Source organism: Octopus sinensis, linkage group LG2 (assembly GCF_006345805.1).
Source record: "Octopus sinensis linkage group LG2, ASM634580v1, whole genome shotgun sequence".
Classification (NCBI taxonomy): domain Eukaryota; kingdom Metazoa; phylum Mollusca; class Cephalopoda; order Octopoda; family Octopodidae; genus Octopus; species Octopus sinensis.
Genome location: NC_042998.1, coordinates 194203937 through 194473809, shown reverse-complemented (window position 1 = coordinate 194473809; position 269873 = coordinate 194203937). Strand labels below are relative to the sequence as shown.

At 39.5% G+C, this 269873-nt stretch overlaps 6 protein-coding genes across 17 annotated transcripts in view; 3 read left to right on the top strand and 3 right to left on the bottom strand.

Moving 5' to 3' along the window:
- The window catches only part of LOC115230986 (sentrin-specific protease 6), a 78934-nt gene extending 10670 nt beyond the window's left edge, over positions 1-68264 (top strand). For 2 of the 9 annotated variants that reach the window (XM_036500615.1, XM_029801086.2), the window contains exons 2-20: positions 19463-19628; positions 32694-33145; positions 34822-35020; positions 38682-38768; positions 39324-39439; positions 39744-39829; positions 43039-43426; positions 47260-47492; positions 48615-48822; positions 52487-52663; positions 54762-55089; positions 57341-57457; positions 57755-57886; positions 58196-58288; positions 59281-59425; positions 61247-61308; positions 61912-61980; positions 63934-64087; positions 66744-68264. In XM_036500615.1, coding sequence (XP_036356508.1) covers positions 19463-19628; positions 32694-33145; positions 34822-35020; positions 38682-38768; positions 39324-39439; positions 39744-39829; positions 43039-43426; positions 47260-47492; positions 48615-48822; positions 52487-52663; positions 54762-55089; positions 57341-57457; positions 57755-57886; positions 58196-58288; positions 59281-59425; positions 61247-61308; positions 61912-61980; positions 63934-64087; positions 66744-66893 — 3362 coding nt within the window. In that variant the 3' untranslated portion in view covers positions 66894-68264. Of the gene's footprint in view, positions 1-5867; positions 6160-8316; positions 8574-11214; positions 11318-19462; positions 19629-32693; positions 33146-34821; positions 35021-38681; positions 38769-39323; positions 39440-39743; positions 39830-43038; positions 43427-47259; positions 47493-48614; positions 48823-52486; positions 52664-54761; positions 55090-57340; positions 57458-57754; positions 57887-58195; positions 58289-59280; positions 59426-61246; positions 61309-61911; positions 61981-63933; positions 64088-66743 lie in introns of those variants that run through there. The other 7 variants (XM_029801096.2, XM_036500616.1, XM_036500612.1 and 4 more) reach the window with 7 other exon arrangements.
- Positions 68265-70157: 1893 nt separating this feature from the next.
- On the bottom strand, positions 70158-192128 carry LOC115232583 (serine-protein kinase ATM). Of its 4 annotated transcripts, none has more exons than XM_036500607.1 (60): positions 191881-192122; positions 186315-186407; positions 183401-183493; positions 180985-181120; positions 177561-177734; positions 175694-175859; positions 174359-174518; positions 172634-172738; positions 170926-171002; positions 169864-169930; positions 169111-169253; positions 165524-165631; positions 163270-163374; positions 162321-162978; positions 160772-161104; positions 159619-159769; positions 158122-158300; positions 157806-157888; positions 156472-156630; positions 155233-155308; positions 154238-154368; positions 152369-152480; positions 150292-150441; positions 146754-146914; positions 144642-144897; positions 142767-142846; positions 140417-140558; positions 139420-139637; positions 135244-135346; positions 135006-135080; positions 132055-132207; positions 130697-130829; positions 127475-127745; positions 123255-123384; positions 122772-122954; positions 118065-118227; positions 117504-117618; positions 115269-115409; positions 112721-112912; positions 110654-110756; positions 108802-108941; positions 108397-108498; positions 106127-106261; positions 104987-105188; positions 100375-100542; positions 97108-97236; positions 95152-95354; positions 91540-91753; positions 88813-88920; positions 87296-87442; positions 85259-85400; positions 84103-84185; positions 83283-83423; positions 81904-82020; positions 80235-80384; positions 79682-79841; positions 77207-77293; positions 73813-73927; positions 71672-71871; positions 70158-70356 (listed from the first exon to the last, which is right to left on the bottom strand). In XM_036500607.1, the coding sequence occupies exons 2-60, from the start codon at positions 186378-186380 to the stop codon at positions 70178-70180; spliced, it is 8973 nt and encodes a 2990-aa protein (XP_036356500.1). In that variant the 5' UTR covers positions 186381-186407; positions 191881-192122; the 3' UTR covers positions 70158-70177. The 4 variants fall into 4 exon arrangements, with proteins under 4 accessions (XP_036356500.1, XP_029658408.2, XP_036356501.1 ...); XM_029802548.2 differs by having other exon boundaries at positions 186315-186410; positions 191886-192122; XM_036500608.1 differs by lacking the exon at positions 191881-192122 and adding an exon at positions 191700-191824.
- LOC115227157 lies at positions 187886-188206 on the bottom strand. The gene has a single exon (XM_029798073.1). It carries the CDS (start codon positions 188204-188206, stop codon positions 187886-187888), a length of 321 nt encoding a protein of 106 aa, XP_029653933.1.
- A 5802-nt stretch (positions 192129-197930) lies between the features above and the next one.
- On the bottom strand, positions 197931-220017 carry LOC115232573 (mitochondrial-processing peptidase subunit alpha). The gene is made up of 12 exons (XM_029802537.2): positions 219861-220017; positions 217148-217338; positions 216615-216694; positions 214801-214883; positions 212037-212139; positions 210707-210799; positions 208391-208669; positions 206236-206447; positions 203981-204071; positions 202051-202113; positions 201169-201313; positions 197931-198220 (listed from the first exon to the last, which is right to left on the bottom strand). Exons 1-12 carry the CDS (start codon positions 219920-219922, stop codon positions 198051-198053), a joined length of 1572 nt encoding a protein of 523 aa, XP_029658397.1. The 5' UTR covers positions 219923-220017; the 3' UTR covers positions 197931-198050.
- An 8303-nt stretch (positions 220018-228320) lies between these two features.
- On the top strand, positions 228321-240956 carry LOC115232658 (radial spoke head protein 9 homolog). The gene is made up of 5 exons (XM_029802674.2): positions 228321-228658; positions 233641-233791; positions 237809-237938; positions 239711-239857; positions 240515-240956. Exons 1-5 carry the CDS (start codon positions 228426-228428, stop codon positions 240673-240675), a joined length of 822 nt encoding a protein of 273 aa, XP_029658534.1. The 5' UTR covers positions 228321-228425; the 3' UTR covers positions 240676-240956.
- Positions 240957-261041: 20085 nt separating this feature from the next.
- LOC115232400 (beta-1,3-galactosyltransferase 1) lies at positions 261042-262737 on the top strand. The gene has a single exon (XM_029802257.2). It carries the CDS (start codon positions 261203-261205, stop codon positions 262640-262642), a length of 1440 nt encoding a protein of 479 aa, XP_029658117.1. The 5' UTR covers positions 261042-261202; the 3' UTR covers positions 262643-262737.
- The last annotated feature ends 7136 nt before the right edge of the window (positions 262738-269873 follow it).

The window sequence follows — 269873 nt, the reverse complement described above, 5'->3', positions numbered from 1 at the left end:
GCTGGCATTGGCGACGTTTGGATGGTGCTTTTTATGTGCCACCGGCACAGAAGTCAGTCGAGGCGGCGCTGGCATTGGCCACGTTCGGATAGTGCTTTTTATGTGCCACCGGCACAGAAGCTAGTCGGGGCAGCGCTGGCATTGGCCACGTTCGGATGGTGCTTTTTATGTGCCACCAGCATAGAAGCCAGTCGAGGCAGCGCTGGCATCGGCCACGTTCGGATGGTGCTTTTTATGTGCCACCGGCACAGAAGCCAGTTGAGGCAGCGCTGGCATTGGCCACGTTCGGATGGTGCTTTTTATGTGCCACCAGCATAGAAGCCAGTCGAGGCAGCGCTGGCATTGGCCACGTTCGGATGGTGCTTTTTATGTGCCACCGGCACAGAAGCCAGTTGAGGCAGCGCTGGCATTGGCCACGTTCGGATGGTGCTTTTTATGTGCCACCGGCACAGAAGCCAGTTGAGGCAGCGCTGGTATCGGCCACGTTCGGATGGTGCTTTTTATGTGCCACCGGCACAGAAGCCAGTCGAGGCAGCGCTGGCATTGGCCACGTTCGGATGGCGCTTTTTATGTGCCACCGGCACAGAAGCCAGTCGAGGCAGCGCTGGCATCGGCCACGTTCGGATGGTGCTTTTTATGTGCCACCAGCATAGAAGCCAGTCGAGGCAGCACTGGCATCGGCCACGTTCGGATGGTGCTTTTTATGTGCCACCGGCACAGAAGCCAGTCGAGGCAGCACTGGCATTGGCCACGTTCGGATGGTGCTTTTTATGTGCCACCGGCACAGAAGCCAGTTGAGGCAGCGCTGGCATCGGCCACGTTCGGATGGTGCTTTTTATGTGCCACCGGCACGGATATATATATAATACAAATAAGAAAATGAATGAACAAATTCATTTCGATCATCAACTTACGGATATTCCAATTTCATATTATTTATTAATTTTACAATTAGGAACATGAAAATCGAACAAAACAATATACATCAATATGCAAATTAATAATACAATAAAAATAATACAAATAAACTGCTCCTTACAGCTGTTTCAGCCTATGGTCAAGAGGCAATCCACCTTAAATTGCTCATATATGCCATTATAGTATAGTCTTAGGCATTAAAGATTATATTTGTCTATTTAAATAAACAAAGGCCTCGTCAGAGGATATACATAACTACAAAGTTATAATACTAAAAATAATAATATTGATATATAAAAATCGTGTAAGCATGCCCTGGCAAAACCCCTGAAGATTCTCTTCCAGAACTTTCTTACAAATGGCAAACTGCCAAGTAAGCTGAAGGAGGGAATAATATGCCCAATACATAAAGGGGGAAGTAGACAGATGCCAAAAACTATAGGCCTATCTCTCTATAAGGACACAGGAAATGTGTCAAAGCCAACAGGAAGCGTTGATGCTTCCTAGGCCTAAATAGCGGTGGTGTGATTCCCTTTACGGGACTGTCACGTTAAGTTTACAGTATACAACCACTCTCTCTCTCTCTCTCTATGTGTGTGTGTGTGCAGGTGGCACGTAAAAAGCACCCACTACATTCACTGAGTGGTTGGCGTTAGGAAGGGCATCCAGCTGTAGAAACATTGCCAGATAAGACTGGAGCCTGGTGCAGCTGGCTTCCCAGATCCCCGGTCGAACCGTCCAACCCATGCTAGCATGGAGAACGGACGTTAAACGATGATGATGATGATATATTGGAAGGTTTGGAGATGATGTACAGGTATTATATATTAGAAGAAATGAGGTAATCAGAAGATCGGATGGTTCATATTTATAGATATTTATTTATATATTACATTTTTTACATATATATATCATATCATTCAAAAGTTGCGTAATGGTTGGAGACACGCAAAGACAATCTTGAGGATGATGCCCCTACATAAGTGAAGACATCTGAGTCCGTGTAAACCTTGCATTGGTAGACAGCGTTTTTGATCTTGGAGTTCACATAAATATATATTATGTTTTATGTGTGTGTGTGTTCATCTAAGCCTGCCTTGTCAAGGAAACCCCCCGCTGTGAAAAAACCAAGCCCCGTTTGTCTTACAGGAGTAAGACAAACTCTATTTTCCACTACGTCACTATTAACTATAGGAATAACCCCTGATTCTCCACTATCTATCAGAGTGCTGTCATTGCTACTGCCCGTGGTGCTGCTATTGCGGGAAATGATGCTGGGGATGCTATTGGGGCTCTCTACCCTACTCCCATTATAGAGAGATAGGCCTATAGTTTTTGGCATCTGCTCTACTTCCCCCTTTATGTATTGGGCATATTATTCCCTCCTTCAGCTTACATAAATGACGTGAATCTTAATCTGCTAGGATTGGTTTCTGAAATTAGAACTGCGTTCCTGTCACTATATTCGTTCCGAGACCTGCAGCCGCCGCTTACTACTCTTTTTCCACTACGTCACTATTAACTATAGGAATAACCCCTGATTCTCCACTATCTATCAGAGTGCTGTCATTGCTACTGCCCGTGGTGCTGCTATTGCGGGAAATGATGCTGGGGATGCCTATTGGGGCTCTCTACCCTACTCCCATTGTAACCGTCAACCACAACACCCCTATTTATAACTATAACCCCTAGTGGGTACTCCCTGGCTGGAGCTGAGATTATGTGTCACTGTACTGGCTCTCATATCATTATTACTACTATAATTATTCCTACTGAGCATTAACCGGGAGCGGAAGAGGCTGTGCCTCCGGAAAAAGGTGATAGGGTCTTAGTAAGTAGCCTATTATTATGGGAGGCGATTATCTGGGCGAGGTTTTTAGTGTTGGAGAAAGCTATCCTAACTTTATGTGAACTCCAAGATCAAAAATGCCGTCTACCAATGCAAGGTTTACACGGACTCAGATGTCTTCACTTATGTAGGGGCATCATCCTCAAGATTGTCTTGCGTGTCTCCAACCATTACGCCACTTTTCGGGACGTGAACAAGCGCCAGACCACGGGACTCAGTAAGCTAATATGGCGACTGAAGGATACGAACTTAAGCTATAGGCTGGAATGGTCAATTTTTTCGGTGGCCCTCCCATTTGATAGGGGCAGAAGACATGCAACCTTTGTGTCTCCGAACTCTTCCATATTTTGTTTGCCAGAGGCCGATGGTAAACGGGCTCTTACAGTCGCTTTTCGATGCCCCCATTGGCGGTGTTACCTTATCTGGCTTTTAAATAGCGTTTATAATAATACCGGCACCCATAGCCCTTGGTAACAAATTCTGAAATAGCCTTTAAGATATCTACGATTAACCACTGCAAGGGAATTACTCCTGTAAGACAAACGGGCTTGGTTTTTTCACAGCGGGGGTTTCCTTGACAAGGCAGGCTTAGATGAACACACACACATAAAACAATATATATATATTATTTTTTTTCTTTCTGCCACCACGATTATCACGGCAGTAGCCACTGACAGCCGAACGATCAAACGCACCAACGTACACAACACAAAAAATGTTTTCTACCCCTACGCCAACACACACATATATAGAACAGTATACACACACACACGTCTCTAAGTAGATTTTTTCTCGCCCCTTATAAAACATCCAATATTCCTTAAATAGTCAGAACTTATTCTCGGTCACAAAGAACATCTATACACCTCACCCACATGATTGACCGATGCCTGATCCGTTGAATTCTTCAGCCACCGTTCTCAACATACACTGATAAACAGTTTCGCCATGGGCTCTTAGGAGCATAGTTCGATTTGTTTTTGTTTTTGCTCCGCCTCTGTTCTTTTTTGTTTTCCAACGGATTCCTTTTTCTTCCTGAAGAGAAAGACACAATATGGTCCCATTATTCTCGGATTTTGGTAATTTTGTGCCTTTCGAAACACGTGTAGAATGAAATAAAACGATTTCTGTTCAATCTGCGTTCAGCTCCATTTCTTCAATTCACCAATAATGTTTATATATATAATATTATATATATATATGTGTATATATATATATATATATATATATATAATATATATATATATTATATATATATATATATATCCATCCATCCACACACACACACATAACAGGCTTATTGCAGTTTCTCTCTCAAATCCACTCACAAGGCTTCAGTCAGCCTTAGACTACAATGAAAGATTTTTGCCCAAGGTATCATTAAGTAAGAGTGAACTGAAAGCCGTATAGTTGGGAAGGAAACTTCTTAACTATACACCCATGTTTCACCTACCCTTGGCTGCAGCTGTATATGTAATTGACTGTGTATTTATCTTTGTATGTATTTGTGTATACCTGTATGCATGATCATGATCATGATCGTTTAACGTCCGTTCTCCATGCTAGCATGGGTTGGACGGTTCGACCGGGGATCTGGGAAGCCAGACTGGCTGCACCAGGCCCAGTCTTATCTGGCAATGTTTCTACAGCTGGATGCCCTTCCTAATGCCAACCACTCCGTGAGTGCTTTTTACGTGCCACCTGCACAGGTGCCAGGTGAGGCTGGCAACGGCCACGGTCGGATTGGTGTATTTTATGTGCCACCGGCACGGAAGCCAGTCGAGGCGGTGCTGGCATCGGCCACGAGTCGGATAGTGCTTTTTACGTACCACCAGACCAGGGATCCTGGCTGGTTCAATTCGATTTCGATTTCACTTTCCCCAACATATCTTCACAAGCAAAGGGGGTTGGCATGGGTGCCTGTCATACGGTCGGATTGGTGTATTTTACGTGCCACCGGCACGGAAGCCAGTGGAGGCGGCGCTGGCATCGGCCACGAGTCGGATCTTTGTCATTATTGTCCGTTCACTTTCTATAATGATGTGAGTTGAACAATTTGACAAAATTGGATGGGTTGGAGGACCGTGTTCTGCTCAAGTGTCATAGTTATTATGGTCTGATTTCTATAGCTGGATGCCCCTTCTAAAATCAGTCTCTTTGCAGTGTAACTTTGTCATCTTTACATGGCACCAGCTGTATAGTAGTTGCCTCCTTCACTTAAGACTGAAGTGTTCTCTGACCCCCTCCCCCCATAGTTTCTGCTCCATAAACCAACCACTTTACAGAGTGCACTGGATGCTTTTTATGTGCCACCAGCACTAATGAAATTGGCTTGTAAGCCACTGGGCGAAACAGTCTCTTTGATATAATGGGAGAATAGGAAAGAAAGTGCAGGCTTCAGGTGAAATGTTGGGAAAAGTTATAGCTTGCTAGAAAGTGATGGCTTTAAGGCGAGGTGAGAACATTTATTTAGAATGAGGCAGTTATAGAGGAGGAAGTATGAGTGTGTACACATATAGATATGTAATGTTTGCATACGTATATGTATGCAGTGTGTGTATGTATGTAATGAGGGCATTGAATCTCACCATTTTCCAACTTGTGATGTATGTTTATAATAGTAATCCTTTCTACTAAAGGCACAAGGCCTGAAATTTTGGGGGAGGGGAATAGTCGGTTACAGCAACTCTCACTGTTTCACTAGTATTTAATTTATCGACCCCTAAAGGATGAAAGTCTCTCTACCGATTGAACTAAGGAACCTGCTTTCAGTGGTGTTTCAAATTGCTGATATTTATTTGTCGGTTACAACTCCAGACAACAGTTGAGCTAAAATAGATATGATTGATTGATTGATTCTAGTTTCAGCTCATGAGCTGTGGCCATGCTGGGGCACCGCCAGATATCGTGAAGTATTTTGTCCGATACTCTAACAATTCCGCCAATTCACTTGCCCTGCGCTGGTACCTTTCTAGCGATTATCACCGAGTGAAAGTCAAAATTGACCTTGGCGGCTTTTGAACTTTGAGCACAGAGAATGGACACTAATACTGCGAGGCATTCTGTCCAACACTCAAACGATTCTACCAATGCGCGCGCACACACACACACAGTTTTTATTCAGCTCCTTTCGCTGAACTGTTTCATTAAACGCACACACATGCTCTGAAAGGTGTGTTTTTGTGTGATTTTTCTTTGCTATTATGGTGGGTAAATGATTAAATATTTAAGAAGAAGCCAAGTAGGCGTGGGTAGAAGACGAATTAAGTATGCTGGGTTGCTAAACATGCTTCTCTTTCTGTTTGTGTGGATTGTGGTTGCTTTAGTGGTGTGGATGTACAGCAGACTAGACGACATGTCAACATCATCAACCCACCTCTCCACTGGCTCAGGTGAGATTCACTACACAAAAGGATTTCTCTCTCCTTTTACCATAAAACATCTATATTTTATTATTCATTTTTAATGTTTATCCACATCTTCATATTCCACCTTCCAGGATTGTCTTTACGTCTCCTTTCCGAAACACGAAATACAAACTCTGTCTTTGTACCTCGTGGCCCCTTATTTTATGTCATTACCCCTCTGCAGCTGGCTTAACCGCCGTATCCCTTGCATTTCCATATAATGCAATATATTTAGCCAGTGCTCCGATTATTTCCGCCTTTACACCTTATTGCCATCTCCCACCTCACATCTCCTTCTCCCTCACATTTTTACACTATTTGTATATACGCACGTCAATCATGTCGAAAATAAGATATCAAGATATCATCACATCATATTAACATAACGTTTAACAAAAACACACACACACATATACATATATAACACTGTGTGCGACTAGATATCTACATGTGTGTTGTTATCAAGTGACCCAGGTTTCGTGTAATAAATATAAATTTTCTCGTTCCCTTGTGATGTGATTGTATGAATGTTTTTTTTTTTTCACCTCACAACCCTACAGAATATTCTTTTCCTTTATATTACTAGTTCAGATCCTTTTTGTGCCCTCCATTGTCGCTCATTACTGCCCTAGAAGCAGTGATAAAGCTGCCTGTCTTTTATTTTCAAGAGACACCTGTCTCTAGTCATGACGTCAGCTTCGAAGGATTTTTTTTTTCCTCAGCGAGTCGTCTTTATCTTGCCTTTCTTTCATTCAGTGTTTCTCTGAATATTTCCTCTACCCTTATCTTCCGTCTTTGCCCCATATCTCCCTATTTATCGTCTGTATCCCTCTTTTCTTCTCTCTCTCTCTCGCTTCTGTTCCTTTGTTATCCTTCTCCTTTTCTCTTTATTTCCTTCGACTTGTTTCCTTGTTGTTTTCTCCCCTCTTCATCCTTGGTTCCCTTCCCCTTGTTTCTCCTCTCCCCCTTCCCTAACCGACTGTTCCATTCATTAAATACAAAGCGATCCAAGGCCTTGCTTTTTTTTATTGAGCAAGTGCCGTTTTTTAAAAATAGCTGCTTGCATCACACCCCGGTAACAAGATTTATTCCCCTGGTCGAGATAAACCGATTGTAATCTATCAAAACTATGTGTGTATATATATATATATAATTCGACTAAACCCTTCAAGGCGGTGCCCTAGCGTGACCGCAGTCCAATGACTGAAACAAGTAAAAGATAAGAACAAGCATATGCGCTCGCACACACACACACATACCCTCCTATCAATCACTGTTGGAAACCGCGGCTGAGCTGAAAAGAGACAGTGAATATTTTACTGCAATGACTTCTATATTAGGTTTTATTGTGCGATCAGGTCAAACTGAACACTGCGTCGTTGCTTACTTGTGCTTGCTTCAGACACACACACACTAGCACAACTATCTCGTGTACTGGCTTTGTAGTGGGATGGTGGTGGTGGTGGTGGTAGTGGTGCTGCTGGAAGGCTGCGTGGTGGTTGGTGAGTTAACATAGATGCCTCGAACGTCACTTGCTGACTTGATGAAAACGGGAATAGGAAAAAAAGTGAGATACGTGGTGGAGTGTGGGTAAACAAACATGGATAAATAATTAAATAAAGCAAGCTGACAGACAATTTCATGCACTTTTCATTTTCTCCTTCTTAACCCATGCCCGTCGTCCATTTACTATCATCATCACTCCTGTAGATTAGATTGATTATGCTTATTGCTTATATGTGTGTGTGTGTGGGTTCCTGTCGACGACTGATGGTCGTTGCTATTTCCAGTTACTGCTGATGTGTTGCCGGAAACCTCGTGTCACCAATCACTACTGCGTTCTATAATTGATCCTTCCGAAGAAGAAAAAAAAAAAAAAGATGCACCATTCAAACAAACCAACACAAATTCAAATATTTCAAGAAAAATATCCCTGCGATTGTCGGCAGCCGTCGCCACTTCGACCTTCTTTCAACGCATTTTTCTTTCTACTCGTGCTTTTCATTCGCTACGAGTTATTTTTAGTCTCTCCTTCCCCCCATCTCTCCTTCTCACCTCTTCACCATTTTTTTACACTCTCTTTCTCTCAGCATTTCATCAGTAGTCCATCATAGCAGGCTTGAGATGAAAGTGTACAGAGGTGTGGCACGAGGTTGCTTTCTTTGATGCTGTCCTCCTCTCATAGTATCATGTATTTATCATCGTAAAACAATGTTATCACACTCTTCTATATTATCTGCTTTTTGTCAAGATACATAAAATATGGCTGTGCTTAAAAATATTAATATTCATGCGGTACTTCACTTGACAGTACTTGGTATTTCCCTATTTAATTATGGAAGCTTCTTAATTATCTCCGAATCTAACGGGAATGTAACTCCATAATAAATAACTTCCGAGTAAGTATTGCCGAATGCTTTGCCATAAGAACAGAGACGAACCCATAGCCATTGTACATTGAGTATGAAAAGCTTGAACAGCTATAAGAAAATAAGATTTACAATTTTGATTTTTTTTTTTTCCAGTTAAAATCTGCCTAGAATTTCGGAAGTTTTTTTTTTAATAGCACGTCTTGTTTAGATATTATTACTTTGCTTTCGCTTTTTCGTTTTCCTTCTAGTGTGTTACAGTGTCTCACAGTGTCTCAAAGCACACGTTAGTATATAGAATTGTGATTCAGTGATTTCTTCTTACTGATCTGCGATGCTGCAAACTTTTGGATCTCTGCTGTCGAGGGTTGTATGTTTCCTTAACATATTCACGTTATTTCCCCCGAATCAGGACGTTTCCGTTATTATTATATTAGCTTCACAACAACCTATATGCTACCAGCGTATGATGATGAGGTGGTTGTTAATCTTCTCTTACAACACATGGAATCCCTGTTTTCGCCAGTGATAAGTTATGGCTTTCACAAAACTAGACGCTCCAAGTAACTATTTCTCATCCTTAAACTTCGTCAAAGTTGCTGGATTTCTTATTGATATTGACAATGTTTGATATGAGAATAAAAGGAAGACCTGTCTACAAACATAGGTATCTGGAGAGCTTACTTACACACAGATCACTTGATAAACTATCTCTTGGTGTTTAGATATTTCTCCAATCCTCCTCTGTCAATAAACTTCACTGGCACTTTCAGCTATAGGTAACACACTCTTGCTTTCTCTGCTCACCCTCAGCACCCAACTCCAAATCCTTCTGAAACAATTTAATCAACACCAGAACAGACATTATCTGAAGTAAACAAACTCATGCTATTCCTCCTACACATGGATAATACATAAGGCAGTCCATACAATAAATCGTTATTAACTTCTGATCATGGCACATCATTGTTCACATTTCTGACATTTAGGTTTACTTTTCAAGGCCAGGAAATGCATCTTTACGAAATATATTCTAGACTAGAGCACTGGTTATGAATCTGACTTGAAGTGTTTCCCTCTCATACATTCCTCATTCTTATACAACCACTTGTGTACCATTTAGTTGCAACTTTCATTATTATCACGATCTAGTTTAAGCTGAGCATTTTATAAGCCTCAACACTTGATGCAGAGTAATGTTGTATGTTAGAATAGATTATCACCATGCTAGTTCCTCATATCTACTATAAACTTTATTTTCTCAAAGCCACAACACACTTTCGTTTATCTTTCATAAAACATTTCTTAACCTCCTCTTCTTTATTAGTATAGCATTTTCTCAATGATTTCTCAATTCAGTCTCTCTTCATTGAGATAATTCCATGGGTACCAGTAAATTTACTGGCTTAATAACTACTATATTTATGTATAAAGCTGAGTCCTTCATTTGTTGGGGGATCTAAAGTTAATTTTGTATTGTATGTTGATACATTTTTGAAAATTTTGAAGTGAGTTTGTTCACTCGTGAATTTCTAGATATAAGGATTTTCCAAATAGTTTCAACTTTCATATTTTCCTGTTTTATTTTTTCCATCTTTTTAATACAATTCACTCGACAATTGTTTCTAAAATCATAGTGAATGTGATGTTTGGTTCATAGCTTTAGATTATTGTTGGGTAAGTCCAGCTATGTCTTGCAACCTAGGTATGTATTTTTTTTTACTTGGTTTCATCCCTACTTCCTCACTCTTCCATACATATGTGACATACAAAAGTTCCAATGAATCTTAGTTTACTTGACTCTTCCATATTGAGCAAAAGATCAGTGTTTCATTTTTGTCTTAGTACACCAAATTAGTGTATTCGTCCTTATTATCTGACTACTTAACCTGTGAAATATGTCTTTTATATTTAAGGTGGCTGGTGTGTATTGGCTTCTATTGAAAACAGGTTGAGTGACTTTAGAATCATTGATTTGTTTCATTTGAGGATTAAATTAGTTGAAGTTCTTTCAGTCATTTTTACTGGTGAAAACTGCAGAGATTCAAGAAGTGATCAAATTTTATAAACAATGAAATTTAGCACAATCTAATGTAGAATTATTGCTTGCTCTATGTGGATAAATCTAGAAACATTGATCAAGTGATTAAGGTGACTTAGATTGTAGGCAAGACGTATTGTTTCTACATTTTGTTCAAATCCAAGGCTTTGTAATCTAACCTATACTAGCATGAATGGTTAATATCTAAATTAAAATGTTGACTGTTCTTCTAGTTGTTAAAATTACTATTTCAGAAATTTTGAATATTCTGTGTAATTAGTGATGTGAAGACCTGATTACCGTCTCTTCTACTTTTGTAGTTACTGTTGACCAGCCTGTCATTTTCTTATAAGTATCTGCGTCCAATTATTTTAGATGTCTTTCGGTGTTCTGTTGTTACCTCTTGTTTAATTGACTTCTCATGACTGCTTCATTCTTTATCTTTTGTTTACTTATTAACACTAAACCACTAATCTTCAGCATTTAGTAATATATTATGTCTACATTAATTACTAAATATTTTATACCATTCATTTTCAGCTACAGACTCCTCCTTGACTCAGCGTATTCCTTAAATTTCTTTTACTTTCACCAAACTGTATTTATTGCATTCCTCTTTCTTCATTGCAGGTTGTCCACCTTCACTACCCATGTTTCACTACCATGCTGCTCTATACTTTTAACATTTGCCTCATTCAACCTGCCTTAAATGAAGATAGAATCTCTTAGCCAGGTATTTCTCTTGAAGCTGTCTTACTGGGAAGCTGGTACCTTGGTCTAATTCCAAACTGCATGTCGCCGATAATACCAAAACAGTTCCGATTCTTTCAAATTTAACACTTTATGCTATTTCCTCACCTCACCATTCAGAATTGATCCTTTTGTAGCAGAGTGATTTGTAGGATTTGCGACTAACCTTAACCAGCTTGAAGCTTAGCACCCGTTCAAGGCGATCCAGAGGATCTACAGCTTCTCTAATTTTAATGAATATCATTTTTGTTACTTGTGTAGAAGTTTTGTCAATTGTATCTGGCCTTTGTGTATTTACCTGCTCATATCATTGCTAATAGTTTTGCCCCAGTGACCTGTTCATTCATCTCATCGATTCTTCAAGGCATTTAAAATTTTACTTCATGGTATACTCACCTATTATTTCTTTTCTTTGAAATTCACGATTTCTTAACCCAAGTAGGAACTTTGCTTCATCTAAGCTCTCTTAGAATTTTCATTTTAAATTTCATCAACTCTCTCTCGACTTCAATCTCTTTATTAGTCTTCTTTCCTATCAGTTTTGGTTGGATTGCTTTACAAAAGCATTTTTGTTTGACTGTATCTAACCTTATTTTGGTCAGTTCAAAATTTCCTTATTCTGTGTTTTTCTCTGGCTCATGTTCAACTACCCTCCCCACCTTTTCTTTTGTGGTTTATTTTGTGTGTTGAAAAAGTTTACAAATTTTAATGTTACCGATCTTCTTGGACTCAGTGCTTTATTTATTGCTAGTTCTTTTCCATATCAACTGATCCAACAGCAAATGTTACCTTTTTTGTAACAGTAATTTAACTAATGAATCCCTGCATCTCTGTATTCTCAATTTTATCAAAACTACATGAAGGAAACTTGGCCTTTTTTTTTAACCTAAGAATGTTTTAGGCCTCCACTCATACTCTAGACCAGTGGTTTTCAACCCAGGGTTCCACGGAACCTTAGGGTTCCGCCAGTACAGTCCAGGGGTTCCGCAAGAAGTTACAAAACTGTTAAAATCGGCAGTAATTTTTAATTCTCCTGTGCAGATATGTGTGCATAAGACTATTAAATTATTGCACAGGGGTTCCTCGAGCCAGTGGAATGTTTCCTTGGGGTTCCGCTCCAGCAAAAAGTTTGAAAAGCACTGCTCTAGACCATATTCAGAAGAAAATTTGGCTGGTTGTTATGCTTTATCCCCCCCCTCTCTCTATACACACACACAATTTACCGACTATATTCCATTAGCACTTGAATTTATACATATTTCTCCTGTTCACTAATATTCTCCACTCCATCTATCATAACTTATCAAACATCATTTGCAGTCTTACATTTGTTCCATAGAGCTTGAACATCCAATGTGTTCCTGAAATTCACTCATTTCTGAGTTTTGAAGATCTGCTATAATTGTACTTTTTCCACCCAGTTTCCTCTACTCTTATGGCTTTAACTGGAAAAAAAAAAGGCTTTAAACAATTGCTTATACTTCCAAATTTCCATACTCTACTGCTTACTTATTGTAAACTACTGGCTTTTTACAAAAGACTGTTATTCATTTTGAATGGCAATCTTTTGGCTCTTATAAAATTTTTTCCTTTCCTCTGATTTTCATTGTTATCCCTGCTTGCTTTTTCTCATTATTTTGCTGCTTTTGAAATTGTATTATTACAGGAGTCATATTCTGTTTGTAGTTGTTATTTTCCTAGATTCAACTCTGATAATATTTGTATTCTCCTTCAAAAGTTTCTTAATTGATTAACATATTGTTCTTACTCTATTTTAAATAATTTTGTTCCTAAGAAGGACAAATTTTAATTACGAGCTGTTTTTATTACATATATCAATCAACGACTACTGCCCTTACTGGCCAAAACTTTTATATGATGATTTAAACAAATCCATGTTCCTATAACTGGCCAATTTAATTCTAAATAGAAATTTTTATAAAATCATCAATATCACAATTGTGATGTACCATGTATGACTGTTTATTTTACACTGGCAATTTCTCATTTAATCTGAGAAAAAATGACATCTGACAAGCTAGTAGCAATTATAAAGTCAAGATGTCATATTTACCACAAACTCAAAGGAATGAACAAAGACAAGATACAGTAGTGGATTACATTAGTCTTGAAGGGACAACTTCTCTTGTGCCAGTCAGTATGGTAAAGAGGATCTACTTGTATAAAAAATATGTAAGAAAGGAACAAATGGAGACAATATAAAAAGGACACTTTTGCTGTAGAAATCATGCCAAAACTGACATACAAAACAACAGAGCCACTATTTTCTCTGTTGTGTCTATCAGATGAAGAAGGGTCATGGTGTATGGCAAGGCAAAGGACCACTGTGAGTGGCAAGATGTGAGATCTGTTGAACCCATTCCAATTTTTTAAAAATGGACCAAGTTCTGGATGACCTGTAATAAAATATATCCTTACAGAAAAGATGGTCAGTAATGAAAAAGGAATATAATACCTGCATTTATAATCAGTTGTTGCTTAGCTTGTATTTATTTATGATCAAAGGCTTAGGAAATTACACCATTATAAATACATGTTTATACCACGAAATATCATATTCTTTGCAGGTAGCAGCAAGTGAAGAAATCATAACTTCCTAATGACAAAATTTGATCATCATCATCATCGTTTAATGTCCATTTTCTATGCTGGCATGGGTTGGACGGTCAGATAAGGAGCCACTAGTACACACAGACACTTATTTTCCTCCCATCAACATTCCCTCCTCTTCTGTTTTTTGCTTCTCTTTTTCTCTTTATCGCATTCTCCTTCCACCATCATATCCTATGACTGGAATCCTGTATATGTACAAATTCCACCATTTCTTCAGTTGTAACCTTCTTGTGCACCCACAGGCCAAACTCAGAGTAGTTAGAGACTGATTCAACCAAAAACATCATCATGTAATGTCCATTGTCCATGCTGGCATGGGCTGGCAAGCTGAGGGGCTGCACCAGACTCCTGTCTAATTTGGCATCGTTTCTATGGCTGGATACCCTTTCTAATGCCAACCACTCTGATAGTGTAGTGGGTGCTTTTACATGCCACTGGCATAAGTGCCAGTTGTGATACCAGTATCCGCCACAACTACTATTCAACTTGGCTTGATAGGTCTTCTATTTAAACAGCTTATTGCCAAAGGTTTCAGACATTTGTCATTGCCTATTATTAATCTCTACTATGATATGAAGTACTTTTTTCTAACAGTCAACTCTAAACAGGTGTGTGTGTGTATATATATACACACACACACACACACACGCACGCAAGGCTTTGGTTGGTCCAGAGGTATAGTATAGTAGGAGGCACTTGCCTAAGGTCCACACAATGTGACTGAACCCAAAGCAAACTTGTTAAGTACACAACCATGCCTACACCTGTCTCAGTATTATTTATTATAGTCTGGAATTTTATCAGACGATCCTGTCTCTAGCTGTTGACGGTTGTCATTATTTTGATGACTAATATGATATTGTTCACAATTTGTGCTGCTAATTTTTTTTTATTCAGTTGTTTTGAGGAGGAATGGCAATGCAAATAAAATGTTGGTGGTAGAAATAACACTGAAGTTATTGTTTTGATACAGATTAATGTTTGAGAGAAAATCTTCTATTGGTCTAGTTTTGCTTTGTGAGACCTACAGAACTGTATAGATATTATATGTAAGAGTAACTAATTGTTGACAGGATTAGAAATAGGACATAGTTTGAGGATTGTTGACATACCTGCTTGTTTCCATATCACAGTATTTATTGAGAAAAGAAAGAGGTTGAAGAATTAATTGCTATTTGTGGTCTTATATTGTGGTCAAATTTTAGTATTATGATAGAAATGCCTCTATAACTGACTCCTTTATTGAATGAACCAATGAAGGAGACTCTACATGATCATTTGACCTGCTAAAAACATCAGCCAAATTCTCAAATTTGTCTCTTAATGAGGTCCTAGATTCCTTGTACACAGGAAACGACAAAGGTTACAGTTGAAATTTGTTTGATCTGAACTTATTTAAGGCTGAACAAGAACAACCACTTTATTGAAATTTAAGTGATTGAAGTTCTTACATCTAGTGGCATTGGATTGTTAAAGTCAGAAAATACTTAATGCTGAACCTGACCTTATCCCTTTCACTGTAAAGCAGGGTAGTTGCTATGTACACAAACATATCAGACCATTTTTATGGTCTCATACTCACACAAGGTCTATAACAAACATTTCACTCAATCTTTTTTCAATTTGCTCACTTTTGGAACTCACTCTAAAAACCTCAATTTACAAAAGTTTAAGTTAAACACCAACCTCTGAGCTTGAAAGGCCTCCAAACGCTGTGTACTGCTCTTCATCTTTGCATTACATAATTAAAGAGAAAGGTTCTGAGTTCAAAATCCACTTCAGATATTTTTCTTTTCTGGGCTGAACAGTTTATTCTAGATTGTTCCAGTTCATGTAAATGTCAGTAACAGGTACTAGATAATCTGTTGGATATTACCTAAGCCTGTTAATGTATCCAAGGAAGAATATTTTCTCTCATCTACCTTACATAACAACATTCAGAATAAGTCCTAACTCATAGTAAGCCCTTAGAGTTTAGATTTAGGTGATTTTATGTAGTGGGTTTGAAACCATATGGAGAATGGGCTAGAGGGAAGGAACTTAACAAAGTGTTATATGTATGTGAAGTTCCAATTTGAGAATTTATCAGCTTCTGTCTGTAGGTGTACTGTTTACAGAGCTACTTAGGGTTACATTAGTGATTGTGAGTAACTTTAAAGCTGGAATATGTTTTTGGCAAGATCATCATTATTATATGCCTGGTTTCCTCTCTGGCATGGGTTGGACAGGTTGCTGATTATATAGACTGGTGCTCATATGTGTCGTTTGATCCAGTTTCTACAGCTGTTTTACAGAACGTATTGGATGCATTTCATTTTTTGCGAGGCCAACACGAGAGAGATTGAGTATTCTTTGACAAGGGAAAACTGCACAACCTTATACTTTCTCTGCTCATTTACCAGCCACTTAACAGTGTGTACTGGGTGCGTTTTTCATAGTTCAGACACTAATGTGTTTGCCTTGCTCATTAAACAGTATAGAGAGTGCACAGCAGGTGGGGGGATCCACTGTAGCACTAGAACAGGAGTGGGTTGTTGAAAGTACTCTATATCTTAGGGTGTGTACTGTTGCTCTGGTAACTAAGAAAGAGAAAGCAGTGGCATCAAAAAATATAATGAGAAAAAGGTAGGATTATTTGGGGTTAATAAGTGATAGGCAATAGCAGAGGTTGACAAAAGAAGATGAGGGGAAAAGGCAGCATTAGCAGATGGACAAAGGTATGAATGGGTGATGAGATAAAGGCAAGAATAGGTGATGAGTGACCATAGAAGTGGCTCGGTAGAGAGCAAGTTATAGCTGGCAGTACAACAGGGGGAAATTATTGCGTGTTAAGACAAGGGGATTAATTTGAGATAGGGAAGGTTTGAAACCACGCAGACCAATCAGTGCACAAAAGTGTTTTTTTTTTAATGAGTTGCTTTTGCAAAACCAGTTTCTTTCACTTGAAGGGGGCTAACTTCACAAATGTTGTAGGTTGTCTATACCTTTCGTCTTTCCACTGGCAGAACAAACTGTAAATAATTTGGGAGTTACTGGATTACAGAATTTCGTATTATCTCAATCCTTTGTTTTACTGTCTTGTATGGATCAAGAGCTGAACATGTACACACACATATATTGTAGTTGTGTGGTTACAAAGTTCGCTTTGTAACCATGTGGTTTCCAGTTTGGTCTCACTGAAATCACACCTTGAACAATTGTCAACTGTGTCTTTGGACTGACCAATGCCTTGCAAGTACAATTTAGTGGGAACTGAGAAACCTGTGTCATGTGTGATTAATTATTTTACGTCTTCATTAACACCATCACTGTAAAGAAATGGCATTTTGGTTTACATAACTTCTGGTAAGCCGCATGGCTAAGTGGTAAGGTTGTTGAACTCATGATCGTAAGGTTGTGGTTTCGATTCCTGGATCGGGCGATACGTTGTGTTCTTGAGCAAAACACTTCATTTTCACGTTGCTCCAGTCTACTCAGCTGGCAAAAGTGAGTAATCCTGCGACGGACCGGCGTCCCGTCCAGGTAGGGAATTTCTACGCCACTGAAACCGGAAACCGGCCCTTATGAGTCTGGCATGGCTCGAGAAGGAGCAGTCCAGCAATTTCAACAGATGAAGTGTAGTAGAATGGGGAAAAATATAACAGAAGTATACTCTATTTAGAAAATAACCGAGGGCTTTGTCTTATGCCAATTGGAGAAACAGAGTCAAAACTGAACAGAGAGAGGGAGAGATGGGTAGTTGGTATTGAATTGATTGAGGTCCAACTAGTGGTTTCAATGATAAAATGATAATTTCATTTATTTTTGTTTTAGTATGCCTCTGTATCCTTCTTAGTTTAGTTTCACTTCCTAATCAAGAAATAGGCAACCAAAAGGAGCACAGTTTGCCTTCTCCAATACCTTACTGTAAGTTGTTCCCTGTGACCTTTTGTCTTCTCTAAGTACCATCAGCCAATAGCACTCATTTTAATTTTTATTTACCCCTTTGTTGTATCTAGCAAATAATAGGGTCGTGATGTTTTGAACCAAACTTCATCTCTTCTTCATGCACCATACTTATCTCTCCTTCCCTGCTTCTGCAGTCCAACACTCCTCTGTTGTCTCTACCTTTCCTCCTCCTGCCAACTATATCTTCCCTATATACCCATGTTTTGCCACTCACTGCATTCTCCCCTTTCCCTTTACCCCCTTTTGCACTTTCATGAACTCCCTATTCAAGTACACCGAGCAATCCTTTACCATTTCATTTATTATCATTTCCTTGTACCTTGAGAGTGAGTATGTCCTAGCACGACACCACCCTCTCTCTTGCTCTCTCTTACTTTCATTCTTGCTTTCCCCCAACTAGACTCACCTTGTATCTCTACAGTATGACACCTGTTTCTCTCTTTTGTCATACTTTTATCTCTCATTACCTGGATCAAAGCCACTTCCATCAATACCTCTGCCCCTCTCAGTTGAAGGATTTTTGTCTTGCACGTTGGTTTCGCAGGTGTTGGTGCCACACAAAAAGCACCCTGTTCACTTTGTAAAGGGGTTGGCACTAGGAAGGGCATCCAGCATCTTTTGAACCATGACCAAGCAGACAGTGGAGCTTGATGCATTTCTCTGGCGTACCAGCTCCTGTCAAACTGTCTCAACACATGCCAACATGGAAGACAGACATTAAAGGATGATAATGATACTTTTATGGTGGACAATTTAATTCTTTTCGTCAAGATTTTATTGTATACAAACATGCATAAGTGTGTGTATATCATATATGTGTGTGTGTGTGTGTGTGTGTGTGTACATGTATACTCTTTTACTCTTTTAATTGTTTCAGTCATTTGACTGCGGCCATGCTGGAGCACCGCCTTTAGTTGAGCAAATCGACCCCGGGACTTATTCTTTGTAAGCCCAGTACTTATTCTATCGGTCTGTTTTGCCGAACCGCTAAGTGACGGGGACGTAAACACACCAGCATCGGGGGGACAAACACAGACACGCAAACACACACGCACATACATACATATATATATATATACATATATACGACAGGCTTCTTTCAGTTTCCGTCTACCAAATCCACTCACAAGGCATTGGTCGGCCCGGGGCTATAGCAGAAGACACTTGCCCAAGATGCCACGCAGTGGGACTGAACCCGGAACCATGTGGCTGGTTAGCAAGCTACTTACCACACAGCCTCTCCTGCGCCTATATGTATGTGCATTTTTTTTTATTAATTGCAGAAGTTATGAGTAAGCCAAGAGTCATGTATTGGCATTGATCAGCCTTCTGCCAATTGGAAAAACTGGCTTAAAAACTGAACATGCATATACAGATATAGATATTCTGGTAATTGATAATAAAAATTACTCACACACACACACATACAGGTTTTTAAGTTCTATTTTCCTGTTTGTATCGACAAACCTATGTTATGTATGTATGGACATATGTTATAATTATTTTGTTTTAAATGTTAACCATTTGATTTTTCTTTATTGTGTAGACACTCGACCAAAAGGCTGGTTCAAACCAATGTTCAACCAATCTGGGAATATTATGCAAAATGCAATGAACACACGACAGACTTCTGGTTGCAAGCAAGTGTCCCCTATTACTGCAAGTCTTGGTACACCTATACCTCAGGCCAATATAAGTGGAATGGATACTGGGTAAGCTGTGGTGCAGTTTATATATATACACACACACACACATAATTATTCATTTCTCTGTAAATCTGTAGTTGGTTATTTAAAGTCTCTGACAATATCAAGAGTTGAAAATTGTGCTGCAAAAACTATTCTCTTGTAAGCAAAGCAATTTTACTTTGTTTTTGATTAACAAAGCTAAATCAAAGTATCACTTCCACTCTGTAACAAATGCATGTATGAAAATGTTCTAATATCTTTAAACTTCCAACTTTTGCTAGTTTAGAAATAAATAAAGTGTATGGTTCTTCCTCCTGTTAGCCTGTCCCAGGTTCATAGGTAGTGTTCTTAGAAATATTGTATAAGCAAAACAAATTATTTAGCCCTTTCATTACTAACCCAGCTGAAACCGGCTTTGGCTCTGAGTACAAATGTCTTGTTTTCATAAGTTTTGAATTGAAATCTTCCACCAAACCTTAGTCACAATTTATGTTCCTAACACTAGCTGAATGATAACTAAGTTATTTTACTAAACTCTTTGTTATATTTAAAGTAATTGAAAGGAACACAGAACATCTCTAAATACAGTAAAGAAAGGGTTAAGGAATATGTCTTTGTGTTAGTAACAATGTATTACCATCTCATTAGTAGTTTTAAAACAAATTTCAATAATTATGTATTTAACATCTAATTCTTTGTGTTATTTATGTGTAATGGAAACTTTCAATTCGGACTAACTCCTTCATTCCACTTTCTTCATCATCCAAATATTCATACTATTATCAATTCATAGCACCTTTTTAATCTATTATATATTATCCATTTGTATTAATATCTAAGTTGTGGTACTTCTTGACCAATGTTATCTTTTAAATTTTAGACTGTTTCTTGCTTCAGCTTTTCTTTAGTATACAGTACTTAATGCCTAATTGCTGTTTATCCCCTATTTTCATTGCCATGGATCATCTAGAGAGGTATCCATGTTGTAATCTTGCATTCATATGTTCAAATTCATTAGACCTTTCCACACTATGCCAATGTAAATAATCATCATCATCATCATCATTTAACATCCGTTCTCCATGCTATCATGGGTCGGACGGTTCGACCAGGGATCTGGGAAGCCAGAAGGCTGCACCAGGCTCCAGTCTGATCTGGCAGTGTTTCTACAGCTGGATGCCCTTCCTAAAGCCAACCACTCCGTGAGTGTAGTGGGTGCTTTTTACGTACCAGGCGAGGCTGGCAACGGCCACGATCGGATTGGTGCTTTTTACATGCCACCGGCACAGAAGCCAGTCTAGGCGGCGCTGGCATCGGCCACGGTCGGATGGTGCTTTTTATGTGCCACCGGCACAGGGATCACAACTGCAGTTTCCATTGATTTTTGATGTTGGTGTACTTGACTCAATGGATCTCCTCAAGCACAGGGTCGAAATGGTGTTTCTTTACTTGCCATGATGGCAAGTAATGATGGCATATATTGCAACAACTAGAAAAAAATGTTGAGATAGCAAGCTGTATGATATTTCTATCAAGTTGAAATAGTATTTCTTAGAAATGTAATAATATATACAAGCTGAAATACTGATTATGTAGTTAAAAGTTAAAATTTAAATATTGTATATCATTTAGGATACACACATTATTATTTCAGTATTATGCTGTTTCAAGTGAGCTGGTTAATTGTTAATATGCTGATCAAAATGCTTAACTGCATTTTGTCTGTCTTTACGTTCTGAGTTCAAATTCCGCTGAGGTTGACTTTGCATTTCATCTTTTTGGGGTTGATTAAATTAAGTGAAACACTGAGGGTGATGTAACTGATCACTTTCCCTAAAATTTCAGGCATTATACCTATAGTAAAATGGATTAATAATAAACATTGTGTTGTCTCTGATAGCAAATATCTCTTCTTATTCCTACTGTGGAAAGTCTTACTCCAACAATAGGCAAATGTCCAAAGTTTATAAAATCCATGCAGGTATTAAAAAATGCATCAGTAAAATCATCATCGTTTAACGTCCGTTCTCCATGCTAGCATGGGTTGGACGGTTCGACCGGGGATCTGGGAAGCCAGAAGGCTGCACCAGGTTCCAGTCTGATCTGGCAATGTTTCTACAGCTGGATGCCCTTCCTAATGCCAACCACTCCGTGAGTGTAGTGGGTGCTTTTTATGTGCCACCCGCACAGGTGCCAGGCGAGGCTGGCAGCGGCCACGTTCGGATTGGTGCATTTTACGTGCCACCGGCATGGAAGCCAGTCGAGGCGGCACTGGCTTCGGCCAGATGGGAATGTGGTTATATATATGTATCACTGGTCTACCTGAAAAAAAAAATCCTTAAAACTTAAATTATTTTTTTTTATTGAAACTTTACAATAATTTTCTGAAGTAAAATATTTCCTTGACATCAGTTGCGTGTATTTGAAATATTCATGTAGTTTCTGATTACCTTATTAGTCTCAACCATGCAAAATTTTAACATTGAACAAACAAAGTCACTTGCTCTCTTGGCCTCAGTGAAAATCCTAATCGATCACTATAAATAATCCTGTGCCATTCATAAAAATGCAGAAGACACTACAGCAGTGGTCCCCCCCCCCGGTCACATTCCTAGCACCCCCACTCCAACTAACCATCACAAACACAGACCTCTTTCTGAAGCAAACTCAAAGCATCTGCATTTTTCACAAATAAAACTTAACCTAATGAACCCATTATTTTGTTGTTTTTACATGAATCCCTACCCCATTATCTCCCCACTTTTTACATGAATCGTTACCCCATTATCTCCCCACTTTTCTTCAACACCCCCTTGGAACTTTCCACTGCCCCCAAGAGTGCAATACCACCCACTTTGGGAACCACTGCACTACAGTAATACAAATTTCACTAGTCAACTAGTCTGTTATTTTTGTGCACTCCAATCACATCTAACTCATAACTATTACTATTTGCACATGTATCTGTGTTTGTTCTCTTCAACAGTAAATAATCTAGCTGCTTTGACAGTTTTTATCCCCCATCTTTTCCCTGTGTCATCTGCTTTTCCCATCCTTCTCGCACATACTTTAAGGCTTTTGATTATTTCATTTCTTTGGTTTAAAAATATGTAATCTTACTCAGAGACTTCTTGAAATCTTCAATATTCAGTTCTTTCTGGTTTTCTTACTCAGATAAGTCCAGTTGATACAATGACCAAATTCCTGTCATAAAAAATGAGTTGTGCCAGCTAATCCCTTCTTATATTTATGTCCTCAGTTGCCTATCACACTTAACTTTTTCCTTCTATTTTAGGCCCAGAGAGAAAAGGATAATTGGCAGAAATAAGACCCTAACTTGCTATCCTTACATTTCTTGCTCTATATATTTTACATTAATCGTTGATGCACTCTTTCATGGACCTTGTGGATCATCTTTCTTCCTAAATTTCTCTCTCCCTTTCCATACACTAATTTCCATTTCTTATATCTCCACATTAGGTGTACCTCTCAATTCTGTATTTATTTGCTTTCTGGTTTATATATTCAGTACATTCTCTGATGGAGACTGTCAGAAATATTAGGCTTTTCCCCTTTCTCATGCAAATTGTTTCATCATCATCGTTTAACGTCCGTTTTCCGCGCTAGCATGGGTTGGCCGGTTCGACTGGGGTCTGGGAAGCCAGGGGCTGCACCAGGCTCCAGTCTGATCTGGCAGAGTTTCTACAGCTGGATGCCCTTCCTAACGCCAACCACTCCGCGAGTGTAGTGGGTGCTTTTTACGTGCCACCTGCACAGGTGCCAGGGAGGTCCGGCATCATTTTTTTTTTTATATATAATAGCTAACACAGACTTCACAAGTTTACTGAGATTCTTTTGTTTGCTTTAATGCTACAATGATCTGGCTCATTGAAATAAACTGACAAATTTGTCTATCTAAAGCTTTGTTTTAAATTCTCCTTCAATGTTGGACAAGAACCATTTGCTTCTGTTGGAGATGCTGGATTATTAAACTAAAGCTAATGAGCTCAAGATCTTGTCATAGATACTACGGTACTTCCACAATAAGTACATTATTATTCTGTTTACTTAAATTTGCTGACAATTCATGCAAATACCAAAATTTGCAGATCCATCAAATCGAAATTTTCATGTTAACAGTTGACTTATTTCATCTCAATAACCAGTTTTGTTTTTTCCACTTACTGCTACCATTGTAACCCTATCCCTTGATGTAATGCATGGTTTATATTGATATAGTTTCAGACCAGTGTCATAGTATGAATTATGTTGCTCTTTTCCTTATTTCTATAGTTTTTTATATGTACATGTCCTCTCCATGTAATCAATGCACCTCACATCTGTGAATGAAAAGTAGGAACATAATATCACAAATACAATACACTTCCACCTTACTCTAACTAAACTTGACAAAGCCCTTCAAACCTGTTATGAATGCTATGTATCACATCCTCATCTATAATAGCTCCAACTGCTCTCTAAACACTAGGCTTCCTTGTTATTATTGATCCTAATCAAAGCACAAGTGTATTATAGTACACGCAATGGCCCAGTGGTTAGGGCAGCAGACTCGCGGTCATAGGATCGCAGTTTCGATTCCCAGACCGAGCATTGTGAATGTTTATTGAGCGAAAACACCTAAAGCTCCACAAGGCTCCGGCAGGGGGTGGTGGTGAACCCTGCTGTACTCTTTCACCACAACTTTCTCTCACTCTTTCTTCCTGTTTCTGTTGTACCTGTATTTCAAAGGGCCAGCCTTGTCAAACTTTGTGTCACGCTGAATCTCCCTGAGAACTACGTTAAGGGTACACGTGTCTGTGGAGTGCTCAGCCACTTGCACTTTAATAAATGAGCTGCAACGTCACTGGTGCCAAGTTGTATCGGTCTTTGCCTTTCCCTTTGATAACATCAGTGGTGTGGAGAGGGGAGGCTGGTATGCGTGGACGACTGCTGGTCTTCCATAAACAACCTTGCCCAGACTTGTACCTCGGAGAGTAACTTTCTAGGTGCAATTCCATGGTCATTCGTGACCGAAGGAGGTCACATCACATTATAGTACAGCTCATATCTTGGATAGTACTGCCTCAGACAAGCATTCTAGACCTTATAAAAAATAAGATATCTTACTTATTGGCAAACCTTCACTTACCACATGCTATAACCATTAACCTGTTGATGCAATATTAGAATAGTTCCTACTCCTTTGAATTAGCAAACTAAAATACACATCACTTCTCTCACCTTTTCCCTTGTCATCTTCCCCTTTCTCTCACCTTTTCCCTTGTCATCTTCCCCTTTCTCCCCATCTATTTTCTAAGAGGTGTTCAAACTGCACATCATCTACACTAGTCTGGGAGAGCTTCGAAAGACGATGGGCACTCTCCTCTTCTTCCACACACTGAATAATAAAGAAACTGTGTTCTTTTTTGTAACATCAACTTTTGTCTAACTCATAAGGTGTATATTGCAGAAACTTCCTCTGTCTTCTTTCAAATTTTCTCAGTAACTCTCTTTTACCTTCTTTCAGCTGATTTCTCACCTATATCAATAACATACCTACTAGTGTACATAACATTTAATATCTAAAAAAGGGTTTTCCTTGGCCTGATAGTTTTATATTATACATTGCATAAATCAATATTTGATACACTTCTTTCTAGCACTGGCTAAATTTCACTAATTACTAATCTACTCTGCATCATCTACATTTTATACAAAGAACACATTTTCATTGTTACTTTCAAAGAAAGATCTTTTCTATTACTGTTTAAAAGAAAAGTAATATACTTCTAAACTGTCTTTACTTATGTCATATACTATATTATTGGCTCCAAAACTAGTTGGCTCTATTACTTTTGACGCTGTCTAGTCTTCCTAAAATCTACATGAAATTTATCGTTGATAAATTAAGTTAAATTTTATATATATATAATGTGTGTGTGTGTGTGATGTGAGAGAGAGAGATAGTCATTATTAACATCCGCTTTCGATGCTGGCATGGGTTGGACAGTTTGACATGGAGTTGGCTGGCAGAAAGCTGTCCAGACTATAATTGTCTGTTGTGGCATGGTTTCTACAGCTGGATGCCCTTCCTAACACCAACTGCTTAACAGAGTGTGCTGGGTGATTTTTATGTGTCACCGGCATGGGTGCTTTTTAAGTGGTGCTAGCACCTAAAGGACAAGCCTGTACGTGTGGAAGACAGCGATTTTACTTAGCTTGATGTATCTTATCCTGTGCAGCAAATTGCCACATCTGGTCCTTTGTCATTTCCTTGGTGGGGCCCAGCATCCAAAGATCCTTTCTCACCACTTCGTCCCATGTCTTCCTGGGTCTACCCCTTCCACAGGTACCCTCCACAATTAGAGCTCAGCACTTCTTTATGCATCTGTCCTCATCCATATAAATCACATGACCAAACCAGTGCAGTCTTCTTTCTTGCACACAACATCTGATGTCTCTTACACCCCGTTTTCCTCTTAAATCATTTACACTCTGTCGTGCAGGCACACCGACATTACCCATCCAGCAGAGCATGCTAGTTTCATTTCTTTCAAGCCTTCGCAAGTTCTCTGTAGTCAAAGCCCATGTTTCTTGGCCATATAACATAGCTGTAAGTAGACAAACATCATACAATCTGCCTTTCACTCTGTGGGAGAGGCCCTTAGTTAACAACAAAGGTAGAAGCCCATTCTTATCCTTGCAACTACACTTTCAGAATTTCCTCCTGCTAATGTGGTTTCCTAGGTAACAGAAGCTATCTACTACTTCTGAGCCTCCTCTCCCCCCAGCATTTGAGGGAGCCCATTGTCTGTGCATTTTTACTGCTTATTGTGCATGCACATTTGCTACACATGAAGAACCAATATATATCTCCATTAACTTTTTTGTGATACCGCTACACCTCATGTGTCCAAAGCTTGCACTAGGTACAACTTGTGATTTGTCTATTTTTCTACTTACTAGGACTTTGGTTTTTGCTAAATTAATTAGATTCCAGTCCTTGTTTCCATACCTGAAATTTCTTCTCTAGGTTAGGTAGTGATTCAGCTATAAGAACAAGCTCATCAGCATAGAGGAGCTTCCAGGGAGAGCCAGTTTTGAATTCTTCTGTTAAGGTCTGGAGGACTAAGGTAAACAGGAAGGAGATGAGAACTGAGCTTGGTGGACTCCTACCTGTACACTCAATTCATTGCTATACTCATTACCAACCATCATCTTACTGGCAGCATCCCTGTATATGGCTTGTACTGCTCTCACTAACCACTCATCTATCCTGAGCTCCTGCATTGACCACCAGATAAGGGAGCTGGGGATCCAGTCTAAGGCTTTCTCCATGTTGACAAGAGTCAGGTACAGAGGTTTATTTTTGGCTAAATACTTTTCCTGCAGTTGCCTAACCAGGATAGTGTTGATGGATAAACATAAAATATATCCACAGTAATTAATTAAGCGCTCAATTAACAATACATTATTAAACTCCAATGTCCTATTACAGTGCAGTGAATCCAGGGTGGAACAAATTGCATATACATACAGAATCACCTAAAACGATCTTTTATAGAGACATGTTTAGAATAAATAGAAAAGCATAAACTTGACAAATTGTGTCATAATTTGTGCTCAACACTTGTTTCATTAGTTAAGAACATTTATATAATTGAATTGCATGATTAAAATCATTCAGATTAAGGTTAATTCAAATTAATTATGTATTTTAATTACCTGGTTATAAATAATGATGTTTATTGCTAATGAAATAGCTGTTGGGCACTAATAACTTATGAACTGAATTAGAGAGAAATTAATACATTTTTTTGCTTTTTATTATATATATATATATAATATATCATCATCATTTAGCATCCGCTTTCCATGCTAGCATGGGTTGGATGGTTCAACTGGGGTCTGGGAAGCCAGGAGGCTGCACCAGGCCCAGTCTGATCTGGCGATGTTTCTACAGCTGGATGCCCTTCCTAATGCCAACCACTCCATGAGTGTAGTGGGTGCATTTTATGTGCCACCGGCACAGCTGCCAGACGGGGCTGGCAAACGGCCACGGTCGGATGGTGCTTTTTACGTGCCACCGGCATGGGGGCCAGGCGAGGCTGGCAACGGCCACGATCGGATGGTGCTTTTTACGTGCCACCGGCACGGGGGCCAGGCGAGGCTGGAAACCATTATTTCATTCTTCATTTGGTTTCAATTTTCATTTATATTTGATTATTATCCTTATTTGTAATTGTAGTAGGTATAGTGTAATTAGCACACCAGGCAAAATGCTTAGCTGCATTTCATTCATCTTTACGTTCCAAGTTCAAATTCCACCAGGGTCCACTTTGTCTTTCATCCTCTTGGGGTTGATAAGTAACATTTGAATGCTGGGGTCAATGTAATTGACTTATCTCCACTCCCTGAAATTCATGGCATAATGCCAATATCAACAGTATATCATGCTGATATATAATTGTAATGTCACTGTAATGCATGATGTCTAGAGGTGGACCTTATTATGATGTGGAATCTCATAGTTATTTTAATATCCATCCCCCTCCATTCCACTCCCCCAGTCAGGAATTATAACAACACAAGTTTATATCATTTGTTCTCTATGCACATTTCACTGTTGTGGTTGCTTGGAGACTCTGCATTGGCTTTTTGAAGTGAATTAGATGCTCAGCCTCATCAGACATTTGATCTTCGTAATATAATACAATAAAATGTTTCCCTTGTGATTTGTTATAAAGGATCCAGTTGCATGTAGAACATCCAGTGCAGAGGTTCCAAACAGTCACAATGGTAAAATGTATGTAAGGAAGAAACGATAACTCCAGTTTATCATAGTTTCTCTTAAATTCGCTCCGTATATCATAACCAGTAATACTACTATGTATAGTAGTCACCAAACCACTAAACTGGAAGCAGACTGGATGACGATAATCTACATTAAGCTCTTAACCCAGCAGTAGTAGTCTAACTGTACATACTGTATATATATATGAAGCACCACCCGACTGTGGCTGTTGCCAGCCTTGTCTGGCCCCTGTGCCGTTTCACGTAAAAAGCACCATCTGATCGTGGCCGTTTGCCAGCCTCGTCTGGCACGTAAAAAGCACCCACTACACTCACAGAGTGTTTGGCGTTAGGAAGGGCATCCAGCTGTAGAAAAACTGCCAGATCAGACTGGGCCGGTTGAACTGTCCAACCCATGCTAGCATGGAAAACGGACGTTAAACGATGATGATGATGATGACGTGTGTAGTTCTTTGCTGGCAACAAAGAATCCCTTCTCAGTTGAAAGCAGATTGTGTATTTGTGTACTAGCAAAATAAGGGCATTAAATGCAGAGGATGTGCAATGACTGAGAAAAATGAAGCTGATTTGAACTGAAAGAAAAACTGAGGATAAGAGGAATTACTGTTGTATGCAAGAGAAGAGATTGCACTGGTGACGGTATATATGAAGATAATAGTTGGATAAATAAGTGCCAAACTGAGGAGAATTAGCCTGCAAAAGATGACCAAGGAAGACATAAATTGTGAATGCTGGCCTCAGGATAGCAATGACAAAGGACTTTTATGTGGCATGACTCTGCTGAAGCAGACCCATCCAATGTATACCAGTATGGGAAAAGAAATGCAAAGTGTTGATGTCCATGAGTGACTTACTACCTAATCGGTTCGTTTTGAACAAATATTTAACATAATTTTAAAATCCTCATGTATGGATCAAATGGAAATTGTAGTTGTGGTACCTGTGGTGGTGGCATGTAAAAAACACCATCTGAACGTGGTCGATGCCAGCGCCACCTTGACTGGCTTCTGTGCTGGTCGCACGTAAAAAGCACCAACCGATCATGGCCGCTGCCAGCCTCCCCTGGCACCTGTGCCAGTGGCACGTAAAAAGCACCCACTACACTCACAGAGTGGTTGGTGTTAGGAAGGGCATCCAGCTGTAGAAACACTGCCAGATCAGACTGGAGCCTGGTGCAGCCTCCTGGCTTCCCAGACCCCCGGTCGAACCATCCAACCCATGCTAGCACGGAAAACGGACGTTAAACGCTGATGATGTGATGATGGTTGAACAAATCTCACCAACCTTTCAGCTTTGCCTTAGGTTGGAGAACACTGAATGAGTATAGTACTGGTAGTCTCCAGTTCTATATTCTTGAAATCTCTTGTAGGTATTTTTATGAAATTCTGGGCTGTGCAATGTGCATATAAGACAAAGTGCAAATATGTTTCAGAGAGAAATTGGGCATAAGAGGCATCAGATGTGTGCAAAAGAAAAGACTGCACTGGTGTGGTCATGAGATGCATATGGATGAAGAGAGTTGCATGAAGAAGTGCTGATTGTTTAATGTAGAAGGAACCTGTGGAAGAGTGAGACCCAGGAAGACATAAGATGAAGTAATGAACACTGACTTGAGAATATTAAGTCTCATGAAGGAGATGACAAAGGACTGAGATGATTGGGTATTTGCTGTGCTTAAGAAGACCCATCCATCTCATCAAGAAATTAACTAAAAGCATATCATTTATATCTATGTCTCTGCACCTAATCAGTCCCTGTCAAACCTTCTTCACAACTCATTTTCCTAACACCTATACCCCACCCCCCACTGTCACTCTTTTAACTATTGGCACGTAAAAGCACCATCTGCTCGCGTCCGTTGCCAGCCTCGCCTGGCCCCCGTGCCGGTAGCACGTAAAAACACCATCCGCTCGTGTCCGTTGCCAGCCTCGCCTGGCCCCCGTGCCGGTAGCACGTAAAAACACCATCCGCTCGTGTCCGTTGCCAGCCTCGCCTGGCCCCCGTGCCGGTAGCACGTAAAAGCACCATCCGCTCGTGTCCGTTGCCAGCCTCGCCTGGCCCCCGTGCCGGTAGCACGTAAAAACACCATCCGTTCGTGGCCGTTTGCCAGCTCTGTCTGGCACCTGTGCAGGTGGCACGTAAAAAGCACCCACTACACTCAGGGAGTGGTTGGCGTTAGGAAGGGCATCCAGCCGTAGAAACACTGCCAAATCTGACTGGGCCTGATGAAGCCTTCCGGCTTCACAGACCCCAGTTAAACCGTCCAACCCATGCTAGCATGGAAAACGGACGCTAAATGATGATGATGATTACTCACTCGCTGAAATTATATGAAATCAGAACTACATATATTTCATTTCCCTTCGGCGCTACCAGTTATCCCTCTCCTTGGAATCACTTCCTTTGTCACCCATCCCATGTTTTCAATATTTCTTACCACTTTATTTTCCACTGAATACCCCTTTCCCCTGAACATATCTTATTTCTTTACTGCCCACAAGGGGCTACACACAGAAGGGACAAACGGATTAAGTCGATTATATCGACCCCAGTGCGTAACTGGTACTTATTTAATTGACCCCGAAAGGATCAAAGGCAAAGTCGACCGCAGTGGAATTTGAACTAAGAACATAGTGACAGACAAAATACCGCTAAGCATTTCGCCCGGCGAGCTAACGTTTCTGCCAGCTCGCTGCCGTAAACATATCTACCATCATTGTCCTTTTGATTGTGACTATATCCATCATCTCCCTACACTAAACTTCCCCCCCCCCACCATTATGTACTGCTACTTATCTGCCTGATGCACTCCTGTTTTCTTTATTCTTCCTCTCAAACAGATTTAGTATTGACTGCATCACCTGTGTCCACAATTTATGGCCTTTTGAACCCACAAATTTAATTTGCAGTTTATTCATTTGAGAACCATTGGCTTTAGAATCACCTGTATTCCTTTTGAAAACATTTACTGTTATACTGTTGCATTCTTTTTGATGAAGCAGTGTCATTAAAACTAGCTTTCTATTGAATGAAAATTGTTTACTGATAGCGGTCTCATGACAGATTTAAACCATTCATATTCTGGACTGAATATTCTTTATTAATACTATTGGCAGAAGTCAAAGTTATATAAAAAATGATCTAATCAAAATGATGGACTGTTTCAAGCATAAGCTTTTAGAAAAGAAAGAGTACAATCTTGTTATTTTTAGAGCCCCTCACTTCAGCATAACCCCTCTTTAGCAGCACATCTCAGTGGCTTTTACCTATGATCCTTATCTTAACAATGTGCTCTTGCTTTGGCCTCATTCATGACTCACACTTTTCATTTGTTTTGCAGAACTGCTTGTTTTGAGTTACACATCTCACATTTTTCATTTCTCTACTTAGACTAGGCTGTATGTCAAATCTTTGGGTGCAGTTCATATTATTGATACTAGTAACAAATACAAGTTGTTTTTTTTTTATAACTGACTTGCTACATGTGCAAAAAAAACAGAAAAAGAAAGAGCAACCAAATATAAATAGCTTTTCATGCTGTAGTGTGCATTCGGTTGATGTGGTACTGCAGCAGCATACTTTGAACTGTGATACACCATTTTACTATCAGTTTGTTGTAAGCATTAATATGTGTCATCATCATCATCATTGTTCGACTGTGGTCGAGACAATGGAATTTACCATGCTATGCCAGACTTCACGGTCCATCATGGCATTACGGACGTTCTGTTGCTGGATGCCTGTATCCCTGGAGATTACATCAGGGTAGGAGAGTGTGCGCCCTCTGGCATTGCGAGTAGATGGCTTCCAGAGGAGGAGAGTAGAAATTACCTCTTTTACAGCTCTACAACAATGTCCAGCAAACTGGACTCTCCTACCTTTCACAAGAGATGACACAGGTGGTAGTTTCCCATATATTTGCATTTTGGTTGGATGGCGCTTCCACGAGAGATTTTGAGCTCTCATAAGGAGGCGAGTGTAGGTTCCATCCAATAATATGTGTAGTTGTGGAGTTACATCTTTATAATTTTCTTATCTAGTTTATATAATTTTTGATTAGAGTTTTATGTGAAAGTAATCAAATAAGCTTTTTTGTGAAATTTATTTCAGAAAGGAAATGCAGTTATGTTTATATATGTGGTAATATGTCAAAATGAACTGAAATTATGACATCTCCATTTATTGTATCTGTTAAACAGAATTTAATCATGGAAGCAAAATATATTATATGCTGATTTTGAATTAACATTTTAAAAATTGTTCTTCCAAATTCAGGGAAATTGTTGTTCTGGATGCACTAGAGACCAACAGCCTTCAGCATCAACAGCAGCAACAGCAGCAAGTTGAAATAGTGAAAAATGTGGCATACTGTGAAGATGTTGAAACAGCATCATCTAATTGTCCTGCAGTGAAAGTGACGGATTTATGTCCTGCTCCATCTCCTGCTAAGAGCCCTCGATTAAATAGTCCTTTCCATTCAATTCATTCGCAAGTAGGCTTCTCAGCAAATTCACCTAGCAACAGACAGCCTCTATTCAAGAACAAATGTGTGTCTTTATGGCAAGCAAATAATATGTCAAAGGCATTTGGGAGTTTAGCAAGTGATTTAGCTACTACCACTTGTCGAGTTGATGGTGGTGGGCCTTTGAATCAGGATACTTATTTCTTGAAGCACGAGGACATGAAGTTTCCACCATATGTGAAAGGCAATCAGATAAAGGATCCAGGTAGGTTAATTTCTGCAGTTGCGTAAATGAGTATATGCTTTAGGTATCATGGTCATTGAAATTCTAAATTTAACTTTTTTGAACCCTGATGATTGGTATGATAGTACCTTTTTGAAAATACATAAACATGAGCAGATGTCTACTACATTTTGCTTCTAAGCAATAATATGTTTCTATATTATATGAATTAATTGCTGTTGTTAGAGTGTTGTGAGTGTTTGGCAGATGAATTTTCTCTGGTATTTTATACCATTTATAACTTTGTAAATGATACTTGCCTGCAAATGCAGCTGTTGTTCAATTTGCTAAAAGGAACATAGCCCTCATCATCATCATCATCGTTTAACGTCCGTTTTCCATGGTAGCATGGGTTGGATGTTTCAACTGGGGTCTGTGAAGCCGGAAGGCTTCATCAGGCCTAGTCAGATCTGGCAGTGTTTCTACGGCTGGATGCCCTTCTTAACGCCAACCACTCCGTGAGTGTAGTGGGTGCTTTTTACGTGCCACCCGCACAGGTGCCAGACAGAGCTGGCAAACGGCCACGAACGGATGGTGCTTTTTATGTGCCACCGGCACGGGGGCCAGGCGAGGCTGGCAACGGACACGAACGGATGGTGCTTTTTACGTGCCAGCACCACCCTCTGTGTAGAATTCTCAATTGAGTTTCAAGATATTTTCTTGTTACTGTTGTGCTGATTTGGAAACAATAGTTGCTAGTTGAATAAATGTGGATTGCGGTGATGGATAGTTGTGATGTGAATGTTTCTAATTATTAAAATATTGGAGATTTTCAGTTAGAAAAATATGACAAAATGAGCTTACAAGGTGAAAATGATACTCGTTCAAATGTTAGTTATGATATTATACCAGGATTTGAGTAGCAATTCAGCTGTACACATGATGTGAGGGTTTAAACAGTTAAGGTTAACAACAAATCTAACAAACTGATATAATTTATATAATGATTTAGAATGAAAATATTTCAATATATTAGTGTATGTTGACAGCATTCTTCCATCTTACATTTAAAGGGAAGCTTTTAGTTTTTTAGAAATATAGAAGAAAAAAACCTATCCTTAGTTCACTTTTGTGTTTTGTAATGACAAAGCAGAACTTCTGATTCAGTTATTTTGCTCACCCCTTTTTTTTGTGTTTTTTGATCTACCTCACTGATAATTTATAAAAAAATTCCAGCCACAATCTAGAATGTATTCACATATCTGAAGTTTAACCCTTTCATTACCAAACCGGCTCTGGCTCTGAGTATAAATGTCTTGTTTTCATAAGTTTTAAATTAAAATCTTCCACCAAACCTAAGTTACAATTTATGTTCCTAAAACTAGCTGAATGATAACTAAGTTATTTTACTAAATTCTTTGTTGTATTTAAAATTAATTGAAAGAAACACAGAGCATCTCAAAATAAATACAGTAACGAAAGGGTTAAATTGTTGGCCATAGGTCATTGCTGTCAGCTTGATTGTTGAATAAATTGTTCTGAGTTCTTATTATCTTGTTAGACTTCATAAGTTTATTGAAAACCATGTGTCATCTGATTATATTGTTTGTCTAGACCTGATTAGGTTTCCTTAATTAAAATATGTTTTTTTCTTTTGTTTCTGTTATAATCAACCATTTTTCAATAAGGCTTGAAAACTTTTTCATTGTCTTATACAGACTCTGTTGGCCAAGCAGAGAACTTGATGGCTTTAACAAACATTGGAGTTGGTGAAGTTCAGCACATGACTGGTGGTGGAGGTGGCAGCACCCAAACATCTCGTAGTAGTGTATTAAGAAATAATTCTGTTGAACAGTTTAGTACCACTCCAAAATCTTTACAACCAGAGAAATCTCCTCAGTGTAAGACACCAACAAGGTAAGCAACATTCTTCTCCAAGTTTATGATGTAATGATATTTCATAGTATTAGGAGTTCATATCCTCCCCTCTTCAGCTGTTTTTTAGGATCTTTTGCACTCAAAAAAAATTTTTTAAGGAAGTCAAAAGTATAAAAATAGTATTTTTAAATGTTAAAGCCATTTAGACAAATGTAACATACACTTTGGTGTTATTGGTTACTATGTGCTAAGTTATAAAAATTTAGTTTCATAATGTATTACCTCCTCATTGTAGTGCAGCCATTGAAAAGTTCTTTGTTACTGTAAAGCATTAGTTTCCATGGATTAACTGCTTGTTGCTGTATCATAAAAAAACTGCAAATTACCATCACTTTTACAGTTTCTTTCTTCATTTGTCTTTCTATACCAATAGGAGAATGTAGGAAACATTTGATTTCTAGGTAGTGTCTTCAGTGTTTCCTACCTGATACATACTTCAAAAATGAAAGCGTATAATATTGGTGGTATGAATGTTGTTATATAGAGTATATAATGATTGTATATCTCAAATATTACAATATTCTTAGTATGAGTGTTGTTTATATAAAATATATTATGGATGTATATATAAAATATATTATAGGTGCAGGAGTGGCTGTGTGGTAAGTAGCTTGTTTACCAACCACATGGTACCGGGTTCAGTCCCACTGCGTGGCACCTTGGGCAAGTGTCTTCTACTATAGCCTCGGGCCGACCAAAGCCTTGTGAGTGGATTTGGTAGATGGAAACTGAAAGAAGCCCGTCGTATATATGTATATATATATATGTGTGTGTGTGTGTATGTTTGTGTTTGTCCCCCTAGCATTGCTTGACAACCGATGCTGGCGTGTTTATGTTCCCGTCACTTAGCGGTTCGGCAAAAGAGACCGATAGAATAAGTACTGGGCTTACAAAGAATAAGTCCCGGGGTCGAGTTGCTCGATTAAAGGCGGTGCTCCAGCATGGCCGCAGTCAAATGACTGAAACAAGTAAAAGAGAGAGAGAAAGAGAGATGTATATGTTAATTGTCTTGTGACATTTCTAAAAGATGCATTCTATTTAAAAACATTGGCTTGCTGTTGATAGCCACATCTTGCCACATTCTACTTAGTTCATAAACAATACATAGGCATCCAGTTTATGAAAACCACCCAGTTTTTGTTAACGTTGAACAGTGGATTTCAAATTGGGAAAATAAACATTTTAATTAACTGATAGATGCATGGTTGTGGTCCTAAATGTCATTGGGAGCCATAGGAAGAACTATTCCTGGAAAACTAGTTCTGCTGCTAATCTCTGAATATATTAATCCTGCTATAAGTTTTTATTAATAGACTGTTTAGCATAGTTGATTGGCAGAATTGTTAGTGTTGGGTAAAATATCTTAAAGTATTTTTTTCCAACTCTTTACATTCTGGGTTCAAATCCCAGTAAGGTCAACTTTACCTTTCATCTTTTGAGGTTAAAATAAAGTACCAGTCAAGTACTAAGTTTAATGGCATTGACTAATTGCCACCTCAAAAATGACAGGCCTTGTGTCAAAATTAGAAATAGTTATTATCAGACTGTTGATTTGTTTGATTTACAGCTAAAGCCATTTTCCTTTATCTGTGTTATTTATTTGGAAGGACATAACTGTAATAACTTTGTTTCCTCTCATAAAATTCCAAAATGTTCTAGTTGTTTCCTATGAAGAAACTTTAATAGTATTGTTAAGCCTCGTATAGCTCTCCTAACAGTTAATCCACTCAACAGATTATCTTATAAATGTTGTTGAGGAAGCAAAATACACCCAACTTTCTCATATTCCACCTCAAGAATATTTTTATGTTTGCTCTTGAATAGCCAATAAGAAATATATCCAGAGTGTCTGCTTTTTTTTACCTGCTTTTTTCATTACACAAGGAGCATGATATCTATGATTTTACTACACTCTACCAGATTGATGATATTGATGTGAACTTTTGTTGGTTTATAAGCAAAATGTGAACTGGGAGGAATTCCAGAAGCTGCATTTTTTTCAGTGTGGCTTACTACAAGAGTACCATACAAATAAGTTACAAGTAGAAACCAATGTGTTTCCTTTTATATTGTTTATTGAAAGTAGTCAAAATAACTGTTTTGCACTTAAATTACAATGTTACTGAGCACTAACTTTGAAATAGATATAACACTATTCTAGTTAAGCAATGCAGCTATCATTGAACTAAAATGATGAAACTAAATTTGTTTGATTTATGTATCTTAAATTTCTTAATCTGCATATATATCATAATTTGTGAATCAATATAAAAAGAGTTTGCTCCAAAAATATGTCAGCATATTTGCTGGTTTTGTAGTGTTTGCTTCAATTCTGAATCTTTTTGGATGAAACTAAATTTGTTTGATTTATGTGTCTTAAATTTCTTAATCCACATATGTATCATAATTTGTGAATCAATATAAAAAGAGTTTGCTCCAAAAATATGTCAGCATATTTGCTGGTTTTGTAGTGTTTGCTTCAATTCTGAATCTTTTTGGATGAAACTAAATTTGTTTGATTTATGTATCTTAAATTTCTTAATCTGCATATGTATCATAATTTGTGAATCAATATAAAAAGAGTTTGCTCCAAAAATATGTCAGCATATTTGCTGGTTTTGTAGTGTTTGCTTCAATTCTGAATCTTTTTGAGAAAGCTAGCTGCTTGTTTAAATTTTTTTCTGCCAACATGATATCTCTTTGAACTACTGGTAGAAGCCATTGGTTGTCATATTTTCATTTTCATTCAGGTTTCTGCATTTCTTTCTCCTCTAGCAAGCCTGCATTGAAAGGTTCTGCTGATTTAAATAGGTTGCATGAATTATTGAACCTGATGATATTTTACCACAGAATGAGCTTCCTGAAACAACCACTGTTGTTGATTTCAATTTTATTGAGGAACTGTTGCAATCCTATGGCAGAGGTTGAACTATCGTCCCACCCCACCTTACCATAACACCATAGGCAACTGATGATATTTTGATATTTAATCACACACAGTACTAAACAGTGTGTCAAATTGGTGTTGTACAATGGTTACACATACTGTTGGTTTGACTATAGCAAAGAATGATGAATATTCATTTGTTTTATGTCCATGTTTGCAAGGGTTAGATGAATATATTATTGAGATATTGTTTTACTGCTGGATGTCTTTCCTGTTGCTAACCCTTGCCTGTTAGTCTCTTGCACTGCATGGTATTGAAAGTGTGAAGTTAGTGGATAATTTGACAGAATTGACAACACTGCTTGTATGTCGCAACTTTTGTAGAAGTGAGCACAAATGTAAAATGCATACACACGACAATCTCCTTTCAGTTTCCATCTTCCAAATCCCATCACAAGGCTTTGGTCAGCCTGGAGCTCTAGTAGAAGACTCTCAAATTGCTGTATAGTTGGGAAGCAAATATTTCCACCACACAGCCATGCATACATCTATTCTGATATCAAAATGCTTCTTAGAACATGAACCTGAGAAATAGGATGTTTTCTTTTTTATTTGTTTGGATTTCCTTGTTTTTATGAAAATTTCTGATTTTATAGAACATTTTCTTGAGTTGGATTTTCCAGGTGTTTCAGATTTTGGATTGTTTTATGTAGAGAATATTTTCATTTTTGAAAATTATTCAATTTCTTGCAGAGAGCAAACATGTGAAGCCAATTTGCAGCAAACCACATTCTCTTTCAATAGGAAATGGCCTCAGTCTCATATTAATGTTACAAGAAGGTGAGAATGTCGTCTCTCACATCTTTTAGAGTTGATTTTCAGTTGGATTTCCATGTGTTAGTGTATTGTATATAAGATATTCTCATAATATCATAGATTGCAGAGCTGAGTTTTCTGGTATTTCTTTATTCCCTTATTTAAATATTAAATTTAAAATTTATTTGAGGTGATAAATTTATGAATTTCAGGTTCCTAAAGAGAAGTGTAGTTTTTGGTACCTAATTAGTTTGGTTGTTTCAGTAACATGTTCTAATATTGCAAACACAGAATCCATGATTTATTTTTAAAGATTGGTCAGTGTCCTCCCCAACAGTCCTAAAAAGATTATTAAATTAAAGGACAGTTATATAATAAGGTTGTTTAGTCCCTGAAAGGCAGATAATTATAAAAGTTTACTCTAAAAATTTATATAAGAGACATGGCAATGTGTAACCATAACAATTTAGTCTTAATCCTTCATTAGCATTAACATAAATGTTCCAGACACTCTTTTCTAATGTACATTGAGCTATTTCTTCTCTACAAAGCTACTAGTTTATTTTTGTATCTTTTTAGCAGGAAAGCATTGAACAATAAGCTGGTTACAGACAACCCTAAACCTGAAACTCCAAATTCCATATCTCAAATTTCACAGGTGGAAGAAAAATCAACTGTGCAAAATTGTTCTAATGGTAAATTTTCTAAGCTTTTCTAATTATTCTGATCATCAGTCTTAAGCTTCTGGTAATAAATATTAATAGTTTTTCCTTTGGAAAGATGCATTTGTTTACTTAGCAGCTGAATCTGATGTTACTCAAAATTTTCAATTCACAGTAGTTATTGTGCATATTATATATGAAAATTCTTTTGGTTTATTCTAGTTTTTAAAAGATATCTTTAAAATTATCCTTAAAAATTACTGCAATTATGTTTTTAATATATAGTTTCCATTTTGTTCCAAATATTTTAACTTGAAAATAAATATGTATTTTTCAGTAAAAACAGTCAACTGCATTTTGCCAAATCAGGTAGAAGAAGTGTTTACATCTAAAATTGTTGCAATGGATGGAAGTCTAACGACTGTGAGTATATCTGTTGTCAACTTTATATTCTCCAGTTTTCCTCTTTGTGTTTCACCTCAGGTGTGTTAGTAAGTAACGGGATTAAAACCGTTGAAGTGTCAGGTCATTTGGGAATATAGCTATATATTAATAGTATCAGAACAGATAGGAATTAGAAATTCTTTTACTATTCAGTTTTTAGTTTTCCTGACTAAGCTTATCAGCTACAATGATAATATCGAGCAGAATCAAGAAACTATTAGATCTTATCATCATCATCGTTTAACGTCCGCTTTCCATGCTAGCATGGGTTGGACGGTTCAACTGGGGTCTGGGAAGCCCGAAGGCTGCACCAGGCCAGTCAGATCTGGCAGTGTTTCTACAGCTGGATGCCGTTCCTAACGCCAACCACTCCATGAGTGTAGTGGGTGCTTTTTATGTACCACCGACACAGGTGCCAGACGAGGCTGGCGAACGGCCACGCTCGGATGGTGTTTTTTTTTTTGTGCCAGATGAGGCTGGCGAATGGCCACGCTCGGATGGTGACTTTTACGTGCCACCAGCACGGAGGCCAGGCAAGGCTGGCACGACCACAATCTTAGTAAAGTTAAAATGAAATTTTGCTTGTTTGTTTTCTTGTGCAGTTATTTTGTTACCAGAAAATATACTAACTGGGCACTTGTTCAAAAATATATATTGTTAGTTAACTTCACTGGTAATGACATTTTATTTTTTTTTTAGGAAACCTACATTTGTAGTTTCGTTGCAATTGTGTATCGTTGCCATATTTGAACTGAAGTAGCTACTAGAAATGTGCTTGAAGAACAAGCCACTCATGCATTTATTGAATTGAAAAAGTTTTGGTATTATTTAGTCTTCAGACCAATCTGATTGAACTAACTTATGATCTGAGGCAATCCAACTAGAACCATCTCATTTTGTATACTCAAGACTATATTATCTAGTGTGCTCTTACTTTTTTAAGGTCGCACTGTGTGCTTCGAAGGAGTTTTGTCTATTTTTAACAGGTTTAGCAGCCACAAAGAGGTTTCCTCATTGGCTCATAAGATTTGTTGTTGTTTAGCCTCAGGTCAACTCCGATTCAGGAGACATTTGATTGATGGTGTTCTAGTTGTACCCATTTTCTTTCTTGCTTTTTTTTTTCAAGCAGTGGGCTCCATTGTTCAATATGTCCTTCCTTCTCTATGGTAGCAAGATGTGATATTTTTAACAGATAGTGTACTAGCATAAAAGCTTCACCTTTGGTTCATTTATTTGTACTGGCACACTGTAAATGTAGATGGACAGAAGTTGGCATGCTTCATTGACTGCATAACTTTTATTAAAAGTTATGATCTTTCATGTTGGCAGCATTGAAAAGAAAGAAATGCCACTTCTGTTACATTATAGCCTTACATGTTAGTTATTTGTGCATTGCTGTTGTAGCAAACTTCATTTTGTTGAATGAAACCTGTTGTAATTCATTTGCATTGTCATTTGTTTCAGTGTTGGTTTTTGTGTGCCTTATCTTTTTTTAAATTAGCAATTCATACTTTGTGTCTTTTGTCACCAGTCATTGTATATCCTCTTTATTTATTTACTAGCAGTATCACCCGGTGTTGCTCGGGTTTGTTTTGACCTTTTAGAATTTGAATTTTTGAAAAGTGAAAATTTTGCATTATGTAGCTTGTTATTCTCTTTAAGTGAACATTTTTCTGGTTGAAATACACTGTAAAATGGTGACACAGCAGTAAAAAAAATCATAAGAAATAGGGATTTTCATAGAAAAAAAAGCACGTTTTTGATGTAAATAATTTTTGGTATTAACATGGTCCGATTTGAATTTTTTTCTTCTACGGAATGAAGAGCAAGCCTTCTATCATACTCTAAATTTTGGTCAGCTTGCGCCGCAGGGTCTTGGAGGAGATAGTTTTAGTTGAAGGCTACCAAACCTGCCATACACAGACAACTTCAGCTTTATATATATATAGAGATTACCTATATTTCACAATCATACAGCACCACTCATTTCTTTTACAGACAACCTTTCCTAGAAAGAGAGAGAGAGATTTTGTTGCTAACTTTTATTATGTTCACATACTAAACTCTGTTTTCACTAGATCCATCTCCAGCATTATGTACCAAGATAACAAAATTTACTATGAGCTAATGACTAGTCATTTCTTAGCTCATGGATTGATAGCCATACCTACCATATATATATATATATATATATATATATATATATATATATATATATATATATATATATATATATATATACTCTTTTTTACTTGTTTCAGCCATTTGACTGCGGCCATGCTGGAGCACCGCCTTTAGTCGAGCAAAGCGACCCCGGGACTTATTCTTTGTAATCCCAGTACTTATTCTATCGGTCTCTTTTGCCGAACCGCTAAGTGATGGGGACGTAAACACACCAGCATCAGTTGTCAAGCAATGCTAGGGGGACAAACACAGACACACAAACACGCACACACATACATATATATATATATACTCATATATACGACAGGCTTCTTTCAGTTTCCGTCTACCAAATCCACTCACAAGGCATTGGTCGGCCCGGGGCTATAGCAGAAGACACTTGCCCAAGATGCCACGCAGTGGGACTGAACCCTGAACCATGTTGCTGGTTAGCAAGCTACTTACCACACAGCCACTCCTGCGCCTATATATATATATAATCTAGTTGCCAGGGTTTTAATCATGATGTATTCATGATTTTTATTGATGGTTGTGTGGCTGAGAAGTTCATTTCCCAGTTATGTGGTTTTCGGTTTAGTCTCACTGCTCTTTGTGAGTGGATTTGGTAAATAGAAATGAATTCATGCGCGTGCATCTGCATTTCCTTGTCTTGATATCACATGATAGTTGTAAATTAGTGTCACCATCACCCAAGCAGTCTCCTTCATTTTCAGTCTTTTTAAAAACATCTCTGGCCAGAGGAAAATATTATTTTACTTAGAAAATGTGAGGTTTGGCAGCAGGAAGGGTATCCAGCTATAGAAAATTTGCCTCCATGGATTCTTTTCAACCCTAGCGAGCATGGGGAAGTGAACATTAGAACAATGATGATGATGATGATGAATGTCAAGAATATTTTGAGAAATATTTTACAATATGTGGTTCAAGTTAAACTTGAAACTTCTACTTGATTATCTGTTTAAATATAGCTTGTTATTAAAAAAAAATTTTTTATCTTGTTTCAGGCCAAGGAGATGGCAATGGTAGTTTGCAAGAGTTGTGGCAATCGTGGTAGATTACATGAAAAATGTGATCGGTGTAAAAAACGAATAACTGACACTCCTAAAGCTATCAGTTTTTTACAGTCAAAAAAGAAATTAATTACATGTTCTGTGAAGAAATCTGATCCCCCTTCAGCTATAGAAAAAAATGTATTTTACCCTAAGAAGCTCACGGAACGTGTATCTAGTTTCAATGCTACTACTGAACCTCTAAAGACTACACTAGCATCATTGTCAAGTAATATAAATTGCTCTCCCACAACTGTAAAACCAATACAGTATCCAAGGTCTCGACAGGCTGTGCGTGGACGGAAATCTATTACTATTCACAATATGAAGCCACCAGTTCCAGGTAGATTTTTCTCTTTTACTTTTCTTTACCTTGTAATGTTTTGTCTGCCCCTTAACCCTTTTGTTACTATGTTTCTGAGAGAGACCCCACCCCTTATGTGTTTCAATTAAATTCTAAAATAATCTTGAATTTAGACAGCTTTTTTTATTATTAATCAACATAATGTGATTTTTGGAACGCAATTAAACAAAAGGTTCTTAACCAAATTTATCTAATTTATTTTCATCTCAAAGTGAATCTAATTACATGTAAATCCAGGCAAATTCAACAAAATACATTATTTAAATTTTGTTTACACATCAGCATAGAAAATGTGTTATTTAATATACAACAAAATTTTAATAGATAAGAACTGTGCAAATTACTGGATTATCTGTCAGTCGAACTAGATACACATAAGACAGGTATACCATACAGGTAAAACAATGAAAGAGGTGTACTGTAAAGGTAAAACAGAATGAAATACTGGAATTTGTCTTTGATACTCAAAAACACATAATAATGATTCACAATGCAAATTACAAAATTTGTCACAAATCTTATAGGTAAATAAAAAATGAATTGAGTGAAATTTGCAAAAAAATATCTACACATACACACACACACACACACACAATATTTCTCAAAAATGCTTGGATTTCTTCACTATTTGTTTCTGCAGTAATTACTCCAAAGGAAAAACTAAAGAATTAATCTAATGGTTTTATTTCCTTGGGAAGACTCTTCCTTAAAATGACCAAGAAAAATGGTGCAAAATTAAAAAAAAAGAAGATTTAAAAAAATCTTTTTTATCACTACTGGAACTGTTGTCAGAATTATTTCACTTTTGGAAATAGAAATATTCAGTTCATATAAATTTACATATGCACGTGCACACACACACACACACAGTCACTCGCATGTATGAAACCTCTTATTATCTCTTTTTCCTCTGTATATTCTGTGTAATGATTCATTTCTGCAGTAATTGCTTGAAAGGAAAAATTTAGAAAATAAACTGTTTCATTTCCCTGAGAAGACTGTGGCTGTGAATAATATCTTTCTAAAAATAAATAAGAAAAAGCAGTTTTTGAATTCTTACTCTATTCAGCTGCAAATTTATTGCTTTTGGAACTGTTGTTAGAATTGTTTCACTTTCAGAAGTAGAAATATTCGATTCATAATCACACACGTGGTTTTCATGTTTGCCATATATTTTCTTAGATGTTTCTGTCTTCTTTCAAAAATACTTCAAATTCAAACTTACTGCATTAAACTAGTTTCCAATTTTTGTCCAGAGTGAAACATTTCAGAAAATTAAAATGGGGAAAAATAGGAGGAAAAATCTCCCAAAATTTGAGAAAATTCTCGGATATCTTGTAAAATAATATAACCGCAATTGCATGGCTGAAACGAGTAAAAGAGTAATGCAACCCAATTATTCACATTGTGAAATCATGTTTTTTCACAAGTGTAATAATGAGATTTGCACTGAAATTCTCATTTAAATATGATTAGGTTATTTTGGCCATTTTCAGTTGGGGTGGTAACATTCGTCAACAGAATTCTTGGCCAGCTGTGCCCACCTTGGTATTGAAATGGTTAAATACAGGGACATAGTATTTGAAGGTAAATGAGAAGTTAGAAATAATAAACTTATATAGGTGCAGGAGTGGCTGTGTGGTAAGTAGCTTGCTAACCAACCACATGGTTCCGGGTTCAGTCCCACTGCGTGGCACCTTGGGCAAGTGTCTTCTGCTATAGCCCCAGGCCGACCAATGCCTTGTGAGTGGATTTGGCAGACGGAAACTGAAAGAAGCCCGTCGTATATATGTATATGTCAATGGCGTGCGGTGACTTCCGGGGCTGGGCATGCAATGAATTTCTTTGTTTCCCCGGGGCAATTTTTCAGTAAAAAAATTTTCGAATTCCTACGGTTTACATATGGGAGATTCTGAATATGCACACCGGGACCACTCTTCTTAAATAGTACCCATGATTTTTAAATTGTTTGCAATACTCATCAAATTTGTTGAAATTCAAAAGTTCCATGAATTTAAACTCTTCTAAGGATGAATATCGTGCTTTTATTTGGTCAACTATTGTACTGATAATTTTGTTATAAAGCATTTTATAATGTCGTTGGGGCTCAATAGATATATTCTTGGATCTCTGAATTCCGATTCCTGCATCGACCCCATATTTTTCCCCCCTTGGGCAAGTGTCTTCTACTATAGTCTCGGGCCGACCAAAGCCTTGTGAGTGGATTTGGTAGACGGAAACTGAAAGAAGCCCGTCGTATATATGTATATATATGCGTGTGTGTGTTTGTGCATCTGTTTGTCCCCCTAGCATTGCTTGACAACCGATGCTGGTGTGTTTATGTCCCCGTTACTTAGCGGTTCGGCAAAACAGACCGATAGAATAAGTACTGGGCTTACAAAAGAATAAGTCCCGGGGTCGAGTTGCTCGATTAAAGGCGGTGCTCCAGCATGGCCGCAGTCAAATGATTGAAACAAGTAAAAAAGATTGAAAAATTATCAAGTCTGTTTTCGAGTACAGTTCTAGTTTTATCTATTTGATCTTTACAATACACTATGTCATGACTTTTACTCTGGAGGATGTTAAATAAGAAAAAAGAAAAAATCTCACTGAATACTTCTAACAAAAATAAGAAATCAGGAGCTTTTAAAGTGTGTAAGAATCCAATTGCTGAATTTATGGTGGTATCATCCCATGCTTCAGGATTTTCAATGATATGCTCAAAAAGGCTGATTATGAAATTATAATTTTCCTTTGTGGTAATAATGTGGTAATATTAAGCCGCGAGGAGTAATTCCTTTGCTGTTGCCTTCAGAAATCTTTTTTTTAACAATGTTATCTAATGCATTAGCCCTTTTCGGTGTTGGTCTCCCACCGTTATAATTAATTATTTTCCATCGAATTCTCCTTTCGAAAAACTATTTCTCAAAATATCGTTTATAACACACATTTCACTCATTTCGTAAAAGGCCGTTCTTATATACGAACACATGTGGAAGTGTAAATTGTAAGTCAATTTCAACAAAACAGAAAGATACAGAAAGTGGGTATCATGTGGTCAGCTCATAGCATGACATACGACTGAGAGAGAGAGAGGAAGGGGGTACAAAATATTATGAAAGACCTTTCCTCCTAGCATCTGTTTTATCAATTCACTAAGAGACAGAGAGGGAGGTCATGCGGGTCTTCCCACAGCATGTGGAGCCACTAAGAGAAAGAGGAAGGGAGTAAAAATATTTCAAATGCTCTATCCCCTTAGCATGTCTTTTAAACAAGTCACTAAGAGAGAGAGGAAGGAAGGACAAACTGAGACAGAGAGGGAGTGTCTGACATGCTGGTCTTGTCAATGCATGACTTCTAAAAGCAGAAGTAGTCACTGAGAGAGAAGGGAAGACAAAATACAACTGGACGGATTTTCTTTGAAACAAAGTAACTATTTTATCTAATTTTCTGATCATATGGATAAAAAAATCACAGGGCATGCAACGCATACCTTGCATACCTGAGAGTGCATGCCCCTGGTATATGTATGTGTGTGTGTGTTTGTGTGTCTGTGTTTGTCCCCCTAGCATTGCTTGACAACCGATGCTGGTATGTTTACGTCCCCGTCACTTAGCGGTTCAGTAAAAAAGACCGATAGAATAAGTACTGTGCTTACAAAGAATAAGTCCCGGGGTCGATTTGCTCGACTAAAGGCGGTGCTCCAGCATGGCCGCAGTCAAATGACTGAAACGAGTAAAAGAGTAAAGAGAGAGTATATTTCTGTGGTAAATGCTGTCTTCAAAATAGTTAAATGGTATTTTAATTTTCAGAAACAGTTACTATATCAGATGATGATGAACCAGCTGCTGCAGAATCGTCAGAGAATCAATCCAAAGTATTGGACCCTAATTCCCGGATCTCACTCAACAGTAATGCTACAAATTCTTCTTTGAAGTCTGATAGTCCTGAAGAGAATGATCGCCCTGACTCGCCCATTTTCCCTGCTATTTCTACCAACCTGTCTATGGTTAATCGGTCTCGGTGCAATAGGATGGAAGATGAGGTAAGTCTGCCACATATATTTATTTAATCCAACTATATTACCATAGGGTTGAGATTGCTGTTACAATTGACATTCCACTGCTAGGTTTTGGACAAATAGTCGAGTATTCAATATTGTACATTTCTGGGCATCATATGACCGAGTGTTATTCTCCTTACTGTAGTTTGACAAATTGTTTGTAGATTCCTCTTGGCATCTACTGGTTACAATAATGCTACTGTTGATCAGGCATTCAGTTTCTCGGATTAAAACTTGTTAAACAGTTGCAAATTAATCATCATCATCATCATCATCATCATCATTTAGCGTCCGCTTTCCATGCTAGCATGGGTTGGACGGTTCAACTGGGGTCTGTGAAGCCAGAAGGCTGCATCAGGCCCAGTCTGATCTGGCAGTGTTTCTACGGCTGGATGCCCTTCCTAACGCCAACCACTCCGTTTGTGTAGTGGGTGCTTTTTATGTGCCACCCGCACAGGTGCTAGACGGAGCTGGCAAACGGCCACGGACGGATGGTGCTTTTTACGTGCCACCGGCACGGGGACCAGGCGGGGCTGGCAACGGCCACGAACGGATGGTGCTTTTTACGTGCCACCGGCACGGAGGCCAGTCGGGGCGGCGCTGGCAATGGCCATGATCGGATGGTTCGCTTACTTGTCACCGGCACTGGTATCACAGCTGCAATTTCCATTGATGTTGATCGACTTCGATTTTGGTTCTGCTTTGATTTGGTTTGATTTTGGTTCTGATTTGATTTGGTTTGATTTTGATTTTCACTTGCCTCAAAATCAAACCAAATCAAATCGGATATCAGAAAGCAGAACCAAAATCGAAGTCGATCAACATCATTGATATTTATTGTAATTTGTAGAGGTGTTTATATTCCTGGATCTACTCTAAATATACAGTGCTAGAAGCTCACATGATAGTTTGGATTCTAACAAAAATCCTCAAGGTGATTTATCAATGATTTCTGTATCAGTGAATCTTGGGGTAAGATTAATTTTTACCAGCTGGCAAAAATTATTAACTCTTATAACATTGGATCTTATGTGAATTGGAATTAATTAATATAATAATTGTGTTTTTGCACTGCCTGAAATGTCCTTTGTTTCTTCATTTCAGCTTGGTAATGTGGTCAGTAGAGTAGGTGCACAGAATATGGAAGTGGATGAAGCTGATGAAAGCTCTCTTTATGGAGATCCCTTAGAGCCTGCCTTTAATCCTGATCAGCTGCACTTCCAGACACGTAATTTACGGATTGGGAATGTGGATATCAGCTCTCCACGAGAAGTGCTGCTAAATTCTGACTGCATGTTATTTAAATTTACTAGTAAGTCTATATTTTTAATTTTGTATATGAAATTTGAGATATATTCTTTTACTTGTTTCAATAATTTGTCTGTGGCCATGCTAGAGCACCACAATTAAAAAAAAAAATTTTTTTGTAATCTAAAGAATTTAAGTTGTAGCTTCAGAACTTCAATCTAGATGAAGTATAATTACACTGATTACGAATAATATTTTGACCAAAGGAAAATACTTTGGAAGTGTCCTGCATACTAAATACAAATATGATTATGCAAGCATTTAGCAAAATCTTTAGAAGTGTTCTGTTGTGTCTGGGGAGAGTCATTTTCTTTTTGTGCCTTATAATGTAACACACTCACCAGTAAAATTTCCCTTTATTTCTTATTTTTATTTTCCTAAAATGTTCGTTGGCGTCTTGCAACCTTTTCAATAGTCTTGACTCTGTCCGTTATTTACACTGGGTTCCTTTTTGTTTGTTTGTGCGCATATGTGTGGGTCAGTGTGTGTGTGCCTATGCATGCATGTACGTATGTATGTATGCATGTGTATGTGTGTATGCATATGTATATATGTATGTGTGCATCTGTATGTATGTATCCTGCATATTCATGTGCTTGCATGTCCGTGTTTGTGTGTTTTCTATGTATGTATGTGTGTGTGTGAGCGTGTGTTTGTATATGTATGCACCTCTGTCCCCTTGTCTGTGTGTGTGTGTGTATGTGTTATGCAACTGTGTACCATGTTTGTATGTATGGATATGCATCTCTATATGTGTGGACCCGTGTCTCCATATGTGTCCTTGTGTGGAGTAAAGTGTGTGTGTGTATATATGGTCATGTGTTTCAGTCTCCATTTGCATATGTGTGCTTGTCTGTTCTTATAACCTATCCGTCTGTATGTTGATCTGTTTATTTTCATATCCATATGCTTACATACAAAAAAGTGTTTAAAATCTAAAAACTGAGTAAGAGAGGTAACTCTAATCGGACCATGTGTTGGAGTATCTCGGGCAACATAGTTGTGGTCTAGTATAGAGAGACAACAGAGTAATGCCATTAGTAGGGGAGAGTGAAGTATAGTATCAGAATAAAACAGAGGACACTAAGCTAAGAGAATTTAATGTAAGTCAAAGCACTTATGAACACGAGAAAATGAATATACGAACACAGGCTCACACACACACACACATACATAGAAAATACATAAACATGGACATGCAAGCACATATGCAGGATACATACATACAGATGCACACATACATACATATATACATATGCATACAGGCGCAGGAGTGGCTGTGTGGTAAGTAGCTTGCTTACCAACCACATGGTTCCGGGTTCAGTCCCACTGCGTGGCACCTTGGGCAAGTGTCTTCTACTATAGCCTCGGGCCGACCAAAGCCTTGTGAGTGGATTTGGTAGACGGAAACTGAAAGAAGCCCGTCGTATATATGTATATATATATGTTTGCGTGTCTGTGTTTGTCCCCCTAGCATTGCTTGACAACTGATGCTGGTGTGTTTATGTCCCCGTCACTTAGCGGTTCGACAAAAGAGACCGATAGAATAAGTACTGGGCTTACAAAGAATTAGTCCCGGGGTCGAGTTGCTCGACTAAAGGTGGTGCTCCAGCATGGCCGCAGTCAAATGACTGAAACAAGTAAAAGAAAGTAACAATTGAGAAATGAAAAGCTGAGGTAGTGTGAAAGGGCTAAATTTTAATAGAAACCCTCTAAGAACTTTTGGGACACATGCAGAAATTACCACACTTTTTTTTTTAATCCAAAAATATGTCAAAAAATTCTCAGAATTCTCCATGAATCTTGGATTAAAAAAAAAAAATCTTAGTCATGAAGTTATAAAATTTCAAAGTTTCATGGTTCTAAAATTAATTTTTTTTTAACGTTTGACGGTTTTAAGAGAGATATAGGTGGATGGACGGATAGACAAACATTGATAGGACCTACTTGTGGTGTGTGGTCTATGTATAACCTTTTTGCTAGTTATTTGGTTAACTTCTCTTAGCTTAGTGTCTCCTATTTCATTCTGATACTATACTTCACTCTCCCTTTTCACCTTTCCAACCTCTCTTACTAATGGTGTTACCCTGTTGACTCTCAAAACTAAATTTAATTGGATCAGTGATTTTGTAATTTTTGGACAATACAGACAATGCACTTTGGAGTGGTCTGCAGTTTAAAGCAGTAGGTGAAAGGAAAAGGGAGATTTCATCGACTAATTGCTTAAATATTTGCAGTTGATTGAAGTTTTTCAACTTAGTGTATTATTGGGTTGTCCGGAAAATTCATGCCGATTTATAGTAGCTTACCTTTCGACTTATTTTAGAACTTGGTTGAGTCCATAAAATAGGATTTGACTACACCTCCATTTAGAGCACAGTTTAAGCTATCTTTTGATGGAAGAAGGTTTATGTTCCTATAACCTGTGTTAATTATGTAACCCTTTAAATTAGAAAATAAGAAAGTTCATTTTCGGCTCTTGATGCTTTTCTTTTTCCGTAAAGGCAGAAATGCCTCACAAGCAACCAAAGAAATATGTGCAGTTTACGGTGATGTTTTGTTATCTGAAAGAACTGTACGGAAGTGGTTCGCAAGGTTCCAAGCTGGAGATTGTAGCCTTATTGATAAAGAGCGATCAGGCAGACCATCCACTACAGATGATGACCAAATCAAGTCATTAATTGAGATTAACCCACATTGCACAACCTGAGAATTGGCAGAAAGCCTCAACCTATCAAAATCCATCGTTCATGAGCACCTGGTAAAGCTTGGGTACCCAAATTGCTACGATATTTGGGTACCACATGAGTTGAGTGAGAAGAACCTTTTGGATCACATTTCCATCTGTGATTCGCATTATAAACGGAATGAAAATGCACCTTTTTTAAAGCAAATTGTGACAGGTTATGAGAAATGGATTATCTACCGAAATGTTCAGAGAAAGCGATCCTGGAGTAAGCAACATGAGCCACCCTAAAAGCAGGTCTTCATCCTAAAAAAAAGTCTTGCTTTGTGTCTGGTGGGATTGGAAAGGAATTCTGTACTATGAGCTTCTCCCAAGTAACCAGACAATTAATTCTGAGAAATACTGTACACAACTGGGCGAGTTAAAAGCAGCAATTCAAGAGAAATGTCCAGAATTGGTCAACAGGAATGGTGTTGTTTTCCAACATGATAATGCAAGACCGCACGTTTCTTTGGGAACCAAACAAAAATTGCTGTAGCTCGGCTGGGATGTGTTACTCCACCCTCCATATTCACCAGATATTGCTCCTTCGGATTTCCACTTATTCAGGTCTCTATAGAATAGTCTTAATGGTAAAAATTTCAATTCCTTGGATGACGTAAAAGGATACCTTTTATGAATTCTTTGCCATGAAACCACCTCAATTCTGGGAAGAGGGTATTTTCAAGTTAAAGGAAAGATGGAGATGCATTGTGCAATAAAATGGTTCATATTTGGTTGATTAAAAATGTAATGGCAAGTATTTTTTGGCCTTTTTCTTTCCTTTAAAAATCGGCACGAACTTTCCGGACAACCCAACATTTATGTGAAACCTTGCCATATTGTATTTAGTGTGCAGATGACTCCCCTCATGTATATGACCTCAGCATTATTATTGTTAATTTCGATGGTGATATTTAACTGGTGTCATTTGCTTTTTTAGGAGAAGATAAACCTATTGAGTTTAAAGTTTTTCCTTTGGAATTCAAGTCCTGTGAATACAATTTTGTTTATCGGCGTCCTGTTGTTATTTTACACTTAACCCAGAGCTGTGCTGTTCGAATAGAAAGCGTACTTGGTTTAAAATTTACTAAGTTTTGTTACGATCCTAATAGTTCTGGTAAGTCTCTTTTAAGATTTCATTTATTTACTGCTGATATAAACATTTTTCCTCTCTTGCTTACTCATAAGTTTGACATTCTATTCCTGTTTTCTTCCCGCTGTCACTAGTGATAATAGCTGTTTACATAATAATTTAAATGCCACTTTCCTGACATCTTTTTGGTGAACTATAGGTGTCTACGATATGAAGTTCTGTGTGTTAACAGTGTTATCTTTATATATAAAAGTGAGGTTGTGTGTCTGTCTCCTACGATTTAGATTCCTAACTACTCCCACATTTTGCGGTGCAGTTCAACCAAAACCGGGTATCTTATAGTCGTGATTCATATTGAGCCCTTCTGGGTATTAGCGTGCGTCTATGATGAGTCTACGATTTAAAAGAATTTACCATCAATTTTTCCCATTTTTAATGCATTTTTGGCATATATAAGGGAAGTAACTCTCTAAAAATTTATTATTAAATCTCAGAACGTAAAAAGCTACAGTAACACCCCCCCCCCCCTTGTGGTTAGCCATATTGAGATGGCTATTATACTTTACATCTCTAAAAATGCTTATATAGTTATTTCCCTTACAAATCCGAGCAACGCCGGGCGATACTGCTAGTATAAAATATTAGTGGATAGAAATATAAGAAAATATAGACTTCCAAGAAAATGTTTTTCAACCTTCATATGAATAATGTAAACTCAGACAATTCAAGAAAATGGAGACTCTGTGGCTAAATGTTCTGATGTATTAGACATAGAGGAAAGAGAAACTCGATGACTAAATGTATTAATTTGTAAAATAGCACCTCCCCTATTTGACAATCTATTGTTAGTTTTCTGGATGGTTGAGCTGAACAGACAACAAATAAATGATCCAGTCTCATGTAATAGGTAATATGGCAGTAGTTACAAACCAAACCAATGGAGTAAGAGATGGTGTACTACTGAGCCTCACAATGTATATATTTTAAATTCTGATGATTTCTAGAAAAGGGAAAACAGAGTATAAATTTGGATACTATATAGAAATGGATATGATATACCCAGCTTAAAGCATTTTTACCATGTATATTTTGGCAAATCCTGTAGCTCTCCTAATTTACTTTGCAATCTTTTAAAAGCAGACACTAATGCATAAAGTAGAAGCAGCTATCTATCTAGGAAGGAAAGTCCTGTGAGATTCCTTAGGAGAGTCTCATTATACAAAATAGTGCTTTGCTTTAAAGTATGCAGCATGCTAAAACTGATGTAAAGTTTATCTACTAATTGTTCACCAGGCACTACAAATATTTCCAAGAAAAATAAAACATAATTCTTCAAGTGTGACTATTCTCTATTCTCTTGCTAGGCTTCATTCCTTTCAGTACCTAGGTTGTGATACAGGTAATAAAGCCCACCAAGAGAAGTTTATTAACATTCTGCAAAAATGCATTCAAAACTGACATATTCTATCCTTTCTCACTGATGTAGTATTTTTAATGTACAATGCCTAGCTACCCATCTGTATAAATGAGATCTGAACAGACGTTTTGTTTTTTTCTCTGATCATAACTAGTGAAGACAGTGAAAGAGTTGAAAAACTTATGATGATAAAAAGAGAAACTAATATGTAATAAAATGTAACAGACTGATATCTGGGTATAGTCAACCACCTCACCAATAACAACACTGAACACCTTTTTGATCTCCATGTGTCTAACACATGTGGACATGCCTACAAAGTCAGAAAACAACACAGCTCCCATGACTTTTGGAAACATTTCTTCACACTCAGAGTTGCTGAAGCATGGAATAAACTGCCTGCGTCAGTTGTTGACTGCTATGACACTGCATCCTTTAAGGCCCTCATGCTTTCCGAAATCCGTCGAAACTACACCTGATTATATATACACTTTCGATGAGTTGTAGTGCACCTGAGCACTGTACACAATGTTTATTATTATTATATTATTATTATTATTATAATACTATTGAAGCAATGTATAGTTGAATAACTGTTATATCAAAACTTGTAATAGGGACCACCCACTGAAATATCTGTAAGGTGTGTTCATGTTAATTTTGATAGTCAATACTCAGTTTTTGCACCTCTTTCTTATATTTCAGATGCTACTCATCGTTACATTGTCATGCTTCTACAACCCAGCAGTAAGCTTATGATGTTGAAGAAGCCTCTAATAGAGATCTTTCAAAAATTTCAAAAGATTCAGTCACAAAATAAAAATAGTCAAGAACCAGATATCTTTAGAGCAATAACAATTGGAGAAGCGAATCAGAAGTTGGTTGAGTGCTGTCCTGATCTATCTCAACTATTACCATTGTCTTCAGTAGAAACAGAGAATCCATACCCTCCTAGCTCATTTGAAGCTGCTTTATCATTATATCCAGATGCATCTCCTCCAATTAATATGGGTTTTTCAGGACCTGTAGAAAAGTATGTATATCCGGTGCAAGTTTTTTTATTCCTCCCACTTGTGCAATGCAATTGTAAATCCTTTGACGATGATAACATTTCTAATTTTTATATGATACACATTTTTGAGGGAGGTGTATAGTGAATTTAATCAATTTCAGTACTTGATCATTGTTGATTTATTGACTGCAGAGTGATAAAAAAAATAAAAAAAAATGTAAACTTCATCACAATTTAAACACCTTACAAATGATGTGGTTAAATACAATATGATATTTTGTTAGGAGTGTTACCAATTCTGTCATCATAATAATAATTATCATAGTTTCTAACATAGGCTTAAAGCTAATGATTTGGGAGGTCGGGACAGCCAATTACATGGTTTCATGTCAGATCACACCATTAAGGTGTATGCTAAAGGAGTTTTCAATGATCAACCCTCTAGCTACTTTTATGTGCTGCACAGTTCATTTTCATCCCTCACATTCTTCCTTTTATACATAATGTTACTTGTGGTCACCTCTAACAATGCCTGCTCCTACACAGATGTTACCACCCTTCATTCTCATTAAGCCATCTATAACCACACACCTGAAGTCAAACCTGTGTGGACTCCATGAACAAAGACTTTCTAAACATCTTCCTTTAAGGCCATGCTTATCACGTATCCTTCAACAGTGCAAAGACACCACTACTATACATATCAAGAAAACAATAGTGTATTGTTCTCTAAACATGAACACTATGCAACCAGAACCCTCAAAGCTACTAAAATTCTGAAAATCTCTCCTAGTCAACACACATCTTCAACATTGCAAAAACTGCATCACAAAGACTATCCTTTCTCCACTGTTCCCAATAATTATTAACCCACTTTGATGTTCAAATAAGACCTAATGTAGAACATTGCTCCCGCATCTGTGACACTGTTGCAAATTACGCATACAGGCACGCTATTCCACAAAAAAATAAAAAATAAAACAAGCCACCCAACTGATTATCAAGAAGTTGGTCATCAAGATGCTACCTTTCCCACTAATCGAACACGAGTAGAGTCTTGTTAATTTTCCAGCTTACTAGGACCTTCGTCCTTGCTAAATTAACCTTAAGGCCCTTAGATTCCAGGTTTTGCTTCCACACCTGGAATTTCTCTTCTAGCTCTGATATGGAATCTACAATGAGGACTAGATCATCAGTATATAGTAGTTCCCAGAGGCAGCTGGTCTTGAATTCCTCTATTATGGCCTGGAGGGAACTGAGGACTGAGCCTTGATGAATCCCTACCTGTATGCCAAATTCTTTTCTGTACTCAGAGTTAACTGTCACTTTACTGACAGTAAATTGATATTACAAGTAATTTAGAAAATTGTAAAACGAGTGAAGTATCTTAAAAAACTTAATTCTCTCCAGACATAGTCACATGGTTCCACTTTAAAAAGTATTTTCTCAAGTTGTTGCTTCTGAAAATGGAAGCATCTACTATTTCCAATAATGCTTACAGAACCTTATTTTTGAACACTTCATTTGAATGTGTTGTTTTCTCACTAAAACAGCTATTTAAAAAAAAGAAAATTTAAACAGCTGGTTGTTTGCCCTTTATCCATCATCATCATCATCATCATCATCATCGTTTAACGTCCGTTTTCCGCGCTAGCACGGGTTGGTTTATAATATAATCAGATATTGGAATTGATTTAATTGAATGTTTCTTTACACCAATGCAATCTTGTGCTTTTGTTGGATATCATTGTTAGACAAAATATTTAGTTTTGCACTTTCTTGTTGAAACTTAATCATGTTTCCTTTCAGCTTCTTAGATTATTAAAATAAGCACCAGTCCTCTAATAAAAGCCCCCCCCACTACCACCACACTAAAGAAACATTTTTGGCTTTGTAGCTGTGTTAGAAATTATCTTTTTAACAAAATGTTACTTTTTATAACACTATGTAATGGTTCAGAAAATTTACTGAAATAGCTTTATAATCAAATGATCTACCGATTGGTTTTGTTATTAAATTCCCTACATGAGGACAGTGACTAATCATTGATGTTTCTTGAATGTAATAATGTGAGGCATCATTAGCGAACATTTATTAAAGATGCTGTGAAGATGAGTCTGAACCACACTAGCATAGAAAAAAATGATGTACAATAAATTTTTTGATGATTGAAGATATGGTTAGAAACTTCTGAAGGAGATAAGTGGTGAATTAATTAAGAAAAACAACACAAATTCTGTTCCCTAATACTTTTTTTCATACTTTATTTCAGCTTGATCACTTACCCTCCACCACCTGCAAAGGGAGGAATCACCATTACCAATGAAGACTTCTTTTGTTTGAATGAAGGAGAGTTTCTAAATGATGTCATCATTGATTTCTTCCTCAAGTAAGATTTCCCTTTCACAAAATTGTTTATCTTGCAGAAAGCATTGAGATATTTCAACATTGATTGCATTGCTTATATAATACACTGATATTGATGCAACTATGCCAACATATGCCATGTTGTAAATTGTAGAGTAAAATTTGATACTTGTATAATTGAGGATCAGCATTTTTGCTACTTCTTTTATAATTGTGTTTGAAGAGATGTTCTGGGGCCAGAAAATGAATGCTCTTAGGATTACAGAACGCCAATTTTGAAGGAATGTACTAAACTGTTATTTTCATATTTTAATGTAAGGTATCTGGTATTGGAGAAATTATCAGAGACTGATCGAGAACGTACTCATGTGTTCAGTTCATTCTTTTACAAACGTCTCACACAACGATTGAACAGGCATTCCTACAGCTCTGATCAGGACCCTTATTGCTCGTAAGTTTATAAGGTTTTGCTTTTGGGTCTTGTAATAGTTTTGTCTATCTATTAATGAGAAATGTCATTTGTATTACGTATTGCTAGCTGTCTGTAATATAGATGTTACCATTTATTGTATAAGTATATCTTGTTACCTGTTTGCTCTAAGTTTACCTGGTAAACATCTTAGTTGAATGATTTTACTTTATTCTTTACTCTTATTAAAATGTTTTTATTCTGAAAGCAAGTTCACTTGCAGTATTTGTCATTTAATCAATTAATGATTTGATAGAGATTAATTTTTGCTTTAAATGTTTCATTGATTAGGCCAATGATTAAAAGGCATGCACAAGTAAAAACCTGGACACGACATGTTGATATCTTCCAGAAGGACTTTATTATTGTACCAATTAACGAGAAGTAAGTGCTTGTGTTTTATATCTTCACTTAAGTCTTATATTTTAAACAGATATAGTTTACACATTTCATGGAGTTATTTTGTTCTACTTGTCTTTGTTTCAAAAGAGATATCTATTCTGGTTTTAGTGATGTGAAGTGTATTGTCTGTAATGTTAAAGTGCTAGAGTGCTATCTTTATGATCAAAAAATACATTCCACTTTTAACATAACCAATCCTTCAAATAAAGTAGATAAAAATATATATGAAAACAATAAAACCCACTAAACCAATTGAAGGAATAATAAAATAAGACTTATTTTAAGAGTGTGGGAAATAAGTGAAGGAGTCAAGCATTGGATTTAAAAATGAAAGGAATAGTTTTCATTTTTAAATCCAAGGATTAAATTATATCTTTGTTGTCTTACTTGTGTGTGTCCATCTAATCTTTACTTAGCTAAATGGTTGTTAAACCAATCAAGTGTATCAGTTTGTCATCACTTTAGTAATAGTTGACAAATTATTCACAACCAAACTATCATTTATAAAAAAGTTGAAAAGAAAACAAATCCCTAGCTAAATAATTTTCTTTTGGACTCTTTTATAAAGTAAATCTAAAATTTCCTCTCATATCTTAACTACCTTATGTGTCAGTCACAACTGATTTTATTTTGTAATGGGCATGGCTGTGTGGTTAGGGAGCTTGCTTCCTAGCTACATGGTTTCGGGTTCAGTCCCACTGCGTGGCACTTTGGGTAGGTGTCTTTCACTATAGCCCCGAGCTGACCGGAGCTTTGTGATTGAATTCGGTAGGTGGAAGTTACTGCCGTGTGTGTATGTGGGCGTGTAGGTGCTTGTGCCTCTCCGAAAGAGAGAGAGGGGTCAAGTGACAAATTTGAAAGACGATACAAACCTTCCATTTAGCTTGAATTATAATTAAATTGAATTTAGTTTTTCTTTGTGTCGTTACTAATTGTTATTCCATCATGCTAATCTTAAATTTGCTTTTTATTAGCGCCCATTGGTTCTTGGCCATCATTTGTTTCCCTGGAATGGAGCATCCTCAAGCCGTCCGCTATTTATTCCTTACCAGCCAGGACAGCAGCACTTTACAGAAACTTAATGCTCATGCAGAAGGCACATCAGATGAAACTAATAAAGTAAGGATTTGAATTATAAGTTTTGAGAGGCAATTGAGGTAGATGACATCTGTGTTCAAAAATAAATACAAAACTGCTTTTTAGAGATTATTCTATCAAACATAATGCTTATTGATTCACATTATCTCATATCTTCAATAACATTGTAGGGTAGGAGTGAGGGCCTGGATCTGGTCAGTTTGAACATAAAACAGATTAAATATTTTCGCCGAGTATGGCCGGTTTAAATACTGCCCACAAAATGGATTTCTGCTACAAATGCCCAATGCTTCCTAATTTTAAAAAAGGAAATAATGAAATATGAAAGAGAAAAGGAAACATTAATGAAATTACTTTTACTAACTGCAAAAATTCAACATGTTCTCTTACAGATGTTTTGATTTTGCTCAAAAGAATTAAATTCCAGTAATTAAAACATTTTATTGGGCAAAATCTCATCAGTCTGTTGGGATGTTTTGGAAGACCAACATGTAATAATCTAACAATGTCTTTTTCACACCTCTAATGAGATTTTGCCCCCAAAAATGTTTTAATTACTGGAATTTAATTCTTTTGGGCAAAATCAAAACAATTGTAACAGGACATGTTGGATTTTTGCAGTTAATCAATTATATTAACGCTACTTTTTGAATATTTATAAACCAAGATTTATACTTAAACCTATTATTTTAGGAATATTGCTATTCACAACAAAATATTAGGTAACAAACCAGTAATTCATTGGATATTTTCTATCCCTCAAAGTGGTTATTTTAACCTCTATTTATATATATATATATCTTAGGAAAAAGGAGACAAACGCTCAAGATGTTATTAAATATCTTGAGCATTTATCTCCTTTTTCTATTTTTCTCCTAAATATTTCTTGCATGCATGCATGCATGCACGTGCGCGCACACACACACATACATAGTTTTTCTTCCCCAAAGTAGGAATGTAAAATTTTCTTTTCTAAGGCTGTGTAGAAAGGCCTGTAGTTTAAGTCGAACCTTACTGCCTCTTTGATTAACTTTAACCAACAGACTGATGAGATTTTGCCCAATAAAATATTTTAATTACTGGAATTTAATTCTTTTGAGCAAAATCAAAACATCTGTAAGAGAACATGTTGAATTTTTGCAGTTAGTAAAAGTAATTTCATTAATGTTTCCTTTTCTCTTTCATATTTCATTATTTCCTTTTTTAAAATTAGGAAGCATTGGGCATTTGTAGCAGAAATCCATCTTGTGGGCAGAATTTCTGCTAGTTTGTATTGGATTGTGTCAACCTTAAAACATTTGTTACTACAGCTAACTTAAAAAATTAATTTCATAGTGAAATGATTATTGTCTAAAAGGATATCCAGTTGTAAATGTAATTAGCTGCTAATCAGTTGTTCATAATTTCATGTTTTAAGCATACACCTTTGCTTACTTCAGTTTGCTTGGTGAGAAAAAGAAAAATCACATATACCCAGATAGTTTATTTGTTGGATAAATTAGTTTTAAGCTGAATATGGTTTAGGCTTCCCCAATGACTTCAAAACTACATTAAACACTTACTGGATGTGAGGTCCTTCAAAGTAAAAGGTCACACATTGGGCTCTGGAGTGGAGTGATGGTCCTTTCAGCTAATATATGCTTAATTACTGTGAAGTTCTTAATTGCTTAACCATTATGAGAATGACAAACTCTTTATAATACTGCTAAAGTGTATGTATTGTATTGGAATTAAGTAATCATTAGATCATTTGGTCTGTTGTGTTTATGGGTTACCATTATTGTGCATGCGTGTATCATAACTAGTCTTAAATCATAATTTCATTGTTTTTTTCTGTTGCAGCTACCAATTAAACTCTGTGATATACGCAAAGAGTCTTATACAGAGTTGTATGGATTTAAACAGTAAGTAATGTCATTTTTACTTGCATTGGAAACAATCTGCTTGTGTGTGAGCGAGAGAGAGAGAGGTAGTAGACACTAGTTTTATATACATGTTCTAGTTTTTACATGTTATGTCAAGCAATCGCTCCATCCTAATTACAAGTTCAATAGTTTCTTTTCTTGAGTTTTCTCTAACTCAGATCGTTAAACTAATTATCATAACCTTTCATATTAGTTCATTATCTTTACATTTTTACACTAATTTCATTTCTTCATTCATTTAGAATATGCTGGAGTTAAAGTTTTCTAAAGATAAACCATTGTATTTTAGACAAGGTTTATCACTTGAAGTTTCTTCAAGTCAGTTGGATATAGACAGTTCCTACTTGAATTTCTTTTCATAGATGTCTTTTCTAAAACTATCACAATCATTGTGTTGTGGCAGTATGCATTAACTCTATTTTCCTTATATTTTGTTACTGAAAATATTTCTATTTCATGGCAAATGAAAGGGTTAATTGAAGCAATATTTGATCTGCTGCTAGTATAGAAAAATTTGTACCACTCCAGAAAACTGTACAGTTAATCTTGTGTTACTAACATAAAACCAATTTTTCATTGTAGGCCATGTATTTTGATATTTGATTCTCTGGCTGGACCATCTCGAACAAATGTTGTCAAAACATTGCGAGAGTAAGTATGCCACTTATATTACATTGTTATATAATGTTGGAGTAGCTAAGAATTCATCATCATCATTTAACGTCTGCCTTCCATGCTAGCATGAATTTTTTTTTAATTGAGGTAGATAGTAAGTAAATTTAGAAATTTGAATATCTTAATGACTGCCTGGGAAATATAAACTGTTTTGTTACATGGGAGATGGGTAATGAGTTGCTGTTTTTCAGTCAGACCTGTGTTCATATACATACATATTTAGACCTAGTGGGCCCTCTAGACCAGTGGTTTTCAACCAGGGTTCCGCAAGAAGTTACAAAACTGCTAAAATCGGCAGTAATTTTTAAGATATGTGTGCATAAGACTATTAAATTATTGCACAGGGGTTCCTCAAGCCAGTGGAATGTTTCCTTGGGGTTCCGCTCCAGCAAAAAGTTTGAAAAGCACTGCTCTAGACCAATAGGTTTTGGGGGGCCCTAAGATTTTGTGTAATTTTCAATTGTTTAGATGTCTAAAGTCAGTCGGTCATTGTATATGTCAGAACTAATTAACAAATCTGGCTGTCACAGGCAAAATAACGAAGACTAAAAACAATAGGAATGTACATTGTAAAAACAAATATAATTTTGTAAATAATTTCATTTTCTTACAAATTTTTTTTTGCATACTTTCCTTCTTGGGACACAAAACTCTGCTTGCGAACCTGTTGAGGCAAGTGAAATCAAAATCAATAGAAAAATCAATGGAAATTGTAGTTGTGATACCAGTGCCGGTGGCACGTAAAAGAACCATCTGAACGTGGCCATTGCCAGCGCAGCCTCGACTGGCCTCCGTGCCAGTGGCACATAAAAAGCACCAGCCGATCATGGCCGTTGCCAGCCTCTCCTGGCACATAAAAAGCACCCACTACACTCATGGAGTGGTTGGCATTAGGAAGAGCATCCAGCTGTAGAAACACTGCCAGATCTGACTGGGCCGGATGCAGCCTCCTGGCTTCCCCGACCCCGGTCAAACCGTCCAACCCATGCTAGCATGGAAAGTGGACGTTAAACGATCATGATTACTCTATAACTGTAATAGTTGCTAGCACTTGGATTATTTCTGACATGTTGATGATGCCATATTCATTTCTTTGCATAATGCATTGCTGTTGGTTGCCGCCTTATATCTGGAGAAAACATATGTTCAAAGTATTTTTTAAAAGGCACTATTTAAAAAAAGAGCTAATTCAAATCAGAATAATAAAAAGGGCCATGGTTAAAATTAATGGCTTTTTAAATGTAAAAGGGCCCAATAAATCAAAAGAAGGCTAAATCATTGAAAAACAAATTAAACAAGTAAATTTAATTACAAATTATTTCATTGCTCTCAACTCCAGTCTTGGGTGGGGAGCATGGTCCATATTGGCTCATACATGAATCTGACCCTGCATACATTTATAGGTAGTTAGATGTCCCAGATATGCCAAACCTTAGCCTGTTCTCTGCTCATATGGCACAGGAGTTCATTGAATGGTATTCAATATATTAAGATAGCTGGCATGTAGTTTATTATTCAGTCTTTGTATAATTGAATGATGGTTATAGTTGCCATGTTTGAAAAGGTGGACTTTGTCGCCTTACTGGTACTTGTGCCCGTGCTAGTAGAGTGCCAAGAGCACCATCTGAGCGTGATCGTTGCCAGAGCGGCTAACTGGTTTCTGTGTAGGTGGCATGTAAAAGGCACCATTCAAGCGTGACCATTACCAACGACCATTCACAGTTGAGTGGCTAGCAAAAGGAAAGGTGAATGCTGTGAGGAAAACAATGTAAAATAACTGGAAAAAAAACCCATGCTGGTAGTTTGTTAGATTAGTTATTAAATGTATACATCCTTAATGAAGGACATTCTCTGTGATATTAAAGTAATTCTCAACTCATTTTACATTTTTGATGCAGTCATTGCTTTTTTTTTTTTTTTTTTAAACAGGTATTTGCAGGTTGAATGGGACACAAGAAAGAAGACCCCTAAACGAACGTTTGACAAAGATTTCATCAAAGGAGGTGTTCCAAAAGTACCTCAACAGAACAACTACAGTGATTGTGGGGTTTATGTGCTGCAATATGTAGAAAGTTTTTTTAAGGTGATTATTTTATTTGTTTTTTTTTTCACTCAGCAATGCTCACAAAAGTTAATAGATTGAACTACTTCAGACATCAGTGTAGATTATTGGTAGAACAGGCTTGTCTTCTAATCCATCTAGTTTCTCTGATAACTAGTGAAATTGTTGTTACAGTTTTAACTATATTTAAAATATAGACAGAGAACTAAATGCAGCATACCCTGATTGCCAATTTTTTCTTAACACTGTCTATTTGTGCTATTACAGTATACTTTATGTAACATTCCTGAACTTATACTGAATCTCCAGTTATCACATGACGTAACAGTAAAATTATAGTGGTAAAAATTTTATTCACAAGGCACTATAGTCTTGAGATTGTCAGTGCCTGATCCGTGAAATTTGGTAGATGGAAACTGTATGGAAACCTATTATGTGTGTGTACTGTTCACTGAATTATAAACAAAATCATTTTCTACGCAATGGTGTTTTTTTACAGCCTTCCACAAATATGTCCAACCATTGAGCTCTTCATTGCTTGAAAGACTAAGGGAAATAATACTCTACTTGGAAACAACAAGAAGAGCATCCAACTTCAGAAGATGTATTTCCATAAGTTTCATCTGGCCTCTACCAGCATGGAAAAGAGTATATTAAAATGATGATGATATACATGTGTGTTTATGCTTCTGTCTGTGTGTCTTCACATTGATGAAGTACAAGTAAAAACGTTGGTGTTTGCTTACATCTCCCATAAGTACTACATCCTTGTGGCTTGACAGCTTCGATGCATGAAGACTAGTGGAAAAATACCATTAAAAACAGAAAGGGCATCCAACTACAGAATACTGCCTCAGTAAGCCTTGTCTGCTTTTTAAGCTTTTTCCATCCCATCATGGAAAAATAGTCTTAAAAATAATCATCTTCATATCTGGAATGCTAGTTTTAGGCATCATACACAAATATTTTATTGGTTTTTTCTAAGCCAATTGATAGTCTTAGTTTGTTTTTAACCTATGTTTTCATACTTTCCAACCAGTGATAAAAAATATAGGCAGTGGTGCCTGTGTGTGTAACCAAGACTGGTTATGGATCCCTTCTTCATCATCATCATCATCATCATTGTTTAACGTCCGTTGGACGGTTTGACCGGGGTTTGGGAAACCAGGAGGCTGCATCAGGCTCCAGTCTGATCTGGCAGTGTTTCTACAGCTGGATGCCCTTCCTAACGCCAACCACTCTGTGAGTGTAGTGGGTGCTTTTTATGTGCCAGGGTAGGCTGGCAATGGCCACAATTGGTTGGTGCTTTTTATGTGCCACCGGCACGGAAGCCAGTCAAGGCGGTGCTGGCATCGGCCACATACGGATGGTGCATTTTACGTGCCACCAGCACGGGTATCACAACTACAATTTCCATTTGATGTTGATGTACTTGACTCAACAGGTCTCCTCAAGCACAGCAGGTCGCCCTACGATCCAAGGTACTTTGGAAGGACTGGGGCTTCTATGTAAAGCTGGTGCAGGAGACAGCCATGAACTCACATTATTTGTCGGGTCTTCGCAGTCACAGCATATCTCCAGAGATCTCGGTCACTATATCATATTGCCTGTATAAGGTTATTGGACTACCCCATATTCAATTTTCCTTTACCAGCATCCCCATCACTGCCTCTTTGGCTTACCATGTGGCTTGTGTATAAAGGATTGCATCAAACTTGTACCCAATACCCTCTGCCATCACTTTCCGTAACACCAGTCACCATTCTTTTTTGGGCCAGTCATTATTGATTGGCACCCATCATTCTGTATTTACAATTGTCCACCTCTATTACTATCTAAGATTCTCTCTCTCCCTCTCCACTGCCCCATCACCTCAGTCAATGTGTTTCTACCCCCATATTCTTGTTTCTTGACATCTCAAGTGCTGGTGTCAATAAAATGCACCCAGTGCATGATGATAGCACGATTGGTGTTATGACAAACATCTGTTTCTATGGTTAGAATCTATGCCTGAAAATAAAATAAGTATAATATACTGATCGTTGCCAGCTGGCCTCTGTGCCAGTGGCACGTAAAAGACACTATTTGAGTGTGATTGTTACCAGCATTGCCTTACTGGCATCTGTGCCGGTGGTATGTGTAAAAGATTCGAGTGAGGTCGTTGCCAGTACCGCCTGACTGGGCCCCGTGCCAGTGGCACGTAAAAGCACCCACTACACTCGCTGAGTGGTTGGTGTTAGGAAGGGCATCCAGCTGTAGAAACTCTGCCAGATCAAGATTGAAGCCTGGTGCAGCCATCTGGTTCGCCAGCCCTCAGTGAAAATTGTCCAACGCAGGCTAGCATGGAAAGCGGACGTTAAACGACGATGATGATGATGATACTTTACTTGAAAAATAAGGTTTAGTGACAGGATGAGCATCCAACTGTAAAATACTGCCTCAATGTCTTCTTTAACGGATATCAATGTGAAGAAAGTAGACGTAAAAACAAGACTATTTTTGTGTGTATACATGTCGCCATTTTGGCACCTACTTTTCAGTGCTTGTATAGGTGAGGCAACAGCATGTTAGGTCAGAGTTTTTTTTTTTACCTGGATGCCTTTCCTGCTGCCAACCTCCATTTGTGTGTACATATATTTGTAATTTTGTTTTAAATTTTAATTTGTCTGTTTTTCAGAATCCTATAAAAGACTTCACCATTCCTATTCGAATACATAACTGGTTCTCTGAAGAACAAGTTAATTCAAAGCGCCAAGAGATCCAAGAACTTATTTGGAACTTGAAGAAAGATGTGGATGAAAAAAGTTCTTCTACCAATAAAAGCTGACGCTGATTTCTGTTGGGTACTGATCCATCATAAACGAATCAACTTCCAGCAGGGTGACTTGTGTTCCCTGCTGCCCAATGGCTCTTGCTGGAGTTGGGATGGGGGGGAGAGAGAAAGAAAGAGAGAGCAGCACCGCTACGGCGGCCAATGGGTCAGAGCACTGATTTATGAAAATAAACCTGGTATCCAGGTCAATCCAACAAGACTGCTGAAAGGAAATGTCTTTTAAGAGATATTGAAAGATTATGCAGTTACTTTCTTGATTCACTGGAATTTCTCATCTCCACTACCAACTACTTCTCTTCCTCTTCACATAGCAACTTACTTGCTACTCTTTTTCTTTTCTTGTTTGCTTCTTACATTGATTTCTTTCTAACTAGTAATATATATATATATATATATATATATATATATATGTATGTATATATATATGTATATATACACATACACACACACACACACATATATACAGGTGTATATACACACACACATAGAGATCTATTATATACAAATACATACATATGTTTTTCCTCTCAATAGCTGCTGCTCTTCCAGCCACTAATGTTTTATCTCTGGTTGTGGAAACTATTATGATTATTTATTATTTTTGTAATAAAATACTCTCATTAGAAGTATGGAAGATACAATTGGCTCTGAGCTTCACATCTTGTTAGTGCCTTGTTGATCTCTTCATTGACAACTGACAAATGCTCAGAGACCACATTTTAAATCTATTTTTCTCCTAAAATTAGTGTGCTGGATATTTCCTGCTCTCTTTCTACCACGACCACCACTACTATTCCCCTGCCCATGTGATAAAATCCTGCGTAGATGGCAAGTGTCATACTCCTTCCTTTCATCTGAATATACTGTCATATCTACAAGGATACAATTGTTTAGTGAATGACTGGACAGAAGAAAACATTGCAATTTCCTGCTCATACAGGTGCAGTAGGTATTGCACATACAAAACTTATGGTGGGCAGCTTTACCAAAGAGCAAAACTACCAGAAAGTAAATTTTAATGGATTATATATAAATAAATAAATAATAAAAATTCTTCATTAAAGTTGCTCCTTGAATTTACTTTACCATGCTGCTTTTTATGTAATCATTTTGGTTAAAGCTTTGGCTTGGCTGGTTTTTCTAGCAGGAATAACCACCATAGACATGGGATACTATTTGGGTTATCACTTCTACCTCTACTATATCACACAATATGAATTTAAGATTTGCCTTGAATTCATGTTGGTTTCAGTTGGATTTATTTTGAAGAAAACAAATGACATTTCAGTTGAAAGACTAACAAGAAATCTATTTTCCTGTCTACTATATTTATTAATTTAATAAAATTTTGCAAATTTTCTGTTAGCAAGATAAAAATTTTACCAGAGACTGTTCTAATTTCCTTTGACATTATCACTATAGAAAATTGTTGGTAATATATTTAGTGTCAAACTGTAAACATATCTAAGGCAAATTGAAGAGATGCAAGTGGAAAATTTAGCTGCATTTAAGATAGAAATTGTTTGTATGGTGCCATTTATGGCAAGAACATTTAGATATATAGCCAAAAGAAACATTTTCTATCCTTCTAACTTAGAATTGTTAGCCTTTAATTTCTTTTTATAAAACCATCTGTTTTTATTACAAATTTCTGTTCCAAATATGTCAATTGTTTATAAAAAAAAAAAGCACAGCAAGTTGTGGGATTAAGTATATTTTTATAAGAAATTGTCATGTTAACTTTCATCTTGTAAATGATTTTCTGAAGTTAAATTGTATATGAAATGTATAAAATAAAATGTTTAAATAGGCATGAAAACTTTAAATGACTGCAGTTGTGTCCATGATTACCATGTAATAGTTTCATGGATATGAACTAGTGTTCTATAAGATTGCAATACTGTACCTCGATCATAATGATGTTACCCAGCTACAAGTGGGAACTGCAGAAATTGCCATAGTAGTACCAAGTACTGGATATCTCGATTCAGATATTTGTTGGTATCTGACTAAATTTAAGTGTTAGCTATAAATCTGTCTCATGCGTTCCAACTGCATTATTATTCCTTGTTTGCTACCTGGCCAAGCGCTTACTCCAATCACACACCTTTTTTTTTTCACTTTTTGTAACAGCTACAAAACAAGTCATACACTTTTATTGTGTCAACTAAACAACACCGTTTCTATTCTAACTTGAAACTAATGTCCTTGAGGAAAAGTATAAAAATTACAATTTTCCTCTTTCTCTAAATATACAGGATTTATATGTGAAAAAAAAATCCATTATTATATTAGCTGCCTGTTCAGTCCCAGGATAGCTAAGATTTAGTTTTCCAAATGTGACTGTTTCATCCTCTTTTCAGATACAATATATATATATATATATATATATGACTACATTTTCTAATGTGTCCTCTTTTAAATGAAATAGTCACGGCCAATGAGTCTACTGTGTGTTACCAACAATCCACTTGACTAAGCAGGTACAGCCAGGAAGTAAAATCTTTCTGACTGCAAAGTAACAGTATACTGTTAGACAAGAGATCCATTGGCTTCCAGTGGGGAAAGTTCCTTTTGATAGACTAGTGTTATATCCCAGAGGAAAACTTATCCCTCATCTGCTGAACCTACAAAAGGTTGCTACTTACAACTCAAGTGACCACGTTGAGGCTATCTTATATTAACGTCATCTTATGAGATAATCTTTTGAATAAATGTTGTATTGACTACATAACTGTGAACAGTATAGGCAGTATGTTTCTTAGTTTACTAAAACATCACTTGTCTGATCAATGTTGAAAAGTGTCAACCAGCATTCAAAAGTATCTGGTTGTTCTTTTTTTTTTAAAAAAAAAGAAAAACTAAACTTCCTAATACAGAAGTTTATATTTAAAATGCTAGTATTATAAGTGATATAATCTAGCCTCTCACACCTTCCCTACAATGTCATTCTAAAAATAATCATATCAATATCTCAAAGCCATGTGATAATGCATGGTTAATTAGAAACAGTGTTAATGAATTAGCATTACATTTGACAGTAATCTGAATGCTAAAGGATTAATTATATGTAGGATGTCCATTTCAAGCCGATTCTCTAAAAAGAAAAATTACTTGTGATGTTATAATTTCCTAACCAAGAGAGAAGTTTCTAATATTTAAATACTTCTGTGACTTCATGGAATGTTATGGTTGGTGCAGCGCAGCAGTTGACGTGTGAATAGTGATTTTCAGAATAAGAAATCAAAAACAGGAGACTTAAAAATAGAAAATATTTATCAAACATAAGGTTGCCAGCCAGGATAGAGCTTACACAAATTATCAGGGTTTTGAGCTTCTTGTATAAGATGGTTGACTTGGCCTCCTAACGACAACTGGATTCCATCTTCAATACCTTGCAGCTTTTGTTGTAGTCGCAGCAACACTCTTTCAGCCAAACGGTTCACATTGGGTTTGTCTATAAGAGAGAGAATCACAAACCAATTAGACTAGTAATTGAATTGAATTCTCAATCTGATATCAATGAGAGCAACAGCATGAAAATTCGTGTCTAAATTTACTAAAGTTGTAAACTTTAGTATTAGAGATAGGATGATAATAATGGACCGAGAGTGATTCAGCCCTTCCTTAAATTGGGTGTCTGCTACCTTGCCTAAAGTAACCAGTGTGCTGAATATAGCACTCATGTTGGTAGGGCTGCAATATTAGCTGTATCAGAATGTAGGTAACATATCTCTATCTCCCAGATAAGGTTTAAAGTTGAAGTAACGGCAGAGCTGGCAAGATGATATTTGAGAGGATAATGAACCATGAGAATTAAGAGTAATCAGAGAGAAGTGAGGTTTTAAAAAACCAGAATCTCCATGAAAGAAGTTGGTTACCTAAACTGCTTGATTCCATACAGCAGAACTACAGACAGGTGTTGAGGGTGGATGTCACCAAATCGGGGAACTAACAGAAAGGTTGCTGAAACAGGCTGTACTTGTACTTCTCCAAAGACCATAATTACAAATAAAATACACGTATGTAACCTTGTAATGTGGTAGCTACTAATTCTGGGTTTACCTCTACCACTTGCAATTACTACAGAAACCATGATGTTGGACCTCACTTTAATTTCTATCAAATATGGCTGATTGTCACTATGCCAAGTGGATTTACTAATATGGTAAACACCTGTGTATTGCTATCAGACCTACCGTGTAGTAACTGTCATCCCTGTCCACCTAGACCAACTACATTGTAACTACCATTCCTGTTCACTAAAACATCACCGTGTCATAACCGTTCCATCTTTGTTCACCAAGATCTCCCCAGAATTTTCCATCCTTGTTCACTGGGGCATTTTCATATATATTTCTTTACTACCCACAAGAGGCTAAACATAGAGGGGACAAACAAGGACAGACAAAGGGATTAAGTCGATTACATCGACCCAGTGCGAAACTGGTACTTTATTTATCGACCCCGAAAGGATGAAAGGCAAAGTCTACCTCGGCGGAATTTGAACTCAGAACGCAACGACAGACGAAATACTGCTAAGCATTTCGCCTGGCACGCTATCGTTTCTGCCAGCTCGCCACCTTATCACTGGGGCATTTTCATATAATAACTACCATTACTGTTCACCCAAGTCTTACCACATGATAGCTGTATGGACCATCCTTATTTACTCTCAAGCATTGCCATATGGCAAGTGTACCATCCCCAAGATGACAGATGATGCTTCATGAAGAACCATTTTCATGTGTACAGCTGAACATGCAACTTACCTGGTTCATCATCAGTTACTCCATCACAGTTGTCTTCATGTGCGACTGGATTGCTCTTCAATTCTTTCAACTGTTGCAGTTGGTTGGCTTTTGAAGGGGACAGTGTCCAGTTGTAAAGAGGGTCATAGAGAAGAACTTGCAGAATGGTTATCAGTGATTGTTGGTTTGTGTGCATAACTAGCATGGTTTTTTCACAGCACCTGCAAAATAGGTAAAAAATTGGTTGCACAATTTTAAAGACTCCGGGACATAGATGATCAAATATTGAAGACACGTTAAAAGAAAAGCACCGTCCGAACATGGCAGATGCCAGCGCCGCCTGACTGGCGTCCGTGTCGGTGACACGTAAAAGCACCAATCGATCGTGGCCGTTTGCCAGTCTCCTCTGGCCCCTGTGCTGGTGGCACGTAAAACGCACCCACTACACTCATGGAGTGGTTGGCGTTAGGAAGGGCATCCAGCTGTAGAAACACTGCCAGATCAGACTGGTGCCTGGTGCAGCCTCCTGGCTTCCCAGACCCCAGTCGAACCGTCCAACCCATGCTAGCATGGAAAACGGACATTAAACGATGAATATGAAGAAGAAGAAGAAGAACAGTTGAGTTACTACTTTTTATCTTATGATAAATGTTTTAGGTTCAGTTGCTGTTGTGATGAAAAGCTGTCCTATATATAAAGATGAAGCTTTCAGTGCTGGCCTCTTTACAGTCCCGTGGCTTATTGGAGCTCACCAGTGTTTAAAAAGTCTACAGATCATATTTTTGGAGTTCAAATGTAGACTAAGCAGATTACTCTGCTTGCCTCACTTTACGTGCATGACATCAGAGATTGTGAATTGATTGTATTCTATATTATCCCAGGTCACCATCAACAATCAGATTATCTGGGAAATGTTTTATTCTGGATGTCTCGATTTTAGTTTTGGTCTTTAGGAGGTATTACACAAGCCATGATTACTTCAACAGACCTATGACTAACAGTCCAGACACATGCATACAAAATATCTGTGCGGTCAAACTTCATTCAGTTAGTTGTAACCACGTTGTTTTGGAACATATTTTGGCTGCTAGTATTGGTGGTAAACTCTCGAATAGTTTGTCAACTTGCTTCAATGCCCACAGGTACCTATTTCGTTGACATAATTAGTTCTGCTATCCTGTGCTTTGTCTGTTCAAGTCAATAGCTAAAAGTAACTAACAGGTTAATGGGTCAGTCTACTGTGACTTGACTTGAGACAACATTCACCCGGGGTGGGTTGAGCTGGCTTCGTTCATCCTCAATGCTGCATCTCTCACAAACGCCAACCAGATTTGAGGCTAAGCACTTCTTATTCCAGCGGCAAATGCCGTAGATATGGGGGCCTAGGTTGGGTTCTAGATCAGCCTTGACTGTCATCAGCCAGGTTTTACGTTGTCCACCACATTGTTTTCGCCACCCCTGAAGGGGAGATGGGGCAATTGCTTCATAGATGAATTCTCCTGGTTGATGACGGAGGGCATGACCCAGCTAACGCAGACGTCTCGTTAGGATGACTTGTCGGAGGGAGGTGATTCTGCACTGGTGTCGCACCGAATTGTTGGAGACAAAGTGATGCCATCGGACACGAAGGATGCGGCGTAGACAGAGATGATCAAAGGATACTAGTCGCTTAATATCTTCCACCCTCATTGGCAGCGAGTCGTGGCCAATGAGTCTACTGTGTGTTACCAACAATCCACTTGACTAAGCAGGTACAACCAGGAAGTAAAATCTATCTGACTGCAAAGTAACAGCATACTGTTAGACAAGAGATTCATTGGCTTTGAGTGGGGAAAGTTCCTTTTGATAGACTAGCGTTATATCCCAGAGGAAAACTTATCTCTCATCTGCTGAACCTACAAAAGCCTGAGCTGAGCCCTGGTCTGGATGCTCCTTGTGATTCAGAATCATTCTAAAATTATTATTACAGTATATAAATTGTGAGGCCCCATTTTAAAGACTGTCATTGAAGGGAGATTTGACTGTTATTCTGATCAAATGAAATGAGATAGTGCCTGCCCTCCATCATTGAGCAACTTTGCAGTAAGGTCAACAGAAAGATAATAAATTCTGATCTTGTCTGCATCAAGCACTCCACTACCATACACTGAAATGCAACTCACCTTCTGAAGATACCCTCCACTCCACACACACCCATACCATCAACAATGTCCCTGGTCAAACGGAATGGTACAGTCTCTGGTGTTGGTAATATCTTCCCCTGTTCAAATGCAATTCCTGCAAAAAATTACAATGGTATTAGTGTTAGTAGTAACGATGATGATGATAGGATGCTGTTTGTAGTAGTGTCTCAAGGTGTTGTATATCTATCCGGGGTTTAAAGGTAACTCTATATCTAGTGACAGAGATTGTAAGAGTAGCAGCTTACTGTGAAAACAAACTGTCCCTTACATGTCCAAATGGTTCTTATTTTTAGCAACTATACAGGAATCAAGCTACTGGATTAGGTTATGAAGGTCACATAGAAGGTCTGGTCCCTAAAGAAACCAGGTGTAGACAAATAGCTTACAAACACAGTACAAGCTATGTACAAAGGATGCAGTAAGTAAAGTGTGAGTCAATGATTTCAGAGACAGTTTTAGTATGATGGTAAGAGTTCATCAAGGTTCAGTTTTCAGTCCTCTCCTATTCACCATAGTCTTGCAGACCATCACAGGAGTTTAAGACTGGCTGTCCATGGGAACTCCTACCCTTGCGTCAGAAATTAATTAGCACTTCTCAAATTTCTACATTAAATAGGTTAAATTAATTAACCTATGAGCTGTTCAAAACGTCTTATGCGATGAGAAAACTTAGTTTGGTGATTTTGGTCCTTGCGAGGCGCTACCTATATCTATTAAACAAAGGAAGATTTGTCTGCATCCGCACTCCAAGTTGTTGTTGCACTGCTATGTCAACATCATAAGGCTGTAGACTCTCAAACTGCTCTGCAAACAAAGTTACGTCATCGTTCTGCGCAACAGTGAACTCGCAACAAAGCAATAGTTCGAGATATGGCCACTAGGTGACAGCACATACCTTGAGTGAAGAGCAAATCAAGGGTGCTAATTAATTTCTGACGGTAGTGTATATGCTGAAGATCTTGTTCAAAGAGCTGAATCTATAGTAAAGGTAAAGAGAAAATTCCAGGCATGGAAGTTAAACTTATAATCAAGAGGCCTCTAAGTGAACTTAGCAAAGATTTAAGTTTTAGTAAGTAAGAAAGAAAACAGGATCTGGTATCTTTAGGGAAATGGCCTTGCTTGAAATACATAAAAGGGGTAGGTATAAACTCCATATGATGTACCTGATGTGAGCTGTTGACACACAAGTAGTGTGGAATTAGAGGGAGACTAATAGAAAGTAAGCTTAAATATGCCAAAGATGTACTGGAGCAGTACACATGAGCAAACAGGAACTAGAAGTAGTTGATAGCCTTTCTTAAATAAGAGATGCAATTAGCAACAAGGGTAGTTGGTTCTGAAAGTAGCCAGGGTAAGAACAGGTTGAAGAATGTCCAGAGAGCTTCAACCACCATTAGTAATAAAAGTCTTTTCCCTTAGAATGAATGGTAGAACTGCATAATTAATTGCATGGTAAGAAGACATAGGCATTGAATGTAGAGGATCTGAAAAAACTGGAAAGGAATCCAGCCAGCATGCTTGGCTGGATGTGCAGTGTAAGTGTGCATAAATGATAAAATACAAATGTATTTAAAAAAACTGAGCACAAGATGAATCAGTTTTAGCGAGCAAGAAAAAAGACTGCACTGGTATAGACATATGATGCAACTGAATAAAGGCAGCTGTCAAGATAAGTCCATGCAATGCAGATGGAGCTTGTGGAAGAGGGAGACTCAGAAAAACATGGGATGAAGTGGTGAAAGCTGACCTCAGGACCTTGAACTTGATGGAGGAGATGATGAAGGACTGGGACGAGTGGTGATATGTGGTTCTTGAGAAGAGTTGCCCACTTTTGTGAAAGCGAGATTCTGGAAGTACAATACATATATTGCAATGGCCCAGTGGTTAGGGCAGCGGACTCGCGGTCATAGGATCGCGGTTTCGATTCCCAGACCGGGCGTTGTGAGTGTTTATTGAGTGAAAACACCTAAAAGCTCCACGAGGCTCCGGCAGGGGATGGTGGTGATCCCTGCTGTACTCTTTCACCACAACTTTCTCTCTCACTCTTACTTCCTGTTTCTGTTGTACCTGTATTTCAAAGGGCCGGCCTTGTCACTCTCTGTGTCACGCTGAATATCCCCGAGAACTACGTTAAGGGTACACGTGTCTGTGGAGTGCTCAGCCACTTACACGTTAATTTCACGAGCAGGCTGTTCCGTTGATTCGGATCAACCGGAACCCTCGTCATCGTAACCGACGGAGTGCTTCCACATATATATGCCCAGCCACTCACCACCATCCCATCCAATTTTCTCTTCAAGACATTCCCACCAACTATCATCTCTCTAACTGCACTATCTTGCAGCTGTATTTCAATGTGTGCAGAACTACATATTTCACCAGATTTTCCCCGATACTACTTACTCCTGATACTACCCTGAACCATTTCACTTGTTATACAACTTTCATTGATCGCCCTCCTGGGCCACCAAATTCCCTCTTCCACCACCATACATCTCCCTCTTGCCCCATTCACTATATCAGCTCAACTCTCTTACAACTTACCCAACTCTCTCTTCTCTTACCCTCTCTCTACCATATCATTATCATTATTATTACTATTATTACTATTCAATCAACATTGTGATACCAGTGATACCAGTGCCGGTGGCACATAAGAGAACCATCCAAACGTGGCCATTGCCAGCGCCGCCCTGACTGGCCTCCATGCCGGCGGCATGTAAAAAGCACCATCCAATAGTGGCTGTTTGCCAGCCTCACCTGGACCTGTGCCGGTGGCACATAAAAAGCACCCACTACACTCTCAGAGTGGTTGCCGTTAGGAAGGGCATCCAGTTGTAGAAACACTGCCAAATCATACTAGAGCCTGGTGCAGCCTCCACGGCTTACCAGACCCCAGTTGAACCATCTCCAACCCATGCTAGCATGGAAAGCGGACGTTAAACGATGATGATGATGATTCTGCTGCTCTTCTCTACCCCTTTTTTTTGCAATGTCCAGTCATCTCCTCTCCCCTGCCTCCCCCCAACTCACTACTCATCCCTCACACCTACCCATTTTCTTCAGTTGTCATCTCTCATTCATTCTTCCCTACTTATCATCCCTTGACACTTGTTCTCATAATATTCAACTGTAACCAAAAAGACTTTTTCTTAGGCACAGGGAAACATGAACACACAGACCCCCTTATTGTTCTTTGCCTACATTGAAGATGATGAGGTTTTGGATTGCCCTAAAGTTTTTCTGGTGCCTGATGGATGGAAGAAACCATGTTGGGGTTTTAGGTAGAAGCAATGTATATATCTGGAGTTATTGGTATGATGGTGGTGTGATGGTATGTTAAGACAAGAGGGAGAAAGATAAGGATACTCACCAAGGTCAATGTGTACAAGTTCAGCCTTTGTACAGTCAATTAGAATATTCAAGACATGACGATCTCCTAATCCAAGGATGTAACCAACTGAAAAAGAGAGTTAACAGTACAACATCAGGAGTATCACACAGTACAACATCAGGAGTATCACATAGCACAACATCAAGAGTATCACACAGCACAACATCAGGAGTATCACACAGTAAATAAGGAGTATCACACAGCACAACATCAGGAGTATCACACAGTAAATAAGGAGTATCACACAGTAAATAAGGTGCTGAATTGTGTCCCTCTCAGCACTTGTAAGTTTATATCTTGATAGAGTTAAGATGACTCTGGAACCATGAAGCATATGAGCTAGTGGTAGTTGTGGTGGTGTGTTGGTGCTAGTTGTAGTGGTAATGGTTATGTGGTGGTCGTCATTGTCAGGTGGTGATTGTTTTATTCTATCATTTGGTCAAAGGAAGAGTTTTGTTGTATTCAGGAATTGGAAGTTATCATCATCATCAACACCATCGTTTAATGTCCGCTTTCCATGCTAGCATGGGTAGGACGATTTTGACTGAGGGCTGGTGAACCAGATGGCTGCAGCAGGCTCCAATCTGATCTGGCAGTTTCTACAGCTGGATGCCCTTCCTAACATCAACCACTCCGAGAGTGTAGTGGGTGCTTTTTACATGCCACCGGGACGGGGGCCAGTCAGGCAGTACTGGCAATGACCTCGCTCAAATCTTTTTACACATGCCACTGGCACGGGTGCCAGTAAGGCGACGTTGGTAATGATCATGTTCGAATGGTACCCTTTTACGTGCCACCAGCATGGAAGCCAGTTGGCTGCTCTGGCAACGATCATGCTCGGATGGTGCTCTTGGCACCCTACTAGCACGGGGCACAAGTACCAGTAAGGCGACGCTGGTAATGATCACACTCGAATGGTGCCTTTTATGTGCCACTGGCACGGAAGCCGGTTTGCCGCTCTGTCAACAATCCCACTCGTATGCTGCTCTTTGCACCCCACTAGCATGGATGCCAGTCATCGAATTTGATTTTGGAAGTCATAAACAACAAATAGTGGTTTTATCACCAGAAGCACAACTTATAAAGGAGTACTACTTATAAATATGGTGACCTTATTATCATAATTATTAACTACAGACCCGTCATACTTGAGGATGAAAAATAGTAGAAATGATCTTGAGGTTAAAAACTTAATTATTATTGCATGTTTCTCTTTGACTTTTAATCAATTATAGTACTCAATAAATAATTTTAGTTGTTTGTGTTTAACCCCAAGCCAGCCCATAATTTGTGCAGACATATGACCATAAACATTCTTGCCATGACCATCACATCTTGATTTTAAACAGTGTCTCTAGGATTACATTATCCAATGCAATTTCCTTTTTTAAAGTTGGCAAGGTGCAATTTGTAGGAGATGTGACACTGTTATTTTTAACAAGACAAGTTACTGCTTAGAGGCCTTCCCACCCTCATTAACTACACTGGTCAACAAGCATTTTTCATCAAGCATATGTCAAGGTGTACTTAGTGTGGTTTTTAATACTGACTTCAAATATACAATTAGTTTTTTGACATCACGTACAGTTTTCAAGATGAGAAAGTTTTTGGGTTTTAACTCAAGTATTATATAGAAATTCCATTTAATTTGTCTGAATTATTTGAACATGTATCCTGTCAACTTTCATATTCATCATCATCATTTAACATCTGCTATCTATGCTGTCATAGGTTGGATGGTTTGACCAGGGCTGGTAAGCTGGGAGGCTGCACCAGGCTTGTGTCTGATTTGGCATGGTGTTCTACAACTGGATGCCCTTCCTATTGCCAACCACTCTGAGTATGTAACAGGTGCTTTTACATGCCACCATCAGAGGTGCCAAAGGACTCGGTCATTGCCTCTCTGGGGCCCAACACTCAAAAGGAACTCAACCACTTTGCCTCTGCGAGGCCCAACACTTGAAAGGTGCTCTTTATGTGCCACCAGTATGGGCGCCAATTACGTGACACCTGCATCAAGCCGTGACTATGATTTCACTTGGCTTTATGGGTCTTATTCTCAAGCAGAGCATATTGCCAAAGACAAATTACAATGTGCTTAATGATAACTCTGTACCATGTCATATTGCTGACTCTCATATCTTTGCTAAATGAAACTCTTTTTTTCTTCAGTGACATTCTTCACTAAAAACTGGTGACTTAAATTACAGCACTTGGCTTTTGCTGAAAGTTCATTACACAGCCAGCTGCCCTTTCTAATGATAATCACTGGACTGTGAATTTAGTAGTGGACATGAGTTTTTGTCAGTCAGGTAGACTAGAACGACTAGAGATATGTTCCTTGCTCATAGATGGAATACAATAGCTGTAGTAATGTTTGAGCTGGAGACCTTGTGATCAGCTGTACCCCACAAAGAAAAATCAATAGGCACCAACATTCACATTAAAACTCACCAATAGAATTAGTGGCCACACTTTTGATATATGCCACATGACATTCATACCACTGGACTGGGTCAAGGAACTTTTCAAAGAAAAAGTGTCTCATCACAGGATGAAAATGTTGACAAATTTCTGTGTAGGTAGCCCTCTTTTGTGCTAATGATTTTGCTGACTGAAAGAGAATATACAAAAACGGTAAGAGCTCCAGGAAGTATCAAGGGTGTTATAAGAGTCAATGGGTGTTATAACAGCTTTGGTGTTGCAGTTTAATATGAAAGAGAGATAATTATAACTCTGGATTAAGTGCCAGTCTATCACAAGAAACTTCCATCAAAAAATCTGGAAACTATTCCATGTAGACATGTCAAGTTAAGTATCCTGTTCTGAGACATAAGATGCAATAAAATGTCTTTGGAAGGGAGAGTAAAATATTGTTGTTTTAATGATTATTCAAACCAATGTGTATGTTAGTCTCTCACAGCTTAATTTCCCAGATTATACAAGGAACTTGTAAAGTGAAAAGCTAAACTGGCTGAAAAGAGATTTGAACCACAGAACGACTCACAGTTAACTTCTGACGACATTCTCCAGCTGTCCAATCTTTAGGTCGATATTTTTGATGGGCTCCTTGATCTTTGGCAATAAGATATTCTCCCAGGGGCTGAGTTCCTTCACACCATTCCAGGAGGCCACTCCTTTGTGACAATGGAATCACCTAAAACAATAATTATTAAAGAAATGTCTTACCAGCAAGTGGTTCGAGATATTAAGAAGAAAGTTGAATTAAAGTTGATAAAAAACTATAAGTTGGAGGAAATGAGCTTGGGGCCATAACTCCCTTGCTATCATCATCATCATCATTATCGTTTAACGTCCGCTTTCCATGCTAGCATGGGTTGGACGGTTCGACTGGGGTCTGGGAAGCCAGGAGGCTGCACAAGGTCCAGTCTGTGACAGTATGTGATAAGTCAGTATCGCTATAGACCCAGTGGTTGTGTAAAGACAAATAAGAAGACAAAAGCTCAAGATATTTGAAGAGAAGTATTGTAGATTTGTGTGACGTATACTGACATGGAAACACTTATGATGATGTGATGACAATTATACTGCTACCATCACTTTAGTAAATGATGGCAGGTCTAAGCTGATCTTAATATAACCTATTAAGGCAATTGCTGCAAAATACTGGAACGACCCCACTTAATTTCATACACATTTATCATTTGATTAATATGCACATAACAGCATCGTCATTTTAGTGTCCACATTTTCATGGTTGCGTGGGTTGGACAGAGTTTATTGAGGCAGGGTTTTCTACCACTGGGTGTCCTTCCTTTCACCAATCCTCATGTGTTTCTAACAAGATAACATTTCTGAATATACTGAAATGTTCTCTTAAGGGTGCAGATCAGGTCAAGTCATTGTTTGTTCCTTCTCAAGCCATGCTTGGCTCATAAGGGCCGGTTTCCCGGTTTCCTTGGCATATAGGTTCCCTACCTGGACGGGACGCTGGTCCGTCGCAGGTGAACTGCAAGATGCAGGAGGAAAGAGTGAGAGAAAGTTGTGGCGAAAGAGTCAGCAGAAGTTCGCCATTACCTTCTGCCGGAGCCACGTGCAGCTTAGGTGTTTCACTCATATACACACACATTGCCCGGTCTGAGATTCGAACCCGCGATCCCTCGACTGCGAGTCCGTTGCTCTAACCACTACGCCATGTGCCTTCACAGGTCAAGTCATTACTCATATAGCAATCTAAGTGAAGGGAAAATACTAATACAAAGCTTGACCAATGTCATTGCAGAGATTGCAAGAATGATACGATAAACATAGTCTTTTACTCTTTTACTTGTTTCACTCATGTGACTGTGGCCATGCTGGAGCACCGCCTTTAGTCGAGCAAATCGACCAAGTACAAAATATTTTAGATAATTTCAAGTGAAATTCATACAGCAAACAAAAGTACCACACTGTTTTAGAGACACTAGATGTGGAATTGATAAAATATATGTACATTTCATTTCATTTGAGTTTGAGTCCATGCTCAGGCCAAGTCGAAGACTCCACTCTCAGAGTCTGGTGTGGTTGCCAGGTTGTATTCTCTGTTTAATTTTGACATGTGTAGGAGCGAGTTTGAGTCAGTTTGTGCTCGTTGTGTACGTTGTGTACAGTGAAGATATTACTATTGGGCAGTTAGAGTTCACTTCTTGACTGTGATCAAGCTGATAAAATCTTACCTTGTAAGTACGGATCTTTAACTGCCTTTTGCGAGCATCTGGGTCATCGTTAAGAAGTTCATTTACTAAACCAAACACTTGCTGCATCACAGCATCTTGTCTCAGGTCATCTCGTCCCTGTAATTAAAAGTTTATTAACAACTTAGCTCCAATCACACTTAGAACATATATTATTTTCTACTCTAGCCACAAGGCCCAAAATTTTCGGGGAGGGAGCCAGTCAATTTGATTGTCCCAGTATGCAAGTGGTACTTAATTTATTGACCCTGAAAGGATGAAAGGCAAAGTTGACCTCGGTGGAATTTGAACTCAGAACGTTAAGACAGACAAAATACCACAAAGCATTTTGCCCGGCATGCTAACGTTTCTGACAGCTCACCGCCTTACACATAGACTATATATTGTAATAGTATGTAAGAGACCGGTACCACCTCATTTATAACATATACTGTGACAGTATGTGATAAGTCAGTATCACTATCGACCCAGTGGTTGTGTAAAGACAAATAAGAAGACAAAAGCTCAAGATATTTGAAGAGAAGTATTGTAGATTTGTGTGACGTATACTGACATGGAAACACTTATGATGATGTGATCTGATGATGAGAATGATGACAACAGCAATTATACTGCTGCTGCTGGTAGTGATGATGATAATGATGATGATGAAGTTGATGTGGAATGAAAAACTAGGTTGATGTTTGTGAGATCTGAATGCCAAACCATACTTGTGGAGACTGAAGTGCCTACTTCAATTTCCTATATAGCTTTAATAAAGCACTGGAGTGGTATTGGAGTAGAGCATTGGATGAAATCAAGATATTTGGTTATGTCCCATTATACTCATCATCATCATCATCATCGTTTAACGTCCGCTTTCCATGCTAGCATGGGTTGGACGGTTCGACCGGGGTCTGGGAAGCCAGGAGGCTGCACCAGGCTCCAGTCTGATCTGGCAGTGTTTCTACAGCTGGATGCCCTTCCTAACGCCAAGTACTCTGAGAGTGTAGTGGGTGCTTTTTACATGCCACTGGCACAGGTGCCGGGGAGGCTGGCAACAGCCACGATTGGTTGGTGCTTTTTACGTGCCACCGGCACAGAAGCCAGTCAAGGTAGCGCTGGCATCTGCCACGTTCGGATGGTGCTTTTTACGTGCCAGGGGAGGCTGGCAATGGTCACGATTGGTTGGTGGTTTTTACGTGCCACCGACAAGGAAGGCAGTCAAGGTGGTGCTTTGAGAACTTCACATTTTATCTATCTAGGGTCAGTGAAATCAGTATGAATTTTGTAGGTGGTGCAGTTGATTTTAATCAACTGTAACTCTCCCTTATAAATTTGTGTCCTTGTGCTGATATAAGAATTCATTATTTTTTTTTTACCTTAACAAGCTGCTTGTATGACTTGCCATTGGATCCACGACACTGAATGATTTTTGGTAAATTGATGCCACCAGCTAACTTGAAAGTGTTGTCAAAGCCAATGATATAAGGAATGTCTGAATAGTTGCCATCCTGCTGCACCTAAATCACACATAAGGAATGGTAAAGTACGCATGAGGATTACAAGATTCATAACTCTTTGAAAATTTGCAATTAAATTTTTAAAGTTTCAATCAGCCGTTTATCTTATACAACCAAACTATCTTCACAAATCATCTAGAAGGATGGGGTCAAAATCAGTGTGGGGGCTTCCATTCTCTTTTTTGTACTATCTACCCTTTCTGCTATTTCACATTCATTCCCAAGCACCATTAACCCACTCCCATCATCATCCTACAGTAATCTCACTCTCACCATCCCCTATGGTAATCTCTCATTTCTACTATCACTCCTACATTTCTGCTACCATTCAACCCAACCGTAACCTCACACCCACCATCACTTCTACAGTAATCTTTTACTTTCACTATCACTTCTCACACTCTCACCAACACTCTTACAATGCGTCTTTTTTTCCACCAAATTTCTATAATTATCTTTCCTAAAACCACCACTACCTGCAATCACTATTCTGCAACACCTGTATGTCATAGATAAGTAATTGGAAATAGTCATCTGATGACTGATGGAAAATAAAAAATTATAGGACAAGGTGGAAAATGAACCAGCTTTCAAACAATGAAATCAGTGGGACCACAAAATATTACATACGGCAGTAAGTGATGTGAAGATTTGAAAGAATCTCTTAAAGAATACTCACTGGGATAAATGCAGTTGCCACAGCAACATGACAGAGATTTTTCTGTTTGTTAAGTTCTAAGGAGTCAGGTAAAGGTATAGCGCCTGGATGAAAGAAGAGAACCATTAGACAAGCAACTGAGAGAAATATAGAATATGTGGTGGGGAGAGGTCTATGGACAGAAAGAGATTTCTATAAAAGATAAGAGGCCTTAAAATTTTCTTTGATAATAAGTAATCATCATCATCATCATCATCGTTTAACGTCCACCTTCCATGCTAGCATGGGTTGGACGATTTTGACTGAGGACTGGTGAACCAGATGGCTGCACCAGGCTCCAATCTTGATCTGGCAGAGTTTCTACAGCTGGATGCCCTTCCTAACGACAACCACTCCGAGAGTGTAGTGGGTGCTTTTTATGTGCCACCAGCATGGGGCCAGTCAGGCGGTACTGGCAATGACCTCGCTCCTATCTTTTTACACATGCCACCAGCACAGTTGCCAGTAAGGCGACGCTGGTAATGATCACACTCGAATGGTGCCCTTTTACATGCCACCAGCACGGAAGCCAGTTGGCTGGTCTGGCAACGATCACGCTCAGATGGTGCTCTTGGCACCCTACTAGCACGGGCACAAGTGCCAGTAAGGCGACGCTGGTAATGATCACACTCGAATGGTGCCCTTTTAAGTGCCACTGGCATGGAAGCTGGTTAACTGCTCTGTCAAACGATCACACTCGTATGGTGCTCTTTGCACTCCGCTACCACGGATGCCAGTCATCAAATTTGATTTTGATTTTGATTTGGATTTCACTTGCCTCAACAGGTCTTTGATTTGGATTTGGATTTGCCTGTTGAGGCAAGTGAATTAGTGAAAGAAATGAACTTTAAAATTTTCTGCAAGTGGCAGTGAGGTCATGTTGTCTAGGCCACAGTCTGTTAATAAGGATATGTAGTGCGGTAGTAAAGACATTTCATTCAGTTGTATTTATTATATCACAGCCAGTTATAGGATCTAGTAATAGCATGCTATAGAATTTTGTCACAGCCAGTTATAGGATGGTTACCAGTTTAAGAGCTAATCACAGCTAGTCAGAGGATCTGGTTGGAATTTGTTATAGACCAGTAAATAAACACCAGGGAGGGATAAATCTGAAAATGGTTTTTAAAAGTCTTACCTGTTTTTATCTTGAATTTCTGAACTGAAAAGTAGGCCAGTTCGATATAGGCTTTACATAAATCCATCATCTCCCTTACACAATCTCCAATTTTAGATTTGGACAGTTTATTCAGCAACTGTTTAGCAGCATTTACTCGGTTCTGGGAAAACAGGAAAATAAATGAATAAATAAATAAATAAATTATTATTATTATTATTATTATTTAACATGCATTTTTCATGTTGGCATGGGTTAGATGGTTTGACAATGCGGCGAGCTGGCAGAAACGTTAAGCACACTGGGCGAAATGCTTAGCAGTATTTCGTCTGTCGTTACGTTCTGAGTTCAAATTCCACCGAGGTCGACTTTGCCTTTCATCCTTTCAGGGTCGATAAATTAAGTACCAGTTACGCACTGGGGTCGATATAATCGACTTAATCCGTTTGTCTGTCCTTGTTTGTCCTCTCTGTGTTTAGCCCCTTGTGGGTGGTAAAGAAATAGGTTTGACAAGATCTAGGCTTGCCAGAGAGCTGCATCAGGTTCCATTGTCTGTTTTGGCATGGTTTCTATGGCTGGATGCCATTTCTAACACCAATCACTTTACAGCGCATACTAGGTGTAGCATTAACACCAGCAGGGTCACTTGTAACTTACAAGACAAAGACCTCTTGGTTGGGAGAGGGAGTGGAGCCAGTTGAGGTGTTGAAGTGTAATAGAGAGAGAGAGATAAGTGTCTTGCTATAGAGGAGATACTTGGCTACACCAGTAGGAGAGTAAGGGGAGAGTGTTAGAGAGAAAGATAAAGCAAGAGAAATAGATGATGAAACAGTGGTGGGGGAGTATAAATGGTCGAGAGGTGATATAGAGGGATGTTGCATAAGAGTGTGAGCAGAGATGTTTAGAGATGAAGAAGAGTTGGCCGTAGAAAGTGGTGGTGATGGAAAGTGGAGTGGCTGGGAAGGGGTATGATAGATAAGTCAAAGCATGGAGAATGTGAGGGTAGGTACATGAGGGGTAGTGAAGGTGATTGCAGTGGGTGGTGGCCATGGATGGTGGGATGGAGGTGGGAGATAGATCATGGGGGCGGGGTTCTGACAGAGGACAGATTTTCAGTGTGTGTATGGGAGGGGAGCATGGGTGTAAAGGACAAGCCTGTATCTATGGATGGCCATGATTTTACTTAGCTTATGCACTATGATCTGCAGATTTATGTCACTTCCGTGTCAATGTCTTATTTTTTAGCAAACTAACTTCAAAATAACCATTAATAACTGTAGATAAAATCACACACACACACACACACATTGTAAATTCCTTGAATTGTGATTCCGCATCACATGATGACAGACAGACAAGAAATTTGTTAAGTCTGGTGAGACATAGAAAAGGGATACTGGCTGGTCTGAGGACAGTGTATCCACAATAGGCAGAATTGAAAATACTCCAGGAAATTAAATAAGAACAATCTACCATCATGATAGGCTTAACTCTAGATACAAATTACTAAATCAAATGGAAATTGTAGTTCAGATACCCAAGCCGGTGACGTCACTGACACGGACGCCAGTCAGGCCATGCTGGCATCTGCCACGTTCAGTCAGTGCTTTTAACGTGTCACTGGCACGGGTATCTTAACTACAATTTCCATCTGATTTTCATTTTGATGTTGGTGTTAACGTACTTGACTCAATAGGTCTCCTCAAGAACAGCGGGTCACTCTACGATCCAAGGTTAGCACAGCAGGCTGTCCTAAGGAATTGCAATCCTAGTCATTAAAGTACTCAGAAAATCAAGACTGTCTGTTGCACAATTGGACCCTGTGTGAAGAGTATCATCGTTTTTGTAACCTGGGATCATAGGATGCCATCAGTGCAGTATGTAAAGAGCCTCGCTTGTTTTACTTTCTATTAATGTTTACTTGGTAAGAAATGTTTTTACAGAGCAGAAGGATTAACCCCCAGATTTGAGGACTGGTCACAGAGCAACCTCAACACCTGTACAAGCTGATATAGTAATTCACTGAAGAGTTTACAGAACAAAAAAAGAAAATCTCACCTGATAACTGAGACCTTCCCCATCAGTATGAGTCTCAGTTTTTGTCTTAAATACTTGCAGATACTGGTTATCTTCATGACTGTTGGCTAATGCCATGATAATGGGGAGGACATGGTGAGGATGGTCTTGTGTCACTTTACTTAAGATCTGGATTAAAAAAAAAAAGATATGACATAAAGATAAAAACACAGTAAATACATCAATAAGAATAAAGTGTTGTATTATATGTACGGTACTTTATAATGTTAGGATGCAATGTGTAGCAGGTCATGTCTGACACAAGATCTAACATGGGCACTATATAATCACTCAACAGCTAGCTAAATTTCTCTCAAATCTCACCCTATATAATCTAGTCTTTGATACACGTTAAAAAGCACCATCCGTTCGTGGCCGTTTGCCAGACTCGTCTGGCACCACCATCCGTTCGTGGCCGTTGCCAGCCTCACCTGGCCCCCGTGCCGGTGGCACATAAAAAGCACCATCCGTTCGTGGCCGTTGCCAGCGCCACCCCGACTGGCCTCATGCCGGTGGCACGTAAAAAGCACCATCCGTTCGTGGCCGTTGCCAGCCTCACCTGGTCCCCGTGCCAGTGGCACATAAAAAGCACCATTCGATCGTGGCCATTTGCCAGACTCGTCTGGCACGTAAAAAGCACCCACTACACTCATGGTGTGGTTGGCGTTAGGAAGGGCATCCAGCCGTAGAAACATTGCCAGATCAAACTGGGCCTGGTGCAGCCTTCTGGCTTCCCAGACCCCAGTTGAACCATCCAACCCATGCTAGCATGGAAAGCGGGCGTTAAATGATGATGATGATGATGATACACCACTGATTGGGATCACAGTTTGGGGCTAAACAGCAACAGTATCAACCACATAGGCTAGGTAGGTCCACAAGGGAACCTTTGTAGAGTTTTTGACCTGGCCAGAATTAACAGCCAAATCTTACTCTACCATATTAAAATAGTAAAGTACAAAATGCAAACTAAGAATCACTGTGTCTGCACAAAAGATAGGATGATCATGGTTGGATCACTTTGAACTTAGGTCCGTTTGATAGGTTGACCTGGGGTTAAACAAAAACCACATCCCACATATATATATATAAGTGCACCATACGAGTGTGATCGTTGACAGAGCGGCTAACTGGCTTCCGTGCCGGTGGCACATAAAAGGGCACCATTCGAGCATGATCGTTACCAACGTCACCTTACTGGCACTTGTGCCAGTGGCATGTGCAAAAAGATTCAAGCGAGGTCATTGCCAGTACCGCCTGACTGGCACGTAAAAAGCACCCACTACACTCTCGGAGTGGTTGGCGTTAGGAAGGGCATCCAACTGTAGAAACTCTGCCAGATCAAGATTGGAGCCTGGTGCAGCCATCTGGTTCGCCAGCCCTCAGTCAAAATCGTCCAACCCATGCTAACATGGAAAGCAGACATTAAACGATGATGATGATGATGATGATATAACATAAAATGGATATAAAACTGTGAAAAAAAAAGACAGATGTACCTCATTCAGTAATATCTGAAATGGTGTTTCATGTGAGTCCATTCTAGCAGCAAGTTGGTACATCAAAGGAAGGAATTTACAAGTTTTCACATAAGTTATTTTATATTTCTGCAATAAATCAATCAGAACACAATGTTTGAAACATGAAAATGTTTGTGTAGTTAAATAGGAGTCACAGATACAGGATAGAATACAAAAGCAAAATCTTCAGGAATTATTAATTTCTGAAAGTAACCTCCACTTTTCAAGTGATGAATATGAACATTTACAAGTTGTTAAAGGCTTTTCAATGCTGTTTGAATGGTAGATAGGTCATTTCTGGTAGAGACATTAAATAGTGCGTATGTCCAATACTTGCAATGTCAATGGTACCAAGCTGTATTGGCCTTTGCCTTTCCCTTGGACAGCATCAGGGTCATGGAGAGGGAAAGCTGGTATGCATGGGCAACTGCTGGTTTTCCATAAACGACCTTGCCTGGAGTTATACCTTGGAGGGTAACTTTCTAGGGGCAATCTTATGGTCATTCATGACTGAAGGGGATCTTTTATCCTATATATCATATATCTGCTGGAACATATACAACACATCTATTAGTCTATCCCAAATGTCTGTTGATCTATATATCACACATCTGTTGGTCTATACATGAAATACCTCTTCTAGTCATCGACCAGTGGACAAATATTATATCCTTTGTTTCTCATCATCATCATCATCATCGTTTAACGTCCGTTTTCCATGCTAGCATGGGTTGGACGGTTCGACCAGGGTCTGGGAAGCCAGGAGGCTGCACCAGGCTCCAGTCTGATCTGGCAGTGTTTCTACAGCTGGATGCCCTTTCTAACGCCAACCACTCCATGAGTGTAGTGGGTGCTTTTTACGTGCCACCAGCACAGGTGCCAGGGGAGGCTGGCAAACGCCACGATCAGTTGGTGCTTTTTATGTGCCACCGGCATGGAAGCCAGTCAAGGCGGCGCTGGCATTGGCCATATACGGATGGTGCATTTCATGTGCCACCGGCACAGGTATTACAACTGCAATTTCCATTTGATTTTTGATGTTGATGGTGATGTACTTGACTCAATAAGTCTCCTCAAGCATAGCAGTGGTCATGAAATCATCTTCATAAAAAGTCATGGTATGAAAATATTTCAATAGATAAATGGCATGTAAAAAGCACCCACTACACTCTCGGAGTGGTTGGTGTTAGGAAGGGCATCCAGCTGTAGAAACACTGCCAGATCAGACTGGAGCCTGGTGCAGCCTTCTGGCTTCCCAGATCCCCGGTCAAACCATCCACCCCATGCTAGCATGGAGAACGAACGTTAAACGATGATGATGATGATGATGATGATGATGATGATGAACTCGTTAATCTTGTATTTACCTGAGAGAGGAATTCTGTAATACATTTTAGATAATTAAAACAACTTCAACAAATACAGCAAGGCATTTTGTCCAACATTTCAATGATTCTGTCTAACACAAGATGTGTTTGTAACACAGACACAAGCTCTGAAAGTTTGGAGGAGTGGGTAGGTGGTTAAATCAGACCCAGTACGTGTCTACTACTTACTTTATCAAAACCTAGAGGTATGAAAGACAAAGCTGACCTCAGTGAAATCTGAACCCAGAATGTAAAGAGATGTAGCTAAATATCACAAGGCATTTTGTCTGATGCTCTAACGATTCAACCAATTTGCTACTCTTGGCACAACTGCACAAATCTTAGTTGTGTACATGTATTGATGAAATGAGCTGAAGTTGATCTAAGTGAATTATTAATTCACTAGCACTATGACCTGGCAACGCCGGGTCATAGTGCTAGTGCATGTATATACAACTGCGTGCGTGCGCACATACACGCGAGTACTGTCCAAATCTCCGACCAATCACATACAGCTAGCTGGCATTCAATTGGCGTATCAAGTTTCGGGCATTTTGAGTGGATTTTGGATAGAAAATTCACAAAAAAGTCACTTTTATTGATTTTTTATGGCTTTGCAGGTGACTGGGGAAATGTAAAGATGTGCACCACCACCCTTGGACAGTTTTGAATGACCATAGAAAGTGCGAGCCCTCTAACTGAAAAATTGTGGATTTGTATAAAGGACACACACACAGACAGACATTTTGCCGTTTATATATATAGAGATAAATAATTCATCATTTTCTCTTATGTTCATTTTCCAAGTTGGTATGGGTTAGACAGTCCAACACAGCCCAAATTTGTTTTGGTTACCATTTTCCAAGAGAAAGCTATGAGACCTTGCCTCTTTCATTAAATTTCATTTGGCAAGGTTCCTATCACCAGATGCTTTCCTAACACCAACTTCTTTACAGAGTTTACTGGATGTGTTTTTTCATGGCATCAGCACTACAGAGGTCATCATATCCTTAACAAGACAAGACTAAAGGACCCTCTTGAACTCATCAAAGTCTCTGCTCATCAATCAACCACTTTAGAGTGTAACAAACACATTTTTCTAAAGCATCAGTACTAGAAAGGATGTGAAGTCCCTGCCAAGACAAGACTAGGTCTTCTCAAGCCTAAAATGACTTTGCTCATTCATCCACCACAACATGATTCTAAAAGAAAGCAGGCCTTGGGTTTAATCTCATAGGTTACATCTCTATACACCAAAAGACAGAAAAACAAAAAAAAAAATTTACATTTTTCTTTAGAATTCATTCAACAGAACAAAATGGAAATGTTTACTACTCACCCGTAGAAGTTTTGTGACATTTGGAGATCGAGCATTATCAAACCAGAGAGAAACAAATGTGAATATGTGAAGATTGTGATGGTCACCAAAGTGAAGACATTTGAGGAAGTTTACAATGGCTTGCTGGAGGAACTTGTCACAGTCTTCTGTTGCAGCTGACACTTCTGCTTCATCAATGTCTGACTGGCGTTGGAGCGTGGACACAAATCTTTTGCTGCAAATTACAAAGTAGACATATTTATGTAGCTATATTTTCTTACCAGGAAAGTCGCTATAGTGCCCTCTGACTGGCTCCCGTGCCAGTGGCATGTAAAGAGCACCGTCCAAACGAGGTCAATGCCAGTGCCATGAGTGGTTCCTGTGCTGGTGGCATGTAAAAAGCCCCATCCGAACATGGTCAATGTCAGTGCCCTCTGACTGGGTCCTGTGCCGGTGGCACATAAAGAGCACCCACTACACTCTCAGAGTTGTTGGCATCAAGAAGGGCATCTAACAGTAGAAACATTATCAGATCAGATTGGAGCCTGGTGCAGCCTATTGGCTTGCCAGGCCTCAGTCAAACTGTCCAACCCATGCCAGCATGGAAAACAGACGTTGAACAATGAAGATGATGATGATGATGATAGTGATAGCTGCAGGAGAAATTTCTAGACAAAGATAAACCTCTGTACTTGGCTTTCATTGACATGGAGAAAGACTTTAACAGAGTACACCGATCCCTTATCTGGTGGTCATTGTGGAAACTAGGGAGGTGAGAGCTGAACAAGCCATGTACAGGGATGCTGTCAGTAAGGTGAGGTTTGGCAACTAGTGAAGAATGCCAGGTAGAAGTAGGGGTTCACCAAGGATCAGTCCTCAGTCCGCTCTTATTCATCATAGTCCTCCAGGCAATAACAGGAATTCAAGACAAGCTGCCCTTGGGAGCACCTTTATGCTGATGACCTTGCTCTAATTGCTGAGTCACTACCAGAACAAGAGACAAAGTTTCAGGTGTGAAAGCAAGGTCTAGAATCGAAGGGCCTTAGGGTCAATCTAGCAAAAACCAAAGTCTTAGTAAGTAGAAAGGAAGACAAATTACAAATCCCTTCAGGTAGGTGGCGCTGCTTGATCTGTAGAAAAGGCAAAGGTAGAAACTCCAGAAGATGTAGCAGGTGTAAGCAATGGACACAAGAGGTGCAGCAATATCAAAAGAAGGTTAACCAAGAAGATAGTTTTTGTGTGTGATAGGCGTACAGGGGCAATAAATACTAAAGATGTACAGAAACCATCTCCATCACATGCCAGGGGAAAAAACTAGAAGTAGTTGATAGCTTCCGTTACCTAGGTGACCAACTCAGTAACAGGAGTGGATGCTCTGAGAGTGTATCTGCTACAATAAGAATAGCCTGGGCAAAGTTCAGAGAGCTCCTACTTCTAGTGGTAACAAAGGGCCTCTCACTCAGAGTGAAAGGTAAACTGTATGATGCCTGTGTGTGAACATATATGCTACACAACAGTGAAACATGGGATGTGACTGCTGAGGATATGTGTAGGCTCGAAAGAAATAAAGCTAGTGTGCTCCGCTGGATGTTTAATGTCAGTGTGTATACACGACAGAGTGTAAGTGCCCTGAGAGAAAACTTGGGCATAAGAAGCATCAGATGTGGTGTACATGAGAGACGACTGCACTTGTATGGTCATGTATTGTGTATGCATGAGGACATCTCTGTGAAGAAGTGTCACACCCTAACAATGGAGGGTACGTGTGGAAGTGGTAGACCCAGGAAGACATGAGATGAGGTGGTGAAACATGACTTGCGACTGTTGAGTCTCACAGAGACAATGACAAGCGACTGAGAACTTTGGAGATATGCTGTGCTTGAGAAGACCCGGCAAGCCAAGTGAGATCGTAGCCATGGCCAATGCCAGTGTCACATAACTATCCCATTTAAGAGTACCCTTCAATCATTGGGCAATATGCTGTGCTCGAGAAGACCTGTTGAGTCAAGTGAAATCATAGTCATGGCTGATGCCAGTGCTGCCTGACTGGCTCCCATGCCGGTGACATGTAAAAAGCACCATTTGAGCGTGGCCAATACCAGTGTCGCCTGACTGGCACCTTTGCTGGTGGCACATAAAATGCACCATTCAAGTATGACCGATGCCAGTGTCACCTGACTGGCACCTGTGCTGGTGGCACGTAAAAAGCACCATTTGAGCATGGTCAATGCCAGTGCCACCTGACTGGCTCCCATGCTGGTGGAACGTAAAAAAACACCCACTACACTCTCGGAGTGGTTGGTGTTAGGAAGGGCATCCAGCTGAAGAAAAATTTGCCAGATTAGATTGGATCCTAGTGCAGCCGCCTGGCTTGCCAGTCCTCAGTCAAACCACCCAACCTATGCCAGCATGGAGAGTGGATGTTAAATGACGCTGATGATGATGATGATGATGACATGTTAACAAAATAATGAAATAGAAATATAAATACTCCACATTAACCAGTAACTAAAGCAACATAAGAAAGATCACATAAAAACGTTTATTATTGCAATAAGATGCACCCTGCCTGCACACTCCTGCAGTTATATGCTAAACCACCTTCAAACATCTTTGCTAATGCTTATGACCTTATGCTTATGAATATGAATGGTCATTGTGGTCGTAGGGTGCAGCCTCAATCTGACATATTCTGTTTAGCTAAACGGCAGTTCCTTTGCCAGGACTATTGTAAATCTGGAATATTGTAAATGGTGATTGGAAAGGCAATTACATGCCTCTAGTGTGTATATATGTCTTATCATCCCAGTCTGCTGTTATGGGTCAATATTGTTTTACTTTTGAATTTAATGTTGCTTTTAGTTTTTTATTTCTTATATTATTTTTTACGACCAGGCTATCAGATGTTGCTACACATCACTGGTCATAATGCGCTTCGCATTGTTTTAGCCTTCAAATGATGCCACCCCGCTGGCTAAGCGAGCAGGCCTACAGAAGAAAGAATGAGAGAAAGTTGTGGCGAAAGAGTACAGCAGGGATCGCCACCACCCCATGCCAGAGCCTTGTGGAGCTTTTAGGTATTTTTGCTCAATGGCACGTAAAAAGCACCCACTACACTCGCGGAGTGGTTGGCGTTAGGAAGGGCATCCAGCTGTAGAAACACTGCCAGATAAGACTGGAGCCTGGTGCAGCCTTCTGGCTTCCCAGATCCCCGGTCGAACCGTCCAACCCATGCTAGCATGGAGTACGGACGTTAAACGATGATGATGATGATGATGAAACACTCACAACGCCCGGTCTGGGTATCAAAACCGTGATCTTACGACCGTGAGTCTGCTGCCCTAACCACTGTGCCATTGCACAAAATCATGTAGCAACACCGAATGGTGGTGCCCCAGCATGGCCACAGCTCGTGAGCTGAAACTAGATGAAATGAAATGAAAATATTATTTTTTTTTATATACACTACTTACCTTCCATTTTGTTCTTATGACTGTATCAATCATAATTGTAGTTCTCTATTTCTTTATTTCTATGATGATGATGATGATGATGATGATAAGATATGATAATGATAACAGTTTGATAACAATTATAATGACTATGACAGTAATGCTAGTATAGTCTACTTACTTCACATTACCTTCCAGGCTACACAGTTCCCGTACATCTCTCTGTGCATCCTTCATCAAGTCCTTCTTCACTCCAAAATCCCTGGAGTTCATGTAACTTCTAATATTGCGGTATTGTTGGTGTGCATAGTTTGCTAGAGAGGCATGTGCTTCTATAGCAACATTGCTTTTGTTAGGTTCTGTACCTTGCAGCTTTGAGACAGCCTACGAGTTGAACAATAAAGGACATACATTAGGAAAACCATAACAGCAACACAGACAGAAAACAAGAGGTAAAAAAAAACACGTTCTGATTAATGCAACATCTCTTTCAACGAAGAATCATCATCATCACCATCATCATCGTTTAATGTCCGCTTTCCATGCTAGCATGGGTTGAACGATTTGATTGAGGACTGGCAAACCAGATGGCTGCACCAGGCTCCAATCTGATCTGGCAGAGTTTCTACAGCTGGATGCCCTTCCTAACGCCAACCACTCCATGAGTGTAGTGGGTGCTTTTACGTGTCACCGGCACGAGGGCCAGTTTGGTGGTACTGGCAACGGCCACGCCCAAATGGTGCTTTTTACGTGCCACCTGCACAGGAGCCAGTCCAGTGGCACTGGTGACGTCCTCGCTCGAATGTTTCACATGCCACCAGCACAAGTGCTAGTAAGGCGATGCAGTAACAGTCACGCTCGAATGGTGTTCTTAATGTGCCATTGGCATGAAGGCCAGCTTGTTGCTCTGGCAACAATCTCACTCGTATGGTAATCTTAGCGCTCTACTAGCAACGGATGCCACAGAGTTTGATTTTGATTTCACTTGCCTCTGATTAATGCAACATCTCTTTCAATGAAGAATGAAGTGTGAATACTATTTGCAGCGTAGTCTCAAACTTAATTGTCCAATGCTTGAATTGTGCCACATACAGTTTTTTTTTTAAAAGGCTTGTCACATGAAGAAAAGCAGCACTCATTATGCTTTTCATCCGAACGTGGCCGATGGCAGCGCTGCCTCGACTGGCTTCCGTGCCGGTGGCACGTTAAAAGCACCAACCGATCATGGCCGCTGCCAGACTCACCTAGCACCTGTGCCGGTGACACGTAAAAAGCACCCACTACACTCACAGAGTGGTTGGCGTTAAGAAGGGCATCCAGCTGTAAAAAACATTGCCAGATAAGACTGGAGCCTGGTGCAGCCTCCTGGCTTCCCAGACCCCGGTCGAACCGTCCAACCCATGCTAGCACGGAAAACGGACGTTAAACGATGATGATGATGAAGGCTTTTGGAAAATATGAGGTAGTTATCCTCAGATTGGAGACAAATGCTTGCATCATCAGAGTGGACTCTACTGAAGGCACTCAGGGGTTAGGTCGGTGGTAACTTGACAGTGCTAATAGACAATTTAATGATGCAGGTTGATATTGTAAAGGAAACTTTAATAGTGCCAGTTGGCATTTTAATGGAGCGGAGAGGGCACAGGGTATGAGACACTGATGATACAAAGACAATTCATGGGAATTGATATACTCTTTTACTCTTTTACTTGTTTCAGTCATTTGACTGTGGCCATGCTGGAGCACCGCCTTTAGTCGAGCAAATCAACCCCGGGACTTATTCTTTGTAAGCCCAGTACTTATTCTATCGGTCTCTTTTACTGAGCCGTCTACACATCAGCGTCGGTTGTCAAGCAATGCTAGGGGGACAAACACAGACACACAAACACACACACACACATACATATATATATATATACACATATATACGACAGGCTTCTTTCAGTTTCCGTCTACCAAATCCACTCACAAGGCATTGGTCGGCCCGGGGCTATAGCAGAAGACACTTGCCCAAGATGCCACGCAGTGGGACTGAACCCGGAACCATGTAGTTCGTTAGCAAGCTACTTACCACACAGCCACTCCTGCGCCTGATATAATTGATATAAGTATAGGAAGTTAATTTTGATGTTCTTACCTTAGCAAGATAAAACTGCATAATATCTTTTGGATTCTCTGATCGTGTCTCAGCCAACCAATTGCCATAGGTATTCAGTGCTGATGGATAAAGTTGAGCAATTTCACTACATACCTCTCCAATGGCATCCTAATGGAAGAAAGAAACAAAAAAAAAAAAAAGTAATAAACTGTTCAAGTGGTCATAAAAACATACTACAGAGTAGAATGGCTTCATATTGGTGCATCAAACAAAATTACTGTACGGTACTGCCTCTTATTACATCCTTTTACATCAACTTTGACTTTCATTCTCCCACTGAAATCAATAACAAAAGAACCAAAGTTTTAGGACTGATATAATCAACTAAAGTCATTGAAGATAGTACCCCAAAATAGCAACAACCTAATAAATGAAACCAGCAAAATTTAAAAAAACAACATATTTTAACAAAAAAACTTACAGGCATTTTGAATCCTTGAGTTTTTTTCTCTAACTTTTGTAGGATATTGTTTGGGTTAAAAGCATGAAATCTCTTGTGGAATAAAGTCCTAAATTATATTTAGGGTTAACATGATAAAATCCCCAAAGAAGTTTTTTTTCCTCAGCACTAAATATATAATGTTATATATTTAAATATATATTCAGAACGCCTTACTTCCCTGAGCATGGATACATTGAAACTCCGACGTCTGGCAGCTGACTTGGCAGACACCCATAAAATTATAAACCATCTTACAAACAATAACTCTGAGCACCTTTTCAAACTCCACCTGTCTAACACCCGTGGACATGTTTACAAAGTCAGAAAACAGCACAGCTCCCATGACTTTCGGAAACATTTTTTCACACTAAGAGTTGCTGAAGCATGGAACAAACTGCTGGCATCAGTTGTTAGTTGTTGGAGCACTGCATCCTTCAAAACTTCCATGCTTCCTGAGATTCGCCAACACTACACCTGATTTTCTCCCCTCCATACACACGCAAGCATGTATCTGACTCATACACTGTTCACTTCCCAGACATTTGTACACTACTGCATTTGCTTTATACACACTTTTGACACACTGTATACAATAATTTCATTATTATTATTAATATTATTATTATTATTATATTATTATTATTATTATTTAGCTTAATTACTTATCTTTTCTGATACCCGATTTGAGACTTGTATCAGCCAACAGCATAGTTAAATAGGCATCTCTATTTCATTGTATTTCTTTTTCTAAATACATTGAACTGACAAACAGCTGAGAGACCAGTAGTTTGAATCTAGTAAGTAACTTTTCAGTGTATCAATGGCTAAGATACTCAATTCTCAATGGCCTGGTCTCGCTAGAAGGTGCCATAATTAGGCACCACACAATGGTCGAACCATAAAACTGAGAAAACCATTCATTCCAGTAAAACACCTAAGAGGTACAATGACAGTTGTTTATCACTGTAAGTGGTGGCAGCATAATAAAATTGGTGAGTGCTTCTTTAGTTTGCAGTATTGTGTTACAATTTCTTTGTGGACTTGGACCACTAACATTAGTCCTATGACCAGTTCCTAACTCCAATTCAGAATGGACTTGGAAAAAAATTACCAGTTTATTTAGTCCTAAGCTTTCTTAAAAAATACTCATTACCAATTTTTAATACAATCCACTACATTTACAAACTTCTGTATCCTTGATGGTACAAGTTTTTCATTTACAGTCGTGAAGACCTGTTGAGGCAAGTGAAAATCAAAATCGAAATCGATCCACATCAATGGAATTTGTAGTTTGTGGTACCAGTGCCGGTGGCACATAAGAGAACCATCCGAACGTGGCCGTAGCCAGCACTGCATCGACTGGCCTCCGTGCTGGTGGCACGTAACAAACACCATCCGATTGTGGCCGTGCCAGCCTCACCTGGCCTCCATGCCGGTGGCACGTAAAAAACACCATCCGAGCATGGCCGTTCGCCAGCTTCGTCTGGCACCTGTGTCGGTGGCACATAAAAAGCACCCACTACACTCACGGAGTGGTTGGCGTTAGGAAGGGCATCCAGCGGTAGAAACTCTGCCAGATCTGACTGGCCTGGTGCAACCTTTGGGCTTCCCAGACCCCAGTTGAATCGTCCAACCCATGCTAGCATGGAAAGCGGACGTTAAACGATGATGATGATGATGATGATGTATGTCTGGAGTAGATTTTATAAGTTTGGATATTTGCCAGTATGAACAGACAGAATAAATATTTTTATATCTAGGTACCTTACAGATCTCACTGGAATCCCTTACAGGTCTAATCAAAGTGTTTTATTAAACCCATTATTAATCCAATCAAATCCACTTAACGACCACTGATAATCTTTATGACCACATCGAGGCACCTCAATGGCTACACTGAAGTCCCTTACTTACCATCTTTAAACTAAAGAACACTTCAACTACCATTTCTTTGTTCATTACTGCTAGGCTTTAGAAATTTCTTTTATCATATGAGCTGCTAGAAAAACCCATTCCAACATGAAATGAGGTTAGGAGATTCTCAAAGGCAGTACAAAATAAGGAACGTAATGTTGTGATTAGTCTAAAGTTACAAAAAAAAAAAAGCTGTAGTAAGGTTTGAACACAAGTTTAGATATTTGTATCATCATCATCATCATCATCGTTTAACGTCCGTTCTCCATGCTAGCATGGGTTGGACAGTTTGACCGGGGATCTGGGAAACCAGGAGGCTGCATCAGGCTCCAGTCTGATCTGGCAGTGTTTCTACAGCTGGATGCCCTTCCTAACGCCAACCACTCTGTAAGTGTAGTGGGTGCTTTTTACGTGCCAGGCGAGGCTGGCAATGGCCACAATTGGATTGGTGCATTTTATGTGCCACTGGCACAGAAGCCAGTCAAGGCGGCGCTGGCATCGGCCACGATTCGGATGGTGCTTTTTATGTACCACTGGCATGGAAGCCAGTCTAGGCGGCGCTGGCATCGGCCACGTTCGGATGGTGCTTTTTACGTGCCACCGGGACAGGGATCACAACTGCAGTTTCCATTGATTTTGATGTTGGTGTACTTGACTCAATAGATCTCCTCAAGCACAGGGTCGAAATGGCGTTTCTTCACTTGCCACCTGCACAGGAGTCAGTCCAGCGGTCCTGGCAACTGCCGGGTGCCAGTCATAGGATTGGTTCAATTTCGATTCCGATTTCACTTGCCCCAACAGGTCTTCGCAAGCAAGTAATATGAAACCATAACTAAACAACCAGCATACAAATGACAGAAAGGGTGAAGAGAACAAAAAACTGGACATACTCCCTCTAACTGTATGATGATAGTCTTCATCAGATTCTTGGCTGTAGTTTGTTCACCTCGCTTCCATAGAAAATTAGCTCTCTCAAACTCAGTTTGTAAAATTACAGATTGTTCCAATGTGTGCTTCTTCTTTAACTCATCCAGAAGGTAGAGGCAACGTTCAGCAATCTAGAAAGATCCAATAAAAGTAATATCAATGAGTGTGTGTGTATGTGTGTGTCTAGTTCTGCTTACATAAGCATTTTTGGGAGTGTATTTGTAAATAAGAGTTCTTGTCCACAGCAGCTGAGGAGCATCTTGAAACAGGAAAGGAAAATATGATGAGAAGACAGACAACAAAACAGTCAACAGATTTAATTCCCTTTGGAATCCCCTCCTTCTATATGTCATTGATTTGCAACAGTTTAAGCGAAACATCAATCCTACTAATCTCAAAGGGCTTGCAAAAGCCATAGGCATCGCTCCTTCCAGAAAACTTACTGAATAAAATAAGAAAAATGTTATCATCATCATCATCATTTAACGTCTGCTTTCCATGCTGGCATGGGTTGGACGGTTCAACTGGGGTCTGGGAAGTCAGAAGGCTGCACCAGGCCCAGTCTGATCTGGCAGTGTTTCTACAGCTGGATGCCCTTCCTAACGCCAACCACTCCGTGAGTGTAGTGGGTGCTTTTTACGTGCCATCCGCACAGGTGCCAGACGAGGCTGGCAAACAGCCACAATCGGATGGTGCTTTTTATGTGCCACCGGCACGGGGACCAGACGAAGCTGGCAACGGCCACGGTCGGATGGGGCTTTTTACATACCACCGGCACGGAGGCCAGTTGGGCGGCGCTGGCTACGGCCACGTTCAGATGGTTCTCTTATATGCCACCAGCACTGGTATCACAGCTCACTGGTATCACCAGAGATACATTGTGTATACAACTTTAAATCATGTCACCCGTATAGTCAACCAGGTGATACATGAAGTCAACTGCTACAAAGGTAAAGGTGACACATTAAAGAGGAATAATTACAGAGGTATCAAATTGTTGGATCAGGTGATGGAAGTCACAGAGAGGGTCATAGCCCAACTAATTAGGGAGAGAGTTAGTTTACATTATTTACATTTGCCAGAGATTTGTCTTCATCTTGTTTGTTGTTAACACGTTTTGGCTGATATACCCTCCAGCCTTCATCAGGTGGGTGTCTTGGGGAAATTTTGAACCTAGGTTCTCATTCCTAAGGTATTTTTCAATATTATTAATATTATTGTTATTATTATTATTATTATTATTGCTTGGAATCGAACTCGGAATCTTGGGGTTAGTAGCCTTCGCTCCTTACCACTACGCCATATGCCCTTGGGCAATTATGGAGTGAATGTTAGGGCTTATAAATCTAATATTCTCCTATCCTTCCTTAATACCCATATGCTGTTCATGTCTGCACTCGGTCTGCTTAGGAGGTTGTTGTGTCCTAACATATGCGCTGCTTCTTTTAGTTTTCGTATTTTCCAGTGCTGTTCTCTGTCTATTATTTTAACTTCATCCCACAAGGGAAGGTGGTCTCCATTTTTCTTTACATGATCAGCTATAACCGATTTATCAATATCTCCTCATGCCACAGCTTTGCGATTTCCTCTATCCTTATTTTGAGGGGGCGGCATGTTTTGCCTTTGTAAAACCTACAACAGCTGCATGGGATGGAGTACATGAAGTCTTTGGTTATATTCTCTTCTGTTGGTGGTTTTATTCGAAGGAGATATTTACTTTTGAATACTGTCCTGATGTCATATGGGCCGCATATCTTTTGTATCTTTTTGGAGAGGCCTTCCACATAGGGTAGACAGACTGTGGACAGTTTATCGGTTTCATCCTCACTTTTCTTTATAATTGGAGTGGATAATATGTTTTTGGGGTAGTTGTTGCTTAACAGATCATTATTGAGCTTGATCATTTCTTTGTGGTGTGTATCACAATCGCTACTTATATTCTTTGCATGATGTTTTAGGCACTGAGCAATCCCTTTCTTTACACTGTATGGATGGTAGGAATTGAAGTTGAGGTATTGTCCAGTAAATAATATACATAATTCTTCATCTCTTAAATACATAACTATAGAGTTAATTTAGATGAGATGCAGTTTGGGTTTGTGCAAGGGAGAAGCACCACTGATGCTATGTTTCTGGTAAGACAGCTGCTGGAGAAATTCCTAACCAAAGATAATCTATACTTGGCTTTCGTTAACATGGAGAGAGCCTTTGACAGGGTCCCCTGATTCTTTATCTGGTGGTCAATATGGAAACTCGGAATAGATGAGTGGTTGGTGAGAGCTGTACAAGCCACGTACAGGGATAGATACTGTCAGTAAGGTGAGGGTTGGCAACAAATATAGTGAAGAATTCTGGGCAGAAGAATGGGTTCACCAAGGATCAGTCCTCATCTCCCTCTTATTCATCATAGCTCTCCAGGCTATAACACAGGAATTCAAGATAGGTTGCCCCTGGGAGCTCCTTTATGTTGATGACCTTGCCTTAATAGCTGAGTCACTACCAGAACTAGAGACGAAGTTTCAGGTGTGGAAGCAAGATCTAGAATTGAAGGGCCTTAGAGTCAATCTAACAAAAACCAAAGTCTTGGTAAGTAAGAAGGCAGACAAATCACAAATCCCTTCAGGTGGCCCTGTTTGAGCTGTAGAAAAGACATAGAAACTCCAGAAGATGCACCAGATGTAAGCAATGGATACATAAGAGGTGTAGCAATATCAAAAGAAGGTTAAACGGGAAGATAGTTTTTGTGTGTGATAGATACACAGGGGCAATAAACACCGAAGATGTACAGAAACCCTCTCCATCACATGCTAGGGTGAAAAACTAGAAGTAGTTGATAGCTTCTGTTACCTAGGTGATAAATAAGTACCAGTCATATACTAAAGTTGATTCAGTCAATTACACCCAACCCCAAAATCTCTGGCTTTGTGGTCTATCATATTATTAGCATTAATATCACCTTTGATATTAATGCTAATATTATTAGCATCAATATTAGCTTTGCTGATAAAGAGATTCTTTTTTTGAGCAAAGAGTAGCTTGTATGATGTTTGTGCATGAAATGTGATGCTACACAGTAAGATGTAGGTATTCAATACAGAGGATGATCAAAGGATGGAAATAATTAAGCGCAGGAGTGGCTGTGTGGTAAGTAGCTTGTTTACCAACCACATGGTTCCGGGTTCAGTCCCACTGCGTGGCACCTTGGGCAAGTGTCTTCTACTATAGCCTCGGGCCGACCAAAGCCTTGTGAGTGGATTTGGTAGACGGAAACTGAAAGAAGCCCGTCGTATATATGTATATATATGTGTGTGTGTATGTTTGTGTTTGTCCCCCTAGCATTGCTTGACAACCGATGCTGGTGTGTTTATGTCCCCGTCACTTAGCGGTTCGGCAAAAGAGACCGATGGAATAAGTACTAGGCTTACAAAGAATAAGTCCCGGGGTCGAGTTGCTCGATTAAAGGCGGTGCTCCAGCATGGCCGCAGTCAAATGACTGAAACAAGTAAAAGAGTAAAGAGTAAGCTCTACTGGATGTGTAATGTTAGAATGCATGAAGTACCTTGGGAACAGGTGAGCTGAGAGAAGAACTGGGTGAAAGGGGAATCAAGGAAGAAGGTTGTATTGGTATGGACATGGAAATGCATATGAATGATGACTTGAATAAAGAGGTGCCGGGATATGTGTGAAAGAGGAAACCGTTTAAGTAGAAAACCACAGAAGATACGGGAAGAAGTGATGGAAGCTAATCTCAAGATGTAGAATGTCATAAAAGAGATGACAGAGGAACAGAAGATGCTGTGTTGGAGAGGACCCGTCCAACCCATGCAAGCATGGAAAAGTAATGAGAATGATTATTATGGCAATGGATCAGCTGAACTGATAGAATGTCAGCAGAGTATTAAAAAAATACTTTCTGCAGCGCCGCCTTGACTGGCTTCTGTGCCGGTGGCACATAAAAAGCACCATCCGAACGTGGCCAATGCCAGCACCGCCTTGGCTGGCTTCCGGGCCGGTGGCACGTTAAAAGCACCAACTGATCGTGGCCGATGCCAGACTCCTCTAGCACCGGTGCAGGTGGCACGTAAAAAGCACCCACTACACTCGTGGAGTGGTTGGCGTTAGGAAGGGCATCCAGCTGTAGAAACACTGCCAGATCAGACTGGAGCCTGGTGCAGCCCCTGGCTTCCCAGACCCCAGTCGAACCGTCCAACCCATGCTAGCATGGAAAACGGACATTAAACGATGATGATGATAATGATGATTTAACTGTGCTCTTTTATATTCTGAGTTTAAATCCTGATGAATCCTAATTTGGTTTTCATCTTTCTGTAGTAAAAGTAATAATGCAAACTGAATTAACTAAAACTTCCTCAAAAATGTGTGATCTTGTGCCAATGTTAGTTACACTTGAGGATCCCAGAAGTGTGCTTAATACCATAGAATAAAAATTTGCCAAAAAGCAGGGAAATAGCAGTTGACAAAAAACAACCACCACCATAGAAACTAACAAAAATTACAAGAATATTATCAAAATGAAGTTGTTGTAATACAAGTATGTGATGGCAAATATTTTACCTCATATTTGCCATCTTGACAAGCAGCTTTGATAAGGTTCTGGTACTGCCTGGCAAGACCATCAAGTTGATGTCCTGGTTGTTCACCACACACTGATAGCAACACACAACACAGATGTTGTACTGGCTCCACAAACTCAAAGTCAGCCCTCCAAATCTGCCGCTGTATTTCCCATTTCTCAAGAAGCGTGTGCAATTTATTGCTGAAATATAAGAAAAATTGTTTGAGTCAATGTTTTAAGGTCGATGTTACTATTCATGTTTGGAGAGGGACAATAAAATAAGTACCAGTCATATACTAAAGTTGATTCAGTCAATTACACCCTGCCCACCAAAATCTTTGGCTTCATCATCATCATCATCGTTTAACGTCCGCTTTCCATGCTAGCATGGGTTGGACGGTTCAACTGGGGTCTGGGAAGCCCGAAGGCTGCACCAGGCCAGTCAGATCTGGCAGTGTTTCTACGGCTGGATGCCCTTCCTAACACCAACCACTCTGTGGGTGTAGTGGGTGCTTTTTATGTGCCACCGACACAGGTGCCAGACGAGGCTGGCAAACGGCCACGCTCGGATAGTGTTTTTTATGTGCCAAGATATTATTAGCATTAATATCATCAATGCCCTATTACCTTTGCTGATAAAGAGATTCTTTTTTTGAGCAAAGAGTAGCTGAAACCATGGAAATATATAAAAACCACACTGTCACTTGTTTGTTCAAAGATAATATTAGCTAACCCCTAATATTTTTTTAATATCACTATAACTAAAATAGCCTGGCACACACTTCATACTACAAAATGCACATAAGTCTGTAATAGCATCAGTCTCACTATTCAACACACTGCATAATATCCTGTTATAGCCTTATTCCCACATCCAACCACTCTATATCTATAATCAAACCAAAGTCAACTTTGCCATTTATCTTTCCAGGGTTGATACTTTATTATTCTCTCTCTCTCACACACACACAATATCTGCAGTTGATGACCAGACTTTACAGTCCTTTCAAAAAATGCTTTTCACCTTTGTCCATAAGCACATTCTATTGTACATAAGGCTGAGGGATGCTATATACACACACACACATTCATATGTATTAGTTTACTTGTTCGTAAATAGTGCATAGAAACGTTGATACCTTTTTGTGTTGCTGTCCCTGTCCAGTTCTAGCATTTCAGTTAACTGTGCAAGACATGCTAGTCTACTGAGGGCAAGATATAATGGACTGCAGCTCTCTAAACTACTTTCACGTAATGTCCTCATCACAGATAACCTGAAAGAAAAAGAGAATCAGAGAATCACACCATTTACACACACATATACAAGATGCAATGGGTAAATTGTCATCATTTTATATTTTTAATTTCATGCATGGGCATTGCTTGTTTTTGATTTTGTTGACTACACAGTATAGTAGGGTCAGTTGGGCACCGTCTGTGAGAAAAACGGCACCATGACACAATTCACTCTGCCAGAAATTTGGAAACGACATGTACTACTTGGCATTCATGCTGGAAGATTCAATATGAACATTTCAGAGTGTTTGGGTGGTCAATCTGAGGACAGTGCAGAGGATTCGGAAAGAATCGGATGAGTCTAATTGGAGATCACAAAAGTAATGGCAACTCAGGAAATTCACTCTGATCGTTCTGTTAAGAAAATAACTCCTGAATTTATTGGTGAGATCCAGGCTAGGATTGACAATGATCCTTCCAAGTCAATCAGGTCCATTGCCAGGGACATGGGAGTGTTTGAATTTCTTATCAGGCAGGTAGTGCATGAAGACATTTGATATTCCACATACAAGATGAGAAAGGGCCAATTTTTATCCCAAGCCATCAAGGACAAGAGGAAAGACTATGCTACAAAGCTTTTGAACAAACTCAAGCATCCCTTCCAACCGAACATGCTTTGGTTCTTCTCAGACACAAGAAATTTCTGCCAGAATAAGATGGTGAACACACAGAACAACTGTTGGCTTGCCATGTCCCTGAAAAATGTACCAAGATTGATAAAAATCAAACATCCAGTCAACATCATGGTGTTTGGAGTGATCACAAGTGATGGCAATATTATACCTCCACTCATCTTCCCACATGACATCAGACTCAACACAGAGGCCTACATCAAGTGCCTGGATGAGGCAGTGCTGCCCTGGGTCAAGAGGGTGGCTGCTGGAAGACCCTATGTCTGGCAACAGGACTCTGCACCATATCACACAAATATTTTTATTGTTGTTTAATCCCAGGTTAGTCTTGATTGAGCAGAACTGTCACATAAAATGCACTCCAGTTAAACCATTATATTTTTCTTCAAGGCAAAGTGCACCTAGGAAGACAGTAGCACATGATTTGAGAGAGATTTAGCTGCTACTTTTAGAAGACTAAGCAACTATATGTAGGCTGATTTGAGTAAAAATTGGGGAACTGGTGCTTGCTGTAGCCACAACCTATGCCTCTTTACATGTGTACAAACCTATAATGACATGAAATGTGATAACTTGTTGAAGAAGTGAGTACTCCAGCGGCGAGCTGGCAGCAACGTTAGTATGCCGGGTGAAATGCGAAGCCGTATTTCGTCTGCCGTTACGTTCTGAGTTCAAATTCCGCCGAGGTCGACTTTGCCTTTCATCCTTTCGAGGTCGATAAATAAAGTACCAGTTACACACTGGGGTCGATATAATCGACTTAATCCGTTTGTCTGTCCTTGTTGTCCTCTCTGTGTTTAGCCTCTTGTGGATAGTAAAGAAATAGGTATTCGTCTGCCGTTACGTTCTGAGTTCAAATTCCGCCGAGGTTGACTTTGCCTTTCATCCTTTCGAGGTCGATAAATAAAGTACCAGTTACACACTGGGGTCGATATAATCGACTTAATCCGTTTGTCTGTCCTTGTTTGTCCTCTCTGTGTTTAGCCTCTTGTGGATAGTAAAGAAATAGGTATTTCGTCTGCCGTTACGTTCTGAGTTCAAATTCCGCCGAGGTCGACTTTGCCTTTCATCCTTTCGAGGTCGATAAATAAAGTACCAGTTACACACTGGGGTCGATATAATCGACATAATCCGTTTGTCTGTCCTTGTTTGTCCTCTCTGTGTTTAGCCTCTTGTGGATAGTAAAGAAATAGGTATTTCGTCTGCCGTTACGTTCTGAGTTCAAATTCCGCCGAGGTCAACTTTGCCTTTCATCCTTTCGAGGTCGATAAATAAAGTACCAGTTACACACTGGGATCGATATAATCGACTTAATCCGTTTGTCTGTCCTTGTTTGTCCTCTCTGTGTTTAGCCCCTTGTGGGTAGTAAAGAAATAGGTGTAATCCATGATGGAAAGTCATTGATCAGCTCAATTAAGGCCAACTTGAAGGAGTGGAGCTGGGACCAAGCATCAACACAAACAACAAAAACATGTTCTTACTTTGCAAAGTGTACTGCTTCTAAAGCTGGTTCCTCCTGGTTGCGTGACAGATAGGTCATTGCAGCGTACAAAGATTTGTGGAAGTCCCAGCTGGTGCTTAACCTGGAAAAATATAAGAGAAACATATATTTCTAAGAAGTTCTGATTACATGATGAAGAGGGTGAGTCTGACAATATATAGTAAAGATAACTCTCTGGAGGGTACTGAACTGTAGGAAAAGAGAAATGTGTGTGCATGTGTGTGCATGTGTGTGTGTGTGTGTGTGTAGCTGTACAGGTATTCACAATCAACAATCTCAATACTGACAAAGAATTTTCCATTTTGAGACCATAGGCATACTTTCAAGAAAACTCTTAGATTATTCCAATATAGACAGAAAAAAAAAATTAAAGAAAACAACTTACCTAGTAGGTACATCTAGGTTCCACTGCGCTGTCCTCCAGGCAGCTTCATACTGTAATTCTTGCAGTTCAGGGGAGATGGAACTGTCCAGTTTATTGAGGTAGGTGCCCAAAATGTGGTTCAGTCCACATTTATGCAATGACTGTCAATGGCATAAATAAATGATACTATATTATTGTCACTTCCCTATATAGCTGAGAGAAAAACATGCCAACAAGGTTTTTCTAACTTAAAACCAAGAGTGAGTGTTCAGAGATGGGTGTCTAAGTTCCTATAAGTGGATCAACAATTCATATTGTTTAAATTTTCAGATTTAGTTAAAATTTATTAGCATGAAAATTAAAAGGAAATTATTTGTGTTCATCTCTTAAACTGTACAAGTGATATGGCACAGGGAACATCCAGCCCTTAATATGCAATGTTATGATAATGACTGTGATGCCCATCTTTGAACACAGCCATGGATAATGTCGATGATAAGAATATTAATCCTAGGTGGCAAGCTGGCAGAAACGTAAGCACGCCGGGCGAAATGCGTAGCCGTATTTCGTCTGCCATTACGTTCTGAGTTCAAATTCCGCCGAGGTTGACTTTGCTTTTCATCCTTTTGGGGTTGATAAATTGAGTACCAGTTATGCACTGGGGTCGATGTAATCGACTTAATCCCTTTGTCTGTCCTTGTTTGTCCCCTCTATGTTTAGCCCCTTGTGGGTAGTAAAGAAATAGGTATTTCATCTGTTGTTACGTTCTGAGTTCAAACTACGCCAAGGTCGACTTTGCCTTTCATCCTTTCGGGGTCGATAAATTAAGTACCAGTTACGCACTGGGGTCGATGTAATCGACTTAATCCCTTTGTCTGTCCTTGTTTGTCCCCTCTATGTTTAGCCCCTTGTGGGTAGTAAATAAATAGGTATTTCATCTGTTGTTACGTTCTGAGTTCAAACTACGCCAAGGTCGACTTTGCCGTTCTTCCTTTCGGGGTCGATAAATTAAGTACCAGTTACGCACTGGGGTCGATGTAATCGACTTAATCCCTATGTCTGTCCTTGTTTGTCCACACTATGTTTAGCCCCTTGTGGGTAGTAAAGAAATAGGTATTTCATCTGTTGTTACGTTCTGAGTTCAAACTACGCCAAGGTCGACTTTGCCGTTCTTCCTTTCGGGTATCGATAAATTAAGTACCAGTTACGCACTGGGGTCGATGTAATCGACTTAATACCTATGTCTGTCCTTGTTTGTCCCCTCTATGTTTAGCCCCTTGTGGGTAGTAAAGAAATAAGTATTTCATCTGTTGTTACGTTCTGAGTTCAAACTACGCCAAGGTCGACTTTGCCGTTCTTCCTTTCGGGGTCGATAAATTTAGTACCAGTTACGCACTGGGGTCGATGTAATCAACTTAATCCCTTTGTCTGTCCTTGTTTGTCCCCTCTATGTTTAGCCCCTTGTGGGTAGTAAAGAAATAGGTATTTCATCTGTTGTTACGTTCTGAGTTCAAACTACGCCAAGGTCGACTTTGCCGTTCTTCCTTTCGGGGTCGATAAATTAAGTACCAGTTACGCACTGGGGTCGATGTAATCGACTTAGTCCCTTTGTCCTTGTTTGTCCACACTATGTTTAACCCCTTGTGGGTAGTAAAGAAATAGGTATTTCATCTGTTGTTACGTTCTGAGTTCAAACTACGCCAAGGTCGACTTTGCCGTTCTTCCTTTCGGGGTCGATAAATTAAGTACCAGTTATGCACTGGGGTCGATGTAATCGACTTAATCCCTTTGTCTGTCCTTGTTTGTCCCCTCTATGTTTAGCCCCTTGTGGGTAGTAAAGAAATAGATAAGAATATAAATCCTACTTCCTTACCTTGAGCATGCCCAGCTGCACAGTTGGTTCTGGTTCAGTCATTAGAATATCATAAGAAACAATGGCTTTCTTCCACTGGTTTTCATGTTCATAGAACTGAATTCTGTGAAAGGTAAATAATGTCAAATACAAAGTCAACAAGATAATATCAGATTTCAAGTGGATAAGTGGATATTAAAACTCAGTCCCCTATTCTTTAGACAAAAGGGACCAAATTTAGCACGTTACACTGATAGTCATAGCAATAATCTATCTCTCTATATATAAACGGCAGTTTGTCTGTCTGTGTGTCTGTCAGGTTGTACCCTCACCCTGACCACGGCTTTCAACCGATTCTGATGAAACTTGACACACACATAGCCCAATGTCATAATTCAAAACTAACGCAGCGAAAACTTTGAAAAGTTCCCCCAGTTCTGAAAAAGATCGATAAATTTGACATGGGGTCGAGAATCTAAGCTTTTTATATGCAACACATTTTCTGTCTAGGGGACACAACTCGACCTTTTTATCGCCCAAAGGGACAGCTAGGAACATCGTATACACAGAAGTATTCGAGTGAAGAGAAGATATTGCAACCTGCACATGAGCCTTCGTTCCCAAGAGGGAAAGGACTAGATTGGGATTAGTCGTTGCCTACTAGGGGCTCTTACATACCCGGGCTATGCTGCTAGTATATATATAAAGTTGAAGTTGTCTGTGTGTGTGGCAGGTTTGGTAGCCTTCAACTAACACTATCTCCTTCGAGACCCTGCAGTGCAAGTTGACCAAAATTGAGAGTATGATAGAAGAAGGCTTGCTCTTCATTCCATAGAAGATAAAATTCAAATTGGACCATGTTAAGACCAAAAATTATTTACATCAAAAAGGTGCTTTTTTTCTATGAAAATCCCAATTTTTTACGATGTTTTGACTGCTGTGTCACCATTTTTCGGTGTATTTTAACCAGAAAAATGTTCACTTAAAGAGAATAACAAGCTACATAATGCAAAATTTTTACTTTTCAAAAATTCCAATTCTAAAGGGTCGAAACAAACCCGAGTGATACTGCTAAAAAGACAACAATTTATGTAGATTATGACTGAATAAACAGTGTACGGTTGTAGTTGTTGACTAAATAGACACAGTGTGTAGATCTTATGAATATAAATTGTGTAGTATGTGTATGCTGTCATGATATATACAGTGTATTGATGTTGACTGGACAGACAGACACAATGTGCGAATAAAATAAACTACTGTGGTTTATTTTTTTAGAAATGTCATTTTCACAAAAACCAACAATTAAGTCAGAATTAACATAATTAATGTAATGAACATTAAAAACTTAATTAGAAATAATTAATGACATTAGCTCTATGACTAATGTTATTGTAATCATTTCAGCAAGTAAGGAAGATATATTTTTGCATTACTAGACCTTCTCAGTGAAGCACGGATTTCAGTCTATTTGTGTCGAGCCCTGTGCTAGTAGGGTATTAAGCGCACCATTTGAGTGTGATCGTCGCCAGAGCGGCTATCTGGCCTCCGTGTTGGTGGCATGTAAAAGACACCATTCGAGTGTGATTGTTACCAGCATCGCCTTACTGGCACCTGTGCTGGTGGCATGTGTAAAAGATTCGAGCGAGGTCATTGCCAGTACCACCTGACTGGCCCCGTGCTGGTGGCACGTAAAAGCATCCACTACACTCTCGGAGTTGTTGGCGTTAGGAAGGGCATCCAGCTGTAGAAACTCTGCCAGATCAAGATTGAAGCCGAGTGCAGCCATCTGGTTTGCCAGCCCTCAGTCGTTCGTCCAACCCATTCTAGCATGGAAAGCGGACGTTAAACGATGATGATGATGATGATGAAGGAGAATAATATCATTTCACACATTCCTGACTATATTTCTAAACAATAAAAAAAACTCTGAATCAGAAAATAATTACGAATTTAAAGCAATTCTTGATCTTGGACTCCTTCTACATACAAGGAGCATGTAGTTTCTGCAAGTATAAACTGCTCTCTCTTGTATGAAAGTTCTAAGACATATAAATGAATAAAATTTTCTTGTATGAATCTGTTTACCTTGAAGTAGGATCTGAAAGGGTTCCAGCCCCACAACCATAGGGTCCATCTGGGTCCCCAATTTCTCGATAAGCCTTCAGCAATGTACCTTGTACTTTAACATGATTGTCAGTTAGTGAGGCAAACATGGCCAAACTATCTTGGAATCTTCCGTTTGTTTCTTCAGCTGAACTTTTTTCCTCCTGACTTTCCCTGAAAGAAACAAATTATTCCAGGTATTCTTTAAGATATTAAGTTAATATTTCCGAGTACTTAATTCTGCACCATATCCATTTTCCAAACTGCTGTGAATAAAAGGCAGGGATTAAAATAAAATAAACAATAACTCTGAGCACCTTTTCAAACTCCACCCATCTAACACTCCTGGACATGTTTACAAAGTCAGAAAACAGCACAGCTCCCATGACTTTCGGAAACATTTTTTCACACTAAGAGTTGCAGAAGCATGGAACAAACTGCCGGCATCAATTGTTAGTTGTCGGAGCACTGCATCCTTCAAAACTTCCATGCTTCCTGAGATTCGCCAACACTACACCTGATTTTCTCCCCTCCATACACACACAAGCATGTATCTGACTCATACACTGTTTGCTTTCCAGGCATTTCTACATTACTGCATATGCTTTATACGCACTTTTGACAAGTTGTGGTGCACCTGAGTACTGTATACAATAATTTCATTATTATTATTTTAAAAGAAAGCTACTTAGTAACAGAGAGGTAATCTAGTTATGGAAAATTTTAAGTTAATTACATAATGTGAAAGAAATCAGAATTGAACACTAACTCTATAAAACTCTGAGCTTCATAAAAGAATTGGTATTTAAATTCTTAGTCAGATCTTTAAAATTCTCAACAGGTCTCAAATTTTGGGATATTCCTTGAACATGATTGTTGTGTGTTTAGCCAGTCACATTTATTAAAATTTGATATTGTGCCAAGAGGTCTTATCATGTAAGTTACTTGGTGACTTCACTAGTATTGGAACCCAGTGCACTCTGTAAAGTGGTTGGCATTAAGGAGGGTATCTAGTGATTGAAATTTTGTCAGACAATGAAACCTAATGCAGGAGTCTGGCTTGCTGGTTCTTGTCAAACCATCTAACTCATGCTAGCATGGGATATATATTAAATGATTTGTGCAATGTTAACTTTTATGTCATTTAGTCTATCATATCCAAGTATAGCCATAATTGTCTGATGTTTACTTCAAGAAACCTTATTCTACAACAAAATCCAAGTTCTTCCATGTACCTGCTAGCTGATCACATGGCCACAGTAAGTAAACCTGCAATGCTACAAGATAAATGATATAAGTTACAAGTTCAAATCCTGCTTAAGGCAGTGTATTGTCCTTGTACATATCATTTATTTTTGCTTCTCTCAAATTAAACATAGTGTTTATTTTAGAAATAAATACATAATTATTATAATTTCAAAGGCAGTAGATTAAGTAAAATCATTAGAACTTAAGACAAAATTTCTTGGAGTATTTAGTTGCAACCTTTTACATTTAAAGTTCAAATACTGCCAAAGACAACTTTGTCTTTCATTCTTTCAGGGTCACTCACAGAAATACATTCAAATACTGGAGTGAATACAATTGATTGACACCATCCTTTAAATTTAAGGTTTTGTGCTTGTGTTAGAAATTATATCTTTTTTCTAGGATACGTTCGAATGGTGTCATTCGAACGTGATCGTTACCAATGTCGCCTTACCTGTGTTGGTGGCATGTGTTAAAAGATTCAAGCAGTCATTGCCAGTACCGCCTGACTGGCCCCTGTGCTGGTGGCATGTGAAAAGCACCCACTACACTCTCGGAGTGGTTGGCGTCAGGAAGGACATCCAGCTGTAGAAACTCTGCCAGATCAAGATTGAAGCCTGGTGCAGCCATCTGGTTCGCCAGCCCCCAGTCAAAATCATCCAACCCATGCTAGCATGGAAAGCAGACGTTAAACGATGATGATGAGGAGGAGGACAATGATTAGCAAAACTAACAGAATACCAAACTAAACTTTTACAGTACTTAGTTTTGATTCAATACATTCTAAGCCCAAATTCTGCTTGAGTTGACTATGCCTTCCGTTCTTCCTGCATCATTCCAATAAATACCACTCCCTTACTGAGACAGCTCTATTCACAGATCCCAACTCAATAACATTTCTGATTTTGTACAAATGTGAGAAATCATTATTAATATTTTTGTTCTCTGGTCATCATGAGTTCAGCTGAGCCCTCTGTATCATAAATATTTGGAACAGGGTTCTGGTCTGAGGATATTGCATCAGCTGCGGCTTCTTCCACCCCTTCCACCATTGGTCTTGAAGGAGGTGAAAAAGGCTCAGGAATACTGCTTTTCCTCTTCTGATTAAAAGTGATACAGAGAAAAGTACATCTCCATCTATTTTTTCTAGAAAAAAAGAGAGAGGGGGAGGAGAGAAAGAAAGAGAGAGGGTGAGGGAGGGAGAGGGTGAGGGAGGGAGAGAGAGAGGGAGGGAGGGAGGGAGGGAGAGAGAGAGTTGAAGAAAAAGGCGTATATTACTTACATTTGAGCATACCACCAGATTTCAGAATACAAGATGGCTGTGAAATGTGCAGAGCAGAAGTTGGCAGCTTTTGCAATGTGGCTGTAATCAAGGTCTAACCAGAAGTTGTTCTGCCAACTTGTCTGTGGACAATTCTCACTCCTGTAGACAGGAAAAAACAACACTAAGAAATAAAAATATTTATAAATATATTAAGAGTTTAGAAATTGAACCCATGACCTAATGATTGTGAACCTGACACTTTAACTACTAGGCCATGTGCCTTCATATACAGATGCTAGATGCATGTACACAGACACACATACATAGGGTCAGAACTGGTGTATATGTGTAAATATATATCATGTAAAAGACACCATTCGAGCGTGATCGTTACCAGCATCGCCTTACTGGCACCTGTGCCAGATCAAGATTGGAGCCTGGTGCAGCCATCTGGTTCGCCAGCCCTCAGTCATTCGTCCAACACATGCTAGCATGGAAAGCGGACGTTAAACGATGATGATGATGATGATGATGATATATATATATACACACACACACACACGTGTGTGCGTGTGTGTGTGTATGTATACATATCTTGATCACCAACTTAATGGGGAGGTTATGTTAGAACACAGACTACTGCGTTGTTTACCTTGGGAGAATAGACACTGAGATTCTATATATCACTGATGGAAGATTCAGTTGCTGCTGGACGCCTGCCACTGAGGAGCCCATAGCAGGATGAACTCATGTGATCTGGCAGCCATACCAGGTGACATAATTACAAGTGCTTTTATGCACCATGAGCCCTTATGAGAAATCCTCTCAAGATAAATAACACAGTATTTTGTGTTTTAACACAACTTCGACATTAAGTTGGAGATAAAAATTACCTTGGTATTATTACTGCTTGTCACTATTACACAGACACACACACAAACACACCACACATATATATATATATACACTGTATTCGATGGCCTACAAGATGCACCTTTTTTATCCAGAAGTGGCTAAAAAATACCCCAGTGTCCAATGCATTCAATGTAGGGCTCAAAACTCACTCAAAATGGTATGTATATTTACAAAACGTATGCTGCCATCAATTGGTGAACAATCACCTACGGTATGTTTATATTGAATGTGGATGCAAATAAATTGCTTATAATTACCGGTAATAACATAAAGTTATACAGGTAAGTGGAAGAATTAAAACATTATTTTAGTGGTAATTTATTTTACAAAAATATATATTTCTTTATTGCCCAGAAGGGGCTAAACATAGAGGGGACAAACAAGGACAGACAAACGAATTAAGTCAATTACATCGACCCCAGTGCGTAACTGGTACTTTATTTATCGACCCCGAAAGGCTGAAAGGCAAAGTTGACCTTGGCGGAATTTGAACTCAGAACGTAATGGCAGACGAAATACCGCTAAGCATTTCGCCCAGTGTGTTAACGTTTCTGCCAGCTCGCCGCCTTATATTCTACAAACATATAGCCTAGGCTAGGGTGTGTCCTATGCACTCGTGCGTCTTATAGGCCATCAAATATGATATATATGTTACAGAACAAAGTATGAACAGGCAGTCTCAAGGTATCGAATTAATTTATAACATATTTATATAAAATATTGAAGAGAAATAAAATATAAAATATAGTCGGAAACCAAGTAAGCTCTGGAAGGTGAAAGTTCATAATGATTTGGCATAGACAAGTATATTCAAGGGCAAAGTAGAAAAGTAGTCTTTCATGTTGCTGTGACCTATATACATAAGTAAAATCCCTGGTGTCACAGGTGAAAGATTCACAAGGAAAAGAATGGTGCAAGTAGTACTTATCATCATCAACATCATCACATAACATCCTTTTTTCCATGCTGGTATGGGTTGGATGGTTTGACATGAACAAATGAACCAGAGTGACTTTTAACCTAGACTAACTTTCAGTAACATCTATGATCTGTAGATAACTACAAACTCGCTGAGTGGTCTAATCCATCAAAACCACGGCTGCAGCTGCCGCCACCACCATGCCTCACCAACCAGATTCTACACAAGATATCAGTTATGGAATGAAAGCCAAAGACAAACTGGCAGGAGACCATCAAGCTAGATCTTTGATTAGTCAGCTGCCAATGGAAAAATGTGTTCATTATTGGTCTAAGAAAACATGTTAGAGGCTTGTGCCTACTTCATGATTCACAAAGGAGCTACTTAGTGTAAGTAAGAAACAAAGGTGAAATACTAGCCTCTTGGAAGATTTTTTTGCTGTGTGAGTTGTTCTAGGTTGCTGCCGAAGGTACTGTACAACGTTCAGCATCTTCTGTACAGACTGCTTATTCATGCATATTTTGATGGTATTACCTGCAGAGAGAGAGAGAGAGGACAAAAGGGGAGAGATGGCATTCAATGTCACTTTGTTTAAAATATGCTGTTGTGATTCTGTCCAACCTATAAAAGCACATTCAAATAAATATAAGATGACTTATGTTGAACACACTCATACTCTCATGGTTTCTTTCTTTTGTTTACTCTCTCTCTCTCTCATACACACACACACACATGCGCACACACACACAGAGTCATTCTCTTCCATACAGAGGCTATTTCTTACATAATTATATGCTTACATAAATACCCACCTCTGATACATAGTTTTATATTCTTTCTCTTACAGATGCGCACACGCGCATGTATGCACGTATGCATGCACACGCACGCAGACACACTAACACACACACACGAACAAACAAACAAACATATCAATTAGACCTTGTGTTGGAGTGATAGATATTAGCAATGCCACAGACCTGTTGATTTTGAAGTCACATCTACATTGGGTGAGTTTGAGATGGATGAATGCTGGACAAAGAAATTATTGATGTGTTGAGTGAGAACAGCTTCTATGTCACCTTCTTGATTCAAGCAGATGTCATGGACTAAATACGGCAAAACCAATTCACAGAACTCAGTCTGAAATTCAACAACAATTTATATAACATTGATTATTTGGTCACAAACACAAGGTTGATTTTAGTATTAGGAAGGACATAGTAGTTATGGTTATGGTTCCCGCAACGAGGAGGGAACCAGGCTGCTGGAGTTCTGCGATGCGAATAGTCTTATGGTCTGCAACACTAACTTCAGGAAACCAACAAGCCACCTGGTCACCTACCGATCGGGCCGGCATACTAGCCAAATCGACTACATCCTTGCCAGAAAAAGGGAAAGATGGCTGCTTAAAAATGCCAAAACCTTCCCAGGCGAAGAATGCACCCCACAACATAGACTGGTAGTTAGTGACTTTAGGATCAGGACTAAGAGGGCAACTAGAAGACGACCAACATGGAGAAGAAGGGTCTGGAAGCTTAAAGACCCTGCGAATGGACAGAGATTTAGAGACATGTTACTTGAAGCCTTTGACGAAATAGAGGGGGGTATAGCTACACATGGGGTAGAAGACAACTGGACGTTTCTGAGGGACAACCTGCTGAAAGCCGCTGACCAGATCTGTGGCTGGTGCAAAGTCCCCTTAAGACCAAAATAACGTGGTGGTGGAACAATATGTTGACAGGGCTATTAGACAAAAGAAACAGGCTTGGAAGGCCTGGAAGAACGGTGGTAGCAGGGAAGGGTATCAGACTGCCAGAAGGGAAGCTAGGAGACAGGTCTATCTAGCCAGAGGGGAAGCAGATAAGAGAAAATTTGCCAATGTCCTGCGCCGTGAGGATGAAAGACTTGAGGTATTTCGTGTTGCAAGACAGTGTGTGAGAGAGAATCGTGATGTGGTAGGAGAGAAATGTGTTCGCATGGAGGATGGTTCACTTGCGCTAAATGAGGATGCAAAGAGAGAAGCTTGGAGACGCCACTATGAAAGGTTACTGAATGAGGAAAATGAATGGGATAAAGAGAGTCTGCCGAATGTTGACCCTACAGAGGGACCAGCTATCCGAGTTGATAGTTCCGTGGTAGCTAAGGCAATTAGAAGCATGAAGACAGGGAAAGCCCCAGGCCCATCAGGAATTACTGCAGAGATGCTCAAAATATCTGGCAGTGTCGGCTATAACCTAGTCACCCGTATAGTCAACCAGGTGATACACGAAGGAGTCATACCCAATGACTGGTGCAGCAGCATACTAGTCAACTGCTACAAAGGTAAAGGTGATGCCCTAGATACAAATAATTACAGAGGTATCAAGCTGTTGGATCAAGTAATGAAGGTTACGGAGAGGGTCATAGCCCAACTAATTAGAGAGAGAGTTAGTTTAGATGAGATGCAGTTTGGGTTCGTGCCAGGGAAAAGTACCACTGATGCTATATTCCTGGTAAGGCAGCTGCAGGAGAAATACCTAGCCAAAGATAAGCCCCTGTACCTGGCTTTCGTTGACATGGAGAAAGCTTTTGATAGGGTCCCCCGATCCCTTATCTGGTGGTCAATGAGGAAACTAGGGATAGATGAATGGCTGGTGAGGACTGTGCAAGCCATGTACAGAGATGCCGTAAGTAAGGTTAGGGTTGGCAACATGTACACAGAAGAATTCAAAGTAGAGGTTGGGGTCCACCAGGGTTCAGTACTCAGCCCCCTCCTATTTATCATAGTACTCCAGGCAATTACGGAGGAATTCAAGACAGGCTGTCCCTGGGAGCTCCTCTACGCTGACGACCTTGCTCTTATTGCTGAGTCACTATCAGAACTGGAGGAGAAGTTCCAGGTGTGGAAGGAGGGTTTAGAATCAAGGGGCCTTAGAGTCAACCTAGCTAAAACCAAAGTACTAATAAGTAGAAAGGTAGACAATCCACAAATATCTTCAGGAAGATGGCCCTGCTCGATCTGTAGAAAAGGTGTAGGTAGAAACTCTATAAGATGTACCCAGTGTAAGCTATGGACACATAAGAGGTGCAGCAATGTCAAAGGTAGGCTAACTGGGAAGATAGTTTTTGTATGTGGCAGATGCTCGGGAGCATTAACCTCCGAAAATCTGCAGAAAACAACTTCCGTCACTTTCCAGGGGGAAAAACTAGAAGTAGTTGATAGCTTCCGTTATCTAGGTGACCAAGTCAGTAGTGGGGGTGGGTGCGCTGAAAGTGTAACTGCTAGAATAAGAATAGCCTGGGCAAAGTTTAGGGAGCTCTTACCCCTGCTGGTGACTAAAGGCCTCTCGCTCAGAGTAAAAGGCAGACTGTATGATGCGTGTGTACGAACAGCCATGCTACATGGCAGCGAAACATGGGCCGTGACTGCTGAGGACATGCGTAAGCTCGTGAGGAATGAAGCCAGTATGCTCCGATGGATGTGTAATGTCAGTGTACATACTCGACAGAGCGTTAGCACCTTGAGAGAAATGTTGTACCTAAGAAGCATCAGTTGTGGTGTGCAAGAGAGACGATTGCGCTGGTATGGTCATGTGGTGAGAATGGATGAAGATAGGTGTGTGAGAAAGTGCCAATCCCTAGCAGTTGAGGGAACCCGTGGGAGAGGTAGACCCAGGAAAACCTGGGACGAAGTGGTGAAGCACGACCTTCGAACTTTAGGCCTCACTGAGGAAATGACCAGAGACCGAGACCTTTGGAAATATTCTGTACGTGAGAAGACCAGGCAGGACAAGTGAGCCCAGCCCACTTATGAATGCCTTTCCTCCCTTGGACACAAAGACCGGTTGAGGCAAGCGAAGTCGATATAGAACCTCATCCGACGACAGACACCCATGCCAACCCCCCATGCTTGCGAAGACATGTTGGGGCAAGCGAAATCGAAATCGAAACCGAATTGAACCAGCCAGGATCCCTGGCCTGGTGGTACGTAAAAAGCACTATCCGACTCATGGCCGTGGCACGTAAAATACTCCAATGCGACGTACGACAGGCACCCATGCCAACCTCCTTTGCTTGTGAAGACATGTTGGGGCAAGCGAAATCGAAATCGAATTGAACCAGCCAGGATCCCTGGTCTGGTGGTACGTAAAAAGCACTATCCGACTCGTGGCCGTGGCACGTAAAATACTCCAATGCGACCGTACGACAGGCACCCTTGCCAACCCCCTTTGCTTGTGAAGACATGTTGGGGCAAGCGAAATCGAAATCGAATTGAACCAGCCAGGATCCCTGGTCTGGTGGTACGTAAAAAGCACTATCCAACTCGTGGCCGATGCCAGCACCGCCCGTCTGGCTTCCGTGCCGGTGGCACATAAAATACACCAATCTGACCGTGGCCGTTGCCAGCCCCGCCTGGCACCTGTGCAGGTGGCACGTAAAAAGCACCCACTACACTCACGGAGTGGTTGGCGTTAGGAAGGGCATCCAGCTGTAGAAACATTGCCAAATTAGACTGGAGCCTGGTGCAGCCTTCTGGCTTCCCAGAACCCCGGTCGAACCGTCCAACCCATGCTAGCATGGAGAACGGACGTTAAACGACGATGATGATAGTAGATCATATATACACCAGTATCAGGCTGGTAAGTAGCTTATTGACCCTGAAGCCAGCGCCGCCTTGACTGGCTTCCGTGTCAGTGGCACATAAAAACCACCAACCGATCGTGGCCATTGCCAGCCTCCTCTGGCACCTGTGCCGGTGGCACGTAAAAAGCACCATCTCTATGTGGTCGATGCCAGCGCCAACTTGACTGGCTTCCGTGCCGGTGGCATGTAAAAAGCACCAACCGATCGTGGCCGTTGCCAGCCTCCCCTGGCACCTGTGCTAGTGGCACATAAAAAGCACCCACTACATTCATGGAGTGGTTGGCATTAGGAAGGGCATCCAGCTGTAGAAACACTGCCAGATCAGACTGGAGCCTGGTACAGCTTCCTGGCTTCCCAGACCCCAGTCGAACTGTCCAACCCATGCTAGCATGGAAAACGGACGTTAAACGATGATGATGATGATGATGATTAACCTCATGCTTGAGGTGAATTCATAATGCTGATGGATGAAACTAAGTGCTGTAAAGTATTTAGTAATTACACTCGATTGTTTTAAAGTTAGATTCATAAGACAATAAAAAGTTTCTGATGGTCACAGCTGGAACACCTAAGATTATAAAGAGCTGACCCAAGATTCAACAACAATTTACAGCTCTAATGATGAACTTGGTCAGATCAACCACTACAGGGAAGTTGGTACATTTTCATTGAATCACAATATATTACTGGAGCTTGTTTTATTTAATTCAGGGAAACAAAAAAGCTAATTCAGTCAACAGTTGATAGGGCAGATTTAGGCTCCTATACTATCTGTTGGCAAACCATTATAGGGAACCTTTTCCACCAATGCCCTATGATAACTTGTTGAGGAAGGTGAGAAACAGCAAATCAAGAGACTGTATTATCCTCTACTGGGAAATCTGGACTGAATATTTGCAGCAAAGGAAGTGGTGTTAAAGTGGGTGGCATGGAAGGCATAAACTCCTTCTCCCAACAAGAGGGAAGGTGATGGGCATGATGTGTTTATCGCAACACTTGTTTTGAGAAAAATGAATAGAGAAAATAGAATTTCAATTAAAGCCGGTTGTGGGCTGACCTACCTTAACCTGACAGATAGGGCCTAGAACTTGTAGCATTTCATCTTCCACAGCATCACTCTGGATCAAAGAACAAGTGAGGTTTATGATCCAGTCACTATGGTTGCTATGACTAGGGTTCCAAAGCTCTTCATTGTCAATGTTGATGCTCTTGCTAGGGTCCTTGGTTGTAACTTGACCTTTACTCTGGAAAACAAATATTATCCACAGGAAATAAAACTAATAATTTTCAGTTCTGAGTTCTCTCACTCACTCTCACTCTCTCTCTCTCTCTCTCTCTCTCACACACACACACACACACACCTCTCTCTCTCTCTTCTTTCCTTTTCTTTACAGAATGTACTGGGATGTTAAATAATTACATATATCACGATCATCACCGGGTTTGTAATCAGACTTAATTAAAATTAAATGAAGGCCTGGAAGAAAATTAATAGGATGTTATTGTCAGAAAAGTGGTATAAATGAATCCAAAGCATAGTTCACCTTTAAGAAAGGGTAAAAGCTCTTGAAAAAGAAAGGGACATATTGTAGGTTATTACGCTTAAATTGTCTCCCTGCTTTAGTGGACAACATAGATCTTAGAACTTGAGCAGCACACTGGACAGTGGTCATACTGAAATAGAGAAATAGATTGACAAACATTAGATGATGATAAAAAGAGGGATCTGATTCCCATTCAATCATCAAATTCAAAGGATGTTTCCATACTTACTGACATTTGTAAATATAAATTACTCTAACTAAAGGATTAAAGTGGTTAACAATAGGAATGGCATCTAACTGTAAAGACAAATTATGTAGAAATAACCAAATTTAACTTCCATTACATCATCATCATCATTGTTTAACGTCTGCTTTCCATGCTAGCATGGGTTGGACGATTTCACTGAGGTCTGGTGAATCAGATGGCTGCACCAGATTCCAATCTGATCTGGCAGAGTTTCTACAGCTGGATGCCCTTCCTAACGCCAACCACTCCAAGAGTGTAGTGGGTGCTTTTATGTGCCACCGGCACGAGGGCCAGTCAGGCAGTACTGGCAATGGCCGCGCTCAAATGGTGCTTTTTATGTGCCACCTGCACAGGAGCCAGTCCAGCAGCACTGGCAACGACCTCGCTCGAATGATTTTTTTTCAAGTGCTAGTAAGGCGACGCAGGTAAGGATCACGCTCGAATGGTGCTTTTTATGTTCCACTGGCACGGAAGCCAGTTAGCTGCTCTGGCAACGATCTCGGCTGCAAAACTTCCATTAATGGCGAAACTGATGTAAAAAACTCTATGATGATATTACCAATTCTGTGATGAAGGTAATGATGATGTTAAGGATGATTCTAATGATGATGAAGGAGCAGCATGATGCTGGTGACAATTCTGTTGCTGATGCTCCTAATTCTGATGAATGTGATGATAGCAGTGATGGTGATATTGAAAATTCTAATGAACATGCTGGTGATGGTATTAACAATGTTAAAAGCGGCGAGCTGGCAGAAACGTTAGCACACCGGGCAAAATGCTTAGCGGTATTTCGTCTGCCGCTACGTTCTGAGTTCAAATTCTGCCGAGTTCGACTTTGCCTTTCGTCCTTTTGGGGTCGATTAAATATGTACCAGTTACGCACTGGGGTCGATGTAATTGACTTAATCCGTTTGTCTGTCCTTATTTGTCCCCTCTGAGTTTAGCCCCTTGTGGGTAGTAAAGAAATAGGTATTAACAATGTTACTAATTCTGATGAGTATGGTGATGGTAGTGATGATGACACAATAGGGAAGTGCACAATAGGCGCAGGAGTGGCTGTGTGGTAAGTAGCTTGCTAACCAACCACATGGTTCCGGGTTCAGTCCCACTGCGTGGCATCTTGGGCAAGTGTCTTCTGCTATAGCCTCGGGCCGACCAATGCCTTGTGAGTGGATTTGGTAGACGGAAAACTGAAAGAAGCCTGTCGTATATATGTATATGAGTTCTACCATCAGGTCTCGGGAGTGGCCATGGGAACGCGAATGGGCCCCAACTATGCGAACCTGTTCGTTGGCTATGTTGAGGCCCAAATATTCTCTACTTTCACTGGTCCCACTCCTGAACTATATGGTCGTTATATTGACGACATTATCGGTGCCACCTCACTCTCCCGCGAACATCTAGATTCCTTCCTCTCTTTCGTCCAATCTTTCCATCCAGCCCTCCACTTCACTTCCACTATCTCCAACACCTCTGTCTCCTTCCTCGACATTTCGGTTAGCATTCTTGACTCCACTCTTACCACCTCCATTCACTACAAACACACAGACTCACACTCATACCTCAACTTCTCTTCCTCCCACCCAGAACACACCAAGCTTTCCATCCCCTATTCCCAATTCCTCCGTCTACGTAGGCTCTGTAGTGACGACCATGACTTTGAGACTCAGTCTCAACGTATGGCTCACCACTTCACCCTACGTGGATACCCCCTCACCACTATCCACACCGCCCTTGCCAGAGCACGGTCCGTGGACCGTGTATCTGCTCTCTCTCCCCGAACCCGCCCTGTAGTCTCCCGCCTCCCTTTTCCCCTCACTTACCACCCCACGACCCTACGTCTCCAACGCACCATTCTTCGAGCTTTCCGTCATCTCCAGTCCGACCCGTCCACTTCACACCTCTTCCCTAACCGACCCCTCCCCTCTTTCAACGAGCCCACAACCTTCGAGACCTTTTGGTCCATAGCTCCTTCCCTGACCCTACCTCCAACCCGGCTCGTTCCCCTGCTCCCGCCCACGTTGCCGCACTTGCCCTTACCTCTCCAACACCACCCGCCTCACTAGCACCCACCATCGACCCTATCCCATCATCCACTCCTTCACCTGCACCTCCAGCAATATTATCTATTGCATCTCTTGCTCTCTCTGCAATTCCTTGTACATCGGACAAACGGGACGCCGCTTGGCTGACCGGTTCGCGGAACACCTTCGTGACATCCACCTTGCGAACGACACACCGGTCTCACGCCATTTCCGCTCCACCGGTCACTCCTTGCAACACCTATCTGTGTTCGGTTTGTCCTTACACAGAGGCCATCCGGATTCCCGTTTGCGCCGTGAACAGGAATTAATCTTCTCTCTTCGCTCTTATACGCCATTTGGTCTCAACTCTCCCCCCCTCCTCATCTAACCCCCCTCTCCCCCTCCTCACCTATCCTTTCTCCCCCCGACCCCCACTTCTTCAGTCCTTCATCCTTTCACCCCTACTCCCCTTCCCTTCTTCCCTCTTTCTCCCTCCCTCTTCCTCTTCCCTCTGCTCCCTCACTCCCTCTCTCCCCTTCTCTCTCCCCCTCTCCCTCTTTCCTCCTTCATCCCTCTCCTCCCCTTCCTTCTCCCCATCCTCTCCTCTTCACCCTCCCCTCCCCCTCTTCTTCCCCTCCCCTTCTCCCCTCCCCCTCTTCTCCTCACTACACCACATGACTTTACACATCACATCACATATGATGTGCCATACTAATACACACACCAACTAATACATACTAATACGTACTAATACATACTAGTACATACTAATACTTACACCAACCCTATACATACACACGTCCAGACCCCGCATACGCACTTATACTCTCTCACACACACACACACACACCTATACATACCAATACGTACTAATACATACTAATACATACTAATACATACACCAACCCCATACATACGCACGTCCAGACCAATCCCACGCACTAATACTCTCTCATACACACACACACACACACACACCCTTATACATACTAATACATACACCAACCCTATACATACACATCCAGACCCCTCCCACGCACTTTTAGCTGGTCCCTCAACCTATTATCTCCCCTTATTTCGCTCTCGCGTCTCATGTTTGATCTTTGACCTCTGGCCGAAATCAGATCGCCATGTTGATTCGTTAGCTACTGCACGCATTTTTTCTCTCCTTCTTTCTGTGTTTTTCTCTCTCTGTGTATCTTTCTGTTGAAGAGCGTAGGCTCGAAACGTTAAAGACTTGTTTTATTTATATTTCCTGAGCGCCATACTAATACAATTGTTCGTTTGTTTTCCACCTGCCTTCGTCTTTTGTTTATTTTCATAAAGCTTCCCGTTATATATATATATATATATAACCAATTAAGGACTGAACACGAAAAGTGGACAGTCAACATGCTAGATATAGACGTCAAATCGCCATTCTCCACAAAAGATTATGTTCTCAGATCAAAAGATTATGTTCTCAGATCAAGAGAACATAATCCTTTGTGGAGAATGGTGATTTGACGTCTATATCTAGCATGTTGACTGTCCACTTTTCGTGTTCAGTCCTTAATTGGTATATATAAATATTTTAATCTTCGGATTTTTTTTAATATGCTAGACCACTGGTTCTAATTGATAAATATCAATTTCTACCCTAAATTAATTTATATATATATATATATATATGTATGTGTGTATGTGTTTGTGTGTCTGTGTTTGTCCCCCTGGCATTGCTGGTGTGTTTACGACCCCGTCACTTAGCGGTTCGGCATAAGAGACAGACAGAATAAGTACTGGGCTTACAAAGAATAAGTCCCGGGGTCGATTTGCTCGACTAAAGGCGGTGCTCCAGCATGGCCGCAGTCAAATGACTGAAACAAGGAAAAGAGTAAAAGAGTAAAGAGAATAGTGGTGATTTACAGACAGAAGACTAATTGAAAGAAAAAAACAAAAAAACTCACCAAGAATCAACAAGATATTGGTTTAACAAGTAGAAGATCTGGAAATATTTCTGTTGTTTGGTATTCTCTTGGTAGACTGGAAGATTTTCCAACTGGGATTGATCCTGGTAGAGATTTCGACTTAGTTGTGATGATGATGTCCACAGAGAAATGTCAACTGGTCCAATGATGCCAAGACAGAGAGCTGCTGCCTCTGCTACTTCACCGGATCCATTCTGAATTATGCATGCTAATTCTTGGACGAGCTGGCACACGATATCTTCTGAACCATCTAAGAAATATAAAGCAAATGTCTGGCTATGAGATGAATCAAAGAGTAATTAATTATATCAGTTCGATTGCATGGCACCTTGGGCAAGTATCTTCTACTATAGCTTCAGGCCGACAGAAACTTTGTGAGTGGATTTGGTAGACAGAAACTGAGAGAAGCCTCTCTGTGTGTGTGTGTGCATTTCCCATCATCGCTTGACTGTCAGCATTTGTATTTACATCCTTGTGACTTAGTAGTTTAATGGAAGAGACTGATAGAATAAGTACCAGGCTTTAAAGAATAAGTACTGGGGTTGCTCTGTTAGGTAAGGGTTGGTGACACGAAGAGCATCCGGCAGTAGAAAATCTGGCTCAACAAATTCTGACCCATGAAAGTATGGAAAAATGGTGGTGGTGGTGGTGGCAGAGGAGGAGGAGGAGAAGAAGAAGAAGAAGAAGAAGGAGGAGGAGGAGGAGGTCAGGCAATAGTTCTGCTAACATTCTATACGGCAATGAAACATGGAATACAACTGAAAAGACGGTCAAGAAGGAAACGTTCCACCAACACTGCTTATGGAAGTTCTGCCAAATCACCTGGTGAGTCACATTTTGTGTGCCAATCACTCAGCATGCAAAGATTTCAATCACATGATCACTAGAAGAAGGAAAAGGGCCAGTGCAAGAACACCTAGTGCCAGACATTTCAGGAAGAATTCAGCTGCATGAGTTCTAGTTGGTCAGGAGTGGACAGAACTGTGAAAGATCAACCACACTGGGAGAAGCTTCACTTGTTACGTCTCACACAATGCAAGAGTCTAAGTAAGTATTATTACTGCTATTATTTTTATTATTAATAAGTAAACCACCAACAACATCATACAAGCAGTGTTATCTGAACGTGATCGTTGCCAGAGCGGCTAACCGGCTTCCATGCCAGTGGCACGTAAAATGCACCATTCGAGCGTGATCGTTACCAGTGTTGCCTTACTGGCACATGTAAAAAGATTCGAGTGAGGTTGTTGCCAGTACCGCCTGACTGGCCCCCGTGCCAGTGGCACGTAAAAAGCACCCACTACACTGTGGTTGGCGTTAGGAAGGGCATCCAGCTGTAGAAACTCTGCCAGATCAAGACTGGAGTCTGGTGCAGCCATCTGGTTCGCCAGCCCTCAGTCAAAATCGTTCAACATGGAAAGCGGACGTTAAATGATGATGATGATGATGATGATGCTCCATGAAAATATTTCTGGTAATAAGGAAATATTATTAGGGTTGGTGACAGTAAGGTCATCTCGCTGTAGAAAATCTGCTTTAATGAATTTTGTATGACCCATGCAAGTGCAGAAAAGTGGATGTTAAAGCAATAATTATCACTTAATTATTATTGAGCCGGCAGAATTGTTAGCACATTGGGCAAAATGCCTAGTGGCATTTTGTCCATCCTTACATTCTGAGTTCAAATCCCACTAAGGTCGACTTTCATCCTTTCGTAGGTCAATGAAATAGGTACCAGTTACGCACTGGGATAAATGTAATCGACTAACCGCCTCCCCTCAAATACTATAGGTTAACAAAAAAAAACCCTGTAGAGGCTATTTTTGCCTTTCTTTCTTCCTTTAACCCTTTCGTTACCAAACTGCCCGAAAAAAATTTTGGTTAATGTGACCAAACCGCCCAAAACCACCCGAATTTACCTATTCATATTTAAATGAGAATATCAGAGAAAATCTCTTTAGTACATTCGTGAAAATACGTATTATACTTCATAAAGAGTTCAACTACAGTTTTGTACAAGAATCGAAGTGTAATTTTAATTCCGTGAATATTGGGAGATTTTTTTCCGAAATTTGTTCCTATTGTGTTTTCAAAATTTGTAATTCTGACAAAAAATGGATACAAATTTCATTATTACAAGCAGAGAGTCAGAATTCGAAGGATTTTCTACTGAAGACCTTCATAAATCTAACTCTATGACTGAAAAAAAAAAAAGCACGTGGTATTTGATAATGAATCTGATGTTTCATTTTCCGAAAGTGAAAACAGTGAATCCGAGAGCTCCGACAGCGATAAAGAAAATGAATTGGCACCCGAATGGAGTGAAAATTTAAAAACTGTTTCTTTCGGTGATTTTTCTGAAGAAACTGGACCAAGCCACAGACTTTCCCAAAAGAGTAAAGCCTTAGACTATTTCTTTTTACTTTTTCGAATGAGCCTATTTGAAATCATTACGGCGGAAACGAACCGTTACGCTAAACGTAAACAAAACGAAAGAAAGTATAGTTAGTGGTTTCCCATAACCTTAAATGAAATTAAGACTATTTTGCCGTAAATATTATTATGGGTATCAGAAAGTTACCCAGAATAACAAATTCTATTGTAAAATTTTGTTGTATACCCAATTGAATATTAGCTAATAATCCATTTTCTATACCGATGTTTGAACAAAATTTTAATAATTTTATATTTTGTTGAATTTACCAGTATCTACCTGCAATTAGAGTCACTTTGTGACAAAAATTATAGTATAGAATTGGTTGAGAACATTTCATTAAATTATCTTCCAAAATTTACGTTAATATATTGATAAATAAAAAAGTTATAGTTGTTTAATGAAACCAGACTAAATTTATGATTATGTTAGAAATTAATTGAAACACATAAGGGGTGTATTTTGGTCAGAAATATAGTAACGAAAGGGTTAATGAAACAAGTACATGTTGTGTGCTGGGATCAGACAAATTAACTAAACTCCCCATATTGAATTTGTGGTTTTGTGTCTACGTCAGAAGTCTTCCTCAAAATCATTGTATCATCACTGCTATACTCAGACTTGTTGAAGCAAAAGTAATAGAAAGCTGATCATAACGAGATCTCAAAAAAGAATGATTGAGTCAGTGACCAAGATGTTGTAAAGCATCTGGTTTACTCTCTACACAGCCAAGTTATAGTATTACAATAGAACTCCAGATGTGTTACCTTGTACAATTAAATCTCTGAATTTATGGGTGTGCTTTTGCAGTTGTTTGTGGAGAAATTTCAAACTTTCTACACTCCGGGTGCCTCTATAAAGTGTGACATCCTTGCCTGTTTTCAAAAACCATTCAATTTCCTACAAAAACCAATAGAAAGTTGTTTATAGTAACTTGTGATATCATTACATGGATTACATTGTTTCTACTGATATAACAAGTGTTTTTGGTAAGAATTAGAGTCAGGACTACTGACAACACTACATGAGAGAGAGAGAGAGAGAGAGAGAGAGAGAGAGAGAGAGAGAGAGAGAGAGAGTGAGAATAATACATGTAAAGAGAATTATGAGGTAGAGAAAGAGAATGGCAAATATCTAGAAAGATGAGGCAGAAGTCATTATGCATAAATGTAGGAGGTGAACGAATTATAGTATATTTAAAACTAAGTTATTCAATAATGATAGAGTTAATAGTTTTGTTTTCTGATAGAACAATTTTTTAATTCAATTAAGCGTAATGACAGCTTTGGTGTAAGTTTTGCAAATTTAGGAATTTTGGTATAAGTGGAACAATTGTCTCTGAATGCTTTAGTCTAGCTGGTTGACAACTGGTTTCATGTTCATGTCATTGAATTGTAAAATAACTACTAACTCCCAAAATGGTACAAATGTCAAAATTTGTGAAAGGAAGACAAAATATCAAATTCCAGTCTTGTTAGCACAGCAAAATGGATATAAATAATTGAAACACAACTGATTAAGTCCTCTGTATATCTTACCAATGAGAACAAAGAAGAGAATTTGATAATCACCAGAGTGCAATCTATATATATAAAACTGTAGTTGTGTGAGTGTCTGTCTCCTACGATTTAGATTCCTAACTCCTCCCACATTTTGCGGTGCAGTTTAACCAAATTCGGGTATCTTATAGTCGTGATTCATATCGAGCCCGTCTGGCTATTAGCGCGCGTCTACGATGAGTCTACGATTTTAAAAATAATTTAACATCATTTTTTTATTCCATTTTAATGCATAATTTTTCGTGTGTCGATGGCGGCGGAGTTGGCGTCCATGGTCACACCTGCACCTGTTTGCTTCTCCCCCTTCCCTCCCTCGTGAAGCTGTGGGGAAGGGAGTTTAAGGAAATCAACGTCGTAATGCGTTGTCAAGGAGACCAGCGTTCTTTTAGAACAACGACTTCATGGCTTGAAGACACCAAAACAGAAATGGCTAAGAATGCCCGAATTGGCATCTATAAAGGAAGTAACTCTCTAAAAATGCTTATATAGTTATTTCCCTTACAAACCCGAGCAACGCCGGGCGATACTGCTAGTTAAATATGAACTATAATATTTATAAAACTCACCTGTTGAAGAGAAAACTTGCCACATTTATATTTTAAAGATTGATGCCTTTTTCGGAATTTCTGAAGAGTCTCACTCTTGGGAAACGGATCCAGCTCCAAAATTCCTTTTTCATAATTATCATTAAATATCATAGATTCTAACAGATTAAGAACCTAAAATTTAAGAACAAACATTTTAGAACTGACTAACTTGTATACCTTGATGCTCACTACATCTAGACACATTTCAGTACAAATGAACTACCACAGACACACAGACTATTACAGACACACACATATATATTCACATATACATATCCATAACCTGATGCACACAAACATATCCACAGACACAGAAACGAAAACAGAGTCTCACATCCAGACACACACACACAAAACATTACAGAAATAGATTCATACTGGATAATGATGTTGGGGGTTACACTGACCAAATAAAAGGTGGTGGTCATGGCTAGTATGTCTGTGATCATATATCCACCCAATCAGAGCTGATAAGAAATTAGGCAAAATCAAAATTTAATTACACATAAACAGTTAATTTTATATATTTCTGTGACTTGACTTGACTTGAGACAGCATTCACCCGGGGTGGGTTGAGCTGGCTTCATTCATCCTCAGTGCTGCATCTCTCACAAATGCCGACCAGGCCTGGCGATTTGAGGCTAACGACCGCGTGATCTCCAACCACTCCTTGTTCCAGTGGCGAACGCCATAGATATGGGGGCCTAGGTTGGGTTCCAGATTAGCCTTGACTGTCACCAGCCAGGTTTTTCGTTGCCCACCACATCGCTTTCACCAACCCTGAAGGGGAGCTGGGGTAAAAAAAAAAAAATATATATATATATATATATAAATCAAAATCAAAATCGTAATCTGATACCAGTGCCGGTGGCATGTAAGAGAACCATCCGAACGTGGCCGTAGCCAGCGCCGTCTGACTGGCCTTCGTGCCGGTGGCATGTAAAAAGCACCATCCGATCGTGGTCGTTTGCCAGCCTCGTCTGGCACCTGTGCCGGTGGCACGTAAAAAGCACCCACTACACTCACGGAGTGGTTGGCGTTAGGAAGGGCATCCAGCTGTAGAAACACTGCCAGATCAAACTGGGCCTGGTGCAGCCTTCTGGCTTCCCAGACCCCAGCTGAACCGTCCAACCCATGCCAGCATGGAAAGCAGACGTTAAATGATGATGATGATATATATTTCTATCACTACTCTGAAACAATTTTGATATCTAACCCATGGCAACATGGAAAACGGATGTTAAATGATGACGATGACGATGATGACGAACTCTTGAAAGATGTGTTGGCCTAACATTTAAAATCATTCATGCTTACTTAGACTTACAAATGATACATCATAGGGTGGTGTATTGATAATTTATACCAATTCTGACTGCATTTGGTAGTAGACCTAGTGTTCTGTTTGGGTTAACAACATTATCTGGTCCAAGGGTGCCTTCTGTGAAATTCATCAGATCAAACAACTCTCTCTTTTACTCTTTTACTTGTTTCAGTCATTTGACTGCGGCCATGCTGGAGCACCACCTTTAATCGAGCAACTCGACCCCGGGACTTATTCTTTGTAAGCCCAGTACTGATGCTATCGGTCTCTTTTGCCGAACCGCTAAGTAACGGGGACATAAACACACCAGCATCGGTTGTCAAGCAATGCTAGGGGGACAAACACAGACACACAAACACACACACGCATATATATATATATATACATATATATGACAGGCTTCTTTTCAGTTTCCGTCTACCAAATCCACTCACAAGGCTTTGGTCGGCCCGAGGCCATAGTAGAAGACACTTGCCCAAGGTGCCACGCAGTGGGACTGAACCCGGAACCATGTGATTGGTAAACAAGCTACTTACCACACAGCCACTCCTGTTCCTTCCAGTTCAGATTTTTCAGCAGGCACTTACATGCAGATATTCAAACTATACATTGATCACACCAATCGCATCGTTGCTGCTCCTCTCCTAACTCATCATTTCAAGCCACTCTCCATGTGGCTCATTATGATTTGAGTTAGTAACTATTTGAAGTTTCTGTTGGGTTAGGATCAGGTTACTCATACATACCATTTTTGGCATGGTTTTTATGGTTGAATGATTTTCTTATTGGCCATTCCTTTACAGAGTGAACTGGCATACACATATATCTACTTCTATGGTGTGTGTGCACGTTCATGCATGCGTGTGTGTGGTCATTCAATGAAGAAAAATCAATTATTTGTCAACTAAATTATTTGCACCTCTTGAATGAATGTAACTGGCCGAGTATTTCACAGAATTAGTGTGATACAGTGTGTGACAAGGCCAGACCTTCTGAATTACAGGTACAGTCTATCTGCCAGGCTTCTTCACTATTGGCATCTACCCAATTTCACTTACAAGGTATGGATCAACCCTGAAGATATAGAAAATGACATTGACCCAAGATTCTATGCAGAGAGACTGAACCAGGATCTTGTGGACAAGTCAGACATAGGCTACTATAAAGAACGAAGAAAAGTGACTGGCTACAACAGAGTGGGCTATGGAAAGATCCATGCTAAGAATATTATTATTGCAGTAGCAATAGCCAAACCAAAGTAATTCAAGAATAGAGTGGGGGTAAGCACTGTGATCACAGAATATTGAATGTGCAAGTTACTGTGGGCCAGACATATCATATGGTTCTCAGACAACAGATGGACCTATTCAGTTGTTGAGTGGTGTCCAAGAGATTTCCAAGGGATCACTCGAGACATTTCCAAGATGATGGGAATATGAAAAAAAAAATTGGGGAAGAATGAAAGCATATTGTAACCAGTGATGTAAGTAGACATTTGATAGTGACATTATTCCCCATAAAACAAACCCCTCACATAAACACACACTATCATCATCATCATTAAGGACAACAACAACAAAAACAATAATATTAATAATCAACATACTGTGTGACTGAAAGTGTAACCACAGCAATAAGGCATCAAGGTCTTCACAATCTGTGGCAAAAATTTAGAGAATTCCTGAAAAATGAAATAAAGAATTTGGACTCAATGGAATGAACAATAGCAAAAACAGCAATAACATTAGCAATAATGATGTTTTGGTAATTTTGAAGTGTGTATTATGTGTGTGTGTGTGTGTGTGTGTGTGTGTGTGAGAGATATATCAGTTATGCAGTGTTACCTTGCTGAATGATGTACTTGAAGCAAAGTTGAACTGCAGCAGCAGCTTCAAGGCAAGTTCAATGGTGGCTTCTATGTATTTCTCGTCATTACAACACTGAATGCTGAAATATAACATAGTATCAGTCAATACAGACATTTCTGACATAGATGCAGGGTGAAGAGAAAAGGAGGGGGGTGTTAAGTTCATGAGTTACTCTTACTCATTACTCTTTTACTTGTTTCAGTCATTTGACTGCGGCCATGCTGGAGCACTGCCTTTAGTCGAGCAAATCGACCCCGGGACTTATTCTTTGTAAGCCCAGTACTTATTCTATCGGTCTCTTTTTGCCGAACCGCTAAGTGACGGGGACGTAAACACACCAGCATCGGTTGTCAAGCAATGATAGGGGGACAAACACAGACACACAAACACACACACACACATATATACGACGGGCTTCTTTCAGTTTCCGCCTACCAAATCCACTCACAAGGCATTGGTCGGCCCGGGGCTATAGCAGAAGACACTTGCCCAAGATGCCACGCAGTGGGACTGAACCCGGAACCATGTGGTTGGTTAGCAAGCTACTTACCACACAGCCACTCCTGCGCCTATGGATCACAATTTCAGTGTGCTGAAGACTGAGAAGAATTGCTAAATCTCTCTGGTAGGTACAGAAGAAAAAGAAATGGGAGATTGTGAAGTTTATTGTTTTTAATGTCCAGTTTTTCTATGCTTTCACTGAAAAGTTGTTGAGGCAGATTTTCTACAGCTAGATGCTCTTCCTGTTGCCAATCCTCATCTGTAACCATGTAATGTAATATTTTATTGTCTTTTGAACACCGAATAGCTCAATAGCTGGGTTGCAGAATACCGTCAAAGAAGATTGCAAACAAACGACATCCTTTGTATGGTGTAGATTTTTGTTTACAATTAATGTGCACATGCCAAGGTAAGAGAAACACACACCGGATTTTTTTGGTTTGACCGGCAGTTTTTAAAAATAATTTCCACGTAACTAAACACTTTTAAACTTCATATACTGGTAGAATGTGTTTATAAAACATCTTTTTCTCTTGGCTTTATTGAGAAAATTCTATAGTTTGTAAGATATTTGTTGTTTTTTTTCTTCAGTTTCTGCAATTTCAACCAATCAATGACATCTATTGAGGTGAAAACATTCTGTGCTGTATGAATATGTCCCTCGTTTAAGAAACAGATTAGGTTTATTTACATTTCTGAAGAAAAAAAATACCTTTCCCCCTAACCCTAACACAGATTGAAATGCAATAGATCGATACTAGGGTCATAATTATGGGTGACAATTTCATATGACACCGCTAGAAAAAACTACCGTTCAAACCGAAAAGATCCCACACACCCATTCATGCATGCATGCACATAACACATACATATTTACATGACAGACCTCTTTCAGTTTCATTCTACCAATTTTTTACTCATAAGGTATTAGTCAACCCATGGCTATAGCACCAAACGTCAGTCAACAGTGTCCAAGCAAAAAGAGTGAACACTCTGTAGTGAACTGTCACACTGCCATGAATTTTTTAAAAGAAATGAGTGACATATGTGGAGTAATTCATGCTTTGTAAAACAATCATAAGAGAAATTCTTAATGAAGAGTAAGCCTCTATACCATTTGTTGATCTGAAGAAAGTTTTTGACAGGGTATCATGATCTGTAGTATAGTGATCTCTTGCTGTAGAGAGACTGCTTCTGAGCCATATAGTAGATGGCCAATTCTACTATATGGCTCAGAAACCTGGACGTTATCAAAGAAGCTTGAGAGGCGGTTGGATGGAACCTACACTCGCCTCCTTATGAGAGCTCAAAATCTCTCGTGGAGGCGCCATCCAACTAAAATGCAAATATATGGGAAATTACCACCTGTATCATCTCTTGTGAAAGGTAGGAGAGTCCAGTTTGCTGGACATTGTTGTAGAGCTGAAAAAGAAGTAATTTCTACTCTTCTCCTCTGGAAGCCATCTACTCGCAATACCAGAGGGCGTACACTCTCCTACCCTGATGTAATCTCCAGGGATACAGGCATCCAGCAACAGGACCTCCGTAATGCTATGATGGACCGTGAAGTCTGGCGTAGCATGGTAAATTCCATTGTCTCGACCACGGTCGAACAATGATGATGATGATGATGATGAGACTGCTTCAAAAAGCAGTGTAAATTATATACAGACACAGGCAGCAAAGTGAATGTTAGCAAGATCAGTGAGGAATTTAGTGCATGTGTTCATTTAAGGATTACTTCATAGCCTTTGATTGTTTATTATAGAGAATCTTCCGAAAGAATTACACCCAGAATATGAATAGAGTGGAAAAAGTTCAGGGAGCTGTTGTTGCTTCTTTTTTTGAAGCAAATTCTATGATGCTTGTGTACAAACTGTCATGCTGCATGATACTGAGATCTGAGCACTGAAATCCAGTGATAGTGTGAAGGCTGGAAAGAAATGAATATAACATGCATAGCTAGATATACAATCTTAACCCTTTAGTGTTCACACATTCGCTCGTGGACGTTTGCCAGCTCTGCCTGGCCCCGTGTCGGTGGCACGTAAAAGCACCATCCGTTCGTGTTCGTTGCCAGCCTCGCCTGGCCCCGTGCCGGTGACACGTAAAAGCACCGTCCGTTCGTGGCCGTTTGCCAGCTCTGTCTGGCCCCGTGTCGGTGGCACGTAAAAGCACCATCCGTTCGTGGCCGTTTGCCAGCACTGTCTGGCCCCGTGTCGGTGGCACGTAAAAGCACCATCCGTTCGTGGCCGTTTGCCAGCTCTGTCTGGCCCCGTGTCGGTGGCACGTAAAAGCACCATCCGTTCGTGTCCGTTGCCAGCCTTGGCTGGCCCCCGTGCCGGTGACATGTAAAAGCACGTAAAAAACACCCACTACACTCGCGGAGTGGTTGGCGTTAGGAAGGGCATCCAGCCATAGAAACACTGCCAGATCTGACTGGGCCTGACGAAGCCTTCCAGCTTCACAGACCCCAGTTGACCCGTCCAACCCATGCTAGCATGGAAAGCGGACGCTAAACGATGATGATGATGATGATTATTCTGCCAAAATTAATGCTTTTGTAACGAAGGATCTGTTATCGAAGCACTGAAAGGGTGTCGATATCCGATCTAGTCACATATAAAATCTTAGAAAACAATACAGACGAAGTCAGGTTAAATGGTGAAAAGACAGTAGTTCTGGTTTATTGATTGCGATGTCGTACGTTGTCTGGTGGGAGAAAGACAGCCTCTGATATACAGCTTCGTGTTAGTTTGTTGAAGTTGGTTGATGGTCGTTGGCGCTATGTCGTAGCACGAGTGGTTGTCAGAGCCTATGAATTCACGTCCGATCGCAATGCTGTCTTAGCCGAAGAGGGAGATTTGAGCAAGACTTCCGGTGGCCACCCGGAAGTAGTCCCATTCTGCGCATGCGCGCCGAACCCTACACAGTAGCATCACTACACTTTTTTATCCACATTGTTTTGAACTAATCATGCATTATCTTGTAGCTATGAGATTTTGATGAGGTAGCTGTTAATGTTTAAGATGATATTGTAGGGTTGGTGCGAGAGACCAGATCTGGCCAGTTTGAACATAAAACAAGCAGAATACTTTTGGCCAGATATGGCCAGTTTAAATGCTAAAGGGTTAATGAGTATGAGTGATGAACTGAGAGAAAAACTAGGTGTAAGAGGTTTCGTATATAAAGTGCAAGAGAAATGACTGTTAGTATAGACATGTAATGTGCATGGATGATGACATGTGGGTAACAAAAAATACCAGAAGCTACAGGTGCAAAGAAACTGTAAGACAAGAAGATATGAGCAAATGTGGTTAAGCTGATCTTGGGATATTGAACTTTACAAAACACGAACACAAGAGGTGGAATGCAGTGATAAAAAGGGGGTGAAAAAATGATGAATTGGAAACAAGTTTTCATTTGTTAAGAACTTTTAGATGCCACCATGAACCTGCCACATGCATTAAAGCACATTCTAAGATAAAACTATCATCAACAACACCATTAGTACTATCATCTATTTCCACTGACCACTCCAAAGATTAATCAATGTGCTTCACCAAGGGACAAAATTGACAGCTGAGAGTCAAGCTGAATTGCTCAACAACCTAGAGAATGGCCAAAAATTAATAGATAAAATATCCTTACACTTTGATTTGCTGTCCAAGTCGCTCAATGAGGTATAAAATGCGGCAGAGTACTTCTCGAAAAATATAGAAATGACAGTCACCGAGTTTGGTATCAAATTCTTGGAGTAAAAGGTCAACAAAGAGGTGATAGCTGCACATGAGTCGGTACTGCTCTGACAACTGGCTGCAGCTGTTCAGATGTACTCCCAGAAGCAACAGAATCTTCCAGAAGTGATCCTGAAAGAGAACTTGTGCAATTAGTCTAAACTGATTTTGTGTATTTATGGAATGAATGATAGTATATAGCTTTTCAGTAACAAGGGTTAATATTTTCCCTATCATGCATGATTACAGCACTGAAATATACACAATAACCCCTTCAGTCAGTACAGGGTCCTTACCTTCACTGCTATACAATACAACATCATCAGCAGCAGCGTTTAACGTCCGTTTTCTTTTTACATGCCACCGGCACAGGTGCCAGGGGAGGCTGGCAACAGCCACAATCGGTTGGTGCTTTTATGTGCCACTGGCATGGAAGCCAGTCAAGGTGGCGCTGGCATCGGCCATGTACAGATGGTGCTTTTTACATGCCACCGGCATAGGTATCACAACTACAATTTCTATTTGATTTTTTGATGTTGATGTTGCTGTACTTGACTCAATAGGTCTCCTCAAGCACAGCAGGTCGCCCTACGATCCAAGGTAAGCACAGGAGGCCGTCCTGCGATTCAAGGCACTTTGGAAAGGCTGGGGCTTCTATGTAAAGCTGGTGCAGGAAACAGCCATGAACTCACATTATTTGTCGAGTCTTCGCAGTCGGGTCATCTCCAGTAATTGTAGGTCCTCTATCCCAACTGGCATACAACATCACACCAGTGACACACAAACCAAACTGTCTCTCTAGTCATCACTGGTTCTTTATTGTCATGAAGTACAATGTCACTGACAAATATACAGACTCACCAGACACTCAGGTCTTTTGTTTCTTGTAAAAAGATCAAAAGGTCACTTACTGCATGTAGGGACAGGTAATGCACAAGAGTTGGCTTATGTTCTTCAGTGATGCTGGAAGAAAAATTGTTGGCAAGGTACTGCAGGGTTGTCATGATGACATCTCTCTTGTAATATGGCGGATTAGGATTTGGTGTTAACACACTGAAAAAATGAGTTGAGGGTTGGTGTGATCACAATGAAATGATGAGTTGAGATGCTGGGATATCCATTTATCTCTCTCTCTCTCACACACACACAAACACAAAGATTATCCAAAGAAAATGGACTTTTAAACAGTGTACCTAGCGTCTAGTGCAGTATGTTTGCAACTGCAATGCTGTGCACAGGTGATCTTCACCTTCAATCTAATAATAATCACCTCATACCACATCAGCCAGTTATTGATCTATAGTGGTTAAGAGTGCAGGCTACTAACCCCAAGATTCCGAGTTCGATTCCAGAGCAGTGACCTGAACAACAACAACAGCAGCAACAACAACAACAACAGCAGCAACAACAACAACAACAACAACAACAACCTCCTCCTCCTCCTCATCGTCGTCATCGTCATCATCATCATCGAAAAATACCTTAGGAATGAGAACCCAGGTTTGAAGTTTCTCCAAGACACCTGAGGAAGGCTGGAAGGTACATCAGCCGAAACGTTGTGTTAACAACAAACAAGATGAGGACAAATATCCATCAAATGTAAATAATGTATTGAATTGTTTAATTGATAGATTCTGTGTGTAACCCTTGGTCAGCCATGATTGAGCAGGTCTGATCAAAAGCATTTCTATCATCATTATCTTGCCTTTCTCCTAGGCGCAGTGCATCCAGAACCATCTTATCCAATATGTCATTCTTGTTTAAGGCTTTGATTTGCAGGTGATTTGACTTATTTCTTGCAAGCTGTGTGATTATGCAGAGGATCCCTCATTCATATGGCTTCTTTCAAATTAACTGAACTGGAGCAACAAGTGAAAAGTGACTGCCAAGATGACATCCCTGTTTGGCTGTGCTTTTAGAATAATAGACAATTAACCAAAGGCGAGGAAGATGTAGGAGTCAGTAGTTCACATCCATCCTGTCACTGGCAATATTTCGTGTCTGTGTTGAAGACATTTAACTGTCAATGCCCCAATCACAGGAGTATGTATCACATAATAATGTTTTGCTGTTGTAAGCAGTTATAGCAAAGTAAATCAGATAAGTGTTTCTAAAGCCCATGATGAAGAATTCATGTTTTCTTGTCGGATTGGGACCATGATACAAACACTAACAAATTAGACCAGCAGACTAACTTTTGTTTCAAAAATATTTTGAAGGGTGCAAGTTCAGTTACAATGATATATATATATATATATATATATATATATATATATATATACATACACACTCAGTGACACCAGAATGGACAGAGAGCTAAAATTCTTAGAACTCCCCAGGGGGTCCAACAGGCCAAAGGAAATCCTTCTTCTTCTTCTTCCCTCTCCCCTCCCCCTTTCCCCCTTTCTCTCTTTAGCCTCAGATACAAACGCACACACACACACACACACAACACATGTTCTCTCTCTCACTTCCTCCTCATCTACCTCACCCTCTTATACTATCTTGTTCCTCCTCACTACTACGAAACTCTATAAAATGACCAAATTCCCCACAAAGGAATTGATTTGATTTGAAAACCCCACTGGAATGGGAGAAAGCGCTAATAATCTGAATGATATGATATATATATGTAAAAAATGTAATATATAAATAAATATCTATAAACATGAACCATCCGATCTTCTGATTACCTCATTTCTTCTAATATATATATATATATATATATATATATATAAAAAGCACCCACTACACTCACGGAGTGGTTGGCGTTAGGAAGGGCATCCAGCCGTAGAAACACTGCCAGATTTGACTGGGCCTGATGAAGCCTTCTGGCTTCACAGACCCCAGTAGAACCATCCAACTCATGTTAGCATGGAAAACGGACGCTAAACGATGATGATGATGATGATGATGATATACACACAATTTAAAAATAGGATAAAATCTTCATAAGAATTTATCAAGTAGTTAGAGTGAAAAACCTCATAAAAACCATCAATTTTTTTCTTTTAAATTTATTTATTTATATTATATAGAGGGCACTATTATACATAGATGCCTCATGCTAGGAAGGACTCTTAAAGTTAAAACTACTAAAATTTTAGTAGTTTTGACTTTAAGAGTCCCTCCTAGTGTGAGGCATCTATGTGTAATAATGCCCTCTATATAATATATATATATATATATATATATATATATATATATATATAGAGAGAGAGAGAGAGAGAGAGAGAGAGTGGTAGAGACAAAGATGCTTACTTATCAGGTTTTTCATCTAGACAGAGCAGTAACTGGACAATAAAGTCAGAAACATTCTTCTTCAAACAGTTTTCAATATCCTGAAAGAAAGAAAATAGCAAAGAGAGAACAGTTGGAATGCCAGGAAACCTTGCGACAGACCACATATTGGACAGACACATTCTAAAATTTATCTCCTTAGCAGCATGTAACTTTGATAGACAGTTCCATTCTAAACTGTGTACCTCTGTTAGTCAATTCCCCCACCTGTATCAATGATGGATACTCATTCTTCTCCATGTCTAGCCTTTACTCTATTATGACAATTGCTGCCTGAGAGTGCTTCTTATCACAGACTGATGAAAACAATCCATCCCACGTTATCATTATATAAAGCACACTTGGCTTTTAAATCTGCAATTGAACCCAGAGCTGTGTCAAGACAGCAAAGCAGGCGACTGATAGTCTATATGCAGCTCTGTCCCCTCAAATATCTCACACAACAAATTCCAACAACACCAATCACCTACTACTACTACTACCACCAGCAACAACTGGGAGATATTTGCTTTCACTACACATCATTAAAACTGATATGATTTTTCTTCATTAAGATACTTTAGTCTTAATCCACTGCCCACCATCTGTAAGCTGGAATAACTCACATTAGAGAACTGTTCACATATATACAAAAGTGCTATTTTCTCTCTCTCTCTCACACACACATTTTCATGAACATACTCTAACTACTCTGTGTCTTATACAAAACAGCCTATGCTTGTCTCATCTACAATTTTTGCCAAACTGTCCAATGCCTCCATTTCTCTTCCTCTTATAGTTTTTTTTTTATAAGCACCTGATTCTTTCTCTCTGTAGCAAGTAGCAATTTTTAACCCTTTAGCATTTAAACTGGCCATATCCGGCCAAAAGTATTCTGCCTGTTTTATGTTCAAACTGGCCAGATCTGGTCTCTCACACCAACCCTACAATATCATCTTAAAAATTAACATCTACCTCATCAAAATCTCATAGCTACAAGATAATGCATGATTAGTTCAAAACAATGTGGATAAAGAAGCATTAATTTTGGCAGAATAATGCGAACACTAAAGGGTTAAATAAGGCGCCAATTGGTGGTAGCTGGCAATATGACGTAATGTCGTATTGCCGAAGAAATACTATTGTCGTTTTTCCATTGGTTAATATAACTGCTCATATAGGAATACTAAGAGCTACTTAAAGAATATTTGTATGTAATTTCGATTCTTTAAAGTCAGTTGAGCAGTTATAAAAACCCTGGATTTTGGGAAAAACTTCAGTGTTTGTTGGATGTAACTAAACTCCACGACACTCACTCCTTTGAGACATTGGTGATTTTTCATGCCATGTCCAAGGAAAATCCAACATCTCAAAAGCTATCACACTACTCTGGTCATCTTTTCTCTCCAAGTATCCAACAGGAATTGGATATCTGGAGACTATCTGGAGAGGATCTCTGGATTCATTTGCATACAGGAATATAAGCTGAACAGCCTCCAAATCAATATCATCAGGCTGTGAATGATGGGGAAGGGTGAGGGTGGGACAAAAGGCCATGGCTAGTTTTTGTCCTGGCTAACAGACTAAACTACGTAAGAGAGGCAGATACATTAGGTAGACAAAGCCTAATCATATTTTCAGACAGACAGAACTCAATGAACAGGTACATTGGCTGCAGTGGACAGCTCAGTAGACCTCAATGAGGAAACAGATGCACTAAATTGCAAGCAGAAAGACTGACCATACAAAAGACAAATATACAAAATATTAGCAATACATTAAATCTCTAGAAAAGGACATTTCAACAGTGTTGTGACCTCACTGGTAGCAATAAGAAAGCAAAACAGGTAAACTTACCTCCTCGGTAAAATACTGAAGTAAAGTTTGATAGTTCGTCTTAGCTTGAGATATTTTATCTTTAACTTTGTCTTCTACAGTTTCAGTAATCTCCAGCACTGCTAAATATGGCAAAATGTGTACCAGCAGTGTTACTAGACATTCCTGAAGATGTAAAGGGAACCATCTTTCACCAAGTAAGTGGGCAAGGCTTTCCTGTATACCAGCCTCAGCTCTTACCACTGCCACCAGTGGTAGACAGACTGATGTATATTTTCTGGAATGGAGACATATTAGGATATAAGTGATACACACACACACATACAAGTTTATATAATTTGTTTCTATGTACGTTACACTGCTATGGTTGACTGGAACTCTGCATTGGATATTCTAAGTGCACCCGCCCCACCACCTGTACCAGAAGTCTCTATCCTCTGACTTCTATCAGATATCTTTCCCATGAACTCCTCCAAAGGTTTAATGTTCCCCCATCCCTACTTAGGGTTTATCTCCTATGTAATGTAGTGATTATGTAGCACACAAAATTATGGTATAGTGTATGCAGGTTGAAGGCTATTGTATGTTTATGAGTTCTGCCAAATGCGAGCTTTCTTTTCACGTACATGACGCTGCAGTCCCCCATCCCAGGGTCTCGTGGGGCCAGACCTTCCACACCCTCAGAGCTGGCACACTTAATGTTGGCACATTGAAAGGTAGGTCTGGTAAGATTGTTGAGATGCTTGAATGGAGACGTGTAGATTTGTGCTGCATCCAAGAAGTAAGGTGGAGAGGAAATTCTGCTAGGTTCCTCACACACAAAGAACATGGGTATAAGATTTTCTGGGCAGGGAACACTGACAGGTTCAGGGGCATGAGTATACTTCTTGCAGAGAAATGGGTTGATAAGGTAATCAAGGAAGCCAGAGTCTATGATAGAATACTTAAAGATTAGATTGGTGCTGCAACATGGATTAGCAACCATTATCTCAGCTTATGTCCCTCAGCCAGGGCTACCTGATGAACAGAAAGACAGATTTTATGACACCCTCTTGCAGACTACCTTGTCGACGAATGACAGGGACCTTCTCTTTGTGGCTGGTGACTTCAATGGGCATGTTGGACAACATGCGGGGGGCTTCTCTTTATTCTTGAAAGTTACAAGGTAACCTCACTAGTGGTGGAGACATGAAAAGGCATCCAGTAAACATTGTAAAGTAGTGGCATTAGGAAGGGCATCTAGCTGTAGAAGGGATCATGCCAAAACTGAGTCATTGGAGCAAGATGTAGACCTCTAGGCAGTTGGATGCTGTTGAACCATCCAACCCAAACAAACATGGAAAGCAGATGTGAAATAATGATAATTATATATTACTCTCTTTTACATGTTTCAGTCATTTGACTGCGGCCATGCTGGAGCACCGCCTTTAGTCGAGCAACTCGACCCTGGGACTTATTCTTTGTAAGCCTAGTACTTATTCTATCAGTCTCTTTGGCCGAACCACTAAGTGACAGGGACGTAAACACACCAGCATCAGTTGTCAAGCAATGCTAGGGAGACAAACACAGACACACAAACATACACGCACACACATATATATATATATACATATATACGACAGGCTTCTTTCAGTTTCCGTCTACCAAATCCACTCACAAGGCATTGGTCGGCCCGGGGCTATAGCAGAAGACACTTGCCCAAGATGCCACGCAGTGGGACTGAACCCGGAACCATGTGGTTGGTTAGCAAGCTACTTACCACACTTACTTATATATATATATATAAATGTGTATATTGTGTGTGTGTGTGGTAAGTGAAGTATCAAAGACATTTCAGCTGCAACTATCCCACCTTATCTTCTTCACAAATAGTATATCTAAGACAACAGTATTCAACAGGTCTTTCTTTAGGAGAGTAATGCTATTTCTAGTAGGTTGCGTGGCTAATTAGCGTGGTAAACTTCAGCATACGTAAAGAAATGTTTTGTTTTCTGTTTCTTTCTATAAAAAGAGGCGTTCCTATCTAACTCTTCCCTGGCCAAAAGTTCTGTCACTTAGGAGGTGAAATGTAACCAAAACACCAGTGTCTGATAGTCCTTTCACATCACTGGTATAACATTAGGGTAAACTTACGTGTAGAAGTCTACTTCTGAAGAGCACTCAAGGAGTTGATAGGGAAACTGTCTGATAGGAAGGTCATCATTTAACCACTTGTTTACCAAGAATGGTAAGTGAATAACCATTAAATCTTGCAAAGATTTGTGCTTCAGACGTATTGCTGAAAGGGTGAGCACCTGGAAAGGAAACAAAGTAAATACATAAAAATAGCTCCCTAAATATATTGGTAAGTTATGAAAAGGTTGTACTTCGCCGAAGCGCCTGAAATAAGAAGAAATACATCTGTGCTTGCTGGTGAAAATTATACTGACTATTCAACAATAACATTTCTCTTTACTCCATGCCTGAATACACTTTAAGATATATTAGTGCTCTAATTAAGTATTATTTCCTCTGTGTATGTGTTCAATAGATATGCATGTGATACTTGCAGTACTGCTAATGAGTCTAACTATGTAATATCATAAGTTAGCATTACAGAATAGTAGTTGCTTATTTTCATTTGTATCTGGTTTACATTTTTGATTCCTTGCTGTTAGTATCTCACCTGATCTCCTCTGTTAATGTCCCAGGGAAAGGACATGAGATTTAGAGCTGATATTTTCTCTTATGAATCCTAGGTTTAAATTTGCCTGGAGTGTTCTTTCTCTACAGATGGTGTGACATTAGAGTAAGCTACATTGAAGTCTGGATACATCAAAGCAAGCTACATCAGAGCCTAGCTGTGATATTACAAGACATATTATGACAACATATCAAGCTACATCCAAACCTGGATATACTACTAAGGGAAGTACATACATTTGATATCAGCATCAATACTACCATATACAACTCTGCAATTTCAGGGAATTTCATGACAGTCTATTAAAATATCTAAACCATCAAAGTAGTATCTTCAGAGGAAATATATAACACCTTAACAGCTGACTGATGTATTACAAAATCTTATATATCCTACAGTGGCAAGCTGGCAGAAACGTTAGCACGCCAGGCGAAATGCGTAGCAGTATTTCGTCTGCCGTTACGTTCTGAGTTCAAATTCCGCCGATGTCGACTTTGCCTTTCATCCTTTCGGGGTTGATAAATTAAGTAACAGTTACGCACTGGGGTTGATATAATCGACTTAATCCCTTTCTCTGTCCTTGTTTGTCCTCTCTGTGTTTAGCCCCTTGTGGGTAGTAAAGAAATATATAGCCTACAATCAAGTACAACTTTTATATCTTGGTAAAGGTAGACCCAGGAAGACATGGGACAAAGTGGTGAAGCATTATTTTCCAATGTTTGCCCTCACAGAAGCAATGACTAGTGACTGAGACCTTTGGTGATATACTGTGCTTGAGAAGACCTGTTAAGCCAAGTCAAATAGTAGTCATGGCTGATGTTGTCATGTAACTGGTTCCCATGCTGGTGGCATGTAAAAAGCTCCTTTCAAGTGTTGGGCCTCACAGAGGCAATGACCAAAACCTTTGCCATTATGTTGTGCTTGAGAAGAAGACCCATCAAGCCGAGTAAAATCATAGTACTGGCAGATACTAGTGTTGTGTCGGTGGCACGTAAAAGCACCCATTACACTCTTGGAATGGTTGGCATTAGGAAGGGCATCCAGCCGTAGAAACCATGCCAAATCAGACTGGAATCAGGCGCAGCCTTCCAGCTTGTCAACCCTGGTCAAACCATCCAATCCATGCTAGCATGGACAACAAATGTTAAAAGATGATGGTGATGAAGGCATCTTCACCAAAAACTGGCATCCTCGTTCATATTCAGAAGCAAGTCTTCTACCAAAGCAATACACTGTCTCTTTTTCAAAATCTTTAATCCAGGTTAAATAGTGTGCAATCCTTGCTCTCATATTTGTATGTTATTCCAAAAGGTCCAACATCTCCAAACATGCTGAATGGACCTCTCAATATAATTATACCTATGTATACATCACCACTCTCCCTAAACTCTACTTCTAACATAACTCAGGTGATTCTCTATAAAGACTACTGCATTATGAAAGTCTTTCTCCTCTTCTGTTTTCATGCTAACACTACACTCCTTATGATCTGAAATCTCATATGTACTTGTATTACTTTTTCCAATTCTGAACTAAGATGTTTAACCCCAAGACAATGGATAATGTCCCTTCATACACCTCAAATATTATTCTCACCTCCACCTGCCATACAAATATAGGAAACATAAATATTGCCAAAATGATGAGTATGTGGAAGAGAGTGAATGAATAAGGATATGAAACTGGGATATATCAAATACTTCCATTATATTGGACTCCTATAACAGAGACATTTCCTTAAATGAACTCCCATAATACTGGATGGATCTTTTCACTTTGACCGGCAGATTTTAAAAATAATTTCTTTGTAACTAAACACTTTCAAACTTCGTATACTAGTAGAATGTGTTACATAACACATCTTTTTCTCTTGGCTTTCTTGAGAAAATTCTGTAGTTTGTAAGCTATTTGTTGTTAAATTTCTTGCATTTCAGCAATTTCAATCAATCAATGACGTCTATTGAGGTGAATACAATTACTGCTGTAGTTTGTCAACAACAATTTCCTGTGGTGTCAACTCAGTTTATCACTGCCAGTCAAAGTAAAAAGATCCTACTGGATTCTCATTACACTGGTTCCTTGTTATTTCAATGTGGCCACTGAACCATTAACCATTAAAAAGATAAGTAGACCAAATTATATACATGTAAAACATATTGTGATCTTGATGTGATATACCTCGAGTTCTTGGTAGCATGAATTTATTTAAGCTCTCATCAGACCCTCTCTAACACTTCATCTCTCTCTATATAAACGGCAGTTTGTCTGTCTGTGTGTCTGTCAGGTTGTACCCTCACCCTGACCACGACTTTCAACCGATTCTTATGAAACTTGACACACACATAGCCCAATGTCATAATTCAAAACTAACGCAGCGAAAATTTTGAAAAGTTCCCCCAGTTCTGAAAAAAATCGATAAATTCGACATGGGGTCGAGAACCTAAGCTTTTTATATGCAACACGTTTTCTGTCTAGGGGACACAACTCGACAGCTAGGGACAGCTAGGAACATCGTATACACAGAAGTATTCGAGTGAAGGGAAGACATTGCAACCTACACATGCGCCTTCGTTCCCTAGAGGGAAAGGACTAGATTGGGATTAGTCGTTGCCTACTAGGGGCTCTTACATACCCGGGCAACGCCAGGCTATGCTGCTAGTAACCATATAAATAATGATCCTTACACAAAAGTATACTATCTTATATATTGGTGCTAGTTTGACAATTGTCAAGAAATTACAAACCTATCAAACACAACTTGGAAACACTAACCCACTCACACAAACTCATACATACACATAAATGCAAACACACAGCCAGAAGTTGTCTACATATCTGTGAGGAAGAATGTGTCATCAGGAAAGATCAAGAAACTGAAGGTGAAGAAGAAGAAGGGCATTATGAAATCTGAGTTATGGTACTGTAGGTGACAATGAAAGAATAGTAATAAAGGTGAGAGTGATATAAAAGAAACATGTTAGGTCTCACCTTTTTAACAAAATCCACTGAAATATTTTCTGACTGGGAGCAGCAAATATAAATAGCTTTTCGCTCATACAGTGGGCAATTGCAGATAATAGTTGACATAGCCAGAAGAAAACTGGATGTGCGAGACAGCTGCACACATTGGTTAGAATCCTGTAAGAATGAGACAATTGTAGAGACTTGCATGAAACTTAATCCTTGTTTCATTGAGTTTATTAATCTAAGAAGTAACTTGGTTGGGTTGAGATTCCTGCTGCTTCTCACTTGTAATACTATCATTATATTATAAGCATTAAAAAGATCTGGTTTTACACAACACTGTACTGTAGATAATGGCTAAAAACAGCCTGCAGAGAAGTAAACAAACTTTACACCATGAATGCGCCACAAGTTAATCCAAAGACCTAGTCTACAGCAAGGAAACATTTCTAATAATAATATAAAATAAAAATATGATTGTATCAAGAAAACAAAACAGACCCCTTGGTGTATGTGTGTGTGTGTATATATATTTTCTTATAGTATTATAGTCAAAATGGACAGGAAGTTCCATGACTTAACTTTCTGTTCACAGAATTAATGTCTAAGCAGATGGGCATTTCATAGACAGGTGTACTGTTAATGTATTCCTCAAGCAAAATTAGTGCAACCCAGTGTGTGAACTATGGGTGAAGTGCTTACATAGGACTTCTGCACAGTTTCTGTCTATCCAATTTCACTCACAAGTGTCTATAATAGTCATAGTAAAGAACCATAACCTTCATATGGTGATATGATCAAGTTTTCTCTGTGACAGTTGTGTAATGGTAGGGTTGTAGGATGGTTCATAGTGGTTAGATGTGTTGACACATGATGGTAGTAAATGGTAGCTAGAGTAGTAGGTGATGGTGGTATGAATATGTAATAATAGTGAATGGTGGCTAGAGTAAAGGTAGATGGTGGTGGTATAGACAAGTGACAGTGGTGGATGGTAGAGGTAAATGATGATGGGACATGTAATGCTGAATCAAAATTTGAAGATTTTGCATTCTTGATAAACCCTATGTAACTTCATTTAAATTCTTAATCAGAAATGTTCTATTTATAATAAGTGAATTTCTTTGGAGAAAACATGAATATATTTCCACTTCTATCTCCACTATAAGAACATATGTGTTTATGTCATCATCATCATTTAACATCCACTTTCCATGCTAGCATGGGTTGGACGATTTTGACTGAGGGCTGGCGAACCAGATGGCTGCACCAGGCTCCAATCTTGATCTAGCAGAGTTTCTACAGCTGGATGCCCTTCCTAATGCCAACCACTCCGAGAGTGTAGTGGGTACTTTTATGCGCCATCGGCATGGGGCCAGACAGGCGGTACTGGCAATGACCTCGCTTGAATCTTTTACACATGCCACCGGCACAGGTGCCAGTAAGGCGATGCTGGTAAATAATTATATTTGTGTGTACATAAATATAATACTTTAGAATGTGTCATTGAGCAGGACACTTTATTCCATGTTGCTCCAGTCCACTCAGCTGGCAAAAATGAGTGGTACCTATATTTCAAATGGTCAGCCTTGTCACACTGAATTTCCTGAAGAACTGTGTTAACCCTTTAGTGTTTAAACTGGCCACATCTGGCCAGAATATTATCCTTCTTTTATGTTCAAACTTATGATATTCAGCCTCTCATACCAACCTACAATGTCATTCTAAAGATAAATAATCACATCATAGAAATCTTGAAGCTATGAGACAAGGCACAGTTAATTCAAAACAATGTGAATAAATAAGTATTACATTTGACAAAGTAATCCGAACACTAATGGGTTAAAGGTATGCATGTCTGTGGGGTGCTCTGCCACTTGTACATTAATTTCACAAGCAGGCTGTTCCACTGACCAGATCAACTGGAACATTTATTGTATCAACCAATGGAGTGCCAGTTAGTGAGTGTATAACTCCACTTAATTCAGCAGCATTAAGATGGACTATAGTTGCTTTAATCATTTATGTATAATTACTGAATGTGTATACCTCTCAAACCCATGCACATGAATGATATGAAATGCTGAATAATTTTCTTTTTTACCAGAACAGTCAAATTTTCTTCAGAGTATTTATAAACTTCACGGAAGGACGATTCCTGCTGGTTTTGACTGAGGTAGTAGTTTCTTCCAGTTTTGTCTTCAGTTCGAAACAGGCTGCAATCAGAATACCACTGGTATGAATAATAACTTTTAGGATTCGCTACATTTGAGGACAAACACAGTATCATAGAAATGAACAGAGTTGGAATTTTTAAGACTAACCTTGACACTTCCATTAATAAGGCCCATTGAGTAGATTTTCTAAGAGAGGGCTCCAGCAATTTAATAATACCAAAACATAAAACTTAGCTATCTGAAGGTGGAAGACAAATCATATCTCTACACAAATAACTAGTAAATTCTAGGTCTCCTACATTTTGAAGAAAGGAACCACCCGAACCACCCCATATAACCATCACAAAGAAGCCTTATACGATGGCAATATAAAAAATTACAATGCTACAGAAAGAACTAAAGAAAAGGACATTATAACTATCTTTTCTGTATATATACATCATCATCATCGTTTAACATCCGTTTTCCGTGCTAGCATGAGTTGGATGGTTCGACCGGGGTCTGGGAAGCCAGGAGGCTGCACCAGGCTCCAGTCTGATCTGGCAGTGTTTCTACAGCTGGATGCCCTTCCTAACGCCAACCACTCCGTGAGTGTAGTGGGTGCTTTTTACGTGCCACCAGCACAGGGGCTAGGTGAGGCTAGCAGCAGCCACGATCGGTTTGTGCTTTTTATGTGCCACTGGCACAGAATCCAGTCAAGACAGCGCTGGCATCGGCCACATTCGGATGGTGCTTTTTACGTGCCACCGGCACAGGGATCACAACTACAATTTCCATTTGATATTTATTTTTATGTTTTTGCAAAATAATATTTAAAATGATTTAATATTTTCATCTGAAACCATGTACATGTGATCAAGCAGAAACTGAAATCATGAACTTTTATTTCCCAAAATACCTGTGGCATAGAGTGGAAAAGAGTATAAAAACCATCCCTTCTCTCACCACCTCCTGTAAATAACCTAAAGCAATTGCAGCTGTAGATACAGGAATGCTGTTCCCTGTAAATAGTTAAACATATTTAAAGCTTTACGTACAGCAATGTAGTCTCCTATTAATTACATCAAATAATCCAAAATAAAGGAGCCTCCTAATTATTGATTGATCCATTCCAAATCATTATCATCATCATTGTCATCATTTAACATCCGTTTTCCATGCTGGCATGGGTTGGACGGTTCGACCGGGATCTGGGAAGCCAGAAGGCTGCACCAGGCTCCAGTCTGATCTGGCAGACTTTCTACAGCTGGATGCCCTTCCTAACGCCAACCACTCCGTGAGTGTAGTGGGTGCTTTTTACGTGCCACTGGCACAGGTGCCAGGAGAGGCTGGCAACGGCCACGATCGGTCGGTGCTTTTTATGTGCCACCGGCATGGAACCCAGTCAAGGTAGGGCTGGCATCAGCCACATATAGATGGCACTTTTTACATGCCACCGGCACAGGTGCTAGGGGAGGCTGGCAACGGCCATGATTGCTTGGCCAAATACCACTCAAATCAAATGATGACACCTTAAAACAGGAAAAACACATTATGCTTTGTAGCACCCAGTATACAGTTGAGGTGATCATTGTTGGAATGCTATTGCTCATAAATATGGTTCCATCGGAGATGTTTTGGGAGCTAAACAGCAACAATGGTGGAACTCTTAGCAAGTTAAGATGTGAAATATTCTTTACTCAAAGACTGTATATCAGACACCACACAAAAACACACACACACAAATACATACATTGACAAACAAATACACACAGCAAACTCACAAGAAACACATATAACAAAGAGGTAGTACAAACCAGGTAATATTGGAGGCACAGAAATATCGTATATGAAAACAAGGATCAGTTAAAAAGGTTGGGAAAAATTTCCACAAGGGGTCACCGGTATCATCAGTAGAGTCCACAGCCCATTTACCTTCTGGGTCAATCTGGAAGATAAAAAAAAGGTAAAGATACACACATAAGGACTTGTTAAATGACAAACTACACAAACTGAGAATACATAGGGGTCATCCATTGAGGTTACTTCTGCAGCATAGTAATCCATCTATATAAAAGAAGATGAAGATGTTTAATGGGACCGAAAAAGAATATTTTCATTTAATAATAGCCAATATAAATACTAGTTTGCTGATTTCTCTAGTTGCGCTTGACACGTTGTAGAGAGAAGGGGAGACAGAGTAAAGAGAGATACAAAGAATTAAGAGGTACAAGTGAGTTAAAGGGTGCACATACTAGGCTTGGTGGCAAGCAAAGAGTAAAGAGAGATACAAAGAATTAAGAGGTACAAGTGAGTTAAAGGGTGCACATACTAGGCTTGGTGGCAAGCAAAGAGTAAAGCAATGCTACACAAGCACACAGTGAAAGAGAACTACGGAGACAAAGGAGGAGTAAGAGGGGAAGTAAATGACAGAGGAGTTACACAAATAGGCAATTTGTCTGAATTTTATATTAAGGTAATAAATATTTTTCTGTCAAGAATTACTATTCATTTCATTATTTTGTAAATGAACCAAGAATTTTGATAAAAGTTAAACTATAATTATCAAATGCATGTCATATTTCCTGATATTACCCATGCAAAATTATACTTTCAAAGTTACTGAAGGCTTCATTTGCCTGCATTTCTTTTTTAAATACCCTGCAATGAATTATTTTTCTACTTCATATTTTTTCTCTCTGTCCATTTGCTTTGTGAATATAAAAAGGGGTATATGAAATAAGCTAAAACAAGTGTAAAACTATGAATCCTTTCCATTTCCATAAAACTACAAGAGTTTATGATTACCTACCTTAATGAAGGTGTGAAGACAGGTTGCAAGTGAGAGGCGGACACTGGTGTTATATTTTTTATCACCTTGTAATGACCTGACAAAGAAACAACTTCATTACAACGAGAGTTTCATTTATCTGTTGAGAGGAGCAGACAAGTAAAATATTAAAAGAAAGTTATTTTAGAGTCAATAACATGATTTCATATCTATGTGACAATAATGAATATGTCTAACTGGTAGAAAGTGGTTGGTGGAGTGGTTGGCGTTAGAAAGGGCATCCAGCTGTAGAAACTCTGCCAGATCATGCTGGAGCCTGGTGTAGCCCCTGGCTTCCCAGACCCTGTCCAACCCATGCTAGCGCAGAAAACGGACGTTTAAACGATGATGATGATGATGATGATGGTATTAGATGACAGCCCAAAAGAGGTATATGATGGTCATTTGGATCTGAGATGGAAGTGAATGGTAGAGGTGGACATCATCATCATCATCATCATCGTTTAACGTCTGCTTTCCATGCTAGCATGGGTTGGACAATTTTGACTGAGGGCTGGTGACCAGATGGCTGCACCAGGCTCTAATCTTGATCTGGCAGAGTTTCTACAGCTGGATGCCCTTCCTAACGCCAACATGAGATGATAATGGGTGGTAGTTGAAGCAGAGGTAGGTGAGGACAATAAAGACATCTAGCAGTATGTAGAGTAAGGGTAGGTGTTGATGGTGGAATTGTAGCTAGAGTTGAAGTAAGGTATAGTAGTATGGGTACATGAGGATTATTTGGTGGTTGTAATGTCACTGGGCTTAATTACATATTATGGACAGCTGTGCGATAAAGTCTCACACCCTAGCAGTTGAGGGAACCTGTAGAAGAGGTAGACCCAGGAAGACCTGGGATGAGGTGGTGAAGCACGACCTTCAAACATTGGGCCTTACCGAGGCAATGACTGGTGACTGAGACCTTTGGAGATATGTTGTGCTTGAGAAGACCTGACAAGCCAAGTGAGACTGTAGCCCATGACCTATGCCAGTGGGTCTAACCAGCCTTCATTCATTGGACAATATTCATAGAATGTAGAAAATAAGTTAATGCAGATGTAAACCAAAAGGGTAATATCCAGACAAAAAGAAAAATATCAACAATAAAAGTATTAGCATGTTAAAGAATTGACTGATATAAAGTGATGTGAAAATTACAGGCAATTAAAATGGTAATTTTTGTATAAAAAAATTAGATTTCAACAAAAGCAAATTACTTACCAAATAATTTTAAAGAGTTGCAGAGCATTGAGACGAATTTCTGAAATCTTTGATGTAGTGTCATGTTCTTCTCCAGATAAATGGGGCAGGATCATCGAAAGGAAGTGAATACATTTCTGGTAGATAGCTGGGTCTCGCCAATGTTGTTTCATTATGTTCCTATTTGTTAGAGAAAGAGAGATAATGAGAGATAGCAGTCAAGAGTTAGGTGGTCATTGGATCACATCACATGATGTTAATCTATTTCTTTACTACCCACAAGGGGTTAAACACAGAGGGGACAAACGAGGACAGACAAACGGATTAAGTTGATTATATCCACCCCAGTGTGTAACTGGTACTTAATTTATCAACCCTAAAAGGATGAAAGGCAAAGTCGACTTCAGTGGAATTTGAAATCAGAACGTAATGACAGACGAAATACCTATTTCTTTACTACCCACAAGGGGCTAAACACAGAGGGGACAAACGAGGACAGACAAACGGATTAAGTCGATTATATCTACCCCAGTGCGTAACTGGTACTTAATTTATCGACCTCGAAAGGATGAAAGGCAAAGTCAACCTCAGCAGAATTTGAACTCAGAATGTAACGGCAGACGAAATACAGCTACGCATTTCGCCCGGCGTGCTAACGATTCTGCCAGCTCGCCACCTTGATTAGCATACACATGATGTTAATCACACACACGATCATGATCATGATGCACATACAATTATATTTTGCTATTTTTGCATCTGGGTATATTTATGCTAGAGCATTCTGAAAATATGTGTGTGTGTGTGTGTGTGTTGTGTGTGTGTGTGTGTGTGTATACAAGGCCTGGCTCTCCATCAGTTACGACAATGAGTGTTCCAGTTGAATCAATCAATGGAACAGTCTGCTCAGGAAATTAAAGTGCAAGTGGCTGAGTAATCCACAGACATGCATATACTTAACATGGTTTACATGGAGATTCAGCATGACACACAGAATGGGGCAAGGCTGGCCCCCTTTGAATTACTGGTACAATTCAGTTTTACCAGCTGAGTGGACTGGAGCAACATGAAATAAAGTGTCTTGCTCAAGGACACCGGGAATCGAAAACGGACGTGAAATGACGATGATGATGATGATGATGATGATGATGTCATGTAAGGACTGGCAACAGAAAGGGAATCTAGCAGAAGAAAATCTGCTTCAATAAATTGTGTCCAACACATGCAAGCATGGAAAAGTGGATATCAAAACGATGATGATGATGATAACATGCACACACACATACACACATATTAACTGCCATTTTAATTAAGTCTTACTTTTAAAAGAGTATTAAAAAAAGTGGTAATTTTACCTGACCGTAAGCATCAAGCATTCCAGATTAGACTCAGTGAGGTGTTGGTGCGTTGAGCAAAGTGTGGAGACAATAGTTTGAAACTTGTAAGAAACAAAGATTAGAAATCATTCAGTATATACACATAGCTTGTAAACCACTTGTAAACATTTTATTAAATATATTGTAACATGGCAGAATATATTTAGCAGGATATGTAATGTGAATTTGAAAGTCAGGTTATTTATATCGAGCAAAAAGTATGTATTGTGAACCAAAGCATATCAACATCAAAAATAGGCAAACAAAAGACTGGACAAAAATCTATACCACTTACCATTTGTAAATGAAATGATTTCATGATATTGAGATTTTCCAAGATTTCCATGATTTTATTTTGGAGGTTGTCAGAAAGGTATGACGTGTGCTGTTTGTTATAACTGTGCCACAAACACAATAGCTGCATAGTTTGGCAGCAGAGAGTTTCTTCAGGAGAAAGAACTTGAGAAAAGGCATCTGAAATGATGAAAGGATAAAAATAGAAATTGATGTAATGTGAAGTTAAAATAGACAGTAGGATAAATTAGAAATTTAAAGGTGAAGAACTGAACATAAACTAATTCATTGAATATTTGAAATGTCTGTGGCTGTGTACTGATTAGCATGTTACTATTTGCTGTTGTTCTATCCAAGCAAAATGGTACTTATATATATAATATAATATATAATGAAATTATTGTATACAGTGCTCAGGTGCACCACAACTTGTCCAAAGGTGCGTATAAAGCATATGCAGTAATGTACAAATGTCTGGAAAGCGAACAGTGTATGAGTCAGATACATGCTTGCGTGTGTATGGAGGGGAGAAGATCAGGTGTAGTGTTGGTGAATCTCAGGAAGCATGGAAGTTTTGAAGGATGCAGTGCTCCGACAACTAACAACTGATGCCGGCAGTTTGTTCCATGCTTCAGCAACTCTTAGCGTGAAAAAATGTTTCCGAAAGTCATGGGAGCTGTGCTGTTTTCTGATTATTTTATCGCCTCCAGAAGTATGAAAGACAAAGTTGCTCTCGGCAGAATTTTAACTCAGAACGTAAAGACAGATGAAATCTCACGAAGCGTTTTGTTCAGTGTACCAATGATTCTGCCAGCTCACCACAGCAGCAGCAATCATCATCATCATCATTTTTTTTTTACTTCACTTTCCTATGTGCTCAACAGGTACCTATTTTATTGGCCCTAAAAGGATGAAAAGTGAAGTCAACCTCAACAGAACTTGTGGAGGCGCGTGGCTTAGTGGTTAGGGTGTTGAACATCTGATCGTAAGGTTGTGATTTCAATTTCTGGACCGGGCGATGTGTTGTGTTCTTGAGCAAAACACTTCATTTTCACGTTGCTCCAGTCCACTCAGCTGGCAAAAATGAGTAATCCTGCGACAGACCGGCGTCCCGTCCAGGTGGGGAATTTCTACGCCACTGAAACCGGGAAACCGGCCCTTATGAGCCTGGCATGGCTCGAGAAGGAACAGCAGAATTTGAAGTCAGAACATGAAGATGAATGAAATGCCCCATATGCATTTTGTTCAGCATGATAATGATTCTGCCAGCTTGCACCTTAATAACAATAAAAACCCTTTTTCCCTTTTTACTACAGGCACAAGTCCTGAAATTTTTCATGGGAGGGGGGGGACAAGTTAATTATATTGACCACAACTCCAAAGGAATGAAAGACAAAGTCACCTTCAATAGAATTTAGAAAAAGGAGGAGGAGGAGATGACACAGCATAAGGACAGAGTGAGCAGCATATATAAGCTTTCAGAAACTTTCAGAACTACCTTTCATGGCACTCTCCTTGAATTCATTATTTGCATCATCATCTTCGTCAAATATGTCATCTAGAGTATTGTTCCCTGAACAGGAAGCAGGAGATTCACTTTCAAGTGTAAGAAACCTCTCTGACTGTCTATTCACAGAACTTGGAAGTATCTGGAGAAAATAGAAGAAACATTAGATATTTACTTAGTGATAAACATTGTAAAAAGTTGTGGATCTCTGCTGGTTATTTCATAATCAACTGAATGGCCTGCTCAGGGAATCATTAGGTTGCTTCACTTGAAATGTCGTATTTGAAAGGTAACAATAAAACGCTTCCGAAATGTTAGAGAACTGATTTATTTAATCAAAGTATGATCAATGTTCATTTATGACGTTTACATAATGTTTTGTCATATATTCCCTTTAAAAAGAAATTCGTCTTTTTCCTGTGATAAACTGGCAGAATGCTTCAATTACCTCTTCTCTATTTAAGAATGTTTTATTGCTTATGAAAATCTCAAAATGCTTCAATAAGTGATGATCAGTAGGAGAGATATCAGGGGAATAGGGAAGATGTTGCAAAATCTCATAATTCAGGCTTTGCAACTTTTGGACCATAGCTTGAGGAGTGTGAGGATGTGCATTGTGGTGGAACAAAATTGGGCACCATCCGAGTGTGATCATTGCCAGAGCGGCTATCTGGCTTCCATGCCAGTGGCACATAAAAGACACCATTTGAGCGTGATCATTACTAGCATTGCCTTACTGGCACCTGTGCCAGTGGCATGTGTAAAAGATTTGAGTTAGGTCGTTGCCAGTACCGCCTGACTGGCACGTAAAAGCACCCACTACACTCTCGGAATGTAGGAAGGGTGTAGGAAGCGTTAGGAAGGGCATCCAGCTGTAGAAACTCTGCCAGATCAAGATTGAAGCCTGGTGCAGCCATCTGGTTCGCCAGCCCTCAGTCATTCATCCAACCCATGCTAGCATGGAAAGCGGATGTTGAACGATGATATAAACAGTAACATTGTTTATGCAGTTCCAATGAATTTAATCTAAGCCATGCAAGCATGGTAAAAGTCATTAAAACAATGACGTGAGTATGTGTGTGTGTATGGAGAGAGAAAGGAGAGTGGTGGAAGGGAAGAGGAAGTAATGGTATAAGTGATTTACCTGTTCTTTGACCACAGCTATAAGACTGTCCAACACACCTTTTGGCATCAGAGAACGAACTAAGTCAAAATGCTGACATTTATAGGATTGATCAATGTTGTCTGCAGAGAAGTATTGGCAGAGAAATGGTACAGCTTCATTGATGTACTTGCTGCGAACTTGGACATTTCGACCCCTATGGAAGAATTCTTCAAGTTTGGTCAATGTTGTCTGCAGTTGGTTTGAGAGATTGGAATGTAATTCAGACAGTTCATTCATGCCTCTGTTGGCGATGTAAGCAAGGCACTTTGAAAGGAGACAGCTGATGTAAGACGCTTTCTGAATACACCAGTTCTAAACATAGATTAGAACAATAAAAATAAAACAAGGAATAAACATGTATCAGACAAAAACAACAAATGTAAACAGCTGGAAAAAAAATTTAGAGAATCTCTTAAAATAAATGAAACAATAATACTGCTGGTGGTGTGGGGGTTTTTTCTAGGGTGGTAGTGTTGCTGTTGCTAGTGATGTTGCTATCCATAAAATTGGTTTTGCTATTCATAGAGGAAGCGGTGCTGCTCTTAATGGATGTAACAATACTACTAGTAGTGATGTTGTAGAGAGCTTAGTGGAGAGAGCAGTGGTGTTGCTTTTGACAGGGATATTGTGATTTACAGCTGTGGTTACTTGGGATCTTTTCGGTTTGAATGGCAGTTTTTTTCTAGCGGTGTCATATGAAATTGTCACCCATAATTATGACCCTAGTATCAATCTATTGCATTTCAATCTGTGTTAGGGTTAGGGGTGGGGGGAAGGGTATCTTTTTTTCTTTACAAATGTAAATAAACCCAATCTGTTTCTTAAACGAGGGACATATTCATACGGCACAGAATGTTTTTTACCTCAATGGACTTCATTGATTGGTTGAAATTGCAGAAATTGATGAAAAAAAACAACAAATATCTTACAAACTATAGAATTTTCTCAATAAAGCCAAGAGAAAAAAATGTTCTATAAACACATTCTACCAGCTTACGAAGTTTTAAATTTTTTAGTTACCTAGAAATTATGTTAAAAACTGCCGTTCTATCCGAAAAGATCCATTACTTGTGTGCAATGGAATCAATTCCTTGAGCCTTCAGTAAAGGATTTATAACTCAGTAGATAATGTTGCAGTTACTGGTGTTGGGGTTTTAGATTCAGATGTGACTTTTCTGTACATACATAAGTTGCCAGTGAATGTGTAAATAATAATCTTTTCTACTGGAGGCACAAAGCCTCAGATTTGGTAGTGGGGGACTAGTCAACTGCATCGACCCCAGTGTTTCACTGGTACTTAATTTACTGACCCCGAAAGGATGAAAGGCAAAGTCGACCTCAGCAGAATTTGAACTCAGAACATAGCGATGGGCGAAATACCATTAAGCATTACATCCACTGTGCTAACAATTCTGCCAGCTAACCACCTAATAATAATAATAACGATGATGATGATGATGAGGAGGAGGAGGAGGACGATGATGATGATGATATGCAAGAAAGCTAAATTTTAAAATTGACAACTTACATCATCTGTGTTGAGATTCTGAATGTACAAGACAAGTTTGTCAATGCGCGTAAGAAAATGTTCTATCACGGTAAGTAGAGGGCACTTAGCCATGTTTTGGTCATTATTCGTTGGGACTGCCATTGTGGAAGTTAATGTCTGGTCCTCGTAAAAAGTCATCTTTAGATAAAGGGATTCCACAAGAGAAGGACTGGAGTTGGAAGCTGTACTTGGGGGCAAATGACGGCAGAATGGATCAACAGCAACCGGGCTAAGGAGGAGGGTGATGAGTAGAGAGGCAATGAGGTTACAGTCAGTCATCTCAAAGGATTGCTTCATTGATGACACAGTGCTTGTCTCCTCATCCTTATCTTCCCATGAGGGGAGTAACCAATCGATTAATGCTTTGCGCAGAAAATACAGGTGATTGCTAGGATTGCTGCTGCTGGGACTCGTAACAACACTAACCCATCGAGTTAAAAGTTCTGACTGGTAGTACTCAGGTAAATCATAGAAATGACAGTAAGTTGCCAGAAACTGGACAGAATCTTTGGTTGGGGTCATGTAAAACGAGGTGAAGAATTTCCAGATGTCTTCACGAAAATTTACGCAATGGTGATGAAGAAGCGTTGACATTAGCTTGAAGTTGCTGTCTTGACAATGTTGCAGGCTTATCTTCCTGTGGAGAACAGAAATAGTGTTAGTCTAAAGGAACAACATTGCAATTGCATGGACAACTATCACAAGTATAATCATAACAACCATCAAAAACGAAGTCACAAAACACAATTTCTAGTCCTAGATAGCATCACAAATACTTTAGCAAAGTATCATCAGCAAAGTCATAGAAAGCATTATAGTCATAGGAATCATTATAGTCATAGAAAGTATCATAAATGAAATCAAAGGCATTGAAGGCAGCATAAATATTCATACGAGTTATCATAAGCAGTCAAAGAAGGAAACTTACTTGAGGCAATTATCCCAAACTTTGGTCCATATATCAGCATATTCTGTTGTCAACACAGAAGCCAAGATCTGGAGACAGCTTAGTAATAATTCTGTGACATCACATCTTTACATTAGGAGAGATAGATAGGTAAATAGTTAGATAGACAAGTTACTTGACAGATCAATATACAGGGCAGTAGACAGTCAGAAAAATACACAATTGGAAAGATGGACAGACAGCTAAATAAAAAATTAGACAGAAGGATAACAAGATAGACAAACAATTAGTTAAATAAATAGATTGGATCGGATTGGATTGATGGATGGCTGGAGACACACACACACAAAACACTTCCCCAAACAGGATCCGAGCATCAATGGTCTCTATCTCTTTTGTTTCACATGAAGAATGCTTTCTAGGCATTGATGAAAACATATATGAAGGTGCTGTGAATAAAGATAGTGTGAACCAAGAAAATTACATCAAATTTAGAAAACTGTCAGAATTCTCATACGAGACAATATCCTATAATGTATTCACAGTACCAGGGCTGATACCAACATTTGGATGCTTGACTAGTCTATAGGGGAAACCCACTGAACAGACATTAAAACCAACAAGATCCTGACATCAATGGGAAATTTCCACAGAAACAGTGATATTGACAGGCTCTGAGAAGAGATGAAGAAAATAAACGCTCAAGGTCAGTGCAGACAGCCTTTAAATGTTATATAATCTCACTCAGACAGCATCTGCTAAGCAGCAACAAAAATAAATACATAAACCTACTGCTAAAAAAGTGAAGAGAACAACATCCTACATATCAGCTGCGAGTTACTCAGGAAATACTCTCTTCCTGATGGCCTCTCAAAGAACAGTAGTACAGTATTTAGTCCTGATCTTTTTGCATTTTCAGGACTTCAATGCTCAGTGTATTTTGCGTTTTGATGATGGCAGGATACGGTTTTTAGTAGATCAAGTGGCCTTGAAGAGACTCCCATGGTTATCAATGGTACATTAATTGTAGGCAGAGATCAAATTGGTGTTACTAGTGATTAGTAGAGACAGTGTGTGATTAGTAATGATATAGTATGTGCAGCAGTGGTATAGAATGTTTAATAGTGATGTAGTATATTTACATAGTGGTGGCATAATGTGGTCAGCAGTGATGTAGTAAGGTTAGTGATGATATAGTACAGCTAGTGGTAATATAGTGTAGTTAGTGGTAATGTAGTGTAGTTAGTGGTGATACTGTGTATAGTGGTATAGTGTAGTTGAGGCACAGTGTGTCTAATTGTGATATAATTTGTTTAGTGCTGATGGAGTGCAGTTGATAATAATATAATGTGGCAAAGGATGGTAGAGTGATTTTTAGGGGTACAGCATAGTTTGTAGTGCTTTAGCTTGATCTTATACATCCAATGAGAATAATGAAATGATGGTATAACTGTAGCATATTTTGGTAACTTGGCAATGTTACTGCGGTAATACAGCAGTCATGTAGTTGAAATACAGTGGTAATTCAGCACAGGTAATAAAAGAAATATTTGTTAGCAGTGGTATGGTTATTGTTATAGTTAGTATGGTGTTATACTTATTATGATTGGATAGTATATAATATGGTTAAAAGTTACACAGTGTAGTTATGGTAAAGTGTAGTTATATTAATGTTTAACGACAACAGTGTGCTGTCAGTAATACCACTGTCATTAGTTGCTACTAACTACAGTTTTATTAGTGCTAATACAGTTGTAGTGACGCTACTGTGTAAGTTTCAGCGCACATGCGCAGAATTGGATTGCTTCCGGTTGGCCACCGGAAGTTCTCCTCATGCGCATGTGCAGGAACTGGAACCTAAAAGCTGACCGCTAGATCGGTCCTTTCTGGCATGAGCAGCGCTAGCGGTCGGATGTGGTTTGACTTTCTCTCAGGGAACCTCACCCCCAACGAAGCGGGAGCAAACTGACGAATCGTCTTGACTCGCACGAGAAAGCATCATGACCAGTCCTGCGGATTCGGCTGCCGGCTTCCCTACTAGAGATACACGTGCACTAGTTCTTACCTGTAACCGCAGAATAAACCACCACTTACTGTGATCGAAGACCGCCTGACTTTGTCTCCGTTTATTCAACTTAAATTGTATGTGACAGGATCAGATCGGACACCCCTCCAGTGTTCCTGAACTCCCATCCTGTTACACAGTGTTGCAAGCTGCATGTAATTAGTGCTGCCAACACTAATCTAGTAAGTTTATACATATACTCCATCTTACCTTTTAGCATCAGATTGAAACTGTGAAAGGACCTGTAATAAGGGCTGCGCCTCTCCATCTTGGAAATCTGAGGGATGCCTCTCTAACAAGCAGTGCATTAGCTGGAGCCTGGAAACATGAATGGTGATAGAAGTGAGTGGAATAGGGTGAATGGGGTACATAATGTAGTAAATAGCAAAATACAGAAACTAAGTGCAGGGTGTAATTAATAACAGACAACTGGAAGCAATAAGTTGTGCTAGAAAAGTAGAGGATGGCACTCGAGCCCCGTGCTAGTAGGGTATTAAGAGCACCATCCGAGCATGATCGTTGCCAGAGCAGCTACCTGGCCTCCGTGCTGGTGGCATGTAAAAAACACCATTCGAGTGTGATCGTTACCAGCATCGCCTTACTGGCATGTGTAAAAGATTCGAGCGAGGTCGTTGCCAGTACCGCCTGTCTGGGCCCCATGCAGGTGGCATGTAAAAGCACCCACTACACTCTCGGAGTTGTTGGCGTTAGGAAGGGCATCCAGCTGTAGAAACTCTGCCAGATCAAGATTGAAGCCTGGTGCAGCCATCTGGTCTGCCAGCCCTCAGTCAAAATCGTCCAACCCATGCTAGCATGGAAAGCGGACGTTAAACGATGATGATGATGATGATGTAGCCCTTTTGAACATAGCCAATAAATACAGTGCCTTTTGTATTCCAAAAAACTGAAGCAAGTTCCTCCAACAAGCATTGCATCAGATGAAGACTACAAGGGTTGGCTGAAAAGTTCACGGGCTGACCAAGATACTCTCGTGGAATGTGACCAAATGGGGTTTATTTTTCAACATAGTCCCCCTTGTGGTTCACACACTTCTTCCATTGGCGTTGCTGTGCTTGGATGCCATTGGTGAAGAAGCTTTCATCATCATAATCATCATCGTCGTTTAACGTCCGTTTTCCATGCTAGCATGGGTTGGACAGTTCGACCAGGGTCTGGGAAGCCAGGAGGCTGCACCAGGCTCCAGTCTGATCTGGCAGTGTTTCTACAGCTGGATGCCCTGCCTAATGCCAACCACTCCGTGAGTGTAGTGGGTGCTTTTTACGTACCACCAGTACAGGTGCCAGGGGAGGCTGGCAACGGCATGGAAGCCAGTCAAGGTGGCGCTGGCCAAAAAGCTCATCAACAAGCATTACTGCAATACAGGTTCCCAGCCAAGTGTTTTTTCATGTTGGGGAACAGCTGATAGTTAGATGGAGCCAAATCAGTTCAAAGCCACTGTCATGTACAGTAGCCATTGAAACCAAAGACTTGTGTGCTGGAACATCATCTTGATGAAACAAGACTCTTCTCATCAGTTTTCCCGGGCATTTGGTCTTGCTAAGTGCCTCAGCAAGTTGGAATAGTACTCTCTATTGATGGTGTAGCCCTTTTGAACATAGCCAATAAATACAGTTCCTTTTGTATCCCAAAAAACCTGAGGCCATCACCTTCTCTGTAGATGAAATGACCATGGTCTTCTTTGGAGCAAGTGAGGAGGGGTGTGTTTCCATTGCATGGATTGTCTCTTTGTCTCTAAGTCAAAGAGATTAACCCAGCACTCACCCTGGGTTAGGAAACGTTCAAGGAAATCAGCTGGATCTGCCTCAAACAATGTCAGATTTTCCCGTGATGTGATCAGCCTGGTGTGCTTTTGGTCAGGGGTCCGAATACATGACACTCACTGAAATGTTTGTCATGTTAGGTTCATTGAGCAGAATATTCTCAACTCTCTCATGGGATATTTTTTACTCTCTTTACTTGTTTCAGTCATTTGACTGCGGCCATGCTGGAGCACCGCCTTTAGTCGAGCAAATCGACCCCGGGACTTATTCTTTGTAAGCCCAGTACTTATTCTATCGGTCTCTTTTGCCGAACCGCTAAGTTACGGGGACGTAAACACACCAGCATCGGTTGTCAAGCAATGCTAGGGAAACAAACACAGACACACAAACATATTCACACACACTTATATATATATACATATATACGACAGGCTTCTTTCAGTTTCCGTCTACCAAATCCACTCACAAGGCATTGGTCGGACCGGGGCTATAGCAGAAGACACGTGCCCAAGATGCCACGCAGTGGGACTGAACCTGGAACCATGTGGTTGGTTAGCAAGCTACTTACCAAACAGCCACTCCTGCGCCTATATGCTAATAGCATTGGCTATTTGATTTATAGTTAATCACCTGTCATCCCTCACCATGTGGTGAACATGATCAATGTTTTCCTTGGTGGAAGTAGTTGCAGGATGTCTGGACCTTGGATCATCATCATCATCATCATCATCGTTTAACATCCGCTTTCCATGCTAGCATGGGTTGGACGGTTCAACTGGGGTCTGGGAAGCCAGAAGGCTGCACCAGGCCCAGTCTGATCTCGCAAGATTCTCTCTTCCCTTTTTAAATTCAGCTGTTCACTTTTGCACTGTTGATAAAGCTAGAATGTCAACACCCGGATGTAGAAACCATGTCAGCGTGAATGTCCTTGGGGGTTAAACCCTTTTCTGCAAGTACTTGATAACATGACAATGCCAAATTTCAAGAGAAGTTGCTTCTAGCTACTTTTGAAGTCTTCTTTGAACAGTCAGATGTTAAGTTTACTGAGAAAGAAACAATGCAGTTATTAATAAGAAAGGGTTGAAATTAAAGCATGCAAGATTTCACAGCTCCAGCATCATTCCTTCATAGTCAGCCTATGAACTATTCAGTGAACCCTCATATAAACATAAGTCACAGATTGAGAGGTGCTGTTCTTAGACTATTAACAACATCCTTCTATGAATACCCTGTTGTTATTGTACTTTAAACTACATACTCAGTATATTTGTTTATTCTTTCACTTTTTCAATCATTTGATTGTGGCCATGCTGGGGCTCTGCCCTAAAGGGATTTTAGTAGAAGAAATGCTTAGTGGTATTTCGTCTGCTGTTATGTTCTAAGTTCAAATTCCACTGAGGTAGACTTTGCCTTTCATCCTTTCGGGGTCGATTAAATAAGTACCAGTTACACACTGGGGTCGATATAATCGACTTAATCCGTTTGTCTGTCCTTGTTTGTCCCCTCTGTGTTTAGCCCCTTGTGGGTAATAAAGAAATAGGTATGAAGTAGGTCAGTTAACTGTCATCATCATCATCATTGTTCGACCGTGGTCGAGACAATGGAATTTACCATGCTACGCCAGACTTCACGGTCCATCATGGCATTACGGAGGTCCTGTTGCTGGATGCCTGTATCCCTGGAGATTACATCAGAGTAGGAGAGTGTGCGCCCTCTGGCATTGCGAGTAGATGGCTTCCAGAGGAGGAGAGTAGAAATTACCTCTTTTTCAGCTCTACAACAATGTCCAGCAAACTGGACTCTCCTACCTTTCACAAGAGATGACACAGGTGGTAGTTTCCCATATATTTGCATTTTGGTTGGATGGCACTTCCACGAGAGATTTTGAGCTCTCATAAGGAGAGCAATGAATTGTCTGAATAATCTGGTGACTGGAAGTGGTCAACAAAAGTGATGGTAACAACAATAACGATGAGAAGAAAAATGACAAAGAGGATTGAACGATTGGTATCTTACCAAGGAATAACTTTCTTGTTTGCTCCCACAGAACTAATTTTCTCTCTCAATTCTGATAAACCAGATTCCAGACGCTGTTTCTTGGCAACAATCCCTGACTCAGAATCATCAGTAGAAGTAGAGGAACTGGTTATATAGAACATCTGTAGAAACAAAAGCAAATAGGCAACAATAAATTTGATTCAAAAAATTAGTCATATTATCCCGCTTGCAGGATTTGAGAATGTATCATAGTTTATGTTTTATGTCTTTCCCACAGATAAGTATTTCAACTGTGAAATGAGACCAGTTTCATTGTTACTCAACAAAATGAACATGCGGTTGTATCACAAATGCAACCCCTGTACATACATAGGTTACTGTATATATGCACAAGGAACAGAAAAAAAAGAAAAGAACAGTATTGAAACTGAATCTCTTTCTTCTCTTTTACCAGCTTGAGAGTTTCGGCCATGCAGGGTCACTGCCTTTATATAGTTGTCTCATTTTTGAGCGTGGCCGTTGCCAGTACCGCCTGACTGGCCCTCATGCCAGTGGCACTTTAAAAGCACCCACTACACTCTCAGAGTGGTTGGCGCTAGGAAGGGCATCCAGCTGTAGAAACTCTGCCAGATCAGATTGGGGCCTGGTGCAGCCATCTGCTTCGCCAGTCCTCAGTCAAATCGTCCAACCCATGCTAGCATGGAGAGTAGACGTTAAATGATGATGATGATGATGATGAAACAGGTCAACTTTGGGAAGTCACTGACATACCTGGTGATAAAGGTCAGCAGCAAACTGTACCAAATCCTTGCCCAATACTGTAACAGAGTCACGAGAACTGAAGAAGCAAAACAGAAAAGGGGGTGGTTTGTAGTGGTGGTGAGAGAGATTTGATGGTGGAGGAAAGGTTATTTAGGAAGCAAGAAGAGCAAGAGAGAATTGAAAAAGAGTGCCAGAAAAAATGAGGAAGATATAAAGAAAGAAAGCTGAAGGAAAATTGTAAAAAATTGAGGGGGCTGAATATTAAAGAAACTTTGTAAAAGCAAAATAACTGAAATTTTTTTCATACAGATAATCAATTTTGGCTCTCATAATAATAATAATAATAATGAAATTATTGTATACAGTGCTCAGGTGCACCACAACTTGTCAAAAGTGTGTATAAAGCGTATGCAGTAATGTACAAATGTCTGGAAAGCGAACAATGTATGAGTCAGATACATGCTTGTGTGTGTATGGAGGGAAGAAAACCAGGTGTAGTGTTGGCGAATCTCAGAAAGCATGGAAGTTTTGAAGGATGCAGTGCTCCGACAACTAACAACTGATGCTGGCAGTTTGTTCCATGCTTCAGCGTGAAAAAATGTTTCCGAAAGTCATGGGAGCTGTGCTGTTTTCTGACTTTGTAAATATGTCCACGGGTGTTAGATAGGTGGAGTTTGAAAAGGTGCTCAGAGTTATTGTTTGTACGATGGTTGATAATTTTATGGGTGTCTGCCAAGTCAGCTGCCAAACGTCGGAGTTTCAATGTGTCCATGCCCAGGGAAGTAAGGCGTTCAGGATATGGCAAATGCCTGATGGAGGGTATTCTTTTGGTTGCACGTCACTGAACAGCTTCCAGACAATTGATATCCTGGGCAAGATAGGGGTGCTATGAGATAAAGCTGTTTACAGTCAGTGAATGACTCCTAGATGTTATTTTAGTTGTTGGATATATTCCTTAACTAAAATGAGCAATTTGAGCCTAAATCTCTATAAAAGGTTTAATCTATATAGTTAATGTAGCAGATGGTTGTAAGTATTAATCATTTGACTTGGTAAATATATTATACGAACCTTGATGACAACGTGTGACGAGAATTGAATTCCTCCAGGTAATTATGAACTATTTTATACATTTTCTTCAGATAAGACTTGAAAAAAAATAAAGAAATAGACATTAATCATAACAACAATTATGATATGATGATAATGGTAATGAATTGTAAGTAATATGCCTGTAAGGAATCATAGGTAGCATGAAACTGAATCATTTCCACTTCATGATTGATACAGATTCCTTAGATGTAAAGTCATGTTTCAGGTTAACAATAGATCATTTGTAGATTTCTATTAATTTAAAAAGATAATAGTCTGAAAGGAAAAAGAGACCTGTTCATAGCTTTTCCATATAGTGCACACAGAAGGATAGGAATAATTAGATTTTGCTATTTATAGTCTGTTAGTTTAAGACATATATAGAACAGAACAAGGTGGAAAAGTGAAGGACTAGACTAATTTGTGTTAACTTAAATGGTTTCAGTATTTTAGTGTTCAAAAGTTCCATAACATTCTGTGGTCTCATGTTCCATTACCGACACTTCTGGTAGTTTAAACTTCCCTCATAATACAAAGTAAACCTCTTTCGTCATGCATACAAATGCAAACTTTTCAAAGTAACATATCTCTACTGATCTCTGTTTTATGAAATATATACCCCCTCTATCTCAATGATAACTCATGTATATGCACACCTGTATATGTGCGGTATACAAGTATGCATGATCAGGTATGTATGAGCATAGGTAGCTAAATGTGTGTATGTGGACACAACACTGGAAAGAACATGGGATAAGCAAAAAATGGTATGTATAAATGTGTGTGTATGTGCGTAAGCAAACATGTTATCTCAAACTAGCACTATGACCCGGCATTGTTGGGTCTAGTGCAAGTCAAGTATATTTGGTCTTTCATGAAAATTCCTCTCTCTTGTCATTTACCTGGTCTAACTCGTTAATTATTCCCTGCATTTCTCAAATCAAAAAAGCTTGTATGTTTGAAAACCAAAACATAAAAATGTGCAGAGTCATACAGACTGTCAGCAAATGCGCACACACATCCAACTGTCAGGTGTAAAATTATCTCTGTCCAATCAAAAAACAGACATTTTGCCATTTATAGATATAGAGATTTTAAACAAACGTTTAGAAATTCTCTGGAAAACTGGAAAATCCAGAAATCCGGGACAGTTCTGGTCCTAAATTGGATAAATTGGTCTGATACAGTATTGAGGTGTGATACATAACAAAGGGAGGGAAATGCAGAGTTTTAAAGAGTTATTTCCCTTGCTGTGGTTTAATATCATTAGATTAAACTACTGGAGTGAGTTACGTCCCTTGTATTAAAGATTTTTGTTACCTGAAACATAAGGGGTTGGTTTATCGATTTTTTTTAATGGCTTTGCGGGGTGACTGGGGAAATGTAAAGATGTGCACGACCACCCTTGGACGGTTTTGAATGTCCTTAGAAAGTGCGAGCCCTCTAACTGAAAAACTGTCGATTTGTATAAAGGATACACACACACACAGACATTTTGCTGTTTATATATATATAGAGATGACACTAAGCCATTAACAAAGAAAGAATATATTGTGAGTATGTGTATGTAGATGACTATATGTGTTTGCGATTACGGAAGTGTCATCTATGATAGGTGACTTTTCTACAACTAATTAAATTTCCCACCCTTAACTCTCCCAATAATGACAAACGGATGTCTTCTCACTTTCCACACAGCCCAATCTGCTGCAAAAGCACCCTCCTCTTTCGTTCTGGCACCAGACGGATTATGGATACGTAGTTGGAAACTCAAAAACACCAGAATTTGTTGCTGAAATAAACAAAAGCAAAGTAAATAAATGAAAATAAAACAGATCACATTCCAAACAAACAGTAACTGTAATACAGAGATAAGGGATATAATTACTATTAAGTACAGCCATAAATACTTAAGTACAGTATATTTAGGCATTACTGTCATTGCCATTTGAATGTCTCTTTTCCATATCGAACTTGGATTGATGTCATGCAAGAATGAAAAGGTACCAAATATCTCAACTGATAAAAGAAATAAAGTTACTATATAAAGTTAATAATATACACACATAAGCAGCTGTTTATAAAAAAGAATATACATAAATACAGCTCTCACAAGAAGGTTCTGGTTTCAAACCCATTGCATGCCACCTTGGACAAAATACTTTTAGTGTAACCTTTGGTTAAACAGAAGCTTTGTGTGTGTGTGTGCATGTGTGTGTGTGGTGTGTGTGTGTGTGTGTGTGTACACATCAGCCTTTCCATATTGGCATAGATTGAGTTTGTTATTATGGTCAGATTGCATTTGGAGTAATTACACTTAAGATGGGTCAAGGATCATGTCTTGCTAATATGCAACTATGCACATCTATATACACGTCTATGTATATAGCTATACATAACTATACATAGGTAGGTACAATAAATTCAGTGTGAATACTTGATAAGTGTAAGCACCTGTATATGCCAGCTAGTAGCAGAGGTGAGAGGATATACATGTATCAAATGAAATAAAATGAAAAACAGGACACAAAGGATGTCGCGGTACACATGTTTCGAGCTTTATAAAACAACATGTAAGAATAAGTTGTTTTATAAAGCTCGAAACATGTGTACCGCCACGTCCTTTGTGTCCTGTTTTTTATTTTATTTCATTTGATACATAACTGTATATATTTATACACATGCATCTGTATCCTTGTTTACGTAATGTCCCTTTATGTCCAGTAACATGGCAGTCAATAATATAAGTACCCGATTGAAATATGTAAAGAGATTGATACAACAAACTAAACCAGTGAAGAAGGTGCAAGAACATATCCACAGTCTTAATAGCTTAACCCTTTAGTATTCAGATTATTCTACCAAATGTGATGCTTGTTTATTCACATTGCAGTGAATTCATCATCATCATCATCATCGTTTAACGTCCGCTTTCCATGCTAGCATGGGTTGGACGGTTCAACTGGGGTCTGGCAAGCCCGAAGGCTGCACCAGGCCAGTCAGATCTGGCAGTGTTTCTACAGCTGGATGCCCTTCCTAACGCCAACCACTCCGAGAGTGTAGTGGGTGATTTTATGTGCCACCGACACAGGTGCCAGACGAGGCTGGCAGACGGCCACGCTCGGATGGTGTTTTTTATGTGCCACCGACACAGGTGCCAGACGAGGCTGGCTGAATTAATCGTGCATTATCTCATAGCTGTGAAATTTCTGCGATGTGGCTTTTTACTTTGGGAATAATATTGTAGGATAGGGTAAGAGGCTGGATCTGACTGGGTTTGAGCAAAAAGGAGGTAAAATATTTAGGCTAGATATGGCCGGTTTGAATACTAAAGGGTTAAGCCAGTAAAAGAATAGATATAAACAACAATTTAGTGATATATTGAAAAAGAAAAACAACAAAAAACAATTACTTGCAGCTGGTTTTGTTGACTCCAGAAGTTGAGCAGAAGTTGTATTGCCGACTCGCCTAACAGACACATCTGGTGTTGATTATTTACAGCTGATTGTTGCACAAAATGATTTGCTGACAACAATATGTATTCAAGCACTTTCATATTTGCCTTCTTATTGCTGAAATATGAAAACAAGGGAGCTTTGTCTTTTACAAGTTTAGATATTCCAATCATCATCATCATCATCGTTTAACGTCCGTTTTCCATGCTAGCATGGGTTGGACGTTTTGACCGGGGTCTGGGAAGCCAGGAGGCTGCACCAGGCTCCGGTCTGATCTGGCAGTGTTTTTACAGCTGGATGCCCTTCCTAACGCCAACCACTCCGTGAGTGTAGTGGGTGCTTTTTACGTGCCAGGCGAGGCTGGCAACGGCCACGAGCAGTTGGTGCTTCTTACGTGCCACCGGCACGGAAGCCAGTCGAGGTGGTGCTGGCAATGGCCACTTTTGGATGGTGCTTTCTACGTGCCACCAGCACTGGTATCACAACTACAATTTCCATTGATTTTTTTTATCAATTTCGATTTCACTTGCCTCAACAGGTCTTCGCATGCAGAGTTTTGTGTCCAAAGAAGGAAAGGTATGCATAAGTGAACAGGCAACATCCCAGGTAAAGGCCACGAGTTATGGCCTCACTTATCTTGCTGGGTCTTCTCACGCACAGCATATTTCCAAAGGTCTCGGTCACTAGTCATTGCCTCAGTGAGACCTAATGTTCGAAGGTCGTGCTTCACCACCTCGTCCCAGGTTTTCCTGGGTCTACCTCTTCCACAGGTTCCCTCAACCGCTAGGGTGTGGCACTTTTCCAATATTTTAACATATAATAATCCAGCTCTTCAGGGCTGAGCTGGTCAGCTCCTGTCAAACCATTCAATCCATGCCTGCATGGAAAACAGATGTTAAATAATGATGATGAAGCAGCAGCATAATCCAATAATGGTTTAGAATGAAGAAACTGTACATATAAAATAATAGTTCTCTGTTTAAACCCAGCTTAAGGATATGTATTGGCTTCTGTGCCGGTGGCACGTAAAATTTAAAAGAATGGCAGAAGAGTAGTGAATGACAGGGAGTGTTGCTGGTGACGTGCAGAACATGGGACTGCAGATGATGATGGTGGTGGTGAAGCTGCAACTAGTGATGATGTTGATGCAATGCTGCTGCATATAAAGATAAAACAGCATTCTATCGTAATGATTAAAAATATAAGAAGAGAGCAAATATGAAAAAAAAAAAAAAACGAAAAAAAAACAAAAAACAAAAGAAGTAAGAATTAAAAAGTGCAGATTGGTGTACCTTGGTGTTTTGAAGAAATTTAAGTAAAATTTAAAAAGTTCATCTGTTGGTAGCTCAGTCTGTAAAGAGACAGCTTGCATTAAAGCATAGATAAGTTTTATCACTAACGAATTATTCAGGCTGTTGCTGTCCGACTGGAATATATCACAGTAAGTGTAGAGAAGATCTGAAAAAGAAGGATAAGACTTAATGAATGACTGTGTGGCTTTGAATGACTGTTAGCTTTGAAATGTTGTGGCTTGGGCTTTGAATCTACCGTGTGATGTCTTGGACAATAATAATCCTTTCTCCTATAGGGACAAGGCCTGAAATTTGGGGGAAGGGAGATAGTGGATTACATCGACCTCAGTGTTTCACTCATCCTTAATTTATTGACCCTGAAGGGATTAAAGGCAAGGTCAACCTCGGCAGAATTTGAACTCAGAACATAGTAGCAAGTGAAATACCACTAAGCATTTTGCCCGGTATGCTAATGATTCTACCAGCTCACCATGGCTTTGATTGACCCAGGGCTAGACTAGAAGACACTTGCTAAAGATGCCATGCACTGGAACTGAACCTGAAACCAATAATGGACAATAATGATGATGATGATGATGATAAATGATGGTGTGTGTGTGTGTGTGTGCAGGCTGTGTGCTAAAGAAATTCACTTCCCAGCCACATGGTTTCAAGTTCAGTTCCAGTGCATGGCATCTTTAGCAAGTGTCTTCTAGCCTAGCCCTGGGTCAATCAAAGCCTTGTGAGTGGATTTGGTAGACTAAAATTGAAAGAAGTCTCTCATATATATGTATTTGTATGCTTGTGTCTCTTTGCCGTGACCTTCATGATAGTTGTAAATGACTATTGTTGTCATACAAACAGTATCATTCATTTCCAATACTCCCCAAAAACATGTCTGGCCATAAGGAAATATTATAATGCTTGCAAACAGATGAGGGCTGATAACAGGAAGAGTATCCAGCTATAGAAAATCTACTTCAATAAGTTCCATCTGACCCATGCAAGCATGGAAAAGCAGACATTAAAACAATGATGTATGTGTATTTATATAATTATATCATCATCATCATCATCGTTTAACATCTGTTTTCCATGCTAGCATGGGTTGGACAGTTTGGCCGGGGTCTGGGAAGCCAGGAGGCTGTACCAGGCTCCAGTCTGATCTGGCAGTGTTTCTACAGCTGGATGCCCTTCCTAACGCCAACCACTCCGTAAGTGTAATGGGTCCTTTTTACGTGCCACAGGAGGCTGGCAGCGGCCACGATCGGTTGGTGCTTTTTATGTGCCACTGGCACAGAAGCAAGTCAAGGTGGCACTGGCATCGACCATGTACGGATGGTGCTTTTTACATGCCACCAGCACAGGTGCCAGGGGAGGCTGGCAACGGCCACAATCATTTGGTGGTTTTTACATGCTACCGTCACGGAAGCCAGTCAAGGCGGCGCTGGCATCGGCCACATACAGATGGTGCTTTTTACGTGCCATATGTTGATTCGTTAGCTACTGCACGCATTTTTTTTCTCTCCTTCTTTCTGTGTTTTTCTCTCTCTGTGTATCTTTCTGTTGAAGAGCGTAGGCTCGAAACGTTAAAGACTTGTTTTATTTATATTTCCTGAGCGCCATACTAATACAATTGTTTGTTTGTTTCCCACCTGCCTTCGTCTTTTGTCTATTTTCATAAAGCTTCCCGTTATATATATATATATATATATACATATATATATGCACATGTGTGTAGTGAGTGTGTGTGTGTGTGTATGTGTAGTGCGTATGCGTGTGTGTGTATTCAGTTAATATCAACGTGGGCGTTTTGTCTATGTTAGAAACCAATACTAAAGAAAGAAGTACACCAGGTAAAACTTACCAAGCCAAATACTTGGGGAAGCGTGGTTTATGTCATTGATGTATTTACGTATCGACAATATGTCCTTCAGTAGCAGACTACTGTAAATAAGACCAAATGATTCTCTCAAGAAGTCCTCTTTCAATACATGGCTGATATGTTTCACAATTGTTTCACATTTCAATAAACAATCACCTGAAAAACAACAAATTCAGAACTTCAAGAAAAACAATTTAAAACCAATTTTTTAAAAATTTGAATTCATTGAGAAATACACCTGAGAGTTTAGTTTCTGATTCACATGCATTCACCACCAGCTACAGTGACTGATGACTAATTTTACTCAATTCTGCTGGAGTTCATGTATAAGGTATGGGAGTAAACTAGATTCTTTTGCCCACCAGCTGTTTCTAGAGCCAAGTTATATACAGTATTACAGAGTATTTGATTATGTGGGGTACATAGAATAGTAAGGAGATGTGAAATTTCTTAGATTTGATGACCAGATCTTATGCATATCATTACAGGCTGACCAGGCCATACCCTTTCTAGTAAGAAAATCTTTTTCAGATGATGATATGTATGACCCAAGATATTTGTAATCAGAAACCATATTTAAGAGCGTATTGTTGAGAGTATGGATGATGAAATCACTGTTGGACAGGCACTTGTTTACATATTCAGTCTTGGACTCATTGAGTCAAATCTAAGTAAAAATTTCAAACTTAAAATCTTCAAAGCCACAGTCGAACCAATTCTACTATATGGCTCAGAAATCTGGACGTTATCAAAGAAGCTGGAGAGGCGGTTGGATGGAACTTACACTCGCCTCCTTATGAGAGCTCAAAATCTCTCGTGGAAGCGTCATCCAACCAAAGTACAAATATATGGGAAATTACCACCTGTATCATCTCTTGTGAAAGGTAGAAGAGTCCAGTTTGCTGGACATTGTTGTAGAGCTGAAAACGAGGTAATTTCTACTCTTCTCCTCTGGAAGCCATCTGCTCGCGATACCAGAGGGCGCACACTCTCCTACCCTGATGTAATCTCCAGGGATACAGGCATCCAGCAACAGGACCTCCGTAATGCTATAATGGACTGTGAAGTCTGGCATAACATAGTAAATTCCATTGTCTCGACCACGGTTGAACAATGATGATGATGAAGGAGATGTGAGGTGCTGAGTGAAGTATAGTGTGGCAGTGAGGGCATATATGATGCAGAATACGACATGTCATTTTATACAGAATAGCAAGCGGCAGTCACACTGTGTTCAGTGGGGTGAAACAATCCAGGCAAGACATATTTGCAGTCTAACCTGTTTAAGTATGTCCAAGAGGTTAAGGTGGGTGGGCCTTAAGGCAAAATCTCTTCTAGCATGGGTTGAATAGTTATCAAACTTTGTTTAACCCTTTAGCATTTAAACTGGCCATATCCGGCCAAAAGTATTCTACTTGTTTTATGTTCAAACTGGCCATATCTGGTCTCTCACACCAACCCTACAACATCATCTTAAAAATTAACAACTACCACATTAAAATCTCATAGCTACAAGATAATACATGATTAGTTCAAAACAATATGGATAAAAAAGGATTAGTTTTGGCAGAATAATGTGAACACTGAAGGGTTAATAATATTGTTTTCACAGTTAGACATTCATTATTTACACTTACCACATACCATATGAAATATGACGTAGTTAGGGGTGGTAATTAACCATAATATAACAGAATACTGTTAACAAGGCTTCATCTTAAGACATTAAATTCCAGAACATTTAAAATAGAATATCATCATCATCATCATCGTTTAGCGTCCGTTTTCCATGCTAGCATGGGTTGGACGGTTAAGAATACTTTATAATAATCAACAGATGAGTTGTGAAAAAAAAAAAAAATGATTGGTATCACAGGAATCAGCTGTAAAAATCAGGTGCTGCATTCATTTGGACATGTGATGTATCAGAAGGTAACTGTTGAGTGAAGTAGTATCAACTGATCAAAGTGTGGAGGCACATGGCCTAGTGGTTAGAGCAGCAGACTTGCGGTCGAGGGATTGCGGGTTCGAATCTCAGACCGGGCGATGTGTGTGTTTATGAGCGAAACACCTAAGCTCCATGTGGCTCCAGCAGAAGGTAATGGCGAAACTTCTGCTGACTCTTTCGCCACGACTTTCTCTCACTCTTTCCTCCTGCATCTTGCAGCTCACCTGCGATGGACCGGCGTCCCGTCCAGGTGGGGAACTTATATGCCAACGAAACCGGGAAACCAGCCCTTATGAGCCAGGCACGGCTCGATGAGGAACAAACAACTGAAGAAAGAAGCAGTTAAGACTGATCTCAGAATACGAAGGAGATGATCAGATATCACAAGTGTGCTGGAGAAAACCTGTCCAGCCTCCTCTGCCTGTATTGAAAAGTGAACTTATGATGATGGTGGTGGTGATGATAAACACAATGTTACACGTAGCCACATTGCACTGTATCTACTGTCGTATACACAGCTCTTAAAATTTTAACAGGTTCTATGAAGAGGTACACCTTAATGGTATAAGTGCTGGTAACACAATATAATTGATGAATTCTCAATGTCAATAAAGACAACCAGTAGACTCAAGTATCTATCGAATTTCACATTCTTCCAAATACACCCAACTTTCATAAATTGGATATATTTGGAGGAAAAGCTACCCACCCAACCAAAATACCAATATAAAATGATATAGTCTAACAAGAGATTTGTTTTTATATCAACATAGTTCACCACAATAAGCATCAGTAAAATCCCTTCAAAATTTTATATATCATCATCATCATCGTTTAGCATCCACTTTCCATGCTGGCATGGGTTGGATGGTGCAACTGGGGTCTGGGAAGTCAGAAGGCTGCACCAGGCCCAGTCTGATCTGGCAATGTTTCTATGGCTGGATGCCCTCCCTAACGCCAACCACTCCATGAGTGTAGTGGGTGCTTTTTATGTGCCACTGGCACAAGTGCTCAGGTGCACCACAACTTGTCAAAAGTGCATATAAAGAATATGCAGTAGTGTACAAATACCTGGAAAGTGAACAGTGTATGAGTCAGATACATGCTTGCGTGTGTATGGAGAGGAGGAAATCAGGTGGTGTTGTCGAATTTCAGGAAGCATGGAAGTTTGGAAGGAAAAAAATTCTCAAGACAACAAAATCTTCCAGGGACTAACAATAATACAAGTTTACCAGTGGAAAGTACTTCAAAGTGGTTATCCCTCATATAGAAAATTTCTGTTTCTACAATATGTTATTTCAACCTCCAGTAATATTAATTTGACATGTCCACTTGTACTGATCTTAATGACATATACATGACAGCTATAACCACACCACTGCCACCACCAACACCAAAACCAATATGCTGCTTCCATTACCACTACCAGCAAGAACAACAATTATGAAAATAACTTACGCTTATTAGCAGTATTGACAACAAATTTGAAGAGAGAAGCAGTATCTCGTTTCTTGTTTGAGGTCGCTTGACTAGATGCTGAGGCCTTTGATTTCCTGATAGAGTCACTCTCAATATAGACATACTGTATGACATTCTATAAGAGAAAGAACATAGATGGATAAAACTGTAGAAACACTTAGGGACATGAAATAATGTTATACGCAATATATGCTATTACACATTTATTTCTTTATTGCCCACAAGGGGCTAAACATAGAGAGGACAAACAAGGTTAGACAAACGGATTAAGTCGCTTACATCGGACCCCAGTGTGTAACTGGTACTTAATTATCGACCCCCAAAAGGATGGAAGGCAAAGTTGACCTCGGTGGAATTTGAACTCAGAACGTAACGGCAAACGAAATACCGCTAGGCAGTTTGCCCGGCCTGCTAACGATTGTGCCAGTTCGCCGCCCTTATGCTATGCTATTACACATTGCTATATCAAACCCTTCACCTCACACTGAAAGTCATCCTTCTAGAAATCACTCCTTGTTCATATTTTTCCTGCAGTTATTGATTCAAGAAAAACATTAAATTACATTGACTTCATTGGTCTCAGAAAGCCAGCAATGCATGGATGAAGGTAAGCATGTTGTACTATGATTGTGTTATAGTATTTGAATTACTGGATACATCATCATCATCGTTAAACATCCGCTTTCCATGCTAGCATGAGTTGGACGATTTGATTGAGGTCTGGCGAACCAGACTCCAATCTGATCTGGCAGAGTTTCTACAGCTGGATGCCCTTCCTAATGCCAACCACTCCGAGAGTGTAGTGGGTGCTTTTACGTGCCACCGGCACGAGGGCCAGTTTGGTGGTACTGGCAACGGCCACGCTCAAATGGTGCTTTTTATGTGCCACCTGCACAAGAGCCAGTCCAGCGGCACTGGCAACAACCTCGCTTGAATGTTTTTTCACATGCCACCAGCACAAGTGCTAGTAAGGCGACACAGGTAACGATAACGCTCGAATGGTGTTCTTAACAAGCCATCGGCACTAAGACCAGCTTGTTGCTCTGGCAACGATCTCACTCGTATGGTACTCTTAGTGCTCCACTAGCAACGGATGCCAGTCACTGAGTTTGATTTCGACTTTGATTTTACTTACCTCAACTGGTCTTCTCAAGCAAAAGTTCCTCAGCATAACAGTGGTTTCTTGATTGATTTCAAAGTACACATTTACAGTATGTTTGCCGAGACCATCAGCAAACATTATATAAATAACAGGCAAATATATTTGCCAAGAGTCACAGATGAAAGTAATCTAAAGCTTATAGATTTTAAAGAAATCAAACAACCAGCACTTATACTTGTTGTAGAAACCAAACATAGAGTATGTGTTTTTGTAACCACCAACAACCATCAGCAGAGTAATAATTTGCACTTTTGCTTGAAAGTGAGGTAAGTAAAAATAAGTGTATTGACCCTACAGCCAAAGTCTCAACATCACCGTTTTCTGCTTTCTTCCTCCCGAGACAAAGAAGAAGGACTAACATGTTTAGAGTCTTTGGTAAATGAACTTATTAAACTTGCCAATTAATTAAGTGTTGTCAACACAGACAACCACTAGGTTTCCTCAAATATGAGAGGTAAGTATCTCATCTTCAACTGAGCCAATCTTCAACAAAGCCTGCACAGAATTATAGTGTGGAAGCACTCTGTCGGTTACAACGACAAGGGTTCCGGTTGATCCGATCAACGGAACAGCCTGCTCGTGAAATTAACGTGTAAGTGGCTGAGCACTCCACAGACACGTGTACCCTTAACGTAGTTCTCAGGGATATTCAGCGTGACACAGAGAGTGACAAGGCCGGCCCCTTGAAATACAGGTACAACAGAAACAGGAAGTAAGAGTGAGAGAAAGTTGTGGCGAAAGAGTACAGCAGGGTTCACCACCATCCCCTGTCGGAGCCTCGTGGAGCTTTTAGGTGTTTTCGCTCAATAAACACTCACAACGCCCGGTCTGGGAATCGAAACCGCGAGTCCACTGCCCTAACCAATGGGCCATTGCACCTCCACACAGAATTATAATGAAGTGCTAGAAGTTAGCTACAGCAAAAAGTGGCTGTAAAAAACAAAAGATAGGAGGACTTGGGTTAAAATAAAATTATGTTAAAATAGCATAATTGCTAAAAGATGTGTAATACAACACTTCATAAAAAAACATTTACTGAAAAAACTGTGAGGTATGATTCAACAGAATGACTCAACTGTTGTCAAACAAGAATAACTGTCTGAAGAAGTATGTTGGATCAAACATTATTCCATAATATATCATTGAGAAACACACACACACACACACACATACTGCCCCATGTCTTTTTCAATGAGCTAAGAGTGAAACTGTAATAATAGGTGATATATATACCTTCAGGATTTCATTCCAGTACTTTGGCTTACTATCCAGCTCTACAATCACAGCTGGTTTCCTCAGCAGTTCTCGCAGCTGAGCAACATTTTCCTGATGGGTACAATTTGGAGAAATGAGTTTACATCATCATCATCATCATCATCATCGTTTAACGTCCGTTCTCCATGCTAGCATGGGTTGGACGGTAATTTTAAAATAAATAAATTTGTATCAATTATATATGGAAGAGGCTCACATATGTAATATACTTGAATGACTTTGATCAGTTGAGATTATCTAGGTAATTAGTAGGCAAAAACTCTTTCACTTGCCTCAACAGGTCTTGTGAAGACCTGCTGAGGCAAGTGAAAATCAAAACAAATCAAAATAGATGAACATCAATGGAATTTGTATCTTTGTGGTACCAGTGCTGGTGGCACACAAGAAAATCATCCGAACGTGGCCGTAGCCAGTACCGCATAGACTGGCCTCCGTGCTGTGGGGACGTAACAAACACCATCCGATCGTGGCCGTCCGCCAGCCTCATCTGGCACCTGTGTCGGTGGCACATAAAAACACCATCCGAGCGTGGCCGTCTGCCAGCCTCGTCTGGCACCTGTGTCGGTGGCACATAAAAACACCATCCGAGCGTGGCCGTCTGCCAGCCTCGTCTGGCACCTGTGTCGGTGGCACATAAAAACACCATCCGAGCGTGGCCGTCTGCCAGCCTCGTCTGGCACCTGTGTCGGTGGCACATAAAAACACCATCCGAGCGTGGCCGTTCGCCAGCCTCGTCTGGCACCTGTGTCGGTGGCACATAAAATCACCCACTACACTCTCGGAGTGGTTGGCGTTAGGAAGGGCATCCAGCTGTAGAAACACTGCCAGATCTGACTGGCCTGGTGCAGCCTTCGGGCTCCCCAGACCCCAGTTGAACCGTCCAACCCATGCTAGCATGGAAAGCGGACGCTAAATGATGATGATGATGATGTAGTGGTATACTAGAAATCTAAAATCAAACAAGGGAGATAAATCCAATAAAATCAGTTGACTGAAAAATATTTGGAAGCTACAGGCATGTATATGGGAGTAGAACTGGTTCATCTTAATTCTGTATTGTCCAAAAACTGATCTTATTGAAGTTATTTTCCTTAAGTTTCCCTTCACTTCCCAAGAGAATTTTTGTTAACAAAAAATCTCTGTGGATCAAAACTTTCCAACTCATTATATAACATATAATGAGTTCCTATCACATCATCATCATCGTTTAACATCCGCTTTCCATGCTAGCATGGGTTGGACGAATGACTGAGGGCTGGCGAACCAGATGGCTGCACCAGGCTTCAATCTTGATCTGGCAGAGTTTCTACAGCTGGATGCTCTTCCTAATGCCAACCACTCTGAGAGTGTAGTGGGGTAGTGGGTGTTTTTACGTGCCCACCGACACAGGGCCAGTCAGGCGGTACTGGCAATGATCTCGCTTGAATCTTCTACACATGCCACCGGCACAGGTGCCAGTAAGGCGATGCTGGTAATGATCACATTCAAATGGTGTGTTTTACGTGCCACCGGCATGGAGGCCAGATAGCCACTCTGGCAATGATCACGCTCAGATGGTACTGTTAATACCCAACTAGCACGGGGCTCGAGTGCCAATAAGGCAACACTGGTAACGATCACACTCGAATGGTGCCTTTTAGGTGCCACTGGCACGGAAGCCAGTTGGCTGGTCTGTCAATGATCACACTCATATGGTGCTCTTTGCACCCTGCTAGCACGGACGCCAGTCATCGAATTTGATTTTGATTTTTGATCTTTTTGTATTTAATATGCAGAATGCTCTTCTAAGTATTTAACTTCAGACATATTGCTACATAATTTAATTTAATCTTATATTCTATGAGTTGATTGTGCATAACACTGTTGTTTCAATTAATAACTCAGAGTTACCCTAACTGATAACATGTAGCAGTTTTGCAAAAGACAAGATAATATTTACGGAGATGTACTTGCATAGCGAGTGACTTGATCTGAGATCGTGTGCTGGAACGAAAACAATTGCAGCGTGGAAGGTATTTATAAGCCATTTAAGAAACACACAAAAACCATTAGATTCACTTCAACATTTAAATTTAATTTGTCAAAAATTTCATCGCTTTGAGACCGTGACCGGTTCAATGACAAATGAGATGCAGCACGGAATTTTGTCAGTGAACGGGTCGCGGTCTCAAAGCGACGAAAATATTTTGACAAATTAAACTTAAATGTTGAAGTGAATCTAACGGTTTTTGTGTGTTTCTTAAATGGCTTATAAATACGCTGCAATTGTTCAAGATAATATTATTTAACAAATGTTGTTCAACATTGCATGACAGCATTTTAAAATGGAAGACTATCTAAGAGGATTTTATGCTTTCACCAATTTCTTCTGCACAAAACTGGAGTGGTTAAAGTGCTGGATTTCTTAACTCTTTAGTGTTCAGATTATTCTGTCAAATGTGATGTTTGTTTATTTAAAATGGTTTGAATTAATCATGCATTATCTTGTAGTTTAGAGATTTCAGTGATGTGATTTTTTAGCTTTAGAATGACATGGTAGGGCTGAGGTAAGAGGCGAGATCTGGTCAGTTTCAATATAAAACAGGTTAAATATTTTGGCCAGATATGGCCGGTTTGAATGCTAAAGGGTTAAACTAGACAATAAATACATACAGAATGTCTGACCTCAAACAGAGCAGCTGAAACTAGAGATAATAACAAGTTCACTGTGTAGAAGTTGTTGTTTAGAAGTTGCTGTTCCTTGTAAAATAACTACTTTATCAAGAACAATGTCAGTCGTTCAACATATATTGGCATAAATGACAAATATAAAATAAAGAAAAATAAAAAAAGTAAACCATAATTAATGAGACTACTGTAATGTATGTCATACCTTTCTCTCGGTGGCTTTAGAGGTTGTCAGGCCCTGGCTGATGGTGTATGCCTTCAATGTTGACATCTTTCCTTTAACAGCAAATCTAAAAGACTGAGAAAGCATTTTGTTAATCAAACTTCTCTGCCACATATCTTAAATGAACATGAAAGCATTTAATTGACAGGCATAGATCCCAGCTGAGGTGATTTCTAAGCTATGATGAAAAGAGGGCTTCTCACATTTTACAATGTTAAAGCTGGCTTTGTTACATACACCAAAAAACTAGGTGTCGTTAAACTGAGCAGTTTGGTAGGCCTTAATCTCCAAAGTAAAGGACCATCATCATCGTCTTTTAACATTAACCTACCATGCTAGCATGGTTTGGACTGTTTGATAGGATCTGACAAGTCTGAGGACTGCCAACATCCAATGTCTGCTTTGGCATGGGTTCTATGGCTGGATGCCCTTCTTAACACCAACCATTTTACAGAGTGTACTAAGTGCTTTTTTTGGTGATACCAGCACTAGTGAGGTCACCATATAGCTTGCAAGACTAAGAACCTCATTAGTAGAGAGAGAGGTAACCTTATGCTTGATGATGAAAGGTTAGAGTATGAAGGAAGACAAGAACAAGTTTCTTGTTATAGAAGAGATACATAGCTGCTCATCATTGCCATCTTTATTTCTCAGAAAGAGAAATAAAGATGGTGGTGATGAGATGTTGGGGGTGGGGCACAGGAAAGATAGAACAAGAAGAGAGGCTAGATTGAGATAGCATGAGGGTACAGAGCAGTGTTTCCCAAACGTTTTGCATCAAATTGCAATATCACCCACCTATCAACCAAAAAATGCTCCATCACCCACCTGTGTAAAAAAAAAAAAACCCTGACACAACCCTCACTAACACTAAGTCCTCTAGAAGAATCCCCCTCCTATCATTTGACACACACACTATATCGTAGACTCGTTGCCCGGTTAGAGCCGTTTGGACTAAATATGCATAGTTTACAAATCCCTTATTGTGGGTTTAGTTTTGCCATTAATGTGAATAAAATTCTAATGTTGGTTCTATATTATGCAGCCAGATTAACTTCGGTAAGCTTGCATTTTCCTTTACACTGAGTTTCATTTTCCCCAAATGAACCATTGATCAGAACTACTGACGCAGAAATAATTAATGATTGTATTATAAAGGAAAAGAAAACAACTTTTTAATGAGTACCATGCATCTGGTGCAATGCAGCTAGTGCACAGACATTCGGTTTCAAACTTCACTCTTTTACTTGTTTCAGTCATTTGACTGTGGCCATGCAGGAGCACCACCTTTAGTCCAGCAAATCGACCCCAGGACTTATTCTTTGTAAGCCTAGTACTTATTCTATCGGTCTCTTTTACCGAACTTGTCAACTTTAGCTGAAAGTCTCCTCATTCTGTCACATCCAGTCCAATTCTTTTCTGGGAAAGTAAAGTTCCAATATGTCTAGAACCAGATTCAACCAGATACAATGTAGGGAAGGTAAGTAAGATGTTTCCGCTGATTGAGGTAGGAATTCAATATGCTTTGAAGCTACTACAAACCTTCTTTGCCATTATGGCGATATCGCATTGTGGCCGTCATTGTCATCTTGTAATTCTGTCAATTCCTCCTGAATGTCATCTTCACAATTGACTGCATCAACCTCAAACAGATTGCTATACCAATTTGGAATATTCAGCACAATAACATTTTGAAATTGCTCCACCATCTCATCGTACAATGATTGTAAATAATTGCGATATGTAGTTAAATCCTCGTCAGTTAATTCATCTTTCAAAGAATGAAGTTGTGGAAGTTGATGGAAGGGACATTTTGAAACATTAGTCTTGTGTAGCACCAATTTCAAAATGAAGGTAATGAGCCAGTACCGCATCGACTGGCCTCCGTGCTGTGGGCACGTAACAAACAACATCCGAGCATGGCCGTTCGCCAGCCTCGTCTGGCACCTGTGTCGGTGGCACATAAGAAAACACCATCTGAGCGTGGCCGTCTGCCAGCCTCGTCTGGCACCTGTGTCGGTGGCACATAAAACCACCCACTACACTCTCGGAGTCGTTGGCGTTAGGAAGGGCATCCAGCTGTAGAAACACTGCCAGATCTGACTGGCCTGGTGCAGCCTTCAAGCTTGCCAGACCCCAGTTGAACCATCCAACCCATGCTAGCATGGAAAGCGGACGTTAAACGATGATGATGATGATGATGATGATGAATCAACAAGAGTTTTTCTGTTTCCTTGCAATAACTTATTCAAATCATTTAATTTTGCGAATATATCACAAATAAAAAAGATATCACACCTTCGATAACCAGGCGAAGTAAGTTTCTCCAGTTGTGTGAGACTTCCCAGACTTAGCAACAAGCAATGCAATGCCATACGATGCAATCAACCCATCATTCTCCTGTTTACTAGTTTCCTGGAGGAGAGTGTTGAATGTTTGTGTTTGCTTTTTGAAAGAGGCTCTCAGTTGCAAAAAGTATGATAACGGCTTGTCCTTCTTGTCAGAATACTTTGCATCAAAGTGATATTTCAAGCATGAAGGTTTCATTGGTCAATGTTTGATGGCAAAGAAGGCACATTAGTAACTGACAGTTCTGAGGAGAGGGAATAAATGCAAACGATAAATAATCACAGGGGAAGTGGACGTTAAACGATGATGAGGATATGTATTCTTCTACATCTATAAAACTGAGATAAAAATTCCAAATATATAAATATAAAAATACATATAAATAGATAAATATCGACATGATACATAAAGCACAGTGAATTTTAGATTTAAAAGTTACAATACATTGGTGTAATAAAAATTCGAGATGATAAAACATTAAAAGGACATACTAAAATACCACAAAAATATTACAAAAATTTTTTTAAACTTAAAAATTCTATCTACAGGCCATTTCAGAGATGTGCCAAGTAATATGAGATGCTTGGCACGTCTCTGAAACGGCCCATAGATAGAATTTTTAAATTTAAAAAAATTCTTGTAATATTTTTGTGGTATTTTAGTATGTCCTTTTAATGTTTTATCATCTCAAATTTTTATTACACCAATGTATGTAACTTTTAAATCTAAAATTCACTGTGCTTTATGTATCACATCGATATTTATCTATTTATATGTATTTTTATATTTATATATTTGGAATATTATATCAGTTTTATAAATGTAGAAGAATATATATATATATATATATATATATATTTGATTTTGTGTGTGGTTATCAACTATGTTCCTCTAGTTTCCTCTTGCATTGCTTCGTCCAACCCATGCTAGCATGGAAAGCGGACGCTAAACGACGATGATGATGATGATTGCTTCCATTCAGATTATTAAACGGAATATAGCTCACTTGGAGCACTACAACTCCAGTCTGTATTTTATTTGTGAGTATTATTAATATTAGCAATCTCAAAATAAAGCAGTGTACTTTATATATATATATATATCATCATCATCATCGTTTAACGTCCACTTTCCATGCTGGCATGGGTTGGACGATTTGACTGAGGACTAGTGAACCAGATGGATGCACCAGCTCCAATCTGATCTGGCAGAGTTTCTACAGCTGGATGCCCTTCCTAATGCCAACCACTCCAAGAGTGGTGGGTGCTTTTACGTGCCACTGACACGAGGGCCAGTCTGGCAGTACTGGCAACGGCCATACACAAATGGTATTTTTTACATGCCACCTGCACAGGAACCAGTCCAGTGTCACTGGCAACGACCTCGCTCGAATGTGTTTTCACGTGCCAATAAGGCGATGCTAGTAAAAATCATGCTTGAATGGTGCTTTTTACGTACCACTGGCATGAGCACCAGTTAGCTGCTCTGATGGTGCTCTTAGCACTCCACTAACATGGATGCCAGTCATCAAATTTGATTTCAATTTCGATTTCACTTGCCTCAACAGGTCTTCGCAAGCAGAGTTTAGTATCCAATGAAGGAAAGGTACTCATAAGTGGGCTGGTTACACCCCTGGCATAGGCCACAAGGTTATGGTCTTACTTGGCTTGCTGGGTCTTCTCAAGCACAACATATTTTCAAAGGTCCCGGTCACTAGTCATTGCCTTGGTGAGGCCTTATGTTCGAAGGTCATGCTTCACCACCTCATCCCAGGTCTACCTCTTGCACAGGTTCCCTCAACCACTAGGGTGTGGCACTTTTTCACACAGCTATCCTCATCCATTCTCTCCACATGACCATACCAGCGAAGTCGTCCGTCTTGCACACTACATCTGATGCTTCTTAGGTCCAACTTTTCTCTCAAGGTACTTACACTCTGTTGAGTATGAACACTGACATTACACATCTATCGGAGCATACTGGTTTCATTCCTTGTGAGCTTATGCATGTCCTCAGCAGTCACAGCCCATGTTTCACTGCCATGTAGCATGGCTGTTTGTACACATGCGTCATACAGTCTACCTTTTACTCTGAGCGAGAGGCTCTTTGTCACCAGCAGAGGTAAGCGCTCTCTGAACTTTGCCCAAGCTGTTCTTATATATGTATGCATGTAGGTGGGTGGGTAGGTAGATAGATAGATAGACAGATAGAGAGAGAGAGACAGACAGACAGACATAATGGGTGTACGTGTGTATTTGTGTGACTGACCACAGATACATAGAGCTGGGCACGACGCGCGAAAAGTAAATTAAAAAATTACGGCAATTAACTAATATTCATGATCCCATATGATCGGGTTTGACGTTTATCCGGGTTAAAACGAAAGAAATTTTGAAAATATAAAAAATATATATTAACAAAGTAGATGACAACCACCTGATACCGATGCTGAACAGACTTGGGTACTACTTAAGAAGAGTGGTCCCGGTGCGCGCATCCGAGCAAGCTAGCAAAGTAAATGTAACACAAAATAAATAATTTTTTACACAAAGTAAATAACATTTTTAAAACAAAGTAGGCGTAACTTCGGTATAAGTACCGGTTCCATTTCAAGAAAGTGTTTTTTTTTTATATATGGGGGGGTTAGGGTTAGGGGTAGGAGAAAAGGGTTTCTGTTATCTTCCGAAATGTAAACAAAGTCACGTGTGTACTTATACCGAAGGATCGCCACAAAGTAAATAATTTTTTTTTAAACAAAGTAAATAAAACACAAAAATACAAAGTAAGGATCGACTAGTCACGACTAGCTAGCGCGGATGCGAGAGTACGCGCACCGGGACCACTCTTATTGAATGAAGTTAACTGATATATAAATATGTAATAAAGACAGAAAATAGAAATAAACAAAAACTGTATATTACTCCAATCGTTTTAGCTTATGAGTAGTTACATGTAGAGAAAACCACGAGAATAAGAGGAAATTATTGTCGGTGTACAAAGGCAAAACGCGTTTCTTACCAAAAACACATTTCTTCATAGAGACATGAGAACCAACAAAGTTTCACTTTTGATTGCCAACGAAATTGTTAATGACATCAATTAAAGTAAATATGACAACAGCTAAGTTGGCGAAATATTTTACCGTTCTTCATCAACAAGTCGACCAAAGCTCGTAGCATAGTTAACCGGGTTTACTTACCTATATATTTTTCTTCTATTATTAAATATTGTTTGTCAATAAGTTTGACAAGGTGGTCGATGGTGAAGGGAGTGTGTTTAATTGGAAGTAACAATATGAGAAATATGTACAATTGTTACGTATACATGATTATTAAAAAGATTAACTGAATTCAACGGGGGAAGGGGAAACTAAAAACACGTGTTGTTATGTATGTATCTAAAGGCAGTTCCTGTATTTCGTGGAATTGTTGACCGCTTTGAATAAACCGGGTGAAAATGGCAGCCAAGCCAAATAGGGGAGATAACTATAGAATTCATTTGAAAATTTCGTAGACGCACCATTCCATCCTAAGCCTATTTATTTCTTTACCACCCACAAGGGGCTAAATGCACAGAGGGGACAAACAGGACAGACTAACGGATTAAGTCGATTACTTCGACCCCAGTGCGTAACTGGTACTTAGTTTATCGACCCTGAAAGTATGAAAAAGCAAAGTCGACCTTGGCGGAATTTGAACTCAGAACGCAGCGGCAGACGAAATACCTATTTCTTTACTACCCACAAGGGGCTAAACATAGAGGGGACAAACAAGGACAGACATAGGTATTATGTCGATTACATCGACCCCAGTGCGTAACTGGTACTTAATTTATCGACCCTGAAAGGCAAAGTCGACCTCGGCGGGATTTGAACTCACAACGTAACGCAGACGAAATACCGCTAAACATTTCGCCCGGCGTACTAACGATTCTGCCAGCTCGCCGCCCTATTCCATTTCCTACCATGCGGGGCTCTTAGCCCCGAACTACCCACAGTTTTTATCTAACCCCTACCATATACTTGAACGCTACTGTCACGCTTGATTTTAGATTGTCTTTATTATTTTTTTTTTAGGGCATCCCAAGTATTAATTATTTTATTTTACTTGATTCATTCATTAGTCTGCGGCCATGCTGGGACACGTGACTGCGCGTGTGTGCGCACCGGGACCAGTATTCGCTAGTAGTACCCTGTGTTGCAGTCCACTGAAAGAAAAAATTGTTTTTTGTTTTGTTTAAGGCATCTGAAAATGGCGGGTGAACTGATAATTTTCTGTCTCAACACGTGAGGCAATCCGAACATGGCGGTAAACGGGAATGATGGTTGCGAAGTTAATGGCTGGCTTGCTTGAAGTGTCCTCCCATTGCTGCATTTGGTGTATTTACTGGTATCAAATGTTGACAGTCGACATTGTGGTAGAAAATTAATTCAAAAGGAGATTATTTGAAAGAATACCGTGTATTTCTTTTTAAGAAGAATATGCATACTCTGCGAGGTACAAGTTCGAGGCGAAGAACATGATTTCTAAAGGCTCACTTGAACGAGAGAAGATATTTTGACGTTGAGTCATTGATTCTTAATTGAGAATGTGAGCGAAGACTGCTGTTCTGTAGTTCAGGTGAAGGCATCTACAACGATAAAGCTTTCGGCTGCCAAAAATCCTTTTTTTTTTATCGGGGTCACCATTTTATAATAGAATGGAAGGTTTATGATACCTGTGGAGTATCTCCTTCATCATCATCGTTTAACGTCCGTTTTCCGTGCTAGCACAGGTTGGACGGTTTGACCGGGGTCTGGAAAGCAAGGAGGCTGCACTAGGCTCCAGTCTGATCTGGCAGTGTTTCTACAGCTGGATGCCCTTCCTAACGCCAACCACTCCGTGAGTGTAGTGGATGCATTTTATGTGCCGGGGAGGCTGGCAGTGGCCACGATCGATTGGTGCTTTTTACGTGCCACCGGCACAGAAGCCATCAAGGCGGCGCTGGCATCGGCCACTCCCATTTTAATTATTTTTGTAGTTTCAAGGATCTTGAACATGAAGAAGTACACAAGCAGAGTACAATTCAATAGGTGATTATTTTATAGAGTTCTCATTCATGTGGTTCGCTCTCTGTGACCATCTTTATAGCAGCACGTGGTTTGTCTTAACTCCATACACGTGAGGTTCATTAGCTCTGGAGATAAGCATGTGGAGTCAGAGCGGGACAAGAGTCTGCTGTGAGCTGCTGGCTTTGCAGTGTTTCTCAGTGTTGTGCGTAAGAAAAGTGAGAGGAAGAATGTTGTTGTTCTCTTGCTTAAATACTTGTAACAGGATTAGAGGTCTCTGCACTGGATGGGTGCAGCTCACATCCTTTACTTTAAATATTATTCGAAGATAACAGTCAAGACTTCCGATTAACTTCACTAGTATAAATATTTATTTATTGATTCGCAATATATATGCATTTCTTCTTTCTGGGCGAATCGGCAGCCTAGGAGCTTATCGCAGTAGTCAAGTGGAGTGAGCCAAATCCTGTCCGTTCAAGCATAGCAGAGATATGCCACGAGGTAGCAGCTTGAGAGAGCTGATAAAACATGACTGTCCTGTTCAGCTGTCAGCATTCAAGAGAACGATACAAAGGAATTTCGCTGCTGCTAGTTTTCTGCACATGCGCATAAGGGAACTTCCAGCAGGCCTCCCTGAAGACTCCACTCTGCGCATGCATACTGGAGATTTCCAAGATGGCGTCACTACATACTGGTTGCTGGTGAGAGTCTCGTCATCTCTCACATGGCAAAGATCTCGTTCTTGTCTCGCAAGATCTCATTCAAAATGGTACTGGCTTCTTGTGTCTCACTACATCATCATACAATTTGCTCTTCACACTCTGAGAAAGTGACCCTTTGTTGCCAGCAGAGACAATAGCTGTCTGAATTTTTTCCATCCCTTTTATTATTCTGGCCATTGTACTTCTAGAGTACCTATTCTACTGTTGATAAGGTCACCTAGGTAACAAAAACTATTGATTAATTCGGGGGAGTCTTCTGTGCAGTTGAGAGAATCTATTTCTCAGATACATTCTGTACTTAATGCTTTTGTACAGTTGGCACTTGTTATGATTGCCTTAGCTGCCACCAATGATCCCATCACACCTCTAGAGCATCTATTCTTTACACTAAGTACACTTATGATGTTTCTATTTAATCCTTTTCAAGATAATTAGTACAATTTCTCTGATGACGCCAGAGTCCTGTCTTCTTTTCTACTTACCAAAACTTTAGTCTTGGCTAAGTTTACTCTAAGGCCTTTCAATTCCAGGTTTTACTTCTATTTCTGAAATTTCTTCTCTAAATCTTCCACAAGGTCTTTGCATACAGGAGTCCTCATGATCTATCTTAAATTCCTCTGTTATTGCTTGAATGATTACAATAAATAACATAGGGCTGAGGACGAAGCCCTGATAGACCTGCACACTAAATTCATCGATATATCCATTAACTCTCACTTCATTTGACAGCTCCTTGTTCATAGTTTGTATGGCCAAAAAAAAAAACCATTCATCTACACTTAGCTTTCTTAGCATCAATCAGATGACAGAGGTCTATCCTTTCCAGGTCTATGAATGCTAGGTATAGAGGCTTACCTCTTGCTAAATTTTCCTCTTGTGCTTGTCACATTTTCATGATGCTATCTGTGGTACTTCTTCCAGATACAAAACCAAGTAGTTTATCCTCCAAATCAGTTGTGTAATAGCTCTATAACTTATAAGATCTTGTCCAACCATTTGATGGCTTTGTAGTGTATCCTTTTGCCTTTAAAACAGTTTACAATAATACTTACACCAGTCAATGGGTATGACACCCTCTTGTGGACAAACCAGCTGGGAAAAGTTTTTTCAAAACCAATTCACAGTGAACCAAGAAACCCTAAATTTTACTTCTAAGCTATTAGTGTGGTTCCGGGTGTATACACACACACACACAAACACATACACCATCATCATTGTTTCATATCTACTTTCCATGCAGGAATTGAGTGAGTCATCATAATCTGAGTCACTTATTTTAAGTAACAGCTTTCCAAGATGAGTTGGATGATTACACCTCACTTGTTTCATTTTAAACTTGGTTTCTATGCTTGGCTGTCCTTATTAACACCAGATACTTTACAGTGTACAGGGTACATTTTATTGAGACATCAGTACAAGAGAGATTGCTATGTCCTTTACAAACTAAAGTGTTCTCTTAACTCCACACTTTACTAACTGTATTGGTGCATTTTAAGGCATCATCATTAGAGGGGTTGCCATGTTCTTGACAAGACAAAAGGGCCCAGTTGACTTAGAGTATTCCTGCATGGAAAGTAGATATGAAGCAATGATGATGGTGTTTGTGTGTGTGTGTGTATATACACCCGGAATCACACTAATAGCTTATGAGTAAAATTTAGGGTTTCTTGGTTTACTGTGAATTGGTTTTGAAAAAAAATTTTCCCAACTGGTTTGCACACAAGAGGGTGTCATACCCATTGACTGGTGTAAGTATTATTGCCTTTGCTCACTTGCCAACCATTATATAGTGTCCTAGATTGATACAATCACCATTGTCGAAAATTTCACTTTTTCCTGCTTGCATGAGTAGGATGGAATTTGCTGAGGCAGATTTTTCTTTTTATGGCAAGATACCCTTTCAGTTGTCAAACCCTCACCTGTTTTCAAGTAAGGTAATATTTCCCTGAGGACAGACATGCTTTAACCCTTTCGTTACTGTATTTATTTTGAGATGCTCTGTGTTTCTTTCAATAAATTTAAATATAACAAGGAATTTAGTAAAATAACTTTGTTATCATTCAGCTAGTGTTAGGAACATAAATTGCGACTAAGGTTTGGTGGAAGATTTTAATTCAAAACTTATGAAAACAAGACATTTGTACTACAGAGCCAGAGCAGGTTTCAGCCAGGGTTGGTAATGAAAGGGTTAATGGAAGATTAGTAATGAAAGACACTGCTTATATGATAGTGATGCTCATTTACAAGTATCATGCCATGTCAAGATAAGGAGGCACTAATGCACTCTCTTACATGCATATACATATATGGTGGGCTTCTTTCAGTTTCCCCTCAACCAAATCTACTCACAAAGCTTTGCTTGACAAGACAATAGTAGAAAACACTTGCCCAAGGTGCCATGCATTGGAACTGGACTCAGCGGTTGGGAAGTAAACTTGTGCATTTAGCATGGATACATTTCAGGTGAGAAACATAATCATTAACGAGAAAATCAATAAACAGGAACCTCCAAACAAAAATACCTTGTGGTATTTGCTCCCATCCCCCATCATTTTCACTATTGAAATTACAATAAATCAGTAATTGGCTTGTTAGGAAACTGTAGCCATTGACACTATTGTTTACAAAAATTATGTGTTGATGCTTTATATTCCACAATGAACTGAGAGATAAAGAATATACTGTAGTTGTGCTATTCATCTATTCTGTTATCGTACAATAATAATTTCGCGTGTTGAAGCATATTCTGTTGTGTCTGGGGAGAGTCATTTTCTTTTTGTGCCTTATAATCTAACACACTCACCGGTAAGATTTCCACCTTTTTTCTTATTTTTATTTTCCTAAATATGCAGGATACATACATATATACATATGCATACACACACATATATACATACATACACATGCAAACACACACATACATACATATGTACGTACATGCATGCATGTATAGGCACACACACACACACTGACCCACACGCATGCGCACAAACAAACAAAAGGGAACGCAGTGTAAATAAAGGACAGAGTCAAGACTATTGAAAAGGTTGCAAGACGCCAACGAACATTTTAGGAAAATAAAAATAAGAAAAAAGTGGAAATTTTACCGGTGAGTGTCATCATCATCGTTTAGCGTCCGCTTTCCATGCTGGCATGGGTTGGACGATGCAACTGGGGTCTGGGAAGCCAGAAGGCTGCACCAGGCTCCAGTCTGATCTGGCAGTGTTTCTACAGCTGGATGCCCTTCCTAACACCAACCACTCCATGAATGTAGTGGGTGCTTTTTACGTGCCACTGGCACAGGTGCCAGACGAGGCTGGCAAACGGCTGTGATCAGATGGTGCTTTTTACGTGCCAGCGGCACGGAAGCCAGTGCCGGGTACAAAAAGAAAATGACTCTCCCCGGACACAACAGAGTACAATAATAATGTTTTAAAAGAAAACAACTATATCAGCAAATGATAAAGAACATGAAGACAATTAGAATATATCACAATTTAATAAATCAAAACAGTCTGTCTAGAAATGTCTTTCTTTGCTCTATGTTTGTTGTCAATTGGTTAATGCCAATTTTAAGAAAGTCCTGAGAGAAAAACTGGATCAACGGAATAATGAAAATCTCTGTGTCATTCGTCCATTTTTAGTTAAAAGAGCTTCTTGGATGTCTTCATAACTTGGCAGTTTATTCAAAGAGCCATAGGCTGCTATTGCTGGTCTGCTGGTGAGCATTCGGGAAGCTGCACGTTGGATATCTTGAGCAGTGATTTTGCCTGGAAAATATTATGGGAAGTTGTCAAAGGATTATAACACACACAAATATTCTCATTATCATCATCAACAATTTTTTTTACTTGTTTCAGTCATTTGACTGCGGCCATGCTGGAGCACTGCCTTTAGTCGAGCAAATCAACCCCAGGACTTATTCTTTGTAAGCCCAGTACTTATTCTATCGGTCTCTTTTGCCGAACCGCTAAGTGACGGGGACATAAACACACCAGCATCGGTTGTCAAGCAATGCTAGAGGGACAAACACAGACACACACACACATATACATATATATACATATATACGACAGGCTTCTTTCAGTTTCCGTCTACCAAATCCACTCACAAGGCATTGGTCGGCCTGGGGCTATAGCAGAAGACACTTGCCCAAGATGCCACGCAGTGGGACTGAACCCGGAACCATGTGGTTGGTTAGCAAGCTACTTACCACACAGCCACTCCTGCGCCTGTTTTTCTATTTTATTTATTTTATTACTGTTGTTCCTAGGTTTGATGAATATTGTTGATGTAATGTCCTACAGCGAAATGTCCTTCTTGTCACCAAGCTTTACTTGTTCACATATATACTGTTCAGTTTGACTTTTGCATAACAGATTACACAACAGGTGGAAATTTTTTATAGCAGGCACAAACAATGGCACTTCCACCTAAATGGTGACGCAGTTTGACATGTAGACATGAAATGCATGGGATCATCATCATTGTTTAACATCCGCTTTCCATGCTAGCCTCTGGACGATTTGACTGAGGGCTGGCGAACCAGATGGCTGCACCAGGCTCCACTCTTGATTTGGCAGAGTTTCTACAGCTGGATGCCCTTCCTAACGCCAACCACTCCGAGAGTGTAGTGGGTGCTTTTATGTGCCAGTCCGGCGGTACTGGCAATGACCTCGCTTGAATCTTTTACACATGCCACCAGCACAGGTGCCAGAAAGGCGATGCTGGTAACTATCACGCTCGTATGGTGTCTTTTACGTGCTACCGGCACGGAGGCCAGATAGCCGCTCTGGCAACAATCATGCTTGGATGGTGCTCTTAACACCCTACTAGCACAGGGCTTGAGTGCCAGTAAGGTGATGCTGGTAACAATCACACTTGAATGGTGGCTTTTAAGTGCCACTGGCACGGTAGCTGGTTAGCCGCTCTGTCAATGATCACACTCGTATGGTGCTCTTTGCACCCCGCTAGCATGGTAGGTTGTTATTTAGAGCATAACCTGACATCATCATCATCATCGTTTAGCGTCCGCTTTCCATGCTAGCATGGGTTGGACGGTGATACTAGGGTCTGGGAAGCCAGGGGCTGCACCAGGCTCCAGTCTGATCTGGCAGTGTTTCCACGGCTGGATGCCCTTCCTAACGCCAATCACTCCATGAGTGAAGTGGGTGCTTTTTACGTGCCAGACGAGGCTGGCAAACAGCCACGGTTGGATGGTGCTTTTTACGTGCCACCGGCACGGAGGCCAGGCAAGGCTGGCAAACGACCACGATCGGATGGTGCTTTTTACTTGCCACCGGCACACTTGTTAAAAATTCACATTTCTAAAATAACTATGAAGCTGTCAAAATTCAGTGTATTCTCAACACAATGTCATCCAACTTAACACAACATTTACTTACTGATTTCATCGTAAAAATACTGAGGTGGTTTGCGGTGGTCGTTTGCTAAAACTTGACGTGCTACATCTTCAAAGACAACAGGACGAGCTTCCAAATTCATCATCAACATGGACTGGAGTTGAGTCTTGGCTCTATTTAATTCCTCCTAGAAAATATACAAGAATTGCAAATTGAGATATGAAACAGAACACTAAAAGTGTTTTTAATATATAAACTTCATAGTTACTACCATAACAACAATGTACAACCAGGGTCATAGTGGCTACTGTCTGGAGATATGAAATAGCACACCAGTTACCCCAACCATGAACTACAATAAAAGTCCACAAATTTGTGGAGAAGGATTGATTAAATTGACATCAGTACATGACTGACAGTTTATTAAAATATCTGTAGTTTAATAGAATCATCATCTTCGTTTAACATCTGCTTTCCATGCTAGCATGGGTTGGACGATTTGACTGAGGGCTGGTGAATCAGATGGCTGCACCAGGCTCCACTCTTGATTTGGCAGAGTTTCTACAGCTGGATGCCCTTCCTAACGCCAACTACTCCGAGAGTGTAGTGGATGCTTTTATGTGCCAGTCTGGCAGTACTGGCAATGACCTCGCTTGAATCTTTTACACACGCCACCGGCACAGGTGCCAGTAGGGCGATGCTGGTAACAATCACGCTCGTATGGTGTCTTTTACGTGCCACTGGCACAGAGGCAATGATCACGCTCGGATGGTGCTCTTAATACCCTACTAGCACGGGGCTCGAGTGCCAGTAAAGTGACGCTGGTAACGATCACACTCGAATGGTGCCTTTTAAGTGCCACTGGCATGGTAGCCGGTTAGCTGCTCTGTCAATGATCACACTTGTATGGTGGTCTTTGCACCCCGCTAGCACGGTAGGTTGTTATTTAGAGCATAACCTGACATCATCATCGTTTAGCGTCCGCTTTCCATGCTGGCATGGGTTGGACAGTTCAACTGGGGTCTGGGAAACAAGAAGGCTGCGCCAGGCCCAGTCTGATCTGGCAGTGTTTCTACAGCTGGATGCCCTTTCTAATGCCAACCACTCCATGAGTGTAGTGGGTGCTTTTTACGTGCCAGACGAGGCTGGCAAACAACCACGGTTGGATGGTGCTTTTTACGTGCCACCGGCACGGAGGCCAGGCAAGGCTGGCAAACGACCACGATCGGATGGTGCTTTTTACTTGCCACCGGCACACTTGTTAAAAATTCACATTTCTAAAATAACTATGAAGCTGTCAAAATTCAGTGTATTCTCAACACAATGTCATCCAACTTAACACAACATTTACTTACTGATTTCATCGTAAAAATACTGAGGTGGTTTGCGGTGGTCGTTTGCTAAAACTTGACGTGCTACATCTTCAAAGACAACAGGACGAGCTTCCAAATTCATCATCAACATGGACTGGAGTTGAGTCTTGGCTCTATTTAATTCCTCCTAGAAAATATACAAGAATTGCAAATTGAGATATGAAACAGAACACTAAAAGTGTTTTTAATATATAAACTTCATAGTTACTACCATAACAACAATGTACAACCAGGGTCATAGTGGCTACTGTCTGGAGATATGAAATAGCACACCAGTTACCCCAACCATGAACTACAATAAAAGTCCACAAATTTGTGGAGAAGGATTGATTAAATTGACATCAGTACATGACTGACAGTTTATTAAAATATCTGTAGTTTAATAGAATCATCATCTTCGTTTAACATCTGCTTTCCATGCTAGCATGGGTTGGATGATTTTGACTGAAGGCTGGTGAATCAGATGGCTGCACCAGGCTCCAATCTTGATCTGGCAGAGTTTCTACAGCTGGATGCCCTTCCTAACACCAACAACTCAGAGAGTGTAGTGGGTGCTTTTAAAGTGCCACCGGCACAAGGGCCAGTCTGGCGGTACTAGCAATGACGTCGCTCGAATCTTTTTACACATGCCACCGGCACAGGTGCCAGTAAGGTGACACTGGTAACGATCAGACTCGAATGGTGCACTTTTATGTGCCACCGGCACAGAAGCCAGTTAGCTGCTCTGGCAACGATCACGCTCAGATGGTGCTCTTGGCACCCTACTAGCATGGGCACAAGTGCCATGAAAATAATTATGTGGGTCAGAAAAAATATGGTTAGGAATGAAATAAGAGATGGAGATATAAAAAAAATTTTTCTCACCTCACTTACTGAACCAGCAGTTAGAACCATTTCTCGAAGAATGACTTCAACAACATGGCGCAGCTGGAAAAAGAGAGATAAAATATCTAATGTCATAATACCACTAAGTCTAAATGACAACATAATAGATATAGCAAGGTCTAAATGATACACAGTACCAATAATGGAGATATGTAAATGGAAAAATGAGGAAATGTGTGCAGAGTATCAGACAACTGGAGAGTGGAATCAAGAAGGAATGTATATGGCAGAAGACTCCATAGCAGTTTGATAGCTTTTGTTATCTATGCTACAAGCAGTTGGACAAGATGGTAACAAGGTTTTTCTCTCCCAGAGTAAAGAGAAGCTTGTTTGATGCATGTGTATGAAATCATCATCCTCATTATCATCATTGTTTAATGTCCGCTTTCCATACTAGCATGGGTTGGACGATTTTGACTGAGGGCTGGTGAACCAGATGGCTGCACCAGGCTTCACTCTTGATCTGGCAGAGTTTCTACAGCTGGATGCCCTTCCTAACATTAACCTCTCCGAGAGTGTAGTGGGTGATTTTTACATGCCACCGGAAGAGGGCCAGTAAGGTGACACTGGTAACGATCACACTCGAATGGTGTCTTCTATGTGCCAATGGCACAGAAGCCGGTTAGCCGCTCTGTCAATGATCACACTCGTATGGTGCTGTGATGCTGAATGCAGAGAATTTGCAAAAACTAGAGAGAAATGAAGTGAGTGTGTTATCCTGTGTGTGCAATGTTAGTATGCAAAAATAAGCGAGAAAAAAGATGTGGTATGCAAGAGAGAACACTGTTGGCATGGCTATGTGATTTACATAAAAATATGTAAGTTATATAAAGAAGTGCTGAGCACCGAAACAGAAGGAATCTATGGAAAAAAGGAGTCCTAGGAAGACATGAGATGAAGTGGTGGAGACTGTAATCTCAAAGGTCCTGGAAAGTAAACAATAAGTGCTAATAAATTCAGTGGCTTTCATCATCATCATCATCATTGTTTAACGTCTGTTTTCCATGCTAGCATGGATTGGACAGTTCGACCAGGGTCTGGGAAGCCAGGAGGCTGCACCAGGCTCCAGTCTAATCTGGCAGTGTTTCTACAGCTTGATGCCCTTCCTAACATCAACCACTCCGTGAGTGTAGTGGGTGCTTTTTACGTGCCACCAGCACAGGTGCCAGGGGAGGCTAGCAATGGCCACGATCGGTTGGTGCTTTTTACGTGCCACCACTTTGTTGTTTACAATGCACAAGGAACAATGGTATGTAAATACCTTACTTGGAAAGTTAAGTTAATTTTTTGGCTCAAAAAGCAAAAAGCAAGGCCATGTAGGGGGACATGGAGTTATGTACAGGGTGGTGTTCATGCCATTTCTGGTCAAGAGAGACTTTGAACCAAGCGGTCGTCGGCATCTTCACTATCTTGTCTGGCAGCTTATTCCACGGATCCGCAACCCAGACGGAGAAAGCCCCTCTCCTTCGATTGAGATGAAATCGTCGCAGATAGAGCTTTTCAAAGTGACCCCGCAGCCGACGCTCTGGAGCAGGAGTGAAGAACAGCTCTTTCGAGAGGTTACACTTTCTGCTTATGATGTTGTGAGCGAGAATGAGATCACCACGGCGGCGGTGTTTTTCTAGAGAATAAAGGTCGAGTGTCTTCAGCCTTTCTTCATAAGACAAATGCTTGAAGAGGCTGTAGTAAATCTACAAGTACTGTCTAACCCAAGCTAGCATAAAAATGAGGGTGTAGGAACAATAATGAAAATGTAAAAATGAAAAAAAATTAAGGTAGCAGAAAATACATTTGATACAATGTTAACGAACTTCTACAAATGCTCAGTTTTATATTTATTTATAAAACAAAAGTGTTATATAAATTGCACTGAATTTTTACAAAGAAAGTATTTATATAATTTACTTACTTGTGATGGATGTGCACTGGCATGAATACAAAAGAGACCAGTGTCATCGTAAGCATGGTTGTAGGCTGTAGCATTGAACATCCAATGATGTCTGTTGAACAAAGAATCAAAGATAAACAGATTAATATGCAGAACATTTACTTCTGTGGATCTTTTTGGTTTGAACGGCAGTTTTTTCTAGCGGTGTCATATGAAATTGTCACCCATAATTATGATCCTAGTATTGATCTATTGCATTTAAATCTATTTTAGGGTTAGGGTTGGTTAGGGTTAAGGTTAGGGATGGGGGGAAGGGTATCTTTTTTTCTTCACAAATGTAAATAAACCCAATCTGTTTCTTAAACGAGGGACATATTCATATGGCACAGAATGTTTTCACCTCAATAGACGTCATTGATTGGTTGAAATTGAAGAAAAAAAACAACAACAAATATCTTACAAACTATAGAATTTTCTCAATAAAGCCAAGAGAAAAAGATGTTTTATAAACACATTCTACCAGTATACGAAGTTTAAAATTTTTTAGTTACCTAGAAATTATGTTAAAAACTGCCGTTCAAACTGAAAAGATCCACTTCTGTTGGACTATTTTCAGAAATACTTTCAATATTTATAAAAGTAACAGTAATGACTTTTGTTTTTAATTAGCACAGTTCAGGTTGATAAATTATAGATGAGAAAATGCATATTAGCTGCAAATAGTGCCTGACTAATATGCTCTGAACCTGTCAATGTGAGCTTTGAATTTCATCCTTTTGACATTGATAAAATAAGTACCAGTAATATACTAGTGTTAACTGCATACCTGTCCACTTTCAAAATATTAGTCTTGAATATAAATCAAAACTGAAAATAAATCATTAATCATCATCATTATCATCGTTTAACGTCCGTTTTCCATACTGGCATGGGTTGGATGGTTTGACTGAGGTTTGGAGAGCCAGTGGCTGCACCAGGCTCCAATCTGATCTGGCAATGTTTCTAGCATGGGTTGGACGATTCGACTGAGGGCTGGCGAACTAGATGGCTGCACCAGGCTTCAGTCTTGATCTGGCAGAGATTCTACAGCTGGATGCCCTTCCTGACGCCAACCACTCTGAGAGTGTAGTGGGTGCTTCTACGTGCCACCAGCACGAAGACCAGACAGGTGGTACTGGCAACAACCTTGCTCGAATGTTTTTACCCATGCCACCGGCACAGGTGCCAGTAAGGCAACGCTGGTATCATCATCATCATCATCATCGTTTAGCGTCCGCTTTCCATGCTAGCATGGGTTGGACGGTTCTACTGGGGTCTGTGAAGCCAGAAGGCTTCATCAGGCCCAGTCTGATCTGGCAGTGTTTCTACGGCTGGATGCCCTTCCTAACGCCAACCACTCCGTGAGTGTAGTGGGTGCTTTTTACGTGCCACCGGCACGTAAAAAAACCCCAATAAATCATTATTTTAAACAGAAATCCCTAGTGATATTTATTCAAACTCTCGTCATTCTCACAGTCAGAAATGCACTGAATTGGTAACTAGCCCACTTGAAGCCTGTAACTAGTGACGCTATGGCTCCAAAAATATAACAAAAGAAAAAAATCTATTTTAATGTAGTTATTTTGGGTTACAATTGCACTGAATAATATATTGAAGATCTAAATTGATTCAGATAATTGAAATTTCACCATCAGGCAATACTTATAGTTACATTATCATTATCATTTATTGTAGATAGTATCCAGAATCAATGCAAGGCACCTAGTTTAGAATTTCTTTCTATTTTAGAAGAATTAATTTTTTTTAGCAAAATATGACATTGAGATAGTAATATTTTCTGCATCCAAGTGTCCCTTTATAACCATTCAACTAAATTGTCAACTGGGTACACTTAGGTGATAAAACCAATATACCTTGTGTAGGAGAACACATTGGTTACAGCTGTCTAACCAATCTTGGCTGCTGCCAGCCTCCCCTGGCACCTGTGTTGGTGGCACGTAAAAAGCACCCACTACACTCATGGAGTGGTTGGTGTTAGGAAGGGCATCCAGCTGTAGAAACTCTGCCAGATCAGACTGGGCCTGGTGCAGCCTCCTGGCTTCCCAGATCCCTGGCTGAACTATCCAACCCGTACTAGCACGGAAAACGGACGTTAAACAATGATGATGATGTGTTGTTTGGCAGTAACTGTATGTGTGTGTGTGTATAATATTTAGGCAGGTGTGTAGTGTGTTTGGCAATCAATAAATCCCAAAGACAAAATCAGCAATACTTACTTATTCAGAACATTGAGGTAGAGTCGTGTGTACATGCCTTTTCCAGGGCCACCAGCTGAGAATGAACCGCCACCTCCCATCAGCATGTTCAACACACAGAAAGCAATGAAGTCATCGTCTTTGTGAGAACAGCTTTCAAGACCCAGGACAAAATGAGCCAATTCTGGCATAGGTGTGGGTCCTAAACTGACATTAGACAAGTCTTTCTCAACCTGAAACAACAAAATAAGACATTTCAATATCACCTAAGTCAGCTCTTTCACTGAAACGAATAGCAGGCTTTAATACCAAATTCACTTATTTCACTGATATAAAAGTTGTATTTCATAAATGAATTGCAGCAACAAGAGAAAAGTATTTATAACAGGGGCATTATTCTTCATTTTAAATTTAATGAAACTTTTTCAATGTTATTCTTCTCTACTCTAGGCATAAGGCCCCAAATCTTTGGGGATGGGGTCAGTCAATTAGATTGCCCCCAGTACGCAACTAGTACTTAATTTATCGACCCTGAAAAGATGAAAGGCAAAGTTGACCTCAGTGGAATTTGAACTCTGAATGTAAAGCCAGATGAAATACCGCTAAGCATTTCGCCCAGCGTGCTAACATTTCTGCCAGCTCGCCACCTTATTTTTTCAATGAACTTACTAAAATAATGATTTAGTTTCTGGATATTGCTACTTATAGAGAGACAGAACTTATAGTAGCTACACCCTTAATATTGCTACAGTATTTATGTTTATAATTTTCACTTCAAATACTGTTGATATGTATTTATTTAATTTCTCCAAATTAGTTTAACATAAAATGAAAAAAAGAAGTACCTTAACAATGTTTTCACTAAAAAAAAAAAAACGTTCTTTAATAAAAATTCAAAATAGAAGCATTCCGCTAGAGGCTTTCTAAAAATGGTAAAACTAGTAATCATTAACAGTACAACTTGAATGCTTGGTAGCTTATAAAATGTTTTAATGCATTAAGGAAAGCATCTCCAATGAATGTCAGATGGTCACTCATGTTGGCTAGATACAAAAAAAAATATGGTCAATACTACATTTAAGGACCATTACAAATCACTGTCGGTAAGATCAGTGGAGCTGCAGACAAATTATTTTCCAGCTTCATCCCATCAAAACTGACTTTCATCCATCCAAAATTGACAAAATAAGTACTGGTGCTGATGTATCCAACTACACGTGACACCAAAATGTAGAGTCTCATGTTTATGCCAGAAATCCTTATTATTAATGTGAGAGTGGTGGATTGGCAGAACCATTAGAGCATAAAGCAAAATGCTTTTTGGTAATTGTTTCCATTTTCTAAATACATTCTGAGTTCAACTTTGCCTTTCATCCTTCCAGGGTTAATAAAATAAAGTATCTGTCAAGTACTGATGTAAATATAATCAACTGCTTCTTGTCTCTCAAATTTCTGGCCTCGTGTCTATGTAAAAAATAGCAGGTACTTGTCTCTTGTTCAACTCTGTCTACAATTTGGAAGGACACATTGGTTATCCTGGATATTATATGTACAAAAAAGAAGGCAGTGAGCTGGCAGACAAAATATCTATTTCTTTACTACCTACAAGGGGCTAAACACAGAGGGGACAAACAAGGACAGACAAACGGATTAAGTCGATTATATTGACTTCAGTGCATAACTGGTACTTAATTTATCGACCCCGAAAGGATGAAAGGCAAAGTCGACCTCGGAGGAATTTGAACTCAGAACATAACGGCAGACGAAATACAGCTATGCATTTTGCCCGGCGTGCTAACGTTTCTGCCAGCTCGCCACAGAAGCATTACCATGCTGGGCAAAATGCTTCATGGCATTTTTTTTGGTTATTTATGTTCTGAGTTCAAATGCCACCAAGGTCAACTTCCCCTTTCATCCTATAAGTACCAGTCAAGTACTGGAGTCCATGTAATTGACTAGCACCCCCACCTCACATAAAATCGTTGGCTTTGTACCAAAATTAGAAAGTATTATATGTATAAAAAATAACAAAAAAAAAACTGTGGAATACATCTGATCAAAAGGTTTGCTCAAGCTGAGCTGACCTGGGGTTAAACAGTAATCTTAATAGTGGTATAGCTTTTACAGTAACTATTACAGAAATGAGATTTCTAAGCTGTAGAAATGTGAGATTTACCTTGACAAGGCCTCCAGTGTACTGTGCTATAGATTTGTCTGCACCATTGGTGGGTTTAATTAAAGACATGTCTTCACTCCAGGAAGGAGTAACATTGAGGAAATATTCTTCTGCTAAAGCTACCAGAGCCTCGTGGTCCATACCAACACCAGCCAGTACCATGCGGTCAGGTGAATGATGATTGTGGAGATATGTGTAGAGTAATTCTTTGTTAATGATGGAAACATTTTCGCTTGGACAAATCTTGGGCAGACCTAAAGTATTATTTTGAAAAGCAGCCTAAAAATAGATAAACAAATCTCCAAAAATAAGAAGGTTTAAGAAAACATAAGAAAGTTTAAGAAAAAAATAGTTTAACCCTTTCGTCACCAACCCGGCTGAAACCGGCTCTGGCCCTCTAGTATAAATGTCTTGTTTTCATAAGTTTTGAATTCAAATCTTCCACCAAATCTAAGTCACAATTTATGTTCCTAACACTAGCTCAATGTTAACGATTTCTATTTTACTAAATTCTTTGTTATATTTAAAATAATTGGAAGAAACACAGAGCATCTCAAAATAAATACAGTAACAAAAGGGTTAAGAGAAAATAAGTAAGTTTAAGAGAAAATAAGTAAGTTTAAGAAATATACAAATATATAATTTCTGATGATGAGATTCATGCATTCTAAGACAAGACCTGTAAGGATTATGTCAAACAATTCATGAATCGGTATAGGATACTTGAACACTTCCTGCAATTTTGAGTAAATAAATTTCTTTTAATTCAATCAACCACAACAAAAAGTATCAGTTCAACATTGTCTGAGTGTGGTAAACTGAAGAGAAAACAACTTATTATTCAAAACAGACATCCAAATGAATACTGAATGTCGAAAAGGTTTTTCTTTTCCTACTAGCTTTAGAATAATGCTGGCATGGGTTGGACGATTTGACTGAGGACTGGCGAGCCAGAAGGCTGCACCAGGCACCAGTCTGATCTGGCAAAGGTTTTGCCAAATCAGACTGGTTTTAGCCATTTATAAGTAGTCATCTTTCCCTTTGCTTGGCGAGGATGTAATCAATTTGACTAGTGTGTCTACCAGATCAGTAGGTGACTAGGTGACTGGCAGGTTTCCAGAAGTTACTATTGCAAACCATAAGATTATTTGCATTGCAGAACTCCAGCAGCCTGGTTCCCTCCTCATTGTGGGAACCAAAACCTTAGCCTCCATGTATGCCATGGAAGACCCCTGCATGTTGTCCAACATGCCCATTGAAATCACCAGCTACAAAGAGAAGGTCTCTGTCATTCGTCGACAAGGTTGTCATAAAATCGGTCTTTCTGTCCATCAGGTAGCCCTGGCTGAGGGGCATAGGCCGAGATAATGGTTGCTAACTGTGGACGCCCCCAGACGATAAGTAGGCTAGTCCAATACGTATAAATAGTGGACGTGATAGCTAGTTGTGGAAGCGCTGCGTAGTGTGAGCCAGAGCTGTCAGCAGACTAGACGTTGAGTTCTGTTGAGTCGAGTTGTTGGAAGTAAGAGTTTGGTAGTTGAGTAGAGGTACGTTATTGGTGAAGGCATGCCATCCGAACGTGCGATATAAAAGTGGTGACGAGGTTTCAAATAGTACCGAAATGGAAGAGTTACTGAAAGCAGTTGTGAAAAACAACAAGAGCAGCAACTACAGATGTTAACAGAATTGTTACTGCAGTCGAGAAATACGACAGAATCATCTTCAACAGACTCTGACACGGACTGTGACACATTCACCTTATTACATAGTGTATTCAGTGGTAGATCCCACAGGTCGAATTCTTCCATTAAATTTGTCCCGAACAGATTCATTGTATTCTTAGATACCATTAGTTTACTTTTTTGCGTTATGTTTTGCAAAACAGCAATGCTGCTGGTGTCAGGGAATAACATGATAATAGTGAGATAGAACTGAAAATTTTAGAGTTTTCGGTCAGTCAATCTGGGATAAAAAGTGACAATGTGACAAAATTAAATAAATGAATGAATAGGTGACGATAATAAATGTGTGTGAAAGAGGGTGAATTGGATTGAGTGAAGGGAACTTAAGTTTGTTTTTAAAACATAATAGCATGGAAGACGAAACTATGTTTACATAGGTAATGAAATAGATAGAATAATGAAAAGAACCAAGAAGGGGATTATGATTTGTGCAGGAAGAGAGGTGTTATATTTCTTTTCTGAACATCTTCTGGATTTGTATTCTTTTGGCAGGGTTGTAAGAGATTATGATTGTTTAAGTAATGATGAGAAAATATAAATCAATGCTTGTTATATTATAGCAAGCTACACTTACAGAATGGATATATTCCATTAACAGTGGTTCTGGTTCTGGTTTCATATTTAAAGCTTCAAGTTCAAAGTTGATCATACACCTAACATCTTCCAACTGAAAAAAAAAGAAAGTTTCCCAAAGAGAGTGATAATTATAATTTATCAACAACATTGGTACAAATAATTAGCAGGGAATAAACAATATATAGAACAGAAAAAACAACAATTCCACAGAAAACACTGGTCCACAACACAATTTACCTCCTGATGCTCAACCATATATATATTAGGTAAGTTCTGTAGTTCCACTGCACATATACAGATATACTGATACATAAATATTTTGTGTAGTTACATTGTCCACATAGATATACTGTGTGGTTACACTGCCCTTCTATAAATATACTGTGTTAATGCTCCCTTTCAGCATGGTAAAAGTATCACAAGATCCTACTTTATTCCTTCTCTTTAGAAATCAATAATTAAAAACTATTGTAGTAGCTATGCAATATTTTTATGACAGTTTATTTCAACCAACATTTTAAAAATTTAATCTTTTTACTTATTTTTCTATGAATAGTCCCACAATACTATTTCAACCACCATCACCATCACTACCAATCTACATTTTACTTTTTTCTTTAACACCCAGGATATTTCAACTTTTCTCAATGAACTCCAAATTCCTGACAATCCATTTTTTTCTATTCTTTCCTTGGGTTTTGTTTTGCTAGTTTGGGGTCAGTTTTCAAATGACATTTTTTCCCCAAATATTTTCAATAGTTTAAAAGTTAATAACACATGCACAGACACTAAAATTATGAAGACTTCTGTTAGATTAATCAAAAGTTATTATCTCAAGTGACAATATTAAACTAATTGCCAATTTTAAAATGTTAGTGTATAGGTGCAGGAGTGGCTGTGTGGTAAGTAGCTTGTTTACCAACCACATGGTTCCGGGTTCAGTCCCACTGCGTGGCACCTTGGGCAAGTCTCTTCTACTATAGCCTCGGGCCGACCAAAGCCTTGTGAGTGGATTTGGTAGACGGAAACTGAAAGAAGCCCGTCGTATATATGTATATATGCGTGTGTGTGTTTGTGTGTCTGTGTTTGTCCCCCTAGCATTGCTTGACAACCGATGCTGGTGTGTTTATGTCCCCGTCACTTAACGGTTCGGCAAAAGAGACCGATAGAATAAGTACTGGGCTTACAAAAAGAATAAGTCCCGGGGTCGAGTTGCTCAATTAAAGGCGGTGCTCCAGCATAGCCACAGTCAAATGACTGAAACAAGTAAAAGAGTAAAAGAGTATTATGGACAAATGATAGCTGAGACGATATGAATAAAGACAAACCTCGTCCTGAGTAAGTCTTGGTTTTAAAACCACTTCTGACAGAATGTCAATAACAGATGGAAGACTGGCAGTTTTAGCCGACATGGCATAGATCAGTGTGTCTCTGAAATAACAAGTTTGAGGCATATAAATATATAAAGTTCTACTTTTCATGCTATCTTCATGTGTGTATGTGTGAGTGTATGTGAGTGCATGTGATGAGTATATGATGAGCATATTTGTGTGTGTGTGTAGAAATAACAGCTAGGACGTTAAAGGATGATGATGATGATGATATATATACACACACACACACACACACAGTGCTTGAGGAGACCTATTGAGTCAAGTACATCAACATAAAAAATCAAATGGAAATTGTAGTTGTGATACCTGTGCCAGTGGCACGTAAAAAGCCCCAACCAATCGTGGCTGTTTGCCAGCCTCTTCTGGCCCCTGTGCCGGTGGCACGTAAAAAGTACCCACTACACTCACGGAGTGATTGGCATTAGGAAGGGCATCCAGCTGTAGAAACACTGCCAGATCAGACTGGAGTCTGGTGCAGCCTCCTGGCTTCCCAGACCCCAGTCGAACCATCCAACCCATGCTAGCATGGAAAACGGACGTTAAACGATGATGATGATGATGATATCCTTCAAATTCTACTATCATAAAAAAAAGATAAACTGAAAACTATAGTCCTTGATACACTATCATCTTTATCTCATCACAGGCAGTGATTTACAACTCAAAGCCGACTCCTTAAGATGCCTCTCACAACACACAACAATATGGTGCATTTTTTCTAAAAACTGGAACATACATATCCCAGTTTTTAGAATAACTACATCATTGCTGAATAAAGAAAATGAATGGGATAAAGAGAGTCTGCCGAATGTTGACCCAACAGAGGGACCAGCTATCCGAGTTGATAAAGAATAGCCTGGGCAAAGTTTAGGGAGCTCTTACCTCTGCTGGTGACTAAAGGCAGACTGTATGATGCATGTGTACGAACAGCTATGCTACATGGCAGTGAAACATGGGCCGTGACTGCTGAGGACATGCGTAAGCTCGTGAGGAACGAAGCCAGTATGCTCCGATGGATGTGTAATGTCAGTGTACTTACTCGACAGAGCGTTAGTACCTTGAGAGAAATGTTGTACCTAAGAAGCATCAGTTGTTGTGTGCAAGAGAGACGATTGCGCTGGTATGGCCATGTGGCGAGAATGGATGAAGATAGGTGTGTGAGAAAGTGCCAATCCCTAGCAGTTGAGGGAACCCGTGGAAGAGGTAGACCCAGGAAAACCTGGGACGAAGTGGTGAAGCACGACCTTCGGACGTTAGGTCTCACCATGGAAATGAATAGAGACCGAGACCTATGGAAGTATGCTGTGCGTGAGAAGACCCGGCAAGACTAGTGAAGCCATAATCCGTGGCCCCTACCTGGGACGTAGTCAGTCCACCTGTGCATACCTTCCTTCTTGTGACACTTGTGAAGACCTGTTGAGGCAAGTGAGAATCGAATCGAATCAAATCAAATCAAATCGAACCAAATCAAAATAGATGAACATCAATGGAATTTGTATCCTTGTGGTACCAGTGCCGGTGGCACATAAGAAAACCATCCGAACGTGATCGTAGCCAGTACCGCAAAGACTGGCCTCCGTGCTGAGGGCACGTAACAAACACCATCCGAGCGTGGCCGTCCGCCAGCCCCGTCTGGCACCTGTGTCGGTGGCACATAAAAAACACCATCCGAGCGTGGCCGTCTGCCAGCCTCGTCTGGCACCTGTGTCGGTGGCACATAAAATCACCCACTACACTCTCGGAGTGGTTGGCGTTAGGAAGGGCATCCAGCTGTAGAAACACTGCCAGATCTGACTGGCCTGGTGCAGCCTTCGGGCTTGCCAGACCCCAGTTGAACCGTCCAACCCATGCTAGCATGGAAAGCGGACGTTAAACGATGATGATGATGATGATGATTATTTGAAGAAAAAAAAAAGATGTGACAGTCATGGATGAAAGGCTTTTGATCATAGATCTGTTTGATTGAGATATATCTGGAGCAGTCTTTCAAAGATGATTATTTTTGAAAACCACATAGTGGTGCACAATCATAATCATCATCATCATCATCGTTTAATGTCCGCTTTCCATGCTAGCATGGGTTGGACGATTTTGACTGAGGGCTGGCAAACCAGATGGCTGCACCAGGCTCCAATCTTGATCTGGCAGAGTTTCTACAGCTGGATGCCCTTCTTAATGCCAACCACTCTGAGAGTGTAGTGGGTGCTTTTTACGCGCCACCGGCACGGGGTCCAGTCAGGCGGTACTGACAATGACCTTGCTCCTATCTTTTTACATATGCCACTGGCACAGGTGCCAGTAAGGCGATGTTGGTAACGATCATGCTCGAATGGTGCCCTTTTACGTGCCACCGGCACAGAAGCCAGTTGGCTGCTCTGGCAACTATCACGCTCGGATAGTGCTCTTGGCACCCTAACCTTAAGGAATAGTGTGATAAACTTAATAAACATTAGAGATTTGTGAACTTGTGAAAACAGGCAACTTAGCAATGAGAATACCTCTATATGATCACCTGATTTGCTAAAAATAGCAGTCAGATTTTATCTCAGATTACACCATAGCGTCTTAACCTGCAGGATTAATGTTCTGGAAACATTATGCTTTAAAAAAGACAGGATGATCAGAGCGTTAATGTTCAGTCAGACAAATCAGGACTGACCCGGGTCCCAATAACAATAACTGGCTGCTAGCAACTCACCTGGAACCTTGACAATCACTGATTCCACCATGTTTCTCAAGTTCCTGCAGAATATCGTCTCGGTTTTTGAATTTGGCAGTTGACTAAAAGTAAACAAAATCACAATAGTTTGAGCACAACTTGATGAAAAATATATCAAAACTGGTTGATAGGATTAAATAGAATTATTACTATAATCATCGAAACTAGAATTTAAATTGTTTTTTTTTTACATTAGTATACAGAAGCTGGATCAGCTTCACTGACTCAATGGAGGGGAGCACAATTTTCTATATTTCAAAATAAAGGATTTAGCACAGTGATTTTCAACCTCTTTTAATAATAATGAAATTATTGTATACAGTGCTCAGGTGCACCACAACTTGTCAAAGGTGCATATAAAGCATATGCAGTAATGTACAAATGTCTGGAAAGCGAACAATGTATGAGTCAGATACATGCTTGCGTGTGTATGGAGGGGAGAAAATCAGGTGTAGTGTTGGCGAATCTCAGGAAGCATGGAAGTTTTGAAGGATGCAGTGCTCCGATAACTAACAACTGATGCCGGTAGTTTGTTCCATACTTCAGCAACTCTTGTCATGAAAAAATGTTTCTGAAAGTCATGGGAGCTGTGCTGTTTTCTGACTTTGTAAACATGTCCACAGGTGTTTGACAGGTGGAGTTTAAAAAGGTGCTCGGGGTTATTGTTTGTAAGATGGTTAATAATGTTATGGGTGTCTGCCAAGTCAGCTGCCAGATGTCAGAGTTTCAATGTGTCCATGCGTCGGAGTTTTGATACACAGTATACTGAATAAGGCACTGTAATGTCATGGTGCACCATAGCATCTCTACTCTTCCTCCACTGCCATCAGTGTTACACTTCTCTCGGTCATCATAGTACTTTCTCTCACCCCATAAATGCAACCTTCTGGAATCCTATCCCCAGCTACATACTGACCAACAGATGCTCTAACAGAACACTAGCTAAATCAATCTCACTAGTCTTGCAAAAGTGACAGTCATTGTTATTCTGTCTCTGAACAACTTGCCAAAGCAAAAAGCAATTTATATTACTTAATTGTTTAGCTGTTAATATGTACTGGAATCAGATAATGTTACTGATAAAAATCAAAATCAATTCAATGACTGGCATCCATGCTAGCGGGGTGCAAAGAGCACCATATGAGTGTGATCGTTGACAGAGCGGCTAACCGGCTTCTGTGCCAGTGGCACATAAAAGGGCACCATTCGAGTGTGATCGTTACCAGCGTCGCCTTACTGGCACTTGTGCCTGTGCTAGTAGGGTGCCAAGAGTACCATCCGAGCGTGATCGTTGCCAGAGCAGCCAACTGGCTTCTGTACCCGTGGCACGTAAAAGGGCATCATTCGAGCGTGATCATTACCAATGTCACTTCACTGACACTTGTGCCGGTGGCATGTGTAAAAAGATTCGAGCGAGGTCATTGCCAGTACAGCCTGACTGGCCCCATGCCGGTGGCACGTAAAAAGCACCCACTACACTCTCGGAGTGGTTGGCATTGGGAAGGGCATCCAGCTGTAGAAATTCTGCCAGATCAAGATTGGAGCCTGGTGCAGCCATCTGGTTTGCCAGCCCTCAGTCAAATCGTCCAACCCATGCTAGCATGGAAAGTGGACGTTAAACGATGATGATGATGATGATGATGATAAAATGTTGTATAAAACAGACGATATTATAAAGAGATTAAAATGGAATTGCTTAGTTTTAAGATATACATTTACAAAAACGAACCAGATTTGGTTTACAGAAATACATAGAAATGGAAATATAAATAAAGTACTGGAAAATAACAAACCATAAAAGCCATCTTCTCAGTAAAATGTGAGATGCCACTTGGGTAAGCCACTTCATATCGAGAGCCAGAGTTTATAACCACTGTAGAACAAAAAGAACACTTAATAACACTACAATGATACAGGGCTTTATACAATGAAGATCTTGATTGTGTACTATTGAAGTAATAAGGCTCCTATGGCAGAGTATTGTATGATATTCCGCCAACTGAAAACTAGCAACAAGAGAGCCATTACATTATTACTTAGTCTGCTAGAAACAGCAGCCAAATATGTCTTATGTCATGTCCTATTGTATTAAGAAAAGGGAGGACATACTGGACAATGTAGTCTGCATAAATCATAGCACGAATGTCATTGATCATGGGCCAGCTCAGTCAAAGACAACTTGGAGCTGGACAATAATAACAACTGGTTATAAACACACCAGGGAATAATATATTTGCAAAGTTAAGAGAACATGTTTTTTGAATTTAAAAAAAAATGGGAGAGAATGAAATAGATTAAGGTCTGAATGAAATTTGATAATACTCACCACCAACTGTACAAAACTGACCAAATTTATCTTGAGATGCTACTCGCAGTCCATTGTTCAGAACTGAAACTTTAGTCTCTTGCTTTTCACCTGATACCCTAGCATATTTCCCATCAGGAACATGAGGCACAGGGGACGATAATGGTATTGTTAAGATATCCTGGCATTTGTTTGACTGGGAAGAAAATGCCCTAAAAATTGAAAAAAAAAAACCACCAAAAACTTATAAGTGGAAACATTTTTACATGTATTGTATCAAAATTTCAAATCTTTTTCATTTGAAAATGAGGCACAATGGCTGTGAGGAGGAATTGCTTGACTAAGGAACACATGATCAGGATTCAATTGCTACCACTGTTACTGGTGCAGCCTTGGTCAAACCTGCCAACCCATACCAATATGGACAATGGATGTTAAATGATATCTTTTGTCAACATTTTGACAAAATTGTGGAGGGTACCTGTGGAAGGGGTAGACCCAGGAAGACATGGGACGAAGTGGTGAGAAAGGATTTTTGGATGCTGGGCCTCACTAAGGAAATGACAAGGGATCAGGAGATGGAGTGATTTGCTGTACTTGATAAGCTAGGTAAAAATCGCTGTCTTGCACATGTACAGGCTTGTCCTTGCAAGTGCTGGTACCACTTAAAAAGCACCTGTACTGGTGCTTTGCTAATGCCTCCATGCTGGTACTGCATAAATGCACCTGTGGTGGTGGCACCTGAAATACACCCAGCACACTCTGTGAAGTGGTTGGCATTAGGAAGAGTATCCGGTCATAGAAACCATGCCACAACTGTCCAGACAGTTGGAATCTGGACAGCTCCCTGCTAGCCAGCCTCCATATCAGACTGTCTAACCCTTGCCAGCATGGAAAGCAGATGTTAAATGATGATGATGATGATGGATGACTGGCATCCATGTTAAGAGTACCATACGAGAGAGATCGTTGCCAGAGCAACAAGCTGGCACTGTGCTGATGGCACATAAAAAGCACCATTCGAGTGTGATCGTTACCTGCGTTGCCTTACTAGCACTTGTGCTGGTGGCATGTGAAAAACATTTGAGTGAGGTCGTTGCCAGCGCCAGTGGACTGGCTCCTGTGCCGGTGGCACGTAAAAGCACCCACTACACTCTCGGAGTGGTTGGCATTAGGGAGGGCATCCAGCTATAGAAACTCTGCCAGATCAGATTGGAGTCTGGTGCAGCCATCTGGTTCGTCAGACCTCAGTCAAATCGTCCAACCCATACTAGCATGGTAAGCGGATGTTAAACGACGACGACGATGATGATGATATATATATACACATACACACCCCTTTTACTTGTTTCAGCCATTAGACTGTGGCCATGCTGGAGTACCACATTGAAGAATTTTAGTTGATGAATCAACCCAGTACTTTTTTTTTTTGTCTCTTGCCAACCCGCTAAGTTACAGGAATGTAAACACACCAACACTGGTAGTCAAGTGGTGGTGAAGGACAAACACAAATATACACACATAAATATTATTATTATTATTATTATCTGTCTGTCTTCCTGCCTCCATGCATGTACACACACACACATATATATAAATAAAATTTCAGAGACTAGCTTTTGAGCCAACTGTACATAATACTATAAGTAGATTAATACATAAATGGGAAAAAATAATATTGATTTATAGTCATTATTTATTTACAAGATGGTACCAAACTAGTTTTGGTAAAGCAGTTTCTATTTTGGCTATCGCACACTTCTCTGTAGAATTATCACACTTTAATTACTACATTTTTTTACCTAAAAATTGTTAGTAATGTCTGTAAAAGATTATTGTAATAGTATGTTACCTATCAACTATTTTCTATTTACATTTCTCGTATTCCGTAAATGACCTTGGGAAAAGCATGCAGAGCACAACTTCACACCTCTCGGTCATAAACCTCGTTGGAGAACCATTATAGTTATTAATTAATGATGGGAGATTAAACGACCAGTTTTATATGTAATTAAAAATTAACAAAATAAATATTGTAAATTAAATGAAAAAAAAGGGTCAAACTAAAGGGTCTGACCCAGTCATAAACACCTATACACTTTTTTTGTTTTTTTTTTGTTTTTATGACCCTTTAGTTTGACCAAAAATTGTAAACGAGTTGTATTTTTTAATTACAGATCGAATTGTGTCAATATAACTATATACAACTGAGACGGTTGACATCTCTCACTCGCAGTCTTTTTCATATTTCAGAAGCAACGAAATACAAGTAGCAGCTGTAATTAACGAAAAATAGTAAACAGACGTAACCAAAACCTTGTCTTCGGTGAATGACATTGCTAATGATAATAATAATAAAAAAACAAGTGTGATAGCCTCAAAGCGATCGCCCTATCTGCTAGAAATAGCAGCCAGATGGTTTTAAAATTATGTCTTATAAAGGATGGGATAGTTCCGGCTGGATTATCTTTAATCACAGTCAAGGCTAAACTCGTTAAGTTTCAACAACACCAGCGGGAGTCTCTGAAATCGTACGAACAGCTAGAGATAGCAGCTAACACTCCTCTCAAATCATTTACCCTCACCGTCTTAAATCATAAAGACTATTTTGAACGATGTACTCCGAGGGGTACACAGAGACGAGATGGTCATGACTGGTAAAAAAGAAGAGACATGTATAAATGTATATACCTATATGTAAAGTTACGAAGAGAAAAAAATAGGCTGATCTCACCTAAAAAGTGATCTGGAAGGAGGAAATTTGGTGGCCAACAAATAAGCATGCTTAGCAGCCATGATCGAGACTGCCGTAAATCGAGTCGTGTCCTTGTCCGCTTTCGCTATCGTTAATTAAGACGGAACTGTTAAATAGTGAAACTTTAAGTTTTATAAGAATTTTAGAATAAATTTATGCTTTAAATAAAGCTCATTTTTGATAAAAAAACGTTTTGTGTATGAGATAATTATATTTTTAGATTATTATGCTACAGCTGTAAATGTACGATAACAAGAATGAGAACATATCCACTTGATCACTCAACCTGCTAGAAATAGCAGCTAAATCACCTTCGAAAGACATGATGTCGTTTAAAAGAACGAAGACTTTGGAAAAGATGGAAAGTGTAGTCTAGAATAAAGATAGGGTCAGTCATTGTTAGAATGTCTTTGATCGAAAGACTTCTCTTAGGTTTAAACAATCACTGTAACAGCTGTTATGTTACAAACCTTACCCGTGGGGGGGGGGTGCCCTTGGAAAAATCTAAGGGTCACAAATATTCAGTTTTGAAATGGATTATTTGAATAAAATTCATTCGCCTTTTTTTAAAATTTTAATAACAACAACAACAACAACAACAATAATAATGATGTTTTCTTCAATTAACTCCTAAGAATTGATAAAAATATTGCAGACAGTACAGGTCACTACAGTGTCCTACTTGTTGTCCATGCTTAGAAATGACCAGTTCATTCTGACTAAACTCCCTATTCTCCCCCCCCCCCACAACCACCTTTCAACAAATTTACTTGCAGATAGCACTTCATTTTCTATGCTCACTTTCCTTTCTAAGTAAAACTTGATGGTGGGGGATTGGCCAAAGAGGAGCATGTCTTTAGTCCTTTTCAGCTGGTCAACCACGCAACCTCTTTTGCTATAGCCATCTGACTGATAAACACTGACTGCTGACTGTCCTCGGCCAAAGGAAAGCACTGGATGGATCTTCACAATGGACTCAACCGACAGAACAAACCGTTCTACTCGTGACAGCAAGTGTTCAACATAACTGTGGGATGACGTCAGCAGCTAGGGAGCTGACCGGAACTTGGGGCTGACTGCAAGAGAAAGGGGCAGGAGTGATGTGTGTGCAGGCAGAGGAGCATTAGGCCTTTTTCGATTGGGGTAGCCGACTGGGCTGGGCGTGTGAGCGCATTGACAAGGTAAGGGAAAAGCAGTTGTTATTTTTAGCGTTTGGGTCGGGCCCCATAGAAGGGTATGTTACCGCCAGAGAGGTCTGCGTCGACGAAGAGAAGGTAGGTGTCCTTCCTTCAAATCTCCTGCATGCACCACAATAACTAAGTCAGCAATACTGGGGCACTGGGTGAATGCATGCAGAAAAGTTTCGTCGCTCTGAGTGAATCATGATCAGGCTCGGCTGACGGCACTTTTGTGCCTGTAGAAGTTATTTTCAGCCAGCTACGGGTTTCTGGTAAATATCCTTGGGCACCGGCTCAAAAGTCTTCCAGAGCAGACCAGCCAGTTGGTCTTCATCGACTCACAGAGTTTCCCAGAGGGTGTCGTCACTTTTATTCTCCACTAACCCTTTTTAAAATGCCAATGTGGAACTTCCACTGACCACATTGTCTGACTGGTAAAGGGCTGTGAGCTCATGACATTATTCCAGAAACCAAGCGCCCTACCTCAGTTTTTGCTTGACCCAGAACTGTAGCTCTGCCAAAGAGATGAACTGTAGAAAGACTCATTTGATATATGGCGACCGCACCTATTCACCATCAAGAATTGTTGGATATGTCGCAGCCTTGGCGCATGTCTATGCATCATCAGCCATGGCATGCCCAGACCCCCCCACTCAACAGGTGTTGATGGCAAATGGAGCCCCTGACCAGTAGAACATGCTCCTTCTGTAGAAAGTGGAACAGCAGGTGCTCCAGCCCGGTCAGATGTAAAATGAGGCAAGGTACGATAGTCTGGACATAATACATCACAGAAGCGATATAAGCATTCGCCGCCTCCAGCCAACCTTTCAGCGATAGCTTTCTTTGGACCCATTTCTGAGTGAGACTGACCAACCTGCTCGTCCCAGTTTCTCTCCACTTGGAGATCTAGACGAAATCAGATCTCGAGAAATTTCACCACTCCATCCGTCCGGAGTCCTACGACATTGTTGGATGGCATGCACGTGTCTCTTCAGGTTCCCAACCACGGAACTATTAATTTTCTTTCTTGATTTTCGCAGTGCTGATCACTTTGATGTGTCTGGTATCCAACATTCTGACGGTGACAAAATGTCAACTCATGTCGTCACAACTCTTTCGCATACTAGTTTGTGTGACATTCCCCTTCAGTGCGTTTGGTTTCCGCAATAGTGACTCAAGAGCCATTACATACTGAAGAAACGAGAAGGGACAACTTTGACGGATTCAGTTTATAATACGGAAAGGTTCCGATAGGTGACCATTCACCCTAAATGCCGAACAGATGTCGTTGAACGTTGTGGTGATTCTGTCGAAGAAAACAGTACCGAAAGCAACTGATGTGAGGACAAATATTGGTGGTCGATCCTATAACATATATCTTGAGGTTGAGTTTGTTGTGGATAGATCTTTAGATGGTGCAGGTCATTATGAGCCACCTAAAGTGACTCTCAGAAGGCTGTAATTTTGTTGGTAGTAAACCCAAATGAAAAACATATACAAGCTCTCTTTACTCTTTTACTTGTTCCAGTCATTTGACTGCGGCCATGCTGGAGCACCGCCTTTAGTCGAGCAAACCGACTCCGGGACTTATTCTTTGTAAGCCCAGTACTTATTCTATCGGTCTCTTTTGCCGAACCGCTAATTGACGGGGACGTAAACACACCAGCATCGGTTGTCAAGCAATGCTAGGGGACAAACATATACATATATACGACAGGCTTCTTTCAGTTTCCGTCTACCAAATCCACTCACAAGGCATTGGACGGCCCGGGGCTATAGCAGAAGACACTTGCCCAAGATGCCATGCAGTGGGACTGAACCCGCAACCATGTGGTTGGTTAGCAAGCTACTTACCACACAGCCACTCCTGTGCCTTACAAGCGAGGTTGTAACTTAAATACATTTATTGTGGCCACACGTATATAGACATTGGAATGATAAATGGAATGGTTGCTGTGTAAAGGCCATGGTCTTCTGTGCTATACTCCCATCTGCTAGCTGGTGGGTGTTGAGAGAAGCTAGATCACATCTTTACAGTTCGAGGTCCCAGTGCAGAAAGAGATAAGGTCACGTTTCTGAACCTTAATGTTGTGTAACACCCTCTATCTCTGTATAGCCAGCTTGATGTCTAGAAACTCTCACCCCTACATCCATGTCGTCTAATTTTCTTGAATATTCCTGCTTACTTTATATATCTATACATACACATGCATGCATAATTGCAGTGTAGTGTTCAGTTGATTTGACCTCTTTTTATATCAAAACTATTTTTATACTTCACGAGGTCTTTCATTAAAGCTTAAATAGAATAACCTATTTTAAAATTAACAGAGATATGAACGTTTAAAGACGACACTAGGTGTTACTCTTATTCCGATTCGACCAATTTTCGCCCCATAAATTTTTTCAACGGTATCAATTTTGATGCGGTGTTTTGAATTTGATTCCAGTTATTGGGATATTTCACTTAAGCTAAAATATGCTTAATCTTCCCTTATAAAATCTCAGATTTATGATGGTTAAATACTGCCCCTTTTAGTGCAAAAATGGTTGCGATAAAATTTAATTCAACTAATTGTGACATAAAGTAGAATTTACATTTCTATTTATATTCACTGGAAACATTCAAATACTCATTGGGGTGAAATAGTTACCATAGGCGCAGGAGTGGCTGTGTGGTAAGTAGCTATAGGCACAGGAGTGGCTGTGTGGTAAGTAGCTATAGGCACAGGAGTGGCTGTGTGGTAAGTAGCTTGCTTACCAACCACATGATTCCGGGTTCAGTCCCACTGCGTGGCAACTTGGGCATGTGTCTTCTACTATAGCCTCGGGCCGACCAAGGCCTTGTGAGTGGATTTGGTAGACAGAAACTGAAAGAAGCCCATCGTATATATGTATAAATATATGTATGTGTGTGTACATGTTTATGTGTCTGTGTTTGTGCCCCCAACATTGCTTGACAACCGATGATGGTGTGTTTACATCCCCATAACATAGTGGTTCGGCAAAAGAACCGATAGAATAAGTACTAGGCTTACAAAGAATAAGTCCTGGGATCGATTTGCTCGACTAAAGGCGGTGCTCCAGCATGGCCGCAGTCAAATGACTGAAACAAATAAAAGGGTAAAAGAATGTGATTCATTATATGCTTTTATGCGTAGGCATGGCTGTGTAGTGAGAAGTTCGCTTCCCAACCATATGGTTCTAGGTTTAGTCCTACTGTGTGGCACCTTGGGTAGGTGTCTTCTACTACAGTCTCAGGCCAACCAAAGCCTTGTGAGTGGATTTGGTAGATGGAAACTGGGAGGTCGTCGTGTATGTGTGTGTGTGTGACCCATCACTGCTAGAAGCCGACATTGGTTTGTTTATGTCCCCCATAACTTAGCGATTTGTCAAAAGAGATTGATAGAATAAGTACCGGGCTTAAAAAATAAATATTAAGGTGGATTTGTTCCACTAAACCCTTCAAGGCAGTGCCTCAGCATAGCTGTAGTCTAATGACCGAAACAAGTAAAACTTAAAAGATACAGATAATATGGCTGAGGAAACGTACCCCAAAGCAGCATTTTACTTACTAAATACATAGAGTAAGGTCCTCAATATGTAAGATCGTGAGTCGAAAAGAATTTGATTATCAAAGCAATTACTCCCTCTCATAATGTTTCAAATCTATAAACACTATGCAAGGAAAATAAGTCCAATAAGATCAGCTAATTGAAAATTTTGAAACACATAGACGATGCATATGGAGGTGGATTGTTAAAGTTAACTGGTCATAGTAGCAAACATGTTTTGGTCTTACTAGATTTCTTTTGATTTTACTGAACCGAATGAAATTTGAACTCAGAAATGCTATGAGTTAGGCGCAGGAGTGGTTGTGTGGTAAGTAGCTTGCTTACCAACCACATGGTTCTGGGTTCAGTCCCACTGCGTGGCACCTTGGGTAAGTGTCTTCTACTATTGCCTCGGGTCGACCAAAGCCTTGTGAGTGGATTTAGTAGACGGAAACTGAAAGAAGCCCGTCCTGTTTATATATGTGTGTGTGCATTTGTATGTCTGTTTGCCCCCCCCCCCCAACATTGCTTGACAACCGATGCTGGTGTGTTTATGTCCTTGTAACTTAGCGGTTCGGCAAAAGAAACTGATAGAATAAGTACCAGGCTTACAAAGAATAAGTCCTGGGGTCGATTTGCTCGACTAAAGGCGGTGCTCCAGCATGGCTGCAGTCAAATGACTGAAACAAGTAAAAGAGAGAGAGAGAGAGAGAGAGAGAGAGAGGGGGGTAGAATTTACCGTTAATGATTTATAGTTAAGAGGGGATGAAATAATTTAGAAAGCATAAAGGAAAAAAAAAAGAAAAGAACGTTAAATTAAAATTATGTCCCTAATGGTAATTTTTAAAAATAGTGATAATCCTTATTAAGATAATTGAGGGCAGCAGCTTAAGAAGTCAAGCTGGTTATAAATCGAACGGAGCTTGTTTTGCGATCTTTGGTAATTTCATTTTAATTCTTTATAAACTTTGTCAATGATTGAAATTCTTGCTTAGGATCTTTTCTGTTTGGCTGCCAAGATTTTAAAAATTAAAGCTTATTGAAAATTTTAAAATTTGGTACATTAATGTACTTTTCCAAGCTTAATTGCTGGAGCTATATCACTTTTTCCAGAAAAATCTATTAAAGTTATAGTGGTTTAAAATTTGATCATTTTTCACCCAGTTAGGAAACAGGATTTGGAAGCAGTCATTTTCTTCATGACTGTCAACATTCTGAAAATAGCCCGTGTTGTCAATATTTGTATTTTACACGCGGAAAACGAATTAACAACATGTCTTTTGTAATTTTAAGCATTCAATATGCATTTAATGCGATAAACAGCACATTATAAAAATTTTTTTTTTTAAAAACAAACAATTTGTTGACCTAAACTACATATCTTTTGTAGTTTTAATAATTCAATATGCATTTAATGTGATAAACAACATATTACAGATTAAATAGTTGGTTTGGCTGCCAGCATTTCAAAAATTAAAGTTTATCGAAAATTTTAAAAGCCAAGTACAATGGCTTACTTTTGGCCAAGTACTTTTCCTGCAGCTGTCTCACTAGGAAAATGGCATCTGTGGTATTCTTCCCAGGCAAGAGATCAAACTGCATCTCATCTAGCTTAAATCTATTCCTAATCAATTGAGCTATTACTCTCTCTGTAACTTTCATGACCTGGTCCAGCAATTTGATACTTCTGTAGTTGTTTCTGACTAAGGCATCACTGTAGCAGCCAACTATATATAATATGACTATACCAGTCACTGGGGATGACACTTTCTTGAATAACCTGATTAACTATACGAGTGAGTAGGCCGATATTTTAATCATGTCGGTAGTGATTCCTGATAGTCCAGGGGCTTTCCTTGTCTTCATATTCTTAATTGTCTTATCTATTATACTGCTGTCAATTCGGATGGATGGTCCCTCAGTTGGTTCAATATTTGAGAGAAATTCAATTCTTTTCCCAAATAAATTACACTTCATATTCAAGGTTCTGATGAAGCTATAAGGTGTTACTCAGGCACTCAACTATGAGTCCACTGAATCTTTTAGCAGAAACTGCTGTAAGCTAATGAAGTTCATATGATAATCGATTATTCCTTGATATCTCATTTTCTTATTACTGCACTGAACTCGACCAACGCTTTGTTCTGAAGCTTATGTATATTGAGTTCTACACCAGAGTATTAGTCTGGCGAGGCTTAATCGAAATCATCATCATCATCATCATCATCATCGTTTAACGTCTGCTTTCCATGCTAGCATGGGTTAGACGGTTTGACTGTGGGCTGGCGAACCAGATGGCTGCACCAGGCTCCAGTCTTGATCTGGCAGAGTTTCTACAGCTGGATGCCCTTCCTAACGCCAACCACTCCGAGAGTGTAGTGAAATATTAAATACACATATACATGATGGCCGTCCACTCGTGACCGAGGAAACCATTGTGGCGAAAGTAAAGAATACGTACACCCAGTGTTTAGAGTTTGGGTTAGGGTTAGGGATTAGAGTTAGGGTTTAGGGTTAGGGTCAGGGTTTTTGTTATGCTGAAAACGAGTAGTATGGTTATTCTTCACCTCCGCTGACCATTGCTGACCTTTAAGAACATTGTGCGCTTGGGACTATACATACATACAGACATATATAAAAACACACACTCTCAGACCTACCTGCCTACATACATACATACACACATACATACATACATACACACACACTGTTCGCTTTCCAGGCATTTGTACATTACTGCATATACTTTATACGCACTTTTGACAAGTTGTGGTGCACCTGAGCACTGTATACAATAATTTCAATATTATACATAGACAGACAGACTGACACGAAACTACGGTTTCTTTGATAACAGTAACACAATTTTCATATCTTTATATTACTCTGGTTTCAAATTTTGTCAAAGTCGTCTTAAACTTTTGTCGTTCCCATGAAATTTTTAACCAGATTCAGTCTTTGGGTTAGTAGTGTTGTTTACTCATAATGCGAAGTGAATTTCGACGAAAGCAATAGTATGTTGACCAATTCCAAACGAATGATAGTTAAATGTTAATATATTTGATGCAGGGAGCATAAAAAAAGTTGGGATCGTTTCGGTTTGAACGGCAGTTTTTTCTAGTGGTGTCATATGAAATTGTCACCCATAATTATGACCCTAGTATCGATCTGTTTTAGGGTTAGGTTTAGGGGTGGGGGGAAGGGAATTTTTTTTTTCTTCAGAAATGTAAATAAACTCAATCTGTTTCTTAAACGAGGGACAAATTCATAAGGCACAGAATGTTTTCACCTCAATAGACGTCATTGATTGGTTGAAATTGCAGAAATTGAAGAAAAAAAAAAAACAAGAAATATTTTACAAACTGTAGAATTTTCTCAATAAAGCCAAGAGAAAAAGATGTTTTATAAATACATTCTACCAGTATACGAAATTTAAAAGTATTTAGTTACGTGGAAATTATTTTTAAAAACTGCTGTCAAACCGAAAAGATCCAAAAAGTTAAGAAATAAAATATGTAGTGAAGAAAAACTAAAAACTAAAATTGATAATCGTATCAATAACTGTAAAAAGTTAAAAAAGTTTTAATTAGGAGAATAAACAAAAACAGCTTGAGTCTAGATACAAAAAAACTATAACAGCGTAGGCGAGATTATGGGCATGCGCAGACTCGGTAGCAACCGGGTTCTTAATAAACAAACAATCGCACTGAGCAAACGAATTTATCAAATAACGATATGCACATGCGCAGGCTTCCCTAGCAACAGCGTGTTCTCAGATCAGCAATCGTACAGGTTATTCGAATTTATCAATAATGGATTCAGAAAACCTAATACTGGATATAAATTTCTTTGCTAGCACTGGAATAGTACTGAGTCCCGAACAAAAATCTTCTCTGCAGTCTTCGTTGACTATTTTGAAGTATGAGAATAAATTTCACAAAGTCTATTTTTGGGGTAAAATTAAAACACTCCGAGGCAGATCTTATTTTATCGCTCACGGAGTTTCTCTGGACGAATTTGCTCCGCTCAAGAAATATTTTTATTGGTAAGTTCCTGTATTCTAAATTCTTCATGAGTAACAGATGTCTAAATGGTAATTTTTAATTTATTTGTTGTTGTTGCATATACAAATGACATACATAAGTCCAAAAGTGTTAAGAAAACATGTTTAGGATAAAGAAGAAAAAAAAGCAAATAATGATACAAATAATAATGGTTAAAAATATTAACACAGGGTTAGTAGTTTTAAGGGGGGAACGGAGAAGTCAGTTCCATCAACTCCAGTATTTCACAGGTACTTATTTCATCGATCTCGAAGGGATGAAAGACAAAGTCGAACTCAGTGGAATTTGAACTCAGGACATTGAGATAGACAAAATGTTGCTAAGCATTTTGTTCGGCGTGCTAATGATTCTTATTTCTTTATTGCCCACAAGGGGCCAAACAAGGACAGACAAACGGATTAAGTAGATTACACCGACCCCAGTGCGTAATTAGTACTTAATTCATCGACCCCGAAAGTATGAAAGGCAAAGTCGACCTCGGCGGAATTTGAACTCAGAACGTAGCGGCAAACGAAATACCTATTTCTATTTCTTTACTACCCACAAGGGGCTAAACACAGAGGGGCCAAACAAGGACAGACAAACGGATTAAGTCGATTATATCGACCCCAGTGCATAACTGGTACTTATTTAATCGACCCCGAAAGGATGAAAGGCAAAGTCGACCTCGGCGGAATTTGAACTCAGAACGTAGCGGCAGACGAAGTACCGTTAAGCACTTCGCCCGGCGTGCTAACGATTCTGCCAGCTCGCCGCCTTAATGACATAATAATAAACTAGATCCTAGGTGTTTATTTTTGTGCAATACGAACCAATGAAGGGACCTCTTGATGGTCTCTTGACTTGCTAGAAATTGTAGCCAAATTCACCCAAGTCGTAACTTATACGATTGTAATCAACTATGCCCATGTCATTTTAAGGAGCTCACCTATATGGATTTATGAATTTTCTCGAGAAAAATGTAGGGCATTATATAAAAAATAACAGAATGGTGACAGCTGAAATACTTTTAGTTATAGGATAGTTTGATGAAGATTGACTAAGGGAGAAACAATAACACCTACTAAATGTCTTTTTTTCCTTTTTTTGTTTTTGTTTTGTTAACTTAATAGTACGAGCTAGAGTTAGTAGAACACAAATTCGAAAAACATTTCTGAAAATTCTATTGTGTCTGGGGAGAGTCCTTCTCTTTTGGTACCTTATAATTTAACACACTGACCGGTAAAATTTCCACTTCTTTTTTTAATTTCTGAAAATACAAAAAAAAAAAAAAGAAAATTACAACTGGTGGTCAGAACTCTGTCCAAACCCTACAGTCATAAAAAAAAAAAAAGGGCGTGGATATTTATAGGGTTAAACATAACAGGTGAGGAAAAGAGCCATCACCACCACACTACATTCTATCTTCTTCAATAAAGAGATAATATTTTATAGACTCGATCTGGGGCAACTGATATTGTTGTTGTTTGTTCCTTCTCGAGTCACGCCTGGCTCATAAGGGCCAGTTTCCCTGTTTCCTTGGCGTATAGGTTCCCCACCTGGATGGGACGCCGGTCCATCGCAGGTGAGCTGCAAGATGCAGAGGAAAGAGTGAGAGTAAGTTTTGACAAAAGAGTCAGCAGGAGTTGGCCATTACCTTCTGCCGGAGCCATGTGAAGCTTAAGTGTTTCGCTCATAAACACACACATCGCCCGGTCTGAGATTCGAACCCGCGATCCCTCGACCACGAGTCCGCTGCTCTAATCACTAGGCCATGTGCCTCCACCAACTGATATTGCTTACCTATGTGAGTTTATAGCATCTAGCTCTGCCCGAGATCCTGGAACAAACTTAGTATTTCATCACTCCAGGGTTTATAAAATGAGTACCACTAATAGACCAATAAATGATTAAAATAGACCATACCCTTAAAATAAATTTATCATTTAAAGAGCTTAATTACATAGATTTCATGACAGAAAAAAATTTCGAACTACTTTCTATTCAAAAGAGAACATCCAACTATCCATCTAACCACACATACATACTGACTGACAGAAGACAGAAACCGCGTTATTGCCAACTGTGAGAGGATGTCTTCTAGATATTATCTTTCCATGTGACATGATGTAGTGGCCATAATGGTCTGGAACAGGATAACGAAAGAAAAAACACCTGCAAAGTTGACTATAATGAGACCGATGGGTCAAAAGATAATTAGTCAAACTTAAAAATTGAAACAACCACCAAGTTGAAACACGACGAACCAGATATTGTTGTGTGGGATGACAAGGAAATGTATGTACTGTTGTGGAAATCAGTTACCCTCTGGACACCAATGTATCAATGGTATCAAAAAGTTTCTGGACTAGTTCTGTAGTAAGCTAACAGATGGCAGCACATGGTTGTGTGGACAATGAGAGCTGGCAGTGACCTCCATGATGCAGTGTGCTGAGTGACCTGACTGTGTTTACTTTGCAAGTTGTGAAATTCGTGCTTTTGTGATCACATCTATGCTGTAGTCTGTGATTTTGTCGTGGAAAGGAAACTGGAACAAAGAGCCAATGTGAAATTTTGTGTTAAACTTTGGAAGTCTGCTACAGAGACATTGAGCATGCTCTGGCAAGCTTATGGTGACAAGGCAATGGGTCGTATGCAATGTTTCAAGTGGCATGGATGCTTCAAAGGTGAAGGAGCATCCCTGGAAGATGATGAGCAATCTGGAAGACCCACCATGAGTGTTACACTCGGGAATGTGGTATTGTGGATAGGGAATTTGTCCCTCAGGACCAGATCATCGATCGAGAGTTCTACTGTGACATTTTGAATTGTTTGAGGGAGGACATTTGGTGAAAGGGACTGGATCTGTAGAGTATGAAGAATTGGATTCTTCATGAAGCTCCCCTCATAATTTCCTTGCTAAAAACAACATGGTATCACGTCTGCACCCACCCTATTTGCTAGATTTAGCACCTGTGGGCTTCTATCTCTTCCCCAATTTGAAAATGTAGTTTGAAGGTTTTTGAGATCCAGAGTGAATTGCAGAAGGTCCTTGACTTGCTTACGGTAAAGAACTTCAAGGCTGGATTCCAAATGTGGCAGGAATTCTGGGATCAGTGTATTGCTGCACAAGGTAACTCTTTCAAAGGAGATGATGTTAACACTTAGGTAAATAAGTTATTTTTCATTAAATATAACTAGTCTGGGAACCTTTTGATACCACCTTGTACATTCATAATACATACATACATACATACATCCATACATGCATGAATAGTATGTACACACACACACATACATACATAGATAATACATACACACACACACACAAACAAACAAACAATAACTGTTTGACTCTGCTCTACATGACTTAAAGTTAATGTACATGCAGGATCTTGCAAGCATGAAGTGGATTTGATCCACCTCAGCCAAATTTAAATCAACAGTTCAACAGAACTTTTCTCACGGTGGAACAATGGTTTTTCTCTGACAGCAGTTTTACATTTGCCAGATTGCCTTTAGCTAGGCTGAAATAATGTCTTCACCACTTGACCCTTATAACCTCTTCTACTTCACCAAAAGCTAGAATAGAGATACCACAGTACCACCAATGAAGCCCATTGTTCTCAACGTTATGTCTATCCTTCTGGATAGTTATAAAAGCAAGAACTCCCAAGCAAAAACCAAGCAGTCACTTGGTGACCAGGGAATGAGGCAGCTTGTGATGACTCAATTAGTTAGGGAATGGACTGCTAGAATCATGACCACAAGGAAGGCAGCTACTAAAGACAATGGTCAGCAGAGAGAAATGAAATTTACTATAAGCAACTGTGAGACAATGTCCCACAACCCTACACACTCTCACTAGCTCTAATTCTGTTCTCTTACAACATCATTCTATCACTATCTGTGGATTACTACTAACAACGTGTACACAAAACTATACAAAGAAAAATTCTACCACATCTAACTTTCTTTCGCATGCTCTCGGATGTTACAACTTACCCGTTGAGGTAAGGTATTTTTCAACGTAAAAGTAAATAAATATTTTCTTAAAACTTCATGCACATCTTACAACTTGCTGTTATAACAACACATTTTTATCGTTACAATTGGTGACCCTCGACTTCAACTAAAAGCTTAACCTTTACATATGTAAATAAAAATGAGTTAAGAGAAGCAGCTCAGATTTTGAGATAGATCTGACCGCAATTTCTAGCAGGCCATTTGATCACATAAAGATTTTTTATTGATTTATAATGTTAGCTGTGTCCTCATAGAGGGTTTTGTTCTTAATAGTGTAATATTAATGTTCTCATTAGTGTAATGTTAGCATTGTACTCAAACCCTTGAGCCTACCCCACCACACATTTTATCTATAGATCAAACAATCAAATCAAAATCGAAATCGATCAACATCAATGGAATTTGTAGTTTGTGGTACCAGTGCCGGTGGCACATAAGAGAACCTTCCGAACGTGGCCGTAGCCAGCACCGCATTGACTGGCCTCCGTGCTGGTGGCACGTAACAAACACCATCCGAGCATGGCCATGCCAGCCTCGTCTGGCACCTGTGTCGGTGGCACATAAAAAGCACCCACTACACTCACGGAGCAGTTGGCGTTAGGAAGGGCATCCAGCTGTAGAAACACCGCCAGATCTAACTGGCCTGGTGCAGCCTTCGGGCTTCCCAGATCCCAGTTGAACCGTCCAACCCATGCTAGCATGGAAAGCGGACGTTAAACGATGATGATGATGATGATGTTCATGTTGGACATCAACAACATTTAGGAGTATTTATGTCCTCATTATTCATTGTGTCCTTTCTTAAAGTAATGTTTAACTTGAGGGAGATTTGGCTGCTATTTCTAGCAGAATGAGTGACTATATAGTGGCTTCGTCATTACTCTTGTGTAACCAGGTGTAGTGTTGATGTTGTTCTTGTGGTATAATGTTGGTGCTGTTCATGTTACTTTATTCACAGCTCGGACTGTGTTAATTGGGTTGTTATGCCCTCTGTGGGACCAGAAACAATGAAATTGAGTCGAAATGTCAGGGGAAGATTTACAGGTGATGTGAGCCATGAATTTAAGTTAAAGAAAGATGGGGTTGATGAGGAAGAGGAAGAACATGAGGTAAGTATAAAGGCATTCTTTTATTCTTTCACTGATTCCAGTCATTGGATTGTGACCATGCTTTAACACCACCTTTAACATTTAATTTGGCCATATCCAACCCAAATATTCTACCCGGTTTTATGTTAGAATCGACCAGATCCAACCTCACACACCTACCCTACAATGTCATTCTAAAAATAACAGATTGGAGCCTGGCGCAGCCCCCTGGCGTACCAGTTTTCAGTCAAACCATCCAACCCATGCCAGCATGGAAAGTAGATGTTAAATGATGATGACGATACCATTGAAATCTTGAAGCTACAAGATAATGTGTGATTAATTCAAAACACCTTTCTTCACCAAACTTTATGTTTTCCCAAGTCAGGTAATATTCCCCCATGACTAAACATGTTTTCGCAGCAGATTGGAAACAAGGGACTCTGTTTGCATAACACTGCTTGATAGTTTGCAATATTATGTGATGTCAAAGCAAGGAGTTTATAACACACAAATGTGCAGGTGGCACGTAAAAAGCACCCACTACACTCACGGAGTGGTTGGCATTAGGAAGGGCATCCAGCTATAGAAACATTGCCAGATAAGACCGGAGCCTGGTGCAGCCTTCTGGCCCAGATCCCCGGTCGAACCGTCCAACCCATGCTAGCATGGGGAACGGACGTTAAACGATGATTATGATGATGCATGCATATGTGGCATGCACACATATACATATATACATACATATACATATATACAGGGTGTGGTGAATTAACTGTCGTAGAAAAAAAATGAAAATAACACTGACATCTCATTTTAACAGATATATTTACCAAAATTACATAAAAATATCTTGAAATACTAAAGATTAAATTTATTCAATAAAATCGCCATTGGCTTCAACCACAGCCTCCAGACGACTTTGGAATCTCCTGTAACCCTTCTGAACAGTCCCCTTGTTTGAGTTGGTCAATGCTGCCATAATCCTTGCCTTCAGTTCATCTTTGTTGCTACAAGGGGTTTTGTTGGTCTCTCGCTCAGCTGTGCCCCACACATAATAATCAAGGGAATTGCAGTGTGGGGAGTTAGGTAGCCAGATGTTAGGGGTGATGTGGTCGCAGAAATTGTCTGACAGCCATGACTGTGTTCTCCTGCTTGTGTGGCATGGTGCAGAGTCCTGTTGCCAGACATAGGGTCTTCCAGCAACCACCCTCTTTACCCAGGGCAGCACTGCTTCCTCCAGGCACTTGATGTAGGTCTGAGGTCAAAGATGGGAAGATGAATGGAGGCATAGCATTGCCATCACTTGTGATCACTCCAAACACCACGATGTTGACTGGATGTTTGATTTTTATCATCCTCAGTACATGTCCTCAAATTGACACCCAAACACTCCGAAATGTTTGTATTGGAGCTTCTGGCATGAATGCTAAGCAGTACAGCATGTCATTTCCAAACTTCTGGCAGAGTGAATTGCATCATGGTGCTGTTTGTCTTGAGGGGAGGAGGAGGAGAATGGGTGGGGGGAGATGTATGTATATAAAATGGACAGGCTGAGGACCACACCTCATTTGTATGTTCTATTCTGAGGATGATTTCTATAACTGGATAACAACCTGTCATTTTACAGAATGTACTGCAATGCATTTTAACATGGCACCAACACAGGAAATATGTTTTGTATACTCTGTATTCTCCATTCTTTCAAGTCAAATGTGTCCAAATGTAAGGAGAAGCAGAGTGATGGAAACAATAAAAGAGGAAAGAGTAATGAATATGATTTCAATAGAGGAAACAGAGTGATAAGATGGTAAGGAATGGAAAAGACAAGCTGTGTAATAGCTAGATGCTAGTTATTGGTAGGAGGTTGAACAGAACATAGCTTGAGCAACATGTTGGAACAGCAATAAAGATGCTATTGTTGTAGAGAGTGAGTGGTGGCTAACAGAGATAAGAGATAGTGAGAGTGGTAGGGGCCAACTGAAAGTCACAAGGGTGGAAAGAGAATGAGGGTTAGTTGAAGAGAGTGACAATGATGAATATGGATACGTCTGAGGATATCCCTCATTATCCGAGGCATTGTGATAGGAAAAAAGCAGGGTGAAAATGATAGGGCTGTAATGAGAATGGGTAGTGGTGGATAGTTTAAGGAAATACCAATCTTTGTTACTTGGGTGGTGTGGTACAGGGAATAGGATAGGGGTGTTAGATGAGAAGGTAATGAACAGTGCGAAAACTTCACTGCCGGCCTGACGTATACTGGGGTAGAAATTCAACGATATTATACACCCATACCTCCATCACCACTACCATTATTTTAATGGCTATTTTGCCTTGCTTGCACATGTGGGCAGGTTTTGCCTAGTGCCACATGTTGCCATAATATGGAATTTTCCATCTCTTTCATGATGTTTAGCTTCTTGGAGTCAGCTTTTACCATTGCCTTCCTAGGTTTTCTCTTTGCTACAGCTCTCATCTACACTCAACACTCAGTAATTCTTTTAACCCTTTCCTTACTGTATTTATTTCGAGATGCTCTGTGTTTCTTTAAATTAATTTTAAATATAACAAAGAATTTAGTAAAATAACTTAGTTATCACTAAGCTAGTGTTAGGAACATAAACTGTGACTAAGGTTTGGTGGAAGATTTTAATTCAAAACTTATGAAAACAAGACAATTGTGCAACAGAGCCAAGGGCAGTTTCAGCCTGGTTGGTATCAAAAGGGTTAAACAATGACAAGATAATCCCATGCCAGTGCAGTTTTCTTCTTTAAACATTTCATTCGATTCCTCTTACATCCAGCTCTTTTCTTGCCACTCACCTGTACTCCACTGTTCATACACCCTAACATCATGCATCCAGTGTTAGCTTCGTTTCATCTCAGTCATTACGACTCACTCAACAAAATAAACTCCTCAGATCAACTTAACCCTTTAGCATTCAGATTTCTTGGTCAAATGTAATGCATCCAACCCTAGAAATTCTGCCTCATCAAATTTTGTCCAAACAATGCAAGCATGAAAAGTGGAAGTTAAAACAATGATGATGATGATAATGATGAATGTGTGTATATATATATATATATATATATAATATATATATATATATATATATATATATCAGAGTATTGTAGTCCGCTTGAAGCATTGTGTATTGTTTGTAAAGAATAAAAAATTTCGAATGGTGCAACAATACTCTATAATACAGACGATGGGCTATATACCTGCTGTAATTTAGTCACCCATAGTCTGATATGATATTTCGGAATAATATTCCTTCTTCAGATATTCTTAGATGAAGTCGCTGCTATAATCGGTGAGCTGGCAGAAATGTTAGCACGCCGGGCGAAATGCTTAGCGGTATTTCGTCTGTCGTTATGTTGTGAGTTCAAATTCCGCCGAGGTCGACTTTGCCTTTCATCCTTTTGGGGTCGATAAATTAAGTACCAGTTACGCACTGGGGTCGATGTAATCAACTTAATACCTATGTCTGTCCTTGTTTGTCCCCTCTGTGTTTAGCCCCTTGTGGGTAATAAAGAAATAGCTATAATCGGTTTTCTAAGTAAACTGATTATAGCAGTGACTCCATCTAAGAATACCTGAAGAAGGAATATTATTCCGAAATATCATATCAGACTATGGGTGACTAAATTACAACAGGTATATAGCCCATTGTCTGTATTATAGTGTATTGTTGCACCATTCGAAACTTTTTATTCTTTATCATCATCATCATCATCATCGTTTAACGTCTGTTTTCCATGCTAGCATGGGGTTGGACGGTGTGGTGAAAGAGTACAGCAGAGATCACCACCATCCCCTGCCGGAGCCTCGTGGAGCTTTAGGTATTTTTGCTCAATAAACACTCACAACGCCCGGTCTGGGAATCGAAACCACGATCTTACGACCGCGAGTCCGCTGCCGTAACCACTGGGCCATCGCGCCTCCTTAAAAACAATATTGTAACCCTAAGAAAAAGAAAATATGCAATGTGTTTGTTTTTTTTTTATGTACTTATGCATGTTACCAATTTAAAGGAAACGGTGAAAGAAGAAGATCGCCTGGCATCTGTCGTGTTGGATATTGACGATGATGTGAGAATAGTTCCAAGAGGCAGTTTTATGTATACACCAACAGGGAAAGTTGTGCTAAATCCCAGTTTTAAGGGTAAGTTTGTCCATTATTTTATATGTGTCGTCTCTCTAACTTAAAACATGCTTATAAGGGAAAATCTATGGAGTCACTAAACTTGCTAGAAGTAGCAGCCAATTCTTCCTTAGATGACACTCTGCTGTCATTTAAAAGGAAAGGATACATTAAATGATGTGATCTTAGATACACTATTCTTCAGTTTGTTTCAGTCTTTGAACTGCAGCCATGCCAGGGAATGGCTGGGGAATTCAAGAGTTTTAGTCTACTGTACTGATCCAGAATTTATTTCATTCAAGTGCTTAATATTGATCTCTGTTTGTCAAGTCGCTAAGTTTTTACCTTTTTTTAATGTATGTTATGTTTTAATACCAAATTATTTTGGCGACAATACAACACAATATATACTCAAAAATGCATGCTGATTAAAGCAGAACTTAAAAATCATCATCATCATCATCGTCATCATTTAACGTCTCGTTTTCCATGCTAGCATGGGTTGGACAGTTTGACCCGGGTCTGGGAAGCCAGAGGCTGCACCAGGCTCCAGTCTGATCTGGCAGTGTTTCTACAGCTGGATGCCCTTCCTAACGCCAACCACTCCATGAGTGTAGTGGGTGCTTTTTATGTGTCACCGGTACAGGTGCCAGGGGAAGCTGGCAGCGGCCATGATCGGTTGGTGCTTTTTACGTGCCACCGGCACAGAAGCCAATCGAGGTGGCACTGGCATCGGCCACGTTCGGATGGTGCTTTTTACGTGCCACCGGCACAACTTAAAAATCCATGTGCAAAAAGTATCATGCCATTTATGAAACAAACCAGTATGCAAATTAGAAGGCAGTCAAAAGTTCACTTTAAAAGGACACGAAGTGAACGCATGAAATAAAGCAGAGTCACTAAACTTGGTTCGATACTTAGTCAGAACATAGAATTAAATTAGAGCAATATAACAATGTATGAATATACACCAGGGCACACAAGCACAGATATGGATACAGAGAGACACATACTCACAATACACATGACATGTAAATATTCCTACACACACACACACCTACACCTACACAATACACACAATGCACATTCACATACATACATGCATGCATACACACACATGCATTATGAAGCTACAGTGGAAGACACCCAATATCTCATGTAGTTGGATCAAACATGTAGCAGCCACATGGCTGCTAAGCAAATAATTTCTTAACTACTTGGCTATACCTGTGTCAAGAAAAAAAAAATGATGGCATAGGTATGCTTGATCAGCATACCTGGGAGCTAAACAACAACAACAGCAACAGCAGCCATTCAAGAATTTGGACCTGGAGATATCCATTTCCAGCAACTTTGAGGGCCATTTCCCAGTGGTGTCGGGCGTCAACGAAGAGCCCTCGACTACAACAAGACGACCAAAGTTTTTTTTTTCTCCAAGGTCTGGGGTCTCCTGCTCCTAAGCCCTAGACCATCACCTAATCACCCTTACCCATCTTGTTGCTTAACAACAACAACAACAACAGTAAAATATGAGTCAAACCTCTACATTTCTTTTGTCATCTTTACAAATTAGATCAAGTTGAGCTATGACCTGTGCTGAGGGTCAGCACAGAATGGATGGTGTAAAATTTGAACTTTTGCTCTTCTATTTAATTATCATGTTCTATTTAATTGTTATGCTTTATTAATTACCATTTGTATTTAATTAATCAGGATGATATTGCATTATTATTTCTATCTAATTATGATCTATTCTATTAATTAACCTCTTTTCTTTTTTATTTTCTTCTAAGGATTGTTTGCAAACGATGCTTCTAAACTTTATTCGTACATGCACTTCCGACCAGCTGTTCTGCTGAGTAAGAAACCCATAATTGAAAGATCAAATATGGACAGATCCTTGGATTTCATGGATATTATTGAAGATGATATTCCAAAAGGTAAAATGCAGTTTAAGCCATTAGTTTGACAAATAGTGTTTTGTATCCGGTGTTTAAGTAAGTAAATTAAACAGCAACATATACTCTTTTACTCTTTTACTTGTTTCAGTCATTTGACTGCGGCCATGCTGGAGCACCGCCTTTAGTCGAGCAAATCGACCAACTGGGGTCTGTGAAGCCAGAAGGCTGCATCAGGCCCAGTCTGATCTGGCAGTGTTTCTACGGCTGGATGCCCTTCCTAACACCTATATATATATATATATATATATATATGTATATATATATACGACAGGCTTCTTTCAGTTTCTGTCTACCAAATCCACTCACAAGGCATTGATCAGCCCGGGGCTATAGCAGAAGACACTTGCCTAAGATGCCACGCAGTGAGACTGAACCTGGAACCATGTGGTTGGTAAGCAAGCTACTTACCACACAGCCACTCCTGCGCCTATAATTATAATTTTGAAATAATTTTGTATTCCTTCTCAGATCAGTCAATGAAAGCATTTCAGGATTGTAGAATATCTTATTCAGAGCAATAATCTCTTGCGTATAACACTGCAACATGTTTAAAATATTGTGTTTTGTATATGAATACAGTTACATATGAAAAGATAAATATTTGCCTTCGTTTCAATCTCAGCCTTCTCGTTTCAGGCTGCTGGAGTTTCCAGTTCGAGCGTGGCTGTGGCATGGTTATAATCCGAAGCTTACTTTGGCCTGGATATACATTCTATGCAAGACCTGGAACACCAAAATTTGGTTCACTTTATTTTGGCACTGGAGAAAAAAACCTTGATCTGCCATTCATGTTGTAAAAAACAAAAAGTGGGCTGAATGAATTGTTTCAAATAAAACACCATGAATACAGTTATAACTTAACCCATTTATCATCAATTCATCCAGCCATTTATTTATTGATTCTGTCCCAACAAGATATGTTTTTTTCTATCTATCTATTGGCCTACCTGTTTACCAAGGATCTGTCAACCTATGAACTTACCTACTTATCTACCTACATAATAACCTATTTATAATACATATCTATATATCTATTTCTCTATACAAGTTTTGTAGTTGCTTTAACTCATTAAAGTTACAACAATATTGACAGCTTCATATTTTTATTTGTGTGTGAGCCTGTGTGCTTTTGTGTGTGTGTGTGTGTGTATGTGTATGAGAGAGAGAGGGCAGTGGATTGGTAGTGTCATTAAGGCTTTGGACAAAATGCTTTGTAGTATTACATTCTGAGTTTAAACGTTATGACATCAGTATCATACCCTAACCCTAACCCTAATCCAAGCTGAATCAGTCTTTGCTTCCATTAGACAACACTAATGTTATAGAGTTGAATTGCTGTTTGGGTACCTCATGGCCTTCCATAAAAAAAACCCCCTGCACAAACCTGCCTCCTGGAGAAAGATTTTCTAATTGTAAGTACTGGGGTCAACTCTGACTGATGGAGGCGTTAACCCTTTAGCATTCAGATTATTCTGTCCAATGAATCGTCGTTGAATGTCCGCTTTCCATGCTAGCATGGGTTGGACGATTTTGACTGAGGGCTGGCGAACCAGATGGCTGCACCAGGCTCCAATCTTGATCTGGCAGAGTTTCTACAGCTGGATGCTCTTCCTAACGCCAACCACTCTGAGAGTGTAGTGGGTGCTTTTTATGTGCCACCAGCATGGGGTGCCACCAGCACGGAGTGCCACTGGCACAGGGTGCCATGCATATTTATTCATTTTGTTATGAATTAATCATGCATTATCTTTGCCGCTGGCACGTTAAAAGCTCCAACCGATCGTGACCGATGCTGGACACCCCCTGGCACCTGTGCAGGTGGCACGTAAAAAGCACCCACTACACTCGCGGAGTGGTTGGCATAAGGAAGAGCATCCAGCCATAGAAACTCTGTCAGATTTTGACTGAGGGCTGGCGAACCAGATAGCTGCACCAGGCTCCAGTCTGATCTGGCAGTGTTTCTACAGCTGGATGCCCTTCCTAACGCCAACCACTCCGCGAGTGTAGTGGGTGCTTTTTACGTGCCACCTGCACAGGTGCCAGAGGGGTCTGGCATCGGCCACGATCGGTTGGTGCTTTTTATGTGTCACCGGCACAGAAGCCATTCGAGGCGGGGTTGGCATCGGTCACGTTCGGATGGTGCTTTTTATGTGCCACCAGCACAGAAGCCAGTCGAGGCGGCACTGGCAATGGCCACGTTCGGATGGTGCTTTTTATGTGCCACCGGCACAGGTATCACAACTACTATTTCCATTGATATTTGTTTCGATGTTCATGTACATGCACTTGACTCAACAGGTCTCCTCAAGCACAGCGAGATGTTCCGGGATCCAAGGTACTTTGAATGGGCAGGGGCTATGCAGAACTGGTGCCGGAAGCATCCTGGGTCTTAGTAGTCACAGCACATCTCCAGAGATCTCGGTCCTTCGCCATTGCCTCAGTGAGGCCCAACGCTCTGAGGTCATGCTTGACTACCTCATCCCATGTCTTCCTGGGTCTACCTCTCCCCCTGATTCCTTCAACTGTTCGGGAGTGGCACTTCTTCACACATCTCTCCTCATCCATCCGCAGTACATGACCATACCATCGCAGGCGTCGCTCTTGCACACCACATCTGATGCTTCTTATGCCTAGCATTTCTCTCAGGGTGCTTACACTCTGTCGTGCATTCACACTGACATTACACATCCAGCGGATCATGCTAGCTTCATTTCTTTCAAGTCTACGCATGTCCTCTGCAGTCACGGCCCATGTTTCACTGCCGTGAAGCATGGCAGTTCGCACACATGCATCGTACAATCTACCTTTCACTCTGAGTGAGAGACCCTTTGTCGCCAGTAGGGGTAGGAGCTTTCTAAACTTTGCCCAGGCTATTCGTATTCTAGTGGTGACACTCTCTGAGCATCCACCCCCACTACTAACTTGGTCACCCAGGTAGCGGAAACTATCAACTACTTCTAGTTTCTCCCCCTGGAGTGTGATGGAATCTGTTTTCTGAGTATTTGTGGTGTCTATTGTCCCTGTGCATCTGCCACACATGAAAGCTATCTTATCAGTTAATTTTCCTTTGATGTTGCTGCACCTCTTATGCATCCATAGCTTACACTGGGTGCATCTTATGGAGTTTCTACCTACACCTTTCCTACAGCTCGAGCAGGGCCACCTTCCTGATGGGGTGTGTGCTGAGTTCGCCTTTCTGCTTACTATAACTTTGGTCTTTGCTACATTTACTAAGGCCCTTTGATTCTAACCCTTGTTTCCACACCTGAAATTTCTTTTTTAGTTCCGGTAGTGATTCTGCTATGAGGGCCAGGTCATCAGCATAGAGGAGCTCCCAGGGGCAACCTGTTTTGAATTCCTCTGTTATTGCCTGGAGGACTATGATGAATAAAAGGGGACTGAGGGCTGAGCCTTGGTGTACACCTACTTCTACCCGGAATTCTTCACTATATTCGTTGCCAATCCTAACCTTGCTGACAGCCTCTCTGTATAGAGCCTGTACAGCCCTTATTAGCCATTCGTCAATCTCCAGTTTCCGCATCGACCACCAGATAAGGGATCGGGGAACCCTGTCAAAGCTTTCTCCGAGTCCACAAAAGCTATGTAGAGGGGTTTATCTTTAGCTAGGTACTTCTCCTGCAGTTGTGGACCAGGAATATAGCATCAGTGGTGCTTCTACCCGGCACAAAACCAAACTGCATCTCATCTAAGCAAATTCTCTCCCTAATGAGATGGGTTATGACCCTCTCTGTGACCTTCATCACCTGATCCAACAATTTAATACCCCTGTAGTTATTTCTATCTAGAGCATCACCCTTACCCTTGTAGCAGTTGACTATGGTGCATATATATATATATATATATATATATATATATATATATATATATATATAATGCATCAAAAGTGAGCTTGAATCTTGCTTGCTTGCAATGTTACCCAGCCAAGCTGGCGTATAATAGGAAAATATTATGAAATAAGTTACCCCTGAAATGTGAATACGAACAGAATAAAACTAGTGTCGCATAAATCGGACAACTGGTTATTGAGATATTAGGGGTTTTCGGGGGTATAAAACCCCAAATGGTGCATAATGGGAAAATACTCCGAAAATAATGTAATCCTGAAAGGGAAGAAACTCTAACCTTTCGATTAGATCCAGTGACTTGACAACGAAAAAATAGTAGTTGTTTTTTACAGTAAATGTTTATATTTTCGATTTTGTTAAACACAATATTTTAATCATTTTGAAATATTTTAAAGTGATCGCGATTTCAAAAATGTACATTGCTTGTGCTGTAAGTATTTATATTTTAGCTTTCTTTAAGCAGACAACATTCTGATGTTTTTAAAATTATTTAAAAAAAATTTTTGGGCATACTTAAAAAATATTTTAAAGTGAATATGACTTACTTTAATCCATTTAGACACCCTGACTGGGCTAACAAGTCTGTCCACAATGATATCAGTCCACAATATGACTCCTCCAGCCTGTTGTTGACGCTTTAGATGGTCGAGGTCTCACGCTGTGAAATCATCTAATGATGACTCTATTCATAAAGCTGTTGTATGTCATACGAGAAAGGATCACTTTACAAGGAATTCATAGAACTGCAACTTTAAATACCTTTATTCGAGGTCTCAAATATATATAAATTGAATAATAATTGAAAGAGTTTGATGGTCGTGGTCTTCTCTTGTAAACTCTTGTAACGAACTTAGTGTGAGTGAGTGTGTGAATATCTTGTCTTGTACTTTCGGGGTACAAGAAAGCAATCACTCACTAGCCGTTGCTTTAATAATCCAGAATCTCTGCCCGTCAGAAACAACAAGACGCAGACGTAAAATATATATATACTACTTTATTCTCTTTCTTAGTAACAATAACAATAAGTGTGTTATCTGATGTCCTTGGTTCTGGGCGCGCAAGGCTGAAAGTTAATCGATTGTAATATTTACAATATTCAGCCGCCAAAAAACATAACGGGTCAAAATGGCGTCGAACAATGGAGACGATGTTGGTCTGCAACAATTTAGTTAAAGCCCTTTTGGTAAGGACTGCTAGAAGCTAGTTCGAACGGAGAGAAAATATATCGCGACCGTTGCCTTCGATAGCCATGTCTCAAAGTCACCCCTGACTGCTGCTAGCGGTCAAACGTTCTACGACCCCCCCTGCCTCGCTAACTACCACGTAGGCAAAGGGGTCGTGCTTCCGGTGGTTCGCGCATGCGCGAGAGGGCCCTTCCTTTCTCTGCCTTGGTAAAGGCACCAACACGCGCGAAATACAAATGGACGGTGCGCGATCGCGCACCGTTATAGTATCACTACAAGGCTCCCCTCCAGTGCGTACGCACGAAAGGAAACTTATTGTAGTGACTGCAAAACTCAAGGTGGACACCAGATAACCAAATAGCACACAATAATATAATGGCAAAATTTACAACATACACAAGAAATTTACTAAAGGAAAAAGAGAAAAAATACTCAATGAGCAAAAATCAAGAGTGCATGCATGAAAGTGTATACGTCACAAAGTATAGAACCTTCCGCTGAAGGAGCGAAGAAAAGCAGAACTCACAGTTTTGAACCTAGGCGAAATTAAAATCCAACTTCTCTAAAGGTAGTTGATCCTGCAAATAGCAGTTAAATCAATTGCTGCAGGAGAGGAAATGGAATTGACAGAAGCTCGCTAGTAACACAAAAGGCAAAAGTGCAAACATGCTGGTGTGATGCGCGACACAGATAATTTTCTGTTAATTACGTGACCAACAGTGGTCTAACAGGGAAAAATAATTACGCCCATACATGGCGCAGCGCATGTGAACATCCGACGTCCTATGAGTCGGGAAAAACTAAGCTACTGCAAACGTGTTGCAAAAAACAAGGGAATACACGTGCGAAGCAAAAGGCGCATGAAATGCAATAAGAGCTTGCCAGACCGAAAAAACAGCAATGAATATGCCAGTGGTTAAGAGCGATTATGCTTCGTTCGTATAGGAACAAAAGTATGACATGCTGGCGCGTTATATGGACAAACAACCCTCTCTATGTATACGTGACCGACCTAGGGTCTATAGAAATGAGGGGTGTCCACAAAAGGCAAATTTAGCATGGAACAAACAAGCGAGAAAAGCATGTGTGACGTATGTATGTGAGAGAGAGCATTTATGTGTGTGTACGTGTGTGCGACAAATACATACAAGGTGAATGCGAGCAAAATATAAAAAATACAGCGCATAGAAAAAAATCTCTCGGGGTGCTATTCCAGACAAGAGTTAATTTACCAGTCTGTAATAGCCTGATGTACAATAGCAGTTCGTTCTGTAACAGAATGTTGAGATCACAAATGCAGATGCCGATTGAACACAATGTGTAGCGGTTGTGGCTTCAATGCTGTGACAGGTTAACTGGAACAGAAGAATCTCGTAGATAGACGGTGCTGTTTATCCTTGGTGTGCATATGCACAAAACAGCGTGCACGCTAAAGTTCCGCGAGTTGCTATGTACATCTTGTGGAGGTCGACGATGTTGAAAGGCGACGGTGGTGGTGGCGACTGTAGTGGACTTGAGACAACATCGTTCTTAGTGATGATGGCGACGAAGATAGCGACGACGTGAAGTAGTAAGACGGCGATGATGATGACGAAGGCAGAGAAATAGCATCGTTGATGTGATGGCGTTCGTCATCATTGCTGTAGAATAAGAAAGAGGCTCCTTCTACAACTGTTTGTGGTGGCCGGAAACAAATCGTCGAAAGATGAATGCGTAGAGTTAAATCGTGTTCCGACTTCGCAGAAAAAACTGGATTTTTTGTTGTTGTTAAGTGATCTCTGGTTTTAGACCAGAATCACGTCGGAAGGTCACCACTGTAACGAACTTAGTGTGAGTGAGTGTGTGAATATCTTGTCTTGTACTTTCAGGGTACAAGAAAGCAATCACTCACTAGCCGTTGCTTTAATAATCCAGAATCTCTGCCCGTCAGAAACAACAAGATGCAGACGTAAAATATATATATACTACTTTATTCTCTTTCTTAGTAACAATAACAATAAGTGTGTTATCTGATGTCCTTGGTTCTGGGCGCGCAAGCTGAAAGTTAATCGATTGTAATATTTACAATATTCAGCCGCCAAAAAACATAACGGGTCAAAATGGCGTCGAACAATGGAGACGATGTTGGTCTGCAACAATTTAGTTAAAGCCCTTTTGGTAAGGACTGCTAGAAGCTAGTTCGAACGGAGAGAAAATATATCGCGACCGTTGCCTTCGATAGCCATGTCTCAAAGTCACCCCTGACTGCTGCTAGCGGTCAAACGTTCTACGACCCCCCTGCCTCGCTAACTACCACGTAGGCAAAGGGGTCGTGCTTCCGGTGGTTCGCGCATGCGCGAGAGGGCCCTTCCTTTCTCTGCCTTGGTAAAGGCACCAACACGCGCGAAATACAAATGGACGGTGCGCGATCGCGCACCGTTATAGTATCACTACACTCTTCTGTGTATTACCTCATGTATGCTCGATATCTGCTAGCTGCCGCGTGTGTACGAGAGATAGCTAGGTCATGTCTTTACACTCCGGCGACTCGATGCGAATGAGGAAGGGGTAAGTCTCCGAACCATAGTGTTGCGTGTGCCCTGTAGTGGCTGGCTATTTAGGCAGCCGCCGTCAGGAGAGATGACTGCGCCTACAACGTAAACGTTGGTGATGCTCATCGCCAAAATAGACCCAACCATTTGCCCAACCGTCAGGTCCGTCAACGGTTGCCCTGGTTTCGTCATGTACTTTTGAGCCTATTGAAGCCTCAAACTCCTGTGACGGGGCGTTAAAGGAGGTAGTTTCAGGGGTTCTCGCACGGAGGCCATGGTCCCGAGGATGCGATTTCTGGTGGTTTTCGGTACACGAGGAAGTCCGGAGGCAGTGAAAATGGCTTTGCTTGTTTATCCAGGTTTCGAACGAAATTTGCTGTCAATATTCCTTAAATCACTAGCTGTGTCAGAGGTCCCACAATCAGATCGTTTCTTCCATGCCGAATGGTCCTTCAGGAATCGTCTAACCTTGTCTACATGACGACCTAACTTCTCCGCAGTGACATGAAGCTAGGTGCCTTTAGCACTTTCCTTGATGATGACAGACTTTCTTTCATAATTAAGGCCTTTTCCATGCCTCATTGTTCTTCGAGAGGAGAGACGCTATTAGTGTGGTTCACCCCAAAATTGAAGAATTTGAAATATAAAAGAAAGGACGTTACACGGAATAATTAAAAAAAACATAACATTAGTGTTGCCATAGCATGAAAACGAGCTGAGAAAAGTTTTAGCAAAATCGATTCACCGAAAACCAAGAGATCCTAAATTTCACTCCTAAGCTATTAGCATGGTTCTATGCGTGTGTGTGTGTGTGTGTGTGTGTGTGTGTGTGTGTGTGTGTGTGTTTATATAAATATATATATATATTATATATATATATATTGTTATATTTCGGAATGGTCATATTGCCAGTTTAGCCAATAAAAACACACGCACTATATATTTGGTGTTATTTTGCTTCAGTGATATTTATTTTTTACATTAATCTTAATCTTATTTCGGCCAAAGTTCTTTCGTCACACTCCTGTGACCGCATCAGTGGTCCTTTGTTTTCTTCTCACTTACTTGTGTCTCTCCTTACTAACCGTAAGTTAGTTACTGACGGTTAGTAAGGAGAGACACAAGTAAGTGAGAAGAAAACAAAGGACCACTGATGCGGTCACAGGAGTGTGACGAAAGAACTTTGGCCGAAATAAGATTAAGATTAATGTAAAAAATAAATATCACTGAAGCAAAATAACACCAAATATATAGTGCGTGTGTTTTTATTGGCTAAACTGGCAATATAACCATTCCGAAATATAACAATATCTGTTTCAACACACGACTTCACATAAAAAATCTTGCACAACAAATATTTAAACGTATATATATATATATATATATATATATATTATATATATATATATATATATATATATATATATAATATATATATATATATAATACTTTGTTGATATACATGTAGGTAGATTTACGTTTAGATTTATGTGAGCGTGCGTTTGTGTGTACGTGCGTGCGAGTCTGTGATGTGTGCGTGTGTGTGTGTGTTTCTGTATGCGAGTACCTGTGTTCATTGTCTTAAAAATAAATTATGGAGTCAAGGGTTCCAACACTTCGGTTGTGTTGCTGGTGTTAAGCAAACAGGAAGTAGCATAGTACAGAAGGCGAGAGAGAGAATCAAGTCCTGCTAACATATATGCAAGCTCACGTCCAGCTATGTATTTGCATTAACTCTCTTATAATGTTGTCGTCCTTTTCCCAACTGTTGCAGTTTACAAACTACATTTGTTTAACTGACGGTAAAGAGATCTAGACCTGTTACAAAGTTTCAATCGAGGCCTTATTCAAAAGAGAGTTAACAATAATTAGTGGGGGAAAAAAAGAAAGAAAAAAGGACAATTATGGAGAGAAAACACAGACGAGCAAATCTGTTGCTTATAAATATATTTAAATACACAAACATAGACAGGTAGCTTTTTTTTGTAGCAAAGTGCGAGCGTACCACATTTATGAAGGATTGAAGTTGCAAGTGTAATGAGGTTCATGATTATCTCATGAATATGTTTTCAACTGTACACACACACACACACACACACACACACACACACACACACACACACACACACAGGTGTACGTTGCTTAAATGTTGTTCGAATGAGAGAGAGGCATGAGTTTACGCCTGAAGATTGCACTGACGAGAAGCTTGAGTAACGAGACAGACTCTAAGCTTAAGTTCTAATTTTTTAAAAATCTATCTAGCTGTCTGTAGGTCTGTCTTTGTATGTATATCTGTTCTATTTATTAATTATTATAAACTTTCCACTGAGGAGGGAGCCAGTTTCCAACAAAGATACAAGGCTCCATCTTTGGGATGTAGTTACTACAGACAAATTCACATTTGGAACTTGAGAAAAGTCTTGCATATTTTTACTGTTCCACTCACAGATTGCACTTGTAATGTACGAATTAGCCGGTCGATTTCTGTTTCTGAAAATCCCAATTTATCCAGATTCTCCTTTAAGTACTTACTAACAAAACCTAGTGCTCCAATTATTATTGGTATGAATGTGAATTCATAGTCTGGATATAGAAGCTGGATGTTTCTAAGCAGTTGTCCATAGAAATCTTCTTTTTCTTTGATTTGTAAGAGATATATGTGCAGGGCAGCTGACCTCTATGATGGTACACACCTTTGCCCCTCTGTCCCAAACAACAACATCTGGCCTGTTATGTTTACATTTGACAGAGGTTTTGATAGGAATATTCCATCAGTATTCCTTGAGTTGGTGTTAATGAATGTATCTCATAACAGAGAGATTTTCTAAGTTTATTTCAGGACAGTCTTTTTTGCAGATGGCATTGTAAATTGTTTAAACAACAACATCGTAGTACTGTGACGACATTTCAGGACAGCTGCTAATCACATGCATGATGTCTTCCACAGAAATATGACAGCCTGCACATGCAGTTGCACCTTGGGATTACAAGAGCGTCTCTGTCTCTCTTATCCACCAGGTACTTTGTGGCAATCTCCTGTTCCTGGATTGCAAACGCATAGCCTTCAAAGTGTGATGTGATGTAGTGGTCTTGTATGTATGTATGTATGTATGTATCAAAAACCACAATTATTTTAGCACTAGCGTGTAGTGCGTATTATAAACGAGAGAAATTTTTACTGAGATTTCGTTTCCGGGAATTAAGGGTATGCCTTAAACACGAATGAATATGGCATGCTAATTTATTCAGGTACACTTACAAGATTTCACGCGTCAATTGCTGCTGTAGTTGGACATACAGGTGTTGCATACACATGAATGACTACCGACTTTATTAATATTCTTGCGTCACACTTTAACGCTATTTAACATTTGCATGTCCAATACTATAATGCAGTAAACTGAATATTCTACAGTTTATCCCGTGGTTGCTTCTTTGCACATACAAGACCAGTTCTTGATGACTTCTACTTGGCTATGTCTTCAAATTTTACTTCATTGAGAGACAGTAATGCGCTATCTATCATAAGCAATTATCAACTTTGGGATTTGTTTAGCTTAATTAGATCGAGTGTTGTTTGTTTCAGTGGTTTAGAGTGTGGGACTCACAAGCAAAAACTCAAGAGGGATACTTAAATATTTTCATGCCATCTTTTAGGGACAAAGAATAACCCAATAAAACACAAATTCTATGATACTTTGTTCTACAATAATTCATACTTGATACTCAAATGGGTTTGGTATATAATACTATAATAATTGTATATTAAGATACCCAACTATTTCAAACTACACGAGTCCCTTTTTGTTCCTGACTCATGAATTCTTAGACGAATCATCATCATCATCATCATCATCATCATCATCATCACCATCACCACCACCACCACCACCACCACCACCATCATCATTAGCAGCAGCAGCAGCATTTAACGTCTGTTTTCCATGCTGGCATGGTCTTGACGGTTCGACAGGAGCTGGCGATCCTGAGGACTGCGTTTTGTGTGTGTGTGTGTGTGTATGTATGTGTGTGTGTGTTTGTGTGTGTGTGTGTGTGTGTGTGTGTGTGTGTGTATTGTGTGTATTCAACTGTGCAGCTATTTGCAACTTCGGTGACTTCATTTACTGTCTTCCTATATCGGTGGCGACAAGTTTCGCTTTGGCACGCAGTTAGTTGTTAAGTACATGCTACCGACAATGTCCTGTGAGGAAGAAATGCGTCTAGCGTTCTCATTAGCCGCTGCTTACACGATTTTCATTTACCTCCGATATTTACTGTGTTATTAACACAGCGCATCTATAAAAGATACTAGCAGTATAGCCCGGCTTTGCCCGGGATTACGTCAGGATTATTAAGCTAATCAAGTTCTTTATTTCAAACCAAACTAAATAACATCGACGTCAAATTTGAGCGAAATCTGTTGAAATTGGTAAACTTTTGGTTGAAAATGTGTTGCAGACATTTTGATTGGGGAATCAAATAAGGAATCGGTTTATCGATTTTTTTGTTGTTTTTGTTTTTGGAGAACTTAAAGCATTCAAAGATCCCATGAGTCCTAAGTAATGCTGCCATAAAGTTTGAACAAAATACATCAAATTTGGTAGACGTTATGGTTGAAAATGGGGTGTAGCCGATTTTATTGGGAAATCTTATAAGGAATCGGTTTATCGATTTTTTAAAATCCTGATTAAATGGAAAACCCCATAAGGAATCAGTTTATTGATTTTTCACCCCAAATAGGACTTCACCGAACACAACATTGCTGATTCAAAAACATCTATATTTATATTTAAAGTTGGTTTTCCCACCCAACCCAGTTCTGCAGAATCAGTGTCGTGACGGGAGCGCTTGGGTTGGCAGTTTGATCGGCACAGGTGATCAGGTTGCACATGCCAGCCCTTTGAAAACACGACCCTCATCATCTAACCCCCTTTGTCCATGGGTTGGGAACCCTTCTAGCAAGGAACATAAAATGCCCAAAAGGGCTCCCGATCCTCTGTGTCAGAAGCGGTTACGTTCAGATTACAACTAAGTCTTAACTATACATATATATATATATATATATATATATATATATAATATATATATATATATATATATATATATATATATATATACATACACACACACATACTACGTACGTACAGCTATAGCATACATGTTTTTTGTACGCATACATGTTCGCGCGCGCGCGTGTTGCCCGTATATCGACAAAACACTTAAAGTCTTACTCGTCGCTAGAAAGGGACTTAACCAGATTTGCAGAAGAATGGTGATGTCTGTACTGTGAAGTCCATGCTTTTCTCATGAATAATAATGGCACAGGTGTAGTGGAATGCTTTCAATTGTGTGTGTGTGTGTGTGTATGTGTGCATATATGTGTGACATACGTATGTTTGTGAGTGTGTGGGTATGGGTTCGTGTGTGTGAGACACTGATACGATACATTTTATCTCGCATAATCAAAGCTTTGATTGGTTGAATCTACACGTCACCATTTCTGTAACAATTGTACTAAAGGCAAGGTTGTCTACCTCACGTTCAATCCTCATCCCTTTTTCAGTAGAGTCTGGAACCGGTTATGCCGAGTACCGACCTGGAATTCCGACGTCGAAAAGGAATCGTAACCTTCTTAAAGGCCCATTTCCGAGTACTGTCCGTCGGAGGTAGCTGAGCCTGAATTTCCCATAAGGTACTATAGTAATGTCTGAGGTCATTGCCAAGTAGTAAACAACGGTTAGAAGCTGTCGGAGTTGAGTAGCCTCTGCGAGCTCAGTGTCAGTAACATATTTTTTACCCTCAAGTGTATCTACAAATCTACATGGACTTCATCGTGCAGTGACATGAGTAATGAGGTCAACTGCATGTGTTTGATGGTGGTCATCCTTGTAAAATGTCAGTAACTTCTGCGGGAAAGATGTTGGTTCAGATCACGATTTGATGTTAAGTATGATTCGCTAAAAACAAAAGAAAATATAAACAGTAAATACTGAGCAGTCCTTTGAAGCAGAAGTTGTGTTTAATCAGAGACGGCAAAGAACAATTTTCAAACTTTAAAAAGAGAGTCTAATCGCGTAGGATGGCATACTTGTTTCCAACAATTTATTATGTCAGGTGCTGACGAATTACAGGAATGAAAATCTAACCGTAACGCGAAATTCTGTAATGTAGAATTAATTTTTCTGTTGATTTTCGTAACATCAAGTGAGATTGCTTTCCTACAGACATTTTCGAAAAAAAAATGCACAAGAAAATAAAGAATAAGCAAAACGTTCACCTTTATACATGAAAATATCAATTTCTAAACATACACGGTACAATATAGATATTTAGATGGGGTAGGTTGTATTCCATTTAATGTGATTCTACTCAGAAGGCTGTGATATCATTTGAGAGGAAACCTTGTATAAAGAATACATAAAACAAGGCTGTGATTTTATATACCTTTAATGTGGCCATACGTATATACACAAGCTGAATGATATTATGAAAATGGTTTGATGCGTGGAGGCCATGGTCTTCTCCTGTGCGTTGCCCCCTGTCTGTGAGAGAGAGAGAGAGAGAGAGAGAGAGAGAGAGAGAGAGAGAGAGAGAGAGAGAGAGAGAGAGACAGTTAGATTATGTCTTCACAGTTTCGCGTTCCTATGCAGAAAGAGATAGTCGTAAAGGCTCTAGTGTTTAACGCCATCTAGTTTGTTGAACCCCGCTGTCAAGCGGGGTAACTGCGCCTATAGATACATGAAAGCACAAAAACACATTTCAAGAGCAAATAAGAACCTACAGTATTGTAGACCCCATAGCCACTCATAATAAGGAGTTCTGGTGGAATATCCCAGTGAAAATCCCCATAAAATGTAAACACAATAGACCTGACATAGTGATTTGGGATAGAGAAGATAAACTGTGTACAAATTGTAGAATTCAGCCGCCCAGCAAATATTAGCATAAAGCTAAAGATTAGTGAAAAAGAAAATACGCTGAACTATTGAGAAATCTGCAGTTACTCTACCCAGATTATAAATTCAGGTTTATACCTGTAATTGTTGGAGCACTGGGATATGTAACACACTGCTTAAATACCGATCTTGAGAAATTAGGCTTCCCAAAACCAGAAAGGAGAAAGCTGATTCGAAGACTACAGATCCAAGCTATCGCTGGAACTGTAAGAATTTGTAAAACTCTCCAGAAATTTATCATTTAAGTATATATGCGCATGCCTAGATATGCTGTATGCATAAGAATATATACATAAAACGAAACATAGAAATCTGCACATGCATTGATTTCAAATAATGCAAATATATACACATGCATGCAAAAATTCCCTTAATCCTTAAATCCTTAAAAATGTTTCAGCCTGAAGGCTGCGGCCATGCTGGGGCACCACCGTTGAATGAGCTACACTAGTATGTGAAACCACCTCTGATAGGTGGCACTTGATCAACAAGGGAGTTCGATGCCGCTGCCCGCATCTGTGTTTCCTGCCGAGAGGTAGGTTCATCTGGGACCCCTGACAAGAAGAGATCCAGTTTAGTTTTAAAGAGACCCACATCCACACCATGCAGGTCTCTCAGGCATTTAGGAAGGATATTGAAGAGCTGTGGTCCTCTGAACCCCAAGCTGTTGCAGTATCTGGTCCTGTATTTTGATGGTGATATTGTTGATGTTGTTGAAATTTTAATGAAGGAGTCTTGGATCTAGATTAGAAACTGGCTTTTTCTCTGTTGGCAAGAAACCTTGAAATAAAACTGAATAATGACATACATGCATACTACATGCACGCGCGCGCACATACACACAAATTTTAGCAGCAGGTGACATACGGATATATTCTTTCTTGACAAAATATCGAGGAAACATTGTGAAACTACATAAGAACTGTGTTTAAAAACACTCAGTATTTCTCATGGATTGTTCAAAACTAACAACGACAGATTAATATTGAACTAATGTGAAATATATTAATAAAATTCCGACCGATTAATGGATTTCAACTCCCTTCCTTTTAAACTGTTGTAATCTGAAAGACATTAGACTTATTACTAGTATTTTCTTATTCCTCTTGTAATAAACAGATATCATTATATGAAATTTAATCTATCGAATCAAGACTAGTGTAATTAGATAGCGTTTGTTCAATTAGTTTTAAAAGAGCGACAATTGAATTTTTCAGTATTCTTTGTGTATGTTCTTATTCTCTCGCTGTCGTCGTCCACGATTTCGGTTTTCTTGTGATTTCATGGCGGCCAGATGTTGCTGTTATGTCTGTCTGAATTACGATAAGTATCTAATCTCTTGATGTCGAAGTCGGAGATCGTCTGAAAGGAAACATCTGTTTAATTATTACTGTTATTGTTACAACGCTTATTGTTTGTATTGTAACTCTAATCCACACGACAATATAGGGACCATTTTGTGCCTGTTTTTCTGGCAGTCAGTAGCTGAGCGGAATTCTGCTAAAAGGTTTCCACAGGTGAAGTAACAGAGAGAGTTCAGAAACATCTCTATAATCTGCAGATGTAAATATACAAACGAATGTGGGTATTTTTCGAGACAGGCGCCTTCCAGTCTGTTTAGCTTTTATTGAGAGATCAATTTGCCGGCTTCGGCTTAATTCACGTTTGTTTCAGTTAGAATCACACATACAAGAAAAGAGAGCAAAAGTTTCAAGGAAGAAACTTGTTCAAGATAATTTCTTTAAAAGCATGCTTAATCTATATTAATACTATATATCTCCATAGGTTCTGCCGAAGTTGTCCCGGATTTAATGATATTTTTAAGAGCTTTGAAACAGAGAAATACATATTCTTCATCCATTATTACGCTATTTTTCCGATAGAAAATTATAAATTCTGTCCATCATAATAAACAAAGCTATCAGATGAGATTGGACAATAATTTTATTTACATTTTATCACGTGATCACGTGACCGACCAGACCATCAGATGTTGTTACACATCGCTGGTCACAATGCGTTCGCATTGTTTTAGCCTTCGAATGACGCCACCCTGCTGGCTAAGCGAGCAGGCCAACAGAAGAAAGAGTGGGAGAAAGAGTGGTGAAAGAGTACAGCAGGGATCACCACCCCCTGCCGGAGCCTCGTGGAGCTTTTTAGGTGTTTTCGCTCAATAAACACACACAACGCCCGGTCTGGGAATCGAATCCGCGATCCTGCAACCGCGAGTCCGCTGCCCTAACCACTAGGCCATTGCGCCTCCACATTTACATTTTATACTGGTCAGTAAACCAACGAGGCCTGTCATAAGCTATGCCGGACATTTTAAATAGTACCCATGATATGAGGCTTCGATTTCAACAAAAATACACACAGAATGAATATAAATGTTACAGATAAACTCGAAGGACTGATTGTTACCGATGTAGGTAACGCTATTTGAAGCAGGTTCGCATGCTCACAAAATATTCGTTGGGGATCAACGAGAGTTATCTGGAACATTCTAGAACATGCCAAGTGAACGTGGTTAGCTCCCCCCCTTTGTTAACTTACTAAGTGTAACAATTAAACGACACCCAGGAGGGCGCTAGTAGCATATCACCTATTTAAGAGTGCATCTCGATCGGACATTTTTTTTCCACGTCTCACATTTGCGTATCATTTCAAGCATTGATAGTTAGGGTTAGGGTTAGGGTTAGGGTTAGGAAGGCGGCGAGCTGGCAGAATTGTTAGAACGCCGGACAAAATACTTTGTGGCTCTGAGTTCAAATTCCACCGAGGTCGATTTTGCCTTTCATCCTTTCGGGGTCGGTTAAATAACGTACAAGTTGAGTGCTGGGGTGGATGTGATCGACTTTTCCCCACCCCCAAATTCCAGGCCCTGTGCTTATAGTAGAAAGGATATTTAAAAACCCCGAAGCAAAAGAGTTTACATAACGATTATATATTTTGTTTCGTCATGCAGTCGATGGCAGAAACTATAGACTATCAGACAATCCACATTCTAGTAGTAAGGCACATTTGGCTATGTTCAGAATTTAGATTCTACTAGGGTCGACTTTATCTTACATTAATCTATGGTCAAAAGGCAGCTAGTCTTTATATTTATCGAACCCTTTCATTCGTTCAGGGATAAAATAAAGTATCAGTCAATAAAGTATCAGATGGTATCGACTAACCCTCTAAATCAGAACAGTTATTCAAGGGTCGGTTTAACCAAATACTGGTCCTGTAATAAAGTTTACAAATCTATTTTGTGATCGTATATCAATATACGATATTAATTTATTATTAATTTATTATATCAATATAATAAATTAATATTTGAACAATATATCTAATTATTTTCAGATTAGTTGTTAGTATCGATTTCTTGGACTGTCAACTTCCTGTTTCTCTATAAAACGCCACGTTGTCTTTTACAAAAGGAAAAACCTGTTGGTCTATTAGAAATAGTAACCAAATCTCTCTGGCATCAAATCTTACCGTCGTAAAACAAAGACAATAAACGGCATATTGGATAGTGTAGTCCGAAGCATACCTATTGCTGAAAGAGACGAAATAATTATGGCTTGAATGAATGTTTTTCATCATTGGCCTACAAGATAAGAGCCAAATCGGAGCGGCTAAATTATAACCCCGTCGAAAAGTTGAGGTTTAATCGACCCCCGAAAGGATGAAAGGCAAAGTCGACCTCGGCGGAATTTGAACTCAGAACGTAACGGCAGACGAAATACCGCAAAGCATTTCGCCCGGCTGGCTAACATTCCTGCCAGCTCGCCGCCTTCAAACACCTGAAATATTATGATGTTCTTAATATTATGTATGACATCAATTCCTTTTCCAGATACGCGGCTCCAAACAATCACATTGCTATCCACCAGAATTAACCATCTGATTCATGCAATCTGGGTGGAACTTTTATTTTGTACGGCGTACTCTTGGCCATCAGAGCCAATTATTAAATTTTTGATCCATCTGACTAAAGATTTTACAGTAGTCTCACAGTATCCAACTGTTATACTCTTCGACACATTGAATGTGTGTACTCTGAGTTTTCATAGAAGCGTACGTCTTTTTAACGCACAATGTCCGACAAACCCAAATTGTTTTAATCGATTTTTGATATTTGTGAAACCAATTTGTAAGTAGTATTTGATAAAAGGCGAAGTCGACCTCGGAAGGATTTGAACTATGAATGCAAAGAGACGTAATTGAGAAGCATTTTGCTGTCGGGCGTCCTACACATTTTGCCAAATCCACTGTCTTTTTTTAAATCATAAATAAAATATCTAATCTTGTGCTAAAATGTTAGTCATTTTAAAGAGTAGCGATGTTCTGTCTGGGCTAAAAGTCAATGAAATTAATCTCAGTCAAAATATCGATCGATTAACCACATTTTCTTTCTTTCAAAAGTTGTTTTACAACAAATTTAGTGAAACAAACTTTATAGTCGGCGTGTATGTTTTTTTTTACGCCACGTTAGGATCAGATCACATCTATTAGGTGATTTTTTTTATCACTATTTTGACAAATACGGTAAAATCTGTGCTTTACCGATGTTACTCCCCCTACTTGCTGAAAAAAAACGAAAATAATATTAATCAATGATTAATAATGCATTTTCCTAGAGCGGTGAGCTGGCAGAATCGTTAACATACCGGTCAAAATGCTTAGCGGCTTTTCACCCGCCTTTTCGTTCTGAGCTCAAATTCCGTCGTGGTCAACTTTGGCTTTCATTCTTATTTTTTTTTGGAGGGGGGGTGATAAAATAAATATCAGTTGAGTACTGGGGTCAGTTTAATCGATTCTGCTGGCCTTGTGCCAAAATTTGAAATCAATATTGTCTTTTCCTCGCCACATAATTATTTCCAGGCAACTTTCTTTATGCTTAACTTTATATTTATTTAAATGTTCAAACCACTGATATATTTGTCTAGTCTTAACTGTTTGTACACAGTTATGAGTTCTATATCACGTCGTGATGTTTTTGTAACAAAGGTTTATGGCACTCCGTCGGTTGCGACGACGAGGGTTCCAGTTGATCCGATCAACGGAACAGCTTTCTCGTGAAATTAACGTGCAAATGGCTGAGCACTCCACAGACACGTGTACCCATAACTAGTTCTCAGGGAGATTCAGCGTGACACACGATGTGACAAGGCTGGTACTACTCATACAGGTACTACTCATTTTTGCCAGCTGAGTGGACTGGAGTAATGTGAAATAAAGTGTCTTGCTCAAGGACACAATCCACTGCCGGGAATCGAACTTATGGCCTTATGATTGTGAACCAAATGCTCCTAACCACTAAGCCACGCGCCTTCTCATAACAAAGGTTATAAAGAAGTATACTGGTGATGGTCAGTCTCGGCAACAGTTTGATATCGTGAAGAAAATAAGGTGTAAAATTTCGGGCCTTCCTTTATCATCTAAGTGTAAGAAAATGAGAAAAATGATGTAGTGATGTTGTTGGGGCTGGAGACCACATATTTCAATATGACACTATGAACTCTGATGTATATGTTCCGTACCGTGTTTCAGGTCGAAAAACAACAAAAAAAACAAACTTAACAGCTGCTGTTTGTTATAGCCAATAGGTTTAAATCGCCTATTCATTTGTGTCACCATTGCGTAGTATATGAAGGCAATGGCGTAGCAGGACGGTATATATAGTTATTAAAGGTCGGCGGCGAGCTGGCAGAAACGTTAGCACGCCGTGCGAAATGCGTAGCCGTATTTCGTCTGCCGTTACGTTCTGAGTTCAAATTCCGCCGAGGTCGACTTTGCCTTTCATCCTTTCGGGGTCGATGAATTAAGTACCAGTTACGCACTTAATCCGTTTGTCCGTCCTTTTTTGTCCCCTCTATGTTTAGCCCCTTGTGGGTAATAAAGAAATAGGTATTTCGTCTGTTGTTATGCTCTGAGTTCCAATTCCGCCGAGGTCGACATTACCTTTCATCCTTTCGGGGTCGATTAGATAAGTACCAGTTGCGCACTGGAGTGTATGTAATCGATTTAATCCCTTTGTTTGTCCGCTATATGTTTAGCCCCCTGTGGGCAATAAAGAAATAAATATAGGAATAGTCAGAGTGATGAATTGTCAAAATTAGAAAAGCCTTGTGATATTTACAATAGTTCCGTCTCATTGTGTTCTGAGTTCGATCCTTGACAAGATTGGTTTTGTCTTTAATACTCTTGGATTAAAAAAAAAAAAGAGTCAAATACTGGGGTTGATTTAATCGGCGATACCCTTCTTTGAAATACTGAGCCCTTGTATCTATGTTAGAAATAATTAAAAATTAATATTAGAGCACGTGAAGATTAAAGATATGTTATGTTCACGAAAGATTAAAGATAATGTTATGTTCACGAAAAGAAGCAGTTTTTGATATTAAAAGATTTTTAGAGGCAAGCAACATAATTGCATTTCAATGAAATCTGTTAAAACTAATTTTGAAATTAAGCCACGTCTCATATATGTCTTCGTGAAAAATACCTTTTTTCCTTTTCTTCTCTCATTGTCTCTTAATCTAAGGCAATCAATATTACTCAATAAAGAATTGTATTCGTTGTTTTTTCAGGCAGTTAAAAAATATTTTATTTGCATTGTTCCTGACCTTAAAATTGATTATCATTATGCCTTCTGACGCTTCTGCTTTTCCTGATCCACATCATTCAGCTGAAGGTGAAGCGTGTGATACTAGAACATATGTCTTAACATTGATCATATCTAATACAATGACAACTCACCAATGAAATCTATTGCTTACACACATTCTCTCTAATGATTTCTGTCATGGCTTTAGACAGAAAGTCTCGTTATTTCCTCATCTTTGTAGCTCCACTTTTAACGTATATTACTCTCTCAGTATATCTCAAGAAACTCCATCACAAACAACAAACATTGAACCTTAGTACTCAAAAGCAGTTTAAATATGCTCCAACATTACCAAAACGGAATGAAGTATTTGGCAAAAGAAGAGGTTCACAGCCGGTGATAGATGTCAGCAAACGAGTTATGGTTGATGAAATACCCAGGGATTTTCGGCGAGAAAATAATGATGCCATAGAACAGAACATGCTTGAGTTAAATCAAAAGTTTGCTGAATCTGAAATCAAGAACGAGGAAGCTTTAGAAAGAAACCAGATGGAGGAGAAGAATATGAATTTATTATCTGAAAATAAGGAAGAGCATATATTTAAAGAAAAATTCATTGAAAAGCCAATTGCCGACCGAGAATTAAAATTGAAGTCCCAGGAAAAGAGAAACGGAAAAAGTTATCAGGAAGAGCATATATTTAAAGAAAAATTCATTGAAAAGCCAATTGCCGACCAAGAATTAAAATTGAAGTCCCAGGAAAAGAGAAACGGAAAAAGTTATCAAATGAAAAATAATCCAATTTTTATAAGAAGAGAACCTGATATGAGATGGTGCCAGAAATACCGTGCGCGAATTTTGATTTTGATATTCTCGAGACCGGAAAATATTTACGAAAGGCAGATAATTCGAAAGACCTGGCTTAAAGATTTACCCAAAGAAATGTACGTAATATTTGTAGTTGGAAAGTCGGAATTTGATAAAGATACCTTGGAATCGGAAGAAGAATTTCAGGATATACTTCAGGGGGATTTTAAGGATCACAAACGCTCTGAGACAACAAAATTTATGATGACTTTATTTTGGTTTAGTCAATTACAAAATTATTGTAAGGTCCCGAAGTTGGTCCTTAAAACTGTGGATAATATTTACATAAATGTGGCCGCTTTCCACGAATGGTTACGAACTAAATACACAGCTACTAAAAATGTCTATTTAGGCAGAGTAGTGAAAAATGACCAGCCAAATAGAGATCGTGCAAACCCCAGGTATGTTCCCAAGATAGCTTTTCATCACTATATTTTTCCGGATTATCTAAACGGACCTCAATATTTATTTTCGGCTGATGTAATCCAGAGAATGTCATACGTTTCAAAGCTAGTTTTCCCTATTGCTGTTGAGGACGCTTATATAGGTTTGCTTAGCGATCGTCTGCAAATAAAACCAATTCAAGACGAAAATTTCCATCTTCTTATGAAGACTGCCAATGTGTGTATCAATGCCAAACTTCTTTTCATTTTCTGTAAATCTGCCAAAGAAATGAACAAATTACACAGGGAAATAATTAACAGTAAAAAATCCTTCGAATGTCAGCCACCGCGAAGTCAGAAACATCTTGGGTTGTGATATACAAATGTGTTGCCTATTTTAAGTACAGTGTAGTTTATATCTACAAAATACACTTATTTGGTAATTGTATTTATAAAATTTGTTGAAAAATTTTCGATGTTTTAATAAGATATTTACTATACCAATTTTTACTGCTCTAATCTAAACGTCACGAGCTGCTGCTCTATTATAATTCCTTTACAACGGTCACTTGATAATCTACCTTTCTCTGCTTACCTTTATAATTAATTCATATATATTAATATTCCATGGCTTTATAATATAATGCTTTTTGTTATTACACGAGGACAATGCCTGTATTTATACTGTTCTCAAGGATGTAAATGAAGCAAACGAAAACTAATAGTACGTTAATTGAAACCGAATCATTATTTTTGCTCAAACGAAACCTATTTTTAATATAATACGACGCTAAACTCATTCAATAATGATTATTGTTTTGTCTACAAACGTCACGTCACACATTTACCATTTGGAGTATTGTTAACCAAATTACCTTGAGGATATACCTGATTCTTATTTAATTAACTCCAAGTGAAGGGAAAGTTTTATTTATTTCAGCTGCGATTTGAACTTAAAGCATAAGAGGACATAAAAATAACACCACAAGGTATTTTATTCGACGTTCTATCGATTTTGCATTTCTAAAGCAAAAAAAAAAAAACGAAAGAAAAATGTCACAGACCCCTAAACTGAGTGAGAGTGTTTATGTGGTGAAATCAATCCCGGTATTTGATTAGTATTTCATTACATTATTTTATCGAATTCTGGGAAGAAGAAAAGTAAAATTTCTCTACTACTTTACCAATTCTGTCAACTCGTTCCTAGACGTTACGACATTAAATTACGAAAATAGTATCTACAAAGGCTAGGTTTTCTTTTTAGGGCTTCCAAAATTGAATTGGCTCTCTTTGATTACTTTCCGTTTGTTTAGCATGTCTTTTAGCAACCCCTCCCACACACAAACAGACAAACACTCACCTACCTACCTACCTACCTACCTACATACATACATACCTACATACATACATATATACACTGAAAGTTACCGAGTTGTTTTGATTAAGAGGACCTTTTGACCGACAGATTTTTAAAATAATTTTTTGTAACTAAACACTTTCAAACTTCGTATACTGGTAGAATGTGTCATATAAAACATCTTTTACTCTTAGCATTTTTGAGAAAAACTTATATTTACGAAGTTATTTCACGTTAAAGTTGTCCTATTTCGGTAATTTCAACCAATCAATGACGTGTATTCAGCTGAATAAAATTACTACCGTTGTTTGTCAACAAGAACTTCTAACGGTGTATATTTCGTTTGTCACTGTTATTTATGACAACCCTAACCCTAAAACCCTAACCCTAACCCTATAACCCTAACCTTAACCCTAAAGCCCTAACCATAAAGCCCTAACCCTAACCCTAAAATCTTAAAGCTAAAACCAGTGCAAACGCACGAACGATGTCATGAGTAACAGTGACAAACGAAAAATACCCCGCCGATAGTTGTTGCTGACAAACAACGGCAGTAATTTTTTTCAGCAGAATACACGTCACTGATTGGTTGAAATTACCGAAACAGGACTACTTTAACGTGAAATAACTTTGTAAATATAAGTTTTTCTCAAAAATGCAAAGAGTAAAAGATGTTTTATATGACACATTCTACCAGTGTACGAAGTTTGAAAGTGTTTAGTAACAAAAAATTATTTTTCAAATCTATTATTATTATTATTATTATTATTTAAATCTATTTTTATTATTATTGTTGTTGTTGTTGTTGTATATTATTTACTATTAATACACTACGGCGGTGTGCTGGCAGAATTGTTAGCACGCTGGACGAAATGTTTAGCGGTGTTTCGCCCGTCGCTGCGTTCTGAGTTCAAATTTCGCCGAGTTCAAACTTTGCCTTTCATCCTTTCGTGATGTACCAGTGAAATACTGAGGTCGATGTAATCCCCCAAAATTTCAGGCCTTGTGCTTTTAGTAGAAAGGATTATTGTTATTGTTGTTTTGTTCTTGAACTCCTGTGAAAACTCTGCTTCACCGATAATGTCCAAATAAACCGAAACATTTACCTTCGGAGTTGTCTCATGCACAGAAAATTAAAGATTATCAAGTCATTTATTCATATGCCTTCTCTCTCTCTCTCTCTCTCTCCTCTCTCTCTCTCTCTCTCTCTCTCTCTCTTTCTCTGTCAGTCTCTGTCTGTCTGTCTCTGTCTCTCTCTTTCCTCGCATGTTTATTTCTAGTTAGCATTTTAAAACTGTTTATGTATTAAATATGTTACCATTAACTTAATTGTTTTTCACTTAAATGGTATCTGGGTTATCGTTTTTTAAAAACATGTATTTCGTGCTGGACCAGGTTCTGTAGTGAAATTTCTCACTTTCATGTGTGTGTGTGTGTGGTGTGTGTGTGTGTGTGTGGGTGGGTGGGTGTGTGTGTGGTGTGTAGATCGGTAAAGCAACACCTGATAACTTTTCCATTCAGAATTCACGTTTAATACACATTAGCAAACACGAACTCTCTCTACTCGTGCACGCGTGCGCACATAACATTCTCAAACAGGACCACGTGCGCAAGCACACTTTATCGGCAAAAACAAAACTCATACATACTTCTGCATTTACACTCGTATTGCTACAGCTGTTGCGCGAACGGTCTTCGTCCCAGAGCTCGCAGGATAGGAGAAGTCCGAAACGTGGTCCTTTGCTATTCGTAAGACCCGCAGGAGAGAAAGCAGGTCAAATCCCGACACCAAGAGCATCGGCGGATGGATGAATGCGCATCCAGGCTCAGCGGTTGCGTAGGAGGTTGGGGACAAGAAACAGGAAGAAAGAGTGAGAGAAAGTTGGAGCGAAAGAGTACAACAGGGGTCGCCACCATACCCTGCCGGAGCCTCGTGGAACTTTAGATGTTTTCGCTCAATAAACACACACAACGCCCGGCCTGGGAATCGAAACCGCGATCCTCCGATCGCGAGTCCGCTACCCTAACCACTGGGCCATTGCGCCTCCACTGCTACAGCTGTCAAACGCTAGCGGCATGAATTTAAACACATGCGCACAAAGTCGTGCGCGTGTGCGCATTTGTATTTATTAGTGTTTGGCTCACATTAAGCAATGATATGACTGAGGGAATGTACTGCAACGAAATGTTCTGCATACTAAAGACAAATACTTCAAGGTGTCACATATGAAATATAGTTGACTGAAAAACGGGGATTAACTGAAATTATGGATCTTTTCTATTCTGAAGCCAGGACCACAGATCTTTCTACTTAACTAAATAATCTGAACTTCGTATGCTGATAGAGTCTAGCAAAACAAGACACAGGTGGAACTAGTTTATTTGAGAAAAATCTATTTTATGACTTTAATCGTAGATTAAAACTGCGAATTTTAACCAATCAGATTGTTTGTTTTCATGTGTAAAACTTGACTGCATTCTATTAGTGTGACGTAGAAAGCGCTTTTGTGACGTACTAACGTTCGGAAAACTGTAAACAAACACGGCAGACGAAATACGGCTACGCATTTCGCCCGGCGTGCTAACGTTTCTTGCCAGCTCTTTGCTTTTTTAATATTAAATTTCGGCGAAGTTCGCTTGTCGTAGCACAGTTTTCCGTCGATTTCCGTAAAAAACTTTTATTTTTTTACATAAGTAATGAGAGCGAAAGAGACTAAGAGGAAGCGATTTTATGACGAGGGAAGTTTGTCTTTGAAGTTACCGTCTAGGGGAAGCATTGATGTACATGTGTGTGTGTGTGTGTGTGTGTTTGATGGGGGTGGGAGACAGTATGTTGTGTAAGTGAAGTGCTTCTGTTAGTGTGTGTGAAGAGACAGAGAGAGTAATGTGTGAAAGAGAGAGAACTGAAATTTTTTACTCGGTGTAGTGTGTATATGTATGTCTGCATGTATGTGTGTGTGTGTATGTATCTATGTATGTATGGCCAATTCATCGTAATTACGATTACGATGAATCGGCTATACATACACATACATACACACACCACATACATACAACACACACATACTTACACATACATACACACACACATACATGCAGACATACAGAATGGAAACATTTTCAATTTAATACATGTGGCTTATTAACTAGTTTTAAATATTGTTATTAGAAGGTGGCTGACTTGTTTACATTTAAGATGTTAAATACGTCACGAATTGGTGGTCGAGACGGAGTAAATAAAATAAAGCCGAATGACGGAATATCATTGGTTAAAATTCTAATTATTAAACAACGTTAAACTTAGAAGTTACAATTCCGTTTTCATTCTGGTTTACAATTAAGTTTACTTTTGTCACATTCTACCAGTATACGAAGTTTCAAATTGTTTGATTCAGTAGGAAAAATTTGAAAAAACTGGCCTCAAAATAGAAAAGATCCGAAATTATTCCTCTGGGTGAGTACGGGTCGTGTTTAAAATAAGCTAAAAAAAACAACAAGGGAGATGATTTTAATATTTTCTACTGAAAATATAGACAATGCATATGTTAGTATATTTTATATTGATTTTATTGAAGTTACTCCCCTTGCTTAGTTTTTAGAATTTTTCATACATGCTGAGGTGGTTATTGTACTCTTTCGCTCCAATTTTTCATACATGCTGAGGTGGTTATAGGTTCTGTTACTCCGAAGTTTTTCAAATAACTATAATACATATGTGAGATCCAACCGTATACTTATTGCGCAGAACACTCTCCCGAGTTACTTCTCCGATCCTCCTATTATTGATATTCAGAACCTGAGTCATATATATACCCCTGTTTCGCTGTCTGTCTCTCTCTCTCTCTGTTTCGCGCCGATCATTGCACCAGGCAATATTAACGGTGCTTCGGACAAGCTGGCTGGAAAGACATGGCCTCTTTTATGCTGAAATAGAGAATCCCCCTGCTATTAAATACATACACAAACACCAACACAAGGAATACTGGTGGAACATCCCCATCAAAACATCTATCAAGTGTAAGCATAACGGGCTGGATAATGTTATTTGGGATAAACAAGAAAAAGTATGTACCGCCATAGAGGCTAGCGCTTCTGTTGATATGAATATCTTTTTGAAATCAAAGAGAAAGAGTTACAACTGCTTCTCTATCTAGATTATAAATTCACATTTATACGAATAGTAATTGATGCACTTGGCTTTGTGAGCAAATGCCTAAGCAACAACCTGGACAAGTTTGTTGATTTCTTTTACTGAAAATTCAAACTAAGGCGCACATTAGCAATACAGTAAAAATATATAAGACTTTCCTAAAGTTTAAAATGTGATATTATTTTTTGTTCTTTACATTCCAGCGATAGAGTTTGGGATCTTTGTTAGAAGGCAGCTCTTTTTTTCAGAGAATTACATACATACATACATACATGCATGCATACGTACATACATACGTACGTACATACGTGCGTACGTACGTACATACATACATACATACATACATACATACATACATACATACATACATACATACATACATAGGTTTACTCAACTGAAAATGAGTACCGACCTAGTGCTGATGCCGTTCTCTTTCTCTACAGTTCTTACAGCTTTGATGTTTCATTGAGTCAAGGGATGAGAGGGTCTAGCAGGTTTCTATATTTACTCAAGACTACATAGACATCTAAGGCAATGAGCAAAAGCAAGGTCCGTGCTAATAGATCATACTCGCTGGAGAGTGATGGCTATGGATGGCTGTATACAAATTTAATAAAAACAATATGCGATAAATTCTTGATTTTCTGAAATTATCTTCCCTTCGACCGAATGCATTGTGGTATTTGCCACCCACTGCAAATGAGACGAGATAATCTTAAAATATGGGGAATTTCTCCCAAACTGCCATGCCATTAAGGAAAAGACTATTTGATTATTTGGAGATAAAGAACGAAGCATTGGTCGGCCGGGGATATAGCAGATGACACTTGCCCAAGGAGCCGCCAAGTGGGACTGAACTTGAAACCACGGGGTTGCGAAGTGAACTTCTTAACTACACAGTCATACCTATGTCTCTGACAACATTCTCTTCTATAACTCTCGCAATTATATATATGTTGTGCAAATATTTTTGCAGTTCTTATAATTGGTCTAGTCTAATAGAGGATGTATCTATGACCTTCGTGGGACTTTCAACACCACTGAAATCGACTTTGTAAATATTTCTCTTGAACAGATGTAAGTTGGTTCTCCATGGGGCATACTCACACAAGTCTTGCATTCATACAGAATTATATACATAGATGCGTAAACACGTAAATATACATAAATTATAAGGTGTGGTCCTTTCTCAAACATGAGAGACGTATCACTTTATAACCCGTTTACATCCTGTTAAGTAATTGTGTATGTATGTATTAAGCACGCGCATACACACACATTTATGTATGCTTTTCCTCTTTTTCTTACTCTCCCTAACGTGGAGGTACAATGGCCCGGTGATTAGGGCAGCGGACTCGCGGTCATAGAATCGCGGTTTCGATTCCCAGACCGGGCATTGTGAATGTTTATTGAGCGAAAACACCTAAAGCTCTACTCTTTCACCACAACTCTATGTATATAATCCTCTGAAAAAAGAGCTGCCTTCTAACAGAGATCCCAAACTCTATCACTGGAATGTAAAGAACAAAAAATAATATCACTCTTGCTAGTTTATTTTGTCCTTTTGTCTTCTCTCCTGGTGCTGTATGAACATTAATGTGGTTTTAGAGTCAAGTTTTAAGGGTACACGTGTCTGTGGACATGTATGTATATATATATATATATATATATATATGTATATATATATGTATATTATATATGTATATATATATATATATATATATATATATATGTATATATTATATATGTATATATATATATATATATATATATAGTATATATATATATGTATATATATATATGTATATATATAGTATATATATATATGTATATATATATATGTATATATATATATGTATATATATATATGTATATATATATATATATATATATATATATATAATTTTAGTTAATGACACGGTTTTCGAGAGTTAAGTAAACTTTTTTTATTTAAGAAATTTTATTGTATTGTATTATATTCTATAACTATTGATTGTTAATTTGAATCTATAATTATTTTAGTAGTTGATGATAATTTAGATATGTATATTTAATTTTAGTATATACTTATAACTGTACGTAAATTGTAAGATATTACTT

Bases quoted from the DNA above. Each gene is read 5' to 3' on its own strand.
- LOC115232583 (XM_036500607.1), bottom strand. From the start codon at position 186,380: ATGTCAACATTGAAGGCATACACCATCAGCCAGGGCCTGACAACCTCT. The intron at 172,739-174,358 runs GTAATTGTTTTT...TGTTTATTTCAG, and splicing joins GTCAACAAAACCAGCTGCAA to CAACAAATTCTGGTGTTTTT. The intron at 139,638-140,416 runs GTAAGTGACCTT...GTTCTCTTTCAG, and splicing joins ATTACCTGTCCCTACATGCA to GATCACTTCTGGAAGATTCT.
- LOC115227157 (XM_029798073.1), bottom strand. From the start codon at position 188,206: ATGCGGTACTGGCTCATTACCTTCATTTTGAAATTGGTGCTACACAAG.
- LOC115232573 (XM_029802537.2), bottom strand. From the start codon at position 219,922: ATGGCTGCTAAGCATGCTTATTTGTTGGCCACCAAATTTCCTCCTTCC. The intron at 212,140-214,800 runs GTGAGTTGCTAG...TTGTTATTTCAG, and splicing joins AGTGATTGTCAAGGTTCCAG to AGACACACTGATCTATGCCA. The intron at 206,448-208,390 runs GTAAATCTCACA...TTGTTGTTTCAG, and splicing joins ACACTGGAGGCCTTGTCAAG to GTTGAGAAAGACTTGTCTAA.
- LOC115232658 (XM_029802674.2), top strand. From the start codon at position 228,426: ATGGATTCAGAAAACCTAATACTGGATATAAATTTCTTTGCTAGCACT. The intron at 237,939-239,710 runs GTAAGTTTGTCC...TTTTCTTCTAAG, and splicing joins GCTAAATCCCAGTTTTAAGG to GATTGTTTGCAAACGATGCT. The intron at 239,858-240,514 runs GTAAAATGCAGT...TTCTCGTTTCAG, and splicing joins TGAAGATGATATTCCAAAAG to GCTGCTGGAGTTTCCAGTTC.
- LOC115232400 (XM_029802257.2), top strand. From the start codon at position 261,203: ATGATTTCTGTCATGGCTTTAGACAGAAAGTCTCGTTATTTCCTCATC.